A 288358-nucleotide genomic window follows, 5' to 3' on the forward strand; every position below is an offset into this window, starting at 1 on the left:
CATGTTCTGGTATTAAATCAAGGGTTTGACATTTCTACATAAGATGGTAATGTTGGATGAAACAGCAATTGGATGGATTGTGATGGCACATCATTTGGGCTCTCCTCAAGAAGAAAGAGATGTGATGATGTTTTTTTATAGATATTATCAGGTATAAATAAAATTAATACATTTTTTACATTTGATTTATGTTTGATTACACCCCATCAGCCTTAAGTGCACATTGTGTTTTAAGCTAATTAGCAAATGTTAGCAGGCTAACATGCTAAACTCAGTGAATAAGAAAGACATTAACTTGCTGACATTAGCATTTAGCTTGAGGCAGTGTCACAAAGCCGCTCGCATGGCTCATATCAACGCAAATACCTTTTTAGGCATGTATCCAGATTGCACCAAGCTTGATTTTTTTTTTTAGAATGTCTGGACAGCATTTAAAAAAATATTAAAAAGACACTCCAACCCACATTTAGAGGTTGTTTAAAAATGTGACTTCAATCCAATTTCTACAGATGCATTTCCAAATGGATTTCATTCATTTCCTCTGTTCCTTTGAAGCTTTGGACCAAAGCTGCTGAACAGGATATGACTCGCTAGCTTTCTATATGCAGCCAAACTCATTTTAATTTGAACTCTATATATTTAGATTTGATTTGAGTTGTATCTTGTGTGTTAGCCCAGGGAAATCTATAAAAAGTACTTTAGCAGAGCCACTTGTGAGTTCAGGTGAATGATAATCGAGAAATGATTCCCATTTCTGTCATCAATGCTACCTATTTTCAGCTGTAAAGATGAGCTGCATAGGCTCATACGTGTACTTAATGTAAGTGTCACGAGGGCTCTTTGATGTCTCTACACATCAGTGTGTGTGTGTGGGCCCTATAACAACCCCCCCCCCCCCCCCCCCCCCCCAACAACATTCAGGAGATAAACTACAGTGCATGTTATTCAAGGGTCCCATATTATGAAAAACATGTTTTCTCTGGTCTCTACACCTATAAACTGGTCCTCCCTGAGCCTGTCAACTCCCAGGATGAGGAAAACAAGCGACTCCTGCATGGTCTCTGCAGCCCACCCACTGGTATAATGGCGCTCCTACAGGCTGTTCAGATTCAGCTCCCGTGGTTACATAATGAAGGGAATCATTTGCATAGGCCCAACTCCGCGATCATAGGAGATATCCGAGAGGGGGCGTTCATCACCGAGGTGATGGTGTTGTTGGTTGTACAAATCAACATAAGTGATTATATTCTGTCCCAGCTACAGAAGAACAGAAGAGACAGTGGTTGCGTTTAATTTTTAATGACAATGTTCCGGCTACGGTTCATGTTAGCTTGTATGTGTGTGCTAACCACTTCACATCGGACTGTTTCAGTAAGAGGATCAGTACAAATCTGGCTTTGCCTCGACACTGACCCTCGTAAAAGGTTCTGTCCCAACCATACAGGACCCAGCAACTTCACCTGAGCCACATAGGCGAGCCATAGCGATACATTTACGTAATCATTAGCGCATGCTGCTGCTAGCGTAAGTGGCATCGTCTCCGTGACTCTCCAAGTAGGCGATGACAGACGGAGCTCATTAGCATTTAAAGGTGCAGGTTTGATTTTAATGTCTGAAGTAGGACTCCTAATATCACATGTGAGCGAGAGTAAAACTAATACATTTGTGAACCTGGCCTACAAAACAGCTAGCAAAACAGATACAGCGGAGTGCCATTGTTGAGAGTATTATTTCATAATCCGGTTCATCCAGGGTTTAGTGACAAAGCCATGTGCTCAGCTGAAGTCAAGCCTCACTCACCTCTGACTCCTTCTGCAGAGATGAAAGTCCCTGCCGACAACATCCATCCACCGGTCGACCCATACATGATTTGTGTTTGTTTTTTCTTTTCTATGTGGAATGTAGCATACACAAGTCAAATTGGTTGTAAGTAAACATTTACTTCTGTTTTAGTCACATGTAAGAATTAATGATGCTCATCTAGTACATATACCATATTTTTCATCAATTTTTATATGTGATCTTTTCTAACTGTTTAAAGGAACATGGCATGAAAAACCACCATTCAGGGCTTGTGCTCGTACGTTTGGGTATCTGCTGTGCCTACCAACCCACAAACTGTGAAATAAGATTTGTCACTCATATCACGGACAACTTTGACAACTACCTTTGCAAAGGTGCACCAAATCACAAGTCAATCAGAGCAGGCTGGGCTTTTTCAGGAGGAGAGCTTAAAGAGACATGTGCATGGGCTGTTGCAGACAGAAGCTAAATACGGGTATATTCAGACGGACAGATCTGATTTGGAACATTAAAGCACTGAAACATGTTGCTTTTAAATCTTAAAATGAGCAAATATTCCCCCTTTAGGTTGGTGAAAACAGTCGTGGGGCATTCGGCGTCCGGGGGTTTCAATAAACTTCCGGTCGGCTTTACTGTCGCTGATTAATTTTGCATCTGCATATCAGTATTTGACCTTTTTCCGACTACTTTACAGGCCCAATTACCTAACCAAGATCCTGTCATGAACAACAGCTGTAGTTACCGAACAGTAAAACTATCTGTCCTGCCACATTGTGAACTAACACCGAGTGGCTATTAAATGTGTTCCATTGTGTTTCCTGACGCCATTCCCCCCGATGGTGTAAGTGAAGAACCTCTCATGCATCTGTTTAACGCCACTGGATCCGTCCTCATTGTCTGTGAAGGGCCTTTTTAGAGCTTTCATGACAAACAAGGTACAATCATAAAACCGTGTAGTGTGACTTCACATGAAACAAGTGGTCATCAAGCTGATGTTAGCATTTCATTCAAAGCACCGCTCTGCCTGAGTAACAACTCCAAATAACGTGTGAGCCTATATTTGGATTTCCAGCCTCGCAGAAATAATCTCTATATCTGAGATCCTATTTGATTTGATTCATTGGTGAATAAGAGACCCGATAAGAGGCCACAGCACCACTTCAGAAATGTTTCAAGGTAGCCTGATTAAATTACATTTTCCTTTTAGTGTGAAAGGAAACAAATATTTAGCGTATTCTCCACAAACCAGACAGTAAAGAACCAGCCACCTCTAGAAAAAAAAAAATCAATGTGATGTCTTTGATTGTACAACAGATTTGTCTCTACTTTGTGATCCCAGCAATTTGCTGGATGGTGAATCAGGGTCCTGATCACGTCCTGCAGACGCCCCGTGATGGGCGGGAGGGTGTGTGTGTGTGTGTGTGTGTGTGTGTGTGTGTGTGTGTGTGTGTGTGAATGCGTGTGTGTGTGTGTGTGTGTGTGTCTAATAGTAGCAGTCTGCCAAGCATGCAGGAAATTAATCCGTTCAGCTGTGCTGTTCAATTCTTTAGGTATGGCAACAAATTGGATTAGCATATGTTGCAGATTATCCAGTCATCTCTAAAGGCAGATTGGCTGTGGAAATGGTTGAGGCGCAGACTGAAGCCGACGAGGGGTTTTGATGGAGTCAGACATATTTCAGACTGAATAGAAGTGCAATAAAAGGCAGAAATTTGAAGCTTAACCTAGAGACACTGAGAAAAGTGAAAGAGGGAGGAAGTTGGATTAACAAATGCTGGAGATTATTCCTGTCATCACAATAGAGTTTCATGACATTCCTGCGATAATGTGATTCAGAGTCACACAGCTCTCAATTAACAACTTTGGGAGGTTTCCAAGTTTACCCCACTTTTGCGTCTGCTGACACAATTGTTGCAGAATTTAGCTCATTGTTGTCAAAACTCTGCCCATGAGCCAAATAGGACACCTGGAGATAAACGGCCCACTTCTGTGTCGAAAGGAAACTCTGCAATCAAAATCGACGTTTATATTATACGCTTTGCGGTTTTCAGCACACACCCAGCGATGACACCCTGCTCTCCGACAGCCTGTGGAATAAACATCATTTTCAGCTAAAATATTCGAAGGCCACATTAAAAGCTGAAGCATCACAAACTTTTGAATTGCTTTGCATCATTTCAATTTTTAAAAGCCAGATTGAATAGCAATTTTGAAGAGTGAGCAAAGCAAGCAGTTTATCTGTTACTTCCTGCCTTTGGGTATTCATGTTTTCAACAGAGCTTGAGACTGGACTTTTTTTTTTTGCTCTCACTTCTGGATGGGGCATGGGGGGGGGGGGGGGGGGGGGGGGGTTATATGTTATATATGCATACTGTTTTCATATTTGAATCCCATTTCCCCAAGTGGCTGTCTGAAGATGATTTTGTTCATGTATTCATGAAGAAGATACCATGAAGTGGGACTGTACTGTAAGCTGTATTTCTATTTGCCTGGAGGGCCGGAGGTTGTGCTTTGATTTGAGGCACAGATATCGATGTATTATAAATCCTTCACCAAAAGTTCAGATGAATTCTTGATGAGACCTGCATTAAGATGTGTGTGTTCTCTCTGCTCTCACACAGGTATTTATACCAAGTTCTTAAAACCTCATTCTCCAACTTCCACGTCCCCGAGAGGGAAGAACACTTGTTGATCCAACCTTTATTTCAAACAGGAAGGTCAGTTAAAAACAGAATTGTATTCATGCTGAAAGTCCAGAAAGAGTAGAGATAGAGAATACGGGGTGGAAATAAGCAAAAACAGACAGAAGATGACAGCAGAGATAATAGTCATTAAAGTGTAGAGATATAATAAAGCAGCAGATTCAGAGACAGCAAACAGGGCGCAAATAAGACTGCTCACAACATGAGGCAGAAAATATGCAAGAACCTACAGAAAGATCATTGGCATTTTAAATGGAGAGAAATGAATGTTGAAAAAGAAAATGTTGATCCCTTATTGCCCTCTGCTGGACGACGGTCTCTCCCTCGATGAAAGGCATGAAAACCGTCTCAGTCATTTCCTTCACACTTCACAAGACAACAGCTGAATACTTTGATTTATTAGTCGGATACTCTGACCTTGTTTGCATGTTAAAATCCCATTTCCCCGGGTGGCTATCTACTTAGGATGATGGTGGCTCACTTCATTCCTTCCAAATGGCTTCCTATAGGGATTTTGTGTAATATACTTTACTAGTTGAGGCCCTTCATTATTCATATGCCCTCAATGTTCATTAGCAACGTTGGCCGTTTCTCATCAGTTGTCCTATACGTGTCCTGTGATGTATGTCCCAAAAGATGGACCTGATTTCCATTGAGAGATACAAAAAGCAGGCAGAAATCCCAACTTTAATAAAAGAACCTCCCATTTAAAAGAAGGTCCCTTTCAGAGAACCATCCCTTTCAACAGGGATAGAAGTGAGCTGCTATCCTGTCTTATGCATCTTAAAAAGAAGCTTTTTATTAATCGCCGGGGACAGACATTTTGTCTCCATCACCGACCTCGCTTTGTTTCATGTCCTCCTGCTTCTGGCTTTCAATGCGACTTCTCTCATTCCGAACTTTCAGCGACTTGAAAGCCCAGTCACTTAGAATCAACGCAGACGGACTGAAGTCAAGTGAAATCAATTTCACAGCGAGGCGACACGAAACCATAGTGTTGGAATGATTCAGCTCAACTTGTGGCAGTGAAATAAAGTTAAAGTGAGAGCCGTGCAGAGATGGGTGATTAGATAATCATTTTTTCCCCTGCTTCTCTGGTTATTTATGCTAATTTTTCAAGAATGCTGTGGTGTAAATGAAATGTGCGTGCTTAAAGCATAACAGCAGATGTAGTTAAACTGGAGAAGTCAAAATGTCAGGGAATGGATGGGATTACAAAATCTCTGCATATAATTACAGACAAGATTGTCATTAAAACAAGTGAGAAACTTTCAGACCTTAGATAAAAAAAATGCCCTGCTATCATTAGTCTTGCCAGTAGGAGCCTGGACATTATGCTACACTGGTAAATATTTAAATGTAGCATAGAGGTAGAGAAATAAAGTCAGTGAGCTGGCTCAGATATGGCAATGATAGAGGTAGCTGAAGTTGGCTAACGTTAGCTGTCATAAACTACTGCTCATACCAGACCAAATAAAAATGTAGCAGCAAAACCAGCAGATTTTTAAACATTTTATGTCCATTTGTAAGAAGAAGAATGTGTTTCTTTCAAACATTACACTCACTTTCACTTTAAAATGTATAAATCAAACCCCAATACACATGTTGCCATTTGCACTTGCTGCCATTAAATGTCGCTAATTATTTTACTGAGTGCATCTTTAAGTTGCAGGCAGGAATGACGTCTTTACATTCAACTCTAGTATAACACTATCTCTGGTTGTGATGGCCGTGTCATTATTCATTCATGCTAAAGAACCAAAAGGGGAATACATGTGTTATTTGATTATTATTTTATTATTATTATTATTATTATTATTATTATTATTATTATTATTATTATTATTATTATTATTATTATTATTATTTGATCCATTTTGATCCATCTCACTGACTTAAAATGTGAAGTGGTTCTGACATTGGTACTTAACAGTATGTTTATTAGTCCCTTATATCCAAATGTAGCTATAAAACAACAACAAGCAGCTTAGCCAACAGCCCATTTGACCAAACCTCTCATTCGGCATTCACTAGAGGGCAATGGTGAGGTTAGGAGCCGAGATTCCAAGCAGTGACCCAGAAGTTAACGTGCTGGTCCTTTATCTCATGTTGCAGGAACAAAGTGCATGTGTTTGTATCTCAGACTGCATCTGGAATGAGTGGAATTCATACAGATGCTACGTCGTCCGCATCGAAGAGAAAAAAAAGCCTATTGGGAAATTGACATGTTTTGAAGTCGGATGCAATCACAAAGCATAATGCAGAGGAAGTTCAAGCGCTCTGCTATTTAAAGTTTTTGCATGGCGGTAAACAATGCGATCCATTCCGAGGAAATTGTTCTGAGCATTATGTTGATTTCAGGCGGCGTTGAGAGTCAATCTGACCCGTGTCACGTGGAATGAGTATGTGACTCTGGGAGTATTGTATCCCAACAGCGTCCCGCCTCGGTCGCACGTTGGACCCCACCTTGTTGCTATAAATGCTTCCATGCACTCCAATGGCTACACCATCTGGTGGAGTCGGGGGGGACAAATCCCTCCTGCTTTATTCCCCGGCGGGCCATTTCAGGAAGTCAAGGAACTGTACATTTCCCTCAGGCTGAGAAAAGAAACAAATTGTATTTTATGCATCACTCCCTAATAATCTGACTTTCTTGCTTTGTATTTTCTACATAAAATAAGATCTATTTTTTGGGAGAGGAAGATGAAAGTCAGGACAGAATATACAGCACACAGCAACTCCCATATAAGATAGCAATGAAGCACAGTGTGAGGCTTTCTCCCAGCTCGTTTTCTCCTGCATTAGATCACATGATGATGATGCCAACTCAAAGCATGAGAACGGTCTTTCGTATCAACGTGTCAGCATAAGGAATTCATACCACCAGACGTGAATGACACACATGTCCTGAGCTGCATTCAGAAACGAGCCTTTTGTCAGGTTGATCTGACCACCCGAGAGAGAGTTTACAAAACACATTTTTGTGTCCGACTCCACGGAGGCTTAAACAACCAGAGTTGTTGCTTTTACGTGATGTACCTCTACTCCCACCAGACCTCACTGTGTGGAATTAAGGAGGTTTGACAACATCGTAAATACCTTAAAAGCTCTATCGTTTTTCACAAGGAAACTTCCTCGAACAGCTTTTTTTGCTTATTTTTATGTTGAGCTCCAACTGTACAAGTCGTCATTGTCTGTGTGGTCTCGTTCATCTTTTATCAGCTGTCATGGACTTTATCAATTCCATGTTAAGTGTAAGCTGCTGACATGTTAAGAGCCTTGTTATTTAAAAAAAAACTCACCTCAGCCCTAAAGAACAGAACAAACTCTTTTTTGTCTTTTTTGAATCTATCATAGATTCAAAAATAAAAAGGGGCTGCAATGACTGTGCGTTTTAATTTGACCATAAGCAGAGAAAAATAACAAACAAATCATTCATGAGACACAACCTTTTTGCGCACCACAAAATCCCATTAATGTGAACTTCATGGGTGGCCTCACGGGCCTCTGGTGAATGAAAGGTATGCCTTGATACCAGCAAAGATAACGTCATATCTATAGAGACCTCCTGACCTCTGAGGCAACCTATAAAGGCTCTCCTGACTGTCACAGTTGATGTGCAATGGTATATATTTACACTTAATGACCAGAGAGACCATTAAAGCTGATACTGGGGCCTCAAGTCCAGATCTACACGAAGCTCTCAGTGATCACAAGGATGTCTTTCTCCCCTCAAATGATCACCGGTTTATCAAAGTTCAAAATGCCAGTTTTCTGTCCCTATGTGATCCACTGGAGCGGGGGAAAAAATCTGAATCAGAAAGATTTGTGAATTTAGTAGTGTTTTTTTCCCCATCCTATCCCATGTTACAATGGCAGGATACTGAGTTGAAATAACATGCAGCCCATACCTTCCTTATTTTAAGTTCAACGGAGTGTTATCCTAATATTTGTACTAGCACTTTGTCAATCGTGATGTTTCCTGTCCTCACGTTTTTGCTTTCCCCAAATAGTCTTCATCACGAGACATTTGTAATCAGAACCACGATGTTTGAGTCAGAGCCCCTCTGAGAGAATCATTGTATCTTGGGCAAGTGCAAAAAGTGACAGTGAACGTCTTAAACCAGAGCAAATGTTGGTTTAGTTAACTTATAAACAAGCGGAAACCTCAGGGGCTGAAAAATCAAGCCAAAAGCTGCAGTTCATCAAGTGGCCACTTGAGGCTGACTCCAAAGCAAGTCTGTCTCCACAGAGAGGCTAAGTCACGCCCTCTTCCAGTGTTCCCATGTGACCTTATTATTTCTGGAGAAATATGTACGCTATGGCAAGAGACAAATCATTCGAATTGGGCCATGAATTATATCTATATAACTGTTGAAGTTTAAGACATAGCTAATTTAGCTAACTAGCTAGCAAAACAAGGTAACAGCCGCGTTGGTGATGTGAGACGTGTCACTGAGGATTCACACAAAATAAACGATACGACAAACTGTGACTTTCTTGACTTCCAAAATAATCTTTTAACATTATATTTGTAATTCCTGGTACAATTGGAAAAGATTTGTCTCCCAGCATTGACTACATTTTCATTTAGTATGTGATATAATATGACTTGCTGTGCGGTTCGTTGTTGATTCATTGAGCAGCGGCTGAAAGCACTTAACTCAAAGGTGATAAAAATGGCTCTAGGTTGCTTAAAATGAACTCTGTGAGACAGATCTGTTTCCCATTCATAATATATTCATAATAGATGAGTCCATAATTGCTCATTTAAATGAAGACACAGTGGATACCGTTAAAACATTATTTGAAGTACCTTTACTGAGTCGGCCTGGTTATTTCTGTATGTTCATGGGAAGCAGAATAATCAGGGCCAGTGCACTTTGGGTAGAGATGTTCCTCTGTGTGAAAATGGGCACATTATCTGATGTGAAGGGATTGTTTTGAGTCCTTTATGGTTGGCCCGGCCCAACAGTGTTGTGTTTAAAAAACACAAAATGTTTTATCTGTTGCCTGCATGCAAAAGAGTGAAATTGGTCTCACAAGGCCTATAGTTTGCGAGAGAATGGCGTATCTCTGTATTACAGCCCTTTATGTGTCCAGCATTCAAATCCTCATTACGTTTTCAATGGATGAAACAATCCCACATACCAACTTCACAAATCAAGTTGATTTCTTTTTCCCCTCCTGCAAAAACGACTCAAGGCAAGACGCAAATAAACATGCGCGCTAGTGGGCGGAGCTCAACAGCTTTACCCACTGAGACAGGATGCATCGAACATATCAGACTTTCCAAAAGAAAACAAGCCAACCAGCCCAGTCTGAAGGCATGTTTTCAACTTGGCAAAAGTCCGTCACAATGACTGGCCCTTTGCCTGATAGGCCGTGATTTATCGACGACATCTGCTCTGTTGCTGCTTTATCCCATTGTGCACAAATGCTCCACGAGAAAGAAAAGAACATGTCTAAGAAAAAACACTTGCATGCATGCACTTCAACATGTGCACATAATTCCTCAGGATAGCTCGGCAGTCAAGGTTTTTGACATTTTGTGACATTCTCACAGCCTCCTGCTTGATCTACTGGCTTTTTGTTCAACAGGAAGTAAGCCAATCTACCCTTTAAGTGAACTGATTGACTGGAGTGTTGCTCAAAGCCATCTAATTAATTTAATCTGTGTGTAGCGGATTAATGAAAAAGTCCTCTCTGAATGATTCAGAGTATGAATGACTCTGCCTTCTTCTTGGTGACATTTCATTTTGGCACTCGTCATCAGAGTATGACAAGGAAATTACAAAAGAGTTACTCATGCCCATCAGAAATTATCTGTTTTTCTGCTTTTTTCACACGCACATGATGACTTATAGGACTTCAACCGCCGATCATCACTTTTGCACATCTTTCAGCCCCACCGCTGTGCTCATGCATTAATGACGCATACAACTGCAAACCGGAATGGGCAAAGCTGCTTGGAGACAAATGTTTATGTGCCTGGTTCAGTCTCGCTCACATCCTGAGTCAGAGCTGCTGCAGCCTCTTGGCAGTGCTCCTCTCATTAACATATAGGTCTGAAACAGCCTTCTGCTCACACATTTGATCCCCTTTCAACTAAGGGGCCTAACACCCCTAGTTGCCTCAATAGCGTTTTATTCCTCACTATGGGGAGCTTGGTAGGAGACTGCAATAAAAACGCTAGCAGATCCTTTCAGTGCCGTGTAGCTCAAGAGAAAGAGCCGGCGTCCCATCGGTTGTCCAATGAAAAAAAAAAGTAGAAATGACCTTTTCAAATATCAGGGATTTTTGTAATTACACTTTGTGATATTTATATTCTGACCTGAACTCATTCAAAAAGGTAAAGTGCAAAGGTGGCCTGAAGCGGTCGGAGTGTTTTATGTTCTCGGGGCCATGCCAGTGGCAGTTTTGTAACCTCGCCCTAACTTGAAATTGGTACATATAATTTCCCAAATGAGCGCAGTGATTACATGAGTGGCTTTACATCCGAGGTGGGGGGGTTGATCTGCTTCAGATGGGGTGGCATTCAAATTAATGGCTTGAAAACTGCAGCACTCTAACCCCATTAAGCCGGCGGGCAGCGACAAAGCTGTGACTGTGTTTATTTACCTGCAGGAAAAGATATGGCATGAGGCTGCAATGTTTTTCACAGTCAGCATTAGCCTTAGGATGGTTTTAAACAAGCACCCCCTCATTTACATGCCCAAGAGAGGAGTCCCTTAACTCCCCTGTCGAAGATGGAACACGCTTGAGTAAGCAAGCTTTCAGGAGGGATTGTTGGTCGGGTTACAAGTCTTGTTTTGTACCAAGGCCTCGGAACAGCAGCCCAAGATTTCATTAAGCAGAGAACATTAACACAGCTTTCACTGTCGGACCTGTCAGCAGCCCTCCTCGCATCCCGAGCTCGGCTCGAGTGTTGCCACGCACGATCGGATATTGAGTCATCCGTCTGTTCTCGCTCTCGAGTCTAAAAAATGGATTGAGTGGCGCGGCGGCGAGGCCATGCTTGGCAGATATCTCGAGCGATAAGTGGTGTTTAAAAGTGTTGCGGTAATGTGGACGCCTATCCGTCCAAGAAATGGAAAAGGGACGTCCTCTGTTCTTCCAGCAAGTTGGCACAATGTGTCTTTTGGTAGGGTTGTCTGCCAGTGGAAGTGAATGGACGGGCCTCTTAATATGCAGCTGCACAGCTCAGCTGTTCAATGAAATTCAGGTGGAGGGACAGTCGCTTGGAGTTGGAGGGCAAGAGATTCTTTTTCAAGCAACTTAGTTTTTGATGATCTTAAAGGAACTTCTTATCTGTGCATTTCCTGTCCATGCTGTCTCGTTACTGCTCTCAGCTCTGGTTTACTTCCATGTCAGCTACTTTATAATCTCCCAGGTTCCTCTGTTTGTTTCCTATGAGTCAAAACAACTGAGAGTCCTCGAAAGCACAAACAAACATACATTGAGCAACCGCTAAGCATGATCTTCCTCCTGCTGACTAATGCAGCCTCCTCTCACTAGGGGGAACAATAACACACAATGCAGGGAAGCAGCTCCCAGATTATTTCCTTCCCTTGATAAGGCCGTGGCTACTACAGAATAGGAGACAGGAGAGTCTATTTTGCATCCTAAGGGACCGGCGCTGTGTGAGAAGATCCTGTGCCTTTGGAGCCAACACCTGCCCCGTCGAAACCCATGAACTCCCGATCCGGTTCCCAGTCCACCTCCCACTGATTATCAGCCCTGGCTGATTTCCACCACTTCGCACACAATGCTTTGCGTGGAAGATTTAACGCTGACACTCTCGGCATTCCTCTGACATCGAGGAAATGCTTGCAATCTGATAGAATTGTCTGTCTGCAGTGTTGGGAGGAGTGCAGAGAGTACACAAAGTCTTTTTGACGCAATCAAGTTGCTAAGCTCCCAGAATGAAAAAAAAATGATAAGGTGTTTGACATATTTGTTTAATATCATTCCTTATTTGTATTAAAGCAGTGAACACCTGTGTCCTCATTTATGTAACTTAAAGAGATTCTTCACCCAAAATCTAATATATTTCATAATTGATAAATATCCATTAAAATGTCCATAAAGTTTCATCAACATGCAGCTAAACATGTTGCTTCAGCTGGACCTTAAGACCTTTAGGAGGAGCACTGCACAATACGCCAAGTGCTTTTACAATACAAATAAATAGAATAGATTCACCTTGGATAATAGCATAGTGATATTTTATCAATCCCTTTTGTTTCCACGTACGTCAGACCAGGTCCTGGCAGGGATGTGGTGCTTAAATCTTTAGTACACACACACGTTCCCTCACTTTTCCCTGTGTAGTTCAAAGACAATTCCTCCGACCACAAGGCCATTCAGAGGAACCAGAATCCCTAATGTGACTCCCTCCCTCACCCAGGAGCTACTCACAATACTGTCATTGATCATAACCACCAAACTGGTAGCCAGAATGGGACAGTGTCCAAGACGCCAGTCGCCCAGCACTCCCCCCCCCCACATTGTTCTAGCTACTGATTTTGAACACATCAAAGACCTTGACGTCCATCCCCAATGACCCTCCCAGAGACAGGATTTCTTGGAGAAGCTGGTGGACATGGGAAGGGAAAGAGGGGTGCTTTCTCACTCTGTGTGGTTGGGAAGAAGTGAGCGGAGTCATGCAGATGAAGATTTTCATCACATTCAGCACATTAAAGATGCAATCAAATTGTGTTTATTCTTTTTACCACCTTACAAATAAAAGACAGAAAACATCTGGATAACCTTCAATAGGCCTAGATGTTTTATAATCAGTACTCCTCATACAAAACCAGAAATCATCATCATAATTAAACATATTCTAACTGGGAATGACACAATGTCACAAAGGGGAAACCACAGCCCAGACCAAATATCAACTGCTGCTATATTTAATCTGCACCCTGTCTGACATTTCTGAAATCTGAGTTCATCCTTTCTCCAGAAAGAAGTCTTTTGTCTTGTTCAGACTATTTCTCTTGGATGAGGCTGAACTGTGGAACTCATCCAACTCTTTCCCTTTTTTTTAAAGTAAAATTCTGGTTTATGTCCTCAGAGGAAAAGAGAAGCCAATCACGTGATAAAGGTTACTTTCTACTATGTGATCTCTTGCTGCCACGAAGATATTATGCACATCTGCATTCCAATTCCTTAAGGAATGGGATACAGTTGTATTGTCTTTAAACGGGGGCGCTAAAGTCCTCTCCAACCACCTGCGTACTCAGAACAACAATGGGAAGCAACCTTAATGTTGCTTTGACCACGAATTGTTCCAGAAAGCACCGAGATTCATTTAGTGATGGACCCCTGTGTACTACGTGTATAAAAGCAATGATATTAAATGTTGCATTTATGAGCAAAATGAGAAAACTGAACCAAAAAAAACAGACATCAATTCTGCAATAAACAATTACAGGGTAACTTGGTAATGATGTAAAAGACTAATAAAAATATGTATGAATGACTGTTGCTATAAAAAACAAACCAAATAAAAAGACAATTGCAAGGGAAATTGTTCAGTTTTCTTTCGATGTAAGATTTTGAGAGTGGATTATCTTGCAAGGAGCAGTTTCAGAATGAGATTGATGCTTCTTTCCCCCCCTAACATATACTATGTTCCAAAGTATTATGCACATAACGTTTTTGTTTGTTTTTCCTTAACAGTCAATACAATTAAGGATTTTTTTAATCCTCATCAATCATATTATAGTGTGAATGTTGTTACAAACAAAACTACTGACAGCTTGTTTAAATATTTTGAAAATAACTCAAAATGCATGTTATTATTATTATGCACAACTCAGTTTGGAAAGATTAAATTGGTCATAACAATTAAAAACAGAAATGTGTTGTAATTGTTGCATGAGCAGATTATTATTTTTTTAATTCAGAGAAGTTACATATTAATATATGAGCAGAGCTGTTTCGAGGTATACTGCCGCCCACCCTCATCGACCTTCCTTTTAAGGATGCTCCACGGGTTCTCAATAGGGTTGAGGTCAGGCATGATGGCGGCCACACCATGCCGTTTATGCCGATAGCAACCAACGAGTCAATGGTGTGTTTTACAGCATGGGATGGGGTGTGAAAATAATTTTATTCTGGAAGTAATTTTGGGTGGAATACAAGTTTTGGTGTAGAGCTTGGACCTTTTTCAGAATCCTGAAGAGGTAAATTCAATAATGTGATTTGTTGAGGCATGTTATGTATTCATTTACATCTACTATTCTATACAGTACCTATCTTGCTGCTCTATCTGTTCTGATCTATCCTGGACCGTTCTCTCTGGACCACAATTATTTCCTGCAAGTGCTCTGGTTGTGTTTTCTAGCTCTTTCATGTTTCCATGGATGACGTCTTCCTCTGCTCCTGCTTCCAGACCAGAAACTCGGAGACATGTCTTTCGCCTCCCCGTGGGCTTGCATACGCCGCCGGTGCTAACTCTGTCACTGCAGACTTGCATGGGCCGTTTGTTCGCTGCTTCCTTTTTTCTTTAGTCGTATCTCGACTTTCTGCGTGGTGAGTGCTGATAGCCATTCCTTCTGTTGTTGTTTCCTTGTGCCCAGCACTCGTTGATAGGTGAAACCTGCTTTACATCCTGCCAGAGGGCATAAAGGTGGTTTTCCTCATAATATAGCTCCTGATGAACACAGGGCTGAGTGCCAACCTGTAATATGTCTAGATCTCTGGGTCATTCAATAACAATACATTGAACTTTTGTATTACCTTGGTGTCACAGTTTCCTGCTCAGTCGCCCCTGTCCGTACATGGTGGTCCATTTCAGGATCCACCCCTGTCTTTTCCTACACATCCTATAGGGATTTTGGCCTGTAGTCAAGCTGTTCCTGTGTTGACTGATCCAAGAAACCGGACTGGCTTTTGGCAAGAATGTATTCTCCAGTGATCAAGCCCCTTGCTCCCATTCTTCCTAAAAGCTGTCATCTCTTTACATGATGACTGGATTCTGAATCACTCCATACATGTTCATGTCTTTATCACTGGAGATACTTCGCTGTACTGAAGAAGATGCATTATGCTTAAGCAAAGGAGCTTCCTCTTATTAGTTTGGAAAGCAGCTTCCAACAAATCTAGGACTTTCAATTAGGAGACCAGTGTTATTGCTGCATTTGTGTCACAAAGCGTTTTTAAGTACTTATGTTACGTTGTTTTTCGTTTTACTTGTTAATTTAAGCCCAACCATGTTTTCCTCAGCCTAAGCAAGTATTTTTGTTCACAATGTCTTTCCCATGTCATAGTTTGACAAGCTGGGATGAGAACTGGGCCCCGACAACATACTTCCAGAGGCCCTGAAGGTGGACATTTGTAGAGAAAAATCAACTCAATTTTACTTTTACTAATGCCCCCAGAAATGTACCCATTATGAATGAGCTTTAAGTGCTTGGGGGATGTGATCCCTCGCCAGCTTGACATGAAAACTGACACTGTTGCAGAGTGATCCCAAGTTTCTGTGGTGGTTTTCCCAAATCCATTAAAGTGCCCCACTCAGCTTGTTGTCATTCCCAGGGCTTCAGTTAGAGACACTTTGTCACGTCCCTTTGGTGTCTGATTCCAATCTGTATGAGATGCACCAGCCTTTCAACGGACTAATTTAAACCCACCTGATGATGTAATATAGAGAGCAAAAAAACCCACATGGGGTGGGTCAGGTGTGCGGTGGAAGTGTCATAAATACACAGGACTTTCACCTGGGAGACAGCTGTTTGTGTCCTGTGTGAAACCAACAATGTGTTTTATGTCTTTGGGTTCACCATGTTAACATTTTAACTCAAACCACTTTTTTCCTAAAAGGAAGCAGACATGAGTGAAAGATGACCTTAACCTTTACAAAATCTACAACACATGACAACACTGGCAGAATAAAAGACATTGGTATAGGCCCAGAAGATGAGGCGGGCTTTTCTGACAGTCCTATATCCCTCCACTACACATGTTTCTATAAAAGAAGAAGGACTATAATTATGCACTACAGAAAAGATCAACCTTTTAGGAGCTCTTAGGCAAGGCATGCGGCCATCTGTCGAGAACTTAGGGATGCAAAGAACATCCAGAAAACTTTGTGGGTCCAGATCAGTGACCTGGACGATGACTTGGCTGCACTCATCAACACGTGCAGATGATCTATAAATCAGTACCAGCAGTTTGGAGCCAGTCATGTAAGAGACAATACCCCAAGTAGAGGAGTCATTTTTTTATCAGAGAATCAACAAATCAAGACACAGAGGCAGATGTAAGGTCAAAATATTTATTGAAAAGTCCAATAAGATCAGATCGCAAACTACGACATGGCAAACTCAAACATCAAGGCAGTCCTGTCATATCGTGTCAAACCAGCAACATCTACAAGAGGCAAACTGGTTCACACTCAAATAAAAAATAAGTTTACGTACATGCTGGTAACATATAGGGCTGAGACTTGGTGAACCTTTCTAAAGATCTGTCTAGGAATCCAAATGGGAGTGTAGAAAGAGAAGAACTAACAAATACTAAAGAAAACCTGCCACCAACATCACCATAAAGGCCTTAATATGGAGCCCAGGGGGGGTAAACGGAGATTATTATGAGAGAAGAAGAAAGTTTTGATAGGGAAACCAGGAAGATCGGCTTCTCCTGGAAACAGATGGAAGACATTCCCCATGCAGGACCGCAGATGTTGGAGATCATCAAGCTGTCAGTAACCTTGAGCGGTCTATTGTTACGTCTGACATGTCCAACAAGACGTCCAAATTAAATGACAAATTAGGTTGTTTGTCTATGTCCTCTCACAGAAGCGCTTTCCTCGATCAGCAGGACGACAGAACTTGTTCTGCAGTGACAGGAAAACGGTGCAGCCAGCCAACACATCAGATTTAATGATACCGGGGGAAGTGGCAGTTAAAGTCTATTTGTTCTGAGGATGATGGGTAAAACCTCCGATAGTGCGATGTCGCCTGCAGTGGGATGTTTTCCTCATGACGGGGTGTACATTTCACTAATACCGATATTTCTTTATTTACTGTGAGAGAAAAAACATATGGCATTTTAGTATCATTACAAATGATGTGCTTAAACATTAATAATTGTATACCATGAGGTAAAACTATTCTTTTTTTTATGTGTTTTATATGTTTCTAACCTAATTAATGATCATGTAATGAGTTTATTGTTAACAGCTGCTGCCATGGTAATCAGCTAATCTTCCTGGAGTCCACTGATATTCAATATGTAACATATTACATCATAAAAATGAATTGCATCAATTCAGTGCCAGTCAACCCCGTACATGCAAATAAGTAGAATACTAATTTAAAGATGTCCATCTGCATGCCAATACATTCATCGGCATGATTCATATTTTATTTGGCAGATATTGAGAGGTGATTTATTCCAGTTTTTCATGGCTCTGTAATATACGGTGTTTTCAATGAGCAGTTGGACTTCTGTTGCTTCTTCTCCATGTCAGTTTCATCAGCAGATAACCTCTGCATGAGAACATTTTGTCTCCAACTTGGAAACAACAAGGAGAGAAAGTTTACGTACCCTTTGCTTTGGGTGGGACTCCAGGTCGAGCTTCAGACACTCGCTGTGAAGTTCAGAAATATTTCTGAGGACACGTCCTCAATGATTGCTGTCCATATTTGCAACCATTGTCTTCCAGCTGTACACTCCCATGAAACCTTGGCCCGACGTGCATGTACAGAGAGACCGTATATTTAGGTTCCTTCTTGATTATGTAAACATGTTGCACAATGTCTCGCCCGTCGCCATGCATGGTATAATAAGCTTACTATATGATAAGGAAGTCCGTTTTGTCGTCATCAATTCTGGCCTCCAACTGAGTGTCTCTTAGGGCTTAGTCTAATTTGGTTTCATTGTTTCCCATCTCAGTATGAAAACAGATGGCCTCATGCACACACACCTACTCTCTTGTGCATCCACACACTCAACAGATGTACTGCACATGCAGCGATGACCCCTCCTATTATTCGCACAAGGGCTTGAATTTGTCTTGAGCTTATCAGTTGGGATCACACAACTGTGCTGCATCTCCAGCTTTAAGATAAGCCGTTTACGTGCCATTTGTTTTGGTCAGCGACTGTCCGGTGTAGATGGAGTGCTTCCAACGCATGACCTCTTTGTCCTTTATTGTCACCAAATAGAAGCCAAAAAGACAGAACCTAACGTTGGATTGGCCAACCCATTTATTTTTCCAACTATAAGGAAAGTGAAACTCAAATTTAAACACCACCATAACGTTGACTAACGCTCACCTGCCACACCTGTCTCCAGGTAGAACACTGTTAGGGCTACCCACAGCACCACTCATTGGCCATCATCATTAATTGCAATCATATGTGACCACAAAATACATAATGTGTGATTTACATTAACTTATATTTAACACAGATAACTGACTTTTTACTCTTCTGAAGACAAGTCCCTAACTCTCGCGGGGGATATTCAGTAGCAGACACAAGGTTTGTGTTAATTTACCTCTCACATAGACGTTTGGTGAAATTTTCATGTCAGTCTTCAAGAACGTAAATGTCTTTTTTATTTTAATAGGTGAAGATCCACATTCACTGTAAAATGTGCTTTTACTTTCATTTAATTGTTTTGTAGTTTCCTCATATTGTATTTGGTCCTGCATTAATATTGCTGTTTTAGTTTAGTTTTTATTAGGACGCTCCAGAGACTGGATAGTAAATTCTTCCATGACATTTTTATCTCAGTGTGTATGTATATAAAATCCAGGCTGATGTGTAAAAGCCAATAATGTGATTGGTTCTGAAATAACTCGGCCGAGAAAGTGGTACCACTGGTTACTCCTGTTTCTTATGTCAAGCACTTTAGAGTGGTATGATATCACTACTAAGATTTCCGGCCCAGGTTATGAATACATTTTATATATATACACACACACACACACATGTGCCCAATGGATTGATGATTATGTGTAATCAGGTGTAATCCAGGTCTGAAAAGTGCTTCAAACTTGTTTTCTTTCATTGTCCAGTCATTGTCCAGTTTCCGTCTCCGTGTTTTCGTCTTACAACTTTTACTCCGTTACCCTGGTGAATATTGTGAAGTGCAAAAGCAATTAAAGAACCATCAGGAGATGGTGGAGACCAAAACAGAGCTTCAAATGAGTGAATGATTGGACTTACGCTCACCAGGTGGAAAGAAACTAGCTAGCCACATGTCCGATTAATGTGAAATCGTAAATGGGTTTGGATAAAGAGAGGCTGTAATGGAGAGCAGTACACTATATGAATCACTTTAAAAAAAGGAGAAGTGTCTGACCACACCTAAACCACAGGGAAGTGGTTGCTTCCAACTGAACGTAAACACGACTACTGTTAACATCCCGGATGGCTGAACCCAGTGGCGAGCCACTTGATACTGATTTAAATGAAAAATGCTGATGTAGTTTATGTTTGAGTGTGATCTGGATCCGATGGACTGCAGGAATGTAAATGCGCACATTTTATCAAATAGGTCTCATGAGGGAGTTCAGTGTTAATACCATATCATTATCCCTATTGGATTCAAGCCAGAGATGATCGTACGAAGTCCATTCTTATCAGTTGGCATGCCTCAGTTGTATTATTTTATAAACTTGTTTTCATGCCAGAGAGGTTAATGTAGCATCCAGGCTGGCAGCTCGCCATCAAGCCCTCATAAAATGTGTTTTCTGGGAGTAAAAAAACACTGACGGACACAAAACGGACACTGTTATTCTAAAATGTAAGAAGCCGTCGTAAAGTAATCTGATATTTTAACTGAGAGCAAATATGTTGTCCTTCGCACAATGAATCCTATCGGGTGATCACTCATATCACGGCTTCCCACTTCACAGTGATCAATGTTCAGCATTGTGCCACAGAGCTGTGCCTAATGCGGTCCGTCATAAAGGTCTCCTTGGTGATTTCGCCACCGAGATGCGTAAAACATGATATGGTCTCTGAAGCGGGAAGGAGTCTATAATGTCCGAGCTGTTGTCATGGCATCCCGGACCCCTGACTAAGCCTTTCAAAAATGTTTTTGTATCAGTTCTGTGGAGTTGGGGGGACACAGGCAATGGGGCTTTACAATGGTAATAAATAGGCAAAGAGCCAGGAGCCACACGCAACAATTGAGCTGAACTGATCCCCTAATAAAAGACCCCCTGTGTGTTTGTGGGTCTGCCCGTCTCAGGAGAACACATAGAGTGGAAATGTAAATCTCTCCGGAGGTGGATACGTGCGAGCGTCGGCCCGGGCTCCACATTGCACAGGCTGATTGGATGCACTTCATCTCAAAGAAAGGACAGAAAAAGAGTTGGTGGCAAGTGAAATAAATCTCGACGGTTCACCGCGGCTGCCTCGTTTAAAGACCTGAGGAAGCTGCATGTCATCGAAGGAGTACAAAATCCCTTCAAAGACTAATGGGTTAATGTTTAAAGTTATATGAACCCGCCACAGATAAGACACTTTGATGCTGTTGCAACTGTTGTAAAACAGTCTGTGGGTGCTGGAGAGATCATCTGTTCCACTGAATAGGTGACGCCTTTCCTTTACACAGATAAAGGAGTTGAACACATTCCATTAGAATGAGATTATTATTAGTGTTATTATTATACAGCTGTTGAATCAAAAATCAATTTCATGTCCATTCAGTTTACATAAAGGAATTCACAAACTGACGTCCTGCCAAAGTCGATGATCAGTGGTTTGGAGGGACATGCAAATGTGCTACTGTTCTTCTGTCACAGACATGTGCAGAATAAGAGGATATCCTATGATGGTGGTTGCAAAAGTTTCACCTTCTGACTTGCTAATTATGTTCACATTGTGGAAGTCAGATAAGCCAAAAACCATTAAAGCGACATTAGCCGCTAATGCTTCCTATCCTGAGCAACCACAAACATTACACCTTGGATATTTTATAAACAATATAAAAATGACGCAGAGGCAGCAGGGAAATGACTGGGATGTCATAATTCACCTGTCTTCTCTAACAATATCTGGAACGAACTTCGTTGGTGTTACCAAGCCATCGGTCACATGTTAAACAAACTTAGGATCTTAAAAATAGCCCATGAATGCGAAACGCCTGAGAATCTGATTTATATCTATGCATCCTTTAATGATCATTTTGATTGTTTGTTGGTTATTCAAACAATAAAGAGACGATAATAGACTCATTTGGGCCTGGCCTCTTTATTTTGAGGTGGTATGTGTGGGTTATATAATCCAGCCTGGGGCGGATCACCAGTGCACTGACCTGAACTTGCTGTAGCCGCGGTCTCATGATTGTGATTTGCTGAGGAGCTGTTCACCAGTGATGATTTCAGAGCGTGTGCAGGGGTGTCTTCCGTGCAACGCATGCCAACAGTCAAACAGGAAGTAAGGAATCGGAGCCCTGGCAAATCATTTTCTCCCGGTGTGCTTTCACACCCTTGTGGATAAACTTCTCTCCTCGTCAGTGTGTCATCGCAAAGAGTCACTTCTGTCCATCAAAAAACCTGTGGAGGAACAAATTTACCAACCTTGCTCAGTTGTTTCTCTTCTTTTTTCTATCAAAAAGCTTAATCATGCAAATGATGCCAGTATTTGTTTTTGCTTTGAAGGTTGTTTCCTTTGGCACAAAATACCTTGTGACCAAACTGTAATTAGATAAGTTTGAGCAATTAGTAAAATGAGTTCCTGACTGTCACAGGCAGTTTCACGGGTCGCTGGATTTCTGTCTTGTCCATGCTGCTCAACCTTCAACCCATCAGTCTGTTTGGTTTTCCAAGACAAACACTCAGAAAATGTATGTGGTTTCATTATAGCTTTAACGTTCTGAGGACATTGTGCTATGTTGTAATGCTTTGGGGGAAACAGTGTGGCAGAAAGAGGAGGCTTGGTATCTGAGAGCGATGAAGAGGGCAAAACCATGATGGCTCTTTCCTGTCAAGCATTACATTTGTTATGTTATTTATTGTGGGCTGACAAGTTCAACAATGAAAAATGACTAGAGGCAAATCTAATATTTGCAGTGCCGTTTTCCAAAACCCCAATTCATCCATCATTTTTTTTATTTAAATTTTTTGAAGAGGGGAACTTTATCACACATCCGCCCAACATTTCGGGAGCTGGCTGCAGATTGAAATGTTGTAACATTGAAGGAAAAAAACAATTCCATTTGAATACACCTCCCTTTAAAAAAAAAAAGGTTTCACTTTCCTGTTCTTTACAACTTTTTAACCAATCCACAGACTTTTATTGCCGTTTTTGACAATTACTTATGGCTGTATGCACAATCTGCATGCATGGTTGGATTACAGTGTCGACCTCTGTGTATGGTATGTGTCACCTTTGAACCTAAATGCCAAACAAACCCACGTGGTAATCAAGCCCGCCGTGACCTTCACCTCCCTTTGACGTGTACTTTCTGCTGTTGTTACGGTCGTCAGCTCCATTAACTGGAAACCTTAAAGGTTTTCAGAACATCTATTTCAACTCTTACATAAATTACTCACACAGGGCGTCTCAGTGTGTTTATACTTAGTGTGTTTTTGAGCATTCTCCACATTCCAGATCTTGTGGTTTGAACACCTCACAAGTGACACGTGGGGTTTAAAGAAGATATAAGCGAAGCTGTCAAAGAGGCAAAGCTGGGGGGTGATAAGATGCAGAGATGTTTAGAAAGGTTCTGCAACTTCCCTTAATATCAACGGGCCAAACCTGGTTGTTGATGCTCATCTTCTGCGCCACAAAAACACGATGATACACATAAAAAAAACAATTAACTTTTTTATGTTCATGTGAATGGTTCTGTAGAGTCACTCGGGGGTTTTATTGTTCTTTTCAAGCTATTTCTGTGTTTTATTTCTATTTTTCTTCAGCGATGTTCGGGCTACAGTTGACTTCAGATCAGTGGCAGACTCAGGCTGGGGGGCAGAAATAAATAAAAAGGGCAGCAGCTGCCTGTGGTGGGGCTCCAGCAAGCTGAACGTTTTCCAGCATGTAGGGCAGCCTGAATGGTACTGCATCACGTTTGGTGCAATGCATCTCGTTTTATCCACTGCAATAGGGTTCTTTATTATGTTTTATCTATACAGAAGGGGCATCCCAGAAGGCACTTCATCATGTTTTCTCCACTGGATGGGCACACTTGAGGGCACTCAATCATGTTCTCTACTGGCTTCCAAGAGAGCATGCAAGCATTTCAATAAACTAGAGAGATCATCTTGGTTACCGCAGGTTTAAGCAGCTTGAAATGTAAAGTCTCCACAATCTAGTTAAAGGTTGAGTAGGTGATTCTATCCAGAAACACTTTCTGTTATATTACTTGAAATCCTTGTAACATACTGAAAACAATGAATACATTAAATGCCCTGACATAAATAAAAATGTCATCTCTGGCCATGGCAGGACTGAAAAACCTGTCCAATCAAAAAAGTCAGACCAGAGAAAGTAATTGGACGGCCTGCCTCTCTGTCAATGTTTACTTCCTGCATTTTGCCGTACCGAGCACTCGTTTGGCGTTCTGGGGTAGCATCATCATTTTTTAGCCCTTTGATCAGTCATCAAGTTTGTTTGTTTTAAATGTTAGTAAGTCATTACTTGCTGCTGCTGTCAGTTCACCCCGGCAGGTTTTAAAGTGACTGAGAGGTTTGATGGACAGTACGACAATATACTGCATGACTCCGACTCACCGCATTCTGACTGTGCTGCCTGTGCACTGCACCCCTTTAGCCACAAACATACCGAACTTTCACCACAATTTTTATTTCCATCAAAACACTATTTCACAATCTAGTCCTCGGGCCACACCTGCCCTGCAAACTTCTTTTGCTCCAGTGCAACTCTTGTACGCTGGATCTGCTGAAGGAGTCCAGCAGTGAAGTTGCATCAGAGCAGTGCCTGGAACTAAATGTCAACAAAACAAATGTAGCTTGATAGCTGGATTGAGAAATGTTCCAACCACATCAATCTGTTCAGTTCAGGATTAGACTTGAGGATGAATGTGTCTCCAGTGTCACTGCAAAAAACAGATAAGAGGCCGTTGGTCGTGAGTCAAAAACACACAACGTCTTTTAAAATATTGTCATCCAATTTGATTCACTCTTTGATTCTGGGTATGCTCCTGTAAGGTCACATAATAATACTGAGGGGAAAGAGTTTTTCAGTCTGTTCAGTCTTTACTACATTTCGTATAGTGTCTAGGTTTACAGCGATAAAGTGATCAACGCTTCCACTTTCCTTCTCTTATTTTGTTGTTGTTCCTGTTGACTACCACACACCCTTCTGGACCTTAACGTATCCAAAACAAACCAGGTTGAACTCAGGCCACTGGGGAGCGGCAAACAACTGTAGCCTACTGTAAGCAGTTTAGTCAGACTCTTATCTCAAACCGCTTTCACAGTCACCACATACTGTATTATCAACAGCCTGTCATTAGCATGCTACTGCTAGCACAGCTGAAACCTAAACATGTTGCCGTAACCTTTCCTGCATTAATATTGATACCGACCCAAATTGCTAACTGATACCCAAACAACTGCTCATAATAGTGAATCTCTCAACTGCTGTACTCGTATCATTTGTTGTACTATATTTAAATAAAGATTCTACATACAGAACATATAATAAGCTGATACTGTAAGGTGCATTTTCACAGATTTAAATGGGGGGGGGGGGATTGTGAGAATATTGTCACAAGCTGCGCTGACTGGCACATTTATTCATGACTCAGTACGGTGCTAAGGAGCATTACACATTGTGGTTTCCGAGGTTCCAGGGAATTGCAAGAAACCCTTAAGCAACGCTTTTGCGTGTTTTTGCTCTGTGCCCGTCACTCTTCAGGAATTTGCCAAATACGAGCCCATCAAGCACGTAAGAGTACAAGCTGGTACAGTTAATAATTAAAGGGTCATACATTTGTTTAACGACCGAGCACTTTCCCTCATCTGCCTTTGATGCTGCTGCTTCAAAGTAGCTAAATACTATAGACTATATAACACGTGAATACTGTAAATCCCTCAGGCTTCATGATGTTGCTGCATTGAACCAGTGGAAACTATGTCTTAAGTTAAATTTGTTTAATATGGATTGAATCAGACACTTAATATCGTTAGAAGTTAATGAACTTGTTAAACCAGATTACACGGGTACACTTAAAGTCGTAGCAAAGTCACATTCATGACGGAGTTACTGTGGCCTGACTGCTGTGTGATGTCACACACTCCCTCGATTTGGGTGCCAGGTGTAACCGGCGGCTCGTTTCTCAAAGTTGATGTTTTACCCTGCCCCCCCCCCCCCTCCCCCCTCTACAATACATCTAATAATTATTTAGCAAACATCCTTTGAGTTAATCAGTTATTGTTCCTCTACTAGAAATTCCAAAACCAAATTCTCTCTCCACGATAACATGTTGATTTTGAGATCTCGTGATATGCTACATATTTAATGTGTCTTTAGTTATCCTCTTCCTCCTCCCTGGAATGCAATGGAAGCTTTTTATTTTTTCGTAATGTTGGTAATATTGTTATCTATTTTGATTCTCTATCTTCGTCCCAACGTGTGTCTCAGAGTTGGCGTGTGAGGTGTTATTTGGGTGGTCTAGTAAAAGCTGAAAACCTTGTGGGAAGGGTCAGAGCGAAAATTACTATTTGGGAGTTGTCTGGCTTCTCTCTGGCTCTCCCTTATGTGCTGTCGGTGATCCATGTTGTGATAAAATCCACAGGAGCGCAAGACACAATTATGCAACGATTTACCTTTCTACAGCTGAAGCACAAACACAAACAAGAACAAAGTTTATTTTAAATTCAAGTTATAATTCATCTGGATGTAAAGCAAAAAAAAAAAAAAACATCTTCCAACTGCAAGGCTTTGCAGTGAATCTGTGAATGCTCGTAGTGGAAACTTATCTTTGGATACAGCTATTTCAGGATCCAGCTCTTACAAAAAGTCCAAAGACCAGAAAGTGGTGCACGGGGAGGCACTGGGAGAGGAGGAGGGAGGGAGGGTGAGGGAGCAGAGGGAGGGAAGTGAGAGGCCAGTCTTTTGGATTTCTCATTAATTCAGTGTGGCCCTCTCTTTCAGTTTTTTTTTTTTTTGTAAAGCCCGCCCACTGACCATTATCAGCACAGGCCTTATATATGCAGCCTGCTGCTGTTGTTTGTGAGTACACGCGCTTTCCAAAGCTCCAACCCCACAGCCGGACAGCCACACTGCCACCACCATGAGAGAGTTCAAGAGTAAGGATTTCTGGAGGGCCGTCCTGGCCGAACTGGTTGGCATGACCCTTTTCATTTTCCTCAGCATCTCGTCAGCTATTGGGAACACGAACAACAAAAGCCCAGACCAGGAGGTGAAGGTGTCGCTGGCCTTCGGACTGGCCATCGCCACGCTGGCCCAGAGTTTAGGCCACATCAGTGGAGCCCACCTGAACCCCGCGGTGACCCTCGGGATGCTCGCCAGCTGCCAGATCAGCGTGTTCAAGGCGGTCATGTACATTGTGGCCCAGATGCTGGGTTCGGCCCTGGCCAGTGGCATCGTGTACGGGGCACGTCCGAGCGACAATACGGCACTGGGGCTGAACACTGTGAGTATATTTCACATTACTGCTGTTGACAGAATAAGTGATGCTAGTGATGAGAAATGGGATGGAATATGACGCCACAGTGTCCGTGGTCTAAAACGGACTACGCGCTGAAACTTTTGTGAGAATGTGGGCACTTCATTTGGTACTTTTTGTAGTCATCATACCTTTGGACATGCTGTCATTGCTCATTATTGAATAGTGATGACGTACGATTAAAGCACACCACACTGCAAAGAATCTGCAAAGAAAATATGCAAGCCCGTTGACATTTCTCCTCAGCTGTTTAGGTCACTGTGTTGCTTTGCACACTAAAATGCTATCTGTAACATCAGCTGTCTTCTTACCGAAATGCTTATGGGTGTCAGGGTTTGATATCTGCTCACTGTACTGCCCCCCCTCCCCTTACACGGCGCACCACAGCTAAATTACACCGAATAAACCAATCATCAAATGACGAATGAATAAGCGGTGTGGCCCTTTGGAGCCTAATTGCTGTCTGCCAAATGGGAAGTGGACGTGAGAGGGGGGGGGAAACTAACTGACACAGGATGACAAATTGTTGTTATTTTGCACTCTCTTCAACTCGCAGCTCAGCGGCGTCACTCCCAGCCAAGGCGTGGGCATCGAGCTCCTGGCAACCTTCCAGCTGGTGCTGTGTGTCATTGCAGTGACTGATAAAAGGCGGCGTGATGTCACCGGTTCAGCACCCCTGGCCATTGGCCTCTCGGTCTGCCTGGGACACTTGGCAGCTGTAAGTATAGCATATAATGTATAGCATCGTGTTTATCTAGGATTAGGCACAGTACATTTGAGCGTTGTAAACAGGCAACAGACACAATACAGCTTCTGGATTGAAAGAATTTCATGCGGCCTGATTGTTTTCCCTAATACCCCCTTCACCCCTGACTCCATTACCCCACCGGACCATGTAGCTGAAGATATCCTCTTATGCCGTCTCTTTGTTGTCCATTGCAGATCAGCTACACCGGCTGCGGCATCAATCCCGCTCGCTCCTTTGGTCCGGCTTTGATCCTGAACGATTTCACAAACCACTGGGTAAGTCGGAGACAGAAGCACACAAGCTCTTTACATGCGTGCCTCACATGCATCTTACATGTCAAGCTTGAATAATTCAATAACGCCCCGAACAGACGGATGACTCCATTATCCGTGAATCCTCCCTCACCAGTTAATCAGTTATAGCGTCCCTATTGTTTTACAATTATCGACGAAAGTAAACCTTTTGAACTTGGAGTCTCTGTGTTTTATAATCTCTGTGATAACGATGGGCTCACACATGATTGACTATTGCAGGTGTACTGGGTGGGGCCAATGTGTGGCGGTGTAGCAGCGGCTCTCGTCTACGATTTCCTGCTGTCGCCCAAATTTGACGACTTCCCCGAGCGCATGAAGGTTCTGGTGAGCGGCCCGGTGGGCGACTACGACGTCAACCGGGGTAACGAAGCCACTGCTGTGGAGATGATGTCGAAATAGTCCCACCCGACCGCCGGCGCTTTCATTGTACATTGTTATGCTCCTGTAAAGAAAGAAGAAAAAAAAAAGCTCTTGAATTTTATGTAGGATGGCAGTTTTTTTTTTGTGCGATTTTAAAAATACCAATGAGGATTGTTGCAACGGGTCAGTTTAGTGTCTCTCTGAATTAGAATTCACTCCTTCATCCGACCCGACACACGTCGAGCATACAAGTCGAGGGTGTGAGGATCCTGACAGAGCAGCGTGTTCCCATATCAGTATTCTAATGATGAGCCATTTTTGTTTTTTGTATACTCGATGTTTCTGTATCAACTTTGTATTTCTGATGGATAATGTATTGCGTGTACACTCTTGAAATGTCTCTCACTTTTTTAAGTAAATAAAACACTTGTTGTTAAATGCTGTTACTTTATGTGTTTTCTTGTTATAAACCAAATACCAATGCAATCACCACAAGCATGAGGAATTATTGAACAGAAACATTTTTCCTTGGGTTATCTTGTAAAAAAAAACATTATCAATGTAAAATAGAGTACACTATATTGGAATTAAGATACTCAATAGTGTGCTTTGCAGAATATTTCAAGATGAAGATTCATGCATGGCCGGATTAACCTTTCAGGGGGCCCCGGGGCAAACATTTGCTGTTGGGCCTCTTCCTGTGAACCTGGGGTTTTTTGAGGTCTGAGGCCCCAGAGGTTTGCCCAGTTGGTAATCCAGTCTTGGATTTATCCAATAAGAAATGAGCATACAGAGGTCTGCATTCCTGAAGAACCTGAACCAAATCATCTAATTTCTGATTCATCAGCCAACATGTTTTATCGCTCGGGCAATTCAACAAACATAATGAGCAACGCTGTAATCAGAGAACGGCCTTGTGTGCTGATCAAAAGATGCATGATGAATTAACAAAGAATAAAAATCAAATTACAGAGGACAAGTGGTGTAAAACAGCTGTGGAGGAGAGAGAGAAAAAGAAAGAAAGCAGACTTCCTCCCAGGAAAGTCAGACAAATGCGTAAAGCTGAAGAAACAACAAAATGAACAAAAGGTCAAACTAAAAAAATGAAAACAGGATCAGAATCTGCTATCACATCCAGACTGATTGCCTTTAAATACACATGCAAAGTTTAGACAAGAGTGTGTGTGTGTGTGTGTGTGTGTGTGTGTGTGTGTGTGTGTGTGTGTGGTCAAACAACTGATTTTGGCCTATTGACTGAAGCCATTTACACTTGTAAACTGTTAATATTGGTCTCTACATGGTTTCACTGTTTTGCCAATTCCCTTTCCACATTGAAACTCGTGAAAACGCTTATAGATAACGGGTTCACTTACAGATCAGAGCTTGAGCGCTATAAATAGTCTGCAGGTAAACATTTGGTTTGGACAACAATGGAGGCCGATATTGGACAGAGAGTAAGAGGAAGAGGAGGAGGAAGAGGAGGTCATGCCAGGCTTGGATTCGGCACTCCAAGTGACACTTTCCACACTGCCAAGCTGAACATTGCAATTTTTTATCTAGCACAATTTTTAAATGTTTTTCTACTGTACTTTTATTGTTTGAGGCCTGTTAAAACATTTTGAAAAAAACATTTGCGCCTTATCTGCTTTGAGCATACACATCCATACTCTCCACGTATGTGTGTGTGTGTGTGTGTGTTAACTGTATGACAAAACTTAACTGCAAACTGCTGCAAAAGACGTGTTTTTCATTTCATTGTCATCGCATCATTTGTGCGTCATGTGCTTATTCAAATGATGGTTAGTATTGTTGCAAAAAACACATTTTCTTAAAGATTTTGAAGCGTTTAGCAAGAATTGTTAGCTTTTGCAAGAGATGTATTCTGTTTTGTAAAATAGCCAATAGCTTCGAAGATAGCGCCTTAGCAATCAGATAAAAACTCAGCTGTCCTTCCAATTTGATTGTGTTTTTCTTTGCACCGCCCAACTGTGGCTGCTGATTGATGAGAGCTTCTCTCACTCGTGTTTTCAACAGATCTAAGCAGTTTGCCAGGTTGCTGAGAGTTTCTGCCCAGCAGCCAAGAAACAGTGCATAAAGGGGATTTCTCTGAGCCGCCCTTGCTCTGACAGAGTTGAACCTGGCTCGGTTGTTGCTGGACTGCAACACAAAGTCATCCAGCAACATCGCCACACAAGATACAACTGTTGCTAGCATGACAACTTTCCAGAGTTGTAAAACTCTACGTTGCCCAGTGGAGTCGGGCCTGTCATTCAGGGCCAAAACCTCCTTCTTCTTTTTTGGCAAGTATAAGGCTGTCAGTCATTCTGGTTGCTTTCAGATGCAAAAGCAATCTGTGGTATATGAAATACACCAAGTGACATTACTGGGGGAAATGAGAAAGTGATTTAATCATTTTAGGAAAATCCATACTGGATATATAACAATATAAACTAATTATTATTTTGACAATACTAGTACGTATTTTTGTTCTGTTCACAAGTGCTGCTTATTCGCCATAATTATGATTTTATGTTTTCAATTATTTCAATCAACTGGGAGGGAAAACCCATTGACGTTAAGCACCATTTCACTCTAGATCAGCATACACATTGATTATATGCCTGACTTGCTTCCACTTCTGCATGTATAAATTCTCCGTGTTTACTCGATAATCTCTCTTAGTTAGGTAAAGGTTCACCTAACATGACAGACCACGATAGTAAATCCTCTCAGGGGAACCAGCATCTTGATGTTATTTATGGCTCTGGGGGACTAGATCTGGGGGGGATGGGGTCTGGGAGTCAACGTGTGATCATCATGGGTGAGTGGAGGGCACACGTGATGAGGTGTTTCCACTGAGACAGGATCAAAACAGATTCTTGATGGGTTGGTTGCTCTCTGACTAATCGACTGGTTGGAAATAAGATAAATTCATACCTCATCTGATTTAACAACTGTTATGACGTTTCTAGTCATTTAAGCCCTTTTTTCAGATATATATTGATACATATAGAATCCAGTTAGGACCATTGACAGAGTGATCAAACGCTCCAATGTTATCTGCATGTGATGATCATTTATTTGCATCACATCTTAGGCCTTAACATGTGGACAAATTGGCCTTAATATCCTTTGCTAATTCGGTTGAATGGATTGTGTAAATGTTACAGGAATTAATTGGACAGCTCCAGTAATGTGGAATAGAGGTTGACCCCTTGAACCGGCATTTAAACATTAAATCCCACTTTCACCCTGACTTGCATTTCAGTTGGTGAATTTCTATTAGTCCCTGGTGCATAACTAAATAGGGTGTGTTGCTGAGGCAGACGCCGTTACTGCTGAGAGATGAGTCAGTCCTGCGCTGTGTTCATCTGATGGCTGATGTGATAACTATAAATCTCAAGGTCAGCCAGCCAACTCACGAGGACCAGATTATCATGTGAATGGAGAATATATAGAGAGGTGAAAACACCAAAACTTAAAGGGATTTATACCTTGGCTACAACCATCTGTGAAAGGTTCCACCCAGACGCTTTCATCCAGAACCTTTCCACCTTGTAAGGCCGCTAACAAGAACCCACCAAGGGGGGTTTCTAACACTTTTACATTCCAGGATTGAGAGGATCTTATCTCCAACCCTGAAGGGCTGATGTGGTGCAGTGCAACCCACAATCATGGTCAACCTTTCAGCACCGATGCTTTCAAGAAAAGGGTTTTTAACAAATTCAATATGGTAGAAGGCCCATAGAGCTCCTTTGTCCTGCTGTTCTGAACACAGAACTCATAACTGTATGCAACATATCTGCACTAGAGTGCTTTTAAAATGTCTGAAAAATGTCTCGAACGACACTAGTTAATTTGAGAATAGAAAGAAATCACTGAATTATTAAAAATATATTTGGCAGCAAAAAAGAAAAGTCTTTTATAAAGAAAAGTGGGGATGTGCTCCTTTTTTTTTCTGGTGGAGCATTGTGGCCCAAGTCAAAGATGGTGCTTTGACAGGTTTCTCTTTCTTTCTGCCGACAAAAAGACAAGAAGCAGCGTGACCCTTTAACCTGTCAGTCCGTTCACACAGAAAGGCAGAATGGGACGCTGGTTTCCTTGTTGGGAATTCAAAAGGTCCCATTTCCTTCACAGCGGCGTATGACTGATGTTAACTTCAATACGGCCGGCTCTGCGTGACGTATGCTCAGAATAGAATACGTAGATGGAAAGATAGGGAAGCCATTCACAAAGACTTGCGAGAAGCAATAGGCAGTGTCTTTCACACATCTGCTTATTGTCCTTCACGCATTCAACACCTCATCTGTCTGTAATTAAGCCAAATAACCACAAAATGTCTTTTAAATTCCCGGAAAGAGAGCCTATTTTCAATTTACAGCAATAAATATAAAAATGCTTTTTATCCGCCCATAAAAAACATTCAGATAATTCAACATATCCTTCATCATCTCCAATGAGATGAGGATAAACAATAATAAGCAGCAGCGCCTTCTGTTCAAGTGGAAAAGCACTGAAGAGAACAGGAGACGTTGGAGGTCATTCTCCCCGGTTGCAACGCGCCTCTCATTCATCTCTCAGCTGCTGCTAATCAGGCCTGATTTGTGTTGAAGCCTCACACTTGATGAATGCTGGTGAACATCACTCATGATGTTTATGATTGAGTTACTGGTGGAACCTCAGTCTCTGCCCGTGCAGCAGCCTCAAACGCTGAGCATGAAGCGGATGTCGTCTGAGTAGCCATGTCAGAGATTAAAGCGCCGGCGTTTTGGAGGGCGGTCCTAGCCGAGTCCGTGGGGATGGTCATCTTCATCTTCGTCGGCCTCTCCGCTGCAGTAGGAAACCGAAACGTCTCTTTCCCCGACCAGGAAATCAAAGTGGCGTTGGCTTTCGGCTTGGCCATCGCCACGTTAGCCCAGGGTCTGGGTCACATCAGCGGCGCCCACCTGAACCCTGCGGTCACCCTGGGCCTGCTGGCCAGCTGCCAGATGAGTATGCTCAGGGCCCTCTTCTACATCAGCACTCAGGTTTTGGGAGCAGTGGCTGGCAGTGCCATCGTGTACGGTGTCAGGCCAGAAACCATGCATTCACTTGGTGTTAACAAGGTAAAATGTGACGCATGAATGACATGTACTTCTCAGCTTGAGTGGCATTTGAACTGCATCCAGCCTGATGTAGTTTTTAAACTCGGTGTGTGTGTAATCTAATCTCGAAAACATTAACATTTTCTAACTGCTGGTGATGAGTTGATTAATTTCAACACATTTGTAATCATCATTCCTGGTTTTTACCTGTCATGCAACAAAGACTTCTGTTTAAGGGTTGAACGCTTGCGCTGTTTTTTTTTGTAATTTTTTGCATCGCATTACGTCCCATTTTAGGTTTCTAAAGGCTTTTTCACGATGCAAGAGCTGCTGAAGTAGAGTCAAAAGAATCTGCTAATCACGAAGAGAAAGAACCAGTATTTTTTCCTCTATTGCAGCTAAATGGAATCAGCCCGTGTCAAGGTTTTGCCGTCGAATTCCTGCTCACCCTCCAGTTGGTCCTGTGTGTGCTCGCAGTCACCGACAAAAGGCGTGACGTCGGTGGTTTCGCACCTCTGGCGATCGGGTTGTCTGTTGGGCTAGCACACCTTGCTGGGGTGAGTATATTAAAAACATCTCCATCCTCTTTAGTTTCTCCATTTCTGTTGATGTTACTGGAGAGGTAAGAGATGTTTTTTCCATGACGTGGTTTACAGATCAGCTTCACAGGCTGCGGTATCAATCCGGCTCGATCCTTCGGGCCTGCGATCATACAGGATTCTTTTGATGACCATTGGGTATGCATTGTGGAGCCGTAATTTATTCTTTGCAAGGAACTGGAACACATATTTGTCTGTCTGGCTTGTTGTTTAGGTGTACTGGGCAGGACCGATGAGTGCCGGTGTGGCGGCAGCTCTCCTCTATAACTTTCTGTTGGCGCCCAAAGATGAGCCCTTCAGTAAAAAAACCAGAGTCCTGTTCTGCTCCAGCTCAACACTGGAAAAAGAAGTCTGTGAGCCCTTTATAGAGGACGTCGGAGAGCAGTCAAAGGAGCAAGTCTGAGTCGAGGTTATGACTTTATACTGCCAATTTGTATCCAATAAAATCGTTTTTCAGTATAAGGAGTTGTTGGTTTGACCTCTTTATGTTCGTTTTGTATGTTCTCTGAAATGTGTTTGACCCTCAAGGTGAATCTCTGCACACTAACCCCTTCACTGTAAATATTGAGGCACCTGCATGTTATTTAATACACCTGTAGCAGAAGACGGGAATAAAAAAGCCGGGGGTTGTGGAGGGCTGCAGCTGCAGAATGTATTGGTGATGTTATCGTAATGCGATATCATTGGAGGAAAAAATGAGGATGGTGTTCCAGGAGAGAAGGCTGCACGGGAGCTGAAGGTGTCGCTGGTCGCTGAGTTTTGAGCATGTTAGTGGAGCATAGCTGAAGCTGGTTCAGTGGTGTTACAGGTTCTGCACCACTGACTATTGTGTTGTCAGAGGGGCCGCTGCACTTTGTAAGTAAATCCTATTATAATAATGTTGAATCTGTCATTGAATTTTACAGCAATTTGACAAGATCCACAGTTTATTTTCAACAAAGTCTCCAGAAATGAGAATTTCAGGAAATAACCACATGTGGTAGAGGAGACTCCTAATGGAGAAAGTTACCTATACTCTGCTAAAATAATTATGTAAAGAATTAATAGATGGTGCATGAGAAGGAGGCACTCTCCAAATACAAACATCCATTTTCCAAAGAATTTTTAAGACTGTTGGTGTTGAATGCTTGATGCGTTTTTAGGCCATTTGCAGTGTGAATCGAATATCCTGCTCAGTCAGTGTTGGTCGGACTCTATACTTGAGACCACTGTTCCTTTGCCAAAACACACTTCCTGTGTATGACAGGATTTGTCATGTTTCAACTGCTACACGTGTCATGTTAAATTGTGTAAATACAACAACATTTTTTTTGTGTGTGTATTTTCCTGGCAATGTAATGCAGCTTGCAGACGTACAATTGGGTTACTGCCTACATCACTGGTGCCAAAACTATATCTATATATATACCGGTATATATATATCTATATATATATAGATATATATATATATATATCTATATATATATATCTATATATAGATATATATATATATATAAAATGTAGCCAATGAAAGAATTACGACATAGGCTAAACGCAGGAAAATTATACATTATAAAGAGGAATAGTCACAATAAGGCCGTCACCACAAACAACTTTGATTGGACATGGATATATAATGTGTTGAATCATTTGCAGGTCATTTTCACTGCATGTGGTATCAATTAAGTCGTAAAATACAGAACCACTGGGTAACATCGGCAAAGAACTCGGCAGCTTTTTCTCTTGCATCCTATTTCATCAATTTTATTTTATCAGAGACCAAAAAAAAAATAAGCTAATCTCTTGCTTTTCATTCTGGGTGTCTTATCTCCAACTTTCTTCTGTTCTCACAAACCGAAATCGTGCAGTTTAATGGTGCAGAAGATGGAATCAGATGAAATAACCGGAGAAGACAACAGCAGCCTCGGTCCAAGTCAGTGGCCAAAACACTGAAACGCATATTGTTTGTTTCTGTTCATATATATATGAACAGAAACAATACATTTGGTTATGTTATTGTTGCAGTGCTTTTGCAGCCATTTTCATCATGCATATTTTAACCAATGAAAAAACTATACAAACATCCAGTTTGTATTTATTTCAAAGTAATTTTCCAATTTGCAAAGTTCAAAGTAAGGTCAACACATCCTTGTTTACAATATGGACTTATCACAATGACGCAATGTATATATTTAGATCTGCTTGACCTTGACAGTGTTTCTATAATGTGTCACATACTGTATTATTCTTTTCAAGGTGTTTGGCGACTTTCCCAAGAATCTCTCTGTAGTGAAACAACAAGGGGATGTGGTCAGGGGAACGCACATAAAACACTTTAGATCCTTATTCTTTTTTAAAAGGTATGATTGGGCCACGATGTAGCCATGATTTCCCGTTTGACTGTGTCACAAGAACGTCATTTCTACATCTACGCACGTGGATCCTCTCACATCCTGTTTTATGGCTAATGCGCATTCGATGGTCCCTGCACCTCTCGGCTAATCATTGAATAACCATCGAGTGACTTTAAACTCGCCAACAGAACATTTCTCAACAGAAGTCATGCATTGTGAGGGCAATCCAACCAAGGTCGTAGAAGTAGAATAACCGCCGTGGTTGGGTGCACATCCCCTGGTAGAGCGTTCCCATTATTCTGCCCTGTGTGAGATGATCATTAACAAAAAAAGGCTGGGTCCTGAATCATCTTACAACACCCTGTCAGGGAGTGAAGGTGTCTATTTTGTTCTATTGTCGGTTCCAAATTCCACTTATTGCCACACAAGGGAGGTGATGTCGATGATGGAAAATCACTCTGCTATTTAACACAAACTTTAAAGCAACATAAAGCATACATATAACAGATGGGGAATAGGCTATACGGACCTGCAAAGTCTACGTAAATCAACATATTTCGTTATATTTAATTGCAATGACTGGTAAATCGGAATGAAGATCTACATTCAGTATATACATCATTCTTTATGGCCGTCCTCCCTTTGAGGATGAATATTTCTCTGCTCTGGTGAATGTTACCACAGGTGTCAGTTTGGTTCCTCATGAACCTACTAAAGTGCACCGTGCTTGTAAACGTATCACTGAAGGATGGCTGCGCTGATGGGTTTATCTCACTTATGTGACATGACACTTCTTGACGTGATTTTTTTATGGTGGAATTCAAGAGGCCGGTCATGTGACGGCAGCCGAATGTAAAATCTCCTGTCTTTGTGTGCTTAACCTCGGGGGTCAGAGCATTGTGTTTAGCTTTTTGTTTGGAGGTTTGTCCTCAACAACATGGACAATGCTCTTTTTGTTGCCCCTCGGTCATTTTGTCTGAGACTGTCCTTCATCAAATGATTTGGCTCTCTTGTTGCGCTTCATTATTCCACGACTTGGCATGGGAGAGTGTTCAGTGGTCTCCTCATTATATTTATACAGACGAGACAAACAATTGGGATGACGGCTTAACCTCATTTTTAACTGATTTCAGAGTGACAAGCTAACAGTGGATCACATTCAACCCAGCAGTGTGGCCTATCTGACACACACCCTGCAAAGTTTCTGTAACAGAAATCTTGGTTGTTTTACCTTTTTTTAAAGCCATGGCATACATTAAACCACACATGTAGTTACGGCGAATCGCCATAGGTGCCGCCAAATAGAACAAAATGGAAACCTTCGAGGTTGTAACTGTAGAGGATAAGGCTGGCAAAAATCTCTATAGGCCTATATTTATATTGTCAACAAATCCCACAAAATGATTAAAACCATCAATGAATTGACCCTACTAGCCAAAGCCTGTTATATCTTCCTCTTAGCCAGAGACCTGAAACCATCAATAACACATCAACGGACAATGAACATGGGCGCTGTAGTTTATTTCTAATCAAATCCCACGCAATCTGTCCTGCTGCAGTAAATACTGATGCACTCTGCAAAAATGTCTACAGTGTTATTGTCATGAATATATTCATGAACAAATGCTCTATTTACTTCTGTTTGAGAAATACTGAATGCTACGTTGCCCAGCTGTTGGAAATGACTGAGCCTTGAAAAAAAATGAAAAAAGTTGTCTATTTTTGACCTATATTAAGGAATAAAGGGGGCTGAGTCCCTCACAGGGAAGGCACGTCAGAAAGAATTGAGAGACACCCTCACCCATTTCAACATACTGACTGAAGCCAGGCCCTTATCTGCAAGCTACTTGCTACACTCACTCCCTCTCTGCTTTTCATCAGTTTTTGGCAAAGTTTCAATAAACGCTGTGTCATGTGTGGTTGGGGGGGGGGGGGGTATAGTTAGATTTTTAGTCAACTGTGAGCAGAATTATTGAGAAACAACAGGGCAACCAAAACTACACGTTAAAATTGTTCTCACATCCCCTTTTAATGATGACTGCGACCAAACATGGCACAAGTTATCCAGAATTATTTGGCTGATGACAGTGCTGGCCTGCGGTTTCTCTCCAAACATCAGCAGCACAACATCTTTAGGTTCAGTTAACTGCCTTTATAACGGCAGGGCTGTAAACACTTGTCAGAGGGTGCAGAAGGTGAATGGTCCCACTACTGCAATCTACTTCGGAGGCCCTGACCTGCACAACTACTTGGTAAACAGAGATCAAAATGTGTCACGGTATTCACATTCGTTCTGTCAAAGTTGAAGGCAGAGGCCTTGATTCACGTAAACAGAAGGGTCATCGCACCACCAACTTCAAAACTACTACTTCATAGCAGTCTGATTCTGAAAAAAACAGACATGTTCAATTAACCCACAGGATGATCAATCAATCATTTGTGCAGTCATGTTTTTTAATGGTGGATTCTTCTTTTAATGATTGATGTCACAGTGTAATGCTCAACTGGTCCTAATGTGCCTTCAAACATTGTTGAACAGTAAATACTAATAAAAAAAAATACTTTAAATACTTACTGCACTCACAATAGGAGACACACATGCATGATAGTACATTAACATGACCTCCAGAAGCCTACTCATAAACATTTCATGCCACAGATGACTTTAGCCAACCAGAATCCTAACAATGAAGGACACATACACCGTAATATCATCTGACCAACAATTAAACAATTAAACAGTGAGGGTTCTCATTTCATGGGAATTTTGAGAACAATTAAATAGACAGAAATGTCATGTCACGAGCTGCATGCCCATGTTGTGTAAAATGCTACATCAGGAAAGGGTGCGTGCACATGCTCACACACACACACACACACACACACGCACACGCACACACACGCACACGCACACGCACACATGTTCAGCCACATCTAAGTATTGAATGAGTGCAAACACGGCCGTGTAGGCCTATGATCAGAGAGCGTCAACAATAGTGAACTTAAGTAGTGTGCAACACTGCCGCCTTCTGGTCTAAAACGGATGTAGACCTGCATGCTGAAATATTACAGTCAGACCTTTCAAATAGATCCAAATGAACCCCAATATCACCCATTTACAACCATTTATACTGTCATACTAGGTGGCACAAAACTGGTTTAACCTTGTGGCCAAAACAGTGACAATTACATTTAATTATCAAGTTTTTTTTTTTAGTTACTGAGCTGATTTAATGCATGTGTCTAGACAGATTAAATATCAGTAACCTATTTTATGTTACAACTGGACTATATTAAATAAAATCGATTTTAAAAATTACTAAATGCAAATTATACAAGTACAGTATATCTTAAAACTAAGCTAGATACAGACCATGTGGCAGGGGGTAATGTTGCAGATAACGGCCTGAATGTGACGTGTTGTGTGTACAGGATGCTGATACTGAATATTCCGGAGCAGAGAGCTCCTGAATGCACCCCTCCACACCGAAGAAGAAACCGGAAGACGTTTAGAGGCAGTTCCGGTGGCTGAGGTGTAAAGATGTCGCCGTCCTTGTTTAATTTTAACGACGCTAAAGACAAGTTTTCGGTGAGAAATGGCATAAATATGTGTTGTTATTAAAACGCGTGTTGTTATATACTGTATATCGTTATTATTACCACCGTTCACCAGATAGCAGACCGTTCGCCGCGATGTTCTGCTTGTTCGTACCTAACGTAGGAGTTTCTCACAGTGGCTAGCAAAATGCTAGCTAGGCTAACAAAACGATACGTTTAATCTCATGTCGTCTCCTTACCTCTCGCACTCCTACAGGCGTCTGCCAGGCATTCTTTAGTCGGTAAAACAAGCAAGCCTCTGATAAACGTGTTCAACCAGTTCCCTGGGAAGTAAGTGATGTTAATTTAGCCACTGTAACGTTACACGACGTGAACAACGTCACATTCATGAAACGTGTGTTTGACTGTACCGTCTCCCGGGTTACAGTGAGGCAGAGAAGAAGACCACACTCGACCAGGCGCTGAGGGGAGTTCTCGGGGATCAGCTTGTAAGTAAAGTAGCGATCATCTACTCCTATTTTACTTCAATAAACACCATTACATGAAACATGCGTAGGTGAGTCTGAAAGTGTTGTGATTTTGTGTGCAGGTCGAGCAGAAGGCGAGCTGTGATGAATACTTATCCCTCATCTACCTCAGTATCGATGCGGTCACAGAAGGTATGTTGCTCTCCATATGTTGGAAGACATATGAACAGTGAATGAATGAAAACATGGAGGCATACCTGTGTTTGTGTCATACGATCCAATCAAATCGCTCACCCCACATGAGGTGATATGACACAACACAGTAATACTGTGTATTATCTGTATTGTCCTGATTATACAAGACACCACATTCTATCTAACACAGAATTTATATATTACAATCTGCTGGCGGACTGAAGCATGGTTCTTCTTGTTAAAGCCTTACGTTACCTGGCTCATTCTTAATTTGATGACTTTTTGATTCCTTATAAATACACATTTTCAGATTGGATTTATTAGTTAAAATGTCCTTTACCCCAGAGTTTAAATAGTATCCTTTTCACAATTATCAGTTAGGCTTGTGTCTGCTACTGCTGTCACTAATACTTACATTAATGTCACTATTTAGTAGTATTGTTTTCATGGCATGCATCAGTATATAGACTGTGTTCTGATCTTGTGATCAAGCGTTTTACTGTCTTTTCACTCTCTTCGTGTAGGTATTTGTACGGCTACAACGCCTTTCCTTCTGCTGGGAGACGTACTGGACTGTCTTCCGCTCGACCAATGTGACAAAATATTCTCTTTTGTCGAGGAGAATGTTTCCACCTGGAAATCGGTAAATAAACTACAGCCTTTCTGTAAATGCAATTGACAAATTTCTTCAGCATAATAAACATAATTTAATCACCATGCGCTCTCCCTTTTCTAAGAACTCTTTTTACACTGCCGGGAAGAACTACTTGTTGAGGATGTGTAATGGTAAGGATAAGATTCATTCTCACTGGTGAAAAGACTGTGTATGTTTTAAAGGTGTAACTGTTTGTAACACATCTCTCAATCTGTGTAGATCTTTTAAGGAGGCTGTCCAAATCCCAGAATACTGTATTCTGTGGGCGAATCCAGCTTTTCCTGGCACGCCTCTTCCCTCTGTCTGAAAAATCAGGTACTCACATCACTGTTGTATGTCATACGATTAATATAAGATAAAATCAACTCCTCACATATAATATATATGGTTTATAATTCATGGCCGCCATCTTCAGACCCACGGTTGCAGTAAGTTATTTGTGTTTATTCCAGGTCTCAATCTGCAGAGCCAGTTTAATCTGGAAAATATTACTGTGTTCAACAAAAATGAACAAGAAAGCACTCTCGGCCAGAAGGTAAAGTATTGGGCAATGACTGTGAGAATTTAACATTTTATCTGAAAACTGATGTTAAATTGCTTATTTCATGGTTCAATGTTTGCAGCACACGGAAGAAAAGGAAGATGGCATGGAGGTGGAGGAAGGAGAGATGGGAGAGGATGATGCTCCTGCACCATGGTAAGTCAAAGTCATGCTCTGATATACATGACAAATTACACTTTTGCCTGTTGTTTTTGTTGATGAATATTGTGTCAATTATTGCTTTCAGTTCCATTCCAATTGACTACAACCTGTACAGAAAGTTCTGGACACTGCAGGACTACTTCAGAAACCCTGTGCAGTGTTATGATAAGTTCTCTTGGATGACATTCCTCAAGGTAATGCCTAGAAGCAGAACATTTTGCTTTCCATTTTATCAGATGAAAGTAGATGCTGAAGAGCAATGACTCACTCTTGGTGTGGATTGTATTTTTTTTTGTCCCGCACAGTTTTCAGATGAGACCTTGGCGGTGTTCAAGAGCTATAAGTTGGATGACATGCAGGCATCTAAGAGAAAGCTGGAGGAGCTCAGAGCATCTGGGGGAGACCACGTCTACTTTGCCAAGTTTCTTACTAGCGAGAAGGTGAGAATTATTTTACTTAGTCTGCAAAGTATCATCATTTTTTGAGGACCCAATGCACCAAGTTTCATTAATGTGAACGCAGAGTCCACCTGCTCTCATTCTACTGAAGGCCTTCATGTCCAAATACGTTGGGCATAACCTTATTTATTTGCCTTTGCTCTTCCCCTCCAGCTGATGGACCTGCAGCTCAGTGACAGCAACTTCAGGCGACACATTCTACTGCAGTATCTCATCCTTTTCCAGTACCTGAAGGGTCAGGTCAAGTTTAAAAGGTGAACCATATCTCTGCTCTGACCTTGCAGAATGGTAAACAAGCTAATGGCAGACAAAAACAGTCATCAGTTGTTAGGGATTCATATTTTTGTCATGTCGTTGTACAGCTCTGGCTGTATTCTGAATGATGACCAGACGACATGGATCGAAGAGACGACGAAACTGGTTTATCAGGTCAGTCTTAAATCATCAACATACCCTCTGTCTATCCATTATTTATCGGTCTTTGTTCATGTACAATAGTTACTAGATAATAGTCTTAGTTAGAAAATGCTTTTGCATTTACCACCAGCGATAGCTATGCTGATAACTGATTGACTAAAGAAAAGCAAACCTGAGTTAATCTGTGACTCTTGTCTTATAGCTGATGAGAGAGATCCCTCCTGATGGAGACAAATTTGCCACAATGGTTGAAGTAAGCAATTTTTTGCAAATGATATCATGAAATATTAAAAGAGGCATGTTCATACACATTCTGTCAAGTTCGCGGTACTCCAGTGACATAAAAATTGTTCTTCGTCACAGCATATCCTCAACACGGAGGAGAACTGGAATGGCTGGAAAAATGAGGGATGCCCGAGCTTTGTGAAAGAAAGGTACACAGCCTAATCCTGCAATGTAATCATGGCAGATTGATTTATACGTCGATTACTTAATTTGTACAACTAAAAAACGTCTTTTGTGCGATTGGGCTAGCAAGCCAAAGTGACAGTTGGTCCCACTTGTCCCTATTTGACAGGACAGTAGATGACAAACCCAAAAGACCCACCAGGAAAAGACAAGCTCCAGAGGACTTCCTGGGAAAGGGGCCGGACAGCAAGATCTTCATGGGAAAGTACGTCATGTAACGTAATCGGCAATATGTGGAGACAAATGAAAAGAGATGTTTCCTTCATGATCAGTTGTAGACCTTGACCGAGGTTTGCTTCCATAATTCACACGTTTCATTGTTTGTGTTAGTGATGAGTTGACTCGACTGTGGAACCTGAACCATGACAACATGGAGGCCTGCAAGTCAGACAGCAGGTCAGTGGTTCAAAACAACAAGAAAGCACTTCTAATCTACAGTCGCATTCACCTTTTTGTATATATCAGAAACTGGTTTTTGATTTAGTTTTATTTTTTACATGTGATGTCTTCCATCCAGGGAGTTCATGCCATCACTGGACGAATTCTTTGCGGAGGCCATTGAACAGGCCGATCCAACTAACATGGTGGAAGACGAGTACAAGTAAGTTTGCACTGTGACATGTCTTAGAACGTGTTTGTAAAAATCATTACTGGCTTCATTCCCAGTTTTGTGCTTCCACGACAGCTGTGGTAGAGACGTTATGTTTTCAAGTTGTACCTGTTAAAGGCCAAGGTCACCTCTGGCCGACACATTTTTGGCCACAGGTCAAGAAAAGAAAATTTATGACATTTTGGACCGACGTTAACTAGTGGGAATGCTTCAAAGCATTTCCCACTATTGTCCTTCAAATCTTTTTGTTATACTATAGTCTCCCATGTGTTTTTTATCTCCGTAACTACAACATACTTTAAGCTATAAAAAACATTAAAATATCAAAATGTTCAGCTCTTTGAGGACACAATGCCATACTATACCGTTAATTAAAAAACAATGCAAGAACTTGGTGGTCAAAATAACAATTTCACACAAATGTCTAATCGCATTAAGTGAAGCCATTTTAGACAGACGTGGATGTAAACTGCAGCTCGACAGCTTGGCGGAGGCATGCGATGCAGTCATTTCTAGTTTCTTCTCGGTATCAGTTTGTGTGACTCGTTTCTTCCTGTAAATCCATGCAGGGTTGTGCGGAACCCAAACTACGGCTGGCGCGCCCTGAGGCTGCTGTCCAGGAGGAGTCCACACTTCTTTCAACCTACTAACCAGAAGTTCAAGAGCCTGGCAGACTACCTGGACAGCATGGTCAGCAAACTGGCCAAAGAGCTTCCGGTGCGTTTATTCTTTACTTTAAAGAACATAGTTCATCATCATAGAAAGGCTGCATGATGAAAAACAACTGTTCCTTCCATCCATGCAGAAGGATATTCCCTCTGAAGAAATCAAGACGGGAGAAGAGGATGACGACGATAACGGAGACAATCTTCTTAAAGATAGCAATGACAGTGAGTTTAAAGAAATTAAACATATTGCAGTCCACACTAGTCCTAGTTTCAACGATGCATTTACCTCATGTCCACCCTTTTTCTAAGATTGTCTTTTTTTATTCTCCCTATTGTTTCCTTACAGGTCCTAGCATACAGAGCAAGATGGTGACAAACCAGCAGATGGATGACATCGCGGCTAAACTGGGCGCTCAGTGGAAGACGCTGGCATCTCATTTGGAGATGAAAGCGGCAGAGTTGCGAGAGATTGAAACAGACAGTGAAGATGTTGACATGCAGGCCAAACTGCTGCTTGTAGCCTGGCAGGACAGGGAGGGAACGCAAGCTAATGTGGAGAGCCTGGTCACAGCTCTTAATGCTGCAGGGTTCTCCCAGATTGCAGATAACATCAGTGACGCTTAAGGTAGATCACTATGTAAATAATCAGTACCTCCGATTATTGTCTTTTTCATGTAGTATAGGTTGAAACTTACATTTTTACACAGTAAAAAAAAAAATCCAATAAACGTTTTTTTAAATAATTTGTTTGGCCATTCATTATACACACATGAAAGAATCTCACACTTTGGTGCAACAGTTTATTTTCACCACCTATGAAAAGCAATCAGTCAATAACTTATTACAGAGTGTTGATGGTTAGGTCTTACACATTGTGGCAGGCTGTTAAGGAGACCTGCGAGAGAAACAAAGTGAAGCATAGCCGTTCAAGGGTGTAGATGTCAAAGTCTGAAATCGGTGTCAGGAAGAACACATCCAATGCTTGTTGAGTTAAGCCTCCATGGTTGAATCTCAAGTCTTTATTTAACCACACACAGTTCATCACAAGGCCAACCTGTTCTAAACCAGTTCCCCGCACGCTTCCCCCAAAAAAGCATTAGTGAAGATTTGGCAGAAAGTCCCTCATCTGTCAATACATTTGAGAACAATTCCAGGAGATGATGCGAGCCAAGCACTTAAGAAAAGACCTGAGATTGAACCCAAGTTTCCCAGAGGGCCAACAGGTGAACAAGGGCAAGTCTTGACAGTGTTACGTGAAATTCTCCATAATACATCTGAGAAGATACAAGCCAGAATGCCGAAGACAACAGCTTGGCTAGGCATTTTTGTACAAGATTAAATGACTTAAGAGAAATATTTTGCTTTTATGATATGAGCACCTTATCAAAGGCTTTAAAAAATATACAATGTGTATAAAACATTTAATGAAACTGCAGAGCTAGACTTAAAATCCCCTTTCAAGGATCCAGTCCAGAGATTGCCTCTCGTCATATCTCCATTTTCAAAGCCCACTATAGTTGAATATTTAACACCATTTGACAGAATTTGTTTTACAAGCATCCGTATTGGTTACAAAAACAAACAAAAAGAAATTAAGGTCATCAAATCTTTAAAGACACCAGTTTTATTGCACATCTATGCAGACAGTGCTTGGAAATGGCATTTTGTATGTGTGTTGGATGTTGTCTTTGTCTTCTATGAAATCTTCTACAGCTACTGTTCCTCTTCCAGTATTTCCAGCCGCCGGGGGCCATACAGTAGAACGTATGCTATATGCCAGTCCCCGCCGCCAGACAGTCGCAGGATATCCTCTGGAGACACCAGACTCACCTTGTCATCATCAAATTTGACCCACTCATCTGACGGGAGGCAGAGACCACAGGAAACATTTAGTTCCTGAACATCTGTGCACACTTGGGATTCGGTTCCTCGATGCTTTTAGGATTTGTGACTTATCTATATCAGGACGCGCACGTGCTGAACATGGTGTAATGTCAAACAACTGCTTACCTTCTTTCCTCTTGACCCATCCCACATAGTGGCCTGATGAGCTGGAGCGGCCTTGGTGTGTCAACACAGCCTGCAGGTCGTAGTAGCCGCTGTTGTTGGAACCGAGGTCTGCAGGAATAAACAGCAGTATTTCACTATTCCATCAACGTTTGCTAACAAGTGACTGAAACGGCAGACCTTAAAATTGCTAGATATCAAAGTATGGCGCTTGGCATTGTGGGACAATTAAAGGCACACCTTTCCTCATAAGTGCTGAAGCTGTCTATAGTTCATATTAACATAACATATTTATAACTACATTTTTGTCACTGTCATGGTGTGGATTCCCACTTTAAAACCCAACGTACCATCAGGGAAGGAGAAAGGCTCATATTTCACTTTTTTGGCATCAGGCTTCTTCACCACCTAATGCAACAATAACAATTAAAGACACTGTGATAAAGTAGGAGCTTTTCTGCTACCAAGCAGAGCATGAAAAAACAGCAAGACGATAAATATAATATAGCTAGAGATCAGTCTTACTTTTTTCTGCTGTTCCTCTAGATTCTTGTCCTCAACCTCCTTGAACTTTGACCTGAGCGGCAGCATTTTCTCCTGGAGCTCTGTGGTGCACAGCTCATAGACGTCCAGCATGAGTGGGAACTTGACATCCTACAAAAAACACAACAGATTAAGACTTTGCATTAAATGACCAATAATAGGGAGGCCTGCTATAAATGTGAGATTGTGGCTCAAGACAAACCTTGAGGACTTTTGCATTGACAGATTCCTTCTCTTTGTAGAAAAATCGGACCATCTGAACAGTCAAGTAGGCAGGGAGACGGCTGAGTTTTGACTAGAGGGAGAAAACATTTCACAAGGTAAATTCATTTCGAACTGAAATTGGTAAATATTGCAGTAGACAAGACCACTTCTTTGTAGAGACAGGGAAATGAAAAACATACCGATTTGATATACAGAGCATTTCTTTCCAAGGATGGAGACATTTTTGTGATTTCTTCCTGCAGTCTCTGGAGAGAGAAACATGATCGTACCCTTGTTACCATGGAGACAAACCAACCACATTCCACTTTGTCTTATGCACGTTGTTATTTCTCTCGCTCAGGACAAACATGAAACAATCAAAGTGTAATTTTAAGTATTGAAGGTACCCAAGGTGCATGTCTTAGTCGAACACAGCGACATCTTTTCAAAGTTTTCCCTCCTCCATTTCAATACATATATAAACAGCTTCCTTTATGGAGCCTGGTGAACTACATACCAGCCTTAGTCCTGTTGCCAGGTATTTGACTTCTTGGTTAATGAAGCAACTGAGCTGGAGCTGGCTTTCCTTGCCCTTGATTGGCTCCTCCTCTTCAGCCTCTGTGCATTTCATACTGAACAGGAGAGTTAAGAAAGAGACCAGCAGAGTAATGTCACACAGCTGGCAAACCGTTGCTGGATCTTATTTCAACGCAAATATGGCATTTTAAATGACAAAAACCTTTAGAGTCAAACCATATGAACCAACAAATAACACATTGAAATATGTGATCATCAAAAAGGCATGCTGCAAGGATACGCAGTTTCAAACTCAACGCCGAAATACTGGTCAATTAAGTTCTTCTTTGTGGAGGCAGAGGCAGCTCCACCCTCAGACTCTGTCTAAATATTGAGGGACAAAAGGCAAAAATACAACATGTTATTTGTCATAAACTAGCTCATCAATAACACAGTCATCGATGCATAGACAACACAAGGTAAAGAAAACAACCAACAGATTATACCTCCATGGGAGTCTCTGGCTCTAGCGGCTCCAACTTTTGCTGAAGCACTCTCATCATCTGCAGCCAGCACTCGTTGGCATCCTGCCAGACGAAAGAAAAGGGAGGAGAAAGGAAACGAAGCCAAGAAGTGAGACAAATATCCTGATATTTTCAAGTTTATTACAAGAAAGACACATTTACTTTGGTTTCTCACCTGCTGGAGGTATTGTCCCTGGTCCCCCTTCTCAGCAAACTGTGGAAAGGCCATGTGAAGGAACTGCAGCAAAATAATGGGAGGCAGGCTAGATGAGGTCTTCTCCATGGTCTCATACAAGTCACGAAGGGCTGAGGATGATATGATACATATTTACTTCATATATAAAGTCTTTTAAGACATGAATTTACACCTAAGATTCCATAGGGTTAACAATTTGCTGGGCTTCGTACCTGCTGTGATGTACTGTGATGGTGCATTTGCCCCTGAAGATCTCAGAGCACCAGTATACCTAGAAGGAGAGATGATTTCAGTGACACACAAACAACCACACCCACCAGGAATGGGAAATATTTAGACAATGTAGACCACTTCAGATTTAGTATCTCAACCGTCTGAACGTATTCTGAGCCCCAATAACAGCGACCCACCTTCTGAGTGCAGTTTTGAGCTCTGGCACAGAGCGCAGACACTGCACGGTGGCATTCATGTAACAGGTGTTGCCCAAGTTTGTCAGCCCACAAGGCAGCTCCATCTGGAAATCACAAAGAAAGGATACTCTAAAGTTATTAAAGGTAAAATACAGTACAAACAGAAATAACGACTCCGTCTTCTAATTAGTTAACAACCAAGCTTCAGATGTTTCCGAAGAGATGTACAGGCAAATTAATTAATTTCATAACCGATTACCTCCAGGACTGAAAAACGCATGAGGGCAAAAACTGTGGCTCCAAAAGGAAGCCGATCCTCATGGACCCCCATGTTAAAATGCCCAACTTAACAGCAGAAATAAGTTGCCTGTTCATGACAATTGTACAGGAGGTGAATTGTCATACAGCTCATCTGCTTCAATTATATTATGTCTGAAAATGATGCACAATTAAGGGTGTAACAAAGTGGGCCGAGTGGGTGCCGTCACTGGTGCCTAGCTACTAGCTGTCTGGTCTGCTAGGTGTCTCCTATGCTAATTTGAGTCATTGAACTTGACCTCTCCGACCTGTCATGTTTGTGGTATTGAGCCTCACTATTCCCAAGCTCCACCCTCTCATCCAAATCTAGTTCCAATTAACTCTTCAGAAACCTATGGGTGACGTGACAGAGATTACATACATATTGCAGACTGCAGAGCAAACAGCAGCACAATATCAGGTGACACAGCAGTTCATTTTCAATTCCCAATTCCTTCTCAGTAGAAATGTTTTGTAACTAGTGCCATGTATTCATGATAATAACAAAACACCTTGCCGACTACAGTGTGAGAGGACAAATCTTCACATTTTTAGAAACTGACCTACCAATAGGGGGATATACCTCATATTTAATGACTATATTTAATGTACTCTACTTTGTAAACATCACATTGAGGAATACATGTTTACCTGACCAACTCAGCAGCAATCACCATGTATGTTTTAGCTCTACTGGTAATTTTCAGGCTTACTCACCGCTGAGGCCAGCTGCTCCTCAGTCATGTCCTCTACAAACATGGGCCGAACAGCGGGTTCCTCAGGCAGGGCTTCTGCTGAGCCCATCATCAGCAGGGTCATTCCCTACAAACAAATAAATACAATTACACAGAAATTCACTTACCATGGATTTGGCAGTATGTTGTTTTCAGAAATGTTTGTTATATGCATTCAAACACATCTTATAAACTCACATTTTTCAGTTTAATGTTTCCCCACTCATCATCCTATAATAAAGACAAAACATTGGTTAGTTTTTAAAAACAGTTAAAGGATAAGGCTTTTGTTACTGTCAAGAAAATCCCATGAAAAGGAAAAAAAACAAACAGTAATGTGTTTGTTCATCTCAATAGTTTCTGACTTCCCGTCCCAACTGCAGCACTTAGCCCCAAGCCCATTAGTCACATAATTTAATTTAAAAACAAAAAGCTTAGCAAATTCTTCATACAACTGGGCATGATAGTTTTCACTGAAACAGTAGTAAATATCACATTTGTTGTGTACCATTTTCAGTGGAATAATCCACATTTAGTTGTCTTGGGAATATTTATAACAGCAGGAACAGGGTTTTTAATACATTTTGCAAAACGTCAGCTTACAACACCATGACAGCCGATTGCTATACAGGCAATATTTGCTAGGATCAAGGGATGGTTGTTATCTTTTCGTGGGATTTGTGTACCAAAAAAATAAAACTGCAGCATAGTTTTTTCACAAGCACCTCAGACCCAGATCATTGTTCATATCAATACCTTCAGAGTGCCTCCCTTCACCATGACCTTCTGTCTGTCTGGCTGAACTCCTGTCAGGGCGAAGAGCTGAGCCTTGAAGACCATGGGTGGTTCCTCGGTGTTCAGCTCTACTGCATCAAACTTCTCTTTGCCCCATTTCACATTCACTGAAAAAGAGACAAAGGAGTAGTACACACGCTGGCCTCCCCGGGTGAGAGCTGGGAATCCGTGTCAAATGTGTGTTAAACTGCTGCCATGTATGACACAGCACCTAGCGAGCAACAGTAAGGCGCTCCATGGAACCAGACAGCTAGCTACAAGACTGTCGAGCTAAAAACACAAAGCGAAAGCATATTTACACGTACAGATCTTTTGCTGACGATGCAGTAAGAATAAACAGCTGGTTAGCGGTTATAGATTACACGACAAACTCGTGTTCAATAAGCTTTGTCGGTCTCCAAGAAACCGCAACTGCAGTCAAAAGGCTTATTATGTCTACTCTCCCGATTTGACTGGCGTTAGCTTGGCTAGCAAGGCTTAGGCTACCTTTGCTAATAAAAGGCGTGAGTCTGTAAATGTCATACTGGTACAGACCGCCTAACGCTACAGACACGTAGGTGGCTCAAACTGACAAGAATACAACTGAAGTGGCTGAGTGATGCTGACAAACAAATAAAACCAATAACTAGCTTAGTTAAGTCACCTCACTCAACTGATAACTGGCGAACCTAGCGAGTGTTAGCTTGCACTTAGCGAGCGTTAGCTGCTTTTAGGTTTGTGTCAGATGCCAGTTAGCGTAGCCGGCTTCACCAAACATTTTATGTAAACTCCACTAACAGTGACTCGGCGTAACACTTTCGTATGCTGTCCCGTTTGGAAATACTGCGTTTGTGTTAACTCTACCAGTGGCCTAACAAGACTGACATACTTAACTACCGTTAGCATGCTAACCGCATATCATGCTAAAGCTAGCCAAGTTAGCACGCTAATTGTAATATACGTTACTGCACTAAAACACGTGTAAGAGTTCCTGTTTGTACTGTCATTTTCAGTGGCAACGAACGTGTTGCATTAAACCGCGATCATACCTGTAAACACCGGCATATTTGGCAACCTTTTACTTCCTCAACTCTTTGTTTTTCCTGTTTCAATCCACCGGGGCGCGAATGAAGAGTTGGCTAGTTCTCGGTCTGAACTTCATTCAAACAGAATGACGCTGCAACAACACGCTGGGAACTTATCGATGCGGGCTGACATCTGCTAGCCATCCTGCCGCATGCAATGCAGCCCGACTACACACACCCAGATCATCGCTGCTCCGATCATTCAGGCACATTCAGTAGTGTTTACAGTGAGAGGGTTGCTGTTACTGAGGTTTGCTCAGTCAACAACACTTCTAGCTGATGATTCCCACCATATAAAAACTCACCTGAGCCTGTGTATCATTGTTACTGGTGCACCATGGATGGATTAAGGTGATTGAGAGCTGCCAGGCCCTTATTAAGCCCTGAATTTGTCACTTTTCTCTGTGCACTATATACAGTTTATCTAAGATATGTCTGACCCAGCATTAACTGCTTGGTAATTTGATTAAACACATATTCTAGAATATCCAACACGTAAGCACAAAACTGAAATGATGGTCTCAAAACGGAATATTGGACTTAAACATGAGAAACTGAAAATTTAACATAAAAAGAGCCCACTTTCGGGCTCTTAACAAAAATCAGTTTATTGTGTGCTTCTGCGCTAAATATTCTCAAATATTACTATACATTACATTACCATACTATTTAGTAGGCCAGAGAAATATCTATTATGTCCCAATACGTTGTATATGTCAAATGCAGGATGACAAAAATACCAGGATGTCCCAGTTGCATTTTGAAGTTGTAAACCAGCATGTTTTTTAATGGCTTTTCTGACCCACAATCCTCTGCACAGCAAATATAGGAGCATGAGGGTCAAAGGTCAAGGTGAAATTGAATGACTAATAAGTATGTCCCAATTGAATGTATACTGCTTGTTGCATGCAGTATACAGGTCAAACTTTGTAAGGCAGCTGCAAAATGTAGTAAAAGTATGCAATTTGGAAAGCAGTGTTTGGCTGTTGCCCACTTTGACTGGATTCCGTTTTGGGATGGACCCATATAAAGCCTGATAAAAAAAAAAGACCCACTCACTCTCTGCAGTGAAAACTAGCATCCAATGAATGATAAAGATATGTTTATTGACATATCCATCAGTGCGGACTCCAATGCAATTAACCATGCAAATTATCCAAGACAAGAGTAGATCATAGTTCCAGTGCTTTTTTTAACTGAACAAAAAGTTACAAATAAAAAGATTGCGGAGGTATTCCATAATCCTTATGTCGCTCTCATTATATACACTGTGGGGGGGAGGGGTTGCATTAACGGGACATTACTGTGTTAGAGAAACAACTTGTAACTGTTAACAAGGACAATCATTGACACAGGTGGGCTCGCTTTAGGTACACCATCCCGAAATTTGTCTTGATATGAACTGGGTCTAGGGACTTTTTGACACGCTAACTCTATTGCAATGTGTCCATAAAGAGGTAATCTAATATATATATTTTATATACTCAAACCAGAGAAAATAATTGCCGATAAAACCACAAATGCGTGGCAATTTCTTAAAAAATATGTGATGGAAGTGTTAAGATGTCTTGTTTTGGAGGAGAGAAAAAAAAAAGAAAAGAAAAACAGATATGGCAGTAAAATCAATATTTAAACGTTAAGGCACTAGGTGGGCCAAATGCTACACCTGTTTAGTCTACAAATAATTTACAATTCAAACAGTGCAGTTTTACATTTGTTAACTTAATGTTTTCCTTTTGAACCATGTATCTATGAATCAATGTAAGGCAATACATTACAAAAAACAAACAATACAAGAAAAAAAAAATATTACAGAGTCAATGTACCAAATAAACAGAAAAAAAAAACAATTACGTTTTAGGACTCCTATATGCCATTATAATGGAATATTCCTTATGGCTTGGAGCAATAAAAATAATTTTAATAAAAAATAATGCATAGATTTAAATGATGATCTTGCATGCTCCTCACTCAATACTCAAAACATCTAATACTTATGTCCCAATACTCTGTCCCAAACCTGATAAGTGACTTGCTTGATAAGATAAAGGCAAAAAAGGCCAGAGACATTAGATGAAGGCATCAGTCATATTTTTAAAGATGGAAACAGAAGTATGCTTGCGTTTAGCTTGAGCGTCTGTCAGGTGGAGAAAAAAAATACAATACAAAATATTAATTTTCCACCCCTGAGTCACTGCAGATCTGCAATCCCTGTATGACAGTACCTTAAACTGAACACATACTTGCAGGAGTCCCAGCAAAACCCCCTGTTACCTTCCCATTTTCATCATAACTGTCATATAATATGAAACACAGAATGTCTCCCATGACATGAGTCCCTCTATCGTGCAACTGTCCAGCTTTAGATCCGAGACGAGTGTGCCATCTTCTGGTAGAAATGGAGAGCTGCAAGTCTGTTGATTTGAATGACGGTTATCTCTGCGATATGTGGGTAGGTGGTGCCGTGGAGGAGGGGGGTGGGCGGGGGGGTATCAGGCCTCTTAATGTCCATGATGCCTTTTGTCTGACATGTGTTGCAATTTTCCAGCACTGGATATTTATTGAAATATTCTTTCTTTTTAATTAACTTTCTATGTAATACAGGTTTCTCCGTTTTTTTGAGGATGAGGAAGGAGGGAAAGTTTAGAGTCCAGAAAAAAATATCCAAACGATTCAGATGGTTAGCTGAAACAAAAAAAAACAAAGACAGGTGTCCAGTAAAAGAGTGGCACAACAGTTTGACCTTGGTTAGTAAGCTAATCTAAGTCAATGTACGACAGAGAGGCAGACACTGTAACACCGTTTACACCGTTGCATCGTGTTTGACAGATAATGTAAAAATCCTTGATGTGGACTATTCTTTCACAGTAAGTCTTTAAGTTAGTTACTGACCCCAACAACATATTAGTGCCAATTAGAAAAATCCCAGGTGTCAACTGGAAAGAGCCCAGTAGTCAACGAACCAACCAACCGACCAACCAACCAACCAACCAGGAAGTGTCTCGCGTTAGAAACACCCAAGTAATACAAGTAATAAATAGACAAATTTAAAGCTGAAGGGAAAAAAAGTCTAAAAATAAAACATTGACACTTTCTGAAGAAGTTCCTGTCAACATGTGCTGGACGTTGTGTCTGCTGCTTGAAGGCTGGACTGCGCTCTGCTACAACACAGGAGACAAACAGCAGGTCACGCGGCTGACTTGACCACATCTCAGCCCACTAGATGGGATATAATAAGATTTCTGACTGCAGCACACCCTCTCTTGCTGCCTAAAACAACAGCACAGTGCCTTATTGTATTTCATGCAATAAGCCTAGAAAAAAAGCCCATCTGTCACAAGTTGTCAAAGTTACCTCAGCTTTCCTGTATTGCTTTTAGGGTTCTTGCGGAAGGACTGGTTTGGCCCAGAGCGAGTGGACATGGAACGAGGTGAGGCTCTTGAAAACGTGGATGGTGGGGTCTTGGGAATCTTCTTTCCAAGGTGGCCGATCCATTTCTTCTGCTCATCCTGGGTCAGAGCCAGCAGGAGCATGTCCCGGGCAGAGGTCACATCGTAGTTTACTGTAAGGGGAGGGCACAGGGTGAGACCAGGAATCGGTTCTGACCAATATGACCTCAAAACTCCTATGCATTTCAAGGTTGCCAACAAAAACAAGAAAGACTGCTAGCGACTGAACATAATTCAGAATTAAAAAAAAAAAACAGCAAAAAAGGAGGAGGGAAATGCATTCCACATGTTTGTTAGGCCTTGAGGATACACTATGTTTTGGTATGCAAGACTGAATATAAACATAACTTTTGTTTGTTCACAACAAACCTCCAAAGGGGACCTTTAAGTTATGAAATCAGCAAGTACAATGTTGAGCTCAGACTCTGAAGTCGCCATCGTGAATATCACAAATGCATATACAGTCATTTGGAAAGTACCATAAAACATTTTACAGTTATTGACAGCTCGTTTTCTTGAAAAATAAGAAACGTAGAATAGCTTAGACTGCCATGGACAGGACTTTACCTTTGCAAGGAGCAATAACGTCCTCCTTTTTGTCAAGGTGGTCCTTGTGGCACTTGACGTGGCAGCGGCGACACTCTAGGGCCTGAGGTGGCTTGAAGACGTGCCACAGAGGCTTGGAGCAGGCCTCACAGTTGGAAGGGAAGTGGTATAGCGTGGGGATGAACTCGTGGCCTTTGTGTGGGAGACAATTGGTCTTGTCGCCCTGCGCGACCATCTCCATGTCCGCCTCCTTCCTGCACTCTCCCTCATTGGCATAAAGAATCTGAATGCAGATGGAGAGAAGGCCTCTGTCAAAATAATCTGCACTTAAACAAGCATCACTGTGGCTGAGTGGAGGATAGCTGTTGTCATTTTGGTGACAGAAATACACGCAAATCTGAAAATCTAGAGAAATCTCCAGAACAGTACGGAGCCCCCAACCTGGAATATCCTAGGAATCTCTTCCGTCTCTGCTCGGTACACATCTCCTTGTGTGACTGGTCTCACGTGAAACAGTTTGCTGCACACAAAGGCAAAATAATTAGCAATTACATATAAGCAATAAAACCTTAATACGCTCTGAACACAGCCCCTGCAATATGAAATCTGTGGATAACATATTTTGTCACCGCAGATAGTAAACACTTACTCGATATCTAGTACCATTGAGGGGTTGGACTGTTCCTTATCTTGCTCATCATTGTAGAACAGAATCTTCTTGCTGCTCACCACCACATACTACAAATATTTAACAAAAACAAAAGGACAATGAGAGGAAGATGGATATTGGCCTCAAGGGGTCGGCCGCATTCTCAACAAACCATAACAGACTTCAACAAAAAGGAGATGTGCAGATAAAACACCAAGTAAAAACAAAAATATACCTGCTTCTTCCATCCATATCGCTTGATATTAGCACGGTTAGGAATGGACAGCCAACCCTCCAATCTGGATTCTGAAAAGCAGCCCAGATGCAAAAGAAATCACACATCTATGCAGGGAATGAAATGCACTGTGGGGGGGAAAAACAAGGTCATGCAGTGTGTAAATCCAAACTACGGGGAGGAAAAAAATGAAAAGTTAAGCTGACAAAGGTCATAATTGTTTCAAAACGCCAGCTGAACCCCTGCAGGAGCTGTGCCAGGTGACTGCAGTGGAGCAGGTGATTAGAGAGGGTTTGAGATATCCCATGCTGCTACTGCACTCTACATGCAGGAGGAGCATATTAGACAAGTCCTTCTTACAGCATGTTAGCAGAGCATGGGAGAGATTATTTTAAATTATGTTAAAAGCTCTTTAAGCAGAGATTTGCAGCAGGGAATTAGTATTAATGTTCGAGCTTGATCACTCCTTTCATAGAAACAACTATTTGCATTTCAGGTCATATCCATAATTTGGTGCTAAAATGATAATTTCAAGTACATGCAGCTGGAATAACATGATCCAAAAAGGGAACAGTGAACTAAGAGGGGGCTCGTCTACGAAATGTGTCATTGTGAGGGAGCCCTTGGTGTCCAAATGGGCAGTACTTCTAGGTGAACATGCTAACAACAAAACAAACAATAAGAGTTAAGTGTTTGAAGCCATAAATTAAAAACAGCCTCTTTCAGTTTCAAGACATGTTTTGAAAGGTGCTGAGAGTGAGGCGGTGAGCCTCACATGGGGCGTAGTCTAGTGTGCCGGCAACCTCCGGTCTGTTGTGGTTACTTTACCGTTGGGGTTGACCTCATATGACATTCAGCAAGCTCACTCATCTTTGCTTAACATCACATTCAAATTTGCCTGATACATTTTTCTGGTCAGACTGTTTTGACAATTTGGACACATATTTCTTTTTCCTCTCTCCACTCCATCAGGCGTCTTTCAAAAGTCTTGTTGAATTCCCCCAAAAAACAGATGGTTTTCTCGCCTCCGGCAAAAGAATAATAATAATAAAAAAATAAAAAATCAGGGGCAAAAAGACACAAACACAACAGCTGCAGCGCAGGCCAGGCAAGAGGGGCTCGTCTACTCAGTTACTCACAGAGGGAAAGGAATAGACGTTACAAAGATAAGAAGAGAACCGACTGGACATGAGGGAAATAAAGAGAGAATTATTTAACCACAGAGCAACTTTGGACAGAGGTTCATCTTCGTACAGCAGTAGGCATGGCAGCGTGACTTTAAAAACAAAAAGATTGTCTCAGCTGTCTAAACCAAATGGCACGTGTTCAATAACACCTGCTATTATGTCTCAAATATAACGCTGAATCCTTACTTTAACCATCTGAAAGCACGGATTAAACACTCCACATAATAAAGTAACAATAGGAAATGTTACAAAGTAAGATAAAGGCAGCATCCTATTCAAACTCTAAATTGAGTTTTAACACTAGTTGGTCAAATATATGCCAGTTTACTATAAGGCACTTTTTATTGTTGCATACAAAGGAAGCTTGTTCACCTATTGTAACAAAAACCTGGAAAGTCAAGATTGCAGAAATCGATTTTAAAATTAATTTTCACTTAATGGTCCCAGAGGAATCCTGCATTCGAGACTGGAGATTTTTATGTGCAGTGAAAGCAGCGGCAGCAGTGGCCAGTCGGGCCCTGTGGTGACCTTACCTGCGATGTTGCTGTCTGTCTCGTCGGTCTGCAAGCTGGTGACACTAGAGTTATCCATGCGCTGTTGCAGGTCGTTCAGTTTCTCCCGCAGCTGCTCGATGTCGCTCTCCTTGCTGTCCAGCTGCATTTGCAGCTCGTTGCGATACGTGCTTTCCTCCGCCAGTTGCTGTTGGCGGGAAAAGCCGTGAGATGTGGGTTTCAAAACGGGGACAATCTTTGATTTTACTGGGCTCTAGTGTTCTCAAACCACTTTAACTTACCGCCTGCATCTCGCTCAGCTCCTTCTGGTTCTTGATGGCCATGTGGTTAAACTTCTCCTTCTCCTGGTTAAGTTCCAGCTGAAGCTTGCGGTTCTCTTTCTCCTTCTTCCGCAGGTCGGCAGTACTGCCCTTCTTCTTCTGGTCCAGCTTCATGTCCTTACGATTCAGGATCTCTGCCAGCTTGTTCACCGCCTGACACATTAAAAGTAGTTGAATAGCTGGAAAGAATCAGTCGCCATTCTCCACTTGCATTACAAGTGTTTGCGGATGCTTTTGGACTAAAACTGTGCATCTTTACCTGAATTTTCAACGTGCGCTCCGAATTGACGACCTTCTCATAGTTGGCCTTGATTGTGTTTATTATTTCTTCCTTCTGAGCTGCATACTCTGCCAAGAAAAAGAGTATCAGCTTGTGCAAAACTCGTAATTATTATGTAGCAAAGGGGGGGAAAAAAAGGTAAATGATGAGACAGTACCTTCCTCCTGAGTATTAAGCTTCTCATTTAGCTCAGTCTTCTCCTTGCTGAGGTTCTCCACATCTTTGGTCAGAGTATTATTGGAATCCTCAAGCTGCAGAGACATTAAGCAACATTTAGACAATGAATTAAGTTACCTACTAAATGTACAATAAAATATACATCTTAAAAGGGAAATAATAAGACAGTGTTGGACTTGCTTACCCGTGCAATAGTAGAGTCCTTTTCCCCAATCTCCTGCTTATGTCTACTTGTTGCCTTCTTGTTCTCCTGGCTGAGCTCAAAGTACTGCTCCTCCTGCAGGGCCCGGGCAAGCTGCTCTGACTCGGCCTTGGTCACTGTCAGATCCAGCTGGGCAGACAGGGAGTCCCTTTGTGCAGGAAAAAGCAAATATGCTATGTTTAAAAAAAGAAATAAATCCCTTCAGCGGTTTGTTATCATAGGAAATAGAAAGTCAAAACAGAAAAGCAAACGTCTCTTACCTTTCACTGCACAACTCCTGCACCTTTTTATGAGCATCTTGTACCTGCCGGTTCCTTTCCTCGATCTCCTCTTTTAGTTCCTTGACCTGAGTTTTGTAAAGTGTCTGAGGGAGAGTGGACAGATAGTTGAGCCAGAAGCTTTCACGTTTAATAAAAGGAGGACCGAGACATTGGGGAGCTGAGTCTTATACTTACAGAAAAATACTGTTCGGCCTCAAGCTGGTCCTGAAGTTCCCTCATCTGTCCCTCGTTGCCTCTGTATTGTCTGTGATCACATCAACCAAAGCACGTTATTTTCAGTTCAATTTATTCTATGCATGTAGCTATTTGACACACTCACAAGAGCACAACAACACTCTTTAGCCTGGCAAACCGAGCCCGCCTGTAAGTCCAGGCCGGTAGTAAAAAGTAACTAGCAGCAAAACATCCAGCAGCACCGTCTGCAGCACGCGCCAGAGGATTAGCAATGGAGTGGATGGAGCTGGACTCGAAAAACCTAATCCTTTGATGTAAACACTGTTGCAGAGCAGCTTTGGCATGGTCAACCCCCTAAGCTGGAATAATAGCACTCTTTTGGAAAATAGCAGGCAATTGTAGGGCAATTTACGCCTTGACTTCCAAAGAGCATTACTGGCCGCTGCAGCAAATACAGAAAATCAAGAGCTCCTGGCTGGAGCTGCTGCCAATTAATATCAGAGTAATAACAGCTGGCACAATGGCCGAGTAACCTCAAATCATCCTATGTTCCTAGTAGACATAATGCAAGTGTGTATTTGAAAAGGGAGCAGAAAGGTCACTCACTTGGTTAGCTGTGCAAGCTGGAACTCCAGCGAGCGTTTACTCTCTAGTGCTGTGTTGATCTCTTGTTTGAGCTGCTTCTCTGAACACCTAAGACGGTCCACCTCTTGCATGCGGCCCTTGAGGTCGTTCTGAGTCTGGACACGCTTGCTCGAGTCTTGTTCTCCCTGTATCCGAAGATTCTTCACCTGAGGAAGGAGGGGAGATACGTCACCCAAAGCACACAAACGCCATCCACAAAGGGGCCTTTGTTTGATTCAGACCGAAGAGTAAAAGGTGACCGCCAAAGTGACGGGGGATTACTCACCTCATCTTCCAGCCTCTCTTTTTGCTTCATCAGCTGCTCCATCTTCTGCACGGACTGCTTGAGGTCGAACTCTAACATGGAGCACTGCTTCTCAACCTCCACTACCCGGCTCTCTGCTCGCATCCTCGCGCCGTTCTCCTCAGACATCTTCTGCTGAACAGCTGGAGCAGGAACATGACAGACAAAAAAAGTACATTTCAGATTCGATGACTAAATGGAGAACTGGAGGAACAGAAAGAGCAAGAATACTAATGTGTTGCGATGATTTGTCTGTGATGTTGAGTATCAAATGTGACAGAGGTGGAGAACAGAACACCAGCAGCTAATGCACATTTTCCTCCCCCTCCATGTTCTATTACTAAAGGCCTACTCAGAGCTGTATTTGTTCCAAGAGGATTTATTTTCTTCAAACTACAGTGCTTTTTTTTGGAGCTGGAAACCAAACAAAATATACGAAATCAGTAACATTGGAAATAATACATAATACAGCCTACATTATTATCAAAAGAACTATCATGTTAGAACTGCAAAAGCTGCTTGAGAGTCCTGCTTTAATATGCAATGAGGCACTGTCCTGACATGCTGTCTGGCTAACACTCCTTGAATTCCTCCCAAACAAACATCCCCTGCAGGTTGAGTCTGATCAGACGGGAGACAAGGAAGACGAAGCAGGAAGAGGAAGATGTGGTCAAAAGGGAAATTAATTGCAATACAGGTGGAGAGGCAGTAAAAATGAAGAGGCAGAGGTTCAAGTAGGATTCAAGGAAAAAGGAGGACGCTGATAGGAGAAGCAGAGAGACAAACATTGGAGCAGGGCATGCTCTGACACAGGACTGGCATACCATTCGTGGCAGCTGATTTGGCTTCTTCAATAGACTCGTATTTGTCAGTGAGCTGTGCCCGCGTCACCCTGTGCTCCGTCTGTTCCTGCTCCAGACGCTGCTGCATAGTCTTCAGCTTGTAGTTCAGGTCTATCTCCATGTTGTTCTTTTCCTGTGGGGAGGGGGAGTCACGGGGCAAACATGAATCTAAACTGCCCTGTAATCTAGGGAGATACAGTCATAAATCACAGCAATTCCTAAAATTCAACAAGGTGGAAGCACTTATATATTACTAGTACTTCATGCGCGTACCTTCTCCAGGTTATTGCTCCTCTCCTGGGCCTGTTTGCGTTCCGCCTCCACTTTGGAGAGACTGTGCTTCAAGTTTTTGTTGTCCTCTTGCAGCCCTGCCATCCTCGCTGAGAACGGGCGATACAGACAAATGGTCACTTTCATGTTGTTCATGATACGAAGCTGGTACTTTCACCGCGAAACCCTTTTTATTCAGATATTTCTTACTTTTCAATGTCTAGAACTTTCACCACAGAAAATGCCCGATACTTCTTTGACATAATGTTGTTTACTGTTCAGAAAGTGACTTCAATATCCCTCCTCCCCCTCTAATTCTATGTCTTTCAGAAGCTTGTTCTCATTAAAAGATAACTGGCATGTCTCATACATCAGTGGGGGAGTGAGCGAAGGCTTCTATTACGTGGAATTCCTGCAGTTAGCTCAAATGTCTGATTTAAAAAACAAAACAAAAAAGTGATTTGAAAACACGTCGTTTAATGCATTAAAATTCTGACCTCTTCATTTCGAACATCCCTATCTTTCTCTTTGGTGTGAGCTTTCCACTCTGATGTAAAAATATCCAACATGATTTATGGATGATGTTTATGGAGGTGGATTTTAGTGCTGCATTTGCATATGCCCGTGTCATCATTTGTGTGTCAGTGGGTCACCTTGCAGCTCCCTGATCTCCTCAGAGCCCAGGCTGTAGTTCCTCCTCTCTGAGTCCAGAGTGCTCTGAAGAAGGAGGAGCTCCTTCTCCAGCTGGGCCTTCTCCCCGTCCGCTGCACGCGTCCTCTCCTGCAGCTCGCGGTTCAAGCTCTCCAATTGGCTCATTGACTTGGCCATCTCTGTGTGGCTCTTCCTCAGTCTAGCTGCTGTGTCCGACTCTGCACGCAGGAGGTCATTGGCCTCTTCCATCTGTCAATCAAAGGAGGGACGATTACATTTAATGCATTGCCCCCCATTAGTTCAGACTGCATGTATGCATGTGGGCATGTGTCGACTGTATACCTGATTCTGCAGCTGGACGATCTTGTCATTTGAGGCCTGAGAGTTCTGGCTTATCTTCCTCATATCTTCAAGCTGCTCCTTTAAAGTCGACACTGGGAGAAAAAACAAACAGTTGGGGAACGTAATTAGACAGGGACATTGGAACACAATCATTGTTGACATCAATTATGGTAAGAAATGTTTTTATTAATTAATATACTGCATCCACTGACAGTAACCTAATTAGTTAGTTAGCAGCAACAAGTCTGGGATAAAATGATTAATATAAGTCTTCAAACTGCTTCAGCATACGTGGATTGTGTCTGGTTTAAACTCTCTTGGCCATCTTAAAGCTCCTGAACACACCAAGGTCAGAAGACTTCCCAACGTGACAGCATGTGAATGCAACATAAGCTTCTACCATTTTTTTATTTATTTTTTTAAATCACACTAAATGACATGCACTGCTTGAGTTCCAACAGTGTGTTGCTTGTTAATCCACTTAGTGCTGTCTTCTGTTGCAAATCAACGGGAAAGTCAGATGAACATGTGCACTGTATAACGGTTAACTCGATCTGTCGTTAGCAGTGAGCAGGATGAAGGTCACACCAGGATACCGGCTAATCCATTTGGGAGCATATGTCTTGACCAGATCAAGTGATACTGAGAGCACAGGGCATTTAACATCAAACAGAACTCAAATACCGACTGCTTCCGAAGCCGCGCTCTACAATTATACTTTAAATTGCACAGTGTCTGAAGCGTACATCAGCAGCACCTCATTATCTTTACCCTCATTCTCCAAATTGCGCCTCTTCTCTGCCTCCTGGTCAGCTTTTCTTTGGTACTCTGTGAATCTGTGCTGCAGCATGATCTTGTCCTTCTCCAGCAGAGACATACTGCCCTCTGCACTCTTCCTCATGTTTGCCTGTGGCGAGCAACAACAGAGCAGTTGTGATGTGGCAGGAATGAAACCAATCCCCAATCTAGCGCCTGCACAGTTTACTCATCGTTTGATTCTTAGATGCATTAGCAAAACGAAAGCTGTAGACACAGTATTTTTCTTTTCTTTGTTTGTAATTGCAATTAAACCAGAAAACATCACAAAACATTGATAATTTGTCCATAAGAATGTTGAAAGGGAAACCTCTTCATCCAGTTCTTTAATAATCTTTTCGATCTTGGTGTTTGATGTCCTGAGGAGAACAGAGATTGAGAAAAATACATTACATTTAATATCTCTTCAATAAAAAATCTCAGGTACAAAAGAATACAAGCAAGAATACACATGCAACCAGGCGGCAAGGAAAACAATGGCACCTTGGAATATAATATCCCTTTTTGCATTTACAAATATCACAATTTACATAGAAAAAAAACAAATGGCTTATTTTAGAAGCAAATATGTGGGTCTGCTCATTAAAACGCCCCCTGTATTGTTCTTTTGAGACCAAAGAATTTGCATCGTGTTTGTGCTTTGACTATGTAACTAGCTTCCCATTTGTTTATGAATGCATGTTCGGTTCCATACCTGCATTTCTGCTCCAACTCATCCTTCAGCTGCATCTCACTGTGAAGCTGCTCCTCCAGCTGGTAGATTCTCTTCTGCAGGTTCTCCAGCTAAAAACACATAATAAACAATCTTGGTTCTTCATAGACACAGACAGATATTGCAGATAGCTGCATTAAGGGAAATTGAAGAAATTGGCAGAACTCAAAAGCACAGAAAATTGCCCTCTTCTACTTACATGACTCTTGTCTTCCTTTGTGGAGCTGCTACGTTTGTCACAGGTCTTCGCGGTTGAGCTGCGAATAAGGCTGGAAACGCAATCACAACAGTTATATTAAAACTTCTCCTCAAAATGAAAACTTAAAAACGACCACTAGTTCTTCACAGAAGATAAAAGTATACATAACAATGTTGTTAATTACAGGAGCATCTGCGACATTTGCTCCAATATAAGGTATTCAAACAATGTCTCGTGTGACAAACAGATTTTTTCCCATAAAAGCAGTAGATTGCTACTGAAGTTATGAGTCATTTTAAGGGAATCTATGGAGATTTGCAAAATTCACCCATAAAATATTAGTAAAGACGAACAACTGTCTCCCAAATCCCAACCTAGAGCTCTTTATTGCCAATGTGTGATGCCATCAAGTATAAAGTCTCAAACTGCTCTCTAGACGGTGAATTTCTAAAGATGTTATAGAGAACGCTGAGAGCTTAATGTGAAATGAGTGTATGGGTTTATTTTAGGTTTCAGAACTGAGATCACTACAACAGAATAAAGCTGTTTGTGTCTTTGCATTGACTTTGTATGCAATAGCTCCACACAAAATATTCGCTTTGCTTTGGTGTGAACGCACCTTTAGTTTTATAATAAGGGTTCAGACATACTAGAATATCTCACACTTTTTAGCAGACAAAATGGCATGCTGTGTGGGATTCCGGATCTTAGTCTCCCGTGTATTGCACAAGGAGCAGCTCAAGACTTTATACATAACAAGTCATCACTCTGGTTTCTGGCTTTGAGAGAGAGTGTAGCACATGTTCACAAATATTGATTAAAATATCTGAGGACATGAAAATAACATTCTAATTCTTAAATGTGTGTGGTATTCCCGTTTAAGGCTGGCTGAATAAGTGATCATGTCCATATCACTACAGATAAATCATGACAAGAGATCAAACTGACAATCCTGTGTGTTGATTATAAACATGTCTGTCACACTTACTGCTGACTGCTGTAGTAAGTGAAGCCTACGAAGGGGAGCTGGTTGCCCACAAAGGCCTTTGGTATGGGGAATGTCTCCTCCTCTCCCCGATCCTCCTCAATGTCATCAAAGTTACTGGTGTCCACATCGCTGCTCAGTTCAGGCACTACTGGGGCAGCCGCTGTACAGGGCAGGAAAAGATGCAAGAGTCATGGTGATGCAAGACAAGTAGATTACCATCCAGATAGATAAGAGACACAGAAACATGTGTTTCACCTTTCTCTGCAGATTATATTTTATTTTTTTAAGATCACAGATCTGTTTTGAAACCAAGGAAAAAAAACAGCCATCTAGCAGAGCTGGTCAGCCAGTGGAACGACAAGGGTGGCCGGCACTTAAGTGCTGATTTCAGCCTAGTAAAGTATTTAATATAAAGCCACTAAAGAACCGACTGTAGCTACTTCATTTCTAATCCCGCCCAGCAACAGTGTCAATCCCAGTGCATTAACGTTTGCGATGGACTGCCTCCCCGCCGCTGGCCTCCAAAAACGCTCCGATGCCAATTATTCCTCGGAGCAGGAATCACGTTTAGTCTTGGAAAGAGTACTGAATGAATGGCTCGTCTACAAGAATTCCCTGCAAATGTCTGTAGTAGGTCAAATGGAAAACATGATCGCTGGCTACATAATTGCAGTAACAGTGAGCAGACTGCCAAATGAAATGGGAGGTGTGAAAGTAATCTGTAATATTAACAGTGTGTATGTTCTTACTGTCTCTGATGCTCTCCCACGTCCACTGGTCATTCTTGAAGAACGGATGCCTCTTGATCTCATCTACACCGTTACGGCCAAGTCGTACTTCCCTGTGGAGTTCAGAGGGGCATAGTTAGTTTCATAAATGATCATCTCAACATTATTTGAAATACGTGGTTCTCATAATACCAGCACAAGTAGCTTTTAAATATCTCTACACCCAGAGCCACATCTTCTACGTGTTTATGTATGTCAATCAGGATTCTTTCCACTGAGGGTCATCTGAGCCAGGAAACAATCAATGTCTAAACAAGGAAAGGCTATGGTGATAAGAGCCCACTTGAAGTGGCACTTCCAGTGTTTAGAATGTCACTATCTAACCTGTCAGTCAGGAAAGCACAGATGAGATTCTTGGCGTCATTGGAGATGTCACTGTCGTCGGGGAAGGTCAGGGCATTCTTGTGGTTCATAATTTTGCTGTAGGTCCCCACCAGAGAGTCCGCATAGAAGGGAGTGTCGCCTGTGCACAAGAAGAGACAAAACAAGCGCCATGGGTTACTGATATGCCCACAGGAAGTAGGCGACATAAAAAAAATACACACTGATAAACTGAAATATATATATATATATATATATGAATGCTTCAGAGTCTCATTCATGTTTTATAATGGAGAGAGAGAGAAAGATAGAAAACTGCCAGAGGGCTTTTGTTATGACAAAAATAATCAATGGAAAAACTCACCAACTAGCATTTCGTACAGGAACACTCCCACTGACCACCAGTCACACTCTCTGCCATAATAGCCATCTCCTCCTTGGGATTTCAGTACCTCAGGCGAAATGTAGTCTGGAGTTCCCACTGCTGTGTCGCATCGTACCATACCATCCTGAAGAGGAAAAACGGTTAAAAAAAAACCCCATCACAATCCTAATGGCTTATCCTAATAATAAATCCCTCAAATAAGTCAAAAAGCTAGAATGTTTTAATAGATAATGCATGTGGTGTGACAAAATTCATTATGGTGTTGGGAATTATAGGCTGTACCTTATTCATTTTCATGCAGGTCCCGAAGTCAGCCAGTTTTAAGTGGCCTGCTTTGTCTAGCAACATGTTATCAGGCTTCACGTCCCTGAGAAGGCAGAAACACAGTGATATCAAACACATATTACACTCAAAACATCATGCTCAAGCATAAACTAAAGTCACTTTGGATGCGTTTATGTGTACAGTTGTGGTGTCACATAGAAAAATAGCGTCTGTAGGTGCTGCAGTGTTCTGCAGGGATAGGTCAGATGGAACGAGGTGTGAAGGAGGCTGGGACCCCGAGAGGAATTTATGTATTTTTATATCAAATGTCTTTTTACTACAGCTTTGCCAGCATTGCAGCGATCCACAGAGCTTAGTGTGTAGAACAATATCAGCAAGCAGAGGGAAAAATATATTTCATGGCTGTTGTGTATTGAAACGATTATATCATAAGAATGTGGTGCTTTCCAGCATAAAGAGATCAATTACCCACTGCAAGGTATACAAGAGATCCTACAGCCAACATCATGGGACAGAACTGAACAGAAGGAACTCTGTAGTCTAATAGACTATTTAAATCTCATAAATCACTGGGGAAAGAACACCAACAGAAATGATACAACAATGACTGCAATTACAATTCATTTTATAACTGATAACCGGTTTGAGATACTGGTAGAGATGCTAGATATTAAACTGGGAGAGAGAAAAAAAACACATGACATAAAACTGTAATGTTGGGAAACCTTTTGTTTCCAGTCTCAGTGTTAAAAACAACCTTCCTGCATGTCACCCCCCCCCCCCCTTTTTTTTTTTACTCTCACGCTGTCCGCTATTGGAATAAAGGCAAAAAAAAAAAAAAAGAGCTGGCAGAGAACTAGCATTTATTCTAAAAACAGTAGCTCTCATCTTGGACTTCCTACTTATTACAAGGCCCCCTTAGATCATAGGTCGCCACCACACCTTCTACATCCGACTGCATTACTCAGTTGTTTACAACCATAAAAAGGTAAATGATTTTACACGTTCTCTTTGGACGACGTTTCAGAGGCAGCAGACTATTAAGATATAAGGATTGCCTCGCAGATGTGTGTGTGTGTGTGTGTGTGTGTGTGTGTGTGGGTTACCTGTGAATGAAGCCCATGGAGTGGATTCCGTCCAACGCTAGCACCACTTCAGCTGTGTAAAAGCGGGCCCATTTCTCTGGGACATCATAGTTGCTCATCAAGTTAACCAAGTCGCCACCCGGCATGTATTCCATCACCATGTAGAGGTAGCGGTCATCTTGGAATGCAAAAAAGAGCTGCAGAACACACAAAAAGAGATTATTACATAAAACTATGAATAAAAAACATAAATGGCAGTTCAAGTGAACAAGTCACTGACTATTATATTTCACACATAAGGTTAGGTTTATGCATGTTTATGCAAGTTTGAATAGGTTTTTAGGTGCTTTTTGTCTACCACATCATACCTGCACCACCCATGAGCTGTTGGCAAACGCCATGATGTCTCTCTCCTCCCAAAAGAAAGCAGAGTCCGATCTCTTGATCATCTCGAACTTGCTCAGCAGCTTCATGGCGTATACCTTGGATGTGGCTTTGTGTCTTACCTGGGAAAAAATGCAAGAGGTGGCGATCTAGTTAGGTGTATTCAAGTACATCTCACAAACAAACGTTTTAGGGCAACACATTAGGAATATTAGGGTTGGACAGTATAACAGTTTCATCACAGTCACCGGTGTCAGGTTGTCTTTACCATGATGAACACACACAAGGACGAGGGAGATACAATACTCAATAGTCTTTTAATACCATATCATATCTCACACTACTACGGAATATTATACTATTTTTGAACAAATGAGAACAATAGCACAGCAACGTTTAAGGTTTAAAGACAGCATTATTAAAAAGAATAATACATTAAAAATGAATGGTATTCTTACCAATTGCACCTCTCCAAATGCTCCCCTCCCAATAACTTTAACCACCTCATAGTCAACTGCTTTCATGCGTAGATCACGGATTTTACTAATGGTTTCCTTGTCTGGGGAAAAAAAAACAAGAAAGGACAGATGTTAATATAAAAATAAAAGCTATTGAAGTTGTATTGACCTTTAATTGTAAGTTAATACAGTATAAGGTGCCTGAGAGAGCTTACAGAGTATGTTTTATTTTATTAAATACAGTTTCCAGTCTTTAATTTTATATGGGGTATAAGTTACCCCTTTTTTTATTACCCAACATAATTGAGGTGTCACGTAATGTCTACATACAGCAGAGGTTGACCATCATAAGAACATGCAAACAGATCAGAAGCAGCAAACAGCGCCTCTGCACAGCTGAGAGCTGCTGTTCAGGGACAGTGTGTTGCTTACTAAGAGTTGGCCTCTCCCCGATCTAACAATGTAAGCTCCCCTAGGGGAGACCATGTTCACTGCTCAGCCAAATTTGGTCATATTTGATCTAAGGGAGATAATGTTCAATTCACATGGGTCACAACTGGCAGTGGAACGCATGGAAAAGAGGGGATGCAGGGGCAAGTTCAATTGATCTAAAAATAAAAAGCAAGGCCTGAGTTATTAGAATAAGGACATTTAAGAGCGAGTCATTTCCAGTGGTAGCATAGGTTGCAGGGATCATGAAATATCCCGGAGGGCCAAAAAGGCATATAAACTATGTTTAGAAATTGTACAAATAGGATTTTGTGTTGCCGTTGCAGAGATAATCTGTGTGTATATGCATGTGTGTGGGGGCGAAGGAGGATTATTTCCATTAAGGCCTTGCATGTATATAACAGAACAATCAGCTGATGTGATCGGGGTGCAAAGCACAATGCTTGGAGGAGAGAATTCAGAGTTCAGAGCCCTTCAGGCAATGCATGCTACTGAGGGCCAGTATCTCACAAGACAGCTAGTCCATTAGTCCACATCCATCTTCGCATTTCCAACACTTGACTGCTACACAGAAAAGTACTGTACCAAGGATAATTGAGGCCTAATGGCAGTTTCAGCCCAGGGGCTTACAGTAGGTTTGGTCGATCATCAAATATGAAACACTGAATTTTTGTATTCCTTCAAAGCCCCTTTAAGACGGCAAGAGAAGTCATTACATAGACACAAATAAACTTCTCAGTCATATTATGGAGGCAGGCTAATTTAGTGACCACTTTAACTAAAGTGATTACAATTTCATAGATTTTACACATGATTATTGGGATGCATCAGTAATTGGAATAGTATTGCTGCTGTGAACCTAATGATGCAATGAATTATGCACTTCCCCAGCACAGTGCAAACAGCGGAAATCACTTCCCCATGAAAGCTGTCACCACTCAATCAATGGCCAACTCTGCACAAGAATGTGAATCTCAATCATTTCCCTGTAATGTTTATTTACTGGAGAAGAATTCTTCACAAACCAAGAAAAATGAAACGTTGAGGCTCCAAAACGTGCCACAAAGGGAGGGAGAATATGCCGAGTAATAACAGGCGAGTGGGTGTACACATTTGTTGTTTAGTTAGGTTGTAGGTGTTTTAGTTAAATTATATGTTTGCCTATATGCAATTCGTGAAATTAAAGACCTATGACCCTTAAATAGAACACTGATGCGCTGCCCACACATCAGAAATTGCTGGCTTTACAGGAACATGTCCTGGGATAAACACTGTATTGGATAGTTGCAGTTAGCTAGACGTGTAAATGCAAAGAATTTGGCTGCTATACTAGATCTGTCAGGGAGAGATTTAGCCTCAGTGTCAACCTTTGGTTGGTATTTTAGTTATGGGGTTCCCCAGTCTGAGGGCACTGTGAAAAAAAAAGAGAAGCCATCACTATCGGCCTCATGTGGGTCACCAACCATTTATGAAAGCCCCTTTGTTGGGGACACTACACAGCAGACACCTATTGTGTCCAAGCCTACAGAGGGGCGGTGACCCAAAAACAGCCTTCTTTTCTGAGCCCAGGCTTACACCCACATGTAACAGGGTCTGCCAACGCAAATGGTTCAAGTGAAAGACAATGTTAAAGGAGGACATAAGGGGGAAAGCATGAAGTGAGGTACTTACATCTACTCAAGAAGTTGTCAATGCTCTTGTTTTTCCTCAGGGCAGGAAAGTCAAGGTCATACACCAGTGCGTCCAAGCCATCCTGGAGAGGGAGAGGGAGGGGGAGAGAGAGAGAGAAGAAGGGTTAACAAGCAGGCAAACAAAGCCACAGTGTCCACCACTCCAGCTACATTAACACAAAATGCAAAAAAGCTAACAGTGTCCCATCAGGCTGTTGGTCTCTGAAGAACGGCTTTCACCAGACTTCCGCATAAAACTATCAGTGGGCTTACAGCCTGGATTACATTAATAATGTCTGGAAGGGTTTGAGCTTATTAAAACAACAGATGGATTTCAGTGCTACTGTAAACATTCACGGTTTCTGAAAGTGATAAGTAAAAGATCCAGTAAAGGACCTCAAAGGGTAGTTTTTAAAACGGTCCTTCAAACCATGTCTTGCATATCACCTGCCGTGGATATACTAAGGGCGATTTAAATTGGGGAAAAAACACATTGTTGTAATCCATGCCATACATTTATACATGCATGTGAGGAATTAAGACAAAAAATCTGCCGTTTCAAACAAAACATTTTGAATCAGACAAACTCCATTCTTTTTTGTTTCTATAAGAAGCTGCAGTATCACTGGAGCAAAGGGGATTGCCAAAAGAACTCCTGAAACATGACTGGTTTTATTGTCGTTGACAGTCACACAGTTGAAAGTGTAGATCTGCCCATGAGAGCATAGGCATTCTGCAAAAGGTTACTACGTCTGGGGTCTTGAGTCAGCAGCAGACCAGACGTGTCCATTGAGAGAAACCCCCCCCCCTTATTTGATGAAATAGACCGTTCCTTGAAGATTCTCCACAAAAAAATTAAATCACACAAAAGCACTCATTTAAATCTTGTATTTGGCTCAGATGTGCTCAAACAGTTCTTGGAAATAAGTCATTCAGCATGAAGAAAGCGTAAAAATTGATTATTTCACTGATTAGGCAACATAGTGACTAAGAGGGGGAAGTCTGACTCCTTAGAAATAATTTCATGACAACTTGAGCAGCATCATTCTGTTATGTGTAAAAATGGGGTTTAGAATGATGAAGACCAGGCATGAAGAACATCCATTTCAAATTATAATGTGATAGTTCCAATATTGGAATTCCAAAAGCTAACAAACATAAAAGTACAGGATAGATTGTCTCTGGCTTGGCAGATGAATAAGTGCTACTGGCGGGATTTAATCTAATCTTCCCTAATCCAGAATGGCTGGAAGAAGGCAGACACTGGAACACCACATACTGCTATGTGTTCCCAATAGTGGGTACAAGCCAGATGCTGAAATTGATCGTCTTCTGACACTTTACCATAGGACACCTAGCCTACAGTTGCTTTCTTCAGAGCTCAGAGATAAATATTGCAGCATATCTGCCCATAAACAACTTTATTTAACTCGCTGACATAAGCTACATCATTCTCTGAACTTAGTATCATAGCACGAATCTTGTCAGTGTACTGTGAATGATGTTCTTTTAAATATTCAGAGGATTTCTTTTTGCATCTGTGCACAAAACAATGATGACACATGGTGAATCAGCAGCTCAGACAAGGCGAGAAATCCTCTTAAGTAACTCTGCTGCCTCTGCTCACCAGTGGAGGTCAGGGCCATACCCTGCCGCCCCCTCACCCCACCTCACCCAACCCCACCCGTCAATAAGACAAGCAAGAGCCCTGGAGGATGGGGGGAAGCAGGGGGAAAGGGAGACGGGAGAGGAAAAGGAGAAGAACTGGTGGGAAGAACTTAAGCAATGCAGACAGAATGTGGGAAATTAATGAGGGGGTAGGTTGTGATCAACAAACATGGCTGAGCTCAGAGCCGCCATCTGCTTAAAAAAAACTACTTAAAAGTCAAATTTTATAACAGATATTTTACACATGACAGGCCATAGACTGGGAGAAAAGGGGGCCTTGTTGGCCATACAGTATCCAACCAGCATGCACTGGGGGGAAAAAACTGAAGAACCGAGTCCTTCAGGACCCTAATCACAAGGCTCTGTGCTCAGCAATGCACGTTTGCATAACTTCCTGCCGCAGAGAACCCTGGACAGCCACAGTAGCATTCCTTAACAGGACTGTACACGTCAGAGAGCTATTTTAGGTATGTGGCCAAACAAGTTCTCAACAAAAAGTGAAGGAAGGGAGGAAAAAAAAATCCATCCCAAGTACAGAGTCACACAGTGAGCCTCATTTTCAATCAGCACCAGTGCCTAACGCTGACAGAAAGGAGGAGGGCTGGTGCATGTGGGGCTGGCCAGTCCAGTAGCAGAACAAATGAAGGAAAAAACAAAGAAAAATCGGAAGACAGCCATGCTAAGAGTCTTCCACCGAGACACCAGTGTGACAAAAGAACCAGGTTTGGTCCGTGAAACACTGTAGCATGAAAAAGAAACAATAACTATATTGGTAAATAGAACAGAGTGGGTTTCAAGAACAAACTGTACAACATCAAATTGACCCCTTCACTAAGCCCCGCCCCCAACTTCTACTCAGTCAAGCTACCGTACACTGTCACTACGGGGACTCCCAGAATAAATGTGATCTCATTTCTGGAAGATGAAATTAAGGAACAACACTGTTCCTGTAAACCTGGCTAGGTCTTTTTCCACTGTTACAATCATCAAAGCAGCACAATTATGCATTCAGTAGACCTACAGTAGCTTGTGTAGCATATTGTGATATGTAGCTCCACATACATTGAAACTAGGGTTGGGAATCACTACAGGCACCCACCATATCATATGCTATTATTTTGCAGTTAACGTTAGTTCGGGTGGAAACGGGCGATATGATTTTTCTTACATACCTTATTGTTAGGGATGCACAATATTGGATTTTTTGCCGATATCCAATATGCCAATATTTTACTACTCATTTGGTCGATAACCGATATCGATACCGATATATATAAATATACACAAACTCGTAACATTCCAGATGACGGTTCTTCAAATGGACAATTAAGTTTGTGGTGTTAAAAGAATGCGTCTTGGCTGCTCCTCGCATCACCGACGCTGAACAATCATTGCAAAAACAACCTTTGCTATCTGTTTCCGACACCTTAAAAAACGTTCACACCGCTGACATTTTGAACTTCTCCCTCTCTCTGCTGCAAGTTGAAGTAGGTGCCGTGTCACGTCGCGCTGCACACAGAATCCTCGCACCCTCGGGCATTTAATCTGATTTAATCAAGGAAGCAGCAGTCTTTATTTATCGGTTGAATACATCGGCATGTTATCCGATATCCGATAATACATTTTAACGTCAATATCGGCCGATACCTTGCCGATAATATCGTGCATACCTACTTATTGAGGAGTAACACATCTTGTCATGTTCTTTTCTTTACCATCAACTTCATGAAATCCAAAGTGTTCACAGATGCAGACATCAGCTTTTAGGAAAGCCGGCAGCGGTTTTATTTCTTTTCTTGGTCGCAACTGCTCAGCAATTTCCTGCGATGTTAACACTGTGCATGAATTTGGGCAGTCAGTTGTATTAATAATCCATTATCTTTCCTGACTTGATGCAGAATTGTTCAACAAAGCATCGTGATGCATCACAGGATCTATTATTTCTATCTATTTAGCCCCGGGTTTGTGAGCAGCAACTGTTCCAGGTTAGAATCTCATCATTGACACAACCACCTTCATTAAGGCATTAAGGACATATTCTCAATACATGCATTCTTTTTTCAGGATAGTGAGAAACTACTAGTTGCGGACCATTTGCCGACAAGCAACCTAGCATATAAAAAGGCTATATTTAGAGTCCAGTGCAATGCTCACTCCACATAAAACAACGGGGCTACATTACATCACTTCCAACAAACTTCAAAAGAGAACAATGAGGGCAAAACCCTATTACTGATGTGTTTTGCCAGAATATTTTCTGGTGTAACTCAGCTAAAAACGACAAAATCTGTCTACATGTCAGTGTGTCATTATCCTCAGAGTGTGTGTGTGTGTGTGTGTGTTTCACTCAGTGAAACACAGGCGTGGACGATATTGACAATAGTGTTGCAGCAGTGCATCACTGTTTTGGAAATATTGGCCATATTTTGAATGGTATGTTAACATGGTTCTGATTATGCTTGCACTGAAACATGGACTGTTTTTTTGACACCAAGTAGGACCATCATAATTCAGTCTGTGCCATATTCTTATAGGCAGCCCGACACGTCCAAGCATCAGTATATTTATTTGTGATATCAAGCGGCCTCTGTGTGACTGCATTTTCTACTACACACACAGACAGGGTCATCAGGTTTAATACATAAATATGAAACTATGAAACCGCTGACTGATTTGGAATCCTCAAGGTTGAGGGTCAATAACCCACATACTCTTCCCTCCTGTCTTCAGACCACTCTGCCACTGGGCCAGATCGAGCAGTTGCACAGACACAAAAACCATCTCCAGGCTATGCTAACAAATGTGAGGCTGATGGTCCAGGATCATTGACAAAGCTATTTCTTAGCTAGTAATTCAGATAAATTTCCAGCGATGAAACTGTTCCTAGATAAGCACTTCAACCGCACTTACTGCAGCTGAACTTTCCAAGGGCTTAGGAGCTTCTGTCTGCTTCCCAGGCAAACAGAAGGAAAAAGGGCATCAATGACAGAAATGTGCAGCACAGACTGGAAAAGAAAATGCTGTATTGCAGATAAATAGTGATACACCTTTGTCTAAATATTGAATTTAATCTTCATCTACTATAGGGATAGCCCAGGCGAGAGCATATGGCAATATCAATGAAATATATCTGCAAGTGTCCCCGTTGTGGGACTTATAAAGGATTATCTTATCTAAAAGGTTAGTGAGAATATGTACTGTTAAAATAGAACATACAAAGTACTCTTACAATCAACCCTATTAGAAACGGAGCAAAACCATGTATAAAAGTCACTCAAGTGCAAAACGCATTGGGTGGTAGCAGTCTGCAGCCTATGTTTCATTATGTGGAATTCTTGGGGGGAAAAAAATCACTGGAAACCAAAGCAGAGCTTGCACGACTCCATGTTATCCTATTTCTGCTGATGCTGCTTCAGACAGAGGGCGACACATCCCTGGGATTAGGAAATAATAATATGTAAAACCATCTTATCACCATATTAATGAAATGTGGTAATTATATAAAAAAACACACACACACAAGCCAGTGGTTGACATTACATATGGCAATTATTTCTTTAGGCTTTAGGGGAGAGAAATCCACACACAACTCACAAGCTCTTTTCCAGACATTAAAGTCTGAGTTAAAATTTCCATGGGAGACTCAGCCACATCATCCCTTTCTGCATGCCAGCACAAGGCATGTGGAATGGCCTAAGTCGAGCCCTACTCTTCACTTCCTTTTCTGCCACCTCTTTAAGACGATATGCTTTCCACATGTGAGCAATTGTGCAGACAGCTATTCAACTGTTTGCCATGCAAATAAAGGCAGTTCCATCGCTGGCTGCGCCCATGTAAACATGAATGGGATCATGCAATCCAATGAAACCATTCACAGCATGAAACACCACGTTGCTTACACAGTTTCAGGTACAGGCCATCAATAAGAAATGGGATATAATGGAATACATATCCATCCGAGTTGGGATTTATCAACGTGGTATCACTGAGAGATGCACTCGAGTTCCTGGCCCAAATTCCTTTTGCACACTTGTGCTGTACATAATATCGCCTGACAGAAAATCCCATTTACCTAGAAAAGCTGCATATCTAACAACTCCACTGGATAAACGGCAGTGACAGTGAACCCAGGGGTGGCAAACAGGGGCATTCCATTTCCTTATGAGGTCCCAGTGAACGAGAATCACTGTCACAAATGCTTTCATGTCAAAATATAATTGAGTTATTCCAACGGCGGAGAGCACTCACGTGCTCTGCTGACTGAGCTCTGGATTCTCAAGCAAAACTCTGCTGTCCTGTCTGCTCTGCCCCTGATTTCTGACCTCACCCCCAACACATAGCCATCTTATTAAACATCAACTCAGTTCAGGCTACCCATCTTCCCTGGACAGCGGCTTGCAGGGTGGAAGTGGGACAAACTAACTGGGGCTGTAGTGGAAGATGAAAGAAAACCAGGAGGCTGTAAAGTTCAATGGGTGAATCAATGAGCGTCCCATTATTAAAAGACTGGATCATTTTAGTATGCATTCCTGCACATAATCAGTCAGTTGAGGCAATGCAGAGCTACAAATAGCTCAGCCAATTGTTGTTCCCATAGCTGAAAAGCTGAGGAGAGCAGTTTACAAGCGACAGCCCTGAACCTTTCTGACAATGGGGATGGATCAAATGCTGACAATAACCGTTACCACAAATACATGTTTTGATGATTGAGTGTATTGTTAAAAGGACCAAACTAGCAGTTTTCATATTTAGGCAATTAACTACAAATTTTCAAAGCACACCAAAAAGCGTCTTTGTTGCTTCCACGTAGCGTGCTATGAAAATCATAGTAAAAGTGAAAATGGATAATGTAGCTGTGAGCCGGGACCATTTCACAAAAAAAGAAATGTTGGTGCATTCAAGGATGTTGCGACATACTCCCTAATCAGTATCTCCTGGGAGCTGCATTACAATAGAAGAATAACAAAGTGGGGCCAATATTATTACATATTTGCCTAAATTGTCATAGATGTATCTATATAAATAAAAAAATAAAAATATATATATATAAATGCTATACATGTTAAACCTTAAGTTTGCATTTAAAGTCATCATGCTGCAGCCTCTATTTTTAATGATATGCAGAGCAATGACAAAACAAAGAATAAGCTGGTGACTGAACTGCACTGGCATAACCTGAAAACAATGGCCTGGAATGTAAATCAAGCTAACATCCTATTGCATGCTTTATTAAATGATCAATTAATGTTAAGTAGGAGCAAATTGAACGCTGTAGGCAACTTAAACATGCACATAACCACCAGTATTGTCCTTCAAAGAATGATAATGGGTGATATCATGCATTGCTCCAAATGAATAAGTCACAGAAAATGAGGTAGAATAATTTCATTTTACTTAATCTTCGGGTTTTATATCAAATAAAAAGTATTGGGTTCACCTTGTAAAAAAAAAAAAAAAAAATACCATGTAGCTGTTTCTAAGTGTAAAACCAAGTAGTCCTACAGACTCTAGCTGCATTATCAGTGCTGACTACACCTTGCAGGTAAGGTTTGTCCATTAAAAAGGCAAAGGTCACGAGTACAAGGGCAGGAACTCTCGATAGGCAAGACAAGGACTGACTGTACTCTTACTAGTTATAATTCAAGTTGGGCCACAGCAGATTGACTATGCAAGGTAATTAGGAGGCACACCAGCAAAACGGTTCCACAAATCATTCTCATGACTCAAATGTAGGCAGTTGTGCCTGAAAACAGCCCCTCACCCTCTACAAAAGTTCTTCATGTATGATAGTATATGATAGTTTCCTTTGAATGCCTAAACAACTGGGCTGAATTAGGCTTGAAATGAAAAGATGCCACTATCTGGCTGTGGCAACAGGACCGTAAACACAAAAAAAACACTTAACTTAAGCAAGGAAAACGTTTCACACATGTTTTTTTTCCAATCCATAGCTTCTTTGCCACACAGCACCATTAACTAGTCATAATGACGCAAGTAGTGATTGGCACCTCCTTCAGTTAGTCAACATAGCACGAAATCTAATGTGAAAATTACTGGCAGGCGTTGACCTGCAAATATGATTTTATTATATAATTTATTTAATAAAGCATTTCCTCATCTGTGAATTGGCTGACACGTACAGCACTTAAACGCATCATCATTTAACGGCATATATTAGCTAGCACAAAGCATTTTGCCCTTTTGTATCACAGCAGCCTACCACATGAACTGGATCACTTACATTGTTGATTAAGTCATTTCAGCTTATTCAACTAATATTCTAAAACACTTAAATAATAAAAGAATCCACCATCACACATACATGGAGCATTCGCACAGTCAACCACCGGCTACAGATCTGGTTTACTAGCCTTGTGGTTTCCTGTAATTACTCTTATTAGAGATTAAGAGTGCAAAAAGCAGATGAAAGAGGGCTAAAAATCACAGAGAAGAAAAGTAGAAAAGGAAACAAAGGCCTTTATATTGTATATTGCAAATACAGGCAAAGCCGTTCCAAAACAAGTTCCAACAGATCAAGTTAACCATTCCAATTTACCAAATAATTACAGACTCTACCACTGAAGGACCAAGTGAAAAAAGCAACTCACAATTTCTATTCAATGTTTTAATAAATTGACCAACACATTTCCTTTATGCTAACAGACTCCATCCAAGATCCATCCAGACATATAATTTAATTTAAAGTATTTGATGCAGGATGCTTATAGTTGCCAAAAGAAAAAACACATTGACAATGCTCAGACCTTTAATGTGAGTGAGCTTTCATGTCACAATGTCAGGAATTCTGTCTGTTCTGTTTGGCTCTCAGAGGGCTGCCTAGAGCACAATGATTTGGGGAGGGGGCAGCCCATCCAGATAAGGCGCTCTTCTCTCCAAGCAGGATTTATTTAGGGGGGTGAAGATAAGGGCGACAGGCTTGGAATACTGTGCTAAAGGCCCGCCCAGAATGGATGGTGGTAAGGCGCAGGCCAAATGTCACCATCACACAACACACACCAGAGCTTCTCTTGGAAAAAAATGTTTAAGTCTAACAGTGCTATACTCCAGACGGAAAGCAATGCCAGCGCAGACTCAGGTACAGAAACATGGCCAGTAAAAGGCTTGCATTGTGCATTCTGATGGAACCTATTACTCATAGCCAAGCATGTTGGCTGCTTTATGAGTTAAATGTCCTGATTCACAGCCCTCAGAAACATGAGTCTTCAGTCCACATAATTTTGGTTTATGGGTAGAGAGAAGAGCCCACACCCAGCTACCTCAGAGTTGCCTGCCTGGTCTCAACTCTCTCCAGACGTGCCGAATGGCTTTGGGACACACAGGGAACTCCAGGCCAGTCAAAGACAAGAGGTTATTTGATTAGCATGGAATTTTATTAAGCTGTGGGTGGAGTTGCATGGTGGCAGAGAGAGCCTCAGCAAAAGGCCTCCATTCATTGATCATGCGAGATTGTAGAAAGGGGAAAAAAGAGGAACAACACCCTTGTGTGTGTGGCTGCCAGCAGGAACAGTCCCCACAGCTTTTTGCCATTAAAAATGCAGAGCGTGTGCACTTTTAGGTGAGTTTAATTACCTGTTTCTGCAACAGGACGGGAGGTCACAGAGACTAAGCAAGTTTTCTTTTCAAAAGAGAGCTATCTACAGCAGCCTATACACAAACACTTCAAGTTGGGTGTATGGGTGGGGTTTTAGGACAAGCCCCCTTTCTCGCAAATGCATCCCATATCAAACAATCAAGGAATCATGAATCAAAGAGAATGACTATATGAAAACAGCATCTGAATGAGCTACAATGAAACTAATGTATATGCAGACTTAAGAGCTGCCGGCCATTCCTTGTTATTTGAACCCGAGGTGAAAACTCAGTCATACCTGTGAACAGAAAGCGTGAGTGTTTCATCACACCAAACATTGCAGTGCAACTGCTCCTATGAGTCACTGAGAGACAAATCCTTGTGAAAACACTTGCGACTGTCACCCAAGCTGAATGGATCCTGATATCAACAAACACTCGACACACCACAACATCCCCTTGGGATCCACTCCACAGTGAGTCACTTCCATAGAGTGGATGTACTAAAACAACCCATGAAGGTGTAGCTTTAGGGTTAAGCACGTGGCAGCAGCCGCCTTTATTTCCTCAGATGGGAGAGTCACTTCATGAGTTGTCGCCCATAGACTGGAAGCAGCCAGGGCGACCTCCAGTCAGCAGGTGTACTGGATGCAGCTGGAGGCCTGCAGGTTACAACAGGCTTGCATGCAGCCCATCACTTCAAATGAAGTGATACGTAGAATCTAGACAAAACAGCACAAACCTACCTTGTAATCTAAATTTTTAAAAAACCCAGGGGTGACACCATACAGCAAAATCAGTGTGTAGTGAGTGGCAAGGAAACCAATGCAGTTGATCAGATATAACGTCACGATTTGTTTTAACTGGCCTTACCAAAAATAATCTGACAGTGTGTGTTGTGGAGAACAGAAGTACGGCTGCCATCTGTCAGTCCAGTCCAGCCGCCATTGATTTTAATTGGATATTAAAACTAGTTTATCAAGTTGCATTACTGACGATGCATGGACGCCGTTGAACACCGATCCTACTGCTAGCAATTACCGCTTCATTGTTTTGGCTGCGACTTCATAAGTGCACGGCACCAGAGTTTCTTCAAACTGCTGATTGTTTTCTTTTAGCAAATCCGTAATACACATACAAGCACGGACTGGTATTGGTCGTGATTAAGCGTGTGAGGTAAACTGGCATGTCGGAGTCGATATCAACACATTCCTTCAGTGACAATTGAGACTACTTGTTGGTCTGGGGGGGAGAAAAAAAATCTACACCAAGGAGTAGACTGGCCCCGAATGGTTGACTCGCTAGCTGCCTAGCAAACTAGCAAGCTACAAACTTACCAGAAGACAATCCGTGTTTATTTCCGACTTTGGGTCCTTCAACATGGCATCGATTTTTTCAAATCGAGCCGCCATACTTCCCCCAGCAGACATTTTTGCTGTTAAAGTTAGCCCCGCTGTTGGGTTGTGAAGAAAAACAGCTCACTTGCGAGGCAGAAGGCTGGCTAGCTAGCTTTAGCAGCCAGCAGTAGCTAGCTAGCCAAATGTTCCTTTCTTCGTGTGAACTTTACACCCCACTTCAAAGAAAATACATCGTTCTCCTTGAGCTCTCACAGACGATGAAACGTTTAAGATTGCGCTGGATGTACAAAAGCCACATTTTCAGAGTCGAAAGATGTTTTTTTTCCCCCGGTATGAGTGGCAAACAACTTCAGTGGCAAAAGATAAATGCGGCGACAGATTAGTCAGCCTCCGCAGGATGCCACTGAGGATAAGGGCTTAAAATGTTGGTGCATCCGAACAAAAGGCAATTAAAAGTTAAATGTAACGTCTGTTTGTTCGTGGAGACGTTAGTCCGGGCCCGTTCCCATGGCTGTGCCAGGCCCTTGCTGAAAACGACAATAGAGTCTGACAGCTCAAAAGTAGAAGTGGTGGGAAAAAAAACTTCTGCTTCTTCCAAATTTCGATCAGTTCAAACGCGGTGTCGTTTCAACGTTTGACGGCGGTCCTTCCGCTGCGTCCGGTCCACTGTCACTGGCTGCCGACCGTTTCCCCCTCCGCACTGTTGAAGCCCTCAGATCGAAGGCATACAAATCGGGTTTAGATGTGTGTTAGTTTTCGGAAGGAAAAAAAGCAGACGATGCCCGATTTTCTCCCACAGCCTGACCAACATGTCCGCCTTCCTGTTCAAACACCCCGGAGAAGCAACTTCAAAATGTCAAGTACTGCGCATGCGCCCTGCCGAGGCGCATTCAAAGAGTTCACAGGCTGAAGAAGGCAACATGTTGCTGTTTCTACACGTTACGATGAAAACGTGAGTATCTACCATATCTATCATAAATCAACCACCCGAACTAAAACAAGAGGGAGATGAAAAACCTAATATTAATATGTATTGTCGTTTCTGAAAGTTAAAATGCTTAATTCTATTCTATTCTATTCAATCTATTCTATTCTATTCAGTGACTTATTCAATTATTATCGTCATGGCTTACAGATGCTCTTGCTTATACGACCATGGTCCTATATAATCTGTTCTATCTTCTATATTCTATTATATTCACTGCAGATGATCTTGTTTCAAAGACATAATAAAATAGCCTTTCCTTTTCCGTTCTCTTGAGTTATGAAAATGATTCATGTGGAGTGAAAACACCAATGAAAACAATTAAAAAAGGATTTACTCTGATAAAATAATGATTACATCTATCTATTTATCTGCCTGCCTGCCTGCCTGCCTGCCTGCCTGCTGCCTGCCTGCCTGCTGCCTGCCTGCCTGCCTGCCTTTTCAGCAGTCCCCTCTGTGGGTTTATTCTGCATGTCACCCAACAGAGGGCGGTGTTGTAAAACCTTTATGGTGACAACTCACTCGCGTACTCAAAGTGTTTACTGGACATGCTGCCACGTGCTCTGGGAAATTAGCCTATTATTTTTTTTTATGTGTGGCACATTGTCTCGACCAACGGTGTACTTTTATTTCGTAAAGATGGCGGTGCCCTTTGCAATGCAGCCTGGAATCAATGCATCAGTTCTGTATTTCTGCCAGCAGAGGAAGATATGTATGCCATAAGTGTATATACAGTAGGTTACTTGTGTGTCAATAGATACTTAAGATATGTATGCAATCTCTAGCATATCTTCTGTATAGGCTAATAGATACACCATGTATGTATTGTTTTCAGATCAACAGCAGTGGATTAATGATTAACAAATTATTTTAATTTTAAACGTTTGTGTTACTTTGCTTATTCCCTTCTGAATTCAGGACACTGTGAGGTGGACTATTACCTGGTGTTTCATTACAAACTCTAGTGGGAGGACTCTGCGTTAACGTTTACTGTAGACTTATTATGGGGTGAATTTCACCGCTAGTTACTAGGTTCGTGCCTGACTTGCTGTTTTCATGTCCCCGTCTTAGCAACGAGCCGAACTGAACCAAACGGTCCGTACAGTAATTTCCTGACGTCACTTGGCGGCTCCCTCGGTGCGCAGATCAGCTGTGGCGTGGCAGAGCGGAGCGACCAGCAGCAGCAGCAGCAGCAGCGCCGTGGAGGTGGTGGTTGGTGATGGTGGTTGGTGTTCAAGCCAGGGACGCACGATTTAACCCGCAGACCCCCGATTCTACGTGGACATGGCCGTGTGACGCGTCTCCGCGCGGATCAAGGTAGGCGCTCGCGCTGCTGCTTCCCCTCTTGTCCGCACCACTTGCTTCCATAAATGCCACGAAAAGCCAGAAGAGAAACATGTGAACGACCACGGAACAGGGTCGTGGTCGCGCTGAAGCCTGCGGGCGACTCACGTCACCGGAGCCGAAACATATTCGAGTTTGTTTCGTCGGTCGATTTGTGGTATTAAAGCTGCCGGGTGAGAAACCGCAGGGGGTTTCAGAGCGAAGGGGCTATTAAAGTAGCATGCAAACAAAAGCATAAGCAAAGTCTGTTTGCATGCTCGGTAATACTGAGGAGGCCTCTCATTTTATACCTGTGTTCCTTATTTTCTTCATTATATGTCCACAAATGAACAAGCCTGTGTGGCTGTCACGAATGTGTCCAACCTCCTGTCTAATGTCCTAATCAGCGGGCGACATGTAGCACCTAACTCATGTTCCAGTGTAATATGAGTGTCAGGGTGGAATTTAAATTGTGTCAAACCTGTTGCAGGAGATAAATCCAGTGCAACTCCTGCAGTGCCTCAGGTCCCATTTCTATGTAAATAATATGTTAAAATGCAGATTTGTATCATCTTATTTCATCTTTACATTATGAAATAATGTATCCTGTGCTGCTGATGAGTCTTTGTTAACAAAGTCATGTCTAGTATACCCGGGACCAGGCGGTTTACATGTTTGTCTGTTGATTACAGTTGCAGTTGCCTCAGGCTCTGTGTTGAAACAGGCTTCAGCAGCGTAGATAAAGTCCCATCAGATAACCAGGACGGGGAGATGTTTTTGGTGGTTTGTCATTGTAATTACAGGCAAACCGGTCTGTCTTGACTGCATCTAATCTGACATACCGTGTTTCATGTCCCAAAGGTTGCATTCCTCCTGTCTCCACTCAAACCCCCCCCTCCTCTTCTCTACTTTCAAAATGTCATTAGAGCTAATGACAATTACATGCACATCACAGGATCCCACAGACTACAGCAGAGTGGCTCAATTTACCAGACGTGGCAAGCTCACTAATGTTTTTTTTATTTTTTTGGCCAGGGTGCATAGAAATATGTCTAAAAGCCTGAGTGTTGCCAAGTACTGCAGATTTGTGATGTCTCGACATTTCTTCTGCAACAAATCAACTTGAGAAATGACGTCAGACGGGTAGCAGGGTGTCCCGTGAGTACATGTAGGAGTGTGGATTAAGAATACACTGGGTGGCCTGTCTCACCTAGAGCATGCGCAGCCCTGTCATAGAGGGCAAGGGCTGGAGGGGTCAGGGGGCTCCGAACGCTGACCATCTGGTCCTTGGGGAGGTGGGGGGGGGAGTGCTGGTTTCCTCCCTGGCTGTCTTTGTTCACGGGGAACAATTGGGAGTTAATCTGGGAGGAGATGAGTAAGGCCCACCGCTCCTGCCCTCGGACAGGTTTCTCTCTTTAGCCTTGAAGGAGACATCTCTCTCCCAAGTTGTTAACGTCTTCAGTGGTTGAGGTTTGGCTGTGGGCGTTTGCTAACGCACGGTTGTGGCGTCTCAACCTTTTTATTTCTCGAGCACAAGTGATTCATCGACTCTGCGACTACAGCGAGTGAGTTTGGGGTGTAGTTTTAAAACACTGTTGCTGAAAATCATTCGTGTGTCATCGTTTCCCTCCTCACGGGAGGTTTTGCTGTAAACTCGTAATTCTGAAAATGGCAAACTTCAACCGTAATATTGAAAGCACATTTTTGATGATGATGCACCAAACTAGAAATTGATTGATGGTAGTTATGGCTCTTTAAAATAATATTTCATCTGGCCAGCAGGCTGTTCAGTCAGCCGTTTATCTTGTTATGGTAATGGGTCCCTCTCTGGGGTTTTTTTTTTTCCAAGTATCATTCACAGTTGTTTTATTATTGCAGAGGACCTGCTGTGAGGCAAAGAGGTTTCCCAAAAAAATGTCAATTTTTCACTTGCAAAAGCTCAGCCAAGCGGCAGACAGACCACTGTTTAATTTGCACATAAATCAGTAGTCACCAGGGTAACAGATCTGTTTATGTTCTCCATCGCTATCATTTTGAGCGCATCAGCACTTCTCTTTGGCTGTTTATTCTATTGTAACATTTTCAATCCACTTCTTATTGCTCTCTGTTGTGACAAACACTCGTGCGATAGATCACTCTGATTTGTATCCGGTGTCATAACAAATAAGGCACACATAACGATTGATTGCCAATCCATTCAGTAACAAGGAGGTTTTCAGTATCTGCCGCTGTCTGAGCCACCTCCAGAAACATATAATTTTTAAGTATTGATCAGCGAGACCAAACCTTTCACAGGGATCACCCTGGCAGATCGTTCACAATACCAATTTGGATCACAAAACCACCACTGGGATTAGTCAGCAGCGCAGGCAGATGCTTCTCTTGATCCTTTCAGAGGTACTTCTGAATGATTGCAGACTGCTCTGATCCTGAGTACAGATGGTACGAGGGACTAAATCCCAACTAGAGAGATCAGTGCTATTGTTTCTCGCTTTTTTTTTTTTTTTTTTTAACAAGATGCGACAGGACCCAGAGAACAGGTGGTCCTCCAAATAATTCAATAATTCTATCGTTCATCGATACTGAGGCAGAGGTCAGGACCAAATCAAATTGTCCCTTTTGCAACATTGTTGTGTTGTCATGGAGATGATTGTTTCATTAAAACACACTATATGTCCTAAAATTGCATGATCAAATACCATTATAATAATAACAATATAAATAAATAATAGAGGTGTAACGATTCATTTGATTAATCGATGAATCGATTGTCAGTCCTATAGATTCTACTAAATCGATCTGCTACAATAAATAAATAGAATGAATCGTTTTGGCTTCACCAATAATCGATATAAATGCATTTAATCGGATGAATCGTGATTCTTACTTATGATTAATGTTTTAATACGTTTAAGACACTCTCTCCCCTGCCAGCATGTAGTCTATTGAATAATGTTCAAAATAACCGAGCAATGTTTAATTACATTTTTGTATGTACTACTTTTTTCTAGAATAAATATGTTATTTTTCACCTTTCAGAAGAATACAGATAGTCTCACTTGCATTATTGCATGTTTATTTCATGGATATAGAATTTTGGTTACAAGTTACTGAATCGAATCGTGGTTTACAGAATCGAATCGAATCGAATCGAATCGTTACAAACAAAAAAAATCGTCCTTGAATCGAATCGCCAACTACTGTATCGTTAATCGAATCGAATCGCTGTGAAGCCAAAGATTCACACCCCTAATAAATACATACATACATACTAACTTAAATAAATAATATTTATAGCATATGGAAGTACTTATTATTATGGTATGCATCGTGTATCTTAAAATGAAATATGTCTTTGCTTATCTGTTCTTATGAACTGTACTGGAGTAAATCAATCATACAAATACATGTAAATCCCATAGGAATTGTGTATTTAAGCACCAATTCCACGTCTCTCTCTCTCTCTCTCTCTCTCTCTGTATTGCTTTAGTCGTAACCATCTAATGCAAGTCAGAATCATTGGGCTAAGTTATGAAGGCTGCTCCGAAGCCTGATAGAACAGACAGAATTAGCTAATTAGCTAATTCATGACCACGACGAGACTTATTGCATATCTGAACTATTTAATGACCTTTTTCAAGGAACACCAGAATATAAAGAGCATCTCGATGCTGACCTGCAGAGCCAAAAGTTTTCCGCATGGATGCTAGTAAACTTTTAACCTGTCCTTTTTTTTATTGAGGGTCAAGAATGCCAGGAACACTGTGTTCACCGGTTACATCCGAGTTTAAGTATAGGAGTATTCACTGACTCTAATGGCGCTGTCAGACGTGGGTTTTTATTTCTTTCTTTCTGTTGCAGGGAGTTTGATCTACGCGTAACTAAAAAGCGGTAATTGATCAAATCTCTCTTAAATAATGCAGCATGAAAGCGACGGGAGGGAAGGCAGAGATAAGGTCTGCAGAGGATAGTGGGGAGGCTGAGGAGGGGGCGATATGGGAGAAGAGGTTAGAACAGATGTGGGGGTGATGAAGAGCGAAGAAAGGCAGCTGGATGCAGACAGCCAGAGAGAAACAGAGCAACATTTTTTTTTTTTTTTTTTTAAGTGAAACCTTACTTTCAATGTCTGGACATTGGATACACACACAGTTAGGGTGGAGAGCCCACAGGGTGGAGGACAATGTGACACAAACAAATGTACTGTATGAAGGCGCATGACACAGTCGACAATTGGATCATTAAAGCCAATCTCACAAAGGCCTGTGCCCCTCCCCCGGCTGAAAGGAGATGTCAAAGGTCTGTGACCTCTTCCATTTATGTGCATTGATGCCTCTGGTGGGGGTGGGGCTTCTCCCTCCGCCATCAGCTGTTATATCTTAGTTTCACCTGCAGGAAGCGGAGCAATTATATACATTTTATTCATGAATTTATTTTCATTTTATTTTCTCCTTCCTACTCTATTTACTCTTCTTGTTGCATTGAAATGCCATTGTGCATATTAACTACTGACAGCTTACTGCCTTCATACTGGAGAAGAAAAACATGCAACGAAATTCTTTTTTTCAAGATTGTTTAGAGCTGAAACAATTCGTCAATAATCACAATATGACATGTCCCATAATGATTCTGCAAAAAAAAGGAGATAAGATAAGATAATCCTTTATTAGTCCAACAGGGAGGACATTTACAGGCTTACAGCAGCAAAAGAGGATAGTGCAAACAACAAAAAATGGTAATTAGTCAATCAATAAAATTCATCTGCAATAAGTTTAACAATGTGTGTCAAACGTTTCTTCAGTTTTCTGTGCTGTGTTAGCGAAGTGAATAGTTTGAGGTTAAACGTAAATAAGTACATTTGGGCCATGGAGAATTCTGATGCACTTTCTTTCTTTTTAAGATTTTCTGTTATTTATGTTATATATTTAAAAAAATAACCAAATGAGTCAGTTGTAGTCCTATTGTTCCACCAGATAAATGGACAACCTATTTAAATGTTAGATGTAGATGTTGATGGTAAAGCTGAAGGAACATCTTGCCTCCTCTTTGATTTCAAAAAGTCCCAGTAGATAATATTAGTATGTATTATTGAACTGGAAACCAGCAATTCTATTGTAGCTTTCAATTAACAAATCATTTCAATGATTTGGGGTTCATGAGGTTGAAATACATTCTGTTTTACCTTTTAATTAATTCCAAAAGCTGCTGCACAACCCAAGTCTCTTGTGCCTTGCTCTTGTCATTATATCAGACGTTGAATGTGTTCTCTACTGTAATTTGCCGTCCCAAGATGAATTAGCTACGTAGCTTAAAACAAGCATCTCGTCCCTTAATGACTGACCATGAATTTGTGCTGCTGGGTGTCGGGCTACTTCACGCCTCTGCGTTTATTGCCTACACAGGAGTGAAGGGGAAAGGGAAAGGTTGTGAGGGTGAAATTCCTCCCGGCTAAAAAAGGAAAAGAGCCTTATGATGTGGCTTTGAGTGATGGATGAAAGGAACTGAGTCAAGAAGGTTAGGTGGATGCAATAGGTAGAGTCTGGCCTGAACATCCTGCTCCTTGTTGCAAGGCAGGCTGTGTGTGTGTGTGTGTGTGTGTGTGTGTGTGTGTGTGTGTGTGTGTGTGTGTGTGTGTGTGTGTGTGTGTGTGTGTGTGTGTGTGTGTGTGTGTGTGTGTGTGTGTGTGTGTGTGTGTGTGTGTGTGATGGCACTTCCTGTTGTACTATTGGTTATCTCTGATTCTGACATGCTGGGTAAGTCCTTATCTGTCACTGCTGATGTCCTGCTTGACTGACCAAATGACTCAATGAACTCATTCCTTAGTTTATCTAAGCTATTAGGCATTCCTATTCCTACAGCTATTTTGATGCTATATTAAAATGATTAAGGGTGAAAGGTTGGGCATCGAGCTTGAGTGCCTTTGTGTGTGTGTCGGCATGTCAAGGTGACGGAGGAATTTTCAGCCTTTTGTTCCATGAGTTGAACTATATTTGCAGACGTGACAGACATAATGAGGTAATAACCCTGACACTCGAGTTGGATTACAGCCTGAAGTGCTTATCTCATGTCTACAGCGTTCCTCACTCTCTCTCTCTCCCCCCCCCCCCCCCCCCCCCCCTTTCTTTTGAATTCATTTTTCCATCAATCTCTTGGATTTTCACGCGGGCTCCGTTACATCGACGTAGAGCGAAGTGTGCGTCCGGCTCCGCGGAGAGCTCTTTGTAATAACACATGAAACCTGGAAAGCACCCTGCTGAGAACCCCTCCTTGCACTGTACTGTTATGGAACAGTGTGTTCTCACAGTCTGTCCTGCTCCCCTCCTCCTCCTCCTCCTCCTCCTCCTCCCCGTGCACAGATGCCAACCCCAGTGGAACAGCACCGGCGGCCAGAAACGACTGCTCGCTCACATGTCCCCTCTACAGAGTACAGTGTTTGCTGTGCCACAGATCATGGTGCGATTGGTTCATGATGAGGCTGGATATCATTGTTTGCTCCTTGGCTACGAGTGTCAGGTTTGTCTGTGTCAGTTTCTATCTGTTGGTTAATGTGGCGATTGCCTCTCCATTTATCCCTTTGCTTTCTTAATGTTCGTGTCAGCTGCAACACTAAACATAATCAGAAAGCCTCTGTTTTTCATTACATGCCCCGACCAATGAGTGAGGAGCACTGAGACAGTGTTTGAAAAAAACAAATATTTACCCAATGTGGAATCTGTAGTACCCTTGCCCTTCTTTCATGCCTTTTGAGGGTTTTTTTTAATCCCTTTTTTAGTGAGCAAAATAAAATGAGCCCATAAATTAATTTGCACTCAGGATTGTTTTAATTCACTCGCTCAAAATGTTACTTCTGACAGCTGCTTAGTTCTGATAAATGTGAGATTTTATCGCAGTTCTATCTGATAAACGCGCTTTATTTGTCAGCCTTTGACATTTTTTTTTTTCCAAAACTATGACACATCCTGCACTTTTGTGTATCATGGTATTGTGAAGGAGCAGGACGTGTGCTAACAACAGCTGGAAACACTCAGGCTTGTAGCCAGATTTCTCACGTCACCGAGGCAGCACCATTGCCTTTGCCCACATATATTGTCCCTAAAACTGCCGACCCACACCCACACACACACACACACACACACTAACACACACACCAAACAGGACATTCACTCTCTCTCACTCTACTTGCAGTGACACAAGGTCAGCGTGTGTTGATGCTGCCAGGGTTTGTGGGGGAGAAGGCTTTTCCATAGGCTGTCACAGATTGTCCAAGGCTACGGTGACCAAGACCCAGCCCTCTGCTGCGAGGACTCAACGTTCCACTGTGGCAGAGGAGGTCACTCTCTCTCTCTCTCTCTCTCTCTCTCTCTCTCTCTCTCTCTCTCTCTCTCTCTCTCTCTCTCTCTCTCTCTCTCTCTCTTGGCACATCTGCAACTCAACCCTAATCCAGGAAAAAAACAACAACCCAGACAGTACATAGAAAGTATAAAAAAATCTTCTTTATTGATTTTCTCTGTATCTGTGTATTGACTTGACGGTAAAATCAATAGCATTAACACAGACGAGCCTATGGAAGAAGACAGAGTGCTGTGTGTGTGTGTGAGGTAGAGAACCTTGGACGTAATGTATACTATGCATTTCATCTAATCCAGTCGTTTAGTTGCATTCAGCCCTTCTCTTTTAACTTCATGGGTAATTAATAAGAAAATGCTGCGAATCATATTCTATGGCCTTTGTAATCACCTGACCTCAGCCCAGTTGAATGACCATTTTGGGGGAATGAAAAAAGACTTGAGCACATATTTACCTGCAAACAAGTCTCTCTCTCTCTCTCTCTCTCTCTCTCTCTCTCTCTCTCTCTCTCTCTCTCTCTCTCTCTCTCTCTCTCTCTCTCTCCAAAGGGCCAAGATAGCAATGCTTAAACTGCACTATGCTATTAAATCCATTTCCTGTTTTGGACTGGATACAAAATGCATCCTTTTCATCATCGTAGACAGTTGCCCATTTCTAACAGAGTCAGCTGTTCTCCCTGGTTTCAAGTGTTTTTGCTAAGCTAAGCTAATTGGCTACTGGCTGTAGCCTTATCTTGGGACGACATGAGAGTGGTATTGATCTTCTTGTCTGTGTCTCTGCAGTAAAGCTAATGAGCACATTTCCCAAAACTATTCCTTTTGAGTTTACGTTAGTCATTTGTGACCGAGCATAATACACTGTGGTGCATTCCCCACTCCCCCCATAGGCGGTCTTGTGTTTCCCAGGAGTCTGAGGTTTCTGCACAGTATCTATGTTGTTTCTAGATTGGGGCTTTTGTTAACGGAGATCCTGGATGTGTCTGAGATATTCACTTAGCAGGTCATCACTTGGGGCCATGTTCCTGATGTACTCCTGGATCTTGCTTTCATCGTGGATATTGACTCTGATGCTCACTAGTCCTCGGCCGCCTAATGCTGAGTGTACGATCTCAGAGTGCTGGACTCGGGGTGGAAGCCTCCGTGCATGCTGAGGAGCTTTCTTGTCTTGATCTCAGTGGCTTCTATTATCTCTTCCTTTGGCCATGTTGTTGTACCAGCATGGTATCTGATGGCCAGCGTGTTGTGTTGATGGCTCTGATCTTCTTTGCCGAAGGTAACTTGTGCAGTTGGCTTTAAGTTGGCCTCTAGAGTTGTCTTCAACAGTCCCATTGAGTTATTGATGAAGGCTCTTAGTGTCCTGTTGATGTTGTACAGCTCCAAGCATCCCAGGGTCTAAGGCTGTGGCATCAAGTAATAGGTTTTCTTGGAATCAGTCCAGGCCGCGTACAGGTTGGTCTGTCTGGTCTCACAGTCTTGAGTGACTGCTTTAGCTGGTGTTTGGCTCCTCTGGTGTTACTACTAAGTCCTTTCTGGGCCCTGCTCATGTATTGATCCATGTGACTACATATTATCCGGCAGTTGGAAAGAGTTGCTTCCTTCTCGGGGTTCTTCATGGTCGGGACTGTCCGGCCTTGGGTGAACCACTCCAGTATTGTTCAGTCCCTGGGTGGGTCTTTCTGTAGCTCTGATACCTGGTTAACTTATATATAATATATTTTTTTCTATAAATATATATTATATTACAATATAATATCTAAAGAGAGACTGACACCTATTGTATTAGTCACAGCCCAAAGTAATTGGAGAATTCTACTGATGAGGAAATTGGGGTTGGAAAAATATTTAGTTTGAAGGAACTTGCTCTATGCTTAGGGATGAAATATGCTTTTAATTTTAAACAAAAATGACTTGTTTTTGTGAACTACTGTTACGTAGGAACATTTTCTTATGTTGCATATGCTAACTGTTCATTTCAGCATTCTGGCTGTTTTAGGGAGTGTGTTTTTCTTAAACGGTATTTCTGCCTGGTACGCCACACTGTCAAAGCCCTGTCACATCTGCCATTTGGTAAAGTATCTCATCTCTCAGAAGGATCAGTGCGGGATGAAGTGCACCAGGCCTGAATAGGTTTACTGTCACTTTTTCTCCTCCGCAAAGGTTTGTCTGTGGGGTCAAACCCTCAACAAAGGGTGGCCCTGCTCCCATTGTCCCATTAAGACCAAAAAAAGAGTCCTGCTGATGTCATGGCATTTGCTGCTGTAAGAAGGACTGATGGGAATTAAGTGTGGGTCCTGTCACCGAGGGCAACCTGGTGCTTATTAATCGGGAGTGTGGGGGGTAATGGAGGGGATGTGGCAAGAAATTGAGGGGGGTAACGGGGGTGGGGTGCTGCTGATGTAGCAATGCCGCCTGGGGTCAGGAAGAGGGACATGATGGATACAGCTGATCACCCGGTAAGGAAGTTTTGAGGGAAAGGGGAGGAGGCGCCTTCGTCGGGACACTGAGAAGCCTCTTTGTCACGGTGTCAATCAAATGGATTCAAGGTGGATGAGGCTTTTTTTTCAGGAAGGAAAAGAAAGGAGAGGTCCTATTGTCAAAGGTGGGTCTCTCTCTGGACGCCACAACAGACTTCTTTCTTCTGTCCTCTCTGTGAGACCTCAGTGCTAAATCAAGTTAGTGTGTCAGTTGTATGAAGTTTTCAGGGAAGAACTTTGAGTGGATTGTCTGTCCTTTGAGTCTGTGTCTTTCATTTCACTTTATTTGGAGAGAGAAAAACTTTTAAAGCATCCAAAATGTTCATTAAAGACAGACGATTGACGTCTTTATCTTGAACGTGTCGACAGGGTTGGGCTGCAAATGGATATCTTCTTTATGGATTAATCTACTAATTAGTTCTCAGTTAAAGAATGGATGTATATTGATGTGTAAAATGCCCTTATCAGTTTCTTAAAGCTTGCTTTCACATAATTAAAGCAGCAAGTTCTTATATTTGAGAAGGTAAAAACAATTTGACTTATCGACTAAAAGTGTTTGTTGAGTATGAAAAAGTATTTTAATCTTTACAATTTAGATGTTCTTTCATTTCTCTTGGCTGTTTTTTTCTACATTCAAGTAATAATAATAATAATAATAATAATGTAATGTTTTGAATAATAACTGACATTTCCAATATATTTTCCTGCAAACTTATTGGTAATTGTCAGGGAAATCTATTAATATTGCTAATATTATTTCAAAAGAAAAACAGATTTTTTTCCAGGTTTTCCTTTTAATTGTGATCTGCTTATATTAATCTCGTAGACATGAAGTTATGATTGGTGCTCCAAACTTGCCTAGGGCACCAAATTGGTCAGGGGCGGCACCGGGTTTATGAAAGTTTAGCTGACCCAGCGATCTTCGTTATTATGAAACCCTCCGTCTGCCTGATATTTGCTGTGGAGTGCAGCCCAAGCCAATCCCTGGAAACAGAACCTGACCCCTAGTGACCGCCAGTTCTGTCATCTGATAAGAGCCGGTGTTTTGATAGCGTTGTCCCTCTCAACGTGATCCATTGCTCTCCTTTTACACCCCATAACAAACAGGGCTGTCTAAACAACAGTTTATGGCCAAGACAAGGCCTGGTCAACCATCATCAAAGATCTGCTCTGGGATGAGCCTTTAGGTGTGGACCAGATGTTGGAAGAAGCGGCGGCAATGGCAGAGGATGGATCTCAGGATAGGATCAAATACAGGCGAATTAAGAAACTGATGAATACGTGAATTTCCCAATGTTTTCGTTATTTAATATTCATAAAAAGTTGGTTAATATCCATCTAGTCTTACAATAAAAATGTCTATCTTCAAAGAATGAATTTGGCCTGTTACAATCTAGCAAGTGCTGTTTTTTTCCTTCCTTCCCTCCTCTTGCCCTTTACCATTGACCGGTGTTTGACCACCGCCGCTGACAGCTTTACTGTATGAAATAGAACTCATTGTTGTCTTATTCAATATGGCTCTGCTGAATAAGTCCATAAATGCATTAGGGTCCTGTGTCTCTCCCCGTTGTCCCGACTTAGGTGAACTGACGTTCAACCCCGGCCTCGTTGTAAAATGCAGATTGGGTTCACTGACAGGCCTTCCATTTTTATTACACAGTCATGAACAGCGTTGTAAACTGTCACTCGTCCTTCACTTTCATTCACTTCTTCTATCGGGTAGGGGGGGGGCACCATGAGAACTGACCTCTCAGCTCCTGGTCACATTATCAAACAACTGACGGTTTTAACCAAGACATGGTGGAATTTACACTTTTCACATTTCTCACATTCTGTAAAATGTGAATTACTTAAAAACGCGTTGTTCGAATCACCACGACAACACAAACGTTGTAACTGGCCATCGTTTTGGTCGACCCTGGTTTTTTGGAAACAAATAGTTGATAAGTTTGATGAATAAAAGGGTTGATCTCTATGATAGTCGCTCGAGCCAAAAGGTCAAACATTTTCTGGCTGCATCTCTTTGTCATAGGTATGTGTAGAGTGGATTGGGTTTTGGATCGTTGGTTGGAAAAATCAATCTGCGTAAGGTAATAATAGTGGGCAATGTTCACGAGCGACAAGAATTAACAAGAATTTGGTTGTCCATCCTGATTCAAACACCATCAACCTTGACTGCAGACTGTATATTTCTTTATTGAAACTACGATCAGATGATTGCCACTTATTGAACGAAAGACCAACAAATGAATATTTCCTATCCAGTAATACTGCTTGAATTGTACTAATTGTACTGTAAACAAGAAGAGTCCATCCAGGAGTCGGTGACTTTGAAACCAGACTTTCCATTTGGGCTGCCTCAGTTATCCGTTTGGCCCTGTGCCATTAAATGATGCCGACCTTTGTCGGCGGCTGAGATTTAGTTTAAGGTTAAATGCCTTGCCCTTAAACTCATCCACTGGGCCAGAGTGTGTGGCAAGGTCACCACTCCAATCGACCCCGTGTTAACACAAAGGCCGCCTGTCCCCTTAATGAATTAGCGATACTGTTCCTCAGCGAGCCGCCGCGCCGCCCTCCAGCCCCTCGCAGGCCTTCCCAGCCCCGCTGCCCTTTCACACGCACCCCCTTGCCCCTAATTTTTAAATGAGTTTTATAACTGGACAGTAAACTTCCAGTGGCTTAATGATGATGACTTCTTCATCTGCCCAAATGCTCCTTTTGTCCGCCCCTCCTCAGGCCCTGTACCCTGCCCCCGTTCTCTCTGGTCACACCAGGCCTTAAACCCTGGTTCACCCCACTTTATAGTTCCTCAGATAATCCCCTAGAACACACACACACACACACACACACACACACACACACATACACCCCCAGGCTATTATCTCCACTGAACCCTGCTCTGTCTCCTTCTCCCCTCTCTTTCTCTCTGTTGCTGCCGACTTCAGCAATGGCATTCAGCTGGAATGTTTGCCTTTGTTTGCGCGGCCCACTGGAAAGCCATGAATGACCTTAGCTCATCTGCTATCCTCACTAGCACCGATTTGCACTTCAGGGCCCAGCAGGTAGTCTCCCAAGGAGCGGGGGAGAGGGGAGAGGGGCTTCGAAAGAAGGCTGCGGGGCTTTTATAAGGAAATTAGAGCAGCGTACTGCCACCCGGATGGTAAACAGCGGTGCGAGTCCTCACACCTTCGGCGTCAGGTAGCTCACATCGAGCAGGTAGAAAAGGGGAATTTTAGCCGTGGGAATTTTCACGTGGTGGCAGTTTTGTTTTCTTGTTTTTATTTATTTTTCTTTTTTTTTTGACAGTCCAGCCGCAGGATGGTTTTCTTATTATAAGAGTCAGACGTGCTAATTAGCACCTCGGTCGCTACACTTCCTCCCCACCTGACACTCGATATTCGTCCTGCAGCAGCAGATGTGATCAGGTGAAGCCATCCCAATTGTGCTGGGTTAGGCAGGTATTGCTGAGTCAGCTAACTCACAGCTGCGGCGCTCCTCTGGGAATGCAGAGAGAGGGAGGACCCCCCCCCCCTCCCTCCAAGCCCAAATTCCCCCTACAACTGATCATGTGACTCGTCTTTCCTCAGGTGGCGGTTCAGGGATACTTCCCCTTTGTCAGGGACTTTAGCAGCGGCTCAATGCAGCGGTGAAGGATGGGCTTAGGGGCGGGCAAGCATTCAATCCACACTCTTTTGTTTTTTTGTTGTTGTTTTTTTGCACAGTGTCTTTTGAGGCCAAAGAAAATGCTGGGTTTACTCATTATTTCCATTCTAAATGGGAGATTTAAGACAGGCCACGTCAAAGTCAGGGGCTCGGCATAAATCACACCGACAGCTCTTTTCCGCCGGTTGAACTTGTGGCGATGCTGCTATCAGATGGAATGACTGTTTTTCAGATTTTCCCTCTTTCTCACGCCTGTTAACTTACAGTTAAATGGCTTAAAAATGTGAAATATAGTCCAGAGCACTGCTTGAGACTCGATTAACGCCGCTGCCATGTGTGGTCCGAGTCAGCAGTAGGTGGACAAATTTCACAGTCAAACTCAAGCCCAATGTTTAGACAAATGTGTCTGATTGAGAGGAGTGGGTGCAGGAAAAGCCCCGCGAGAACTAATGGAGGCCCTGATTGGCTCGCGCGGGCGGTTTACAGCAGCCGTCACACTGACGGCGCCCTAATATAACCATTGGAGGGGAGGTGAGAAGAGCTGCACACGACTTGATTAAAACAACTGTTGACTGTGTGTCCGTGGTAATGAACTGGAACAGCAGTCACACGGCCCAGCGAAGCAAGAAACCCGGGGCCAAAGAGAGACGTGGACGACGTGACGTTTCTGTTATGACTCCAGAAATCTAACCAGGGTTTATTGTCGTTATCTTGTGTGCAAAGTTGGTATTTTCTATTAAAGTTCACAGGAAACCCCAATTTCTAGATCGTGCATTTGTATTTTTTCCTTTTCTCATCTCAATAATGGCATTTTTTAACTCTTAAAAAAGACTTAAATCTGGTAAATGATGAGCACGACTCCGAGTAAGATGCGAGGTCACTCAAACCTACTGTTTACCTGCCAAATTCTTGCTGACTTGGCGTTAATTAGTCGGAAGAAAAACAGTCACTGGAGTCTAAATCTCAGCAACGTTGAATGTGAAAATATTGAACATTTAAAATGTTGATATTAGACAGTAAATCCTTAATATGATGTCAAAATATACTGTCTAACAAACACCACGAGGACTGGAGGGAAGAGTGATTTGATGTCATATTTAGAGTGAATATGACATTTTGCTGTGATGTTGCCCGTCTTAGCATCGGTGTGACACATACCTCACTTCATTTACCCTTTGCTGGGAAGGAGCACCCCTCTCCATTTAGCTTTATCACTAGCGCTGATCATTAGGCTTTAAAGACATAGAATCCCTAACATCTGCCAGCGCCTGTTGATTTGCGGTGCATTTACGTTTATTTATTTTGACCAGATGAGCCTCTTGGTATTTATAGCGGGAGTAAAAGCCCAGTGTGGGGTCAATCCAGGGCAAGGCTACCAAGACAAAATGCTCAAGCTGACCTGACATTCTTGTCCCCATTTTGCTGGGGACAGATTCTCCTGTCTCCTGAATTGGCCCCCAATAAAAAAAAAAAAAAATCAGTCAGCAAGAAACTGAGTTGAGCTTGAGAGCGAAAGTTTGATTTAAAGATTCCAACCCCATCGCTCTTTCTGGAGAACTTCCACCTGACACAGTGTCGGTGTCTCGGCGTGCTGGGGGTCACGCGTGGCAGGGCGCCGCGGCGGTGTGGCGGCGGGGAAATGCGGGGCCCCTCTCCTTTGTTTCCCCCTCCAGCTCCGCAGGCCTCCAAGAGCATCTGTCACCACAGGGGGTCAGCAGGGCCAAGATGAATGAGCCCCCGGTGGATTCCCTCCCACCTTGGCAAATGGCACAGGACAGAGGAGGGCATAGGGGACTAGGGGGAGGGGTCAGTGTGTATGTGTGTGTGTGTGTGTGTGTGTGTGTGTGTGTGTGTTTGTTTGCATGTGAGTGAGTGAGAGAGAGGGAGAGAGAGAGAGAGGGAGGGGTTCTGCTGTGGGATTCCCATTTCTCACTTGAGTATCATGACAAAGCTGACTTGAGACATACCAGAGAAGAGTGAAACTCCATATGCTGCCTGGATATCAACACATTCTTTCCACGAGGATTTATTATCTAAAATGGAGTATATCTGAAGAAAAAAAAAAAGAAGAAGTTGCCTTCGCATTTTGGATTTTACCGCGTTTGATTTGGATTTCGAGGCTTCATGCAGCGGTCGCGTAGTCATGGAAGGTACACGAGAAGCTTTTTTTTTTTATTTACACGTGGCTGTGATGTAGCATTAATGAGATGGGCTTTTAGCACCTAATTTAGAGAGCACGGAGGGATGTTTGTCTTTTTTTTTCTCCTAATTTCTCTCCCCCATCCCCCTTTTCTCTCACGTCTGATGGGCAGTGTCTTTTCTAATGTTAACACCGAGCTGAGCTCTTTCCCGCATTTCAGCCATTGGTATGGACTTAAGTTGTTAATGCATTACAATGAGGCCTAAGCTATTGAGATATTTATCAAATTTTCATTAACATTTGATTTACAGTTAAATCCTCACTGAGGTGGAGAGAGTAGATTAGAGTAGATTTACGTTAAATCCTGGATCCACTCATTTTGACTTACTGTACTGTTGATTAAATAGCATTTCAAGCATTTCCAAACAATCAAATGTCAAGTTTGACTGCTATCACCAACGCCATACATCCATTTCTCCGATGTGTGAAGTCAAATAAAAATAGAAGCCTTTCTTCTTATTGATTTAGTGTTCAATTGCAAACACTGTAATGTGATTATGACGTTGAGGTAGAAACAAAAGAAGCACTGGAGGAAAGAAACGTGATGTTAAAAGTAGGAACAGCTCAATTGAAGTCGGGTATCTGAATAAAAAAAGTGTTTTCTGTTATGAGGTTTAATTAACAACATGTGACATGTGTTCACCCAAGCCGACGTTGTGACATTTGCACTTAAAAAAGCATTCAAATGACAGAAAAGGTAAACAATGTAAGCATCCTTTCCTGCTTGATTAAGCTGTATTTACTTTTATGTGTGCTATTGTCTTACTGCCATTTACATTTGAAGAGTGTTCATGCATTGGATTTGACATTAGTCAGCGATCAAGCTCCATATCTTCAGGAATGCTTTTCTTGCTTTCCACTGTAACTGTAATTAAAAACAGAATTTTCGATGACAGAAGCAACAATAGACTGTTTATGGAATTGTATGTTTGCATTCGTAAACGCAAAGTTAATGTAACAAATTCAAATGAAATAGTCTTCATTATGATCTCAGCAAAGTAGTACTTTCTCTCTACATTTTTGCAGCATGTCTATTCCACACATATGACTGTATGATTTATTATGCTGGGTGTGTATGCACATGCAGTTGGACTTGCTTTACACAATTACAAATATATACCACTGCCTTGAGTCCAGTCAGGCTCTATTAAGACACTAAACAAGCGCTCCGGCCTAAATATCCCCTCAAATGTCATTACTGGGAAGACAGAACCTGGTGTCTAGATTTACGGCTCCTTCATCTCCATCTCGGGAGCCATCTGCGTCTCCTCCTGTGTCGTCAGCCCTTCACGACGAGATAAGCATCCAAATATTCCAAGACTGCACTCCCTGAGTAATTAGCCCAGTGTAAGACCACCGAGGGGACGACCAGAGGAGGGTGAAGCCTGAACTTGTGTTAACGGATACTTCAGCCCCAATCGCACATTTCACCTCATCAAAGTGAATTCTGATTTTCCTTCTCTCTTAGATAATAATGTACGTTTCAGTTGCACCGTTTTTTTTTTTGTCTAACATATTGACATTTTTAACTTTTCACCTTGATTAGCCGTATCAAGCTGGCTAATCATTCACAAAATAAGTCCCGTAGTGGTCAGTAAATGCAAGTTGAACCACCTTATGTACACTTGCCTTTTTGAAGGGGACTTGGGACCCCAAACCTTACAGAATAGCGCCACATAGTCCGGTGTGATGACCGGGTAGATTGTGACGTTCAGTGTTTTGGAAGTGGAACTTTGCTTGTGTTATATCAGAGCCTGAGTGGCTAAACAGTACCGTGTCAAAGGGTCAACGTAACCCCGGCGAATCCATTCTGAGCTGGGCTGTGTGTTGTCAGCGCAACTACGAGCTAAATCACCTGATTGTGTTTTATGAAAATAGCCCCGGGGGGGGGGGCGCGGTGTCACGTGACTCCTCCTGGCGAGTACATGTGTCATGGCTGGAGACGCTGGTAATGTTTGAGTGGCCATAAGTGCATTTCAATGTATGATTGGGCATGTTCTATGTCAGGAAATGTTTTATTAAATTACTGAGTCCTACAATCTTCTTCTTTTTCTCCTGTCTGTTTGTCAAAATTGTCATCATGTGAAAATGCTGCGGTAACTTTTAAAAACAGCTTTTTTTTAATTATAGGTGAGTCTTCAAATAGGGATCAGACACTGACTTACTTGTTGTTTGACTTTTTCATAAATTGAGATCAACGTGTAATCCCGGCTACTTAGAGATAAGTGGTGTGCTGCAGCTTATCTTTCAGGAGATATAAAATGTTTGTGTTTCATTGTATCAGCGATAGCGATACTCCGCTAAGTCGATATTTCCTTGCTCCCCCCCCCCGCAGGTCTCGGAAGCACTGAGTGAAATGTCTCTGCTGAGCGTTTCTGCTGAGTGGTAGCCATCCAGCATGTAGCAGAGGTGAACAAGTCCCTTCACGCCTGGGAACTATCCAACAACGTAAGTCAGCTTGTTTTTTTTGAATGCGCAGCTCGTCCGCTAGAAAGAAAGAGTGTCTGTGTTCTCATATTTTCTGGAGTGGAGATCAGACTACCTCACCGTGACCCCGGGGTCACATTCATGCAATCTGTCGATGCCACCCAGGAGCCAACCGACGGCCTTGACTGACCAGCAGACCGTCTTTTTAAGCCACTGGTCTTTGAACATTAAAGTCAACTCATTATGTTTGACCATCCCTCAAGCAGCTGCTGACTCACCTGAACCCCCCTCGTCACTACAGCTGACCTTAGCAACAACTCGAGTCACACCCCAGGAACATCCGTTGAGTGACCCTCCGCCACAGTCGCGCTTTGTTTTTAAGTTGCAGGTGAGAAAAGGTCATTGGCTGTGTTCACCTCCGGCCTGCGCGAGGTTAATGACAAATCTGTCCGCTGAGGCTTGAGGGTCAGCCGACCAAAGAGGCCTCCGGAGCCTCCTTTTGACTTCACAATCCAACAGGCAGCGGCTGCTTAAAAACACCCTCAGGCGCTCCTTTTTTCTTTTCTTTTTTTTTTTCTTTCCCCCCGCCCTTTCTGTCTTTGTCTCTCCGTGCAGCCACCTTCCTCCATCAGTTAAGCAAGAAAATACTGTAGCTTCATTCTGTTAAGCTGCTTATCTCTTTGACAGCTCAGTCAGGCACTGTTAATCTTGTCTTTTGTCTGGGTTGCTCAGATTCCTCCCCAGGAAGGTTGTTAGGTAAACACGGGGTCTGGAGCCTGTCCAGGCGTGGGCAAGAGAAGAGCCACGAGGAGAAAAGGCCACTCTGACTTGATTCCCACCCTGCCCATTATTGACAAAATAAAAAAGGTTCAGGGTTTGTGTTTGGCTAAAGGACACTGTGTATCTACTGGATATTGATTGACTGACTGACACATTCAGTGTGTGTTACAGATGAACAGAACAACTGACATGGAAGTCATTGATTTCACTGCTAGAAGAGAAAAATGAATATCATTCGGGTTTTGGAGGGTTGGACCTCGGGGTCTTTCTGACATTTCAGAGAAAACAAATCAATCAATTAACTGAGAAAATAATGAGATGAATCGATAATGAAAGGAATTGTTAGCTGCAGCCCTAATGGATTTAAAATAGTAGGTTGCAAATCTAAATAGCCAAAATAGCTTAAATTATAATTAAAGTGTTTTTTCCTATTTATCATGTTTTCATTTAACAAAATTGCTGCGGCTTCATTTCTAATTTGTGCTCCTTTTGATTCGAACATAAAAGCTGCTTCATAGCAACTCCCACTAATAAACATCTCCGCTCCAAGGCTAATGTTGGCCGTTCTGAGAGGCTTATTGAACTCCCCCACTAGGCCCGCTCCAGTGTTCATGAACCACAACACCGGTCTGCACCAGATAAATGTAGTCCAAAGACAAACATGGGAGGATCTTCAGGCCAAATCTCATGTGTCAGGAAAGCGGCCAAAACTCCCCTTTTATTTTCCAACACCCACTCTTATGTTATGACAAGCTGCAAACTGGGAGTTTTGGGTGGAAACCATTAGCCATTGATCAGTGCTGCTTTGTCACCAAGTTTGGATGACTTTCTGGCTCTTTTTCTGTTTCTTCCCCCCTTCTCTGTTTTTGTGTTTCCCTCTTTGAGACGACATGCTTTAGCCCTCTGTCCAGCTGCCACCTGCCTCCAGAGAGCCGGCCCAAGCTCAGGCCCACACAGCCGACCCTGGCAGATGTCCCAGAGTGGACACCGGGCTGGAAGGGGGGGGGCAGAGTGACAAAAACAGACAGAAGGAGAAAGAGCCCGAAAAAGAGAAGAAAAAGGCATTGGCCTCATTATGTTTGGGCTGACATTGTTAGTGGATAGGGCTACTTGGACCCTTCATCCGTTTGATGATGAATAGTTTATTCTATAAAATGCCCAACACAATTACCCAGAGCCTAATGTGACGTCTTCAGATCGCGGCCGAAGCGCTGACTGATCTCATTTGAACTAAAAAAAAAAAAAAAAAAAAAGGCCAAGTGACGTACGCCGACCCGACCCTCGGGAAGGATGCAGCTGCGTTAATTCCAAAAACATGAATGCATTTGTGTGAGACACCTGCTGCCGGAGGGCTCACCGTCCCCAATGTCCCCAACGTCCCCAACCCATCGATGAGTGGAGATAAGCCGAGCCATGACTGTGCATCTCTGCTCATCATCCTGCCTCTCTTTGCTCTCGCAGATAATGGGGAACTCGTATGCCGGGCAGCTGAAATCTGCTCGATTTGAAGAGGCTCTCCACAACTCGATCGAGGCATCGCTGCGCTCCAGCAGTGGAGACCCGCAGCCCATCTTCACACAGCTCTACCTGGAGCCGGAGCCGTATCCCGGCAACATGGAAGGTAGGAAACGCAAAAGGCTCTCCGTGGAAGTCAAGCATACTTACTGATGCACCTCTGGTCTACTTTTCACTATACATGCATATGTATATGTTTTCACCCAAAGGGTTCTAATTATAAAGGGAGAGCTCAATTTAAACCCACATAAAATGAATACATGCATTTATGTTGAATGGTGTGCTTACCTTTGGACAAATATCATATTTTTTTGCCTGTTCCGCCGATCTGCTGTGCATTGATTAAAAGGTTACCGTTCCATAATTTGCTATAATTACTTCCCTTTCTAATGAGTTTCAAGTTGCATAGACGCGTATTTTGAATTTGGCTGTTAAATGCAGCGTCACTCGTCTCATTTGAGTGAAAATGATCAGATTTAAAATGTCCATCAGACGTGAAGTCGAAAGCGGACCTCCATGGGTGCGAGCCGCCGGGCCACGAGCTCATGAACGGCCACTCTTCCAACGATCTGGAGGAGCTGGAGGACGAGGACGACTCGGACAGCAGCAGCCCGCCGCTTCCCTACATGCAGGGCCCTGTACCCGACGGCTGCTGCACACTGGACGGTAACCCAGAAAGGCCTTGTAGGCACTCTATTTATACTGAAGCACGAAAACCTTTGCATGAGATAAAAAATAGAAATATTAGGGGTGGTTGTTGTTGTTGTTGTTGTTGTTGTTAATATATAAAATGTCCTTCTTTATTCTGTCGAATGTCACATCTGTTTCATCCTGACTGAGAACATCCTTCCCCCTCAGGGTTCTGTCAAGCCGGCAAGGACCTCCGCCTGGTCTCCATAGCAACGGAGACCATCGAAGTCCCAGCAGGCTTTGAGCTGGTCGGTGCCAAGTCCCCCGGCGTCCCCGAGCACATCCTGGCGTGTGTCGTGGACCGCCGCTTTTTGCCTGACGAGAATGGGAAAAATGCACTTTTAGGTCAGTCTGTTCTCCGCGTCTCAGACCAGAGTGACGGAGTTCCTTCAGCGTTCCCGGTAGAATGAACGCGCTCTGTTGTTAGTGCTGTGCTGGCCAAAAAAAACTCATTTGTGAAATAATACATCTGTTTTTACTTCCAGGTTTTTCAGGAAACTGCGTGGGCTGTGGGGAAAAGGGTTTCAGATACTTCACTGAGTTCTCGAACCACATCAACCTGAAGTTATCCACCCAGCCCAAGAAGCAGAAGCACTTAAAATACTACCTGGTGAAGAATTCTCAGGGTGCTCTGTGCAAAGGACCCCTCATCTGCTGGAAAGGTAAAAAAAAAACACACATTCATGACACTTCTGTCTTGCATTGATTTCATCTCTGATGGGCAGTATTTTGTAACTCCTCTTCGCTCCTCCTCAGACTGTAAAACCCGTCAGTTCTCCAGCAGCGTGTCGACGTCCAAACCCAGCTCGTCCTCCTCTCTCAGCAGCAAAGAAAACGGAGGCGCCAGTGGACACAGCTCCTCTCCCTTCTCCCTCTCCGGTGAGACTGCTATATATATATATATATATATATATATATATACACACAATTGAATTCTGTCATATGAGGTCGTTCCAGGTAAAAACTTGACAACCGTGCAGCGAAAGGCCCCGAATGATTTCAGATAAACCAACAGCTAAGTGTCACATGAAATGCGAGGGAGCGATATTCTGTTTCTCTTTAAAGGAGTCATCACCTGGTTTTATACGTATCCAGCCCCCCTTGGATCGCTTTGGATCAATTCGTAAAACTTATTAGAAAAAAAAAAAAAATTTTAATCAAACATTGAGCTTGTTCTGACCCTTTTTCGTACCGCGATTTTATCACGCGAGATTACGCGCGAGGTTTTGACTGGTCCGGATGTGCATTGTATAATATGTAATGAGGCGCGCGTTGATTCGCCGCAGGAAGGACAGAGCCGGGGGGGCTTGCCTGCATGCAGACTCCAAAACATAATGGCGGCGCTTCGGCGATTTCAGGTAGCGGACGTGGCGGGGTTGGGTGGTGAAAGAGGGGTGGGCTTATGCAAGTAGCCGCCACGGTGACGTCACCGAAGGCGCAGAATCAAAATCTCGTGCTTTAGGAATGCACACCCTTGTGTGCTATTCCTGTTCGGAAAAAGAGCAGAAGCGAAAAAACGGCGCCACTTTCAAACTCCAGCCTTTCAGGCAAGTTTCAACTGAGGTCAAACACAGATATGCATGTTTTAACAAGAGCAATTGCGATTTCCAGGTGATGACTCCTTTAAGGAGATGTTCATTCTCTGACCTCTCACAACAAGGACGCCTGCTCCCTCTTTGATTGAAAAAAAAAGAAAAGCTCCTGGGCTTATGGTATTGATCTGTTCCCTGAACCTGGAAGCCGCCTGTCACTCATTAAAGCGTTAGACAGCTGAACTGCGGGGCTCGTTGTTGCCCACGGCCTGAAATCTCCCGAGTAGCGACCTTCATGTACATCCTGCTCTCGAAGAGGTCGCCGAGGTTAAAACGCAGTGCGCTGCAAATGTTTGTGGAGTGGGTGAGTGTTATGAATTTTAATGATGAATTCCTGAATCTGTTTTTTTTTTTTACCACCAGATTCTCCGCCCACCAGAACGACGCAAGCGTCCGCTGTGTTTTTCGGGAGTCAGGATCTCGCCAGAGACTGCAGTTTCCTCAAACCTCTGTCGTCCACATCTGGAAACAAAACTCTACCGATAGGTGAGGCTCTTTTGCGGTGCGCCTGTCATTTCAGTGTATTTCCCCTTTGCTTTACTTTTTTGTCCTATTAATCTTCATTCACACAATAACACATTTTTAGGCACGTTCCCACTTTCCTAGTTGCATCCAGAGCTTTGACAGTGGCATTCGCAAAGATTTAGATGCTAATAAGCCTTCGCCTTAATTTGACACTTAAATGGCCTTGTGCTTATGCCGGAAAAAAGTGGTTGCCTAGCTACGTGGTTTCGGCGTATCGCAGATGGAGCCGTGGCTGACCATGGAGCCAAGATTAGCCTCTGGAAGGGCCTGTTTAGACACACGCATGCACATGTGATGCGTGAGAGTGTGTGTGTGTGTGTGTGTGTGTGTGTGTGTGTGTGCGCACACCGATCAATACTGAAGGAAGGAATGCTGTAATGACTTTTTAAGGCTTTGCTATCCATTAGCCCCTTTACAAGGTTTTGCTATTGACAAGCAGCAGCTACACACACACACACACACACACACACACACACACACACGTCAATCAATGTTTTAGTGTATTGCAAACACAGTGACTATGAGATTGCAAAAATGTTCAATCCCATCGTTGGAAATAGACATTCATGTGTAGGAGATCAATAAGCCACTGTTTCTACTTATCCATTTTTATGTATTGCTCAGCAGATATCAGTTACCGCTGCAAAAACATGTTTATATCTCAACACCTATTGGATGGATTGGCATGATATTTCTTTACAGACATTCATGGTGCCCAGAGGATGAATCCATATTAGACTGCTGATCTTTTGACTTCCCTTAATGCCATCATCGTGTCAAGATTTAAGCCTTTACGGAGCTGCTAGTAGTCCAAATATAATACAGTATAGAGTCTTTACTACCTGTGTGTCTTTAGTACCTACAGCTCTGAGGGTGAACGGGCCGACAAACGGCCTGGGTGTTGACGGGCGTCCCCCCTTACTGAGTCCCACCCAGGTCTCTTTAGGGCCCCAAGGTCAGGGGTATCGCACTGACTTAGGAGACAGTCCTGGTAAGTCCTTCTTTTTCGAAGAGAAAACAAACATTGCATATTTTTCAGAAGTACAGTATATGTATTAATTCCTTTTGCTCTCTTTTCTGTTTTCACGTCGTTCTCTGTGGCTGTTTTTGGACATTCAGTATCCTCTGCCATGAACTCGGGTCCTCCAAAGAAGCGCCACCGGAGCTGGCACCCCAACTCCTTGGTACCCGTCCCGCCGACGGCCGTCCCCGTTCCAGCCATCCGGCCGATAGTTTGCTCTCCAGGTCAGTTCCTGAACCCAAACAGGGTCATCGCTGTGATACGTCGGCGTGAGATGGGCTGTAAATTGTCCCTCTTGTGTCTGTGTGTGTGATCCGCTAATATCTGAGAACTTTAGCTGTAAATCATTCGTGTAATTCCTCGATTCCCTCCAGGTGCCGTATTAGGAGTGTCGCCTCCTCAGCCACCAGTAGCAGGAGTCATTCAGCCCCAGCCCGTCCCCGCCGGAGAGACGGTCATCGTCCCCGACAACCTGCTCACCTCATCAGGAGTTCGCCCTGTCATCCTCATCGGTACGAGCTTTATTTCAGTGCTCTCTTCATGCTGGGAATGAAATGCACCGCAGGGCATATCCAAACCTCAGAAAAACAGAATCAGAGATTTGAAAGTTTAAAATAAAGCAGGCCGAGAAGTTGTTTTAACTTGTTGCATATTTCTAGCTGCTGTGTTTTTCTGTGTTGTCTAATGTTTGCTTTTATTTTTAGGGCATGGCACTTTACCTTATTTCTATGGGAATGTGGGGGACATCATGGTGAGCCCCCTGCTGGTCAGCTGCTATAAGAGCAGCCAGCTGACGGAGAAAACCCTGGAGACTTTGGGCCTCAACAGCAGCCAGTTTCTCTGTGTGGAGACGATGATCCTGCTCACGTTACAGTATCTCGCACGTTTAGGTGAGCAACAAAGCCAGGGCTGCAGATGAGCTGGTCTTTTTTGCTGTCATCAAACACATGGATGACCATTTAAACAGAAACATTGTCATTTTCTTGCATGCATGCTTCTATATCAGCAGTTTGGTCTTTTCATGATTCCTGCAGGCTCGATGCAGATTCCTCTGAGGGAGGAGCTGGAGCAGATAGTTTTAAAGGCCATGCTTTGCTGCCCCAGGGGTCCCGCCATCTCCCCGTCCCAGCTGCCCTGGTTGGCTCGGCTGGAAGCCAGTGTCTCCGGGGGCACCGTCCAAGTCGTGGTTACCCAAAACTCTCTGGGAGAGGGCATCTCGGAGTCGCTCCGTTCTCTCATCGAGGGTCCTCACCACCAGAACGGCCTGCCCACCTACGTAGTCATCATATGTGTCTCCAAAATGAGCGGCAACGAGTTCTGCGTGCTTGTTTTGGGTGAGTGTCGCCACCTGCTCGCTCCTTTAGGGTTCATCTGCTGCTACTGTGACACAATTGTGCACAACACGTATATTAAAGTCGTAATGACACGTGATGTGTTGGACACAGGGAAATACCAGGCACGGGCCTTAGCTGAAGGCATGATGACGACCAATGAGTTCCTCAAGGAGATCAGCTACGAACTCATCACGGGCAAAGTCAGCGTCTTGGCCTCTCACTTCAAAACCACGTCATTAGGTGAGGTTCATACAACACGTCACACACTACGATGAAACGAGGCTGTATCCATGTGTTGGATGGCTGTGCTGCATATGTCATATTATGTGCTGAGTGTCTTTGTGTGACTATGGGGACTGGTTGTTTATTAGGGGACAATCTGGACAAGCAGCTGGTGCGATACCAGCGCCGACGGAAGGGACAGGTCATCCAGCCCTTCCAGGGCGATGTCACTGACCACATCCATTCCCAGGAGGCTGCCAGCATGTCACCGCCCTCAGACCGAGGTTAGGCCGCTCTCCATCCTACTCGCTGTACTGCTAATCCACCTGCCATAGGCAAAGCAATCAATATGATACTCTACATAGAATGTGATGATGTCATCCAATCCATATCTATGGTTAATCAGCAAAGATTTTTTATTTTTTTTGCAGTTAATTTGGTAGATAAACTGATACTTTCTCCCTCTTTGCAGCCGAGCTTTTAAGCAAGGTCTTCCAGATCTATCCGACCCAGCTGAGCGTGGCTCGGAGCCTCCTCTCTCAAGTCTGCTCCATCGCCGACTCAGGAACCCAGAACCTGGACCTGGGCCGTTTTTGTAAAGTGGACTTTCTTGTTCTGGTGCCTCCGTCTCACATTCTGGTACACCAGACTGCGCAGCGCATCCGTCAATCAGGTTTGTGTCCAAAGTCGTCGACATTTCTCTGTTGCCTCTTCTTCCTCTCTTCACTGTTCTATATATTATGGAAACACAGTGCGACCGTTGGTTCTGTTGATGAAAGGTTCCCGTGGGGTGTTACCATGGAAGCTGTGTGTGTGTGTGTGTGTGTGTGTGTGTGTGTGTGCGTGTGTGTGTGTGATGATGTAAAAATTTAATTAAATTAAAATTAAATTAAATTAAATAATTAAATAAAACACCCAAAATAAAAATGAGAATTAAAAAAATATCAATATAAAATGTGTCCAGATGCCCTGAGTGGACAAAGTCATGGAACCTGATGACTGAGATTCGACTCAGAGTCTGTAAGACGAAGGCAGAGTTAAACCTTAATTCCTTCTTTGTCTTGGCTCAGGCGTGCTGATCGACCTGGGAATCGAAGACGTGTGCTCGGCCCACCAGAAGTCGGACAAGTACGTGGTGCGTCTGGACGGTGACGTTCACGCCAAGATGGAAGCCTTCATGAGGAAAGTCAAGCAGAACCCCTACACCCTGTTTGTCCTCATTCACGACAACTCCCACGTCGACCTCACAAGGTAAGATAGTTCGCTCCGTTGATGATCTAAAGCTCCGTGTAGGGACGAGTTGTTATGGCTGCACATCTGGCCTTGTCCTTTTCATACACTGATTAAAGAGGAGAGAGGAAAACAGCTGCAAGCAACTGAAAACAAATAAAGCACTCATATCTATAACCTTGAATGTCAGTGGGACATAGTCCAGATCATTTCAGATCTCTGGGGGTTTTTTTTAAATATAATTTTAGACATATATTCAAAATGATATCTGACCCACATTGTTTGCTGTGTTGGTGCAGTTGGATAGAGATGGTTGTTGCTATTGCCAACCGCCAAGATCTTCTTCCAGGCAAACTGCTGTTGTCACTGCCAGAAACTTAAATAGATCACTTCCTGTTTCCCAGAGGAGTTTTCTTTGGAATGACCTACAACACGCTGGGCAAAGCAAATAAAACAACAAAAAACCCCTCCATGAAACCGTGTCCCTCATGGAGTTGTTATTTGCATCCATCTTGAACGATATGAATTTAGACGTTTGCCCTGCTCCCTCTCCAGCGCTCTGTCGGGCTCCGTGTGCCACGGCGAGCTGCAGGGTTTGGCTGACCGAGTGGTGAACTGCCAGGAAGTCCTAGATGCCATGAACCTCCTGGTCCTGCAGGTCAGCTGCTTCCCGTACACGCTGCAGACCCACCAGTCCCGGATCAGCCTCCACAACGAAGTTCACTGGCCCTCCAGCGAAAGTCTGGTGAGTAGTGTTTAACCCCCCACAAGGCGTGAAGGTAACAGTAGAAATCCTGCATGCCATTATTTACTTCACTCCTGTCAAGAAAAATGGATGTTATGGCAACATGCAGGAGCCAGTTTGTAACGGCTGTGGTTTAGTTGCTCCACCTGGTGGACCTAAAGTGCAATTACATTGAGATGCGTTGCTTCTAGCGACCTCTGTGGTGGTAGATGGAACTGCAGGCGAGCCTCTGGGACTTCATCTCCCTCACCTAACAGTGTCTCATCTGCGTGATGCTTTCAAATGCTCCACACTGAAAGGAGGTCCGTCGTTTTCCCTCGTTGGCCGTCGTTTTCTTCTTGATTACTTGACATTCTTCACTCCGATTGGCTTTTTGTTTCTTTTTCTTGGGACTGGAAGTTGAATGGTCTTCTTTCTCTGGCTATTGATCCTCCATTGTGAGTCAGCAGTAATATGGTGCTGTTGAGTCCACAAAAAGATTTAGTTTAATATTGAGGAGGGTGTGAAGGTCATGCTGTACTAGTTATTCTCATCATTATCTTGCGCTGACTTAATTCTAATGTTGTAGATTCTAAATCCGATCCCAAACTGATTCAAATGGATTAAAAAAGATGTGCTGCACAAAATCACTTCTCAGACATTCCTCTTTTTTTTTTTTTTTTTTATACTTATGTCATAATATTCAGACAATTACTCAAATAGATAATTTTAATTTAATTTTACTTTTAATTTGTTGTCTAACTCATGACCCATAGACAGAACAACTGTTGATGATAACTGTTGCCATATTTTAAGGGGTCTCGAGCCCAAAAAGACTTCAGAGGGCAAATAATAATGGAAGTGAAAGCACTTTCAAGTCAATTATCATGCAGGATCGTTCTATGCTCAGTAAGCTAGATGTGGTTTTTAACACTGAACCTGATGCAGTATAGAGTATATATGGAGTATGCCATGTTCTTACTGTACTATACCTGTCGTCCAGCAGGGGAGGCAATTGCCCAATGAGTTGCTCTACTTCGGCCTGAGGGACTACAGCAGCTCCCTGCAGTGGGGCGTGGCCAGTCCCATTCTGCGTTGTGATGATGCGTTTGAGAAGATGGTCCACACGCTGCTGGAAAGGTCAGTGCCGTGTCATCACTGAGAAATCATGATCGTAGACACACATACACACTCATCCAGTATCTGATATTAGATACAGTGTGTTTCCTGTCATTTTGAATTGGCATTTTCTGACAGTTGAGAGACACAAACCCGTCCAAGTTGTCCCTGTGTTGATAAAAGACATCACAATGTAAAGCTCACACTCCCGTCTCTGTCCCAGACATCCGCACCTACACAGCATGGTGATCCGCAGCTACCTGCTGATTCAGCAGTACACGGAGGCCATGATGGCTCTGACCTCTTCCCCGTCCCTGAGAGACCACATCACCCCAGAGACCCTGGCTATGGTGGAGGACCTGATCAACGCCCCGAGCAGGGAGGGCTCCCAGGGCCGGGGCCACATGCTGCTGGTTCGAGTCCCCTCGCTACAGCTGGCCATGCTGGCCCGGGAGCGGCTGGAGGACGTGAGGGACAAACTGGGGCTCCAGTTGTGCTTCGCCGTGCTGCTGGGGAGCCCGGCCACCGAACTCAACCTACCCAGGAACTTTACTAACCGCCTCAGGGTGAGTCATGAATCTTCTTTTTTTTATTCTTTATACAAAGTTACTGTGATCTATCCAAGCAAAATGTGTTGATGGAATCAGATCCTTGAGTGAAACTCTCAAGTTTGAATGGACATCAGGCTCTGAATGAGACTTGATTTTTACAAAGAAGTCTTAAGTAATTATCAGGGAATTTACTTAATTCTCAGGATTCACTGATCTCTTTTTCCCAGACTTTATTGAGGTTAATCTCAAACGTCATTTAAACCACTGACACCCTACCAGTGAATGCTTAAGACTTCAATTCATCAACAGTGTAACATCACCTTTTAAGAGAAAATGTTTTATTGTATTACATTATATCTGCAATAAAGGGGAAACAATGTACCCAACATGCATTATTGGTACAAATGATACATCCATGACCAAAGAGTAAACATGTGATAACTGTGTTTTGCTGCAGGCGTGGAGAGGCTGTGAGAATGAGGACTGGGTACCGCACACGTATGAGGATCTTGAAGGGCTCCCCTGCATCGTCATCCTCACAGGGAAGGACCCTCTCGGAGAAACATTCCCCAGGTAAACCCACAACATGGCAATCAATCATGGAAAGTAGAGATCCTTTCCTTTCACCTCATCTATAATTCCTCTCACTCCTCCGTGTTATTTTACACACAAAGAGAGCTCCGGTTACTTTCTGTGCTGCACCCAGTGTATCAGTCCTGGCTCATGTGTCTGTGTCGTGTCAGTAAACCATGTTTCATTCTATTTGACTTAAAAATGCATTTCTAAAAATGACCCTTCGCCCTTCTAGGTCTCTAAAATACAGCGACCTGCGTCTGATAGACTCCAGCTACCTGACTCGTACGGCACTGGAGCAGGAGGTGGGTCTGGCCTGCACCTACGTGTCCATGGGCGTGATCCAGGAGCCCAGGAAGGCCATGACCCCTCGGGAATCGGACGGCGAGAAGGCCGCCACCAGCTTGAATGACGGAGATGAGCTGGAAAGGCCTCAGAGCAACGGCAGCGCTGCGACCAGGACCTCTGGTGAGTCCCTGAACCTCGCTTAGAACACTCGGAAGTCCATTCCTTGAAAGTGTTTTCGTATTCATCCCTTTGCTCCCTTCATTCCTCCACTCAGGCTCTTTGGCGGAGAACGGTGTCAGCTCGTCTGACGTCACCGACTCCTTCCAGAAGCCCTCCACCTCCACCTGCCCACCCGAAGGTGCCGTCACCTCAGACATAGGCACAGCCACACAAGCCTTCAAGCAGGAGTGCGATTCCCTGGGAAGCCAGCTCTCCGCCAAAGCCTCCAAGGCCCCTCCCTCTCTGTACTCCAGTTCCTCCTCTTCCTCCCCCTCCCCATCTTCCTCCTCCACCCAGAAGCCCAGCCAGTCCACGCAGTGCAGTCGGGAACCTAAGCCCGCTCGCGTATCCCCGCGGACGGTCATCATGTCGCGGGCGGCGTACAACCTGCTGGCGGGGGAGTCGGGGAGTCAGCTGAGCTCCTTCTCCCTGCTGCCTCACGCAGACATGGCCTGGAGCAGCCCACTGAGGCCCCTCATCACCCACAACCTGCAGGGGGCGGAGCAGAGCATGTACTACCGCCAGTGGACCATCGCCAGGCAGCATCACGCCGATTACGAAGCTCCGTCGTCGATGCCACATCCACGACGCCTGCTACTGAGCGGACCCCCACAGGTAACACAACACAAGAACTGCTCCCCCTCTAGGTGCATTTCAGTACTACTATGTGTATTGTATTAATTAAGCATCTGGATGTTAGTGTCATTGTAACAGGAATGGTTATTTTTTTGTCCTTTGTTAGGTGGGAAAAACAGGTGCCTACCTGCAGTTCCTGCGTATCCTGTTCCGGATGCTCATCAGACTGTTGGAGGTAGATGTGTACGACGAAGAAGAGGAGGAAGAAGAAGGTGAAGATCATTGGGACTGACTCATTTATTCTGACCTTCTATCATTTTAAACGCACCACAGAACTCACTAAACATGTTTACTTTTCATCTCCAGAACCATCAGAGGTCACGACTCTAGTAAATACGCAGTTGCCTGACATTGAGGAAGTGCGAAAGCTGCCCTTTGACCCCTACCCACGGGACCCCAAGTTCAGGAAGGCCAGCCCTGTTTACACGGACAAGATGCCAAAGTGCTCGAAGGGTCAGCAGAAATCTCAACACACTGGTTTCCTTTAGAATAACTCAAATGATGTTATCTGAAAGTATAAGTGTTATGTGTTTGATTTTTGATTTATTTTTTTCCCCCCAATCAGCAGATTTTAAGCAAGAAGACGACAACCACACCCCGGCCAAACGAGTGACCAAGTCCATCCGTCTGAGCAGGTTTGCGGCCCACAATGCCTTTCATCACTGTGAACAGTGTCACCACTACTGTGAAGCCGGCCCTGCCACGCAGGTGAGTTCACTCCACAGGCTCACAGCCAACGTCTAAGACACTCCAAACTTGAAAGCTTTTTTTAAAATTGTATTCTCATGCTGGTTTGTGCATTTGTGTGCCGCAGCTGTCTGAGTGCACCTTCCACGCATTCACCTTCTGCTCGTCCATGCTGGGGGAGGAGGTCCAGCTCCAGTTTGTCATTCCCAAAGCCAAAGAGCAGCACTTTGTCTTCAGTCAGCAGGGCAGCCACTTGGAGAGCATGCGCTTGCCTCTGGTCTCCGCCAAGGTACATCTTTCTACAGGTGGAGGCAAGCTCAGTCACTATGGTGACGCACCCTCTCATCCAAATGGCCTCTTCCACAGCCATCGGTTATTTGTGGTAGTTTCATTGTTTTCATTTCTGCTCGTCGCTTCCTGCGAAGGCTCAAAACTGAGGATCTCAAATAGATTTATTTTTGTCCACTTTTATTTTGACACTACCTTCTTCCCTCTGTGTCTGCCTCCAGGACCCCGATCTGTTCAAGAGTCCCATCTTCACCCCGACTACAGGACGCCAAGAGCACGGTCTGCTCAACATTTACCACGCCATGGAGGGCGCCATTCACTTGCACATTCTGGTGGTCAAGCAATTTGAGATGCCCCTCTACAGGAAATACTGGCCCAACCACATCCTGCTGGTCCTGCCAGCGATGTTCAACAGCACAGGAGTTGGTGAGCAGCTCACCGGCTTATTTTTTGTCTCATTTCACTACAAACCACAACCTTACGCCATGAGGATGATTTGAAAGATGCTCTAATCACTCACTAATCACTAGAATAATAGAGTAAGAATAACTTGAGTGTATTCTTGTAAAAACACAAGTTGTGTTTCAGTAACCAATGAAATACAATAATTGCTGATGTGCTAGTTAGCTAGCTTGCTACTTCCACCATGCTTTAATGCTACACTGGTTGCAGTAAATAGACCAAACAGCAGGCGGGTGATGGTTCCTCCTCCTCCCTCCCCACCGCTCATAACAACAACTGCCCTATAGCACTCCTTGGTCCGAAACGCCTTTTAGTACCTCGCAACTTATCTCTCTGCTGATAATCAGTGGGGGTCTTTTTACAGTGAGTGAGCCGTATTTATGACGTCACGTTTGCTTACAGTAGGTAAAAGGTTAAATGTGTAAAAGTGTGGCCATCATATGGCACAATAGTCTGAGTTGGAAGTCACCCAATCAGGTTTACGACTGTCTGAAATGGGTGGAGCTAAACTACTGGGATCAACCTTTTACCCATTTTTGTCTTGCCGTGACCTCGAGTGTCAACGTGGAGGCCTAAACCCAATACACTCTGTGCTGTCTACGGAATATGATCGCACTTGTAAAGTCGTAATGCACACACACACACACACACACACACACACACACACCATGCAAATGTAATGCTCGGCTTTGAAATTGGATTTGCGGCGCTTATTACCTCCTGCAGCACCGTGTTTGAGGCGAAAGGCACCGTGGAAAGTATAACTGAAAGAATTGACACATGTTCCCGTGTGTCTGTTCAAGGTGCTGCCCGCTTCATGATCAAAGAGCTGTCGTATCACAACCTGGAGCTGGAGCGGAACCGCCTGGAGGAGCAGGGCGTCAAGAGGCAGGACGTGTGGCCGTTCATCGTCATGATGGACGACTCGTGCGTGCTGTGGAACTCCCACCACCAGGCGGACGTCTCTCTCGGCGAGACGCCAGACGGAACCAACGTGTCTCTGAAGACGGTGCTGCAGCATATGGAGAGCACGCCCAAGATCTCCCTGTATGCGATGTGCGGGACGCGCCGATGGAGTAGCGGCCTGGCTCGCAGGTCTCCCAGCCCCCCCTTCAGCCGGTGCCACCTCCACGACTTAGTCATGCTCAACGTGGACCTGACGCAGAATGTCCAATACGACCTCAATCGGTAAGTCGAGTGTAGGGTGGTTTCAGACGGTCACACGTCTGGTTATTTGTGCCGTGCCTTGATCTCCGGGTGTTGGTGCTGTGTGCAGGTATAGCTGTGAGGAGGTGGACTTCAATCTGAGGGTGAACAGCAGTGGGCTGCTGCTGTGTCGCTTCAACTACTTCAGCCTCATGAAGAAACACATTCCAGTCGGGGGGAACAAAGACTTCCTGGTCAAACCGAAACTCATGGTAGGCGCCCTTGTTTGGTACGACGCTTGTCCCTTTGTAAGTGGGTGTCCAGTGAGTAAAGCTATCTTCTCTTTCCAGGAAATAGAAAACCCCGCCCCAATCAGCCCGCTGCAGTACGTTTGCGCCCCAGATAGCGAACAGACCCTGCTGGACGCCCCGGCCCAGTTCTTGCTTGAGAGGTTCCTGCAAAGCTGCAGCCACAGACTGTTTCCGAAGGCCGTCCAGAACCCAAACAACCCGGTTCTGTCCATCGACAGCTACCTTAACATCAGCCCGGAGGTGAGGCTTCCCAAAGTGGTGTTGTACCCCGGACACGATGAATAGTATATCTTTGTGCATACTGTGTACTACTGTTTCAGGGGATCTCTAAAGGATTAATGATGACAAATATACGAAAAACCTGCTGACTGTGTTTTTTTTGTTTTTTTTCAAATGTTCTTTATAAACCTAAAGTTTGTAGGATTTTCTTCACCCGGAGAAACATCTGTTTCGCTTCGAACATTCTGACCCACATACGCGCACGTGTGCTAACACTGAATGCTAACGTTGCACATTTCTACCGCATTCCGCACCACTTCATTATTTGCATGCCTGGACACATTTCCTGTGTTTGTGTTTTTTTCTCTCCTTGTAATGGAAATAAATCACTATGCGCACAATGCAACCTATAAATCTGCCCGATGGCTCCCCCACAGGGTTTATTAAGGGCTATTTCATTCATCGGGATCAAAAAAGATTGCGTTTCCTTTTGTTTGTGGAATAAACGAAGCGTATCTCTCCGGACCTTTCCATCCACAGATCTCTGTGTGCTACATCAACTCTCGTCCACACTCCACCAACCTGAACCACCAGGGCCTGCTGTTCAGTGGCCTGCTGCTGTACCTCTGTGACTCCTTCGTCGTCTCTGGACTCCTCAAGAAATTCCGCTTCCTCAAAGGTGACACTTCAGTGGAGTCGGGGTGTTATTCGCTACTGCTTCTGTTGTCTTTATTGTCATGTCGTCTACTTCAGCGTATTATTCTACACTACTGTATGTTGCCATTGGGGCACTACGGATATATTCCTATGTCTTTCTGAACTAATATGTCGAGAGCAATTAATGCTCAAAAATTCTTCAATTAGAAAAGAATTAGCCTGGGCTCATTTAATAAGCAGCACGGCCTGCAATGGATACTAGCAGCGCTTTTAGACTGTGACCAGATTTTGACATTTATATTATACCAACAGGCGCCACTCTCTGCGTGATCTGCCAGGACCGAAGCTCCCTGCGTCAGACCATCGTCCGACTGGAGCTGGAGGACGAGTGGCAGTTCCGCCTGCGGGACGAGTTCCAGACAGCCAACTGCAGCGAGGACCGGCCCCTGTACTTTCTGACCGGCCGACATGTTTGAACCTGTCCCGGTTCCCGCTGCTCTGCCGCAGAAACCCTAATCAGACACGCTGATAGATTTGATTCCAAAACCAGCCGGCGATCACAATTCTTGCCATTCCAACGGAAGGTCCGAGGGGGGGGGGGGGACGCTGGAGCACGAGATCCAAAGTGCCCTCCCCAACAAGTGGACGTGAGACCACTTAACGACGGCTTTCCTGTCACCTGTACGACCGCAGTGCACTATGACCCCTGAGGGTCGGAGCGTGTTTTAACTCTTTGGGCGTGCCTCCACTTGAGCTTGTGTTCTACTGAAAAAAAGACGTTGCTGTGGGGAAAAAGAAATTGCACAGCTGAAACCGAACTTTATGTTATTTTGTTCCCAAACACGGACGCTCTCTGATCAACGATGTGACCACGTGAAGATTGTATGTGTACGAGCGTACACATGAACTTTGACTGCAGTATGTCCCATTCTGGACATACTGTGTGTTTATCTCAGGGTTTTTAAAGGGAGATCCAAGGGAAGCCGCTTAAAGAGGTAAAACGTATTTTTCTCAAAGTTCACCGTGTATTCCTGGCATTAACTTGTGTCGTGCACCAAAGACGCCCCCCCACCCCCCCTCCACACCCCCCGGCTGCTCTTTGCCTTTCAAACTCCACGCAACCCATTGACTCTAAACGTCAGCTCTCCGCGTTAAAGAAATATTCACATAGAGGTTGACTCGTATTGGATTTCCTTCATTCAATCATTTAAACTGCAAATGGATTTTTCTCTTGTACCTCCTGATAAAAAATATTTATGTGCCATCGATAATCCTTCTGATGGGGAGTTGTATGAGTGTGGGTTTAAGTCGCTGAATGATCGATGCGTTAATTTATCCAAAGACTTTATTGGCAACTAAAGAAAAGAACAAGTTGTGTGCTTTCAAGAATGCAGTGCGTTAAGGTTCCTTTGAGATCTGTTGTCCAGAACACAATTGTCTGACTCGCCACAGGGTTTTTTATTTTTTACAACTCATCTGTTAATGTTTAATGGACGTAATACTAGTTTACTGGTATGTTCTAAATGACATATGTTTTATATTTAGGCTTTTAGTGACTTGAATACAGAGTATTTTAAGCATAATCTCATTACATCAGTAAGTGCTATAGAATAAGCCTCTTCACTGCCAAATATCCTGCTACTGACTGTGCCTGTGATTTCACCTCCTGTTACGATGTTCTGAGGCTAATTGTGTCCATCGACGGTCTTGGCCGCCGTCAACGCAGCTCACAATCGGCCATCTTTTTTCTCCCCCCTAAACAAAGGGTAATCAAAGAAAGGGTTTATATGTCGTCAAAGCAGCCGACCGGATCATTTCATATACTTGAAAGGAGAATGTTTTTATATGTTTCTGCACAGGGTTGTCCAAAGAATATGCCTTAAGTGACGTTTCACACGGTCACTGCTCGAGTCACTAATTTTTTCGGACCAATGAGAATGAAGAAACCATTTAACTGTGAGGCGAAGGAATGTTGTTTGTGAGTAAAACAAAATTAAATAATTGGATTTCCGACTACTGTACTGTTTAAAGCTTTGTTTACATTAATAATATATTATATCATCCCCTTCACCATTGAGGGTTACTGATGTTTTTTTTGTTTTTTTGTTAGTCTCGTGTAACTATTGCCAGTATATTTTTGGTCATGATGTCTTTCTGCATTTTATGTTATGTTGCAAAGGCAAGAAGAATCTACCTAGAAGAGTCCTTGATATGTCTGTATCCCTTCCTGTTCTTGTGTTGGGTTTTTATTGAAAATGAAAATCAGGTCCGCGAGGGATTCTTATTTATTTTTGACGAGCATTTTTCGGACTGATAATCACATTGAAGTGTAATATTCGATTGCATGCCGAGCTCAAACCGAGGGAATGTGTCCTCTTCAAAAACCATCCATGAAGGCTTTGCACAAGACCCAAAACGAATGATTGTTAGATCTACTGAATGTCCCTGGGGGGTAGGAAATGTAAACTTGCACTATACAAGTTACCAGCAGAAAACAAAGAAAGAAGCTATTTCCCACTATTAAATGAACCCCAGAATTAGTCCAGATACTGGTGATCAAAATTTTAACTTAAATCCAATGGTCCGTAGAATGTGTCTTTCTTGTTAATAATTTAACTCTTAATATGCAACTTGCTCTCACAATCTTCACTGAAATGTCTTTGATAACCATGTGTAGCCCAGTGGTAGCTTTGGTGTCTGGGTGATCTACCTCATGTTTACCGTTGTGGTTGAAGGCTGTGAACTTATGACATTAGAGCCATGCTATTGTTGTTAAAAATGTTATGAATGTAATAAAAATGACTACTCGAATCAATCACATTTTCTGTCTTTTAAGCTTGAATGTTTCTACGGTTTCAACTGGGCTGGCAGCACAAACACAGTTTAACATGCGGGACAAATAGATGCCATACGGTACTCAGAAAGAGATGGAGGTGGAATAAGATGACTTTTGCAACTGTAAAGCTATTTGAAGTAAAATGGTTGATTTCCTTTAACTCTGAAAAGGTAAATTTTTTCAGGGTTATTTTTTTCTATCTATCTATCTCTATCTTTAACTGAACTTGCCCTGATTTCCATTTGTTTTGATGATTTCTGTGCTGCAAGTACCTTATTACAAATCTTAAAGACGCAGTGTGTAGGATTTGGCGACATCTAAAGGCGAGGTGCTGCTTGCAACTGAAACTTCTCCCACTTGCCAAGTGTGTAGCAGATCTACGATGGCCAACGCGAGAATGTGAAAATGTCAATGGCCCTATTGAGAGTCAATGTTTGGTTTGTCCGTTCTGGGCTACCGTAGAAACATGTCCCTTCCCTGCTATATATCTGTTTGTGGGCGTGGCTACTCTATTGGAAACAACTGGAAATCATCAGCCGCGTTCATTGAACACGTTCATTTTTCTGTGAACTTTGAACTGAACGCAACACATTTGTAAATAAAGAACTTGAACATGAATTAGTTCAGATCCTCTCCCCCTCCCCCGCTGCCTGTAAAAGGCAAAAATGTGAACATGTTATTGTTTCTAAACAAAAACATGTAGTTGTGAACATGGGAACAGGGCCCAAAAGGGCACCTCAAGGGATAATTCCTTTGAGTTCTTTGTGAGCAAACAGCCAGGTTCATTAGTAGTTTGCCCTGCAGTTGAAGAGTTTTAGGCTAGAAGGTAGGCATAGTGATTGAAGTCATAGTTTGAAAAACAAGTTCAGTCTTTCATTTTCATTTCTCACCTAAAAAAAAAAACCTGAACTCTGAACTAGTTCAGAATTGAACTGGTGAACTATGAACGTGAACAGTTCACTTGAACTGAAAATTTGAACTAGTTGAAAATGAAAAGTGTGAACTTGCACAACACCTCCAGTCACCTCTGAGCCTCCTTGCAATAAAACCACTTCTTGCTTTTACTCTTTACCCTTAAATGAGTTGTCTGTCTGTACTGGGATCCACCCTTTCATTAAATGTTACACATTCCAAGGTAACAAAAACAGCTCTTATTTTAAGGTGTTTAGAAAATGCACTTATGATATTCCATTTCTGCCAAAAGATCCCTGAAATGCTACATACTGTTCCTTTAAGCAGTGCTGTTGAAGTGTGTGCATCAATTCAAACAAAGATATTTGTATTCTTTTAAAGAGTCAATCCCAGGACCTTGTTTATTTCCCAGTCACCTCCTTTCCCCATATCTGTCTCGACTCAACACCTCCGTAGCCACGCCGTCACTTTGCACCACGGCTCTCTGGTTATCAAGAGCAGGAATGGCTTTTTAATGGATGCTATAGGATCTCCTCATGCTTCACTGTAAGGGCACAGGGGCATTGCTGGTCCAGGGGACAGCACTATTTCAGCTCCTGCAAAGTTATATTAGAGCAGGCTTTCCATCAACCCACCACCCCTGTGTGATATAACACGGAGCTATTTTCGGCCAGCTGCAGTCAGGACAGGATAAGGAAGAGAGGTTAAGAAAGAGCCGCTGCCCTGTGGATTCTCGCGCCTCGTAATTGTTCTTTTGAGAAAAGCAGAAAGAATGTTGTGCAGGAAGCCCGATTTCAGACGTCCCAAAGGGATTCGCTTGTGACAAACTGGAGAATCCCAGTGCTTAAAAATAGGGCAAAGGGTAAGTGAGTTATGACAGCAACCATAAAATAAGTACATATTGAGCTTTCTTTGGCTTCTCGTTTCCTAGATTGATAGGATCTGTAAATATCTAATTAGGCTGTTAACATTCCTCACATGAGCAGCGATATCAACAGCATTCATAATTGCTGCCACATAATATCATTTTTTGTAGATGGTAACCAACAGTAAATCACTCATCCCTCTTGGCAGTCTCCACTAATTACTCTCAGGCCTCATAAACCATCTAGCTAAAACCAAAGCTCATCTGTCTGTGGGCTTATTGGGGGGAGGGGGGGTGGGGGGTGAAGGTAAGTGGAGTGCCGGGGGATTACAGTTTGCCTTTGGTGGATCACATCCACTGCTGCAGCTATGCATATCCTATCAGCCGCTAAGCCCGTGAGTGTGGAGTGAGTCAATTCCAGGGAGCGAAACCCTAGAATGTGATGCGAGAAGGAGAGGGAGTGTGACCCTGCAGTGACACGCTGGTCACGCAGTAAGCCAGCTCAAGTGGTGGACTGTCAAAGGCCTGGACTAGAGGGGACGAGTCTATGACCGGGAGGGTGGGGAGTCCTGTGTGAGCTTGACACCTCGAGTGACTGATGAGCCGGATACTATCTGTATTTAACCATGGGTGTGAAACCCCATTGCTGGAAGGAAGGAAGGAAGGAAGGAAGGAAGGAAGGAAGGAAGGAAGGAAGAAAGAAAGAAAGAAAGCTCCTTTAAAAGGAGATTGCAGTCGATGATTCTAACCTGCGGTACGCGATCAGTTGAGCAATCCAATATGCTCCGTTGAGAAAATGCATTACCGGCAGAATCACTGGAGACAGCAGACAAATGGACCAAGACTCTGTTTATAATTTATTAAATACAGCATATTACACTCATGGTGATAATGTGCGTAATACTGGTTACTGCACTATAGAGACAATTCTTTGATTTAAAACCTTATTGCTGCAGATTAGACAGGATGTGTTTTTTTATCTTTCTATGTGGTGTTCAAAATGAAATGCAGCATCCTATGAAAACAACAAAACAATCAAAAACAAACATGTCCTTTGTGCTACAGAAGTGATGTTAAGGTTCAGGACATGATGACGCCGATGAGACACACGTGCTACGCGACGGATAGCTTGGCAGAACAAACAGACGCCAAAATTCCACAGGAACAGGAAGTCAAAATCCCTCACGCAGTGCATTGCTGAAAGTTTGGCCGCCAGTCAGATCTGATCATTTCGTTGACACCAACTCATACGCGGTGGCCAGCCCCTTGGTCGTTGTTGGTGAAACGAAACACAAAAAACAAACCGACTGACTGCCAGGTCCCATTGACCATACTCTGCGTCCGCCGCTTCAAACGTCTGATATGTACACTCCCATGAGCATTGCTTCATTCCCATCACTGTATCTAGCACCCTCGGACGAGTACATTTTCACAAAGAAGACCTCGTGGAATTCATAAACTGCTCATAGTTCGGCCTTTGGGATATGCTTTCATATATCGTATGAAATGAAGGGCCTTGCATTAAGGAATTAGAGGCATGGTAGTATCAACTAAAATAGTGCAAATCCACATTCGTTGTCATTAATGAATTATTCTCCATATTATATACATTTGTAGAACTAGAATGTGTGAAAGTAAAAGTGCATGCAGAAGGTGAAAGGACGTTTTTTTTGGAATGTACACTCATTCACTTTCTTGCCAAGAGTTAGGTGGCAAGATTGACACCACTCACATGTATGTGCGTTAAATATAAGTTCATGCTTAGCATACACACTGGAAGCAGTGGGGGAACAGCTAGCTTGATCTCATTGTAAAAAAAATCTGCCTGCCAGTGCTCGTAGGCGGATTTTGTACCCTTTGCACAGAGCAGAGCTAGATGCTAAGCTAAGCTAATCGGCTGCTGGATGTAGCTTCGATATGAAAATTGCATCAATCTTCTCATCTCACCCTTCAGAAGAAAGCAAATAAGTGCATTCCTCAACAAGAACAAAAACAACTGTATGTCAATTCGGAAATACCACCGACCTTTAAACAAGGAAAATACAAACTAAAGGAGAATGATTCGACGATATACATCCATACAGGAAGTATGCGTAAATAAAGAAAATCCCTGAGGGCTAAAATCCTACTGATGAAAGTACTAAAGAGTCATGAAGAAAGATGATTGGATTTTCATGTACAGTACTTGTGTTAAAAGAAAATTATTGCACAAGGTAATCGCATTATTTGTTGGCTAGCTAATGGAACTGAACAAGATGGGGCACACTCTTCAACGGCGACATGAACAGCTACGCTGGCTTTTTAAATAAGCATACCACCGACCGCATGATTACATACAATGACTTGTTCACTGCATGGAATAAATAAGTGAGGATGAATGCAAACGCTGCATTCAATAAGATGTCCCCTTCAAATGAGGGAGAAGTGATTTTTTTGCTTGTGGCAGGGGGAAGAATGGGAAGAAAGGGTGGAGGGGGTAGATAAAAGAGAGTCAATGGAAGGAAGGAAATAGGTAGAATGGGATTAGGTAGAGAGGGAGGGAGTTAAGGAAGGTATGCAGGAAGGAGGAATGAAGGGCAAGTGAGAAAGAGGGACAAAAGAAAGGTCACATGAATGGACGAAGGAAGGAATCATTGAATTAGAAATGGAAGGAATAAAGGATGGAATGCAGCGGGTAAAGATGGATGGCAAAAGTGCGAAAAGATTAAAGGAAGGAAGGAATGGAAGAATAAAGGCATACGAGAGAGGAAGTCAAACTGCGTAAGTTCTCTTATCAGGAGAGGTCTTGGAGTCCGCTGCCTTGCTCGATGACCGCCTTAGCGAACTGCTTGAAGACTCGATCCATGTAAGTGCTCCGTCGAGGCCACAGGCCCTCAAGGAAACCAATATGGCCGCCGTGACAGGTAATGAGCAGAGCCAGGTTGGGATTCTGCTTCACCGCCTCCACTGGGATGGCTGTGAAGCAAACACACCATTAAGGTTCCGTTTTCTTCCCACTTAGAATGGAATGGTTTTCTTTCCGCCACCGTATCGCTAGTGTTAGAGTAAAGTTAGATTGTACAGAAACTCTGAGGTTGCTGGGACTCACCGTGAGACGGGGAGAAGACATCATCGGCAGCATTCAGACACAGCATTGGCACCTGCACAGATTTCAGCCTGTGGACAGGACTGGCATCATGGTAGTAGTCATCATTGGTAGGATAACCAAACATTATGGAGGTGAACCTCTCATCAAACTCTCGAATGGTCTTTGCCTGTAGGGAGGGCAAGTCAATTTAATACATTTTTGGCTACATGGTTCAATTAGATTAGCAATTATGGCAAAGTATCATTGAAAGTAATCCCGACCTTCATGACATGATCGATGTCGTAACACTGTTCGAGCACTGGTCTGTGTCTGCAGGGCACATTAGAAATAAAACCGTCACCAACTACTGTTGGGTAAATGATTTGCAGCTGAAAACGTCCCTCAAAAATGCTGACAAGGTTGTAACAACATAATGAAACATCTTTCAAAGCAGTGCAACAAAAGCATGACTGTGCATTTGTATCATGCCCATAGTAAAGGGACAGTTCAACCTAATTAAAAAAAAAAAAAAAAAGGCCTCTTCCCTGTAATGCTATTTTTTCAAGCTGAATGATTTGGTGTGAGATTGGTAAATAATGCTACAGGTATGAGTATGTATTTTTGCTTTTGGGGTGACCTGACTTTAATACACACATTGAAAGGTATCCTGTGTTTTATAATTGCTAATTGTCACTGAGTTGTTTTAACATGCTTTGTTCACTGTCTAAGAAATAAACCATACAGCATTTTTTTTTTAAATCTGGAACTGTAAAAAAAGCAAACCTTTGATTAAAGCATAAAAAATAAATACGTAAATCCCCAGCACCAACAGCGAGTTAGCGGCAGCGTTAATCCCGCTGCGACCCCGGCTGACCTGTGCACAGAGGCTTGTAGGCAGCTGGTGAGGTAGGAGTTGAAGAGGAAGCGGTCCAGGGGTTTCTCCAGTGAAGCGGTGCACTCAAACACATCCCAGCCTGCTGAGAAGACCACCACCCCTTTCAGACAGGTCTCCCGGCCCTTGCGCCCCAAGTAGTTGGCCAGCATCATCCTGAATATGAAGATAGGGCGAGAGGAAGAGACAGATGGGGAGAGAAAAAAAAAAAAAAAAAAAACAGGGATTGGAACATGTTCCATTTCAGACCAATCCTTCACTTCACAGGATTAGTGCTCTGCAGTCAAAAAAAAAACACCTTGTTTGGCGAGCTGCGCTGAATGACTGGCACCATAAACAACAGCTGACTATAGCCGGAGCGACACTGCATTTACATTTGGAACTCTGACATCAGGTATTTTTCATAAACCCATAAGATAGTGAGAGATGAATATTTGAAGCCGTGTGCTGCACAGAGAGAAACAAGACTAGTCGAGTAGTTTTCTAATTAAACTGTTGCACTTCCTGTGTGTTAGTTCCCGCCCAGTCACCAACCAGTGAGTGGCTTCATTACCCGCCCATCGACACTCCAGCAGCCATGATTGGAGCAGCTTCGTTAGTCCTCTGGATGTGCTCAATGACAGTCTCCAGATCCTCCGTGTTGGCTGCACAGTAGGTCCTCGGGGTCTGGGAGGGACCGGAACACAATAGAGTCACTCTTCTCTTCTTTCTAAAATGTGAAAATGCTGTCGCCAATTTCATATAAATATAGATATAGGAATATTGGTGTTGAATGGGATGATGCTGGTGACAATAGTGACACCATTAGAAAAATTAAAGAATATAAATTATTATTCTTAATGTATGACAGTCAGGTTTCGCTGTCGAGCAGCCGGCGGACCTGGGGCTCACCCGTGGGCTAGACCAGCATGGTGGCGGGAAAGCTTCCTAACCCAGAGGTGGCCATGATTAAATAAAATTAAATAAGGAGGACAGAGGATGGGCTTGTTGGATGGAAATATTAAGCTAAAAAGTGTCCGAATGTCTTTTTGTTTTGACACCATTAAAGTGTCCTATGTCTATTTGTTAAGCAATAATACAAAAAAAAAGTATTTTCTTCTTTCTTTTTTTCCATCTCTGTTAAATATTAATAGTCCCAAATACTGCACTGAATATTGCATTAACTTGCAGCATTGTGCTTTTAGGCAATATTGGGTGAATACTGATAAACGAATACGGTAGAAAGAAACATATTTGGTAATATATATATCATATACAGAGTTTACAGAGTATTATGTATCAGACATCGTCTCCCTGGGAGACATCAGGACCTTTGTTGTCCTCAGTTCCAGGTATTTTCCATCTTTCAGGTCATCAGATATTGTAATTGGCTCGTGCTGTACCGTAATGCACTCATTTGCAGTAATGCAGTCATTTGGACTGATCGGACAAAACAAGATATTTAAAGATGTCATTGTAGGCCTTGGGAAACTTTAACATGGATTTTTATAAAAACTTTTGTCTAATGTTTTATAGACGAAGCAATTAGTCCCGAGGATAAGCAAAAATGAACAGCATCACAAAGGGACTCAGCTCTTTCACAGTTCCCTGATTTTACTTCTACCAGAGGCTTATGTGTTACAGTGTTGCCGTGTGCTGATTGGATGTCCAGCAGTCTAATGGACAAGGCACTAAACTGCTCACCCAGCGATTGTGGGTTCAAGTCCCACCAGGAGTGTGTAGCATATTGGTGCAGCGGAAGCATGCTGGGCCCATAACCATAATTGATTAATGGAAAGTTCCTCTGATATGTCAGCAGTTTTATATATAAACTGAATATGTTATCTTCCATATACGTTATCTTTAGCTGCAGCCCAAAGCAGCCAACATGATTAACTATACCACCTTTTAAGGTTATGTTATTATGACTACTAGCGCAGTATATAAATATAATTATTTTCAACTTGAAACCAAAAAAAACAGCTTGAACTCCAAGTCCAGTTTCTCAGGATGCTCTTGACTCTTCAGCTTTTCAAGGCCATTAATTACAATGCAATGTAAATGTCTAAACATACAAATTTAATTAAAAGACATGAGGATATTTCATATATAATAGCGATAGACGACATATTTGCACTGCAAAGCTACTCCACTGTAAAGTGTGATGGAATAGGCTTACGAGCTCCAGAAATAATGCAGTAGCACTCGGGTCGGTCTTTTGAATCTCACAGCCAGTCATTCTAAACTCAAACGCTGGCCTATTTAAACAATGGATGATGTTCATGCTAACTGGACACAGAGAAAACACTCACAGGAGCGTACAAATGCTACATCATTTACATAGAAAAGCCCAATTTCCAAGTGAAATGAGGGAGAAAATCCCTGCCTTGCCACCAGCACTTGGTACAGTGCCAAGGTTTGAGAAACTTTTTCAAATCTGAGGACAGCTGAGCCACCTACATTCTGGATATGACCTAAAATACCAGTTTAAATCAAACTGACACTTTGCTTGAGTTTCACTTTTACCCCGTTTTTCTTTATTTTACAGCTGAGACCGAATGTGACAAAGACAACAGCAGCTCACAGATCTGCTACTGATTCAGATGTACACACCAGCCAAGAGGGAACATTAGATTGATTGTGGGCAATCCCTGTCCATGGTGGATGAGTGAATGAGATCTCTGTATGGCAGGGATGGTATGATTACACAATTGAAGAAAGTGTTCTCTGTTCTAAAGATGTACGGACGGCGGGGGGGGGAGACGTTTTGTTGGCTAAATATACACGGGTGGGAGAGGACAGATTAAGCCAGGTGTCAGAAGAGCACGTGCTCGACGAGGTCATGTTTCTGTGGACCCGCATTAAAATACAGTATCTGCCTGCGACTTAATCCCTGGTGGGCAACAACATTGTCTGTGCAGCATCCGCTTAGGGTTCCCTGTAGGCTCTGTGGCACGTGTGGTGTAGACATGCATTGACAAGGACAACTCCACTGGGAAGCCGTCGTACTGTCAAACAGGAAAGTGTCCTCAACCGTCCTGAATACAGATCTGTCATTCTCAATATGCACAAGACAAATGAAGAAAATCAATAAAGAAGGAGAGGTTGACACAAGTAAGATTCTTACCAGCAGCGTTTCACCGGAAACCCCTCTGTTATTGAACACAACGCATCTGAAATAAACCAAACACATTATAAACGATTAGAGAATTTATCGATTTGTCAGAAGAAAATTAAGCAGCAACTATTTTCTGGTACCAGCTTATTAAAAGTGAGTATTTTCTGCTTTATTTTTTTGTGAATTGTGATCTGAATATATATGGGTTTTTTTACTCTTGGCTGGACAAAATCAAGTAATTTGTATACCGGTATGTCACCTTGGGTTTTGGGGAAGTGGTTAGGGGCATGTCTCAAAATGTTCTGTTATTTTATAAACCAAAAAAAGATGACTCAGTCGATCAAGGGAATAACGGGCAGGTTGGTGGTGAAAATATTTGTGATATTCATGGAGGAAGAATAACATTTAGAAGCTCGCCATGTTCAGAGGAGCGTGGTGGGGCCAAATTCCTTTAAACAAATGTTCCTTACTGAAGAAAGCACCCACTGAGCTGGGAATATAATGAGATGTGCAGGGAAGCACAGCTGTGTGAAGAGCACTCAGTCTGTACTGTAGTGCAGAGGCATCAGCATCCCTCCTCTCATCTATTATCTGAAGTCAGACCCGCTGTTTCAGCCGGAGTAACTCAGCAGCAGGGATGGGCTGGATGGGGTGTTGGGTAAGAGCACGGGGAGGTGTGTGTGTGTGTTTGTGTGGGGGGGGGGGGCAGCATAGACTCTGCAGCATAGACTCTGAAGCTGGTCTGGGCTAAGCTGCAAAGCTTGTACAGGGATAAGCTGTAATTCATTAAGCTACACAGGCAGGGGTGAGGGGTGGAAGATGCTGAGTTTGCCATGCCTTTCCCAAATCTGTGTGAAAGAATGAGTGCAGCGAAAGGGTCTATTGGAGAGGGAGAAAGGGGGTAAAAAGTGCCTGCCTCTGCAACTCTTCCGTGCTTACGCTCTGTTTAGCTATTTACAAACTCTTGACACAGAGCTTAGCTGCCCACTTTATTTGTGCACTTCGTCTGAAATAACCCCAAGCGCCTGGCACTCATGCACGCATTATATAAAAGTTATGAAATCATCGTAGTTGAAACTGTTTGACCTTTTCATCAACATGACTGCTGGGTATTTTGACTGGAGAAAATATCTGGATAGCAAATTAGAGCATAAGGTAAAGAGAGGGTCAGTCGTGTGGTTTAGTGCCCTGGATGTGTGCTCAACGCTGGACCTCAGCCAGGGTATCTACCCGGCCAACACCACCCACCTATAGCCCAGATCCCGGCTCTGTTGGACCATGTGCAGGATGTAGGACTCTCGGCTGGTGCCGGTCAGACCGGGAAGAAGGAGGACTGTGGGCCGAGTGGCATGGTCGGGATGCGAGAGGCTGTCGTCGTTGTCGAACCAATCCAAAGAGATCTGTCCTCCGTCTGCTGCCATGATAAGCTCACTGCAGAGACAGGCGAGACACGCGACTCAAAAGTATCGTCCGGATCTCTTGCACTCAACACTCAAGCATACACACGGGACAACACTGAGTCATTAAAACTGTGATCTGGTTTCATTTTCCCAACAATTAACACGTTCTGTTTGCTTCCAGGTAAAGTGTAAGCATTTGTACTTGGTGCGTTGTATCCATCACAAACACACACAAAGGGGAACTGGATATGTGAGCTCACTTACAGCTGCCTCATTTCCCTTGTGATTATCTTGTCAGTGTGCTGTGCCACACGCAGCAATTTAAGATGAGAAGGAAGGAATTGCACCAGTGGGTTCTTATAGTCAATCAATTTCTGGGCTATACATCCCGAGCCTGGCAGATGAGGTCATTCAGCCCCAGCGCTAGTGCATTTTAAAACCTGCACTGCACACACACACAGACACACACACACACACACACAGTTGCCAGTGAGCTAACTTGGCCGGCTGGCAGTAAAGACATCAGCATGAAATTACAGAACCGCCATGAAAGATACACCTGAGGCTAGACTTTAAAGAGACCTGGTGCTAAACCTCCGTTGGGACAATGAGATGAGTGGAATTTCACCCTGACAGACAACGACATGTAGGACAGCTTTCACGGTGTCCGTCCTTGGGTCCACCGTGAGTAACTTCATTATGGGCATGGGGACGTCCTATTGTCCCTGGAGGAAATGTAATATCTTCAGCAGTATGCGACCATTACCACGTTTTATAACAGACAATTGGACTAGGATGCATCACGATGGGATTATTTGTCTCCTTGACCCAGGAGACTGAAGCACTGTGAAAGTTGTTGTGACAGATAAATGATGAGACTAATAATTAAACTGAAGAACGGAAAACTGCCAGAAAGACAATATTGACGATCAATGTGTCAACTTTTGAACGATCAAGTGATTAAACTTGAAATACGTCAAATTCCCAATAAACAGATTGATTACAGCTACTGATTTTGGTGATGAACAGCACCTGTCTTCATTGGTTTTAAATGAATAATTTTTAAATCACTGAATACATGTACTATTAATACTATACACACATACATCCAGCCAAACATACAGCCTGAGTGCATGAAACAAATTATTTCAGAATGTAATGTAAATAAATAAGTAATAAATAGTAATAACGGGAAATAAGTCACTATTAATTCATTTTAATCTCATTTATGTGTGCAGGGGGCAAGGAATGCAGTGGCAATTAATCTTCAACGGAATGCACATTATCAAGGAGCGGGCAGGTTCGGCCCAAGCCGCCACGATCATAGAACAAAAGATTTCTTTCTCCACTGAGCCTCTGAGTCTCGGCTCAGAACAGGACTGGGATTTGTTTCCAAGTTTTGAAACTGGTGAGAAAGAAATCACGAAATGTGCAGAAAGGGCATTGTCTCAGTGACCGAACTGGCTTTTGAAGATTTGCACTGTGGGCAATTCTGCAGTGGCATTTAATGACTGTAGAATGCCACAGCTGTCATTATAACGGCACACAGTGTTCGATGTCACAGCTTTCTAGCTTGCATGCGTCACACTTATCTCTACGACCTCTTTGATTGACGCTGTTCCACGGGTTCAACCGCATACATTAACCAGGTGAAGCGTGTCCGCATGCAGGGGGGAAACACATTCCCACTTTTTGGGGGGGAAAACAATGATGGTTAATTAGTATGCCGGTCACAACAGGGACTTACTTTCTGTAGACAACCCCGGGTTTTGCAGTGACAAAGGGTCTCAGCAGAGTCTGGATGCGGCTCTCCCAGCACCAAAAGGTGGGGTAGTAGGTCTCCGACACCACCGGACATTGCTCCCTCAGGAAGTGGTAGAACTTCTTGCCCCCTGAGATGAGCTGTGGCTTCTGCGAGACAAGAATGAATGTGTTTAACATGACAGCAAACCAATCACTGTAAGCAAACATCTTCTTGCTCCAAGCCACATTTTTGTGCTGCAAACAATCTTTAATGTTGTATAACTTGTTGCATTATGTCTCCAAACTTAACATGATTTAGCTGAATAAACCCAATTGTAATAAAGGTTGTTACTGATTTACTGACACACATGAGCTGCATGAAACTGCATTAAATGCCTCTATGACGCTGCAACATGCTGATAATAAACATCACACAGACATTATCCCTGCATAACTCGTTATGGCATGGTGCTTTGCACATTTGATAATATAGATCCGCTGCATATAGCTAAGTTGCCTCTTTTGTTTTGCTGACTGGCAACGCAGCATTAATGTCAGCTCATTAAACGGCAAATTAAAACACATTATTCTCTGGTATTTTAACTTAAACTGTATTTTTTTTGTCATAGCAATATTTTAAAGTTATACTCATGCATAATTAACGTATTGTTGTTACATAAAATCAACACTGAATTAATTACAGAAAGCCTCCAACCGGCATTTCTAGCTAACACGGTTATTAATGTTAGCCTAGCATGGTCAATGTAACGGTCGCGTCTACATGGGTTGGTTTAATGCAGCGTACGTTACGTAACTGCCGCACACGGATGGAGACGAACGTTGATGGAGACAACAGAGCAAACCGTGGCTCGTAACCGCCGGAGAGCCGTCCCACATGTGCAGGGGGGTAACGTTAGCCCAACACCGGTGCGACCTGACCCAAACGTCCGGGCATCATCACTCGCCCGGCAGTAACGATGATGCGCGCGCCGCGGTTTTAACTGACCATACAAGGCTATACAAACAAATTAAATAAATAGCACCTTCAAAGTAGCCGGTCAGGGTATACTCCTCACGTTAACGTCACTCACCTTCGCTACCGAGAGCAGGTAGTAGCAGGTGTAGGCTGCGCTAAAGCCCAGTACCAGAGACAGTCCGACTCCCGATCCGAACAGCCCAACTTTCACTTGATTCTCCAGATAATGCGACAGGTCCCGGGTCAAGATGTTGAAGTTGAAGTCCAGCGAGATCATTGCAAGGTCCCTGTTTTCCCCGGTAGTGCAAGGACGGCGGCCAGCTCGGTTGAAAGTCAGTTGTGTGTGCCTGCGAGCCCACCGTGAAGGAGACAGTCAAGGGGACCTGATGTGGGGAGATATAAGTACGAGGTAGCGACGAGCGGTGGCGCTCTTTGACCAGCTATCAGCGGAGCCGCTCACAGTCAGGCACTTTGTCGCCCTCTGCAGGCAGAAGAGTGGATGTGCACCATGCGGCGCTGCAGTGACAGCTTGAGCAGGAAAGTCTTCCCTTCAGTGTTATAGACCTTAACCAAAAGACAATTAAATAGATATGTGCAAAGACAGTATTATCACCATTGGACATCTTGAGGTTATGAAAAAAATAATCAGGGATTTATTGCAGTTGTAGTCCACAGTAAAACTGGATTAACAATCAAGAAAAGCAGGCAACTGCCCCAGGGCTACAAACCCACAAGGGGCTCCAGTCTCATGGTTCAACATGATTACTTCGTGGTAATTGAATTAACTGAAAATGTGTTTTTTAATACTTTATGCACCACTAAAGCACATTAAAAAAACTGAAATGAAAGACGCCTTAATGTTACGCATATCATTACCTAATCTGGGAGCCCCATCAAGGACCTTGAGAGTCTTTTTAACTTAAAAAAAAAAAAAATGTTAGTTCATAATGGGCCTGTATGGTGCATTTGACCAGATAAATTGCTGCACAATACTTAACATATAAATGGAAAAACGGGGTCAGGTGGGCTATTCAGGTCCACTGAAGCTTTATGTAGTCTGATTTCAAAAGCCATAAACGTGTTTTCATATCATTTAATTAAAGCATGTGAAGTATCCGCTGAGCCTGATATGACTTAAAAAATACATTTAAATGGAATTAACAATAACATTTTGCACATTTTAGGTTGATGCTGATTATGGATGAATATAATCATAGTCTATACCGCATCTTCTGAACCCTGGAGTCACTGGCTATAAGGTAAATGTGCTTCAAAGACTGGAGTTGCTACATAAACACTTAAAATAACATCATCAAGGCATACATATAGCAGTGACCTAGTTGTTTGTACCATAGACAGTCACTGATTTATACACATAGTATTGTTCAGTCTCTGCATGAAATGTAATGTGCTATCATCGATCTCTGGGAGACCACAGACCAATATATGTTTATTACAGACAACTTAGCAAGCAGTTTAATAAAAACAAATAAAATGATAATTTATTATGGCAATACACAACAACAAATACAACAATCTATAACTATAAGCATGCATTACAATTACTCATTGTTATTTTACTACTACATTACTATTTCTTCTGTGTGTCAGATCCAATTGAATTTTAAGCGTTTGAATGAAGATGCTGCCATCAGCTCAGACAGATGTAATTTCACTATAAATCCAGAGAGCTGTAGGCAAATTATCTGGTAGTTATTTTCATTTGAATGCATTCATATGTATGAGTAATGTATACATACGTTTTACAAAATATATATTAATAAATATATAATATAAATGTGTTAATATATTTAGTTATTATAAATCTATTAATTTGTTAATCAATGTTGGTTCACAAACTGTATTTTCCCACACCTAGACAATATAATATTTATCATTTATATCTGAATCATTTTCAATCTTTTTATCCACAAAATCATCTTAAACCTCAACTTTATTCTTTTTTTTCTAAATTATTGTTACGATTGGAAAACCTTTTAATACACAATGGACTAATATCTAGCTGTGTCTACATCAATAAATGTCTTAAAATACAGAGTATGTTTTGTATCCATAAACAGAGTTGGGAATGGTTTTGCACTATGCAGCTGCGCACGCGCGCTGTGGGCCGGACTCGTGCTTGTTTTCCCAAGCCTCGCGTCTTCGGGCTTCATCGTTTACCTCCGTAGCTAGTTGTTGCACGGCTGAGGTCTCAACGATGATTGACAATAATGGCGACGCGTTTATTCTGAGTTGACTCCAGGGAACCATCTCTGGCTGGCAAAAGGAACATCTTGGATGTATTTTCAGAACGCCACAAAACAACATCAAGGATAAGCAACCACCGCAAGGACTACATTTATCTCACCGGAAAGGACCTGCTAGCCAGGAGAGGTTTATCTTCGCTAGCATTGCGATAGCTAGCAACTCGGCTCGCTAGCTTGCTAAGTTGAAGAGGTGGCATTCTAGTGTGTGGAGTGGAGGAGACACAGCCAGCTTGATGGGCACTCAGATCTGGCTAAGCTAGCAATGTGGCTACTTAGTAGGCTTTTGGGCTAACGTTAATTAGTTTGTCATTCTCAGAGGCAACGCCGGGTTGGCACTGGCTTGCAGTTAACGTTAGCTTGTGGGAATAGTTTTTGTAGGAGGGTCCAACAGCCTCCTTGGGTTGCTAACTTAGCTAGCAGGCTAGCTTTGTGGATTGTTCCAGTCTCTTTCCTGTTAGGACTTGCTCGCACTTGCATTTGGAAACGGTCCACGGCGCACCGATTGCTGCCTAGCAAAAGACCGCTAGCTTGAAAGAATTGTAGTGGTACTGCGCCTCCTTTACGGAAATGACTACCGGCAGGAATAACCGAGCGATGATGGAGGGAGTTGGAGCAAGAGTGGTTCGCGGTCCCGACTGGAAGTGGGGGAAGCAGGATGGTGGAGAGGGACATGTTGGCACCGTCAGGAGTTTTGAAAGTCCAGAGGAAGTGGTTGTTGTCTGGGATAACGGCACGGCTGCTAACTACCGTTGTTCTGGAGCATACGACGTGAGGATATTGGACAGTGCTCCAACAGGTAACTTTTACATCAGTTTATTTTGTTTCCCAAACACTTCCAGCCCTGTCTTTCACTGCAACCGAGTTATGCTCGGCACACAAGATACTGCTCCGGTTTGGCCTTAATTTGTGGGCTTTGTGTTTACAGCAGTGAGACTCGAGTACCACAACAAAGTTGTTGCTGTAGTTAATATATTACATTACGGTAGTAATGGCAATTCTCTGCATTCAAAATAAACTTTCAGTGTATACAATTATCGGAATGGTAGCTGGTTTATTCTGCGTGTTGAACGCAGACAATTCTCTTGACTGCTCAAATTTCTAAAAACAACAGTATTTAAATTCATACCCGTCTGAAGAGATGAATGTCACATACAGGACTAGACAACATATGCAAATAAGTTGTGGGAGATATGCATACAAGAGTTCAGAGTCAAGAATATGTCAACGCAGCTTGCGTATTCTGTAACTATAGGCATATGTTAAAGTACCACTTCACCATTGTTTACCTTTGTCTCTCTGTACTTGTCCTGGTATTACATGCCAAAACAGTTACAATTTTCAACATGTATCCCGTTGAGTGGCTCCATTGAGTTTCTTATATCTTCGCCTGATGATGCAGTCATGGGATGGGGAGCAGTTGAGTTTTGGTGGTTCTTTACATGATTCTGAAATATCAGCACCATCTGAAAAGAGTGTGATTAAAGCACTTCATGCCAAACGTAGCCTGGCTTTTCCGCAGTATCTTCTGTAAGGTTTTGTGAGCATGAATATAACCCTCCTAAAAGGTTTGGGGAATATGGATACGTTTCATAGTGCACACAGTTATGTAAAAATGGGTCCAATACATAGTTGGGATTGTATTCAAAATGCATTTTTCTATGCTTTACACAGCTTGCATAAATATTATTCATAGCAAAATGTTGAAACGTTATCCAGTAATATTAGTGATATGCACTATGTACAACTGTGTATTGTATTGTATTGTACAACAATTATTAATAAACATGTTTTGATAAAATCCCCCCAGGCATCAAGCATGACGGAACCATGTGTGACACCTGCCGTCAACAACCCATCATTGGTATTCGCTGGAAATGTGCTGAATGCACAAATTACGACCTTTGCACAACCTGTTACCATGGAGACAAGCATCACCTGAGACACCGGTTCTACAGGATCACCACTCCAGGCAGTGAGAGGTTAGTTAACCCAACATTTTCCAGTGTTGTGCTTCACCTTAGACCCACCATTGATAAAATAGACACAATGTAACCAGGTAATCTTTGCACTTCATTGTGATTGGTTGGCCTATCCTTTTACTCCCTTAGGCTGACTTTATGTGTGTGTGTGTGTGTGTGTGTGTGTGTGTGTGTGTGTGTGTGTGTGTGTGTGTGTGTGTGTGTGTGTGTGTGTGTGTGTGTGTGTGTGTGTGTGTGTGTGTGTGTGTGTGCGCGCGCGCCCATTTGAGTGGTCTTTTGTGCACCCTGCCTCTCAGGCAGACAGTATCTATCTCTATGCTCCCAGCCCTCAGTTGCCAGGCAACAACTCAGCCTCGTTTTAAGATCCAGTCATACCTTTTTTAAAAATTATATTAATGCAGAGCTTCCCATTTATAGAATTTATTTGAGCAGATCTCTTCTTTTATTCCTTTTTCTTCTTGTATTTATGTATTCAGAACACTGCATGGTCATAAAAATAAAGTGCAGTTTAGATAAAAAAAAAAAATCAGATTTTTAGCTCACTTTCAAATTTCAGAATTTAGAGCTTTAACTCTTGAGAAATTATTTTAATTATATAAGATGAACACAGATAATGAAAACGTTTCACTACACGCTATGCAACACAACCTCCTGTTATATACAAAGGACTTTTAAGTGTGTAATAACTATCACAGATGTTGCTAATAATATGAAATGAAGAATAACACTAGACATGTTCAGGCCAGTGTTTTCACTTCATTCAGTTGCAGCATGACGTTATAGTAATCCCCTGTGCTTAATATTGCTTTATTTATCACAATTTACCTGCGGTAAAGTTCTTTCACCCCATTCATTCTTCCTTGTCAGTACGACGTTAGCTACCATTGTTGTTGTTGACTAACTAAAAGCTTACTTTAAAATAACGTTATATTTAGTTTTTAGTCAGGACATTTGAGGTTGGCACAGAAGCGGATACAGTTTGGACAAACTTCAAACTTGGGCATGGTCAGTGGTAATCAGACCAAGTTATATGCTACCTTTCCTATATGAGGTACTGTCTTGTGTTAAGGTGTATATGATGAGTATCTACCCTCAGGTATTATGGTTAAAAAAAAATTGCCAAAAGTTTCAAGTGGAAACAATGTTTTAGGTGTGGTGTGTGGACAGTGGAAACATTGGTACCAATTAATTCATGTGCAGACAAGATCAGCTTTCCTCTGCATTCAAAGATGCTCTACATAGAGATTAATGTTGCTCATGTGTTGTAGGAAAAACAAGCAATCAAATCAGTCATTCAATTTAAAGACTTTGAATGTATTATTTGGGCCTGTTTGTGAGCATGCACTCTCGCTACACTTCAAAACTTGCATTTGATTGCGTTATCGCAGAAACTGACAGTTCTGTGATGATGCTTCATCAATTTTAGGCCTATTTCAGCCGAATAGCATAGTTTAGTAAATGAACACATGGCCCAACAGCTGGCAGGCTTTTCAACTGAGTACGACTTCATTTCCCCCGAGACAGACATTGCATAATGCACAATGGGTGCTGGAGGAGGTCTCCCCAGCTCAAACTGCTCAGACAGCGTAGTGGGGTGTTTTGTTACACCACATTAGATCCTGTCACTAACTGCCGAAGAGGGAGTGGTTAGAGGCCAGAAGCGGTTCACATTGGTTAGACCTTCAATGTCCAGCTGTCGTGTCTACCAACAAAGGCTCACACTTGTTTGATGGTTAGAGCTCAGTTTTTGCGAATTCAAACAATTTAAAAGATACTTCAGAAGGGATGTGATGCTTACAACTCTGAAAAAGGTTTTGGGTGTGATTTTTAAAAAAAATGTTTTATTTTGCCATCATCAAACTTCAGTTGCCCAACGCTGAGACAGATTCAAGAAGATGATTGTCAGGGACTGCATTGTTGATACAGCAGGTTAGATGATGTTAAGGCTACTGAGGGTAAGATTTTTTTTAGTAACGGTAAGATCTGTAGCCATGGCCCATTTGTTGAAAGTAATTTACACCATGACCCCAGAGCATTAGACACGGAGGCCAGGGCAGTTGAGGACACGAGGTAGCAGGAGGGAGCCACTGCTATCCCATTGCATATTTGCAAGCAATTGGAAGAAAAAAGGTCAATAGATCCATGTAAAGGGAGCCCTTGTGAACACCTGCTGCTGTCTGACAATGTCACATGAGTGATTAAAGTTTAACCCAAATGAAAATAATCATCTCTGTTTTTATCTGAGCAGAGTACTCTTGGAGTCGCGCCGCAAGTCCAAGAAAATCACAGCCAGAGGGATCTTCACTGGTGGTCGGGTGGTGAGAGGAGTGGACTGGCAATGGGAAGATCAAGATGGAGGCAACGGAAGGAGAGGAAAGGTAGGGTTCCAGCCGAGAAATCGGAGCCAGTAACTCTACTCTACCCATTTTCTTTGCTCCACAAGCCAATACAATAATAGTACAGATATGAGGTGAGTGAACACTAAGATGCCAAAAAGATGCAGATTCATGTAAGTCTGGTAGTCAGTCACAAACTTGGGCCAGTGCTTAAAAGAGGTTTCTGGCTTTACTATTTCTCAGATAGTGAGAATAGGCATGTGATCTTTACCACCACTTTTCTTTTTTTACAAGTATTTTTCTACATTACCTGATTGGGTTACAGTCACTCAGATTTTTCTGCCGTTAATGCATCAAGTAAAGCTTATGTTATTTTATGCGTTTATGTAGCAGCTACCGTGTTAGCATAGCATAGTCTACCTCCAATCGATCTGAGCGCCAATCAGAAAACAAGCATTTTAAAAGTAATTCACATTTTGTGTTGTGGACAGATCTAACAAATCATGATTTGGACTTTTTACAAGACTTATTATCTACTTACTTCAACATCATTTTTATCCATTTTATCCACCGTTGATTACCTGGCGTATCTGGGACTTCAACAATATGTACAAAGCAGCAATAGTGGTTATTTCAGCCATGATAGATGAAACATTGTCGTTGTCTACATGGAGGTAAGCCGCGCCTCCTCTCCAGCATGTCTAGTCCGGGTGACACAAATAAACACAAATAATACTGCATATAAATACAACGGAACCTGCGGCCAAACTTGCACTATTTTGTTGTGAACGCACCTTTAGAGCAAAAAGGTCAGGATAAACAGACACAACCAAAACTATTTTCTCCTAGGTATCTCCATTTTTTGCTGAACGACTACTAAATGATTTAGTTAGAAAAATGTAGGCAAACTCAGCATTTTGTTTTTAATTCGAAGCTGCACATATAAGTGGATAATAAATCTGTTGTGGTAAGGCAGGCTTATTAAGCCTGACAGTGGCCATCACAATCACATGTGTGCCACTGAATGGAGCATAACCACACTTAAGGGCTGCATAGGCGGATCCCTTGCCCTAAGCGACCTTAGAGAGGAAAAAACAAACTTGCATCTGAGGATATGATTTGATTTGAAATGTGCAGAAGCCTCAGCCAAAACAGGAAGGGCACTGCCTGACTCAACATGTTTGTAACATAGGCATATCATGATGGGAGCTAGTGATGAAAGGAACTGGTAGAATGCACCACTGGAATTTTGCTCTTTGTTTTTATTCCACAGAATACTATTTATCTTTACTCAGGCTACAAAAAAGCCTTCTTTGCTGGAGGTTATTCAAAATGTAAATACATTATAAGAAGGTAGTACAATGCTAGATGAGGTTGCATTTGTTTAGCACAGTCTATTTGGATTTATAGTGTAAATGTGCTGTAAAGTGCTTGTATTTTTGCTCTTGTCCAGACCCCAGAGTATTCAATTTAAGAGTCCCTCGAGGCAATTTAAGACTTCATTTTGCTGTGTTGTTTAATGGCATATCTCATTACTGTTTTATGATGCTGTAAGCAATATGCTCTCCAGAAAACTGCTATTGCATGTCCTGCAGCTTAGATGTTCCGTTAGCATGAATATTACCTCCTGAGGCCCATTAATCAATTACCTCTGTACGGGGCCCTGCAAATAATTTATTTAATCTATTTGATTTCTCTATTAACTTAAGGCACGGCTTTTAATTTAAGATGTAATTTACTCCAATACAGCACTTCTCTTGACACTTTCTCAGTGTGATGAAAGTGTTGTGGTGCTTGTGATGGAGAGAGAATGGGCCCCATGGGAAAATACCAACCCTATCTTCCAAATTTGAATTGATTTTGTGGTCCCCGTTCATAGCTCATTGCTTATTTATGCCTATAACACATACTTTCCTCTAGCTTACTGTGCCCTTCAATTTTTGTTAGACCAAAACTGTGAGCTGGTTCTCACTTCATAAGTGTGGTACAACATTATCATAATGTAATAAAACAAGTACTAACTAGAGTAACGCCTGTGTAAAATGTGCTGACAGTGTCGGGGTGCTTTTGGTGGTTTGCATCCACATTTGATGCTGTATCAGCAGGTTAGTCAATCAAAAGACACTGATTAATATTAATCTATTTAATGTGCAAGTACAAGTTGAGGGGGTCAAAAGAGCAAAGGTGAGAACCAAGTATTAAACTCATATTAACTCATTAATGGTCCAACCAACCATGAATAGACTGAGAAGGGGGAGTAGCTTTTAGCCCTGTTTCTTTTTGGTAACAAGTAGTTTATGTCTTGTTATTTATTTAAAGGTAAAATATTTTTTGTTTTGTTTTTTTGCATCTATGTAGAAGAGGGGTTACTTGTGTTATTTAATCATCATTGGGTTTGTGTGATCATCAGAATGTTTTCTACAAGTTCTACCAGTTTTTTTTGTATAGAATATTTGCTTCAGAAGTGGTTTCAACTTCTGTAAAAACAGCAGAGCCTAGAATTATTGTGGGGAAACAAAAGCTTGGACTGACTGTCGGTATATTTCAAATATGTGTTGAAGATATACACTTAATTGGTCTGATGATGAATAGAAAATTCCTCTCATGTTGACCTAACCATACATATAACCGCTGTTTGGACCCAGCCCTTCCCGGAATGGTAATTGATGGAAACTTAAATGGACAATGATGTTTAGCACTTTGCTGAATTGATCAAAGATGCATCAAACCATATTCGGACACCCATTCTCTGGTTTGTGTTCATTATTTATTATTGAAAAACTGCATTTAATACACTTTCAAAAGCGAAGACCTGTTTCTTGGATGCAAAATTGTGTGTCAAAAGTATCCTTGTTTTGATAGCAATCAGCTGTTTCCCACAGCCTCTATCTATGGTCTGGCTGAACTCGGCTGGCCTTTGTCTTCCTTGTTGTTTTGTTTTAGGAAACAAACACAGTAAGTAATGGTTAAAAGTTTAATTAAAACATTCTCGGAGATTTCACAATTATTCCCAACTGCTGAAAAAAGAAGACAATAAAAGTGTTAACTGTAAGATTGCAACACAGAGAGAATTAAAATAAAATGTAATTGTAAACCCAAGAATCAAAGCCTCATCAAATGTGTTCTTGAGAAATCCCACTCCCAGGGAATTAAACCTTACTAGGATTCAAAACTCAGTGATTGTGCAGCATACGGAGCGTTTGACTAAATTTACTACATCGACATACAACTTTTGCTGCCCTATATCACCATGTTGGAAGCATTTGTGTGGAACACAAAACTAAAACTCTAAGCCTGATGTTGTGAACACATGAGGAGCAACACAGCAACGGGCTAGAAGCCGGTGACATGAAGCTACACACTCATACCTGACACTTGTTGCTGCATGAAATGCTACAAATCAAAGTTGCTGGTCTTCAATGATGCAATGAATTGTCAACAAATCATTTTTGTTTGACCCTGTTTCGTTCCATCTAAAAAAATAATGTAAGCCAATCTCCAGTGTTGTTTAATGGCACCATATCAACGAGCGCTTCAGCAACACTTCGACAGCGACTAGCTGACAACGTAGGTGGCCATGCTTGCTCGTTCCTAGTGTGACCATAGCATCAGAGTTCAAATTGGGACCCGCATGGCTAGAAGACGTTGGACCCTTCAGCTAGAGGAACCCAAGTTCAACTTGTGTGTGCAGACATCTCCTTGTCTTTGAGCTAGGCACTGAATATTCACTTTGCTCCAGGGTTGCTGTTCTTCAGCTCAACCTTCACTCTGACCTTCAATATCAAAAGATAATCTCCCTACAGGGATATATAAAGTATCCCATTCACTATCGTTATGAGGTTTTAAGATGAAAAACACCTGCTTGAAAGCTCCCACGAAGAAAATGATCCCCTTCTGGTCAATATAGCACCTTCACTTAGAGCATGCAAAAACCTTAATTTCTTTCACAGACAGGCAATAAATTACCATGACATCAGGATTGAAACTCAAAACAGCCTGCTTCAGACGTGTCCTTATCTGCCTTTCCCATCTCGTCTCTCCTCCACCTCTACAGGTGACGGAGATCCAGGACTGGAGTGCAGCCAGCCCTCACAGCGCTGCCTACGTACTGTGGGACAATGGGGCCAAGAACCTGTACAGAGTCGGCTTTGAGGGAATGGTGAGCAAAACTTCTAAACTGACCCTCTCGCTGAGACAAACACACACACACACACCGACACAGACAGAGCCTCACAAAAGATCAGCTGTCAGGTGGCTTTTGTGTTTGACCGCTGGGCTGAGGCTCTTTCTTTTGCTGCCAGGCCTTTGTGAGAGCCACGCAGCCAGCATGAGTAAGGCGCCATTGTAAAGGCAGCTGGAAGGGGAAGGTATCTGCATGATAAAGGCAATCTGTTCTGTCTGCTTTTTAGGGGGAGAGAGTGAACATGGAGGTCAACTTTAGAGAAGGGGGGTTGTTGTGGGCTCAGCTACACACGCGTCTCAAATGAAGAGCGTCTTCGTCATTGGTGGAGACTCCCCTTGCCTTTTTACAAAAGAGGCCAATTGGGTTTCTCGGTTGCATAACAGATTTGTCCTTTGTTATTTTAATAGGCTGATACGGAAGTAGATGGCATCTGCCTCTGGACTAAGTAAATCATGGCTTCGACCCCCCATCTTGACTGTTTTGTGGCTTTGTTGCTTATTTAAATGATCAAATTCTGCTTACAACTGCATATTAGGGTATGTTCCAAATGCCTGCAGCGCCAACACCTTTTCCTGTTTGGTAATGTCTGCTTTGTGCTCAAAGCATCCTAAGATTAAGAGTCTCGCAGGTTGGATACAGTAGGATAGACTGAGTTATTCATTTGTTGGGACTTGTACTGAGGACTTTAATATCAGTTCAGAAGAATGTTTGCTCTGCCTCATGATCATCCCTGCTCTCCTACTTTGCCCATCTGAGTCATCACAAATTATATGATGTTTTCTCTCTGTTGCTATGTAGTGTTTCAGTGACCTGCCTACCCTTAGGGCACTTATATTGTTGGTATTTTAGATTACACTGACACTACAGCTTGAAAATCTCTGTTTTATTATTTGTGATAATAAAACTCATCCTTTAATTAAATTACCATGGGCAATTATCTAACCCCTTCCCTCTTTTCTCTCTCAGTCGGATCTGAAATGTGTCCAGGATGCCAAAGGCGGCTCTTTCTACAGAGATCACTGTCCCGTTTTAGGTAAGTAAGCCAGTGATCTGTGTCCACCATCATTATTGCACCAATTCTCTCATCTATCGTTCTGGTGCAGTGAATCCAAGGGCATTTGGGGAGTTTGACTTGCAGTTAATCTTGTTTGACCAGTAGATGGCAGTGCTACATAGTCACCTGGCTGCCAAGTACAGGCTCAGGTCATGCAGAGTATTCCAAGAATTCCAGGAATGAATTGTCTCTGGATTCAACACTGCAGCAGAAGTCTCTCAATAGGGTTGATAGTGTCATTATTCATAGATAGCAGTACTTAGTACTTGCGGGAATACTTTACATCTGTTTTATTTTTACACATTTTCAACCACATATATGCTTAAAGATGTGTTTTACAATTTCCTCCCCAATTCATCAGAATGTATTTCTCTAAAATGGATTGCCCTATATTTATGTTAATGCTCATTTTTAAATTACTATTCTACTATAAATTGTTTATGTGCAAAAGTAATTGCTTTTCTAAACACTTTTATTAATGCAAATGTTATTATTAATGGACCTAACTTTCCCTTCATCTTCCAGGTGAACAGAATGGCAACAGAAATCCTGGAGGTCTCCAGATTGGTGACCTGGTCAACATCGACTTAGACCTAGAGATCGTTCAGTCCCTCCAACATGGCCATGGTGGGTGGACTGACGGCATGTTTGAGACGCTCACCACTACCGGCACAGTATGTGGCATCGATGAAGATCACGACATTGTGGTTCAGTACCCCAGTGGGAACAGGTGAGTCCCTAGAAAGACTAGATCAGAGTTATTGGCTGCGAATAAGTGGAACCAATGAAACTGCATCTCATCACCGTAGTTTCCCATAAATTGAGTTTTATATAACCCTTATCACGTCAGCTCAGTCAAAAGCCGCCAAACACTAGGCACGTCTTTACTAGAAGGGTGAAATTATGGGTTTGTAACACTTGAGAGAAGAGCCTCGCTAAAATTACTGGTCAATTTGTAGTAAAATATAATTAAAAAGTGGATCTTCTTAGCACCTTAGCTGCTAATTTTCAATCTTCTTTTAGTATTCATAAAATGCTATCTCAGACTCTGTCTGACATTCATTATTTAAACACGATATTTTCTTTATTTTATTATGTATTTTTTTTTACTTATTACTTACTAATTCCCCAAATCTTCCATGCCATTGCTCAGAATCTATACTTGGTCAGGTATCGTCTTTTATGAATTGTTAGCGCATTAGTCTGAGTTGTTTGAATGTATTAATTTCTGTATCCTCAGATGGACGTTTAACCCAGCCGTGCTGACAAAGGCCAATGTGGTGCGCAGCGGTGATGCAGCAGCCGGGGCAGAGGGAGGTACTTCCCAGTTCATAGTGGGAGACCTCGTCCAGATTTGCTATGACATCGACCGCATCAAACTGCTACAAAGAGGCCATGGAGAGTGGGCAGAGGCAATGCTACCTGTAAGAGTCTGAAAGATGTTCACGCTCATTGTGCAAATTGAACCGACCTCGCAAGGGGCCTTCTTTATTTAAATGTCAATTTAAATTTTATGCTAAAATATTCATGTATAAAATGTAGTATAACACCAAATGAAACCATCCAACGTACTGCTGCTGGAGAGTTATGTGAATGACGGAACATCTTTTAATTTCAACTACACTCCAGTGGATAGTTTCATTTCAACCTGACGAGAAAAATCTGTGTTATGCTCGGTTCTTGAAAATATTAGAAAATGATTGCTGTTGATATTGACACTGCCTCTGACAATTTGTATGCAAGAGGCTTCTATACATTAGGCTCAATTAATTTATCTGCGTTTAATGTTCTGCTGTTTCCTGACACACAGCTGAGCCAGTCCTTCTAAGAAATGTTGCAAATGTCTAACATGCAGAGATATGTTTCATTGCTGTCAATTTGTTTGTATTTATCTTTCTTGGTCTTGACGACGACTTTATTCTTCTCTCATTATGAAGTTTGTACATTGCTGCCCAGCACACCTTAGGTTATGTAACGCCAGTGTACTTCAATATGCCACTTGTCCCTGCCAAACTGGCCCCCTCAGCAGCTAATGAGCCTTAAAACCCCGAGATGGGTTGTAGCTTTGATCACTAACCACGGCTGTTTGTCGCCCGCTGCTGCTTCTGCTGCTGCAGTCCCCATTATTGATGGCATCCTGCAGGACAGCCCCAGAACCGCCTCGACAGACTCAAAGTGCCTCTTTCTCATATAGCCAAGATCGAGATGATAGGATTTAAAATTGGAAAGCATTTTGCTCCGTCCTTTCTGTATTGCCTGTATAGATGAATCATAGTCTATCCCGTGGAAGGTTCTCTTTCTTTCATATCCATCTTGTTTCTCGTGCAAGTAAATGTCCTCTGAATAATGAGAACATATCTTAAATCTGTATTATTTTTGCAACAAGCTTTGTTTCTGTCTGGGTAGGACAATTGCTTTGTTCAGCTGGTATTTTCTCCTTTCCTTTCTCCTTTTCCCCAGCCAGTCTCTCATCTTTTGCTCTTTCTAACAATCTCTCCATCCTTCCTCTGCCACTTATAGGCTCTGTTACACAGAACATAGCCCAAAGACAACAGCCCTCCATATACTAATGAGTTTGTCGCATCATTTGCCAACAGACCCTTGGCAAGGTGGGTCGTGTGCAGCAGATCTACTCTGACAGTGACCTGAAGGTCGAGGTTTGTGGAACATCTTGGACGTACAACCCCGCCGCTGTCACCAAGATTGCTCCCTCTGGCTCCGCCGTCACCAACGCCTCTGGAGGTATGTATGAACACGCACTACTGACGTGTGAGAGAGAGTGTCATCTTAGTTCTTTGTCCTCACTGCTCCCTATTCTGACACCTGCACGCAATCACTTTATGCTGTTTTCCCTCCATTCGGCCAGAGCGTCTGTCTCAGTTGCTGAAGAAACTATTTGAGACACAAGAGTCTGGAGACATCAACGAGGAGCTGGTCAAGGCAGCAGCCAACGGCGACCTGGCCAAGGTGGAGGACATCCTTAAGAGGCCTGATGTGGATGTAAGTGCGCAGCATACATCATTTTGGTATGATCACCTGCTGGATGTCTAGATGGGTTTTTGATCAACTCCGAGTAATATTGCTCTTTTTGCAATAGAATAGAAAAATAGAAAATATGTGAGGACATTGATAATTGGAGCTGTATGCGCTTTGCTTTGAGCATATTGATGAGGCTGAGAGTCTCCCAGGAAGGCCTCTGATACCCTTCCACCCTACACCTCTCTCAATCTGAAAAGCATTAAGGCTGGGCCCAGAGGAGGCACCAAGGAGCATTGGTGTGCACTGCAGCACAGACCCGATTCACTCTTTAAATCAAGCTGAAATCTACAAACCCTGACACAGGCCACAAGCCAGGGAAAACATCCGTTTGCCACATGGCAGAAGCCCATGCCCTGTACGCCCTGTATAGGTTATGAGAACTGGTTACGTCAAGTCTACCATACTGTCCTCACTTAGAGAGCAAGAGAGTGAATGAGTGTGTATGTCAGTGGCGAAGGCTGGCCAGATGCCCTACTGCCTTTCAGTGGAATTATTTGCTTAAAGCTGAGCACACTGAGCTTGGCCAAGTGATCCGCCTGCCAGGACAAGAGACGTCTCGAGACTCCCAAAGGAGTCCACATTAATATTTATGATCTGAGTTTTTGCAGTGCTGCAGTTGCTGATGAAACATGTACACATAGCCGCGCATGCACATCCACACATACAAACGCTTAAACACGCCCTCACCAGGCTCTTAGTCCTTCAGGTGAATGGCTAATTCGGAAAGATGCATATCTAAACATGAAACATGACAATGACACGCACCCATATTCTCACATGTGCTGACAGGTGAATGGACAGTGTGCTGGACACACTGCTATGCAGGCAGCCAGTCAGAATGGTCACGTGGATGTCCTAAAGCTGCTGCTTAAACACAACGTGGACCTGGAAGCTGAGGTTCGTATCATGCAATGTTTCTCATCTCTCATCCATATTCTTACTTATCACAATGATGTAAGTGTATTTCACTAAAGGAAAAAAAAATCCATTGAGTCATTATGCGGGTGTGTCACTGTACTCAGGACAAAGATGGAGACCGGGCAGTGCACCATGCAGCCTTTGGTGATGAGGGCTCTGTCATTGAGGTGCTGCAGAGGGGCGGTGCTGACTTAAATGCCAGGAACAAGCGAAGGCAGACTCCATTACACATAGCTGTCAACAAGGGCCACCTGCAGGTGGTCAAAACCCTGCTGGACTTTGGCTGCCACCCCAGTCTTCAGGTATCTATCACTGCAACTTATTTACGTGTTAAAAAATGCATTGTGTGAGTAGAGAGGTAATTTTGGCCAGAGTTTGAATCACAGATTACTACGAGACAATGAAGTAACACAAGATTTCCCTTTTTTAGGATTCAGAGGGGGACACACCCCTGCACGATGCCATAAGCAAGAAGAGAGATGACATGCTGTCGGTGCTGCTGGAGGCTGGTGCTGACGTCACCATCACCAACAATAACGGCTTCAATGCCTTGCATCATGCTGCCCTGAGAGGAAACCCCAGGTATGAGACACCGTCCTGCTCTCCTACTAGCTGTGGAAGTGGAATCTGTGGAAATGCAGACGCACAAACTCTTCCCTTGAAAGCGCACACACTGATTATTTCTTGAATGATTCAGCATCGATGCAAAGGACTCCTTAATACGAAAAGAGATCTCACAGTGCAGTAAAAAGTATGGATATCAAAGGTTGAGCAATCCGTTTGGTGGCACGAGCACAATTTTAGCCCTAATTATGAATGGGCATCGGACTAGTGTTTAACAGTCAAACCGTAAAAGTGTTTCAGTACTCATGTTGTGTGGATTATAAAGACGTGAGTATTATAGAACAACTCAACAGATGCATGTTCAGAAAAACTGAAACGGCTTTAATTTAATAGTCAAACATTTGAAAATATTAGTCAAAAATACATCCACTACACTTCATGTTTTGCTTCTTAGCAGAAAGAGGCTATAGTTCTATATGGCCTACATTAGTAAACAAGACCATCAGCAAGAAGATTGGCTATTTCTACAGTTATTCTTCATGCTTGTCATCGGTGCCCCCGGGTCGGATTCCACACAAAATCATACAGACTCTTCAGAAAGTCCTCCAGCAGGGCTCCCGGCAGTGACCAGCTCACAGTGGACAGATCTATATCCAGCGGGCCATCCTCTGGCCAAGAGCAGCGCTTTGCCCCGCTGCTCCGCTGGTCTCTGCTGGGAGCCAACACCATGCTGTTGGAGCCAGGCTGAAGGGAAGGGAGGCACAGTAGCACCAGTACCAGGACTGTGTGGGGCAGACTGTCAGATCCTGCTGCAGTGTAATAGGGTTTTCTAAAGGGAACTCTGGGGTATGAAAACACTACAGCTTTTTTCCACAGGGAGTTCCAAAATCAACACACAGAAAGAATCCTCATATTAACTTAATCAGTAACTAACCATCCTCAGTTGGAATGAAAGAAGTGGGCTCACCACCTACAACTCTAAACCAGCCAGCCTAGGTCCAGTCATTGACATTAAAAATTAGAAAAGGTTCACCATCAAAAGTGTGTAAAAGCATGGCACATTACAGTCTGCCTTTTATTTATCATCGACTGTTATCACATAATTTAATTTGTTCCAATGAAAATATGTAAACACTTTAGATAAAAAGTTTTAGTATCTCTCAAACATGTTATGTACTACGCTACTGCAGAGTTGCTTCCCTTTAAAGTTTTCCAAAACTCTGAATCTGTAGTAAATCTAAAAATAAATCTACCACTTTTATGTGGATATTTGAAATTCTTCCACAGATTCACGTCCACTTTAAAATTAGTTTTAAAACTATTACAAATAATTTAATGGTGTTAAGAAGTTAATTTCCACTACCTCACTGACACACATTTGATATTACTATAAGATTTACTTTAGGATTTCGATTTAGACCGACATTGATTGAAGTTTGAAGCAGGCCTATAGGCTTCATCCCTCTCCACAACAGATGGTATGGGCTCAAATTGACATTAGACTACCTTTTGAGGCCTTGAAAGCATCTGTCTTACGTTGACTTCTTTATTAGTGTAGTTAATAGCCCTTGAAGTTCATTTGTTGTTCCTTTTTACTGTTATTCTGGTCCGTCACCGTGTGTTGTGAGCAGAGGCTGGCCTGAAGCGGCTGGCCCGTGCAGCAGCAGCAGTTGTTCGCCTTGTCCTTGGCCATAGCTATTTCTGGCTGTAGGGGGTTACTGCTCCACTCGTCGGTTGCTTTATTCTTGTCTCTCAAACATGATCTTGTTAAAGATAGCTCAGTTAGAAGGCTGTCTGTATCAGGTTGATCATCCGGGGTCTCTTAAATTAATGGACATTGATGTTACAGGGTCAGTGTTATAGACTGGAGCGGTTTTTCGAGAAAACTTAACAGCTGCTTCCCCGCGCCGAGTGCTTTCGGTGTGTACGTGTATGGTCGCGCTTGAGCATGGTTATCCCAGGCTAAATGTCATTCACTGGCATGGAACGCTGGCGTTCACTGGCATTCATTTATTTGGCATGAGGACAAATGGAATTGAGGTCAGAGAGCTGTGGAACACCTGCCACAAGCCTTGCCAGGCCCAGCCCTCCACCTCTGGCACACGGCAGAAAAGATTTTCTAAAGCCAGTGCCCGTTTCCTGTGTGGTCCACTGTCAACTTAATTTGTAGATTGACTGACTAAGACATACGAATAACTATATAAAAACACAAAACACTGCTTAGATCAGTTGTCAATGGGTTAATCTCCATTGAAATGCAGTGGCAAACAGTAACATACAGATTGTATGGGAAGGTTTTATTCATGCTAACAAGCAATTTAACAACAATAAGGACAATAATTTGGGACAAAAATAAATTACATAGCACTTTAAATAGAGTGCTCGGAATCAGAAATGGTATCAAGCAAATAAGAAGAAAGTCACAAAGTATAAATAGGTAGAGTAAAGTAAGTAATTAGAACTAGCTTGTCTGGACGATTCTCTTAAGCAGGTTCCAGAACTGATGATCCTTAAAATTCTGTAACTAAATGTATTTATATAGAGAAGGAAATCTCTGATTAATCCATATGTTAAATCCTGCTCAAGTTATGGCAGCTAAATGACAGAAATATATAAAAATCCCACTCAAAATTGGCCATATAGCAAGAAGTCCCACCCCTACCTTGTAGTATGTGAGGGAAACGATATTTCTCGGCTACTGTGTTGTGTGTTATTTCACAGCTTTTAAACTTAGATGAATAATAATAAACTTATTTAGGAAAGGTCACAGATGGGCAGAGAGTAAACACAATTGCTTGCATTATAGATATTAAAATGCAATGGATGTGTAATGGGTATGTAAACCAGGATTCAGAATGTAAAGGAGCAGAAAGCTGGCCCGCTGTAGCACTTATTGATTTAGCAGCAAAAAGTGCTGGTGTAACAGTATTTTCTGTATCAGGGCTGCTGGTGTGTGTGTGTGTGTGTGTGTGTGTGTGTGTGTGTGTGTGTGTGTGTGTGTGTGTGTGTGTGTGTGTGTGTGTGTGTGTGTGTGTGTGTGTGTGTGTGTGCGTGCGTGCGTGTGCGTGCGTTGCTTGCTTTAGTCCACGCTCTGTCCCCTTGTCTTCAGAGAAACGAAGATATATGTTGCCTTCTCCAGTCTGCCCATTTACTTTTATTTCACGCTCGAGCTCCTGCAATATCGGGGAGACAGTCCACAAGTCCTAAAGCCATCGAAAATCTCTCCCTAGGTTGAAATGAAAGTACCTTGTCTGGTGTGTTTTTAGTGGAGAGGCAGTTGTTTCGATTGAGTGCTAAGAGGAATTCCTACCATAGAATCATATTTTTAAAAAAGGGCCTTTTGACAATTGTCATGAAGGAGTGCTTGGAGTTGAAAGTTGATCGGAAGCCCCTTGGATGAAGGGTACGATATGAAGCCCCTCTTGTTAATGATTGATGTTATTATTGCTTCCTGATAGTAGGTCCGCTCTCTCTCCTCATTTTAAGATTGGGCACCATGAGAGAAAGCGCTGGCATAGAGGGCTTAAACAAGAGCTAATGAATCATTTCTCATCAAAGTTATTACAATACGCCTCCTGTAAAATGGGGGAAAATTGCTTCCACTTGGTGTTCTGTTACACTTTCTCTTTGTAAATGTTGTAAGTGATAGAAGTTATCAACATCAAATGCTAGCTTGTGTGTGCGCATGCGTGTGTGTGCACGTGTGTGTGTGCGCGTGTAATGTGCCTGGGTGTTTTAAGAGCACGGGTGGATCTTCCAGCGGTGGAAAGAAGATTGAGCAGGACGCATAGGAAGAACCCTGTGGGTGTTAGATGAATCTTTCTACTTGCAGTCCCAAATACAGAGACAAATCAAGTATACCAACAGGGGTGCAGCAAGAACTGTGGAGTTTACTATATTTCACCTTGTTCATTACTCACACACACACACACACACACACACACACACACACACACACACACACACACACACACACACACACACACACACACACACCTGCTGCAGAGTGTGTTTATGAGCATTTCCTCATAAATTAGAGCTAGTTGTTAAGTTTTACAATTGCTACTAAATTGAAAGTGCTGTTATAACCAGTAGTAACGTCTTGAGTAAAGGATTTTCTAGGACATACACATTTGGTTTTCTCCCTCTGTGTGTTTACCAAGCCTGCAAGGGGCGCCTGGCTCGTCTCTGTGTCTTTCCCTTGGGCTGCTAGAAGCCAGTAGCTGCTACAATACTGTAAACAATACGATTAATAGCCCATGACTCATAAACGGGCTCCAAACAAGCCCTGCAGCGGCGGTCTGTGCCCTTTTACGTGTCACCTCCTTGTAATATTTGCCCTCCTCCCTCTCTCATATAGAGCTCAGCTTTCGTTTTAATAGGGTATCATACATGCAAACCCCATATGGTAATCGAGGCCTGTGCCACGCTTCACACTATGCTCTAAAATGCAGTATTCTCAATATGATATCAGTACTAATAGGAAGATAGCAGCATAATTGTAGTTTTGTAACAGAGATCAGAACTAGAAAATGTGTTGTGGGCCCATGGAGGCAAATCTGTGAAATATGTTCAATGTTTCACATTTCTTGGGGCTTGCCGTTTTATTTGCATGTTCTTCATGGCTGCCAATGGTTGAATTAGGAAGTTTACACCCTTTCTCTTGCTCATTTCAGACTAGGCTAAGCAAGTCCGACAACGTAATTGAGTAAACTAGTGCCTCTTACGTTACCCAAATAGATATCATGGTTATTGGTAGATTGTAAAACAATTCAATTTCAAAATAAATGGAGAATACAGTGCTTTTTACAGTGATTTTAATGAATAATGTATATATGCTACACCCACATCCTCAAATCAGTTTGTAAAATGAGACAAATTGGATAAATTACAGCTTTTAGATACATTTCAGATTGTTTTTGTGGTGGTTGTTTCATATTTTCTGAGTTTAAGAAAAGGTCAGCTTAACACAGTGTTAAGTACCTAATTAGGAAGGCAAAAGGGGGGTGGTCAGGAAGCGCAGCGTGAAGGGAGTTTGGTCTGATTTGCCTGGCTGTTCTCCGGTAACGGCAAGTGAATGTGTGAGACTGTGAGCGTTTGTGAGCGGTTTGCTCCTGTGATTTAAGCGTCCAGCTCCTGTCCTCTAGAGCATCTCGCCCTTGTCTAACCCAACTTACCTCCACGTCACTGCAGGAGTTTGAAAGTGTGCATTGTACAATCTCTTAATAACTATACTTTGCACCCGTTTTTTTTTTTGTATCCTTATTGTCTTATTTCTTCTTTAGCTCACTTTACAATGCCACTGCACCCCTGCTGAGCCGCATTGACTGTCTCCGTTTTTTCTTCTTTTGCGTATTCCCACCCACAGTGTAATTGGCTGTTAGCATCCAGTGACAGTTAAGGACTTAGTTTAGGGGGTGTCTTAGCAAGACAGCTGTACAGACATATGAGTGCTGTGTTTCTGAAATAGCACACCCCGCACATCTACCCCCTGCTATTTTTGAAACAGCCATTGATAGTGTGGTCAGAATATCAATCTCGTTGTAGGCAGAGAGTTAACAGTCAGGAAAGCGGACCATACCAGTGTTTTGAAGTTTGGATTGGTTTCTTTATTAGTCAAAAAAAAATGAAACAGGTTGTGCATTGAACATGACAATTACCGGACACTCCAGATGTTGTTTGCAGAGGAAAGCCATAAGCCAGTGATCATCAAGGAATGGCCTGCTGCCATTTCAGTGTAGGAGCTCCTGTAGTCATCAAAGCATAGCTACAGCTGGTTGAAGGGGACCAAATCCATTCAAGAGGTGATTTGGTTCCATTTTACCAGCTTTAGCAAAGCATTGTGGAATCACTGTTTCAGAGACATGGGAACTGCCTGTTTCAAAGGCTCTGCTGCAGTAAAGTTTAATCCAAAAAAGAGACAGATACACACTCAGCAGATCAAGGCCATGTTGCATTTAAACATCTTATTAAACCCCGAGATGTGGCTCATTACACGTGTCCACCCACAAGTTGAAATGGACAATGCCGTGTCTCCTTTTTCTCTCCTGCTTTTTCTCATGCTTGTTCACCTTCACCCACTCTGTGTGAGACACATTACATTTAGCACACTACACCCCATTTACCACCACGCCAATAACACATAGGTACAGTTGATCAACCTTACCTAACTTTCTCCTTTGCTGCCTCCCGGGCAGTCTATTTATCCTGCTCGCTATCTTTTTAAGTTTTATGCTTGCCCCTTCCCAGAGAGCGAGAAAAATTGTTCCCTGAGAAAAGGATAATAATAATCTGTGGCAGTGCACTTGAGTCAAATGTCCTGGAGTCATGAAGCAATTACAGCCTCTGACAGATGGGCCCTGCTGCAAGCATGCCGCCGCTGCGGTCACCGAGACGGCCAACAGACAAATGCAGAGGCATAACCACATACACAAGCTCTCTCACTCATGCCCCTACAGCAGCACTCTGGGGTGTCAAGTCACAACATTAATTTTAACCAGTCATTTAAGTCCTAGAGACTGATTTGTAGTGTAGAGGGTACTGTTTGAGCAGTGACTGAGGGCAGATTATTTTATGTCTCTTTCCCGGCTCTACGGTGGTACAGAATTGTAACATTTTACATTGAATTCAACCCATGTGCTAACACAAAAATGATCACAGAAGCATCCACGTAGAGAACTTTGATTATGTTTTGGCGTATGTGTGCCTAACGCTTATGGTTGTTGCAGTCAAACTTAATAAGCCACTCCTACCATTAAAGCAGAATGACAGCTTACACATATTTTAGCCATGCATAGTATTATTTTCCGTTTTAATCTCAATGCTATATTTGAATTTAGATACAATCATGTTACATTTATTTGGCCTTTTCGTAGATAGTTTCCATTATCATTAATCATAATAAATGTTCCTTTGACACGGTTTTTTCGAGAGGAATATGAAACATAGGTCAGCTGTTATAATTATTGACTTTTCTGCCAAGGCACAAATGAGGTTCTCAGAGTGGCCAGTGACAGCTGAGTGATACACAGCGCTGCTTGTAGACAGGATGGAGGTCAATGTAGGGCCAATTGATATGGCACACCACAGGCAGGTCTATTTGTAACATACACATGCACATTCATGCTTGCTCACTTACACACACACCCAGTCTCTGGGTCTCTCAGAGTCAGGTGGCCAGGCTGCTCACCTCGTCTAAGGGCCATAACAGGGCAAAAGCAGGGGAGACGACAGGCACTCAGCATTTGATAATGTCAGCATCTGCTGTGTTTGTCACTCAGACAGCAGGTCGTTGCTATTGAGGGACTGACTGGGAGAAACATGCACTGCAAGCCGTGCACTCCTATACGCCTCTGATGCCTTGACAGGAAAGAGAGCTAGTCAGAATGCCGTGCAGATGGGTGGAAAAATCTCTCTTAAGCTCTCCTCAAATAGATGTTTTTTTTTCATTTCTTTTATTATCATTCTTAACCTTTGTCAGTGAACTCCGGTAAAAAGAATGCAGATTGTCAGCGGTGGGGACGCTCGGTGTCGGTCATGTTATCTCATCTTGGCATATTAATCAGTTCAGAATTAAATGTCTTGTGGCATACGTACATCTTTTCATCGCTCCACTGCGGGAGAAATTTTGAAGGCAACATTGTAATTAAAATTAATCAAATTGTATGAACAAAACGATTTATATACGGTATTGTATGTGATTTTAATTTCATAGTTTCATCCAAGGTTAACTGCAAATAGTCTATTTGTTTTTATTTCAATTAAATATTGTTGTGCCACTAATTATCTAATTTGTTGATCAGATGGTTTTGATTTACTGACTTGTATTATAATAGTCTTAATGGTTCTATATTTATTGTATATATTATTTCTGTCATTGGTTTGCAAGCTAGAGCCAAAATGGAACAAATGACCTTTAGTAGAGGAGTGTATCTACATGAAAGGGGTTTAAAGAGAAGTAAACATGTGCTAAAACTGGTACAGGGATTGACTATGATCCCAGCACAGGCCGGAGAGGGGGTCAGAATAGGTGAAAGTGCTAGATATGAATAGCTCTCCATGCAAACTACTCCCCGCCTCCCCCTCTCGCTTCATTTCTCTCTCTGCCTCTGTCCATATTCTGTTGCCTTTTATTTGTTTGAAGCAGTCAACAATTGGAATCAGCTGACAGGCCAGAGTTGACTCTGATCCTGCATTGTCACTTTTTGATGGTCTAATCTGACTGCCATGCAGCCCAGCAAAGCATTTGGCAAGCATAGCAAACGTGAACAATGAGAGCAGGAATCAGAGGAGGGGAGGGGAGCATGGGGCAGCCGGGTTGATGTGGGATGGGGGTGCGGATAAGGGCATAAAGGGAGGGCAGTCATCGTTAAACACACAAGATTGTTAACACGGAAGCCATATGATACAGCAGTAGGATAGAGCCAGCTTGTGGCAGCAGCAGCAACCTCTGTCCCTCTTCATTCTGCCTCCTCAGCAACTATTTCCTCCTCGTTCACTTGCATGTTTAAAAAAAAAAAAAAAGCCAGAAACAATGGCAGAGTTTTGGTCCAATTCACCTTGCTTTCTTTACCCCCTTTAGCCATGCGGGAGCACTGGAAAAGATTATGGTATTAATGGTCAGGAGCAGCTCCAGCATACCACTAACTGCTTGCTGAAGTTGGTCCTAAGTTGCAGCTGGCTGAATTTCAAGGGCTGTAATGCAGTAAAATCGCCCGATAATGAAAGGAGGCCCTGTTCCTATGACGATGTCACAAGGCGACTATTTGCCCAAAGTTGGTGTTGGTGGCAAGTAGTGCGCTAAACTCACATTGCTGACGGAGCAAGCTCCAAACGTGATCGCTATTATTTGACGCTAACTTACATAATTGTCCAATGAATTGACGGCATGTCTTGGATGAGAGGTTTTTATTGGCCAAGTCAGCCAGTTTTAGAAAGCAGTAAGTTCCCTACAGTGAATATTGCTGCAGTGAGACTGCCCAGAGACAGTATAGCTAATGTATGAGCCTTACCACTCGCATTCATTCGCTCCCCCCCCCCCCTCTCTCTCTCTCTCTCTCTCGCTCTCTCTCCACCCTCTCTTTTTCAATACTTTGCTTGCTATTTTCTCTCACACCATGTTCACAGTCATATTAACAATCTGCACAGCACAAACAGACACTGCTGTCCAACATCATTTTCCCAGAACGAGGATAGGCACCTCACCAAGAATACATACTTCTTTACATTCCATAGCTATCATATGTTCATATGGGTACATAAAGAAGTATGTACACCAAGGAGGTCATCTTAGGTATGAAATGTTCTCACCTTTCGCCAAGGTCAGGAAGTTATGAGCAGCACAATTTTTCCTCACCGTTCTCCCTCCCAAGTATGGTAGTCTGCACCGTAAGGTGACTTTGAGCGTAAATTCAGTTCAACACTCAAGGCTTTCCTTTGGTTGCCATGTAAGGCTGAACAGCCAGTCCCCCCGCCCCTGAACATAACAGAAGTTTTGCAGTCCATACCATAGTCGACTGTCCCAGTGACCCCACTGTCCTCCAGACAACTGAGAGAAACCAGGAGGATCGGAGGGGGAGAAGAATACAACTCCCTTCTTTTTTTCTTTTCTTTCTTTTTTTTTTTTTTTTTTGCTGCAGTTAGAAGGTGGTAGTTTTCTCTTTCCAGAAAAAAAAAATGTTGAAGAGGTAGATGAGGGCGTTGGGGAAAAAAAAAGGCAGCAAAGAGAGGAAGAGTTGTCTTCTTGATAGAAAGTCCGTGGTGTGAGGTGCCTTTGTGTGCACCTTGTCTTTAATGATGATCATCTGCTCTGGACCGTGTGTCCTGAGAGCTGGGGTGCACCTATAAGCTGATTGGCCCCGCTGACACACTAAACATTTTCACTTCTCTCCTCCCACTTTCAGTCCGCCTCCCATAACGGCACCTCGTTCTCCTATTTCACCCCCACTTTCTATATCCTACCCCTCACTTTTACCAATATGTAGCTCTTGCCTGCCCCCCCATCTCTCTTGTGTCAGCATCGTCCCCAGTTGCTAGCTGGAGTGCCTGCTGATGTTTGAAAACCAGGGTGATCCAAGTGGAACAGGAAGCTATTGTGAGCAGGATTTGGGCTTTAGGCGCAGAGGCAGGCCATAGGTCACATGAAGGCGCTAATGCCCACTCAGCACTTGTGGATTGGTCCTGGCTATACCCCCACCCACCACCAGCACCACCACCTCTCTCTCTCTCTCTATTTCTATCTCTCTCTCTCTCTCTCTATTTCTATCTCTCCCTATGTTGGTGTATCTTGTTCTACATAGATCACTTTTTTAAGGTCACCTCTCACTTCTCTTTTCCTCGGATCAAACCTCACCTGTCTGTATTTACAGAGAAACCTGCTGTTCTGTTGCAGAGGAGGTGGAAAAGGATCAATAACCATTTACATGCTGGCGAGAATTGTTCGGCAAGTCTCTAATGAATCTTTGCCCCGGACCAACACATTCCACAAGTCGACACTGCCTCCAACCACACATAGCTAGCCAGTCGACTGCGTGCGGAGACAATGGGCGTCAAACGAAAAAAATGGATGAGGGAAGGCTATCTTAAGTGTAAGTTTGGAGACTTTGCTGTTTAAATGGAATAAATGGGGAAAATTGGTGCAATGCTTTTGCAGCGGAAGGGTTTGGAATAGCAATGAGGGAAGGTTGAACTGGAGGTGACAGTTAGTGGGTGAGCCTGGTCCTAAAGGTGTGACGTCCTGTTTAGGAAATGTCACAGCCACCCGAGAGGGTGAGCAAATAGGAGAGAGGGAGGGGGGGGGTGAAATTCCTTCCTACACACCGCGGGATGAAGGTTGGGGAACGTGTTGTGTCTGTTCTGGTTTGGGCGATAGCACTGCAGTACTGTGTGCCCTGCATGCCCTGCCTATAGCCTATAGCAATCCGTTACAGAGAGAGAGAGAAGAAACTGGGTTACTACCCTAAGTGCTGTGGGTTCAGCCAGTGACACACATCTACTCAGCCAACCATTGCTGCCCAATATCCCCTCCCGCCCATCCTCACCCCCCCACCCCCATCTGTGTTAATACACTTCTCACAGCTGTGTGCCGTGAATCCGCTTTTCCCCCCGTTCAGCACTCCCGACTTGCGTTCATTATTCTGATGCTTCGTCATCCCTCTGGTCTCAACATTCCGTCCTTCTGCCCCAATCCGCCAACCTTGGACTTAAAAGTGTGACGCGTCCTCAAACTTACCTCCCATCAATTAAGAATGGCAGTGAACCCAGCCCCTCAGTTAAATTGAAAAGTGGTCTGGTCAGCACCGAAAGAGAACCAAAAAGATATTTAAAAAAGAAGAAAAAAAAAAAAAGAACACATTAAAAGTCCCATTAATTATAGTATCCTGGTTGTGGTGACAAAAAACATCTTGGAAGGTGTCAGACGCAGAGGGCGAATTGTGCATAAGGGAATGCCTCTCCACACCAGTGCAGGTCTGAGTTAACAAGTCCGTCATTAGATAGCGGCAGGGCTGCAACCATGAAGCCTAATGAGCCAAAGAGCTCTGCTGCTGCAGCATGTCCGGCCAGTGCCAGGAACACAAGAGAGAGAGAGAGGGGGAGAGAGAGAGTGTGTGTGCAAGACAAGAGAGGGAGGGAGGGAGAAAGAACAAGATGAGAGAGATAGAGTGGAGAGTGCAAAAAACAGGGCTAAAATCCATGTGGACCATAGCAACTCCCCAGCCTCCCGTTTCCCTGTTCCACCTCCAACTGCATCCTCTCCCTCTCCATATTTTGTCTTTCTATAAAGCTTTATTTATTTCCTTCTTTTAAGAAGAGATGAACAAGAGAAAGGGGGGGAAAAAAGCTCAAAGGTTGTCTCTGGTTAAGTTCTGTCCCAGTGCTGCTGCTGCTGCTGCTGCAGCAGAACAGTGCATTCCACTCCCCCGCGACTCACCGGCAAACCATGCGGTTAATAACTGATCGCATCCGAAAAAGAGAGAGTGAAGAGACAGGACAGGAGACGTCAAGGCCCGTCAGGGGTAAACTCCGTCCAAAAGCGAAGGAAGAGCATATATTACCTGTCAGATCAGTTTCTTATCTGAGCTGCTCCTCCTCTCTTCCACAGCTCTCCTCCTCTTCCCGTAGTGAAGAGAGCCATAATGACCTAGAGAGCGCTCCAGCTGCTGCAGCCATCGTGTGTGCCGGGTGCACGCCTGACTCGCTGAATCAGCTTCTATGATTGGGGGGAGGAGGGGGATGGCGGGCGGGTTGAGCACCAGAGTCAGGGAGCGGAGGTGGGGGGGAAAGGAGAGAAGGAGCGAGTGCGCGTACACACACACACACACACACAGCCCAATGCTCACACATTCCCATACAAACACAAGTCATACCTTTTTAGAAGAGGAAGACGTAGAGCTGAAATGAAGAGCTGCCATCTGAGAAAAAAGGGGGAGGCAGAGAGAGGGGGAAAAGGAGGGGTGAAAAAAAATCTGCAGCACACTCCTCTCCATCATGTGCATTCTGAGGGAGAGAGCTGGGAGGATGCCCTGGTCGGTGGAGGAGGCAGAAAGTGTACCAACCGTCCTCCCACCCTGCCTTTTTCTTATTCCATCGACACACACATAGCCCCAGAGCTTTATTCTGCTCCTAAAATGCGCTTTTATTATTCAGTGGAACTTTATACAGCAGCTTAGAAGAGGGAGTTTACTGAATGGGTTGAGAGCAGGATTGTGATGGAGGTATTTAAAAAAAAAAAAGAGGTGGATGTTCCTCTGCGGTAGAAGACAGCTGTACTTTTAATAGTCCCTCACGATCCATGCAAATTTGATTACCATTGTTGGGGACCAGAGACGGAGGATATTGTAATATCTTTTGGTGGGTTTTTTTTTTGAGTTTATGTTTTTCTTTGCGCTTGTGAAACGTCTGTATGCAGCTTATGCATTCTTAATATTGCATCTCCAGGGTCACCTTTTTACTAGCGGAGGATCAAGTAGAGATGATGCTGCAGTTTCAGGGGGGGGGGGGAGGCAGAGAGCACAGGAAGAACACAGTGGCAACAAATTAAGGACACAAGGTCAACCACCCAACAGCTTCCTACCCCACAGTGCAGAGGGCTAAGCTGAGCAGTTAGCACTTTGTGGGAAGCCAAGCATTTGAAGCATGCCTAGGCCCCTGTTGCCGGGCTGCTCCTGTGTCTTGTCTCACCACCTCCCTGACCATATTTAGTCAAGCAGTGCAAAAAATAGTTCCCGCTCCGCTCCGCTCTGCTCCTCGCCTTGCCTCCCCCCTCCCTCCCTTCTATATCTCCCCCTCAGCAACTGTTGGCTACAGGCTCCGGGAAGCCTCCCCTATGGCTCCCTGCCTATCGATTCCACCGGCCTGGAAGGAGAGCGGCGCGTTAGGCCGGCTAGCCCCTGCTACCATTTGCTGCGCTATTTTTAGGAGCTCCAAATAAAGTGGTCTGTCATGCTTCCACTTGTATATTCTTGATTCCTTCCCCCCTCCCCTGCTTTACATCCCTCACCACCAACTCCAGCGATACCGCTCCTTCAGTCTCTGTGTCCTTTTGACCCCCCCGTCTCTATCATTCTTCTTTCTAAATAGAGCTTGAACACGCTTCATATGGTAGAGCTTCCGTGTGCTCACCTCTATACTTAAAATAACTGCATGGAACGGGTGAACACGTAGTGCAGACGGGGTGTTAGACGGCAGGAAATATTATTTTGTTTTCCCTTTTTTATTTATTTATTTATTTATTTATACTGCTTTTGGCAATGCAGGGAGACAAGTGGCAACCTCACCTTGGAGGCACACAAGTTTGGGCTGCTTTCTTTCCTTTTTAAGCTCTCATTAATTTTCAAGTGTCTTTTTCAAGCTTTCCCGAGGCGCGGCCACTGAAGAATCTGTTTAATTAGTTGGTCTCATCACGGGGCACATCTATACTGTACCAAAGCAATGTCCTCTGTGCCCTCCTATCTTTTTCACTTTCTCGTCTTCTCTCCTCGTATACCTCCAGTGATGGCATACAAGTCCTCTTTCTTACCCAACCTGCATTTCAACTGCAGAAACCCCCCAGGAGGTGTAAGCCAATGCTCTCGAAGGGAATCGTATGGAATCCAGACTGTCGCATTTCAGTTGTAATAAATGAGATTGTGAAAACGCACAAACAGCCGCAATACAGCACGAACATTTGTCAAAGTGTATTTTCACGAGGCAGGAAAAAAAAGTGCCGTAATTCTCTGTTCCTTGATTTGATAAGCCTTTTAACACGCTCCCAGTCATTCTATCTCATGCCTTTTTCATGGCGGAGATAATTCTGCATATATTTAAGTGTGCAATTTAATTAATATATTGTCACTGCGATTTATAGCTTTTCGGTTAAATCATCTTCACGGCGTTTACAAGAATTGACCATTTGCGAGGCAAAATGGATCCCAAGCTAATGTGTCTCCTCAAAACTTGACCTTACATGGCCAATCAAAATGCAGAAGTGCTGCTATATTAATGGCAACTGTGAATGTCCACATGTTATTGCCCTGCAGTCTCTACATTTACACACCACTTAAAATGGAAAATCAAATCCTTAGTGGTGGAACTTTTCAGCTACTGTGTATAAATTTACCCACAATCCATGCACTTACTGTACATGTGCATTAATTCTCGACTGAGTTGGTTAAGGTACTAACTATCCAACAACGATTTCCGTGTGTTTTGTGTATCCCCAGTGGGTCTCCACCCAGCCTGTTCCAGCCACCCAACCCTCCAGTTTAATCTCAATTACATCCCGACATCCCATCTGCCCCTGAAACTCAGCAGAACAGCTTATATCTTCCCACCATGATGAATGAATAGCGCAGGGCTGAATGTTTAGCTGAGCAGTTAATCAATCAATAAGAAGAGGGTCGACTAATGGATGTGCTTTCTTTCCACTGGATGAAGGGGTGGGATGTGTTGTTCCCCCGAGGTGTACTGCTGAAGACATACGTCCATTCCCATGAAAAAATAATGATAATAATAAAACAGATTGGTGTGAGATCAACAATATCCATGTTTAAATGATGCGTTATATTGTTCAGAAGAGTTGAGTAGAAACTTTGAAGCTATTTCCCGTTGTTATATTTATCAATCTAAATTAAGCACAACTAATTAAAAGGAGTATTTTCCTCTTTGATTCTGTTTCTAAATCATCTGTTGTATTTTAAAACGTTTCTCGGATAATGAGTAGTCAATTAGTGTGTGACAAGTGATGTTTTGGTTAAATGCAACTCTATCTGGAAGGCCCACCGCTGGTTAGTCAATGTGGGAATGCTGCGTTTGGTGCAAGTCAAACACCACACACTGGCAGGAACACACAGTCCCCTCTATGAAGCGTAGTGGCGGTGGCAGCAGCATGCTGGGAGGATGATTCTCTGCAGCAGGCTTCTGATCAAGAATGTGTGGCATGACTTTATAATGGCCTTTTTTCTCACTGATCTTATGCAACCTAAGAGAGCTTAGGCAGTATTCACACATAGAGTGAAGGCTATAATTGCTGCCTGAGATGCCTCTACTAAATATTGACTTTCAGGGGTGAATACAATCAATTATTTAGTTTTTTTTTATTTCTACTCAATTAAGATACATTTGTAGAGATTTGTTTTCACTTTGATGATTAATAGTCTTTATTTCGAGCCATTTTGGATAGCCTGATTGCTTCCACTGTGATTAAAATGTATATATATATATGTATGTTTGGGAACTTTCATATGATAGGCAGTCCTGATGAGAGCTCTTCCCTTTTGAGATGCATTAATAAAAGGCAGGTCTCCTCTCTGACTGAAAAGTTTTCTAGAGGAAATTCTGCTGGTGCAGTCTGGGTCGTTGTTCAGCTGGTCTTAATTCCTCCTTTCTGTGTGCCTGCCCACCAGTCAACATCATAGAGGGATTAGAGCTATTTCTAATGAGTCCAGTTTGTGCTTTTTTCTGTAAATCTCCATGCTCCCCTTCCCCTTCCATCAGGCTGGCTCTTCCTTGTTGCTACTTTATCCCTCTCATCAGTTCCTCTCCTCCCCCTCCCCCACACCCCCTTCATCTGCCCCCCCACCCTGGCCCTCCCTCCTCATCCCTTTACACAGTGCATCATTTGAAGAGGTGAGGCTGTTGAGCGCTTGAAGGAATAAAAGTGATTTATGAATGGGCCAACCTACCTGGGTGCTGGAGGGGGAAGCCAGTGGCAGTCAGCCTCTCTGATCCAGCAGCCCATTGTTCCCTCCAGCCTCACTGCAGGGGAAGCTCCTCTGCCTCTCGCGCCTCTGATCTTTTAGTGTGCCTTACTGGCGCCGCGTGTAACCGTTAAGTGACTCACAAACTGCACAAATACTTAGGCACTGCAGGGGTGCATATGTGTGCAAGACCATTTTCTCTGAGGCACACACATGCACACCCACAGCACACAGCTTACAATCTGTGGTTATTTGGCAGTCGGCCACTCAACTAGATGCGTGCATACTTGTGCAGAGTTTATATTGTTATGTCTTAGCCTGAATTAGTCTTTTATGATTGTGTGTGTGTGTGTGTGTGTACATGATTTTGTGAGTTAATACATGTGAGGACAGCCAGATGCACAGCCAACAACCCTTTCGATGGAATAAAGAATGGTGACAGAAAAAGAGTTGTAGCTGCTGAGGACAATGTATGAATTCCTCCTTGTCTTCATATGCACACACACACACACACACACACATTCATGCAATACATAAGAATATCAAGGTTTTAAAGGGTAAAATTGGGGTGGGATGTCACTTGGGCATTGTGATTCAGCTATTAGTGTTTGTGCATTTATCATCCAGTTGTACGATCTTGCCGTCTTTACAGCGTAATGTATGATAATTCCTGATGGCAGGATGGTGAGAGGCGATAAACTAGGTCAGGGGGAAAGGGTATACACAGGTGCCCGGCTGTAATTCATTAAAAGATAACTGATCACAGAGATATGTCGAAGCAACCTTTCCACTGCACTTAGTGTGTTGTTACAACCCACAAAGGGATGTAAAATCCTTATGTTGGACAGTTATCATAAAACACTCTGTGTAGTCAAGAGAGACTGAACCTGCTGATTTATGATTTGCAATTACGTACGTCTCTTTAGTATTATCTGTTGTTCAGTTAGACTCTGCATTATGTTGCTGCAGCTTATTCTAGGTAAATTACACACTCAGAATGTTGCTATTAAAGGTGCAGTACCATGACTGGTCCGTTGAGAGAGCCTAGTTGGTACCAGTTTGCTGCAGCATCAACTGTGACTTAATTGAAAAGTCACCCAATCCTAGATGCCCTCCCAGTGTCCACCTCTGTATGAGCTGGGACTGGTCCAACACACCAGCCAGAGGACAAGCTGATACAAGCCCCAATCCTCCTGTGACCAATCAGAACGCCTACACTTTCTCCTAGGGCTGGGCCAACACTGGCTCTGAGCCAATAGATAAGCTCAGCCATGCTGTAATGCTCTGTCTGTCCTGTGGCATGCTGAAACATTGAGTCCTGGCTGCTATGTTGCTATAGAGCATGTTGGAAGAGGGAGGGGTTGGGCTAGCAGAGGGAGGGAAGGATGGATGGATAGAGGGGAAAGAGAGGAAGCGAGGGATTGAGTGAGGGAGGGATGGATAGGGAGGGGTACATCTCTTCCTGAAGGGACTCAAGGACATAAAGAGCTTTTGGATAAAAGTGACTACAGCATGCAAAGAGAAAAGCTTGCTTTATAAATGCGCTATAGCCACTGATGGTATGGTTTCGCCCACTTGCCAAACCTAGAAAGAGCAGGATTTATTTGTGGCACTTTAAGTGCCTCGGCAATGCAGGTAATAAATATGACAGAGTAAGGTGATGTACATCCACGGCACAGCTGTCAGGCATCTTTAATATTTTCTCTCCTCATTTAAAAACAAATGTGGTTTATGTATTTACTTGATGTATTGGAATAAGTGATATAATTTATTTTCATGTTTGACGGTACTTTAACATCAGGGATGGCACTTGGGTTTGTGTATTTTATGAAACACAGAGGTGTGCTGCATATTTCTGATCTGAGTGAGTGCACATAAAACATCAGTACAGAGGTGCCGGATAGCTTAGTGCAAAGTCCTCACTGCAGTGGCCCGGGGTTCAAATACAGCCAGTGGCCCTTTCTGTCGCCCCCCTTTCACTCTCACGCTGTCCTATCTTAATAAAGGCCAAGAAGTGTTACAGTGTAGTAGCTGGTCACCTAGTCATCCCCTAGTAGGGATATTCTTATATATTTGTATCATATTCCAGTTATGTACATCATGGAGCTTGGCTTTATATATACATATATTGATAACGTATGCACACATAAGCATTGATGTCATCCTGGATTTGAATTTCGCGACCCCAACCTGTCTCATGTTGTATTTTTTTATTGTAGATTATTTTCTATATATATTTTAGATCAAGCCAAAAAAGGATTATGTTGTAAGTTTTTGAAATACTTTTAATAAGGCGATAAAAATCATTTTAAGGAATGTCTGGGCATACAATAAATCCTCTAAAGCCATTTTGAATTTTCCTTGTCAAAATGCAGTGACCTGTTTTAACACTGTCTGATGTTTTGGGAACCAAAATCACAGATCTGATTCTTGTGTGAACAACTTGGAAACGGTGCTCGCCTTTGTGATGTGGAAAAAAAATGTATGCTCAGTATCCCATGTCAGGACATAAACAATTATTGTCAGTGTATTGGTATTAGTATCCCTAATGCACTCTTAGGGACGCATTCAGGCCGATGCTCACAGCTAAACCAAGCTTAGCTGTTGAATAATGCAGACCATGTTACCTTGGTAACCCCGTACGGACACTGAAGTCAGTGGCTCCCATGTAAATGCACTATGACAGGTCAGAGAGGATAAGGATGTGTGTTTGTTTGTGTCGTTTGGCGTGGCTGCGTGTGTGTGGGGATCCTTGTGTCCGAGCAGGCAAAGAATGCTGAAGAAATCGACAGTGGTCACAGCACTTTCTTTGTAAAACAACATTACATTATTGGGATTAGTCAGAATAGCCCACATGTAAAATTGTTGGGATAAAAACACCTTCATAGCACAATCTGTAGAATCATGGATCTGTGTGGAGTACATGGTGGTTTCTATGGAGCCATATCTGTGTAATGTATAGTACATTCATACAAGCTCCATTCCACCACCACCATTACCAAGTTGGATGTTAGACATTTTCTGTGCTGCTCTGGGGCATATGGCCTGTTGTCTCGGGGTTTAGGGGAGGCAGTAGCTGATACAAGGCCCTTTGATCCCTATTATTTCCTTCTGCAAACAATAGATTTTAATTACCAAACCGCTCCGTCAGCCACTGCTTCTTCCTCTGCGTGTGTGCCTACAAGTGTAACTGCTGAACGTCACACTCATCAATACAGAAGCTTGTTTGTGTCATTTTTGATCTGTGTTGTCAATTACTGTGGAAGAGAATTTGATGGTGTGTAATCCCGGTTTTTCTGTTGTGTTTAAGGGGTGATACTGGTCCTGCAGGCTTGCTGCTTGTAAAGGGACCCTCACTGGTTACAACATACAGAAATGAGCGTTTCAGGGGAAGGGTGAGCGTAATGTGTTCGTGGGGACAGAAAGGTGGGAGGCAAGCTAGGGAGTGAGGGCTGATTTAAAGTGGGAGATTTGCAGTGAGACTGTAGATCATGGAAACCTCTCGGACTGTTGCCCGTACGGTGACAGTGTGGCATGCTGCTGAGTCGCTGTCGATCGAAGGACCTTCAGCACGGCTGAATTCTCCTCCGCTCTGCAAAACCCAGAGTCAATCCCTCTGTTCTATTTACTGCTTTGTACCTCAGCATGGAAGCACATGCCGTTAATTTCACCAGGCAGCAAGGAGTAAGTCTGATTTTGTTTCATAGGAACAGAGAGGTACTTTATAATAACAAAACTGACAGTATCTCAGTCACAATTAATGAGTTATCGTCAGTCAGAAATGAAACATTGGCTGCTCGGATAAGAAGTCCTTTGGATGCTGTTGAATTCAAATGACATGCTGGCTCAACACAAAGAGTGCTAATGACCTTGCAAGTAAGAAAGCATGTAGATATTGTAGTATATCTTCGATGTTTTCTGTAGCTCAACCTGAGGCCGATAGGGTACCTAACAAAGTGGAGATCGGGCCAAAAAGCTTGTGCTGAAATATTCCCGTCTAGAAGCAACCATTGATAACAATGGTACGGTGACCTTGAGTGTTTACAAAGGCACCCTTTAATAAAATGTATTATTATTATTAAAAACCTCCAAAAATGACAACGTAGTAATCTAACCAACAGTAACTGAGCTGCTGTCAACCGATAGCATCTCTGCACCTTGAACTGTAGGAATACACCGATGGAGCATGTGTTATGTTACCTTTAGGTTTTGGATGGGTGGTTTTGAAGCCTTGGTTTGGGTTTTCACCACCATCTCAACAGTCACATGGACCATAAAATCCAAATATTGGCAAAAGCCCCAATCGGCTTTTAGTACAGCATATTAATGAGTTCAGTGTCTCACAACAGACGCAGTGGACGAGCACAAACACATTACACCGATCAATAAAAAAACATTACATTAAGTTAAACCGCGTCAGAGATATATAAAGATGTCAGAGTGCGTAGGTGTAGATATTGGCAAGAAGGTTTTGCTTTCATGAATTTAATTTCTATAATACAGTCAAAGAAGTGTAGAGGAGTTTGAAGAAAAGGGGGTGAGAAGTGTTGTAGATGGTTTTCTTTGCTCTGTTTAAGGGGCAATGACAGGATTGAGAGGTCAGTGGGTGTGGAGGCTCCGGTGACAGCACACTCAAGTTGATTTGTATCTTTGGCAGATACGTTATTTTACAATTTTCATTTTCTGTGCCTCCATTTGTATACTTTGTCCTACATCAAACTGCTATTGCCAAGTCTTGTCGTGTGGTTTTGTCATCTTTCAACCTTCACTCCATCACATCACTCGTGCATTTTCGTACAAGTTAATTTCAATTCAGTTTTATTAATATTTTTTCAACCGTCACCAGATCTGGCAAAAGAATGCACAACATGTTTATTCTGTTATGACCCAGGCCTTCCCAAGCCTGTGTAAGATGTGCGGTGCGATAATTGCATGGTTGTTTTACAGGTAATGATGCTATTGGGTGATTGTTCGATATAGTGTGCATGATTTAGGTGTCTCTTTATTCTAATATAATCTGCATGCCCTTGCTTTATCTTTTATGTCAGTTTTGGGGTAAAAGGATGTATATTATGGCTATTATGGCGGTACAATCGTGCGCAAATGAGAATAAGGCTTTTTCAAGGTGCCGAGGAGAATAAAGTGCAAAGGAAGAGTAGCACGGGGAAATAATTGGGTCATCTCGAACCAATGGGACATTAACGCGCCATTGGGCTTCTCTGACTGTCTTGCTGCCTCCTTCTTCATAAATTGCTATGAATCAGGACGCCCCATAATACCAGGTGATTTAAGGCTAATTATATCTAAGCCTTTATAGGCCCCCACCTACTTCCCAAATGGACAGACAACTGTACATGAGTTGTTTGAAAATGCACCCGGCGTCTCCTAAACAACCTTCAAGGCACAGGCGAATAGCTATAGTGATAACCAAACATCATAGAAATGCGCCTCTTTCCTCGTCTTCCCCCTTCTCGGTTTATGCAAATAGTCCTTAATAAAAGCATGCTCACTCAGGAGCCTCAGGTACAGGCAGGCAGGGGAAGGTCACATTGTAGGGAAAATTATTCTCTTCACGGCATGGTAATGAAAGCCTTTTTTTATTGAGCGGAGCCAGCTAGGTTCCTTGTCCTCAGCTCTCTGCTGCACTGCTGGCCTGGGTGCTATCTGTGTTTATTTACTGTATCCACAGCAGGACGGCCAGTAGCTGTGGGACGCCCCAGACAAGGTGATCTGATAACTAATTGCTTCTAGGGGTGGAGTGGTGGCCAGGATGGACTTTAAGAGATCTAAAAAATCAGCCAGTTGTTTTTGTATGGGGGATTATAGGGTACTTAAAGTGTTTGTCTGTTGTGGTATTTAGTATTTAGTGACCACGGTGAAAAGTTTCCCCCTTTTTGTCTTGAAGTTATGTTTCATTTTCACACACAACTTCAAACGACAAGCCAACATTCTTACTCAAAGCAGCACATTTTAAGATCAGTAAAGTCCTGACAGTATTATGTCTCTAACCCACCCAGCTGCCACTGACTTAAGGACCGTGTGCCTTCCAAAACCTCCCACACATGATGAAGAGTGCCTCCCTGCGCAGAGGGGGAAGGGGGGTTCCATTTGGAGCTGGTGTGTTGCGTTTGTGAATGATATCGTTGGGAACTGGGTTCACTATTTCAAAGGGCCTGACGATATTGATCCCGTCCCCGATGAGCTGACACCTCATGTATCATCTGAAGTCGTCAGGCAGTTCCAATAAGGACTCTGCAAAAAGAATTCCGACCAGTATTGGAGATGGAATATATCGACAAACCTCATGTAACCTTGTGACCAGCTTAGTTTTTGATAAATAATTGACCAATTTTCCAAAGACTTGAACTCATTATTAAATGGTGTGTGCCAGTGAATAGATTTTGCTTAGGTGTCATAGTTCAACCCTTTTTGTTAAAGTTTGAAAAGTGGTTTTCATAAACTATAACGTGGTCTCTCGACCTTGAGTTGGGATTGTGTTCTAAGGTAAAGAATAAACTTGATGTTTTAGCTTAAGTATTTATATATGGGGATTTTTTTACCCATTGCTGTGGATCTGTATGTTTGACCATATAAGCACTGATCATTTTCATTATCAGTTTTATTAAGCATTTTTATTTTCCCAAGGCAGGTGGCACATTTTACCGACTCATTTCTGATGCAGAATCTCTCTTGTTGAGCTTGACGCCTTAGTTAATGGATGACGGTATGCCAAACACGTCTCCTACATCACAGTAACCATATGTTTGTGCGCAGCCATTAATCTCAGGCTGGATGTTGACTGTTCCCGTTTTGCCCTGTCCTACCCAAGTTATTGTTCCCCGACTCTCGCTTACAACTTCCTGTTGTAATAACGGCTACTGACCACCACAGATGGCTGTCAGCCAGGCGAGGGCAGCAGAAGGGACCTGTCGACCCCAACACTCACACGCGCCGTTTGCGCGCACACGCCCTGTCCACCGTCTTGCACGCAATGACAAACGCCAACACACACAGAGCGGAGGGCGGCAGAGAGCGTCCTGGTCAAAGACAAATTGCAGCCCGAGACAACAGACCCCGGTGTAGCTCTCCTGAGGGACTCTGGAGATCTCTCACAGGGTGACCCAGTTCCATCATGTCTCCCCTTCTACCTCTCCTCTCTAACATTCCCTTCCCTCAGCAGCACGTTGTCCTGCATTCACACACCGTAGCATTGGTTTTAAAGTTCAGTTGTAAAGGGGATCCTCTCTTCACTCTAAATATCGGTCTCCTTCCCGCAGATAGCCTGAGTTGTCTAAATGTTAACACCCAGGTCAAGTCGGTCTTCTGCTCAGTAAAAGCTCTGCGGGCTGAACTTATTAGACTCGCTCTCTTTTTCTGTCTCCCACTCTACTACCTACCTCAAAGGCCAGCGTGCAGTTTCTCACACACGCCCCTCGGTCACTGCTAACATCACTTACCCAATAGATAAAAAAAACAAAAACTACAACTAGGATTTGTTTCTTGGTCCTTAATTCAATCCCCTTTTTTCTGCCTTTACAGCAAATAGCGTAACTGCAATGCAGCATTGCCAGTATGGGGCATTAATATTAATGTCCGCCCATTTCGCCTAGCATGGCACGAAGCCTGTCAATCTAGACTTCTATTGGGGGGGCTCCTTACAACAGCAAACACCTGCCCAGCACTCAAGTGCCTGCTTCAGACACTAGAAGGCGCCAGTCTGCCCCTATAACGTTGCAGGTGTGCATTTATTGGCCAGTTGTTCGACGTATAGGAGATATTTCCAGCCAATCCAGATCGCACAGATGTTATACATTGCACCAATAGGAGGAAGAGAATTGGCACAAAAAGAACAAAGGCTTTATGTGGGACAAATGCCCTTGATTCTGATGGAAACTGTTGTAGTAGAAAACTGCATTCCTGTATTGCCAATCATTGTTATTTGAAAATAGGCTAAAAGAGTGTTGTTATAACCACTGGGAATAAGTTTGATACTGTAGCTTCTGGCAAGAATCTGATGTGGCAAGGTATTTTCTTGAATAATTGGCTTGTTTAAGTCTCAACTCCTACCCAGTGGGAGTGCCACGGAGGAAATTACTCAAAAGTCCCCCCCTGAGATGGCAAATCTACAGTATGCAAGCAAATAATTCTTTGTAACACAGGCGGCACATTATGAATGTGAGATTAGGCAGAGTGGGTGCGGTTGCTATCACATTTAAGCAGTGCTTCTCTGCATTAAGTGGTTGAAGATGGCTGCAAGCAATGCAGGTGTGTGTGTGCGTAAGCCTCTGTGCAATGAGAGGTAGAGAGAGAGGGGGGGGGAGAGAGAGAGAGCCTGGGATCAGTGTGCTGCGCTGTTCATCACTGCAGCAGTACACCAGCTCCGGATCTCTGGCCGTACAGAGATGCTGACTGCCTGCCCCCTGCCTCTCTGCCCCTCTTTCTCTGCTTTCCTCAAGAGGCTGTGCTGATGATGCTCTCTTTCATTACTGCAGAAGAAGGGAGAAGAGCTGTAGGTTTAGCAAAAAACCCGCAGGGAACCAGCCATCCTGATTACCTTCAGTCTTTTAGCCTGCCAGCATGTTGGTTTGCATTTATTTCTTTTCTCTGACTACATAGTTAACAGTTTTCATTGATTGTGCCGACTGTGGCCTTCTTGCTCTGTGCTGGAGCCCATTTCCTCCCTGTACGTTTTCAGACCCCAGTTAACTTAGAGTGTGTGTGTTTGAGTGTGTGTTTGTGTGCGCACGTGTGTGTGTGTGTGCTTGCATGAGGGCTTTTCGGCCATATCAAAGTGCAGCCTTTTGTCGCAGTTCAAAGATATGCCCTGCATGATTATTCAGGGTTAATCAAGGTCAGAAGTGTTCCCTCCAGCGTTGCTGCTTTAATGCTTATTGATGGTACATTGTGTACCTAACTACAGACGAGATGCGGGACCAGTTCAGGAATATGGCTTTTAAGTGTCTTGTTTTATATCCACGGCATTTGTGATAATTGGAGAGTTGTGTTTTCAGCCTTTGTTTCTCGTGGCATATCCTCGACTGATGCACTGGTAATACGCTAAATTACAGATGTGTCTCATTTTATTATTCTCATGTACCACATGCCTGGAGGGGCTAAAGCATGAAGAGTAGGAAGAGAGGTTGGGCTTGGGGGTGAATAGATAATGGTTTAGTTCAAACGCTGAACTAAAGCTCGTAGGAAGGGTGTTAACGCACATTTATTTCTAATTACAGTATTACAGCTTACGTCAAAAGAGTTTTTCTTTTTTCTTCATATGTCCCTGCTGTCTTTTTTGTGATCTTTCGATTTAATCAGGAATGTGCACGTCTTCCTTTTTAGGGGTAAAACAGATGCCTTTTTTTTTTCCTTTTCAATGACGTGTTCGGAAGTGACAGTCACCCTCCTACTATACCCACTGTGACTGTTTCTCAGCCTTCCTCTTGTACAGTTGTCTTAGCAGCCACTTCTCTCCGTGGCACACATCCTCCAAATGACCTTCAATGGAATAAAACTGACAGGCTCTTTTCGCCACACCAGGCCTACTTCTGTTAAACAGCACTGTTTAAACAATGGATTTCCCCCCGTTCCCACCCTGTCTGTTTGCTCCCCTGGAGGAGACCGGAGTGATGTCAGTTAGATTTTGCTTAATTACCATTTTGCCTCTCGTTGATGGGTGCTTTTGCGCATCATCAAGGGGAACGCGGCTTCCCTTTTTAACTGAAGAGGTGGTGGAGGGACAAGCACTTTAAATAACACCCCGCTCCTGTATCGCTCAAAGCTTGATGTAAATAACACTCTGCTTGGGAAAGCAACTCCTCCCTAAGTTGATTTAGTATTCTTGTCCCCACGTGTGAAAATGGGATATGCTCTGCTGTAAAAAAAAAAAAAAAAAAAAAAAAAAAAAAGAAAAGAAATGTGTTGGTATGTGCTGTGTATCAGCAGACACTGTGATGTGTTTGCTTACAGCAGCGTGTGTTGGACCCCCAGCTATCATACGGTGCATTCAGTCACACATTAATTTTGGCAGTTTTACATTTAAGATAGGGACTATACTTTCTATAGGGTTCCATGTTTCCCAGCTCAGCCCATTCAAACACTCACTTTTTCCCTCCCTCCACGTCTACTCTGTGCAGTGCCATGCGTGTGCTGCTTTCCAAACTACCGAGGCCTTGGATCGTAGACGAGAAGAAGGACGACGGTTACACCGCACTGCACCTGGCTGCCCTGAACAACCACGTGGAGGTAGCTGAGCTGCTGGTGCACCAGGTAACGGCGTACAAGCACACGCACCAGACATATAAATAGCTGATTTAAATGCATGCTTAACACTGACAACAAATGCCATTAGTCATACTGTATGAGCCCTCTTTCATTAACAATTATTTGCCTAAAGCGTAGCTGCATCAGCTCAGCCTTAACTTCTGGCTTTCCCTGCCTACACACCATTAAGAGCCGCTTCCACTGCACTCCCTGCAGCCAGCAAGCTGTAGACCAGTTGAAGCTGCTATAAGTGCCTTTTTTTTTATTGGATCCATACGGTTCATAGAGCCTCCAGGGGTATTCTTTAGTGCTGTTGGGCCCTCATATCCTCCTCCTCCTGCAATCATAGGTTCATGCTCTTTTCCCTTCAGAGATTGCAGGTTTAACTCTCTGAAGATTAACACATACAGGAGGTAACGGCGAAAGTCACTTGACCAAGTGGAAACCGGGTTAATTTCGATATGGTGCAAGGCAGCAATGTTGCTGCAACATTCCAACACATGAACGCTCGCTGTGCAGGCTACCTTTCAGCGGGGACGCCTTTTTTCCCCAAGTCCCTGCAATGGGCTGGTTCACAGTGATGGCTCAGCTTTCTATTCAGAAATTGCACCACACTACAAGGTGCACTGCAGATTCCCTGCCAGCCAGCAAGTCAGTCAGTCTTATTACTCTGGGATTTTACCCACCGCCTGATCACAATGCTTATCTTTCCTCCACATCTCCTCAGCTGAGGTGTTCGCAATTGGAAATGACAATCACATGCGGCTTTATTGTAGGATGCGTTTATTTTTCTTTTCCCAACCCCCTAGGTGACACTTTGTTGGTCGGCGGGGTTGAAGCAACGAAGGTTCTGTCATGGCACATAAAGCCAGAATGGTTGTTACTATCTTTTTTATGTGCAGAACAATTATTTATTTTTAAACTGAATTCTAATGTCCGGTCCTGTTTGTCTACTTTTATCACTTGTCTGTCATATTTACAAGACCATATGCGTGAGATTTATTATGGTTGGTTGTTAATGTATGCACATATGTTTATTGTGTGTACTTCCTCCTCTTCTGTTCCCGCTTCCAAGGGCAATGCCAGCTTAGACATCCAGAATGTCAACCAGCAGACGGCATTACACCTGGCAGTGGAGCGTCAACACACTCAGATAGTCCGGGTAAGTGGGCCCTCCTTTTTTATTTATTTTTTTTCTGATGCTTCTGTCATTTTCCCCCAATGCTTTCCCCTCACACTTTCACCCACAAACTGAAAAGCTGTCTTGTTATATCTCTATGCGTTCCTTATTCTGGGTAAGGGGAGTAGAACAACAGTAGTGCAGCTCCACATTTAATTTACAGTGGTGGGTATCCTGCAGTTGAATGAGTTCCTGCTTCAGATAGATGCTGTGTAGGGGAAATGTTCTCTGAGGCAGTGTCTTGGTTCGTCATTTGGCGTGGTATTGGATTGAGATTGCCACGTTGCCATCTTGTGGACTCAAGAAAAAATGCACTCCATAATTGGGGGGAGTACAACAGTGAGGCAGTTCTTTGTAAGCAGCAACCTTAAAAAATCAGCAGCGTGGCATTCGCCGTTGTCACATAAAATGAAAGTTGCTTTACAGTTATTGCTAGCGCCTCTTTTGCGTGACTGTTCATTTGTGTGCTTTTCTTTACAGCTGCTGGTGCGAGCGGAAGCCAAGCTCGATGTGCAGGACAAGGACGGGGACACACCACTTCACGAGGCACTGCGTCACCACACACTGTCCCAACTGCGACAACTCCAAGATATGCAGGATGTCAGCAAAGTGGAGCCCTGGGAACCCTCCAAGAACACAGTGTGTATACATCTATTATTAACCTCACTGTTCCCCCTAGAACACAGTAATTTACTTGGGTCAAGGTTCCTTTAGGTATCATAAGGAACTACAGTATTAAAGAGAAATGAAATTGCTTTGTGTGTTGTCTAACAACCAAGAGATGCACTTATCAACAAGAAAACAATAAACCGAAAACGCTGGAGGTCAATTGTGGAAATCATTTATCCAATAGGCTGATGTGATTCAATTAAGTATTCCCAGATGTATTTGTCTTAAAGGCACGCACACGAATGCAGCATGTTAGAAGAACTAACCTGCCAACCTGCCATTGCTCTACTGCCGCTCATGACTCTTTAAAAGGCTCCTTTTAAAGTTTAAAAACTTGTTCCATTTATATTCTATAACTGCTTTTTCCCGTTGAGGCTCTGTTTATTACCCAGCATAAATTGGGCAGAACACTAAAAAACCTCCTGGACAAGTCACCGGTGTATTGAGGTACATAGCATCACATTCACACCTAGGGACAGTTTCTGCCTTCTATCCACAACAGCCCTGTGTGTCAGACGCAATAATGCACCTTTTGCAACTTGCTGGTGATTTTGTTATATTACTGAGGTCGTAGAGCGATATTGGTCGTTGAATGGGCTGCAAGTCATTACAAACAGCTACTGCGTTTCTTGTAATCCTATTATAACCCTGTAGTAAACATATAGTAATTAAAAAAAAACCTCTTTTTACACCAAAGCTCAAAAATACCAGATTTGTGTTCAAGGTCGTAATTCTGCTTGGCTAACAGCTGTCGGACTTATTAAACATATAAGACCTATTTAAGTCTCTAATTCATATTAGCTGTATGTCTTTGTAAGTTCTTAGATAAAACCTATATGAACATGATGAGAACACGCAAAATAAGCTCATTAGGATTTCATTTTATATAAAGCGTCGGTTCGAGTGTGCAGTCACCTTCATAAGTATATGGCATATATATCTTTTTAAGAAATGAATACTCCTCCCACAACACTTATGATTAGAGAATATAATCATATCATGGCATTTATGATTTTGGGTGATTGTATTTAGCCATGTTTGGGCAACATTCTGCAGGACTTGTTTACACACCTGTATGAAGATCAATGAGTGAACCAAAACCCGATTTGTCCCTCTGCAGAGGCCCCTCTCCATGTTAAGACCACATCCCTTATCCCTACTGGGATGAGTTTAAGGCTACAGGGCCGAGCTGCAGCTCAGGTCTCACCTGTCACCTTCTGTCTCCCTCCCACTTCTTTCTCTTCTCCTTCCCGCCCGCTCTCTTCTTTCCCCCTTCCTGCCCTCCCACGAGGAGCCCAACAGACAGACAGCGGGCTTAATTGAGATATGTGCAGTTGGGTCGCTCTCCCATAGCTTTTCCCCCTTCTAGATGTGAATTGAATTAGCCGGCCCGATGGCTCCATCAGTAGAGATGTAAAAGCTACTGGTTGAAGACAATCAGACATGGGAGGCCCAAATTGCTAGAGAGAGTGATGCTTTGAGTTGGGGCCGAATGAGTGAGGCGATGAGCTAGAGGAGGGGGAGAAAGAAGGGACAGTTAGTGGGATTTGGGGTTGGGGTGAGGGGGTCACGCTGCCTGACAGCCATCCTCACACATGTCTTTGATTTGCTCATTAGTGGTGATCTGATGGCATGGTCTATCTGAATTGGCCTCTAAAGCCATCTGAATTATTAACACACTTTATTCTAGGGGTGGTGTAAGGTACATACAAGACACAGTCCCTCTAAATTCAACTTGAAAACAATCTTTGATGTCAAAAGTGCCCGATGTGCCTCTGATGTATCTGTTTTTGTGTGTCTGTCTGGCTCCCTGCAGTTAATCATGGGCCTGGGCACCCAGGGGGCAGAGAAGAAGAGTGCTGCATCCATCGCCTGCTTCCTGGCAGCCAACGGAGCGGACTTGACCATTCGTAACAAGAAGGGCCAGTCCCCTCTAGACCTGTGTCCAGACCCCAGCCTCTGCAAGGCACTGGCCAAATGCCACAAAGAGAAGAGCAGGTGAACATCCCTTAAAGGAATAGTTTGACATTTTAGGAAATACACCTATTTGCTTTCTTGCCAGGAGGTAGACGGGAAGATCAATACCACTCTCATGTCTGTCTGTTAAATATGAAGCTGGAGTCAGAAGACAGTGGGCTACTGGGAACAGGGGGGAACAACTAGCGCCTGTGTGTGTCTGTGTGTGTGGGTGTGTGTGTCCACAGTACTGAAGCTCAATTAGTTGTTTGTACAAAAACTGACAGACATATTTGTCAATTTGTGGGTTTATGGGGGATTATTTTTTATGCTGATCTTTTGTTTAACGGATTAATTTAAAAAAGGATGAATTTACAGGAATATATTTGCTGTTGTTTTAAGTATATTAATGCACCCACAGTGTCTAACCATCTCAGGAAAATCATCAACCACCTTATTGATTTCCTTTCGTTGCTAAAAATGTTTCACGTAGGGCTTTGTTTCCTTTTTATGCCTTTTCCTCCTTCTGGTCCTTTTTTTAGTCTCTCGCTGTCTGCCCTTATTTCCTTTGTTCTCCATCAGCCTCTCTTGCTGGTAATCTCTTCTGCTCTTAACACGCTGTGGTTTTCTTCTCAATGTTCCAGTGGCCAGGTAGGCACCCGCAGCCCGTCTCAGAACAGCAACATCGAGTCACTGGACGAGTGTATGGTGTGTTCGGACATGAAGAGAGACACTCTGTTCGGGCCCTGCGGACACATCGCCACCTGCTCCCTCTGCTCGCCTCGCGTCAAGAAGTGTCTCATCTGCAAGGACCAGGTCCAGTCGAGAACTAAGGTATCAGAGGCACCGCCGCTATCTGTGCTCCGCAGAAATACATGCGTGATGGAGAGTGCATGCTTTTATCCCCCTCTTGTTGTTTAATTTGTCCGTCCACAGATTGAAGAGTGCGTAGTCTGCTCCGACAAAAAGGCAGCCGTTTTGTTCCAGCCCTGTGGTCACATGTGCGCTTGTGAGAGTAAGTTGGCCTCTTTCACTGATGCCGGATTAAAGAACTCGCTGTTTGTTTGCCATCAGGTCCTGATCAATGTGTTTTCTGTTCACCAGACTGTGCCAGCCTCATGAAGAAGTGCGTACAGTGTCGGGCTGTGGTGGAACGCCGCTTGCCCTTTGTTCTTTGCTGTGGAGGGAAAGGTATGGAGGATGATGCCGCTCATGATGATGATGATGATGATGATGATGATGATGATGATGATGACCTTAGTGAGTGAATCTTCCACACGTTCCCTTTTAATTCCCTTTTATTTTCCTTTTTCCTTCTTTTCTTTTCTCCTTTCCACTCTTCTTTTTAAAGTAAATGCTTTAGCCCGTTTTATCTTTTACTTTGTCGCCGCCTTGCTTATGCATTTTATTCCTTTGTTTACATCACTGAAGCACTGTTTTGTTTTGTCATCCCAGTAGCCATGTTAGAAATGTACAAATTCAGTCAGACGTTTGAGTCAGTTAATCTTATTTTCCACTATTAGATCGAGCATGTTTTAATCACCGCATCCAGTTTGATCTTTTCATTTGTTCTAACTTCTGTTTAGATGTTGGCTGAAATGGACAGCGGCTTCACAAGTGCTTGGCTGCCACATAGATCCTCCAAAGAGAGGAGATCACACTCTTTTCTTATAAGCAGGGTCTCAGGAGCCATTTCTAAAATATAGACAACCATATCACCTTACTCATGTCTCTGTGGCCTCAAAGTGAACGTGAAAAATAACAGGATTTTAATACGTTCCTCGTGGAGAATTTCAGTTTTGGAATGATGAAATACTTTTGATAAAACACCCAACGTGAATGTTTTTCAGTTCCGTTTTTCAAGTCCTGAATGTCATCAGTTTCACCCCAAACTGTCCAATGAAAAGTGATTTAATTCAGCGTGTTAAAATGTTTATTTTTGTTTGCATTCACAATCCATCTTCCTGTCTCCAAGTTGAACACAGTGTTTTATTGCCCATAACCGTCTTTAAGTGGTGCATCTCACCGGTGGTTATTCCTATCGTGTTTTCCACATTTTTATGTTGAGTTAAAAGGGAAACTGTTGTAAGTTCACTAACTTCATGTTTACCCCTGTCTTGATTATTTTTTTACATCTCTCCACATGTCAGCTTGTTGGCAGGCAAGTGAATGCAGACCCAATCAAACATACACTCATGCAAGGGGCAGCATTGATTGTTTATCTCCTCCCCCTTCATCCCAGTAACACTGACTGTTGATGTCCGTTACAAAAGCAAATCCAGTGCACAAAATTCATCTGTCACTTGTTTGACTTCCAACCTCCCTGACTTAATGTACTTGTAACTGAGTGAGCACAGGCATTAGACTCATGCTTTAAGGCTGATGGCAAAAAAAGAGAGCGAATTACTTGCCGCTATGCATTTTAACTGTTAATTCTACATAGAAGAGAGTCTATTTCCCTTTCTTTCCCTGATCACTGTTTACAACTTGCTAGCTTTCTCTTCAAATTCTTTCTCTGAACCTCCCTTTGAGGCTGTAGTGAGTAGTTTTGGTCCCCAGGCCAGCTGTTGAGCTGGCGAGGACGGCTCCCACTATAACAATGTGACTGGTTATTCCCAGCAGGGAGCTCTAACACTATGGCAGGGGGATCGCAGGATCTTCTCCAGCCCAACAATCTGGCACTAAGTTGGTGTAAGTATACCTCTATGATCCCCTCCCTTATCAGACCCTTTTATTAAAGAGCTCCCCCAGTGCTGCCCTGGGCCCTATCCCCTCCCCTTAAACCCCCTTCCCTTTCTTTTTCAGAGACACACACACCCTAAACAGTAGGTGCGGACACACTGTTTATGTGATGCAAAGCTCACTATCTCTGGCAGATTTTTGCCAGTCTGGAGCGGAGTCCACAACAGGGCTTCTGTCCAGCTAATTCTTGTTGAGTGCTCATATAATGCTGGTATATCATTACTCCAACAATGCCAATAGATGTTTTGCCTTGTGTCAGTTTATACCTCAGATAATTACAATGTATGCGCATCATAATTCTAGCATTTAAAAATAAATTTCAATGCCAAAGAGTGTTTGGGATCCGCGCTTGTTTCAGAACGACAATGCCGGTGTGGCCGCATTTCAGATTTTTGTTTTGGCAGTATAGTTTATCATGTGATGGTGAAGTTTGATGTGGCCGCGGACACAAACCTCTTAGTTTGTTGAGTCTCTCAACACGTTTATGTGCTGTTGCCTCCAAACAGCCAGCGGAAACATCCCAGCCTTGCAGAGAGACAAGGACAACACCAACGTCAACGCTGATGTACAGAAGCTCCAGCAGCAGCTCCAGGACATCAAGGAACAGGTAAGTCCAGCCTGTCTTTACCGTAGAACAGAGGTCTCTTTCTGCAGTTAATTATCCAGCCCGGTCTATTATGTTTATCCAAATTAATGTATTTATTCTTTAGTCAAAAACATGCAGAAAATAGTGAAAAATGTCCCCAGTTAATGTTTTCTTTTATTTATATTATACTTGCAATCATACAAAAGCAAATCCTCACATTTGAGAAACATGACCCAATAAATTAATTTTAAGACTACGCACACCACGAGTTGAATTAATGATGGCGGTGGTGGTTTAAAGTTAGAGAAGCAAGCTACCTACCCAAAGTCATCTGTTCAGTGGGGATGGGGATGGTTGAGGAGAGTGAAAAGCAGAGCTCGAGCCTCATACCGCCACCGAGTTGCCCTTGAGCTGCTGAGTTGTATCATCAGGACAGCTTCCAGGTGGGTTTATGATCTGGACTTTCCTGAAAAATAGAGCATTGAAATAAATTACAATGAATAAATCTGCTGTAGAAGCAGTTATAGCGACTAGTATGGAGGATTTGCAGGAGACACCCTGCTTCTTATGAAGACCTGAACCAGGTCTGGCTCATGAACTACCAAGCAAGAGTCCAATTGGGTGATTTGAATTGTTTTGTGATCACGCATCATAAAGTTTTTGAAAGTTGAAATGACTTTATCACAACAAAGCGTGAACTGTGATTGCAGACGATGTGTCCGGTGTGCCTGGACCGGCTGAAGAACATGATCTTCATGTGCGGCCATGGCACCTGCCAGCTGTGTGGGGACCGAATGAGCGAGTGCCCCATCTGCCGCAAGGCCATCGAGCGCCGCATCCTCCTTTACTAGACCCCTCCCTCCTCCCTTCCACAGACTCTTTCTCTTCTCTTAAAGCCCACACCGCCCGCGCCCGCAAAGCCACAATCACACCAGCTGCTGTTGCCGCCGCCACCGCCGCTGCCGCTCACCATCCCCACAGCACCCAAGTCAGCCAGCCAGCCAAGGGCGTCTCAAATGTCTTATTCGACACAGCAAATGCTCTCTTAAAGGTTTGATTGTGTCCAGATGGAATTTCTGTTACAAAACAAGGAACAAATATGAATTGATTTTCATCAGTTTTGCTGTTCTGTCGTGTGTCCTAACTGCAGCCAGAAAGATGCTTGCATCGCAGGCGCCGCCTTTTTTTCTCATTTTTCTCTCTGCCTCTCTTTCCCGCCCTCCTTTCTGTGTCACACTCTGTTTTTACTTGATATGTGAAAATGTTCTTTTTCTCTGATTGAGTCCAATGGCGGCTCCTTTAGCCCCACGGCCTTGGATATGAACTTCAGGGGCTGATGTCTGGATTTCATCCCAGAAACGGCTCTGAGCAAAATCAGAAGTGTGGAGGTCGGCCCCGTTACCTTTCTGATGTAAAGTTCTCATGCGTCTGTCGCAGTCAATGCCAGCTGCAGTGTCGTTTTATCGTATTTGTAAATCTTTATGCACGTGTATTGGTATCGGAGGTTCCAGATGTGGAGTACTTAATTTTTCATGACAGTATGGCAAGTTTGTGACACATTTACCGTTTGCGCCACATGAAGGTTCGGTGAGTGTTTCTTTGCTTCATGTCTGTTAGTTTGGCTGTTGTGACACACTGTATGCCGACTGTCCTCGCTGTTGAAGACCAGATGTTGGCAGTTTTGCACTAGAAAAGCTGAGTCAGGGTAAAAGCTCTTTTGTGCACGGAGTTTGGAGGTCCACTTCAGCTCGGTGATAAAAACACAGATAGAATTGTAGTAACTGCCAGGGGAGCGCACCACACCCGTACTTTGTTTACCAAGCTGTACCAAGAATGGCGGCGGCAGTGTCGCAACACCCTTTTGGCTGCGAGCTTCCACTGCCGCCGTGTAGCGACTCAACGATTCGAGACAAACACACAGACTCCTTCAGCTTCTGTCCAGTGATCAGTCCCTGTTGTACCCGTTTGTTGTACACACAAACCCACACGATGCAAACACTTCTGTAACAAGAGTATCTCGTCTCAACGTGACGCTTAACTGTTGAGACCCGGTGGTACTGTTTGACAAAAAAAATGTACAAATCAACGAGCAGTGCTAATTTACCATTGATCTGTGCCATTTGCTTCCAAAAATGTACTTGTTAAATAACTTGTATGGGGGATAAGGTGCTCTTTATCTTGTATTACCTTTTTTTATTTAAGTGAATTTCCTTTTTTTTCTCAAAATCAACATTTATTGAGCTAGAGAATACAATCTATTAGAACACTAAGATGAAAATGTAGAATAAATTATTTTGTATTGCTGCCCAAAAAATAGGATTTATAGGTCTCACTGCCTTCCTAATATGTAGCCTCAAAATCTCTCTAACATTCTGCTTTGATATTAATGTTGAGATATGTTTGTGATGTTTTACGTTTGCTTTTTGTTGGCAATAGCTTTCTAGCAATCATCCGTAGAAGCATTTTTATTTCTTTAAAATAGATCTCTGTAAGCCCAACTTGTTCATTTGTGGAAAAAGAGAAAAAAAAAATAAGACATTTTGTTGTCAAAAGTGTCGAGTATGTTTTCACCAGTGTTTTATTTGGGAGAAAAGCTAATGATATTTTAAGACAGAACTTGCCTGACCTCTTTTAAAAGGCGGTTGCCCATGTGGAGACTCAGCAAGGTGGCTAGCTTACTCCGCTATGTGGGAATTTGCACCCGCATACAAGTATTTTTTTGTTTTATTTCTCCCTTTTACGACTGAAAGCAACTATTTTGAGTACGTTTTTTTTTTTTTTTTTTTTTTTATTCTTTTCAGTGATCATGATAACACTTTAAGCTAGAAGCACTAATACGCTTTATGGTAGTGTTGTCTCGTTATGGTTATTATGAAAAAGCCTATTTTGTACTTTTCTGTTCAATACCTGTAACTGTCCTGTTGGACATGTATCCGTAGTATTTTCTTTGGCATGAATGTTTGACATATGCAGTACGACATGTATCATCATGGAAACCGTTCAGTCTGTATTGCTAATAAGTGCTTTTAAAACAACCATATAGCTAAGAAATAAAGTTCTACATGAACCACGGGACATCACAAGTGCTGTTTGTTTTTCCTCACTTTCCTCCTGCATTGATCACCTGCGAGTTTTTGTTTTTCAAGTGGAGCTCGGCTGCAGCTCGCCTCCCTCTCTTAGGGCGGGAGTTAGCATTCTGTTGCTTTTCTCCTGCTGTGCAGCGTCTGCCACACAGAGGAGACAGGGTGGCAGAGATGGGAGGTGTGAGCTAATTGAAAATGCTAACACCTAATAATGACTCGGCACCAGTGTGTGATAGGTCAGCTATGCTAATGGGAGGAGGGGGGTAAAGAAAAGTGCTCGGAGAGCGACCCGAATAGTGTGATGCATCTTCTCCAGCGAGCAGTGACACCTCACACGGCGTCTCCCGAGCGCTAAGAAATTATGACCAAAGGCCATTTATGTTCTAGCTCATTGAGTAGTCCATTCATAACCTGGACATCTCGGCTCACATGCAGCAGCAGCAGCACGAGGCCGGCTCATAAAGACATCCGTCATGCTGTCACCCTCTCGCTACGTCAATGCACACCGAGTATAGGGGACGACACCTGTTTATACCCTCAGATCTCCGTGACTCCAGGTTTAGACAGTCGGCTGTCATGTCGGTGGCACTTTGTCATCTTGCGCTCGAGTAGCTGTCTCTCAAACAACACTCATTTGGGTGACCTGTTAGTGTTAGACAGTGATGTGAATGGCAGGTCCTTACCGCCTTTTTGTCACCATTTCCTGGATGCAGAATATACAGTATACACTATATATATAAGTATGTACACGCCATTTGATTGGATGGACGTGTTTTCTTCTGTAGTGTTTGGCATTTTGAGTTGAGATTTATCTTAATTCATTTTGCGTTACCTCATGTTACCAATGCTTATTAGTTCATTTGTGTTTCTGTTGTCTGTGTTTGTGAAGATGTGGTATAGTTGTTTGGCTTGGTGGAGTGTAATGCCCTACTAATATGACGACGTGATGTATAAGTTACCCTGCAGAACCTGGACTGTTACTTTGTTTAACTTTGTAACTACTGTGAAACAAATGCTTATTTTCATTCAGCGATTAACCCACTGTTTATTTTCTTTCTTTCATTAATTGATGTAAAAAAAGGACAAATATTCATCACATTTGCCCTCCAACCCACGGTACCGTCTTCAGTCCAAAACAGCCAGCACAGCAAAGCAACAAATCCTCACATTTACATGCTTAATAAATTGCATAAATTATTAATCCATTTTCAAAACAGCTTCCGATGCTAACTTTGCTCAAGGAAGGCCCTTTGACCTCAATGTGAATGCTGAATGGGAGAACATCCCGCAGCCAGATACCAAAATGTTGTGAAGGCTGATCAGCAGCATGTTCATGCCCAGAGTTCAGTGTGCCAGGATCACAGAGACCATTCTAAAACCCTGCATGCTGAATAGAGACATCCAGGGTGGGTGAATGTCCCGACCAGGCCGCTTGTCCATCACCCTGACCCGCCCCGCCATGCTGGCTGAGCATCAGGGTGCTGGAGACGACACTATCTCTCCTCTGGTCGCGGCCTGATCCTGGGGAGGATACCGGAACCGCCACGCCTGCCGGTTTCAGCTGCTTGAAGGCTACGGTGTTTGCTGACTGGACTGCAGGGGTTGTTACTCCCACACCGGGGGGTCAGCTAATCCACCGGCTGCCCTGCAGAGTGTGAGTGATGGCGGCTTCGGCACTGCAGGCTTCACTGAGCAGCAGATAGAGATGAATTGGACCCCTGGAGAGGAGAGCGGGCAACCATGATCAGGAAAATGACTGTGACCGTGCTTTAAGGCTCTGCTGTGATCACGGAGAAGGGGTCAGTGACATCCATCTGCCGGTGGAGGACAGTCTGCGTCCCCCCCCCCTTCCTCAGGCTTTGCCCTTGGCTCTGCTTGTGAAGTTATGACCCGACATAAATGAATACATTCGCTTCGCGTTTACTGTGAAATGAACTTCAGGGCTTTGACGTGCAGGTTTCAGAGTACATCACAAGGTGGCAGTGCACCCAACGACTAAATGCTGTAGGTCTCTCCTGTCACGGATGCACCGACATTTGTGCTGCAGAGGACAAATCAACAAAATGTCCCATCATGCTCGACGCGTTCTATTCTGGTATGACAGCCAGTCGGTTCATCCGGAGGTTATTCTTCCCGTTTGTTTATGCTCACCTCGGCTGGCAGCAGGAAATGCAGCATCTACACGTCTCGGTTCAGAAGTTGAACTTAAAATGTTGTGATCCCTGGTGCTCTGTGTTCCTGCTAGAAACTGACTAGTAACAGTCTGGGCAAAAAACTAAAGCCCAGAACAAAGAAGCCAAGATCACTCAGCATCAATCTGTAAAAGAAAAAGTATACTCTGTGAACATTAGACACATTTTATTTTCTCTGAATCAATTCTTGAGGTCTCAGTGGAAAGTAATTTCTAGGTCTGGTGTACTTCCGACTCAGAAAACAGGGCAAAGTTATTAGGCCTTGAATCATTGCCATCTGCAACATGTTTTGTAATTACACATTATTTTCTTCAAGTTCTCAATGTCAGTGTTTCTTTTCCTTTTTTTTTTTTACCTGCAGAAATCAATTCTTCTCCGGATTCAGTTGGACAGCACAGATAAAGGAAATGGGAGCAAATAGTTTGTCCATCTATTTTGGCCACTTGGGCTTTCCTTCCATGTTGGAAGGAATTGATCGCCGACTGTCTGAAGGTCCTCTCCCTCCCTTCCTTTCGCTCATGTCATCCAGTTCAGAAGTCTGGTTGGATTTATTGTCCCGGTTTATGGCCGAGCTGAGCAAAGTGCAATCTGGCTGTCTGGAAGGGCCGGAGAAGAAGGGAAGGGCCTGAAAGGAAAATCTTGTGTCGCATTTTGAGAACAATTTTAATTGGGGGGGACATTCATCAAACTGAGCACATACTTGGATTTAGTTTTAACGGTTGGCTCATTTATAGTGAGAATAAAGTTTAGCATTAATCAGTCTCGGTTATCACAAACAAACGCGAGGTCTCCGAATGTGATATAATCACGCGTGTGTGTCCCGGTGGGTTGGTGTCCCAGAAGGCAGCAGCCCCACCTCCACAGTAAAGTCATAAACTGGGTTATTCTCTCCTACGGATCCCTCCTCAAAACATGTAGGCCCCCGACGTGCTGATTGCTTTATTGATATTGATCAGGGCAAAGTGTCAAACCACTCGTCCATCTCTCTCTCAGTGGTGGGTAATTGGAATTTATGCATGCGGAGGGAGGAGGTTAACACAAACAACGCTCAGTTAAAGTCCTGCCTATGTGGGTATAAAATATCGATAAGTAAAACAAGCAAGACGCAACTTGTAGGTATTGGCAGGACTTTATCTTGTACACACTTCTTTTGTGATTTGATTTAAATAAAAAAAAAGGTGTGTGGAAATGTTATACAATATATATATATATATATATATATATACAATATATATATATATATATATATATATATATATATATATATATTTAAATGTTTATTATTAGAAATGTAGTAGTATATAGAACATTGAGTATTCCTCACACAGCAGATTTCTAGTTCAGTGTGTTGATGAATGGCATCATTTGCAAATACTTATCACGGTTGATTTACCTTCAGGCCCACAGCTTTGATCCGGAGTTGATTTAATTACCTCCTTTTAATGAACATCCCCAAACCAGATCTTCTCCGGCTTTTGACCCGCAGTCAGCGCTCTCCTTATCACCGCAGCACGATTGGAGGCGCCTGCGAGCCACATTTACAGTGCAAATGTTATCGTTCCAATGACACTTTAAACAGTCTTTATCAATATATAGTCATTCAAGGTTTATGAGCTTTGATAAAAAATGCCTCTAGCCACGCAGGGCCATTACCATGTGGAGCTACGAGGCACATTTGTAGATTATAATTCTTCTTTTCCGCTACTCATCTGCAACTTTTAAACGCTCACCAGGTAAAATAAACACTCGGCGTGTCAAGAGGATGATGTGGCCTAAGTGCAAAAGGTATTGATTTTCTCCCCAGGAAGAGCAGTGTAAGGGCAAACTGCAGTGCGAGTTTGGCAGAACCTTATCGTCCTATTATCTTTAAAACAGTAGGTTATCATAATTGCTTACTTAATAATTCTGTAAAACTGTGGAGGTGCAACCTTTGCCTGGGCAGTAAACTGTCAAGTGCTTTTGATGCTGAGATTGAAAAGATTCCCGACGAGGTTAGAAATGCTGCAACCTTTTAATTTCATATGGCGGCTACAGGAACGGCGCTAGTCATTCCTAGTGGATTAGCGAACACAGAAAGCATGCTGAAGAATTAGTACAAGCATGTTCCTACACTGGATTTATTTCTTTAAAACATGAGTAACTACAAGTATACTCCTGTTACATCGGAACAACAAGTCAATTATTCAAATACTTAACCACTAGAGCTTTCTTTGGGTGCTTATTTTCACAGCTACGAGTGTGTAGAACAATGAGGCAGACCTACTTCACATTTAACTCTCAGCTATTAGCAAACAAGGTGGCGTCGATGACACCGTTCTCCCGCGTGGCGCCAGGTGAGGACTTGGAAACGAGGTTAGCTTTGTGATCGGTATTTTAAGCAGAATGCGAGTTCAACAGTTTGTAATCCTTGTGAACTCGGATAGAGACACGCAAGGAAACTCCCCATCGGAGTTTACTCAATTCCCCTCAGCAATGCCTTTTTTTTGTTTTGTTTGTTTCTTACAATTTCTTTTGTGGGGGGGGGGCTCCATGGAGACAGCAAATGCTACAAAGACACGTTGTACAACAAAACAAGCGTACATCTGACAGGTGCTTGCCTCCGCCGAGCAGGCAGTAACCTTGGAGGGAGTAGACAGGAATGCAGCAGCCCTATCTGAGCTCAGAGAAAAATACTGACTGCTTTTCCCCCCCTTTTTTTTTTGTCCGGAGAGAAAAATCAATATTCCAGAGTCCATCACACGGGCAGGCATTTTCCTGTCTTTTTTTTTTTTTTTTTCTTCTTCCAGATGGGTTCTAGCTATGTGAAACAAGCAGAGAGTGACCCCTGGAAAAAATAGTTAATGCCTAACTGCTTTATCTTTGTTTTACAGCCGAGGGTTGTACCTCCAAATCAATACACGATACACAAATATCCCAGGGCTCCATGTTCTAGACAGAGAGCAATGACGAGAGCTTGAGAGTCAGCAAGCTTCACACCACCTGGCAGAGAGGAAGGTCTTTTCCTAAAGGCCGGAAGCTTGTGGTCGGTTAGGTTTGTATTCCAGGGTTTCTGCAGCAAGCAAAAGATACGACTTAATCACCGCTGTTGAGTCACATTTTGAAGGTTGTACCCCAAATGTCTGAAAAAACAACTGGTAAAAGAAGAGTTTGACCAATTTGGAGAAGTCCTTCTGCACTTTCTTAAGAAGATCGATACCACTCTCACATTTGTACGGTGAATTTAAGCTACAGCCAGCAGCTGGTTAGCTTAGCAAAGGCCAAAAGACTAACACAAAATCCCCGTAGCAACGCAGCGCTGGTTGTTTTGCAAGATAATGTGTTATTTAGTGAGCTTTGGAGGTGCTGGTAGGGAGGGTTTTTCCCCCCCGATTTGCTTCTTTCTTCATGCCTGAATCAAAAAGAGACTAATATTGATTCTGAATGGAATATTTTCAACCTGCACTGGAAGAATGTTCACACACCCTGCTAATATTAGGGTTGAAGGTCTCAGCGTGCAGCCTGGGAATGCAGCATCTGGACCTTGATAGCAGACCGGCACATTTTCCGTACTGTTTTTACAAACCCCTTTGGATGGACAGCAGAAACTAACTAGATGTTTACAGCAACGAGCAACAAGCTTCAAGTTTTCTCTCCTTCTCTGCGTCTCCGCTGGCCGAGATAGTTGATATCTGTCACTGGCTGCCACTCGGTCCCAGCAGACCTTGTAGCGAATCAACAGAGCGGCTCCCAGACAGATAAAATGCCACATCGGAGTTTGAGAGGTCTAAAGCGGTGTTCCCGTTCCCAACCGGTGTTATGATGAGAAAAAGGAGCATCCACTCGGGGAGCACAGACTGAGACAACCCCCCCCTTCTGTGATAGTAGCTGGTAATCTCTGAGGTCGACATGTCAGTCAGGTCCTGGAGACAGATGACGTGAGGCCCCTGATAGGCTGTCTCCAGTGCAGGAGACACCAGCCGGCCCGCACGGGCTGCTGGGACAGAGAGCAGGACCCAAGGCGACGGACGGATGGCGGGGCTGACGGGGGGAGGGTGGGAGAGATGAAGACAAGGTGGGTCAGGGAGGTGGTGTGGCAGAGGAATGCCAAGGCAGAGAGGTGGGGGTCACGGAGAAGGTCTCCTGATGAGCAGAGAGACAGTTCTCTGCTGGAGATCGTTGCGTGGCTGACAAAGTTTACTTAACACCAACCCCTGTGAGCTTGGGTCACCGGGGGGAGGAGGACCTGCTCGCCTCCAGATTGTCACAGAGAAGGAAAAAAGTGCTAGAGAACAGAGAGGAGGTGGAATTGTTAAGGGAGTCTGTGTTGTTTTTTTTGTCTTTTTGGTCATTTTTACAACATCTGATATCATATTGTTTGACAACATACGCCACAAATGTAATGCTTTCCTGCAGCTCACTTTCAAATCCCAGAAGTTGGACTTTCCCACAGTGAAATCCACCAACAAGGAAGTGTTTTCAAAAACGGCCGGGCTTTTCTAATGTTAACCTCACAGGGAGGTTAGCACACAAAAAAGGAAAGGCTAAATGTTTGCTGCACTGGAGTAGCTGTCTAAAACAAGTTGATTTAGTTGAATTTAACGGCAATAATAAAGTAGAAACATCCTTTTGTCACGTAGAGATACAGTGACGTGCCGTTGAGTCTACCTGAGCACAGAATAAAGTCGCTCTCCCTCAGTATGGGTTGTAGTCAGAGCTTCTCCCTACTTTGTTTAGATAGTGATCGTGGTTAGCTCAGCTCAACGGCAGCTCTGCCTCTGAAGTGTAGCACCTACAGTTCCCCTCCAAGAAAACACCGTCAGCACGTTTGCTGTAGTTTGCACTGTTAGCACAGTTAGCTACAAGCCACCAGTTCAGGGGTCGCCATGTTGAGAGCTGTCAAGAAACAATGGAAATGTTCCCAATCTTGTATCTTGCAACTTTAATATATGATAGAATGTAACATAAATTAAATCGTTTGTTTATTTCCTCAGGCCATTAAGATAAGTGTCATCCTCTCATCCTCTAGTTGTTAGCGACCTTTGAATTGCTTTTAAATGCTTTTGACTTAGACATTATTAATTACCGAGCTAAACGGCCAGGTCGTTACAACTTACTTTATACTTACGATCAACAAATCCCATGAAAAGGCACCAACGTTGCTTTAGTTTCAGTACTTTGGCCCATATAAAATTAACCAACAATAACCATCAACAGCCATCACCCTAAGGACCTTAGCAAAGTGTTGTCACATGTTGGGATGGATTAATTAGAAAGAAAAAAGCAACATTCATGAGAGGTTAGCTAGCATAAATGCCGGTTGTTAGCATCTGCGTCTGTGGTTATGTTGAGGTTGCTTGAAAAAAACAACACCATTTTTCCGACTTTTTTCTCGTAAATTTGCCACTTTTTAAACTCGTAAATCTGTGAGTTTTTTTCTCGTAAATTTGCCACTTTTAAAAACTCATAAATCTGCGACTTTGTTTTCTCGTAAATTTGCCACTTTAATCTCATAAATCTGCGTCATTTTTCTCGAAATATTACCCCCCTCCCCCCGGTCCGTATTATTATTATTTTTTTTTCATACTTGGCCCTAATACACCGTCGTAGAATACTGGATTTGTTGTGGACTATTTTCTGTTGTGGAATAATACATGTTTTTTTTTTTTTTTACAACAATGGAGGTCAGTGAAACAAACTACAGCCTTTTACTACACAGTGTGCAACACTGAGGTTTGAATGTGTCTATTTATGGGACTGAAAAGCAAACTAATTCTGTCTCAAATTTAAAAAATAAATTAAAAAACTGGTCTTTCAGAAATATCTTCCATAATTAGAGCTGTGAAAATCCCCAATATAAAAAAATTATTATTTGTAATTATTACAGTATTTAATGTACCAATGTAGACATTTCGTCTTATTTTCAGTAATAATTCTCATGACAGCTTGGGGATAACTTTTAGTGATTATATCACGTACAAACATCTGCTGTGTATCAGCATGCTGTGTATGTGGTTATCATAAAGGCATTTCCAACTGGCATCTGACAGAGTTCACCATCTTCGTCCTGCCACAGGTGCACAGAATGTAACACATTTCTTTCCCACTTTGTTTCACTTTTTTTTGTTGGCACCGTGCGCTGTAACAGAGATGTCCCGTCACTAAGCACCTGACAAAGGCTATCAGTATTGCTTTAATATGTCAACAAATCCAGAGTAATCCTGACTGAGTAGCGATAGTCATTTGTTTAATGTAAAGATGTTATCAATTTTTACAAGCTGGCCGTGTTGGCTCGCTTCTCCCCTGTTCTTTAATCAGAGTACATCTTCATTTCAGGCCGAGCGCCTGCAGACGGCATCCCTGGATGGCAGCTACCGCCCCCGTGACTCCTATTAGATTACACAGGAGATTTATCGAACCGACTTCCGCTTCTCAGATAGGATAGCGACAACACTTATCTTCAGATATTCCCTTATCAAAAAACAATTTAGCGGGAGAAACAGACATTAGCCCAGATTTTTTTACACTGCGAGTGCTCCGGCTTTGCCTCCTCGGTACAAGGGTCTGTTTGCTCTGTGCACACACATCTGACCGGATAGAGAAGCATTAACATTGCCTTAGTGCTCCCTCGATGTCACTGCCATTACGTTCGCATCAAGCTCTTGGACTTTGAGACTTGATGAATTCCGCTCGGATGTGGAATACTGGACAAAAACCTGTTGCAGAAAGAAGAGACGAGAAAGCTGTAAAGCTTCTGGAAGTACTGGCGTAAGTGTGCACTTGTGCACAAGTTTCTGTGTGTGGGACCCCCCGGGCGAGCAGGGATGGGCCAAACAGGCCACACTCGGCAGCTGGTGAGAGAGGTCACTACAGGAGATGGAGCCGGTGGGTCATCGCCAGGTTATCCTGACCTGAGCTCGATTTGATGCTGCCTCTATTTATCCAGAACCGAGGGAGGCATGTGTTTCTGTGTTCTGTTTGTTTTGCTTCTTTACAGCTGTGTGCCTGCCCATGCCCGCTTGTGTGTGTCTGTCTATATGTGGAGAGAGAGACAGACGGACAGAGAGAGAGAGAGAGGACAGCTAGCGAGAGCTCATTTCGAAGCAGCGACCAAAATTCAAACATCGGTGTTTCTCAAATATTCATGAATCATTTGTGTGTGTGCGTGTGTGTGTGTATGTGTGTGTTTGTGTGTGTGTGTGTGTGTGTGTGTGTGTGTGTGTGTGTGTGTGTGTGAGAAGCCAGAAGGCCATCTGGGGGAGTCGGGCAGACAGATAGCACTCACTCCTGTTACTCTGACCCTGGAAGGAGAAGAGGAGTGAAGAGAAAACCGGGTTATAAAGTTGCACGGAGCACGCCAAGGCTTTATGGAGCTAATAGCAAAAGTTTTGACCTCCACTCGTAACTTATCGAGAGCGACCCCCCCACCACCAAACACCTGTTGGCATGTCGGACGAGCTGGTTCGTGTAAAGCTGATGTGGCCAACAAGCATTCAGACTATTTGCTCTCTCCGTGGATGGTGCCTGTAAAAAAGGGGCTGCAGGTGCTTGGGCCGGGGGCACAGTCTCTAGGGGCCATGTTAACTATTAACACAGCCATATAACACTGTTACTGATTACCGGCTCTTGCTCTTGAGGCTCCCACTGACCTGAGTCACAGGTATCCCTCTAGGTGTGGACTTGCATGCGCGCCGATCCCACTTCCTGGCTTTTACCCCACCGGCCTTCACCGTGCGTGGTGTTGGAGAGCAGCCTCCCTCCTAGTCATAATTCTTCTTCTTCTTCCTCTGCCTCCCTTTTTTCCCCCACCCTCTTTTCTCCCTTCTCTCCCACGTGGACTCGCATTTCAGCTCGCTCCCCTCGCTGGATCTTTTTCGCCGACCTTCACGACGACCTTTATCCTCTCCGCCATAAAACGCCGAGATGTAAAGACGTCTTGTACAAAGTTAAGAGGAGGCCATGTTTGACCTGCAGTGCACCCCGGGTACTTTACTGTGGGGCAAAAGTCTAAGGTGTAGAGGACGCTGACGAGTGACTCACGGCACATGCACGGCGAGGCGTGAGGAAATGTCAAGGTGCTGCCTTGCAATGTGAGCACGCTTTGTGATAAGAGCTTATGTGCTACATTACAGTGTAATATTTCCAGCACAGCGCAGGGAGATAAAGACTCTCGTCTGCATTTTAGGAATAATTCTTTAGTCAAATAAAACTTTATTAAAGATCTGTAATGAGGTGTGTTGATTTATTAAAACACTTTATTGGTCGGTCATCAACCGTGGCGTGATTCCAAATGCAAAGGGAAATCATTCATGCTAATTCACTGTCTTTCCTTGAAAGATTGATACCAAGATTGATACCAATCCATCTTTTGCTAAGCTAAGCTAACAGGCTCCAGCTCCATACTTTGCATTGACCTAAGACCAGTATTGACATTTACATTGAATCCTCAGTTTACTATTCTTGCAATTTGTAAATAAATGCCTAAACAAATATTCATAGTAATCCTTGCAGCCCCAGATCAGAAATTATGGCTTAATAAATTGATTTGCAATTTATTTTTCTGGAAAAAATTTAATTTGTTACATAAGGTCAGAGGTCAGTAGACTTACTTACCAAAGTTCTTCCTTCTGACTGACTCATACCGATTCTGCAGCAGATGAAAGCATAACGTTTAAAACATAAAAACACAAATCTTTACATTTGTTCCACATGTTCCCTCCTCGCCTGGAGTCACCACCATGTTATGTTCATCACATTTCATGGATAACATCAGCGGGTCCAGACCTCAGGACTCAGACCTCGGCGATGTCTGCCTACTCGGATGCAGCATATTGAGGCTGCGACGGCTGCGTTCTAGCTGATCTATGAACACGGAGCTCAGAGGAGCCGAAGCACCTAAGCTGCTCAACGGCATCTATCAAAACACACCACACACACACACACACACACACACACACACACACACACACACACAAACAGTTGGTCTTCAAGCGTTACACTGCTGGGGTCAAACTAGACGACCTCACCTTTTTTTTTTATTTCTGAAGACCGTTCATATGATTCATGAAATGATCTCCCCCCTCCAGCTGCAGCTGAACCACAGCCTTAGTGCTTAAACAACTTAAGTCACGATAACGGCGTTCTTGTGAAATAGCTGGTAATGTGGACGTGACTTTGACACCGAGCGGAAGTTTAACCAACGGAGAACGGAGCCAACGGTTAAGTCAGATCGGCCGTGTCTTTCTTGGCCTCTTTTGTTGAGGCGCAGAGTCACAATGAAGCTTTTAACTCTACGTGCTGCAGATCAGCCTGATATGGTCTCCTTGTTTTTTCTGCATAGTGGCAAGTCGGAGCAGAAACTGGAGAATGGCGACACCGCTCGTGTTTAATTCTGCCGAAATATTCACACAAGGAAGTTCTGCGTTCGAAAACCAATCAGTTACCGCGGGGCCGGAGGGATGGTGACACATTGTTTTTCGTGTTTTCCGCCGACGGGGACACAAACCGGGCCCGAGATATTACACTCCCACCATGGGCAAACACGCAAACACGGCGAGCCACCGCTCCGCTTGGTACAGTACACACCGTTGGAGAGGGCACAAAGGAAGGCGCATGATTGGTGTGTTTGACAGCGATCTGATAAAACCATAATTGGAGCATGTAGAATGCATATGTTTTTCAGTCAAACAAAAGCCCTGGTCACGCCATAGAAACTGCCGCTCAATGTTTTCATTGTCTGGCAACTGACTGAAGTGAGGGAGAGGGCGACAGAAACCTCCAAGTCGGTCTGAGAGGGTGTTTAATGTGTGCGGAAAGGGGCGAGTGTGTGTGAGTGTGTGTGTTTGTCTGCATGTGTGAGACGCGAGGTTGTACGGTCATGGAAGGACAAGTTCAGTGCGAAGGCGGCCATGTCTGGTGGAGCTCCAGACCCTTTTGAGTGAAGCTCAAATCTTATCAGATCTGCGAGGCCTTATTTGTTCTCCTGACTGAAAAGCTATAGACACATTTCGAGCACTTTTTTTTTCCGCCAGGAAAGAAAGTTTAACTGTATTTGCAGAAGGTCAAGGCCAAACTTTTTGTACTTCCTGCTTTGAAACATTGTTTAGCGTCTCGCTGTTTTTTCTCTATGCATTTAGAAGGTCGGTTCACCCAAATGACACAAAAGCATATTTGCTCACTAGCCAAGCAGATGCAGATACTTTTGGTTGTATCTGTCCCAGAGATTCCTGCTTCCGCCGCAGTGAATGTTTTTTTTTTTAATAGCAACGACTTTCTAACGATCCAAACTGCCAACTCTCTCTCTGTTGGCTTCTGTAGATTAATGAAATTAAAGGCAGACACCCCAGAGAAAAACAGTATTTTTCAAGCACTAACATGATTTCTTTAGTGGAAACAATACATCCAAAATATCTTTTGAGGAGATTATTTAAATACACTTTGTCTATTTATATCTTCTCATAAATTCATCCAAAGTTAACATTTGTATATTTAAACATAACATTTAAAAAAAAATACAATACAAAAAAACCCACAAAAATGATATATAATGTAAGTTATTCATACTAAATTACTATTTTACATACATATCTTAAAAGGCTTATTAAAGGCTTGAAATATTTATTTTTTCTTACTCTGAGTGAGAAATCTCCCTCACTTCAGTAGCACTCATTCTTATCTATTTTTCCTGCAGGTTTTTACAGAGAGGTTTCTTGATATATAACATTAGTAGCATAACATTTTGCTCCTCAAACAGTACAGTATTTTCTGATTTACCGAGTGATAAAAAGAGACATCCAAACATCCTTCTGGAAAAGCCTTTGACTCTAATAAGTCAACAAAATAATATAATCATTTTGAATATGGCTTTATGTTCATGTTCTGGAAATGTGCAAACTAGAACCTAATAATTACCTAAATCATTTCTATGTGTTTCATGGCTGTTTTAGATACATATTTATCCTATTCAGTTGTGGTGTTTTCCCTTTAAGCTAGATTTAAGTTATGTTGTCGATACTTGGATCTTAGTTTGAATTCATAGCAAATTTGACCTATTTATGAACAGTAGATAGATGTATTGTACATGAGCATGCTGTGTCTTTCTTCAGTTATATTATTTAATTCCATCATTACTAAATAGAAAGCAATTCATGCAATCACTGCACTACGATGGAGATTGCTTTCAAAAAGCAGAAGACCGTGGTGCCTTTGAGCAAGGCCCCAAACCCTAACTGGTCAGTGGCCAGCAGATCAGGCAGTGGTCGTACTGGGCAGGTGTGTTACACTTTTTTTCATCTTTGGAATGAATCTCCATCCAGGTTGAAACAAACTCTAATCTTCAGTTGTTTTTTTTTTTTTTTTTCGGTTTCTATGCAGCTGTGGCCTGAGATGTTGCTCTCAATGCTACTTTTCCCCTTTAAAACATGATGCACTTTCACTGTAGTGATCACAAACGCATGTGTGTTGAATTGTACACCTCTGCCTTATCTTGTTTTAATGGCTTTTTAAACACCTAAGTTTTATAGGTGATGGATGGTGGAGGAGGGGGGCCTTATCTGACTACTGGCTCCTTCCAGGGAGGGTTCCTTTGACGTGGGACCAAAATACTGAAAAAAGATCACGGCTCCCTGAAGTCCCTGAAACAACGGGCGATTCCTGCTATGAGCCGACTGCTTTTTAAGCAAACAGAATTATGAGTGAGCATCTGGCTCTCTGGGAAATCAAAATGAACTAAGACTAAGATATTAAGTTTGAGAAGTGCAGAACAGTTTCCTCTCCGAACCTTATTGTTCTGCTCTCGTTCAGAAACAACATATTTCCCATGTGCAGCGGTGGAGTGTCATCCATGCAGATTATTGAGTATCTAAAAATAGTAGATGGACTTTGTTCTTTTGCAGACAACTTGCATGGAGAAGAGACAAGACGAGATAGAGTGGAGACTTTTATGTTCACCTGGGCTTTTTGCCTACAGTGACATGTCAGCATGAGAAACAGATCTATTCTTGACCGACGTCCATCGCTCAACCAATTCAGATTCAAACAGTGGCCGATTGTTTGGACTCTCATATCTTCCTAACAAGCAGCTGAGCCTCCTTAGACCTTGAGAGCATGAGTGGGCCCTGCAAGGTCTGCCAGCTGCTCTGTACATAATCCACTACAGTGCCAGGCCCAAGTATCCGATCATCCCCACCACCACCACCACCACCCACTCACCTCCAAATTGTCTGTGTTTTGATATCAGTGACGTCATTTCTGCCCAAGGCTGTTTTCTCTCTCGCGCCGGGGCTCCAAACAGCTGATTCAGGGAAAGTCACAAAGTGTACCGGAGACCTGACCTTCTCCCCTGAGACAAAACACAACGAGAGGGCCTGGCTCCACAGGACGGAGGCGTTAGCGTGGAAACAATAACACGGCCTCTCAATCTACACAAGACATGAGGCTCGGTTTTTCCAGAGACAGAAAGACGGGCGGCCTGGCGTCTCGGAGGCCAAACTCCACGTCCAAACTTGATCCCTCTTTGATCTCCAATCATTTGTTGTGTGGTGGATTCCAAACGTTCCTGCGTGTGAGGATGCGGGTGTCTGTGAGTTGTCAACAATCCCATCAAAGCATACATATCCCTTTTTTCAATTTGTTCCTTTTTAATCATTTCCAAAGACCTGAAGAACTAAAACAATCAAAACCAAAAAATATTAGAACAATCCTGAAAACATAAACCAAGGACAATTTGGGAAATACATATGATGCTACAGCTAGCTGCCAGATAGTTAGCCAAGCCTAAAAAGTGGAAATGGGACACAGCAAATGTAATAAATGCTGCCTATTACATCTTACACTTACTGATTAGCAAATTATATCTTGTTTGTTTAAGCGTTTTATTCTTTGTGCTGAAGTGAGCTCATTGGCCGTTTGCCGTTGCTTCATATTTAGCTTACAGACATGTGAGTGTTATCGATGTTCTCATCTCTATGCGTGTGAGTAAAGTGAATAAGCGTAATCTTGAAATGGTGACCTGTAGGAGGGGTCCCAACCATCAGGTTCAGTTATGAAATCCACCGAAGAATTTGTACTGAAATAAATGAAGAGCATTTTAGGCTAAGAGACATAAAGGAAATGTTTGTCTCATTTCACACTGTTTTGTTTTCATCTTTGGAACAAATCTACAACTCTTTTTGTTTCAGTTTCTATGCAGCTGTGGCCCGGGATGTTCTCATGGTACACTTTCCACTTCACCACATTATACAGTTTCACTACTGATTACAAATGCAAGTAGTGGCTAAGTGTGTTGAATTGTACACCTCTGCCTTATCTTGTTTTACTGGCTTTCTAAACACTTGTTTTATAGGTGATGGATGGGGGGGGGGGGGGGGTTATCTGACTACTGGCTCTTTCCAGGGAGGGTTCCTTTGACGTGGGACCAAAATACTGAAGAGATCACGGCTCCCTGAAGTCCCTGAAACAACGGAAGATTCCTGCTTTTTAGACAGAAATAAAATTAGGAGTCAGCATCAAGGAAATCAAAGTCTGTTCTGCTTTCATTCACAAATACAGCAAACTTTAATGAGTATTTTTCTTTTTTACAACCAACAAAAAGGCATAAAGTCTCTGTCATCCATCCGGATTAAAGGATATCTAAAAATAGATAATAGACTTTGGTCAGAGGAGTCCACATAAAAAAAAATGACGAAGCACAGTTTGAAAAGCGTTCAAATGTATTTCATAATCCTAGGAGTTCCTTCCCCTCATCTGCTTAATCCCACATCCAACATGACTAAGCACAACCTGGAGAGTGTGCAAATTAATATCATAATTACATGCAGTAAAGCTTTGCTCTCCTAATCCACTTAATCCCTCATATTGCAGGGCAATGTGCTCAGCCTCAGTTTGCCCTATCGAAGCTTTGTTTGAACTCCATAACAGAATAAACCCTGTAACGTGTATCAAATCTGCAAGTGAATTAATCTTATAAGAAACGTTTTATTCTATCTTTGTTTGACTGTCAATGATATCCAGGGTCCTTGAAGATGACAGCAGCACAAATGACACGCTGATGATGATGCGCTGATTGGAGCCATAAGGTCAAATGAACCCTGATGTCAGGCTGATGTGACGTCATGACACCGAAGTGATAAACTGGAGCTGCTGGAGACACGAATGATAACCCACAACAACAGATAGTTGTGCCTCCATCGTTGTCAAGTCGCAGCCAATGCGTGCATCAGCAGTGGGAGCCATCATCGTGTTCTTGTGACCATACAAAAAAAAGAGGCCCAGTTTATTGTTTAATCACATTATGAGTGTGATGTCAGGATTATTGCAGCCTCCAATCCCCCAAAAGAAAGTCCACTGAAAAAACACTGAATTCCACACTCAAACACACTCAAACACACAAACACACACTCAAACACGCACGCACACACACACACACGCACGCACACACACACACACACACACACACACACACACACACACACACACACACACACACACACACTATGAGCAGGCAGGTGAGCAGGGCGTTCCGTTGTGGGCGCGTCGAGGAAGCAAGGACGGTACATGTCCGAAATGACAAAGGTTGCTTTTACACCTGCCATGGTCCGTTTAATCATCTACCACTTCAAACAGGAGAGTCTGACGTCCGTGGCCTCCCAGCAGCCTTTGCTCCAGCAGCTCTGAACAGGCTGCCGTTCAGCAGGAGGAACAGAGAGAAACAGGTATAAAACTTAACTGTGTCTTCCATAAAAGAAGAGCAAATGCTTTAAAGGCTCCAGCAGCAATAAATAACAGGAGATGGCTTTTACGGTGCTGAGGCTAATTTAACATTAGGAGACGTCCCTCATAAATAGAGCTAGATTGAATTGAATCAATGCATCCAGCATGGATTTACATATTCACATCAAATATGAGCTTTATTCAAGAGTTGAGTGGGTGTTACGTTTCAGTACGAGAGATAAACAGTTTGTTGTGCAAATAAAACATAAAAAGTTATATATGTACTCATAATGTGTTGGTGCCTGACAGTGGTTGAGATCATCACATAGTGTGTATATTGTAATTGTCCTTTATTGTGTGATATTCATTTTCAATTTCAGTTCTGAATTAAAAAACAAGGTTGTACTTTTTAAGAGGACCATTCCACCCCCCCCCCCCACCCCCCCATGTTGTGTTTCACCACAATTTATTCATAATAGATATTTTTTATTTGATATGTAGAACCTGTGTCACCTATACAATATACTGTATATGTGCTAAATTGTATATCTTTAAACCATTTCATTTCCCATGTTAGAATGTTTCTTTTAATTGTGAAAAAGGCATCCTCATATTGTCCGTTATGATATCAGCAATTCCATCTGAAAAAAATGTGTGTTTTTATAATAGAAGCAATTTATCATTTAATAAAGTACTGAAACAGGCTCTGTAGTTCTAATACTTCTGTTCTATTGTGTGTTTACATTGGGGGTGCAGCATTATCAGCAGATGAAACTCAAGTAGGGGCAAAAATATCTTTGAATGCCAATTGATAATACAAGGGAGGGGGGACGAAATTTCATTTTGATTGGTTGCAAATATCAACTTTATAATATTTATCTCATCTTCAAAGTGGAAACAAACAAACAAACAAACAAAGAATCGTTATAATTAAGATAATATTACAATATGGCTCCACATACAACCACTGAGTGTACAAGAAAACGCGCTAAAGGGCCGAGAGGTGATTAAAATGACGAATGTCTCCTTCCTGCATGTTTTACATGAACCTACAGTCCTTTCTCATTAATCATTACGGAGACATCGGAGCCTGTGTGTGTGTGTGTGTGTGTGTGTGTGTGTGTGTGTGTGTGTGTGTGTGTGTGTGTGTGTGTGTGTGTGTGTGTGTGTGTGTGTGTGTAGGGCGTGTTAAATGTCCACAATGCGATGAAATCAAAACTGCTTCTGAGGCTGACAGACAAACTAACGAACTTTTAAACATAAAAATAAAAAAAACACTCATCACCACAGTGATTATTTATAATTCACACATTATCATGTGAATCTCAGAGTTACAGCTGCTCCTTGTTATCTCCGTGTAGCATCGTGCATATAGCAGCAGTATTGGCTAATCAGCAGCAGGCTATAACAAGTTGAGTGTTGGAGATAATCATTATCAAGTCGGTACATAATGCAGTGACACCTGAAGAGGGTCGGCCATTAGCCTGTACACCTCCTGAAAGAAACAAACATTATTCAGATAAACCTGTGGCCATGCTCCTCTGGGAGAAAAAGATCAATACAAATACAAACTCAGAACATTTGACGAAGAAACGGAGGCTTGAAAATGTACAAATGACGATTTATTCAAATGACCCGATATTATTATTATTAATATTATTATTATTATGATGATTATGATTATTACTATTATTATTATTATTATTAACATTATTATTATTATTGTTTTTCTTATTATTATTAGGTTGTTTTTTTATTTTGTTCAAACGAAACTAACGAACTTTTCATTCTCATAATATCGTAGGCTATAATACACGGATTTGTACCAGAATTATTATTAATACGGTTAAATGTATCTTTTCCATACGTAAAGACAATTTCATCTAATAATTCACTGTATTATTATGATTATTATTATGATTATTGTTTTTATTATTATTATTTATTAAATTTTTATTATTATTATTACCACCACCATAGACAGCTGTCAGGGTGGTGCTATTAGACCATGATTCGTACATTCCTTCCACGTTTCCCAGTGAGTGGGTGGGAGAGATAATTCGATTAAAGGCCTGCGTCTCTTTACCGCGGCGGACGTTCTCGCAGGCCCGCGCTGGTTGACCGTCTGAGGATAAATGCGGAGACAGGGCGGCGTCCTGCCACTTCTCCTCGCAGGCTCCGTGTGTCAGAGCAGCACACTTTGACATCACTGCGAAAACACCTCATTCATCAACTCGAGGCTCCGCAGCAGCGAGTTGGACGTAAGAGGAGGGAGAGGGGGGGGAGAAAAGAGAAGAAAAAACAACAGGGTTCTGTATTCTCCCACCTCCCTGACAACTGCCCGGGATGGGAGACAGTAGCGCACGGTTTGGTGACTCCCTCTGATAAAAAAACACGTCTGCAAAACCCCTCCGGCTGCCACAGTGTGTCCACGTTGATCTGCAGGACGAAAACGGAATGATGCGTCCCCAAAAAGGGAATCCATGTGAGCTACAGCTGTGTGGGAACATGGAGCTGCAGCAATCAGATGCTTCTGTTCCTCTGTTGGATCCCATTACGCTCAGAGCACAAGTCTCGATAGTGTGTAGGCCCACTGTTACCAGCAGCTGTACTATTATTATACTATGATAAGTATGTGGACCCACACATGGTACACTTTACTCAACTCAGTAAATGATAGAAACACAAAATAAACTAGTTAAAAAAATTGGCATTTAGCAGCAAACCCCATAGCAACACTTAATATAGTAAATAAGTAATTGTACAAGTAGAAGTTGTGACATTAGAAGAATTATTTATAGTAGCATAAAAACAGCAGGCTTAAAAAGATATCATTTGTAGTAGTGTTTATAGTAGGCTAGCAGAAGTATGAGGCCAGAAATATTAATGGTATTGTGACAATAGCTTTAATTATAATGACTGGTAAAAAGTATTACGAATATATTAATAATAATTATAATAAAAAATATTAACAATAATTCTCTCTTGGCAATACATACTAGCAGTCTATCAAATCGTGCTTCAGTTATAGTGAAATGGTAGATGAATCAACAGGCTATACATAGTAGTAGCAGTAGTAGGCCTATAATATTAGTTATATATATTAGTGGTAATATTAGTGTTGTGCAGCTGTTTCTGCATCTCCCAGTGCAGAGTTATGATGATATTAGTCATATGAATAGTTATTGTATATCGTAAAGAGGCATCAGTAGCAGCAGTGTTCACATAAGACCTAATTAAATGCAGTGTACTCGGGTCTGTCTGCAGCCTCCGTCCAGTCCACCAGCACCCCAGTAGTAACGAAACGCAGACCTGAGACCAGCTCGGGGTTCGGCGCTCAGCCCCGCTGTCTCCCGTGCACACCAGACGTAAACACACACACAAACACCCGCTGAATGGCCGCTGAGCGTGACGGCGAGCCGTTCACCTCTGTGACGAACACGCACGAGGGCGACCCGCAAAACCGCCGAATGATTCAATTGACACCTCGCGACTTTTTGATCACTTCAACTCGATGTATATTCCGGCTGAACGAATCATCGCGCTTCAAAGCGGCCGGAGAGCTCGTGCTCGAGCCCTTTAATCCTGAATGAAAGCGTCTGACTTAAATAAACTAATTAGGGGGGGATTTATTGATCACTGGACATAGACAATAAACAAAGAGGAAGACGTTAGCCTGAAGCAAGACTTCTTACACCTTGAATAAAGATCAGACTGGCAGCGGAAATTCAAAATGGGCTAAGTAAGTACATTTCACTCATCCTACCCCTGGATAAAATATGTTACTTGATTAATTAACGACTCCGGTGATCAAAATGCAAGAACTATAAAGCTGGTGGTGATTAAATCAGTGGTTACCATTAATTTAAAACCACATAACATAATAGATAATAGAATAAGAAGTATTCTCATATTTTGCCAAAGTAAAAGTTGAAAAAAAACAGTGAAAACAAGTGATAATCCTGCTTTGAAAATATGTGATATTATAATGATCTGTTATGCAGACAAAACATGTGATTGTTAGCCTATATATTAAATGATGGGATTATTTTTTTAATGCGCATTCACGAGGAAGTTACATTTTACTGTTGCAATTGGAACTCATTGCAACTCCATTTTATACTGTTATGTGGTTTAATTTGTGTAATAATGTGTTCTATTTGAATCAGTCGACCGTGTGATTATTATGTACACATGGGGAAAGTAACTAACTGTCACGTAAATAGAATCTACTGCAGTAAATTGTACATTAAACAAAGTAGAACAACAAGTAAGCTTTAGAGTCAAAACATCAAAATAAAGTTACATTTCACTATTTTCGTCAACAGGAAGTTTTAAATAAATGTCAGCAAACAAACAAATAAAACAACACATAGAGTTTAGACCTGTGTTAGTTATTGATTAGTAGGAAAACCTACATTTAATACAATTAAAAACCCAAACAGATGAGGGGGGGCGGAGCTCGAGCTCTGTCCAAAACTCTCTGAAACCTGATTGCATTTGCACGTTATTAGAAGTTTCAGACATACTTTTTCTCGGTCTCTCTCCCCTCTCTCTCTCCCCGCCGTGTCTCCGGCTGATTGATTGGAGGAGTTTACAGGCTGGCACCCCCATCGCGTTCCCAGTCGCTCGCGCTCCTCGTGATTGGTCCGCCTCCTCCGGCCGCGGCCGCCACAAGCGCCTCCTCTCATAAACCTCGTCAGACCGCACCGACGTTTCCCCATTACTTCCCAGGAGAAGCAGCAGCGGCTTCGCTTATTAGGAACTTTGCGTGCGACCTATGGCACCCAACTAGCAGGTACGTGGTGGTTTTTAAAGCGACCCGACGTGTGTGTCCTCCTCTCCCCCGCCTGTCGCCGTCTTTCTCCCGTCGCGCCGCGCTGGAAACATCTGGGCTCAGCGGGAACTCCACCATCATTTCGGGGGTTATTGTTTGATCGCAGCAGCCTGCCCCCTCGGCCCTTATCTCTTTTGGGTCTTATCAAACGGTTATCTCTTTCGCCGTGAAGACATATTGCGTTTTGTTTCCTATCTGTTATGTGTGTGTGTGTGTGTACTTGTGTGTGTGTGTGTGTGTGAGGACAGAGATTTGACACCGACGGGTCCAGCAGTGCCTCTTAAGAGCGCTTGATGGGAGTATGGCAGCCACTGCGCGCATTGGATGGTGTTTTTATTGGACGTATAGATGACGCGGGGTTTCATAGCGTGTCCCTTCTTTTATTGTGGGAAATGTAGGCCGCTGTAGTTTAACGATGAAAGCGAGCTGGTCGTCAGCTAGAATGGTCGCTCCTCCAGAATCTTTGGCGAGTTTTTATTGATTTTGGATTACAGATGTTTATGGGACACATTTTAAAACACACACATTGAACATATTCTTTTCTACTATCCTAACGATTTCTCTTTCTTACAGGGTACTCCCTCGCGATTTTTATTAACCCCTACGGTGTATGGAAAGGGCTCCTGGATGGACCTGGGCGAACACAGCTGGTCCATGGTCAAGCGAGAAGTATCCAGCAGCCCAGGGTCACCGGCTGAGCAGGCCTACCTGCCCAGCAGGAGGGACGGGGCCACCTCGGACGAGCTGAGGACACCTCCGATCGACCTTGACGCACTGGGGCACCGCCGCTCCGACGGCAGGTCTCTACACTCCTACGTTCACTTCGGACACCCCAACAACACCGTGACCACCGCCGAGGACATCCCGCTCTTTACGGATTTAGACCAGGGCGGCAAACTCGTCCTCTCCAGCGGAGTGCACAAGGCGAGCTTGCTGGTGGACCCGACCGACATGTACCAAACACTGGCCATCGCCGCGGCCCAGAGCCAGACTGGATATGATTCCTCCTCTGGTGGTTATATGCACTCCAACCCCAACTCCCCCGTGTACGTGCCCAGCTCCCGGATGGGCTCCATGATCCCCAGCCTGTCTTACCTGCAGGCCAGCGGCTCTACGCAGCCCAATCACGCCGTCTCCAGCCACTCGGTGTGGTCTCAGTCCGCCCCGGAGAGCCCTTCATACAGCACCGGGAGCCCGCACACGTCGAGTCGGTTCCACTACCCTCCAAGCCCGCCTATGAACAACGGGACGCCCCGGGACACCGGCTACGGCAACACGCTGAACGTGAGCGGCAGAGACCAGTACGGCCTCTCCCGGCCCCTAAGCGGGACCTACGCGAGTCCGTACTCCCCTTACGTCGCGCCGCAGCTGTCCCAGCTGCCCTCACCTTGGACCGGGGGGCCCTTTGATAACACGATGCTGCACACCTTGCAGAGCAGAGGCGCGCCTTTGATTCGAGGACCCAACGGAGGTGAGACACGAAATATATCTGCAAAGTTCTATAAGATGAGAAGTGGACATGGTGGAATTATTTTTCATTCTTATTATCTGGAATATTGAGTGAATTCCTGTAATCGATCGTGTAGCAAAGTATCTGTAGGCAAAGTACTCCAAAGTTTTAAAATAATGGCATACCAAATATATGTTTAATAAAGTACTACAAAATATTAGGTTACAGATTGGGCCAACTTTGGTTTGAAAGTGCGTGAGTCCTGCAAAAAATAAATAAATAATAATAATCCAGGTATATTTGTGTGCGCATGTCTATAACAGACTAAAATATGTGCAACCCTGGGGTATTAACCATAGAAATAAAAGAAAAAAAGTATGAATACATTGTTTGTGAGGTTATGACGCAGCCGTGGATCAGTTGGCTTCACATCGATGTCCGTGAAACGCAGTTCCAACCTGTTGGCATGTCAAACAATGTGCTAATGCTAAGTCTTTGTCTCTTAGTTTCAGACATCCTGGACGACATGGGGGAGAGCAGAGAGTGCGTGAACTGCGGCTCCATCTCCACGCCGCTCTGGAGGCGCGACGGCACGGGCCACTTTCTCTGCAACGCCTGCGGCCTTTACAGCAAAATGAATGGGCTCAGCCGGCCATTAATTAAACCACAGAAACGAACGGTAAGCTGGGGACCACTTAACCGCTCAATTTCCTGCCTAATCGTTTCAAACAATGGCTGGAGGTTATCACCGACGGAACACGTTGAGAGCTTTACGCGATATATCAAGCTTTAGGTCCGACTTTTATTTCTAACACATTTGGACTAATTGTAATGGTAACTCATCACATTAGAGCAGAAATATATTTATAAAATACACCACAGCGTTGACATTTTAGTTTGTGTTGTGTGCACACATACACACAACCCAATAATATTAATTTATTACAATTTGATACGATATTGGAAGTGTATCTCTCGAAGGAGGTTTACTATCATTTATTGAAACATAATTGTAAGCACTGACGTAATTAGATTAAAATAAACCATGCATGGAGTTTTTGGTTAGCAATCATTCAGGCGTTTATTCTGTCGCAATGTTGGGTAATAAAATCTGAAAGGTGACGACGATGGTGAGTCTTTTCCTGGTGCCATTACGCGCATTACGCACCGTTTTTACTCGGAATCTGGCGTCACGCATGGCCGCTTGAAAAGAAACGTCCTGTAAAAAGCCGTGCGTCTCGTGTCTCGTATTATTGTTAGGAAACAGGGCGTGAAGGGCCAATTGTAATTAAATCAGTGGAGTGTGACTTTTCACTTTAAAAGCATTTCCTTTAACTTAAAGTGACAGACGTAAGCTCACATCTATTCACATTAACATCCTGTCTGACAAGACATCAATTCATTGTTGCGTATTTTTCCCTCACCAGTCCACGTCCAGAAGAATCGGCCTGTCCTGCGCGAATTGTCAAACCAGCACGACCACTTTGTGGCGCAGAAACGCGGAGGGAGAGCCGGTGTGTAACGCGTGTGGGCTCTACACTAAACTGCACGGGGTGAGTCAACATTTCTAGATGCACATTTCCTTCAAACGTAATTCCCACTTCGACGAATTAACGATTCACACATCAGCAATAATAATTTATTATTTTTTTAAATCAAATCTGCAGGTACCTCGGCCGCTCGCCATGAAGAAAGAAGGAATCCAGACAAGGAAAAGAAAACCGAAGACCTTGAATAAAACAAAGGGTGAGTCCCTGATAATTATTGCTTAATAGTTATATTTGTTCTGGTTAATTATCATCAAATTGTTGCTTTTTTATCTCAACACTATATTCTCTCCCTGTTTTTAGGAAATAACAACTCTGTCTCTATGACTCCCACATCCACATCTTCATCTAATTCAGAAGATTGCTCGAAAACCAGCTCTCCCCCTGGACAGGTGTCAGGGGTAAGAATTTTATTTTATCCATATATATATATATATATATATATATATATATATATATATATATATATATATATATATATGGATAAAATATATATATATATATATATATATATATATATATATATATATATATATATATATATATATATATATATATATATATATATATATTGTTTTGTATTAAAAGCATCACATATGTGTGACAGACACAGGATTTTAATTTGAAATAAAAAAGAAAATAAATCCTTTGAATAATACTGTTAATTTAAATGTCAAACATATAATTATAATAATAATAATAATTATTATTATTATAATAATACATTATATTTATAAGGCACTTTTCGTTTGTTACAAATGACAAAGTGCTGTTTTGATGAATCCTCGGGGCTGAATATATAGTAGTGAACAAATTGAAAGCCACAGCAGGTAAATCACATGCAGGCTGACTGTGGTGCTGACTGCTGCTCACACATGTGTCACTACATTACAGTGAGATGAGCGTCACAATGCTCAGAAACATGAACATGAATTTTATTCCAGGCAACACTTGTCTGCTTTAAAGCAATACACTCAGGCTAATAATGCATGTTTTCTTTGGCGTCGCAGGTCAGCTCGTCCGTGCTGTCCAGCTCAGGGGAGGGAATCAGCTCAGCGGTGAAGTACTCGGGCCAGGACAGCCTGTACACCAGCGTGGGGCTGTCCCAGCCAGATGTAGCTTCAGTGAGGGGTGAACCCTGGTGCTCCATGGCTTTAGCTTGAACACCTAAATCCTCGGGAGGACAGCGATCCCTGGCTCCATCTGTCTGGATGCTATGTAGTGTGGAAGTATTCGGGGGGCCGATGTTTGTTTCCTTCCTCGCAGCCGATGCAAGAAGAGTTGGACAGGGTTAAGAGAAGACCTCCAGTCCCACTGCCAGCCTGAACCGGAGCGTGGAATAGCTGGGATTGGTTTCCAGAATGGTGTGGGGGGTCTTGTTGCCTTAAAAAAACAAAGGGAATCTCCAGGCCAGATGATCTGCTTTGGATGGTTTCTGGAGCCGCCATGCACTCGATATCTCTCCCATCCACCATGGCACAGACCTACTTTCTTAAAATAAAGCCATCATGTACATACTGGATTTCCTCTCTGAAGAAAAAGCTATTGATTGGATACCACTGCTTCGTAAAGCTCTATATTCTTTAAGGACATTTAGATTTGTTTTGTTTTCTTTCCACAACTGGAATCATGCCACAAGTGCCGAGACAACATTTATGAATCAAAAAAAAAATATTTATAAATCTTCCATTGTTGAAAACATGGTAATGATTGTTAATAAAGATATCAATATAGCGTAGAAGTTCAACCATTCTGATGTCTTCTTTTCTAATTTTTTTTTCTTTATAAGTGGTTGTTTGTAGTACAGTAGTGTTGGATCTGCACATGTTTTCCACTGAAAGCTCTTACTGTATTTGACTGAAATTAGTTTGGTTTAAACAGGGTATAAATGACGATGTCATCGAGTGGTTTTGTTTAATTATTTACTGAAAAAAAAAGGCAAATAATCAACTCTTTTAGACTAATTTTTGATATTGAAATGTTGTCGGCTGTTGGGTAGCATTAAGGTACTACTCTGGAAGCGGAGCTACCAAAAAAACTCTTGTACATGTAAAGCAGTTGAATGGCTTGTTTGAACAAAGCACACCCAGAATAGCTGTGGGCCTACTGACCTTTATGTTACAAGACATAAACTGCAGAAGAAGACTGTCGACTGCGCTACCTGACTCACGATAAACTGTGTACCTTTCACGACGCAGGCTGTACGACTGCGTCATGTCACACCAAAAATCAGACTCGAGCGGAGAGTGAGGTCACCTCTGAACAAATTTGTGTTACTCTGATGACTTTGACTAATCTGTGTGAGGGAGTGTAACGGCCCACTAGTTTAACAAGGCGAGGTGTTAAAGTGGACAGTTGATAAAGGGAATAAAAGAAGCTAGCAAGTCGTATGACAATGTGTTATTTTCCTCTGGATAATTCTTTGTGGTACGGATTTCAGAACTCACAGCTGCATGGTGGCATGCACAAATCCAAATTCAAGGGGTTATGTTTGATTTTCCACACTCTTAGTCTGCACGGCCTCAGCAGCGGTGTGGGCTGACTCACAGCAAGCTATTTCAGGTCACGACACAATCATGGGGCGATTTTTTAAACCTGAAGGCAATCTAATGAGTTACATGTGAAAATGGCGTAAAGAGGGTCATTTGTTATTTTTCTCTCACAAATTGTTTCATCCAAAAAAAGGGCATGCCATTCATTCTTCTGGACTTATTTATTTTTTTGGAAATATCATGTTTATTTTAGCATTTTTTTTTTTTGCTGTTGTTTTTTTTAAACAAAATTATTTTATTTAAATTTCCGTCCAATAAATTGTACCTGTGATGCAAATGAATTTAGAGTTACCCTGTGTTTTAAGGACAAATGATACATATTTTTTAAGCTGTGGAAAGAACCGTGTTCTTGCATAATATTAATTACTCAGGCATATTTTTGTGTGAGGCAATCATAGCCGTGTTTTAACTCCCCGTTTCTCCCTGGCGGAACAAATACTGGCTGTCGTTTTCTCAGATGTTTTCATGACATGGGAGGGAAAATTAAGACCAGGCAAGGTTTTCCTGGGTTAAGAAATGTTGTTTAAAAATTGCATCTTAAACCAAAAAATATTCTTGCGGATTTTGATTTCCGGCTTTTTTTTTTTTTTTTGTCCTGGGTGGCTTGCCTCCAAATTCTGCTTATGTTTCATTAAAGCAAGCCTTTATTCTTCCTGACAGCTTTTTCACTTAAGAGTTTTTCTTTTCTACCGGCCCCTGAAGGCTCAAAGCACAATCCACTTTCCTGTGTCCTCTTGAACCAGCAGCTCAAAGTACCTGTCACAATGTTTACTGTACGTAAGCGAATATGGCCTGTGAGTAATACCACATGAAAAGATTTTAGAGATGGTTTAAGATTTATGTCGGGGCTTAGCATTATCTGTCTGCTCTTTGACATATTGATCTTATTGATCTCTCTGGGTTTATTGAGTGTGGAGGAATGTGCCACACAGGACAACATCCACATCCACAGTTTAGAGGTGAACATTGCAGTTGCACTTATTTCTCTTTCTTTTGGAAAACAAAAGTTTTTGACGATTTATTAGAAGAGCAACTGCTTTTTGTTTAAGTCGAGGATCATTTATCATAAAGCTCTATTTTTTCCCCCCACCAGACATTAAGTCCTTGAGCCTCCGCACAGATAAATTACAAAGGCACCTTCAGATATGTAAATGCAAACTAGTGTTGAACTCCAAACGGGCAAATATTTATAGGTTAGTGAATTTATGAGGTGGTCCTACCTTGGCACCGTCTGACTGGTATCCATGGTGCTGCGAGGGAGGAAACATAAACACAGAGATCCTCCCTGCACGCTCATGTGGATGGATGTTCGCAGAGCTGAGGGGTCACATCAACCACCACGTTCACACACGGTGATGCAACCTGCAGTTATTCTCCTGCAAAGTGATCATTGTGAGTGGCGTTTGTCACAGAGTTTGGGAATAATGAGTGAGGAAAAGCTGGAAAGAGAGGGGGGGGTAGACAGACAAAGAGGAGGAATGCAGAGATCTTGATGGCTACACAGGGTTGAAAGTCCTCTCAAAGTAAACAGCGCAGGCTCACCCAGCAGCAGCAGCAGACTGCTGTTTGGCCACGGGGGCAGCGGCACAGCGTGGCCCATGCGGCTCCCCCAGGAGATGCCCGCTGATCTTTCCATGTTGCCTTTCAAAGGAGAGCGCCGTTGCCTCGGCCTCCGGAAGAGATGGGATCTCTGACTCAGCCCTTTTGGGTTTCCTCAACAGACACAGGGGCAAGTTGTGGGAGAAACAACACTTGAAAACACCATAGCCGTCCTGCTTGTGGAGACTTTTCGGATACCATCAAAAGATCTCTCATGGAAAGTGAGTTTGCACATATGAATCATTTATTCTTCTGGATTGTCAATCCTGCGATTTATTCACCTCGTCAGATTCATAGAAAGCCAAACTGTGCTTTCAAAGCTGTGTCCACACAGCATTTTGCCCTCTCGGTTAGCAAACATAGCCATGACCGAAAGAAGAAAGGCCCCTCCTTCGCCCCCGTCATGAATATATATCTCCCAGCCTTACTCACAGGAAGTAAGGAGGGAGGTCCAATGCAAGAAACGGAAACACAACTCCTCGCTCTCTGCAATAATAAAACAGCGTGTTAAAGCCTAAATGTGAGTGTCTCATATAGTCAGCGTTACCTATTACAGAACCGGTGGGAGTGTGTTCAGGGAAGGTTGGGTGTTGGAATGAATGACACTCCTGGTGGAGAAGAGTGACGTGTATGATGTGTGTGCATGAGTGTTCAGGAAGTGGTCATAGGAACTGGGTCTAATGGGAGGAGGAAAGAAACGCTTTGTTATAACAAAAAAAAGGAAAAGCTCCATGCAACCTACAACACTTTAACCTAAAAGACATTTAAAATCTAAGGTTGTAACCCCAGTGCATGCTAGTTATTAAGCACACACACTCACAAACACACACACACTATGAGGAAAAAATATATATATTACCAACAATGTGTGGGATTTAAATTAGTTACTTCGGCTTTTGTACTGGGATAGTTCATCACATAATCAATTACCCAGAAATCATCACTGCATCATTATGACAAAAAATCAAAGACAATGAATGTCTGAAGTTGAAGTTGAATTTTTGAAGTGGAATATATTTTTAATACAGTTTACTTGTAGTATTTATGAAGAAAGCAGGTAAACTGTGACAGAGATAGATTTTGCCTTTATGAGAGCAGACATGTGAACCTTAACTTTACACACAGACGATATACAAAACAGACATTATTAGACATTATTTTGCCATATAAAAATTACATAATTTCTCAGGACCTGTTTCTTAAATGTGACGCTGCATGAAGGAATGGTAAACTGTAGATGTTTGGGATGTGGAGAGCGACTGGGAGCCTGATGTTTAGAATGCCGCTCCATGCCAAACACCTCACTGCACCCAGAAAAACAATACCACAATGATAAGGAGGTGAGAAGGGGGCTGAATGTTTGGCCTTGAATGTCCCTGTTGTCCTCTGGGTGATAGAAACTCAGCGGCCCATATGCAAGAGAAATAAGACATATTGTTAGGAAGAAATATGTTTCTACTTGAATATTTTAGCGTCTGGAACTGCACGCACAGTAAATAAAGCTCTACTCTGATATGCAAACATTCGCGACAAACAAAACCATGTTGCGATTAAATGCCTGGCTTGGTCACGTTTTGTGTTTGTTCAATCTGTTGTTGTTCCTCCTAAAGGTGCAGACTGCTGGGAACGTTCTGCTGCCTACGCTGTGCCAAACTGGCACTTAAGCGAGCGCAAACATGAGGTTATTGTAAAGGGGAGTTGTAGACAGGGTTGTTTTTTTAACAAGGGCAGCGTGGAAGCATTTCTGTTTGATGATAAACGCAATTTAATTTAAAAAAACATCCTTTTTTAGAAGACAGCAAATTAATCAGATACTTCCCTAAACATTTTAGGTTTTGTATAATAGTTTTACTTCGGATCATTTTTGGTTGCATGATGGAGTCTGGAAGGGAAGGTATAACTAACTAGCACTAGGACCCAGGAAGGGGGCAGAGTCTATAATATGGGGTGGAAGCTCACCTGGAACCTTCTTCCTGATACACTTGAAAGAGAGGCCAGCATTTGTTTGGTGTTTATTTTGTAGAAATCTTTAAAAGCATGTTATAAACTGTGAAACTATTTTTTTTTTTAAATCCTTAATGTTTGGTGAGGGTCTGAAGCTGAACTGCTGACAGTTGTTTCTTGTAAGCACCAACCAAGAAACCAAACAACAAGGCTAAAGCAAGACAGAGGTATTTAAGTCACTTTAATTCAATATTAACATGGATGTTTAGAAATATAGTAAATAAATGACCTAAAAAGTTTGAGACAATTACTTTCTATGCAAATACATTAACCTCCCTGATAGTGCAGCCTAGCTCCACATTTGTCCACGTTGTTATGTTAGCCTGTTCATTTATTGTTTTTGATTGATCTATGAACTGTGCAATTTAACAGCCTTTTCTCCGAAAAATGATGTTCCCTGACAACAAGCCTTGGGAATTAAGATTCAAGGGTAATGTTTTGCATTATTGCATCATGTTTGCTCTTGAGAAATGAAGGGAACACTGTGGTCAGAGTGAACCTGCTGTCTTCTGTGGCTGAGACCAGAGCTGCGTTTCAATAACAGTTTGAGTCGCCCTCGCTCACTTGCCCTCAGCCCTTGCTATGACGTCACACGGAGGCCACTTGGAGGGCGGAGGGAAAGTGGGCGGAGGGGGAGTGAAAGAGGTAAATGGAACACACCTGCCCTCGTTCACTTACAGCCCAGACAATCATGGATCAACCACACGTTGTTGGAGTAGCGCTATACTGCCTATTCCAAATTACACAAAATATGCGGAGACTCTGTTCATTGAGACGAAGACGTATTCTACGCTTGATGGCAATACGTCGGCTTATATACTTACACTTGTAAACGGTGGGCTCTGCCATAACTCTGCAACAGACAGTCTAACTGCACAATTTAAGAAAATGAATTAAATTTAATTCATTTTCTACTTTCTTCTTTCTTCTTCTTCCTTGGTGGTGAATAGACAGCAGACAATGGTGTTTGAGGTTCATTATCGCCACCGCATGGACATATTTTTCGTGCACCACTGCAATGCATTGTGGGTGATATACAGCTCTGAAGTGACCATCGTTGTTCACTCGATCACTCAGCCCTCAAGGGTCGATCTCACGGAGTTCACTTCAGCTGTTCAGGGAAATGGAACAGCCCTTAAGATGGCGGCGGGGATTCCCCCGAGGGCAAGTGCTTAGGGCAAGTGAGCGAGGGCGACTCAAACTGTTATTGAAACGCAGCTCTGGTCCTAGAGGATGTCGGGCCCTCGTGCCACCCTCATGGAGTCTGTTTCTGACAGTTTGGTCCAGCAAACCTTCTTGTGACCTAATAGGAGCTGGACTATGTACAACCTGATTGGGCTGCAGGTATCACCTCTTACTGCAAGTAGTGACAGGAACACTAGCAGAACACAGAGCTAGAGAAGCGGAGAAGGAGAGAGCATCTGTCTGTGGCCTCCACATCTAAACCATTCCCTCTTTGGGGGTTTGTCTTGCTTTTGCCTCTCCATTCTCCATTCATTTGCACCAAAGCAGCTGAAATTGATTCTCAATCACGTGTGCATCCTAAATGGTCTTCATGAAGCTTAACTGACTTGGTGATACTGTGATGATTAAGTCTTCCCCTAGTGTAGTTTCAGACGAGTCCACAGAAGTCCAGGTCAAACCAGACTGTGTTGTGTTATTTTTTTAGTTGCGTGGGAACATACTTTTGGAGGAGACAGGGTTCCTCCTTTTATTATGGCACAGATTTACACTAGTCTACTGAATCTCTCCTGCCTCCACCCATTAACACGAAGGTAAAGAATAAACAATAAAGTGCACAACATATGAGACATTTACTAATACTAGAAATAAACAATAAAATATCATAAAAGTGGTTGTATATAAAAATGCAGTAGATGGTACTAGCAGCAACAAATGTCCTGTATGATGTTGTAATTTGTAATGATGATAATGGTAATAGTGCAAAAAACAGTTAGAAATAGCAGCATAAAGTTTCTGTAAGGTAGAGCAGAAGACAGTTGTCCATGCACTGTCAATACAATGGTTATTTGGTATGGAATATTTTTCGGTGCAATGCCAGAGTGCTCCGTAACGGAACGGAAAAGTGATTGAATTACCAAGCCTTCTGCCCAAAGAGGTCTTTGCTTTGGAAGACAACCACTAAATCATGTAACGCTTGTAAGTATTTCTCTGCTGCCGCGATCCAAAGCGGTACGCTGAGATTCTTGGGAGTTCAATGCAAGGCTACAGCTATCTCTCCGCTCCTCCTAGCCCAACAGTCAGCCTTGTGTCCAAGGCGTTTTGAATTAAGTTCAGCGCTCTCGTGTATGGGAACCCGAGCTCGCCGCCAAATGCAATACTTCCCGGAGTATTTCTGTCAGAACCCCGGCCTTTCAAAACAAAACACAGTGAAATCACAGCAGGCCTGTTTTAATCAATTAAACATATGTCAACAAGCAATATGCTAATCATTATTACGACGGGGAGAGCGAATTCTCTCATGGTGATGTATGATCAGAAGTAAATTGTCTTAACGGACGAAACTCTGTTCAGTTTTTAGATAGATGACATGTTTACTGTTAAAATCGATTAACATGTGTGGAAAATATCAACAAATCTTTGTTTCTGTTTGTCCCTGGCAGCTCTGGTGTGAAGCAGACGACACAAAGGGGAGTCAGAGACGGTGTAATTTCTTTTCCACGCTCCGTGACTTACGTTGTATGTTTGTGTTTGTGGGTCTGTGTTTGACTTGGATGAGGAGGTGGAGGGGAAACGGTGCCTTCCTGACTACTATCAGTCGCTTAGCTCAGAGCAAGCAGTCACAGTTTCAGTAATTTGGGTCAACCCAGGGCTGTGAAGTTTGGTGGGATTTTACCAGCTCCCTCCTACCCAGAATGCAACACAGCATCTCAGACTTTAGAACGAGGTATGCTTGTGTAAACACCATTTGGCTCACTGAAGACTTGAAATGCAATAAATTTTCATCTAGTGCTCAAGATAGCAGCGCGGCCACGCAGCGAGGACGGGGGATGAATCGCAGGATGCAGCAGCTTGACAGAAGAGCCAGTGAGGCTCCTCTCGCCTGCTGATTGGGCGTCTCTCCGCCGAGACCTCTTACGAACACTCCTGATAATCAAATGAGCATCTAAAATAAATAACAGGCTGACGGATGGCAGGCTCCCAAACAGCTGCTCATTAAAAATCTCAACACACATTGTAGTCCAAGTTTGTTAACCGTGTATTGTACTGTTTACAAAATGACCCCAAAAAATCATAATGAGTTAACTTTTTACTATTTTTACCCATAGACGTGTTTGAAATATGGACGTAGTCACACATAGGTCACTGAGACATTGTGAAGCTCAGAGTGGGTGGTTCCAGCCGAGGACAACGTAGCCTAAATGGAATGGAGGAGGAATGGAGGAGGAATGGAGGAAGAATGGAGGAGGAATGGAGGAAGATTGGAGGAAAAATGGAAGAGGAATGGAGGAGGAATGGAAGAGGAATGGAAGAGGATTGAAAGAGGAATGGAGGAGGAATGAAAGAGGAATGGAGGAGGAATGGAAGAGGAATAGAGGAAGAATGGAGGAGAAATGGAAGAGGAATGGAGGAGGAATGAAAGAGGAATGGAGGAAGAATTGAAGAGGAATGGAGGAGGAATGGAGGAAGAATGGAAGAGGAATGGAGGAGGAATGGAAGAGGAATGGAGGAGGAATGGAAAAGGAATGGAGGAGGAATGGAAGAGGAATGGAGGAAGATTGGAGGAGGAATGGAAGAGGAATGGAGGAACAATGGAGGAGGAACAATGGAGGAGGAATAGAAGAGGAATGGAGGAGGAATGGAGAAAGAATGGAGGAGGAATGGAAGAGGAATGGAGGAGGAATGGAGGAAGAATTGAAGAGGAATGGAGGAGGAATGGAGGAGGAATGGAGGAAGAATGGAAGAGGAATGGAGGAGGAATGGAAGAGGAAGGGAGGAGGAATGGAAAAGGAATGGAGGAGGAATGGAAGAGGAATGGAGGAAGATTGGAGGAGGAATGGAAGAGGAATGGAGGAACAATGGAGGAGGAACAATGGAGGAGGAATAGAAGAGGAATGGAGGAGGAATGGAAGAGGGATGGAGGAGGAATGGAAGAGGAATGGAAGAAGAATGGAGGAAGAATGGAGGAGGAATGGAAGAGGAATGGAGGAAGATTGGAGGAGGAATGGAAGAGGAATGGAGGAAGAATGGAGGAGGAATGGAAGAGGAATGGAGGAACAATGGAGGAGGAACAATGGAGGACGAATGGAAGAGGAATGGAGGAAGATTGGAGGAGGAATGGAAGAGGAATGGAGGAAGAATGGAGGAAGAATGGAAAAGGAATGGAGAAGGAATGGAGGAGGAATGGAAGAGGAATGGAAGAACAATGGAGGAGGAATGGAGGAAGATTGGAGGAGGAATGGAAGAGGAATGGAAGAGGAATGGAGGAACAATGGAGGAGGAAGAATGGAGGAGGAATGGAAGAGGAATGGAGGAAGATTGGAGGAGAAATGGAAGAGGAATGGAGGAGGAATGGAGGAGGAATGGAAGAGGAATGGAAGAGGAATGGAGGAAGAATGCAGGAGGAATGGAGGAAGATTGGAGGAGGAATGGAAGAGGAATGGAAGAGGAATGGAGGAAGAATGGAGGAGGAAGAATGGAGGAGGAATGGAAGAGGAATGGAGGAAGATTGGAGGAGAAATGGAAGAGCAATGGAAGAGGAATGGAGGAGGAATGGAGGAGGTATGGAGGAGGAATGGAAGAGGAATGGAAGAGGAATGGAGGAAGAATGCAGGAGGAATGGAGGAGGAATGGAGGAGGAATGGAGGAGGAATGGAAGAGGAATTGAAGAGGAATGGAGGAAGAATGCAGGAGGAATGGAGGTTGCCTGGGTGACACAGCAGAGGCGACGGCTAGTGACGTAGCATCCACCTGTCACTCAATTAAACCCAGCTTTAAGCCTGAATTGAATTTAAGCTGCCAGGTTATATAGAAAACCACCCCAGTACAGTTGTCATGAAGAGGGACATTATCTATAGAGAAATAGTCAGTAAACATGTTTATTTCTGCTGTAAATTTGAGCTTTCAAACTCTGTGACCATTCAGGAAAACTGCTTTTGGCACTTCCACTTTATTTTACCTCACACAACCTTGTTTTCAGCCTGTTTGATTGCCCGGTATGTTCGCTGCCCTTTCTGACCCACTACAACAATGTTGCTGCATCCCGAGGTGTCAGCAAATATGTATAATTGATGGCCGGACCTCCAAAAATATAACCCAGATTGTAATAAACTGTAGCTTTCCTTTTAAAAACATCCCCAGTAGTATAGATTGAGACTTACGTGAACCCAGTGACTGAGCGCAACAACAGAGCTGCTTCCTCATGCTCCCCTGACCAGGCAGACCCTTTGGCTGAGGCGACCAATTAATTATAGACGTGACTTTAAAACTTCCTGTTTTTCGCTCCTTAATTAAGCCAATCTTCCCCTCGGCTCTGAAGAGAGGAAATACCTCAAAATAGTTCCCAATTTCAGCACATTCAATTATTTTGTGCCCCGGCGCTGATTGCATCGGTCGCGTTAATGCACGGGCCAACAGTGTTTGATCGCAGGAACATGATGTCTGTCATTTCTTCCTGCTTCGCCCCGCCAATAATGTGGGAATGGCGAGGAGAGTCGGTGCCCAACGTGGGCACAGCTCACGCACGCATTACTAACTACGTGCCCTCCGTCAGGCCCATCCGACATCAATCTCTGCCTGAGATGTTTATTATTACACTCATGCGGTCACTTATTCTGAGGAGAGAGAGAGAGAAAAATCCCTGATTTATGCCTCCGCTGTTACCCTTTCCTGTCCTCATTTATGAAAACAAAATTCCAGTGAATTCCTGCAGTATTAACACTAAGCAGTTACGAGGTCAAGCTTTCACTTACACTGCACAATCCAACTGGCCGGCCACAGTCCACGCACAGATATCGAGCTGTTGTGCTGCAGCTCGACTGCGTGGCTTTGTTATTGCCGAGTGAAGGAGCCTCAACACAAACTTACAAACTGACCTTGACAGCAGACACACTTCATATCTCTCTCTCTCCACTTTTTTTTGCCTCCAGTTACACTCAATCTACAGCCCGTGTTCAAGAGCAACCAAGTCAACTCGAGTGTTATCATAAAATGCACCACACTTGTTGAACACCTGCCAGTGTTTTTCAGTGGCGCCCTTTTCAACTTTGAACTGAAACTCACCTCCAGGCCTCACCCTCGCTGTTTTTCACGGGGGAACAGGAAAAAGGAGGCGAAAGTGAAGACGTACGTGGACACAAGAAAAAAAAACTCAGGGTGGAGCATTAAAAAAAACGGGGGGGGATTATGTGCAATGTTTCTTTGGAAAAGGTTAGGCCTCATTTTAAGAACGGAGCAAAGTCGGAAGTGACAAGTTATTTTATTAGCCGTATCAGGTGAATACCATCTATTGTTCTCTGCTGTGGTATCTGTGTGCCAGATCAGTGAGGTTGTAGGTGATCTGTGGGTGTGTTTCATCATAAAGAGTTTTATTGTATATACAGTATATACACCAGTTCTATCCTATTACTGCAAGGGCTCAATATGGACGGCATAATTGAGGGCAAGTGACAGAAAAGGTGCATTTAATTTAAAATCTTTTCTTTTAAAAACAGAATTATTATGTACATGTAGAGAATAGCGTGCGCCTCCTCCTACACATTACTATTCAGGTATTTGCGACGTCAAAACATATGAAAATCAAATAAATTGGACCTTGAAGCTCAATTTATGGGAAATAAAAGGCACATTTGATTCTAATTAGTCCTTTCCTTTTTATAAATAAGCATGCAGCATATTTATTAGTCTATGGACTATGATTACAAAGTCGTGGTTTGTCACAATGTACTCACCAGCGTCATTGTTGTCTGTCGGTCAACCCCAGGGATGGCAAACTGGAGTAAGCCCCAGGTGGTGGCCTTTGGATTGTCTCCACGAGTTTGTGGTGAAAATTGTAATGTTACATGGACAAAACATATCGCAGCTAAAACGTGCTGCTTTCACATTGTTCCTCAAGTGGCTGAATTCCTGTCATTCTTCAGAGTCTGACGAAAAAGAAAACAAACGTGTAATTTGTTCATTTAAACGCGGAGGAAACCGCCCTGCTGGCTTAGGACTTATTTGGCTGGATTAAGAGGCCTTGAAGTGTTGAATTGCACTCTACAGCGATTGTCACAAAGTGTTTCTGCTAAACTGGACAGGTCTCAGTTGCAATCGCTGACAATGAAGAATGTTTGAAATTAATGAATGATTTTTTTTCTTCTTGCATTACCATTTATGCATTCGTACAATGCCATACGAGTCAGATTGTGTGCATTCAGTGGATGTGCTTTCAACGCCATGTTTTTTTTCACTTATTTAGCACGATTCTGTCAAATTCTCACGCAACGAGAACGGATGGAATGAAACGGGCGCCTGATTTGGTGGACCGGCGGTATGACATCATCAAAAAGGAAACCCAAGCAGGCCTAATAGCTGTCCTGCTAGAGGCCCCCTCAATAAACAGGCTGGTTATCACATCACTAACATTTATTTAACCCTTCTGCAGAAGTTCTCCTGTAGAGGGCATCGAGGGGAGGGAGCTGCTCCTGACTCCCTCCAACTGACCTATTACCAATCTTCACCCGATATCCGAAGCACGCACGCACACACACAGACACACACACACACACACACGCACACACACACACACACACACACATACTCGTATCGTGTGGAGACACAAAGTTGCTGTCTTCTCTCTGCCATTAAGTGTTTTAGACTGCTTTCAAGACGCCCCCCTACCCCCCACCCTCTTGAACTCCACTACTCTCCGTCTCCCACTTCATCCAGTCCTCCCAAGTTTTGGCTGCCTCTGTGAGACTGAAAACAAGACTTCAGCAGAGAGTAAAGGCTGCGGGGTCAAGAAATGAAAGGATGAGGGGATGAGGGGAACGCTCCTATCCCCGGATTCTTTTACGTCCAACTCTATTTCTTTCCCGTTTGCAGTGAGTCAGTGCACGCTAGCCCTCTCCCACACATCTCCGCACCCTCAGCGCCAGACTCTGTGTTTTCTTAATTCATTACTTAAAGGAAAGAAATGTAGCCCATACGAAAATAAATACGGCTCTCTCGGATCGGACCATGTGTCATAGTGCGATAGCTCCTAGGAAAAGGCTGTTGTTTTAACCGGAGGAGGATGGAACTCTCTGGCTCTGCAGAGCGTCTGTCACTCTGCTCTCTGTCTCCGTCACAGGGAGCAGCAGCCTGCACCCTTATCGCGTGATTTAGACCTAAATGCGTTATATTTAAGTGGGTAACACTCTGCAGTGAAACCAGATTCACTGGGTGTTGCTCTGAAGTTAATGACCTAAGACTGAGCTCTTGATTTAAGCAGTATATATATATTCTTTAAGGCTACAGAACTTTTGTTGCCTCCTAGCAGCGTAGTTCTAGGAAAGGCAAGGTCAGTCAGCCCACCACTTAATCCCAGTCTGAATTATCTGAACATCTATTGGAGAGATTCACATGAAAACATTCATGGTACCCAGAGGATGACTCTGGTAATTCCCTGTTTTTTGCTCTATGTTCCCCGTGAGGGTGATATGTGTTTTATAGGGAAATGTCTCCACAACTATTTGATAGATTCCCATGAATTCTCGGAGACAACCCGTCGTAAAAACTTTGGTGATACCTTTTCATCACCGTTTATGACCCAGTATCCGCAAAACTGGTGACCTTCCCCTCAGCTGTACTTTGTGTTTAGTGCTAATTAGCAATGTTAGCATGCAAACGTGCACAGTTTCTTTCTACTTTAACATGGTAAACATTATATCTTCTAAACGATACCATTGTGAGCATTTTGTTAGCATTAGCATTCAGCCCAAAGCACAGTGCCTAAGTTCAACCTCACAGAACCACAAGCATGGCTGCAGACTCTTTCACTGTGTTCCAAATGTAGTATTTTTCTTTATACTTTTAGGAGTCCCAACAAAGTATGTTTATGCATGCAGTACGGATTCAATTGGGACATACTACTTCCTTATAACTTTGCATCTTGAACTTTGACCATCTGGTGTAGCCGCTGTGCAGAGGATTGTGGGTCAGAAAAGGCAGAAAAGCATGCTGGTTTGCATACTGCAAAATGCGACAGAAGAACATCCTGGTGCTTTTGACGCACTGCATTCAACATATTGTATATTGGGACTTATTAACTACTTTTTCTGACATATTGAATAGTATGGTACTATGGATCCTCAAGCTTAATATTAATATTTGAGAGATATAGTTGAGAGATAGTCATTTGAAAACATTGAGAGAGTAAATTCTAAATCTTTGCCCTGAGCTCAATGAACACAAACAAAAATGTATCAAGATCAGGACATGTGCAATTAGGTTCCTTCCTATTTCCAGTTTTCTTGCTATTCGTTCCAGAGAAACCCAAGCACTTGGTAGTCCGCGGCCGTCTTCATGGAGCGTTCACTTCGGGTGAGGTCTGTTAAATGGCCAATTGAATGCTCTGTCAAGCAGAACCTTACCGTGACCCTAACACACACCCTTACACATGCACGCACACACACACACACAAACATTTACTCCACTGGCACAGTCCAGCACAATCCTTTGCTAGAACATCAATAGTTTGTTTATAATTAGCCTTGGCACCTCTTGACTACTTAGAGAGAGTGATTGTTTTTGAAAATGGCCCCTGGGGTCCTGTTGACTGATTGGCCTGAGGTGGTTTGGGGGGGAATAAGGAGGCGGGGTGGGGAGTGGGGGGGTTCTGGGGGTCTGCAATGTGCAGTAGAGGGTCTGTTGCTGGTCCACAGTTGTAAGTTGCATTCCTCTCAGCCTGCTCTGGACCCTCGTCTGACAGCCACTCCGATAATATCCCAGTCAGATACAGTCGCAGGGGCGGCGTGTCTGAGCCCTGTTCTGAATCACTCAATTAGTGGAGGAGGAGGAGGAGGAGGAGGGGTCTGCACTATCTTTGTTCTCCAATGATCTTTCCAGAGGACACAAACATCGGGAGCTCAATTAATAGCAGCGGTGTTTATGCGAGAAAGAAACGCAAGGTGTAAATACAGTTTGTGTGGTCTTGTGTGCGTTTGTGTGTGTTTGTGCTGACTCTGTTTATAGAGAGAAACATCGCTTCACAACCTGACGCCACATGGGTGCCAGCACCCGCTAAATAGATCTCACCCGACTATTAATTCAAAGATGACCGCATCTGAATGCGCTTGTTAGGGATACATTCAGGAAACTATGCACTCTACTTATACCCTCGGTTTAAAGTGCTATTTATGACAATAAATCCATATATAGAGATGTATAACACATCGTCGACGACACACCATTGCCTATAATGTGCTCAGGAAATTAGGACTTTTTTGAGTTATAAGAATAGTTCTAAAAATGATGCACGATGATATCCAAAAATTCTTTAGTGTTTGACAAAATAATCTTAACTTTATGTTCACTTACATTTTTTTTAATTCAAATTTACAATTTACATTTTTTTCACAGTTTTAGCCAGTGTATTTGTCGTTTGTAATTTCCCCAGGAAATGCGTATTGCATTGCAACAATTTGGAAAAAATGTTCTTATCTGCTGTCAAATTGCTGAGCGTTTTCTATCAATTGCATTTTGTCTATTCGACCCAAGTTGGAATAAACCCGGATTAACCTTCACGATCTTCATTTTTTTTAACTACAATTTAAAATTTGAGATGGGACATGTTGTATATGTCTTGTGATTCCGGCATTGCAGGCAATTGATACCGTTGACATATAACGTGCATGCTGTGTTATGTTATACTGTGCTGAATTTCTTTTCTCTGAAAGTTAGACAAATACGTTACAAGAACAGCATCAACACCACTCAGATCGGTCCTGTGATGGATATGCCTCGTCTACCTCAGTGTTTTCCATCTGGTTTTAAAAGGGTCGTGGTTAGATTTCAGCCGAGGAGTCGGTGTTAAACAGTAACAACCCTCGCCCTGGTCTTCCCTGCAGCTTCCTCCTCTGCTTGCCTTCTCGTCTGATCAGACTGGCTGCTCTGCCAGCCTGCGACCGACCCCTCACCTCCCGCTGACCCGTCACCTGCAGACACCCTCCTTGGCTGCCTTTGATGTGGTGTTTGCTCTTATGTACAGTAGGGGTTAATCACACACCTTGAGAGAGCGACGTGGAATTCCATACAATGGGTCCGCTGGCCTGTGTTGTCTGAGGGCTAAGAGAGGGATTAGAGATTAAAGGGCAGCCGGTGTGTGAGGTAAACAGCCCAGAACAATATTCTACCTGCTCCACTTGAAGTCAGCGGATGTTGATGTCAGTTGACTTTCTTTCTACTTCGACTGAAAGGTTAGTGGCTGCCAAGACCGTGTGTGTTCTCTCCCCGTTTCACTTTTCACCCGAGTGTCCTCGAGGTGGGTGTAAAAAAAGTGTCAAAGGCTATATTCTACAGTATACATGTTGATACATTACTAACTGGTTTTAGTGATGGTTAGTTCAATGTGCAGCAGCTCAAAGGTGTTAATGGTGGCATCTTTGAGGAATGTACCATTTATTTAATAATAATAATAATAATATGGACAATTTAAGTTGAAGTGTTATCTTAACTAATTGTGCATTGTCCTGGTTTGGTGGTTCTTGTGTGTTTTTTCTTTATTTTCTTCCGTTTTTTCCCAGACCTGAGCCATGAATTCTGAAGCAGATTTATTTACCCAAGATAACGTCTCATATGGCTGCATATGAAGATCAATTTGTGCATTTTTAATTTTTAGGGTTAGAATAGAAGTTTTTTGGGTCTAGTTTTGGTGTTTTGTAGGTTGTAAATGTTACTGTAGCATACATACACTTTTCCAAAATCTAAACAAAATTTGAATACTATGTGCTTCGTGTCCCCCATTCTCAAGTTTTAGATCCCATTTCATCTATCTCCATTATGTCTGATGGTTGCACAGTTAAAATATACTTAATTTTAATTGTTTTGGGAGTAAACTGAACATTGATGATCTAGTGTTTTGGAATCGTAAGAAAAATGAAATAAAATATTCAAATAACGAGAAAATACTTGGCCTCCTCCACCGAACTAGCTTACTGTTAGTCATTGCAAACTCACAGCCCTAAGGAAAGCAGAATGTATTAAATATATCAAAACAAACACGAGGTGTGGTTTGTGTTGAAGCTGCAAAGTTGTGGCGTCTATCGACCATTTATGGTGTCCTTTTTATCCAAATTAAACAAAGATGTATTCCAGTGAAACCTAGGATAGCTCGGCCGTAACCACCGCAAATATGCCACATCTGTCACACTAATGTTACATTCGCAGTCTCCGAAGAGTTTGGGGAAAAAACAACTTCAGCATCATTGATCTTCTAATCTGGGAAGTAACCCAACATGTTTGTAATATTCATTCAATCTTTCAGCTTTGTTGCAAGAACTCGCCTGCGCTGAAAGACGAGCTCCTAAGAACGGAGAGCCTATTCCCTCGATCGCTGAGCGCCGTGCTCAGGAATGGTGTTGTTTAAACGTTAATTGTAACAAAACACTCCCTCAAGAACATGGTCATTCACACGCTAATTGAACCTGAAGTGCATGAGTTATGGGATAACGATTTCTCATAAAAAGCACCATTAATTTTTGTGGCGGTGGAAAACAAACCAGACCAAAACAGTAGAGATCATCTCGCAGGAAGATATGTACATGCAATGGATGCATATCCCCAAAAGAAACGCTGATTAAAGAAGATTCATGGCCGATCAGTGCTCTGCAGACCACCAGCAGACACGGATCCGGGGGGCCGACCCTGACCCATTTGGTGCCCTCGGCAAGGTATGAGCTGGTGCTCTTTATCGCAGCTAATTCCTCCACAAACCATTGTGTTCAAACACTCATGTGGAACCAGCTTGGTGTCAGATGAAGCTGTGCAGTTGATTAGTAGGAATTTTAAATGAAAACACGTCTTATAGCCAAGTTATAAATAACAAAATTCTTCAAAAAACATTAAAATAGGAAACAAACATGATGAATATTGATCAATATTCTTATGTAGCAGAAGAGCATGTTTTCAAGGCAGCTGAGGTATCCACGGATTCATCTCAGCAAGAGGAATATAATGCTATTAAGGTTGGATGATACTTGGAAACAGCCTATAGTCCCACTAATGAATGTCAGAATGAGTTCGCATTTTTGCTCTTCTGGTTCCCATGTCTCAAAGTCGACGTGGTACTTGTTTTTGAACGTATCTCATTCATGAATTGTGTTGTAAAAGGCATTTGCTCATGAGTGACACCAAACACTCGTCCGCCTTTAGCTCAGTGGTGGTAACACGAAGTCAAGTGGCCGCGTCATAGCCAGTTTATAGCCTTACTTCAGCTGTTTACAATCATGCGTCTGAATCAAAATTCAATAAAACTGGTGTTTATTTGTGAAGATTATCTTGCTGAACAAAACGTATAATTTTATTCACAACCGAGCTTATTTTCCACACCAATCCAAAATCCAATGGGAAGACCCCTTTGCTTTTTGAGGAAACTAGGGCGATGCTAACGTCTGGGCTGGCCAACAATAATCCGTCATCACCACAGCTCTGCATGCACGAAAAATGGAACGGATAGTGATGTACAATGTGATAGATGACACAAAATAAACAAATTCCAAACGTTTCTTCTGGATTTTGTCCTAAATCAATAGCAGCTGAGTGTGAACATGCAAAACCCAAACAAAACAACATGTTAGCTAGGATGTAACACACACACACACACACACACATGAAGGTGTGGTCATTTACATCTATAACAATGCATCATGTTTCATATAATAATCATGTTTAGGTCAAACCTGTAAAGTAACTTGATAAATGTTGAGTAAAAATATTTAATATTTTCCTCTGAAAAATACATTAAAAATATATAATCAGAGTAAAGACAAAACTAAAATGGAACAACTAAAGTAAAGCACAATACATGTCATGACTAACATGAGACCCTGAAATGCACTACGTTCCCATAATGACATTCAGGGAAAGAAAACAGTCCCAGCAGCATGCTGATGCTGAAGCTATTAGTCCAAATCCAGCCAGTCCACTTAATAATTTAAGGGTGAATCATGTTATGACAATGTTTACCTTGGCCTGCAGCCTCTTACATGTTGTGCAACGCAGCAGGGAATTCACAGGGGGATAGCAAGGAGTGTAGCTGCACACAACGTGTTCTCTCTCATTACATGTTCTTTTGCATCACAACACCTGATGAGCACTGACTTCAGTCCCACAACCTGCGATAACTGTTTACACGCAGTGTGTGTGACGAATGACTCCCAGAAATGGAACTTCTGCATATTTGACTTAAACGTGTAGTCATTTTGAAATAAACAACAATTACATTGTGTAGATGATGTGTTCATTTTCCCCTATGAGACATTTTATGTGAAAGACAAGAATCTGTGACGTCTCATCTGTTCCCAACGCTTGCACTATTGTGGAACGGATATTTTCTCCCGTGTATTCTGATCCTGGCATAACAAGCTCATTTTGACTAACTTGCCTACATGTTTTGACTGACCGGATTTAACAGACAGTACTTTTTCCCTTTAAATCATCTCTTGTGAGAAGCCGTCAGCTGGAGGTGGACAGGTGCAGCTCAGTCATAAAACACGACATCTATACCTTCAGCTGGCTGGGAGCTTCTCTTCATGCCAGGTGAGGAATTAAATGATCCCCCACCGGTTTGTGTAATCTGTTTTTTCTGCAACGTTGAGCTCGAATCAGCTTAATTTGAAGTCGTGTTTGGAGACGGATGATGCTTTAAAGTTGCCACATAATCAATTTTTCTGGGAAATTAAGCAAACAAGAGGAGTAAGAGTGTCGAAAGACATAACGCCTCTGGTTCTGAAGGGAATTTCTGATGGGTTTTCCAAGAAGCGGTGTCGGTGAGAGTCAGACCCTGCCTGTGAATTGGTTTGATTCCTATTTTCCCTCCCGCTGCAATCTGATGACAAACTAGGTTTAACCTTCCAGCTATGAGTAGCTGGGTTCAGGTTCTTATTGCTCCATGTGGAGGAGTCGCTTGTCTGGTGAGAGATGGATTCTAGTGGCGGCTTATGATTCAGGTCAGAAGGAGGCATGGAGTTCCTTCCAGCATGAGAGCACCTTTAGTCACTGGAACGGACGGGGAGATATGCACCATATTGCTTTTTATGATATCAATGAAAGGAAAACTGTGATTTCTCTTGTTTTCTGTATTACAAGTTAAATCCAAAAGTTGTGAAGCTTAAATGAACCATCTCACCTGAAGAAACAGGGAAAGCACTCGACCCCCTTCCCTCTTTCTTCAAGTTAAACCTGACTTAGTTGAGTTTGATTATGTATAGCTATATACAACTATATGTTTGCTATTTTCAAATACATGATGTACAGATTGTTGTTTTGACTATATCTACAATGTTGCCCATGATGTTGGAATATTTTGTTTTTAGACACAATCCTCTGTTTATTCCAATTTAAATGCATCAGTAATCACTTTTGACTTATGTCTCTGATTACCCAAGAGAAATTAGTGGCGCGATAAAAGACAAGACATTTGCAAATTATTCCAACTTTATAGGCGACCTTATATATAGAGAATAGCCTTCAGTGATAGTTCAGGCTCTTCTTTCACAGAAAAAAATACTCTCCAGTTGTGAAATAACTGATGCTTTTGCAGCATCGCTAATCTCTTTAGCAGCCACATGTTGTTCCGAACGTCCATGTTGTTGCATTACTTAAAGCCTGATCACACAATTCTCAAGTGACATTGCGAGAATCCAGCCGCCGTGCAAAGTAAATGTTGTGTAATCCATCACAGTGAGCATCAAGCTTTTTGTTATTATGTCTGCCCGGTAGAGCCGTTTAAATACACATTGTTTTGAGATGTAGCCATTGAGTTGCCTCCCTGGTCCAGAAATAGACTACAAAACAATATCTGAAGTTGTGGAGAAAGTAGATTAAATCACAGGATCATTACAGGATGATCCGGTAATGATTAGTTGTGATGTCTAGTGATTTGTGTTGGGGTTGAAACTGGTATGGCCCTTTAAAGTGTACTTACAGCCTACATGATCTGTGTTTACGGGAGATCTGGCCACTGGTCTGCTGGCAATCTACATGACGCTGGCCAGTGCACACCGGTTTAAATATAGTCTCAGGAGGAGATAAAAACTAGTGAAAGCTCAATTATCTCTACTTCAAAGCAGCCAAATTGTCAATACTTCCCCATGACATTTGAAGTCGTGCCAGTTCTTTCATCTCTGCGCATGGTCCTTTAGGGCCAGGCACTTAAATGGAGTCAGGAAGTCATTGGTACGGCTTGGCATACGGGGATGTCGGAGGCTAGCCGCTGTAGAGTACAGAGAGACAGGCATCCCTGTCGGAGCATTTGTTCAGTCAGACCTTGTTCCTGTACTTTATGATCTAATGGTGTCTTTCTGTCAGAGGTAACCTTCCTTTCAGCTTCACTGACTCTGAATGACGGAGTGAAGATGAGAAGAGATCCTGTAGTATATGAGCCCTGCTGGGGAAAAGCCCTGACTACACAGAAACCTAAGCAGCGTTCCCTTATAGTGAACACTTGGTGCCACCAGCTACACTTTCACATGACAAATCGTCCGCATTTCCAGCCTAGGTGTTTCCTCCGAAACCATTTCACGGACAAAAGAAAACCCAAAAGTGCTGATGTAGCATGAAGGATGGTGTTTTCATAAGTGGTTCGGCGTCTCTGTCACAAAGCCCGCCACACACCACTATCCATTATCTTTCCGTGGGACAGGGGAAGTTATCTTGGGGACCTATTGTATGCCTGCCGGAGTTTTGACTATGTGTTTGTGGCACCTCTACTGTGCATACAGGAGGTGTCGGGAGACCAGGGCTGGAGTCTGGGATCCCAGAGGAAAGTCTTGGCTCCAGGGGGCCTGTCCTCCCCTCTGGCCCTTGCTGGGCGGCTGGGGAAGCCAGGCATGGAGACAGTAGGATGGGGAGGGGGCGGGGGGGGGCGGGGTGGAGGGGCCGGCATAGAAGCAAATGAGCAGAAGAGGTGCTAGGCCGGCTCTTGCCCTCTCACTGACAGGATCTGGTCAATGTCCTGCCGCCAAGGGTCGCGGCCCAGCTTACGCACACAAACTTATCTCCAGTGCATCTGCCGGGCCGCCTGCGCAGTCAGGCTGTCTCCATTGCGGGCCACGAGCGTTTTCCTGCTGGGGGGTGAGAGGAGGATGGTGGGAGGATAGAGGGAGGAAGGGAGGAGGGTGGGGGAGAGACGTGGGGGGGAGGGGGCGCTTGGAGCAGGGAGGGACAGAAGGGGGCTGAATGTGAAACTGCCCCCGTAGAGCCCTGCCAAGTCGCTGAGCTATATGGAAAACACAAGCTGCCTCCAGGGTAACAGGACCACTTCTGAATTTCTACAAACAAAAATAGCTCCGATGTCTGGCTACGACCTCTCTGTTCTCTGGCCCTCGTCGCTCTCTGCGTGTCTGTCACATTCAAATTCCCACACGGAGACGAAGCTCATGTTCAAACCTAAACAGCCCTCAAGAAGGACTTCATTTACTGTCGAGGAGGAAAGAGAGAACACAGAAATGTAATAATTATGCCGAGCGTATATATATATATATATCATTCCTCCTCTTCTACTCGGATGGAGATGACCTCTCGGTGACCAATCGCGTGGACCTCAATCGAGGTCCCTTTGGTGAGCCATTTCATCATTTAAACAGCGCGAGATCCAATTCTCATGACCTAATGCGTTGTAGAATGCCTGAAATCTGCTGCTTGTGTTTTCTCTTCTCTCCCTCAACCCTTTCTCATCAACAGCAACAGGGATCCGTAACAGGAAGCTGTTGGGACAAGGTGGTGAGTTTGCAGTCAAGACGGGGCTGAGATTTGTGTAGTTTTATAACGTCGGTAACACATCATGAGGTTTTTTTTATTGTTCTTTTGGTGTTTTTGTCTTTCTTTGGTAGTTTAAAGTGTTGCCTGCAGACGGGAAACCCAAGGAAAGAGAGGGTTTTGACATGTAACAAGGCACTAGAATCAAACCAGACGTTGCACTTATATATTATGTCTTCACCACTAGGATTCCAGAATTCACACACATTTACATTTTAAAAAATGTATATTGATTTAAATGTATTATACAGCTTTGTAATTTCAGCCCTGCTATCTATTAGAAGTAACTGCTGAGATCTGACATGGTGACATTGCAAGTGTGTTGGTGCAAGAAACAAGAGACCAGACAGGTATAACACAAGCCAATGGCATAATGAGATTATTTAAACAGCTTTATTTAGATTAAAACTGGAAAGTGAGCACAGTCAAAATGTTGGTAATAATCTGTCATCACACAGGACTATACGCTTGCAAAACTCACTGCAAGTATGGTAAGTCAAATTTGAAACGAGGAGTTGGTAAAATGCTCAATGTGTATAACATTTCATTTTAATTGAATAATAATTTAACCTTTGTTTGCTCTTCCAAAGAAGTTTGGAACCTATGGTGGAAAAGATGGTGGTTATAGCATAGGATACAGACTTGGGTCGCTTACATGAAATGTAGACTTGCACTTGGCCAACACATTCTCACTTCCAACAATGTATTATGCTGACGGTTGGTCAGGGTTGGTCGGAGAATGACACATGAGGTTGGCCCCTAGCATTAGTTTTCAAGTTGTCAGGACGGCTTGTCAAGATATGCTTGTTACATGCAGAGTGTCCTTTCAAAATAAACGTGGTTTGAAACCACGTGACAAACGAGTCACGTGACAATCGACTTTGCACGGGACACAGACACTGGTCTCCTGGATGAAAGTCCTGTGTTTGTTTGACCCATCCACCACCATTTTCAACAGCCCAAAGAAGACTATCATGCATTTTATTCTACGTCACATTTTCATACCGTCTACTCATGCCACGTGAGGTTTTATATTGGAGTTAGATCAAAAAATGAAAGTACGTCACACACAGCCACTAAAGTGGGCCTCTGTCTGTTCACTTCCAGTGCCGAGGGGTACTGACCAGAAGTCTGTGTTTGATAAGCTGGGAGAGAGAACAGGCTGACTTAGCACTGCATGTTGGATGGAAGTTGTGAGCTGAGAACAGTATGGACATAACTGAAGTATGGTTGTGTTCATTTCTTTTACCAAGTCTGTGTTTCCAGATCTCAGAATAATTTTTCAAGTTGTCATATACCAAAAATGTAAAGCAAAATGAACCAAATACATTACTTAACAAACTTCTCTGAATTGTTTTTGTATGTTTGTATCAGGCACTACGAATGATGTGAACTCTAACAAATACAACAAAACTGAAACCTTTTTTGTTTTTTGCTTCCTTGGCTTGAATTGTTCTGTGGTCTGTGGGTCAGTTACCTTTGACTGTAAAACAGAGCACTATGCCCCTCCCATACTATTCCTCAGGTCCCAGGACCTGCAATAGATCCTCCAAGTCCTACATGACAGCACACTTGACACTGACACATGCACACCTATAAACCTCGCGCACACAACTCCCCTCATCTGCTACTCATTGGGCGCACCGTTAAAGCAGGACATTTAACACAAAGGTAAAACCACGCAATGGGTGTTTACAAGGCAAAGTGTAGCCATGTGACCTCTGACGCTAAAACTGTTTGACAGTGAAGAAGGAGGAAGGGAGCAGCAGGGCGAGGGCTTGATTACGGCACACTGCTTTTCAACCTTTAAACGCTCCCGATGTCCAGACGCAAACATCACAATAAAACGGAGCCGGCGCTATCTGGGCCGTGCCGTTAGGTGGCAAATTGTCAAACAATTGCGAAACCGATAGGGAGTAAATAAAGAGCGGAGTTTTTTTGCACCTCATTTCAGAGATTTTAGGGAACGTTTTTAACCTCAACATGTAGTTGGGATGGAAGGTGTAAGGAGAGGAATAACAAGAAGAGACAACCTCCTCAATGTACATTCTGTTCTAAATTGGCTGTGATTCACAAGGTTGCCTGTGTGTGTGTGTACGTGTGTGTGTGTGTGTGTGTGTGTGTGTGTGTGTGTGTGTGTGTGTGTGTGTGTGTGTGTGTGTGGTGGTGCCAGGCACAGCGTTTCTTCTGGCTCACACAGTGTTGACCCGGCCCTGTACTCCCCTCCCACTATGGGCGAGGCTTGGTGGTGAAGCACGTAGCAGCACTGTGCTTCCACCGATGTGTGCACACACAGATAGGCCAACAGACAAACATGCACGCACGCACGCACACACACACACACACACACCTAGACACACTCAGAGAATCAAGACTGTGGCGTATGCATGTTGCATAAATGCATTGAAAGTTCAGAATCTGCAGAAATGTTTCTTCTTCGTGTATTAATGTTTGTTCCTCCGACATTGCTGCTAATAGTGAGCAGCACAAAGCTCAGCTGCAGTGTTTCGGCGTGTTGTCAACGAACTAGACAATGGATAGCAGGCTGCCAATCAAAACAGTGTAGTAGCTTTATTGATGACGGAGTGTAAAAAAAAAAAAAAAAAGTCAGCATGGCTCACATTTCTCTTTGTCTCTTTAGTTATTATGGATTGACTGCTTTAGAGGGAGAAGAATTCAAATAAAAATCTTTTCTTCCCTTGATCTCACCCCTCCATTAGCATCACCCAACACTCTCCACCACGGATTTTATAAGTGAGACAAATATTCCCATGTGAAATAAATTGCAAGGTATGTGAAGGTGCATTCCAAATGTTTTACCCTGATTTAAGGCTTTCCTGCCCACGTTTAGAGTCTCGTTTTAAAAACCTTTAGCGTTCATGTGTGAGCGAGACCACGTCAGCCGATCGTATCTTGCCGCCAGTCCACTTTATGTCTCTCACCCACTCAATTCCAAATGAATATAAATGAGTGTTTTCATTGTGAGACGGAACGAAAACAGCAAAGTATGTAACCAAAAACACTGACTAATACTCTTAAAAGGAGCAAACTGGTCTAAAAGAAAAACAAAAGTAGGAAATTCTTGCAAAAAAAAGAAGAAGAAAAAAGAAAAAAAGTTGTGACCAAATTGTTTTTCATGTCTGCATTTGGTATGCAAACTGCAGCAGAACAAAAGGAAGATGAGGAAGAGCGTTAACGGTGAAACGAGCCACGGGGTTAATAATTAATGCTCATATTGTTCTCCAAGAGAAATACTACAAATTTAAAACTTGTTTTGGGCAGCTGTTAAATCAGCCAAAGCATCTTACAATAAGTGCCCCAGTGAAACAGGCCTACATTCCTAGACGAACAACATTACAAAGTGACTAATAGGATAGAGTGCAAAGGTCAAAGCAACAGGAACAAGTCACTGGATGTGACATGAATTTGTCCAAAAAGCCGCTCGGAATTTCACATACAAGAGCAACGATAGATCCCATTTTACTATTGAAAAGGAAATATAAAAAAAATAATAAACTGACCTAATGTTCCCAAAAAGTGATATCGTCATTACTGTGGAATCCTGAAAGATGCCAGGAACATGTCAGAAATATAAAGGAGGTTTTGAATAACTAACTCTGCCTGCCTCACGTCGGACACAAAGTGTGTGCTCATGTGTTTATAGTATTACATGATGTTGCTGAATATTTACAGTTCATAGGTACGAAGACATCTTGGACAAAATCATATTTATGGATAATGTATCAATCATGGCGGATGGTCAGTTAGCCGAGTGGATTTACGAGCTGTCAGATGTAAGGCAGACGTCACGGGCTGAGATGTCTTTTTCTGAGGTCTCGCTACAATCTGAAGGTTGTCTCAGTGTAAATCTCTCAGTTCGGGACCTGGGCTGACCCCCAGAGTTAGCCTTTGTTTGGCAGACGCCTTGGCCCCCTTTAATCTTGTGAAGAGATAAATCCTTTGATGGACCTGGCCTGACTCAGTTGAAAGTGCTGCCCAGCCATCTCCATAGATCAACACAATACGGCATGTTTGATGTTGGGGGGCTGTGGCACGCGGGTGGGCTCTTTCTCCACGACCTATAACAGAGTCATCAATCCCAGGAGCTACACCCCTCCCTCCGCCCCCCCACCACCACCACCTCCTGTAACCGTGGACCCGACCACAACCAGCCCTGCCCTCCTGACCACAGAGCAGGAACAGCCGACCAGGATAAGCATATCTGTGCGTGTCAGACACAAACAGACTCGGAGATGGCAAGCGTTTGACGGAGGGACATTCCTCGTTCACTATAACTGACACTTTGAAAGCGATACTTTGACATTTTTGGGAAATACCATTACTCGCTTTTTTTGCAGAGCGTTAGTTGCCCAGCAACCTCACAGTCAACAAGATTCCAGGAAGTCACAGCTTCCAACCCAAGAAATAGTCCACATACATAACCCCCCCTGTAAAAAATGATTTAACAAACGTGATGATACATTTACAATTTTTTACGTGCTAGTAGGCAGATTTTGTAGCTTTTAGACAGAACAAGGCTAGCTGTTCCCCCATTTCCAGTCTTTGTGCTAAGCTAAGCTAACTTGCTGCTGGCTCCCACTATGTGTTCACTCCACACACATTGTTGAGCCCAGACTTTGAGCAGCCAAGGGAAGCTTTTTGTAATTTATTTCAATCAGATTGAAGTATTTTGCACTCTGAATTCCTGGCACTATATGACTTTAATTTAAAGATAACGTTAGCACTCATTTGGCAATGATAATAAAAATAGAGAGCCAGCTGTAAAACATGCTCTGTATGATCGAGCATTATCAACAACAACAAAAGTGCTGCACCTCACCTTTTCAGCCTGCAGAACTCTGTGTGATCAGGCTCTAAAGTGGTAGCAATCTTCTCTCTGCAAGAAAGAAAAGAAGTGTATTTGCCAAAGATCCCTGCAGATCATTTCCTCATGTCCCTCTGAGACTCAACGAACTGTTGACTCATCAACACTCCCTGGACACAATAAAAACACATTTTTCCTTCATTGTCACTGAACTTATTATCCACGATTTTTTTTTCCACTCTTACGAAAGTGAGTAACCCCTTTCCAATAAGTAAATCACCCGGCTATATAAGTGTCCTGCGATTAAACTGAGATGAACTTCAGGGAGCTCCTCCGATTCCTCTGATAAGACCCCCGGTCCCATTAAGACGAGCTGTCCCTGTGTGAGAGCTCAGCGCTGGCCTCACACACTCGCTCTTATCTAAATCCTTCATCAACACACACCTAATCTGACCGCGGCCGCTTATGTTGATAGATTTGATTCCCCACTGGGGAATATGGGAGAAACAAACTATTTTATTATCCTATTTTAGATAAGATCACATGTTATGGACTTTACATTAGTATATAATCATCTTGCTTGAATGCAGTAGGACCTAAGGCACTCCATAGGTAATGCTGTCATGCTTCTGTGTGTGTGTGTGTGTGTGTGTGTGTGTGTGTGTGTGTGTGTGTGTGTGTGTGTGTGTGTGTGTGTGTGTGTGTGTGTGTGTGTGTGACATGTAAAGAGTGTGTCCCAGCAAGACCAACTAAGGCAAGCAGTGACATTAGCACCCCTGAAATAGCTTTGCAGGCATTTTAATTGCTCTCCCCTGCAATGGCTCAAAATGTTATTGGTGTAAAAAAAAAAAAAAAAGAAAGGGTGAAAGCTTTCCCAGGCGTAGGATTACCAGAAACACTCATCGTACATCAATGACAGGGAGTTTCTCCAGGGAATTTAATAACAATAAATACCTGAATGACTTAAATTGTATTCCCTTTTGTTATCTGATCTTTGCCCTCTTCCTTCCACGTCCTGTCCTCTCACCTTAATCCCATTCTTCTTCCACACCGATAATAAGAACCGGGCTTATAACTATTGCACCGCTGCACAATGCCACGCACATCAAGAGGCTACAGATTTGTGTTTCTACCTCTTAGGGCAGTAAAGGAAATTTATGATGCACGTTGGCATGTTTGTCTTTAATCATTGTGAAAGTAATAGCAGAGTCATGTGCATGAAGCCTCACAATGAGGTGCTGAAGTACTTCATGGGTAGGAAACTTCACACAAACACAGGAAGCTCCGAGTTTCTCATCGAGGGCAGGAGCCTTTGCCGCGGCGCAGTAGGGACTGATGGGCAGCGCAGATTAACTGGGGCCAAAGAACCTGCAGTTCCAACACGTTATTGTTGCCCAGGCCGTCTACAGAAAGGCATCAGAGCGTAGATCTAGCAGGCCGTGGTGTTGTTATGCGGGGCTAAATGTTACATGTAGATATATCGTGTGGATCTATAGAATTCTGGCTTTGGATGTTGGCAACATTTTCCCTGTAAGAAACGATCAAGAAGAGGTTAAAAATGTCTTTGGGCGTGTTTTTAAGTGAAGCAAAATTAATATATAAAATCCAATAAGTGACCCTGAAGATGAATCATCAGACGTGCTTTGTCTGCATATATATATATATTTACCACAACCATAGAGTATGAGTGATTAAAATCAATATCATCAGTGCCTCTAACCTGTGGCAGTACAGTATTTCAGCAATAGATACACCGGCCGGGGTTTATGGTAGGCATACTGATAAGATGATGTGCATTCACCCACAGGCTTTATAAACATCAGTTAAACGTGCTCCTTTGTGTCATGCAGAATGGAGGAAACTTAAAGTGCAGATTTGAGGTACAACAGAGACATCTAGTGGTAAATAACTGCCATAGCACAACAAGTGCATTCATACAGTAATATCTATATAATATTAATATTTTCATTATTATTCATTCAAGACTAATTTAGCATATCAGATAGAGTCTTCAGATGAGGACAGGGCTAATGGTGTCAGCTTTGGAGTATAGCCACATTTCAAGGCAAGCTATCGGTCTTCATCATTTCTATAAGACATCTGCAACATTTACGGGAATTTAACATTTTATTTATTTATACACATACTGTATATGATCAAACACGTCTGACCTTCTCATATAGGTAAGGGACATCTGAACTGACACAGCTGCTGAACTCATCAGGTTTATTAAAGTTTGAGCAGGTGATTCTATTCAGAAACACTTTCTGTTATATTACTTGAAATCCTGGCCACACACTGATAGCAATGAATACATTAATGCTCTGACGACATTTTTAAATATGTAGTCTGTGGCCATGGCAGGACTGTAAAAACCCCGTACAATCAAAAAACTTGGGCCGGATAATTGGACGGCCTGTCTGCCTGTCAATGCTTACTTCCTGACTGCACACGGCTTTGAACAGAGGTCTGAACGAAGGGGGCGGGACTATTTTGATCCAGCAATGCGTTCAAAGTCTCTGTGGTTTTTCCAAATGACCTACATGGTATTATTGATAAGTCAGATGTAACAATGATGTAAAAAAGATGTAAAAAATAATGTAAATAATATTGTTGCATTTCACAAATCTCAACTCACTTTACCTTTGATATCTTGTCAGGCCGTATATGTGTATATATGTATTCATGTTATTTAGATGTGTTGATGTTACAGACTCACTCACTCAAAAACTCAATTGGTTCTTAAGCATCTTTCTAAAACGACAAAGATTAAATCCCACGTTGTTGTAAAACAAACATTCTTGCGGCTGCATGTCAAAACCTAATTTTAGGACCTTTACTTGATGTTGTGCTCACACGGAGTCTAATCCTACATAAAGTTGTTCAAGTGACCACACAGGAAGCCTCAAAGGAATGTCAGCATGGAAGCATTGTTTTCTGGGTCAAATGAAAAAGCTGTCCAGTCAGTGTCCTTTCCTTTTTTGTTCTAACAGTTTAATCTGCAGGGAGGGCAGGGAGTGTTGAACAGAATGCAGAATAGGACAAATAACAAACACATTTTTAATAAAAGTTTAATAAAGTGAATTTATGGAATGACCACCACCACCACATCAAGGCTGCATCCCCTATGGGGGGAGGATCTAAAATGTGAGAAGCACTCTCTCAAGCTCTTCATCAAAAACGGTACAGTACTGTGGCTTTCACCTAATCACCACTAGAGGGCACATGTAATGGGATTATGGCCAAAAAACCACGCCCCCACCCCCCCCCCCCCCCCCCCCCCCAAAAAAAAACAGCACACACATTGCATGTCAAACAGACAGATGGCGCAATTGCTGCAGAGATGCTGACTTGTACAGTTGCGAAAAAAAAAAAGATCTATTTTCTCACAACAAACAGAGCCAGGCCCCGTTCTCAGCGCCCATTGATCTTTGTGCACACAACCACGAGGACGCAGCGACGGGTCCTCCGCTTGGATGTAATGTGTGATGCAGAAAGCTGCTGATGGTTTTAGGGTCATGTTAACGTTGCTTACAGACACAGACTGTTGGACACACCGTGATTCGTTCATGTAATTTTGGCAAAGCCTGCTGTCAGAGAAAGAGGAGGCTTCAGCAGCCAGGAAAAGGTAGAGAGAGAGAGAGGAGGGGGGGCGAGAGAGAGGGAGAAAAAAAACATGTATTCCTGACAGCCCATTGGTCCAAATTTTCTCAGCGCTGCCACAATACTGCACACACGTGACCTCCCTGTTTTCACCCAGTTAAACGCGTGTACTTAAAAGACGGGCCACCACCACCACTACCATTCACCGACACAAGCACGATTAACACAATATATTCATGCCAGCGCGGTAACGTCGCCGCTGCGGGGACCCGGATCGCTGGAAGCGGACCATGGCGGCTGCCACGAGCAGCAACACATCCACGCTACAGATCAAGCACTCCGGCATCGAGCATACGCGGAAACGCATAGACCCGAGGAGGAGGCAAGCGGCGTTGTCTTTTCTCAGCAACATCTCGCTGGACGGGCGACCCGTGCAAGACGACGCAGACACCCAGAACGAGGAGGATGAGTCGCTGGAGGCTAGGACTAGACCGAGCCTGGTTTCACCGGAGCGCTCGGGGTACGGCGCTGCTGGCGCCGCCGCCGGGGCTGCAGCTGCAGCGGCGGCTGCTGCGGCGGCGGCGGCGGCGGCGGCCGCACAGGCGGCGGCGAACACGGCCGCCCAGGCGCTCGCTTTTGCAAACCAGGCTCTCCTCGCAAACAGCCGGGCCGGGTTCGGGACGGGTCCCGCAGTCGGCCCGGCGGCTCCGGACATGGACGGCGACGCTTTCCTGCCCTCGACGTTCAGCTCGCCGTTCTCCGCGGTGCCAGCGTCGACTAGAGGGAGGCTGCAGACGTACACTCAGGGAATCCTACCTGCGCCCTACTCCAGGCAAACCTCCCAGAACTACATCCTGGACGGCGGACAGATAGCCAACTCTGCAATAGAGCTGCAGAGATCCAGGTAACCATGCAAGTCCACCGTGGCTCGGTGTTGGAGGTGCAGGATCTGCATAGTCAGGTGGTTAAACTGTGTCAACATAGCAACCAGAAACACAGGAGCAGCCAGTCCCTATGTCAGTGTCATTTGTTTTCAAATCCATAGTGCATATCCATTACTGGCTACAATGATATGCCACTGAGAATCACTCTATTGCAGTTTGTTTGTTGCTGTCCATTCACCTCCTGCCTACAGTAGCAGCAGCCAGATCATTGTGTAATTTGTCCAGTTTTAGTAGATAACAGGATACATTTCACAATTTGGCACTGTGGTTATGAACAGCTTTTATTTTTTAACCTCCAAACAACAGAAAATGGTATATGTTATGGACACACATTCCAATTCACTTATCATTGCAATTATGTATTTGTAAAGGTGTAATAAGTTCTAATACAACCTCAGGATTTCATCATTGTTGCCACAATTTATGACGATGAAGTGATTGTGATGAAGTCACCAAAAACACTTTTATAGTGATAATGACCCCTTGGGATGTGCTATTTTGCTTCTTGCAGGTTGTTTTTCTTTAAGTGTTCTTGTAAAGGTGCTTTCAGGTTCCCAGTCTGCATGGACGCAACACCACACAGCGGGAGGATAAAGTTCAGCTGTGTGTTTGTGTACTGCATGCAGGTGGTTGTAGCCATGTGACTCACTGGTCTGCAGAGGTGCAGTATCATCATAGGGGTCCAGCAGCTGTGGAGCTATAACCTAGTTTCCAGAGGGAACTCATCAGTTTTTTTTTTTTTTACTGGATTGCTCACATGCTCTCATGCTAGTTGTTAAATTGACTAGACCTTAAAATAATTTTTGATGAATGTCATTCCAAACCCCCTTCCACACACCTGCCGTCACCCATTCCTCGGCGTGATGTAAACATCCTGTAACTCGACCCCTCCTGTTCAGCTACATAATTAACGGGGGGGGGGCTGCTCCACGTGGATGTCTTTTCTTTGCCCTCTGCGTCCACTTTGTCTTCACACTGGAGGCACGAGGCGGGTCTGGACGGTCTAAACTCGCTGCAGGACAGCTGTCAGTGACAGTCGTCTCATGGTTCTCTCCCTGTCACAACCTGCTGGCAAGTCGCTTCTGCTCCGCTCTCCATTCAGAGCCTCCCCCTCTCTCTCTCTCTCTCTCTTACACAAATCCTCCCCTTCCTCTGTCGTCTCTGCCAGACTTCTCAGGAAGCTCTGCTTCATGGCGAAACACTCAATAAGCATTTAGTTCCTTTTCCTGACCTCATGGAAATGCACCGCCGAACTAACAGCTTCTGAAAGCCTTAATCTGTACTTTTTCATAATGAAAGAAGTGCATTGGAGACGTCTTATAACCATCCATCATTTTAAAAAAAGGCTCCAAATAAAGTTAACCTTCATGCAAAACAATCTCACCACAGCGTTGATTTAGCTGTTCGGGAGTTTTCGATCATAACACACAGTCTTCCTCAGCAGATGCCATGTTGTGATTGAATGAGAGATATTTCCACTTTCATTTGAAAGACCTCCTGTTCATGTTGCATAGGATTCTTTCATTAGCTGTTTTTGACCTTCAATTCTTGGGCCAACATGCATGAGAAGAACCTAAAGTGCACAGAAATATGTCAATTAAAAACAATGACAGCTGAGCAATCTCCATCTGCTCAGGAAGATCATGTGATGTGATTGAAAGCCCCAGAACAAATACTAAATGGACCTTGTGTTGAGATATTTCCTCCATCCGTTGTTTTCAAGGTCAAAAATGAACTTTAAGTCTTAAAGTGAAAATAGTTTATATGGTATGATTTTCAACCATATTGCATTCCACAAAATGATGCCATTGGAAACATTTTAAATGCTCCATGGCCACCAGTTTTGCAGGGTATCATTAGAATGTTTAATAAACGTGTTTTTATGTTTAATGGGGGAAAAGATGTTTTCATGTAACAAAAAGAGGCCAAATTTCTCAAATGTTGAAAACAAGCAGCCGTACAAGAACATCTCCTGGATGAGAGAAAATTGGCAGAATTATTACTTATTATATCATTAATTAATTATTTCATTCAATTATTAAAAAAAAATCTCGGCCAGCTTTTAGTACTTTTACCCAAAACTGCATGAGCCAGCCGGATCCACAGTGCTGCCTCTCACGTCTCCGTTTGTAAACACAGGACGACGGTTAGACCCCGACTGCAGGAATGTGCTTGGAGGACGTCGGTACAAAATGAATTCTAACGTTGAAAAGTAAGCAACCTGCTGATGGAGCGCGGCCCATATTCCACCGGCGTGCAGACAGACGAGCGCGTCGCACAGTACCCGGTTTGTTTTGTGAGGGCAGCTGGTGGAAACGTGTCCAGAGGTCCCTGGCTGGGAGAGGCAGGATGCCCGGGCTTTCTGAGAAGCAGCCTGGCTCTCCGCTCTGTGTTTTCTGTCCTCCGCTTCCTCTCGCAGAGCCATCAGAGACACACTCTCCCCTCAGACTCTTGGCCTTCAGTCCTGCTCCCATTCAGGAAGTCGCAGAGCCTCTGATGTGCTGCCAAAGTCGACTTTCCTGAAGCCGGCGCTGCTTTGGACCATATCCTCATCAGAATCCAATGCATGAAAATGATGTATGATTTGACATTCAGCTTCCACTCCTCATCCTTCATCCATCACAAAGCGGTGCGCCAAGAACCGCAGATTTAAATATAGCATATACCTATTACCATCTGGCTTTGCCTGCCTAAGGTGTACAGCTATTTTCATTTCGTCTCTTTTCCTCCATAAAACATATCCAAGTCTCCTCACATCCTCTTTCAGTTACATTCCCGACACCATTAGAATGAATCACGTACTTAACGGCACTTTTAACCAGATTTTTTCACCATGAGGCAGCAGAAGCTGTGGCTGGAAAACAGGCAGCACAAGCCATCATAATGGCCCTGTGGAGTTCTGAGCGACTGGGTCACATACTTTGTGGTTATGAGGTTGATTGTTGTTCGCTGAGGTCATTGTTGGCGTAATCGCAGGATTATATAAGACTGGTTCATTTTCCTTCTCCGTGTCTGAGCTGTCACCGAGCATTCAGGAAAGCCTTTCGGATTTGACTGAGAAACCCACTTCGAGTGCAGAGCAGCGGGGGGTCAGCATGTGTTTCTGAACCCCCGGAGATGAAGTTTCCACATCGTGACTCGTTGCGTTTTCACCCCGAACGATGGCGTTTCTGTTTGTTTAACTTCCTTTTAAGCCTGTTTTTTTTTTTTAATTTTTAATCTGCTGATGCGTTCCATTTGTCCTCCCGGTGTTTGACGATCAGGGAGGCCGAACCGCTTCAACCGGATTTTTTTTTCCCCCTTTCTTTTTAATCACAATAATCATTTCCAATTTCCTGGGCTGTGTTTGTGTGAAGGAGCCCAGAACATTACATTTATTTCCACTCAGTGACTCTCAGGCAAATTGGAAGACTGTGTCCCGTGGCAAGCTGCCAACAGGGCGTACGTGTGAAACGGTTTAATCTCCACATCTCAATAGTCCACTTGAGTTTTATGGCATCGTTGCGTGGCACTGCTGGGCAGGATTATCAATAGCTGCTCGAAAGCGTTTTCATTTGAAATGGAACACGGATTCTGAAACATGCTTGAATAAAATCACTTGTGCGGTTGTGTCAGGTACTCAGGGATGCTGGTTGTAGCCCCCCCTCTGCAGCTGATTTATACTGAGGCTGCTTTGAAGCTTCGGACCAGGCCTTGTTAATGTCAAACTGGCTAAAAGCAGACTGGCTCTTCTAGTTGGTAGGAGATGTGTCTGAGGTGAATCAGTGGCCTGGCCGCTGTTATTGTTTCCAGGATTTGTAGCCGCCTGGAAAACATCTTTTGCATGAAAACCACGTCCTGCCGCTGCTGTTCATCTCCAGAGCCGCGATCAAAGTCCTCGCTGTGTCCTTGTGAGCCGGGGTCATACCCTCGGGCCGACTGGTGAATGACTTTTGAAGATCAGTGACGATTCGATGCGATTGTGTCCAAGTGTCACACAGATTGGAGATGGACGGCTACAATAAGAGGTTATTTCTTTGGCACAGATGTGGGATACAGTACAGTAAATGCAATATGCAGGCCTGTGTGTACTGGAATTTGTACTATAAAATATACATTTTTTTAAATTAGTAAAACATTTGCCTACACAAGCTGCAGACGGAGAGAATTATTAGCACCCAGTTGGATTAGTGGTGAATGTAAGTCCAATATTAATGTTCTTCTAGCTGTTTTGGTCTCAACCAACTCCTGAGAAAAGTCTCCACTATGTCCACCAGCTCGATGCTAACTTTGTTTCTGTTGTGTCACACGATGCTGCCAGCACTCAACGGGTCAAACAAGCTAAAGAAGAATAAGACGAGGGAAAATGAAAGGAAAGTTATAGTGCAGTGTCAGGATGATTTTAAGCAAGTTAGCGGCAAACAGAATAGTCTTCAGCCATCATTCAAAAGAAGTGAGATTCGCAGCCGACCTGCAGTTTTGTGGTGCATTAATAACTAAACGTTTGGTGTTGACTCTGGGGACAGAAAGCAGTCGTATCCCAGACGACCTGAAAGACGTGGATGGTTCATAGTGTAGCAGGACTGTATTCAGGCCCTCAACCATTTAATGCTTTATAGACCAACAGTGATTATTATGACATCACACACATCATGGTGTCAAGACCTCAGAACCGGAGTGATGTGATCCACTTCCTTGGTCTCAGTCAGGACTAGTCCCAGATCATAATCCAGCCCATCTACCCTCCATCAGAAGGATGATGCCAGGCTCACCACGAATCACATGATCTCATCCACTCGCCTGACTTTCAGGCAGAGGTCACGACCCTTCATTACAACCATGCACATTGTTCTGCTCATTGGGACATTAATGTGCTTCCTTCCCCGTTCATGATCATTCAGGTCATAATTTACAGTGCGGAAGGTTAGTCGGGATAATGGCTCTCTGTTTCTTGTGGGCTACAGCGTGTAAACACTTATCTCGCCCGTCTCCTCTGGCGTACTCCGCCTGCTCGTACCGGTCCGAACCCCAGGAGATCCTCAAGGACGGAGTCATCTTTTGTTAATCTGTCCTCATGCTCTGCCGTTCATTAACCAGCCAGAGTGGCTTTCCGCTCCGCTGTCTCTCCCTTCTGGCTGAGATGTTCAGCGAAGAGGAGGTCGATGGGGGGGGAAGTGTCATCAGCAGTCAGAGATGTTAGACGATATTTATGGTGCGAACACTCTTTGCTCTGGCTTTGCTGCACATTTATTGATAGTACTTTTTGTTAATTGACACCTAACATGTTAATTTCCACTACCTTTTCAACGTGGCTACTTTTTGCGAGGCCGATTAACAAGTGGGATTATGTTTCTATTGCGGTGTTAAACGTACAATTACAACCTAATTCTGGAAGGGCTCAGGCGCTCTTAGCCATCACATGTGGGTTTGTTTCTTGAGCTGGCAGCCGATCATATAAAAGTTGTCCAGCAGAGTTGGCCTTGTTGAGTCGCACAACCAAAGTGTGAAATAAAGGCCATCTGTAACAAAATGTGTTACATAAAGTGCTTGCCAAGCCAGCTTGTTATCCTCTTAGCAGCTCTGATCCTGGAAGAATTTCTCTTGTGATGTACAAATGATGGAGGAGTGATCGCTGACCACACAGGCACCGCGCGGCGGCGATGACGGACGGTCTCTCTCGACCGCCCCGGTCTTGTTTTTGTAAATGAAACCACACAGAGCAGACGGACACGGGTGATAATTTTACACCATCGTTTGACCTTTTGGACTAAAGGCCTCGGTGACCACACACATTCATTGTTGCAGGGCTTTGTGTCGAATGTGTTTGTTACATCACGTATCAAAGGGTGGAAAGTAGCAGAAAGTTGGCATCAAATCTGTGTAAGAAACATTTTCAACTTTAATTAATGCATAGAGCAGTTTAATATATTTGTCAAATTAAACGAAAAAGAAAGTCTTCAACTTAAGTATTGGCAGAAATGTCAGGCATTACCAACAAATAGTTTATGGCTGTGAAATGCGTGATGGATATGAAGTACAGTGACGTGTTCTTATTGACCTCTTCCTTTATAAAATGTAGGTAAATGGAGATTTGGGTCGATGTTCCCTTCTCTGTCTGTGAATACTGAAACCTTTGGTTTTATCCTAAAAGCTAGACTGACCTCAATTTGTGGATTAAATCCCAGTGCCCACGTTTGCTGTTTAAGGTATTGCTGTGATTGAATGTTGCAGCTATTAATCAAATTGCTTTGCAGGACTTTGTGTCCACGTGTCATTATTTTTGCCAGAGTTGGTTCCTCAAAAGGATGTGTTTGGTGTGGTGATGTCTCTTCACGTCCCCTAACTTGAAACTTCCCTTCTGTCTGACTTCCCAGACGAAGACTCATCTCTCAGCGCTCTTCGCTTGAAACACTAGAGGACATTGAGGAGAACGCTCCTCTACGCAGGTAGTAAACACAAACGCCCTCCCAGTCTCATGTCTCCCACTGGGATTCTCTCTTTTTGTTTTGTTTTTTGAGACACTGATGTTTTCTGCTTGTTTTCTGCTTGTTTTCCCCCGTTTTTAGATGCCGAACCCTATCGGGTTCACCACGACCAAAGAGCTTCAAGAAGATCCACTTCATAAAGAACATGAGGCAACACGATACGCGCAATGGAAGGTACGACGGCTAAACAACGCCGCACTTTAGTCAATACAAGTCCTCAGCGGATAATGGCAGGCTGCCCCCAGTCAATGAGCTGCAGTTTGGATGTTTCTCACATTACAAGCCACATCGTAGGCGAGCACAGACTCACAAATGTAATCGATGGAGCATCCTGTCCATTCATGCAGAGCACAACCTGGTTCTCATGTTATTTTAATCTCTACTCGATCGCTGTTGAAACATTTTGGAATCACACCATGAAATCACAACTAAAAGCGAAGTCATTTACATGAGCATACAGTACACAAATCCTTAAATATGAAGAGAAAATGGTACGGCGGTTGTAATGTTTCTGGGTGTGCAGAACGTAACCAAAGTAACGGTGTTTTTAATGGAGGCCAGGAGACCCAGAAGGTGTTTGCTCATCGATGTCACATACTTTGGCTTTGAAATCGACTCGAGTCAGTCGCTTTTTACGGTACTATGAGATGCGAGGTGTAGTTCTGGTGCTTTCTGAGAAAGTACGTTTTCATATGAATTGTGAAAAAAGCGTTATAGGTTCCTAAAATCAGGTATATTGAGTGAGCTGGATTTTTCCACGCTGTTTAAGAACAGCTTGTTGATTCGCTGATGCTCAAGAACGTCGTGACTCACGTGTTGTTTTATATCCCGATTCATCATGAACAAGAAAAATAATTATTTGACCATTGAGAATACAAATAGCATCATGTCAAGTACGTTTTAACAAAAATGCATCATTGTTGCCCCCGGAAACCCCTGACTACATGCTACAATGCTACAAAACAACGCCCTCGTTTCACACAGCTCATTCTCTTCATCCTTATTTTTTTTTCACTGCACACTCTCTTCAACTTAACCTGTTGCTCTTGACAGATAGATATTGATTAGCTTGTTTACCATTTTTGTTTTTATAGGATAGTCCTTATCAGTGGCAGAAGATCCTTCTATAGTGTATTTTCTGTCCTGCCCTATCAAGATTGTAGCCCAGCAGGGTATGTATCCTACAGCATGCCGTACTTTGTAACCTCCTCCAGCCTGCTCTCTCCTTTTGTTTTCTCATCGTTCCTTTTCCTGTGGATGTATTCTCCTCTGACTGGTGCATACATTGCTAAGGGTTGGTTTTGGTGGATGCATTTGTACCATTTAAGGTTTGTTAATTGATATAAACAGCTGGCTGAAATGGGCTTCTAAAGGCTTGATTTCATCTATCGTTGCCCAGTGCTTGTTGCTTGTACCGCTTTTTCCCCATAACGGCTCCCGTGGCTTTCAGCCACTCTTCCTTTTTTCGTTCAAGTCAACCCATATTTGTCTGTCGCAACTGTCGCTGGCTTCGCTGTCTAGCATTTAAGACTCACCTTTCCCGACTGGGTTCCTGTGTTTCTTAGGTTTAGAAACTTTAGTTTAGTTTCATGTGTTGTCCACTGGTTTAATGATCCACCACACTGGCAGACTGGGTTTCCTGCTACGTGCCCTGCACCAAACCATGCCGGTTTGTAATTAACCATCTTTCTTTAATGTTTTCCTTGTTTTAACGTTCACATGTGCAACAGAAAATCTGTCTTTTCTGTTGGCAATGCTTGTTCTCATTTTTTTTAATCTTGCATGGGGATATCCCCGGTAAGGTTTAGATTCTGACGCCCTCCAGTCACATGAAACGGTGTGTTGTGGTGGAAGTGAAAGAGAAAAGGGCCATAGATAAACGCCAGGGAACACGATGCACGAAAAGAAAAGCTTCACACTGGGCTAAGTGAAGAGCATAAAAGCCTCAATCCGTTGGTGGAATTTCCAAAGCCAGACAATCAGTGCAAGGTCAGGGGTTAATAAACCCCCAGGGCGATCCAATTTGACTGCTCATTGCCGCTAATTGACAGTTAGCGGTTGGACTTTGGCTGGAAGTCAAGTGTCTTAACTGCAAAACAAAATTGTATTAGATGGCCGAGCCCAAACGGCTGATTGTTGCATGTCCATTCTTTCCTCTGTCTTTACGCCAGCTGTAACTACAGCCGTATGGGGGGGGGGGGCTAAATGATCCACTGCTGCCTGATATGGTCCCAACAAAACTTTTGGGAACAAAACATGAAGGCAATCCAGTGAAAACACTAATAACTTAAATTCAGAGGAACGGTTAGACATTTTTTGAAACACACTTATCAGCTTTGAATCAGAGTTGAAAAGCTGATCTGTCTAATGAGCTTAGCATAGAGACTGGAAGCAAGGGTAAACAATTAGGCTGGCTTAGATTTTTGTTTGGTTTTTGTATTTCTTGGACAGAAAAGGTGACAAGGCAGGGCTGCTCCCCTAAAAAAACAAAAACTAAATCAGTCACACATATTCCCCTTCATAAAACCAGCTTTTTACACTTTTTACCAAATAAACAAAGACGTATAACGTGTTATTCTATTGCAGCTTAGTGGACAGAGCCAGGCTATCTGTATCTGTTTCCCCTGCTTCCAGTCTTGCTGCTAAGCTAAGCTAACAGACTGCTGGCTTATGTTCAGCATACTGATGTGAGAGTGGTGAGTGTTAATCCTCTCATCTAACTGTCTGGGAGAAAGCGACCTAACAGACTACTTAACTCATGGGGGGAGGTCTTTGACAACGAGATGGTTCTGGGTTCAAACCCCCCTGAGGGTGTTTTCTGCGTGGACTCGGCATGCTCTCCCCGTCTCTGCATGGGTTCCCTCATACGCTTCAGTTTCTCCGGCCCCTGAAAGACATGCATGTTGGCTAACGCTCCTGTCAGCAGAGTCGGCCCCTGGGGTAAAAAGTGAGGCGGGGTCAACACGCAGAGTTCACATTTTCTCACAGGGATTAATAAAGTATAATTTATTGAGTCTCATAAATTCAGTGTAATGGCTGGAGCTCGGGGCATGACTTCAGGGGGATATTATTACAAGCTAGTCAAGCCAACATGAAACTGTTTATGTGAGCTGTAAAGTATTTGGCAGCCAGGATCCAGATTGTTGTTGCCATGTTAGCATGTCTGCTTTTGTTTGACACGTTTGAAGGGGCATGAAAAGCCCTCTGGATAGATTTATAACACACACAACATACAGACGTTTGAAGCCAGTGATTCCTGCCCATGCATGTTACTAAGCCATGTCAGCTTTTCTCATGACTTCCTTTCGTTTCTCCTTACTCTCAGCAGACTGAAGCACATCAATTATTTTTTCTGGGTCGCTTAATAGAAAAGCTCTCTCCCTAGAAAGCTTTCCGTCTCCTATTTCCCCCCCTTTTTTTTAATTTAATCTCCACTGTTCTGTGAGACGTCTGCTGCCTTGGGATCTCCATTTCTATGATGCATCTATCAACATTGTGTCCTGATGTGCCTGTTTGCCAAATAACACTGTTTTCATTATACCAGATTGGCCCCACATGTCATCAAAACACTGGTAGAGTCATGTGAGGACCCGCTGTGTCATTTCTTCTATTTATCTGGGCAGCGTATTAAACGGAAAGCATGACTGAGCTCTGGAAGATAAGGGAGGAGCAGCAAAAACGAGACAGTGTTACGAGTTAATGTCTGCTGACGCTCTGAAATCCAACCACAATGTAAATATTGTGCTAAAATAGGCCTCGAGTTAATACTACAAACACACAAGTGGATTTTGCCGACGTCTGTCTTCTTGCTTTGATATAAAAGCAAGTTCCACAGACATTTTGGCACATAAAAAAAAATATATCATACATAATATGAACTCTTTATCAGTTATTCATTATGGAAGAGTGTAAATAAAGTTGATGTTACCTTCTTTGTCAGTGAACAGACACACTCATTAGCCTCTACTGGCAGTGACTGACTGATCGTCCCAGTCTACTGTACATTCTCTGCAGCAGACGTTAAACATAGAGATATTTGGTGAAGTCGAGGGCTCTCTGCTGTCCGTCCCCGTGACATACTTTACACTCCAGCAGACGAGTGTTTGACCACAAATCTCCCACAGCAGTTTTTGGAATTTCAGGCATCGGCGAGGCAGCAGCCGAGTCTGAACAGTCCGGCCCGCTAGAAAGAAACTATACTCTCCCTCCCCATCCTTCCTCCCCAGGGTGCTCTTTATTTTTGATTGCCCTCAGATGCACCCAAAGAGCCAGGCAATTACTGAAACTAGACCAGCTGTTGAGTGCAGACACGGGGGTCCATCTGTGAGGTAGAGAGAAGGAGTTGGGCTCGGCCAGAGAGTTCAGGAAAGGGATGGGAGGTCAAAGGAGTCACAGGAAAGCTTGTGTGTACGGTGAAAGCTCTAAAGGTCTTGTGTTCATTAGGGAAGTCAAGCTGGAAGCAGGCGGGCGTCAGCGGCACCCGTCGGGGGGCGTCAGTGCTAAGGAGATGGTGATCGGGCTGGAAGGGGTGGAGCTAGGAGCTGATGGAAAGGTGAGATGCTGCGTGGAGACGGGGAGTACTTATGGTCTTATAATCGATAACTAGATGAATGCAAGACAATCAACTTACACTAACTAATAAAAAAAATACAGTTCACATATTATTAAGACCAAAAATATATAGATATATATTGTAATGGTGTACAATTTTCTATTGCAAGTCAAATTGACTTGCGTTCAACGGTATCAATTACTCAAGCAAGTTACAACAAGGTACCATGGGAAAACTAAATAGCATTTTAGTTGTTTAATGATGGAAAAACAATTCAGTAACAAGCTTTGTCTTATTTTGTTGCATTACAACCTCAAATTGGAATAGATTTTTAGTTGGATTTTAATGGAAAGTGTACGGCGCTCCAACAAACCTGCCAAGAGAGGATGATTCCTCACGGACCGGGCCAGGAAGACATTAAATCAGAGAGGCAACAAAGACACCAAAGATTACCCTGAAGGAGCCGGTCAGCTCTGAAGTGGAGATCGAAGCGTCTTTAAAGCGTTCATTGGAACGCTTTAAAGACGTACACTTCATGGAAGAGCGGCCAGAAAACAACCATTTCTTAAAGAAGAGAAGAGAAAACAGATTTGGAGACTCCCACATGTCTTTTGGCTCCAAACGGGGTTTTCTTCTTTATGCAATGGCCAACATTGATTGGAAACATGGTTTCCTCTTAAATAATGATAAATAATTCTGAACAAGTCACAGCTCACCAGATCTTGATTTGGAAGGGAAATGTGTTAGCCTTCTAGCGTGTTAGCTCCCAGCTACTAAAGAGGCTAGACTGGTGATAAGTTAGCTACTCTTTAAATTCTAACCAACACTTGCCCTGGGTTTTTGATACATTAAGAAGATTGTTTATTTCATATTCCGTCAGTCAAAACACATGCCAGACATTTTTGTCGACTGAGCATTTTGACATGTCGAAGCACGAAACTTCAGATATAAATAATTGCATTATTAATAACTGCATTCCATTAAGGCAAGTCAGTTCCAGGCTGCTGTTATTTTCTATGCTAACTGGGGTGATACTGGGACATTTAATAAAACTGACACTCCTTTTTTCATTTTATTACCACCTGTGCTTCACTTGCTGTGATAAAATGCTGCAGTGAAAATTATACATTATTCCTGTTCAACCTGTTAGATTGCTGACTTTTTTTAAAGGCTATTGCGAAACCAACATTATACCTCCACCCGTGTCTGCAGACTGTGTCCTACACCCAGTTCCTGTATCCCACTAACGTGCTGGGTGGTCGGAGGAACACCATCGACTCCACCTCGTCCTTCTCTCAGTCTCGTAACGCCAGCCATAGGAGCCTCAGTTTGGGCCGAGCCAACAGCAACCAGAGCAGCTTAGACACGGGTCAGTGGACTGCCAACAAGCACTTAACTAAGTCATTTTGAATGCGGTGCACTCCTCACCCTCAGGTGTTTTCTGTCCTTTTGTCCAGTGTGTTTTTTGTGTTTTTTTTATTGGGAAAAGATGCAAATGTTGATTTCTGGCTCAACTGTTACGTTTGTGCCCGTGGCAGGGAATGATTTGGGGGACTTCCGCGAATACGACCCCAATCTGCTGGATGACCCGCAGTGGCCTTGTGGGAAACACAAGAGAGTCCTCATCTTCCCCTCCTACATGGTGAGAAAGCATGCATCTATCACCTCACCACGAGCAGCAACAACAACAATAATATGAGCGACTGCAGCTTTGTTGGGACAGACCCACCTCTGTTTCAACATGGTTTGTTGAAATGTCCTCGGATGTCTGGCTGTTAATGCTTTTTTTATGGTTATTATGGACATTTAGTATTCAGTTTTCCCACCACGACCATGAACAACAACACATCGGAAAGAGTTGTCCGCCTGAATCTTTAAAAGTCCTCCTGAATTGTATCAGCTGTTTTTTGAAAAGGAACCGGGAGGGATGTTTCAGCCAGGTTTTAATCAGCAAGGTCGCCGGCCCAGACTCTCTCACTCCTTCCGGGACCTGAATGAATCCCCTTTATCACTTTATCACAGGACGGTGCTCAGTAGCTACAAAGCAGCACCACAGCAACAGTTAGTGTAGTGTTTGGAGCTCAGCACCGATCACTCTTACTTTTTCCCGGAAAGCAACGGATGTTTTGTTGTGGTTGGGAAATGAAGAAAAAAAAAAAAAAAACCTGACCAGACTCCCACCTCATTCTTCCCTGAGCTCTGTTTTTGTTACGGACACCGACAGAATACACAACAAGGACTGACATAGTTGAAATGTTAAGTCAAGGCCAGGCTATGTTTTTCTTTTTCTTTTCTTTTTTTTGTTCTCTTCCTCCAATTACAAAAGCCAGTGTCTCACAACAATGGCTATTGTTTTCACTACAGGAATGGAACCAGTGCATTCTCAGCATTGCACAGGTTGAACTACTTAGAGGAACTTTCAAGCCAAGGATAATAGGAGTTTTTTTATAGTCTGCACGCAGTTGAGGAATCTGACCTAGAACACTATATTCATTTCCATTCATTTTAAATGAGGTTAAAAATGCTCGGTGGCTTGTTGATTTGGTGTAATGGCATCCTCGTGGTGGAAACGTGGAACGGTGGAGTGTTTTTATGTGTGGAGATAAGTTAGCATGAGACTTGGTCGCAGTAAAGTATGGTTTCTGTCACGCGATGTCATTGCCGATCTGCTTTATGTTAGTTTCTCGGGGCTACAACCATCAATACGCATTCGTTCCCCTTCATGGATGGTGATCAGCAGCGTGTTGTTCAGAGTGGATGCCATTATTCACACTCCATGCGGTCCATGCAATGCCTTACATGCATGTCCGGAGTCATCCATCTTTAGCACAGTAGCATGGTGTTTAAACTCAGTGGACAATATGTTATAGATGGGGTTTTTAGCTTTTCTTTTTTACAACCGTAGTCTATCACTGTGGACAGAAATGATGCCAACTGTCCAAAAATAACTGCCGATTTAATCTGAAGATCATTTTCTCGATTCATTTTTATCATCTAGTGTCAAAACGTGTTGAAAAGTGCCCGATAGAAGTTCCAACGTGACATCCTGAAATATCTCTGAACAACCGTCCCAGAACCATCCGGGTATTTTATCTACTGTCACGCCTGACAAAGCAAAGCGGTGCATCCTCGCATTTTATTTTTTTAAGGCGTTTTGTCAGCTGTGACTGCTGTATGAGAGCAGTGCAGCCGGTTCTAGCCAGCGGAGAACACTCACCGCGCAGGTAGACAGTACTCAATGACTTCAGGTTCAGAATGGTAAATACAGCTCCTGTGCCCATATTCATTGTTGAGTAGGAAGTGTGTGTGTGTGTGTGTGTGTGTGTGTGTGTGTGTGTGTGTGTGTGTGTGTGTGTGTGTGTGTGTGTGTGTGTGTGTGTGTGTGTGTGTGTGTGTGTGTGTGTGTGTGTGTGTGTGTGTGTGTGTGTGTGTGTGTGTGTGTGTGTGTGTGTGTGTGTGTGTGTGTGTGTGTGTGTGTGGCTGGTCTTTTCATGGATTTGTTGACAATAAGCTAGAGCTAGAATATCACCAGACGTATCCTTTAAGTGACACCTGCAGCAGCAGCAGCAGCTCCTGCTAAAGCCTCACTGTGACGGTGGAATCCAACACTAGTGTGTGAGGATCCAGTCACCCTGCCCAGTGTTGAAAGTCTGTGTTATTCTGACACCGTCTCTGGGTTTCCTTTACAGACTACAGTCATTGAATACGTAAAACCCTCTGACCTCAAGAAGGACATGAACGAAACCTTCAAGGAGAAATTCCCCCACATAAGGCTTACACTCAGCAAGATTAGGAGGTAAACCAGACTGTTTGTTTTCTTTCTTTCTTCTTCTTCTTTTCTTACATCAGCTTATTTATTTTGACCTTCTCTCATTATCTGTATTGTTTTCCCCACCTCCCTGCAGCTTGAAAAGGGAGATAAAAAAGTTGGCCCAGGATGAATGTGGTTACGAGGAACCGACGGTGGCCATGGCTTTCGTCTACTTTGAAAAACTTGTGCTTCAAGGCAAACTAAACAAGCAAAATCGGAAACTCTGCACTGGAGCTTGTGTCCTCTTGGCCGCCAAGATCGGTGGCGACCTCAAGAAACATGAGGTCAAGCTCCTGATAGATGTAAGTTTCCTCACTCGCACTTTTTATCTCCATGTCGCATCCGATTAAAGGGTAAGATCACTCAAAAATCAGTGGAGTGAAAAATGACTGGGGAAGTCTTAATGTGACCACAGATCTTCTGAAAGTTTTTTTTTACGCCGTGGGCATCACAAACAAAATTCCTCTGTGGTTTGGGGCAGATGTCTCGACAGCAGATGAATCACAACACGATGAGATAAAAACCAAAACTATTTGCAGGACTAGATGCCTCTCGGGGTAAGAGAAGATTTGGATGTACTGCCCCTTTAAATGTCTCAAAGCTAAAATATAATATTTTGTTCATAAAAAAAAAAGAACATATATGGAGGTCACCAGGTGTACCTGTTGATAGGATGTTTAAAGGTTGAGTGGGTCATTTAGAAAAACCACAGAGTGCTCAACCCTGGCAGAGTGCAATCAGGAAGTAAGCATTGACAGACAGGCAGGCCGTCCAATTATTTTCTCTGGCCCGACTTTTTTAATTGGACGAGGTTTTTACAGTTCTGCCACGGTCAGAGATGACATTTTAAAAATATATTTTATGTCAGAGCATTTATCGTATTGATGGCTATATAAGTTAAGTTATATAAGTTAAGTCATATAACAGAAAGGGTTTCTGAAATGAATCACTGACTCAACCTTTAAGTAGATGGGACACAGAGAAGCCATGATGCACAAAAACAATATTAAAAAAATGGAGGCTATCTTTTCTAGTTGACTTGTAGAATATTGTGATTGTACATACACAGGTCCTGTCAAAGTCCTCTGTGCCCATCCTTGTTGCTGGTTAAAAACCAGCGGGCGTAGTGAGAAGTCAGTAGGAATGCAGCCTCGCACATCTATCTGTTCTATTATTTAATATCGACTCTCTTTTCTGGCAGAAACTGGAAGAGCGGTTCAGAGTGAACCGCCGAGAGCTGATAGCCTTCGAGTTCCCGGTCCTGGTGGCGTTAGAGTTCAACCTGCACCTTCCAGAGCACGAGGTCATGCCCCACTACAGACGCCTGCTGCAGACCTCCTAGCATTAGTGACCCATCAGGAGGTCCTCCTTCTGATCCCCTGCTCCCCGAGGTATCCATCCTTCCACCTCTCTCCCCCTCACCCCCAACGTACCGCTGGCCGTCTCTCACCTGCAGCCGACAGCACTCCCCTTCCTCTCAGAGACCTGAAATCAGCCAAAGGGACACAATTCTACAACTTTCCTCCATTGTTTGACTTCCACATTCGTCATCACTACATGAACTTCTGAACGAAAGGGTTGGACCGTCTGCAAACAGGTTGTTTTTTCTAGTTTGCATGTTTTCACGTCTCCATCTTCACTTTGTATATTTTGGAGCTCTCTTGTTGATTAAGGGAGCTGTTTTTGTTTGAATCGGATGGTGAATCTTTTTTCTTCTCTCGGTTAAAACAACCAATGATTGTAACGTTTTTTTATCATCTCTTTTCATTAATCTCCCTTCTTGTAAACTTTGGTATGATTTGGTTTCCTCCCAACCCGCATAAAATGTAAACAAAAGCCTTTTAAGTGGCTTTTTTTGGCCGGACTTCCTCAGAGCGACTCATCTTTTTGCAAGTCATCGTCTTAAAAGTGCACTTTTTGAATATTGTGAGACATTGAAGGGAAGGGGAACATTTTTTTCAGAGTTGTAATGAGCTTGGGAACTGACCCTGAAAAATAAGCTGTGTTCATAAACACCACCGATTCACCATTCAAACGGACTTTTCAATCGTTTCTCTCTTTTTATGGTTTATTCACGATTTCTAGCCACAACTATCCGCATGAAAAGTAACGATCGTTTGCATACAGGTACTTGCAGACAAGATGGGACTTCCTATTTTCACTGAAGTATTCCATTCATTTTCTACCAGTCAAATGCTTGCAATGGACTTACAGAGACCAGACCCCCTTTTATCCGTGTATTTCCTGTGCTCTATGTTAGAGTGTATTGCTAGCACATTTACGGTGCTGTAACGGGGTCAGGAAGGTAGTTGAGGAGGTGTTTGTGAGCGCAAAAATGCCATTAAACATGATCAGGATTAGCAGATTGACAGTAATGTGCTCTAGTGTTGAGGATAAAAATGTCCTTCACCTGGAGAAAGAGTCCCTTCAGGCTTCAGGGACACTTAATCTGACCTGACCTCTGAGGAGGAGAAAAATCCCCAAATTGATCAAGGACGGATCAAACATTTGCATTTAACTTGAATCAGTATTTGTTGATTTGAAAGTTGTTTCAAATAAAAAACATAAATACCACTGAAAATGTATTGTGACCAGTTTAAAAAGTAATCTTCCATTCATTTGGCATGTATCACAACTTGATTTTCTTTTTATATCACCTTGAAATTGTCTCACACAATACCACAGAGTATTGAAGGAAACAATGTATTGAATGCTGCTCCAAGTATTGATGGTGTATGAATTGAAATAATTAGATTATTACATAAAAATAAATTGTAATAAGAAATGCAAGGAGTGTGCTGATTTAAATTGGGGGAATAAATACTGAGCTTATTTCTGTTTGCAAGCCCAAAGATTTTTCTGTAAGGCGCACACTAAAGACTCATGGGCGACACCTATTACCTGTGTATGTTTGTAAATAAATTGCTTTGCTTGTTCAATCAAAAGAAGACTGAGACATTTTTTTTTGCTTCACCAGATTTAAGTGCGTATTCATGACTCCCTTCACTGTATGCAGCCTCTAAAATACACCTTCGCTTCTGTGTAAAGTCCCTGAAAACATTTCTTCAAATCTTGAGTGCTTCACTTAAATGTTAAAGAATAAGTATTTTGCTGCCTCCTCTGTTGGAAGGTTTAACACTATAACTACACTGGGTGTGGTTATAAATGAGCTTTGTTGCACCTGTAACCACAACAGCGATGTCACAAGGTCTTGTGGTGTGGCTACATGAGAAGTTAATCCACTGGAGCAAAATCAAGATTTTCCGGGTGTGTTTATTTACTTACTGCTTATTACGGCTTATAGTTTACGCCATATTTCTGTTGACTGTGCCACGAACCCTGTACTTTTTTTTTTTTTTTTTTTTTACATATCTGCACAGTATTCCACATGCTTTTTTAAATGCACTGCACTTATAATAACACTAATTAACCCTTACCTATGTCTGTAGCTATAAGTAGCATTTCCAACGTGTCATTCTCTTTTGAAATGTCACATAAATTGGATTAGAGAACCCCCACTTCACATCTGTGAAGATACAAGAAGGTTTAAGTATGAAGACATGTTTTGCACAATAAGCCCTTTGTTTCTGAGCCATGTGTGTGTCTTGCAAACAGATAAGATTTTAAGCAGCTTGGACATATTTCGTTTGACCACAGAAGACTTCACTAGAAACGGGGCTGCACCTGTGACTCTGATGCAATATGAGCGGTCAGTTTCTCATCGGGAGGGAACTCTCCTGACCGACATCCGACGTAAACAAGGCCCCGCTGTCACACCAGTCTCGTGCTGCCATCAAAACAAACAGGCCAGGGCCGAGTGTGGACACATGGCATACGTGGCTTAGTCCCCTCCATTGACGGCCTAATTCCCCCCGCACCGCCTCATAAAGGGATCTATTGACAGCCCTTCCTGAGCCCTGCTCACACACAAGTGACCCTCATTGTGAAAATATGTGTACCATCATTTGGGGCAAGCTGCAGTCTATTGCCCTTCCCTATAAAATAACAACATTTGGCTGAAACGGCATTTTGCACCTTTCCTGTCATGATACTGTGACTCAGGGCTTTTCCCCCCATTTACACATTGTAAACAAGGAAGTAGTGAACACTGAGGATTGTGGCACAGGAAATGCTAAAATAACTGGATTGGTTTGATATCCGTTGTTTAAATCAGGGATTGTGTTCTGTAGCAATATTACATGTTTGAATATACAAATCTTTATTACACTTATATTATATGTTTACAGGTGAATCTATCTGTTGTTTTTAACACTGGTCCATGGTCAGGACTGGAGGGGAAAGCACTGCAGGTGGACCTGAAAATCTGATCCTCTCTTCGTGTTTGACAAGGCTACCTAATCCCTTTTGTTCCATCCCAAGAGTCTGTTTCAGAGACAACCGAACCCACTGTAACAAAAAACCAGTGACGCAAAGCAGGATCTTTAAAAAACATGTAGAAACTTTAGGTGTGGTGGAGGCCCCAATGTGAGGTCAAGGACAAGTGGCAGGATGCACAGGGAGGGACAGATCGAACAGAGTACACCGTATTTTAATCAAATGAGTTTCACAAATGGATATCCTAAACATATAAATGCTTCATTTCAGAATGTTGTGACAAGTTGCCCCATCATAAGGCGAGGTGTCAACAAATATTTTCAACAAATAAGAACATATAAAAGTAGCTTTCCAAACGCATTGATGCAGTTAAAAATCTGATTCATTCAGCCAAATGTTCTAAATAGACAAATGATAAATAGACTACCCTGGTCAAGAGCAATAGATGTGCAAAACAAAAAAATATTGTATAGAAAAAATAAATAATTACAAAAAAATAATAGTATAGAAAAACAAGTGTAAATTAAAAACAAATAGCCTACAATAATTAATCCTACACTGAATTGTTCAGTTACAAAAGCTAAAATACAAAAACTAAACTGAATACCCCAGCATAGTTTAAATAGTGAGTCTGACAGAGGCTACATTGCATAAGGCATCTCACAGTTCTGGAAGAAAAAAAAACTATGAACCAACCAACTATGAGTTGAAACCTCATGTCCATTTGTTGCATTGGATACACTTTACCCATTTCACCATTTCACCCTTATTATCACATGTGACAATTTGTTCCAAAAGCAGCTGCACACACAGATGAGTTACATGGATGCTAGTGGCTATACCATGAGCGTTCATACATTGGTTTATCAAATATACTTTTCTCTTTCCTCTCTGTTCTTCTGTATGAACAAAAATATAACTGAACATATTTATTTGTCAAACTATTATTATATAAAGATGCAGTTTTATCTTTTCTTTTACTTTGATGGTGGAAAAATATGAAAATTGCAGATCATCAGAGGTAGAGTGATTTGTCCTTTTAAGATTGGGGGTTCGAACTCCAGTCTGCATGCCGAAGTGTCCTTGGGCAAGATACTGAACCCCCAATTGCCCCCGATGCTGCGCCATCGGCATGTGAATGTGTATGACTGAGTTAGATCCTGATCCTCCAGGCGGCTCCTCTGCCATCAGCTTATGAATGTGTGAACGGGTAAAAGTGACTGAATGTAGTGTGTGAAGCGCCTTGAGTAGCTAGTTAGCTAGAAAAGAGCTATAATGCAGGTCCATTTACCATCATAGTGATGTATGTCAAGAGCTCAGTGTTAATAGAATTGAGTTGCACATGCAACTGTTAGATTCCTTTAGATAGTGCACTGCCTTCTGGTGTGGGAGATATGAGTAGTGTGAAAACATGGTACAAGCTGGCCCACTCTCCTCTATGTTATAAAAAAGTTATAGTGTGTCAAAAAATGTCATAGTATAGTGTTTAATGAAAATGTAATATTAAAGTATGCCATGAAATTGTCTACCAATGTCTTTGTCACATAAAGTCATAGTATAATTTGTCGTGAAAAATATGCCTTGGTATAGTATAGTATGCCTTAACAAAATGTCACAGGATGGTATGTTATTAAAACATTTAGTTGTTTGGTATGATTTTTAAAAAATATTAGTCTAGTATGCCATATTCAACTAAAAGAGTATAACATTTGATAAAAAATGTGTTATATATTATCCCATGAAAATGTCATGACATAATAAACTTGGCTTTTTTGTGACATATTATATTATAACTAAATGTTACTGTATAGTATGCCATAGAAAATGGCATAGTGTGGTATGCCATAAAATGTAGTATGCCATGAGAAAAATGTGACTGTATAGTATGCCATAAAATACGTCACTGTATAGTATTCCATTACAAATGTCATAGTGTAGGATGCTATAATATAGTATGCCATGAAAAATGTTGGTAACACTTTCTATGAAGGTCATATATATACTGCATCATAAACACATTTCTAGCACATTATAGTGCATTTATAATGCTTTATAAAAGTTGTTATAAATGTTTATAATCATGCATGACACCTTATAACAAGGTTTATAAAGTATTAAAAGTGGTAGACAATGTATTATAAGGTCAGCATTCATAACGTTTTATATCTTCATGACAAAGTGACCCCAGTGTTTGAAAGTGTTACCGATTCTTCTTACCAAAATGTCATAGTGTAGTATGGCATAAAAAATGTCATAGTATATAGGGTGTCATAAGAAATGTCATGTATAGTATGCCATCAAAAATGTCAAAGTGTAGGATGCCGTACAAATTGTCATAGTGTATTATGCTATAAAAAAGCCATAGTATAGTATGCCATAAAAAGCCATAGTATAGTATGCCATAAAAAATGTCATAATATAGTATGCCATAAAAAATGGAATTGTATAGTATGCAATAAGAATGTCAAAGTTTAGTATGCTATAAAAAGTTTCATAGTGTAGGATGCCATAAAAAATGTCATAGTATAAGTATAGTATGCAGTAAAAAATATAATATAGTATGCCATGAAAAATGTCAAATTGTAGGATGCCATACACATTGTCATAGGATGCTATAAAAAAGTCATAGTATAGTATGCCACAAAAATGTCATAGTTTAGTATTTTATATAAAAAAGATGCTCACAGTACTCATATTAGCAGAGCTAGTCATTTTCCTGATTGTTTTTGAAGTTAATCTTGTTGTATTCAGTCAATTTCAGCCATTCAATACTTTCAATTCAGTTTCTTTCCCTACTGTTCTTTTGTCCCTAAAAGGTTTTTCCCCCCACACCTTATTGAATTAGAACACCCCTGCAGTGCAGTACTTGTGCATTTGTGTCATGATGGAAGATGGGTTGGAGTCTGGTGAGAGACGAGCCTTGCACATCTTACATAATACTGCTGTCTCGCGTATACTCTCCCCTGCAAACAGCAGACCTGCAGAGGAAATTAATATTTTAATCTCTCAGCCAGATTCAAAGACCAGTCCCTGCTCTCACGGGGAAGCAGATAAATAAGTCATGAGCTGGAGGTTTGTGTGACAACAAGGCTGGACAGACAGACACAACAACACACACTGGGAGAAAGTGCATTGTTATGGGGTTTGGCAGCCAATTTCCAATGGGATGTGAGTGAATGTGCTGTGAAGTTTTGATGTAAATATCCCAAAAGCTGCAGATTCAGATGCGGGATAACCAGCTCCATTCAGCTCCCTCTGTCATAGAGCGACACATAGCTGGCATTTGAAATATTTTCACCCTGCAGAAATGTAATTCACTGGCATGGAAAAAGCAAAGCATGGCGAGGTTGCTGCTCTTCAAGACATAAAATTAGGTCACTCCCACTACCTTACTGAGAGCATGATGCAGACAGAGCTCCATTAACGGATTCAGGCGCCACACGGTGGTTAGTCTGAGCAATGTCAACTGTGTGTGGTCTATGCTACAGAAACATCTGCTGCAGCAATGTGAACCTTTAAAGAATAAAACTACAGTAGATTTTGTCCGAAGGTCTTCTTCAGGCAGGAGCTGAAAGACAACATCATGGGAGGAAGTTTTACGGTGAATTTTTATGTTTAACTCGTACCTTAAGTAATTACATCATATTGATCATCTGCAAAAGCAAACTAAAAATAACAAAAAGCAGGATCCATTGCATATTTTTCTGTAAACTTTTTAATGTGTTAAAATTGTTAAAAACTATAAATTCAAATGATTGGTCTAGTCTCTTTTGCCAGTCATATTCTTCAATGTCAGAGATGATTTGTCCATGTCAATGCACAGCACTGTTAAGAAGCACAATTCTTTGTAATTCATTTCACAAATTCTTTCAGTCGGTCGCTCAGAAACATTTTTTCACATCCAGGTTTAAACTGTTCAGACACAATTATTCCAAAAGAAAAAACGTATTACTGCATATTGAAAACACATAGCGCCACAAAACTAAAAACAAGGAATGGTACTGTTCCTTTAAGATCAGAGGTTAAAATGTTAACATCCTCTTCCAATGATGTCATACAACCCTATCAAATATAAACCAGTGGGAGCACGCCACTTTGAGAGGTGATCAGCTAAACGAAGCTACGATCTCGGACAAGTTGAGGTGATGCAAAGGAACATGGTCCTGGGATGGTTTTGGTTCTCCTTTCCAAGGATGCTGGAAGTTTATTGTTAAACATCTATGCATGGTAACAAAATATTAATAGTTAAAATTTAAAAAACAACTTAAACGTGGATTGAAAAACATGGGACTTTTCCATTATCAGTCATTCTACAGTATTCTGTATTAACACACTGTAGATGACAAAGGAACACGTCTAAATTAGTGCTGTTGAAGCCATTTACAGTTAAACGCAAAGCTTTTCACTTAATACAACAAATGTTTTGTTCAGTAACTGCAAAACGTCTACACTTCAATATAAAACCATTATTCGCCCTTATAGCGCCCCTTTCACCTGGCATCAACATATATCTTGACTGATGTCATATGAATTTTTGTAAAAGCAACCACTACAATCTAGTCATGCAAATAGTAAAATAAGACTTAAAATATATTAACTAGCTCTAAAATGAAATTTTGCACTGAATCATGTAGTAACTTCCAATGTGGAAATAAAAGCACATACATGTAACACCTAGGGTGCAGTTTCCACAATTACTTGGGCTGTTTTTGTTGGCTCTGTACACCCGTACCCTGATTCTGAGGGTGTTTACATCAGCATCCATGTAGAAACTGTAGCTGTTTTGTACCGTCCCGTACTCACATGGATGCGAGTACACCCATTAAACTAAAGCCAGTGTGCTGAATTGTCCAAGTGGCACAGGAAGCACATTACTGCTAGGTGAACATGCTGCAACTAGCTGGCCTGCTTTATAATACAGTGCGTAGACACAGCCCTGGACACCATGTTAATGCCAGGCATTCTGAGGACCTATATCAACATTATTGTTATCCGTTAGATCATCTATGTGTCAAAAAAGTATTATCAAGTAGTTTTTACAAAAGTCCCATGAAGGTAGATCACTTCCTGTTATTCTGTCTGGTATACATTTAAAAATGATAATAATAAAAACGAACCAGTTTTACCCAAACCAATAACTCATAGCATATGTTTGTCTGTAAACTGATGATGGAGTCTCTCCTACTTCCACACTGTCAAAGCAGCGGTTTTTTCGTTCAGTGGTCTGTCGCTCATGCTTCCAATGCTGAAGTCAGGCTTGTCCTGTAGTGTGAGGAGGGGGGGATGGTGGGGGTCCAAAGTCTTCTGAGGAAAATCAATACGTTTGCAGCTCCTCTGGCACTCCTATTCCCAAGTGTATTCCTGAGTTAAATCCGTGCATAGTAGTGGCAACGATGATGAGTGTGTCAGTAACCACAGAAACGTCTTGTGCTCACGCCCACGCAGTCCCTTACTCTGTTCATTGTCTCAAACAGCCGGCTAGTAGTTGAGGAGGCGCTCCCTTTCCGTACCAGCGTAGCGCCTGTTAGCAGCAAACACCTTTGCTTTGTTCGCCGAAGGACCTGTGAATGAAAGTCAGAACGTGTTCAGATTTCAAATTCAATCTGTGCTTCATGTGCTTTCCTTTGAAAACTACTGACCAATGTAACTCAGCAGCACAGGCAGGAAGATGAGGCCATGCGTTGCCCCCAGCAACACTATGGACAAGTACATTCGGAAGTAGAAGACCTGGAAGATCTGCGACTTGGAAAGAGCCAAGATGAGGATGCCTCCAAACTTTGTCAGTGTGATCCCACTGAATACCTGCAAAAAGGAAACGGCGTCATTAAATGCCATGTGATGATGACCAAGACTAGTATGAATGTACAGAGAACAAAAATTAACTGATTTTATGTCAGATATGTTAACATTTTCCTCAGAAAACCCTACTTTATTTAGCTCGACAAGCTTCTCCACCTCGATATCCACATTACCAGGATTCCAAGAAAAACCGTAAGCTCTTTAGTTGCATTGAAAAAGCTCACTGTTGTGAATTTGTGGTCGTGACACTTACAGAGCTCCCCATGTGAGCCAGGGCCTCCTCAGCTCGCTCCACTCTATTCTTCTTCACACTCACGGAAAACGCTCGCACGATATGACTGCAGAACTCCACCGAGATGCCACAGCACTGCAAAAAATACAGGAAACGACTCAGCACCCATTCACCCATTCACACCGTTTCAAAGGGATGTACCCGCCCTTAAACTAAATCACTATTCTTTTAAAACGGATTTAATTCTATGAAACAAAAATATCTGTAAGGATTGTAAACAAGCATTTGGTTTCAATTATGATTAGCCAAGAAAGCTACAATTTAAAAAAGATATTTCTTTAAATACCTTTAAATTATGTGAAAAATTGCTATTCCTGTCTTTATGCAGTTAGAACTTATAATACAGGAAATCTCATTTAATTCACTGAAATTAAAACTGTCCATTGCATTGAAGTGCGTACACAGCTATAGCGAGTAAAGCGATTTAAAGTTGAACCACAAAGCAGTTCTGTAATATCTAATGAACAATTATAATTACAGCCAACAATGGTAACATTCACCACTTTAAACTGATTGGGTGCGGTACAACGCTAACATATTTAAGTGATGCTGCCGGGTACAATTATGTTAAACGATGTTATCTAAAGTCATTCTTAACTTAAACGTTATGTTGTTTGTCATTGTACTTGGGATATTATTCAGGTATTCCCCCTGCTGCTAGGCGTGTTTCCTGCTGCTTCTTACCATGACCAGGTTCACGAGAGATATTGCATTGAGGCTGATGTCCCACAGCCACATGACGCCAAACATGTTGACCAGGATCATGGCGATGGTGATGCAGACGATCACAGCCGACCACAGCTCGAAGCCCAACAACACCGTCGTCACGACAAATATGGCTGCCAGTGACACGCTCAAGTTCAACGCTGTGTCATACGCGATGGTGAGGTATTGCTCATAAAACACATAGAAGACACTGTAAAAAAAAAAAAAAAATAGATTTTAGTAAACACCATAAAGAACACTGACAACTGTCCAGTTTCCAGTTGCTTTATGTTCTTTTGATCCATTAACCTGCCATGTAATTATAGGGGAGACTTGTTTTTTTTATTGAGACCTGTAAGTCCACTTATTCTAACAATAAATAGACAGCAAATCCTTGCTCAACCACATTCATAGTGGCATGAATGGAAGATAAACTGGGACTCAAGGTCAAACATAAGCTATATTGCTGTTTATAATGTTTTCTTTGCTGCGTTCTTATCTATGACCTACTTACCCCCCCCCCCAGTGCCCTTGAACATTGACTTAAAAACAAGCAAAAGTTCAGATCGAAGTAAATCACCATAGAAAACGTGAATAGAGAATCTAAAAGCAGTGGGTGAGACTGAAAAGACCTAATTTCTTTCACAAGAACAACAATTATAAAATGCAGACTATTAAATAGTAAAGAGAGGACCACATGTAGTACAACAGGACTTACCTATAGGCAAAGACTTTGTGGTCGATGGACTGACTGATATTCTGAGCAAGGATTCGAGCCATTTTTAAAGCGTCTATGTAATCTGGGGATTCCTTCATGATGGTGTGGTAGGTCATGAAGTAGGTGGCTCCAACCCCCGTGTTGTTGGGATACAGGTCAACTGCTGTAGCGTAGGCTGCATGGCCGCTGGAGGAGCATTAACGTATTGTGTGAGAGACAAAAAAAATAAAAGAATCACACAACCACAATACAACTGTGAAGTACTTCATGAAGATAATCTTTAAAAGGTATTCAATGACATGTCATGTGTTTCCAATAAAAGCACCCAGAGAGAAAAATAAATGTCAGCGGAGCTATTAAATTACCCTTTTCCACACTTGATGTTTGGGTTGTCTGACAGAAACATGGGTAGAAACCGCATGAAGTCCTCGCCTTCTGGCCTCTGCTTTCCACTGGGAGTCATGGGCCGACAGTGTACACAGGAGGAATTCACCACTGCAAAATAAACATCAGGAATTTAATCATCTGCGTAACCAACAGGATTGGAGAAATATACAAATTTGTTCGGAGACAAAGTCACGAACGGAAAACAATTGATTGAACAAATTACCTCAAAGCTGAACAATATGAAAAAAAAAAAATAGAGAAATAATAATAGATCGAGGTAGAATACTGCACTCATATTTTATCTTAGTGTATTTTGCTTAGTGTTTATTTTGCTGTAAAGTGTGCGATCATTTCTTGGACTGTATGTAATGTATGCGTGTCTTTTACATCAGCCTACCCCCGGGACTAAATATGCAAATTAGCCACTGGCTATAATCTAGCATATTTACATGGAAATGTTATTATAAATATGCATTGTCCCAGTTTCTTTCTTTTAAAAAATACAAATACAAAATAATAATCACTGTAAGCTTAGAAATCATCAATATTATAGAGGACTTAAAGTTCTAGATGTCTTAGACGCTGACCACGGCTGTATTAACATTTTGGTTATTTGCATATCCGTCTTGAAAGTGAATGCAGCTGGATTGCCCAACGCAATTTACCACGTGGGAAAGGAATTTCCTCCTTTCTCCTTTGTTTGCTTCCCTATTCCTCAAATAAACTGACTCTTGCTGACACTCAGGTGACTTTTACACAAGTCATGTCATCTACCAGGAAGCTATTAATAATGAAATACCTTTGCTGGATTAATAATTAAACTAACACTTTGCTTTTTGAAAACTTGAATTAGCTTCCTGTATTTTAAATCTGTAAAAAACATATAACTTTAACAATATTTACAAAATGATGTTATATATTTCCATGGATAATGTCCTTAACAGTACTTTATTGTATGACAAACTGTCAAAAAAAATGTCAACTTATGTCAAATAGCAGCTTGTGACACCAGGACCGTGAGACAAGGGTTCAAAGCATGTTGACGTTAGATAAAAACATACCAGAGGCATTGCAGAAAGACCCACTGGTGTTGTAGTATCGACAGCAGGAGGACTGCGGCTTCACCCAGTCAAAGTAGTCGTCAAGCCAAGAGGACGGTGTGAAGGCAATGGTTGTGCTAGGAGTAAAAGGAGGAGTGACATTCAATAGATCATATAAAACCATCGGTTAGATCAGGCATACTTTAGTCATAATCTTCACCTAATCTGAACTCCCAAGTGTGCCTGACCTTCATATCCTTTACAATGTATGTTGTATGTTAAATATAATGAATATTAAATACTTTTCAAATTGGTTGTAGACTCTACCTGTAACTCATTTTTAAAATCTTCAATAAATTCCTGCGGGAATGAGTCGTAAAACCCAAAATGAAGTTAGGTACATTAGGTCTGTGGTTACCATAAGCTTGAGGGATTGTTATGTTTTTTCCTATGACATAAAACAGGTCAATAACTATTCTACGAGTGAATTTTGAAGCTTTTATGTGCCTTAAAAAAGGTGGTTGCTAACAAGTGGCTAAATGAGACAACGTTAGCTTAGTGGTGGTGACCATAAGGTCATGTGATCAGGGTCTAGTTCATTTACAGCCAAACATTAGCTTTTTACTTCGTGCGACTGCAATAATGTTACAAAAATCTTCCATCTTTTTTAACACAATGTGTTAGTGTCATGAACTTGCAAAATCTAAAAAAAAACACCACAAATCTAATGGAAAAAATACCAATGGCTCTTTGGCAAGGTAACCATTGCAATGCTAACTTCCAGGTTGGCTCCAAAAACGCATCAATCTGCAGCACTCGCATAAATTTTTTCTCGTGCAATCAAACCATCTGTGATGTCATTTGTTCAAAGCTCAGACTTACTAGTTGCTGATGAGTGAGGCGGTGTAGACCTGCTGGACTAGAGAGTTGTTGTCGCAGCCGACTCCTCCACACACGACGTTCTGTCCCTCGGGTCTACTGTAGTCGAGGCCGTCCTCTACCACAAAGTACACCGGAGCTCCCGTGTGGAGGTACATGCTCAGGTTCTTAAAGTAGTCCAGCACGTACGAGTCCTAGATGGAGAGACAGATGGTCAGAACAGATCTCAATCAAGGCTGTTATACATGTTGTATGAGGTAGATCTGGAGTAGATCCAGCATATCCATTTAAAAGACTGAACTACTAGCAATCCATGAAGACACAATCGTGATAGAAAATACAAAAACTCACATCAGGCATTGAGAGCTTCTGGTCCAGTCCGAGCTCTACTTTATTCACCACAGCAATACTGAAGGAGAGCATCCCCACAAACACCGCCACCTACACAACGGGAGATGGAAAAAAGAAACCTTTATAAACAAAACCTAACTGTCATATAGTCAAGACAAATATCAGTCCAAGTGTCACTCAGGTACTTACTATGATTGGTCGCACCCACTCTTTGAGAATGAATGGGGCAAAGACCTTCTTGAAAAAACGGAAGAGGAAGCTTTCAGTCTTTGTTTCCTGACCTTCTGGTAGCTTCGCACAGCAAAAGATGTCGAGTCGATTCCCCTTTTAAACACAACAGACGACACAGCGTTTGATAAATGCAACCAATTTGAAGGTCGAGTCACGTATTTGACTGAATGCGTCACCGAGGCCAAGGAGCAAGTTTTTACTGGCTAATTACAAAGCTTGGCAAACCGTAAACCAGAAAATCATTTACAGTAGCTAGTGTGGAGGTTGGTAGGATGACGTATTCAACACATTTGTACATTAAATTGTTAAATGAATAAGGAAATCCTTTTAACATAAAGTTCTCAATCAGTCATCTGTAAAACTCCTAGTATCATCATTTATGTGTTTCAGTCTCACCTCCTGTCTCCTGATGTCCAAACCGAGCAAGCTGACAAAGCAACTGATCTGCAACAGGAAATCAATAAAAACAGCCAAGCCAGCAAACATCGAGAAAGTCCTCACAGCAGGCATGTTGGACAGGGCTCCTGCAGACGGAAAGGTCAACAGTTTTATCAGCATGTGACTCACCATGGGACATGGACTTGTAGCTACTTGTGTCTATCCTGTCCATTAAAATCACAACTCGAGGCATTTAGGAGGTACATACAGCTTCATTCACGGTGTCTGTGAACATATAGGGGTGCATTAAATCGGTGATCTATTTTTACCAAGGAAAAAGGCCACCGTCTCTGAGAAGGAGGAGAGGAACATGCTGGGGGCGACGTCTCCAAGAATACGACCAATCTGCTGGTGCAGTTCCTCCTGGGGCATCCGCTCGTCCCTCTGTTCAGAAATGCAAGTGAAAAACACTTTTAGAGGGTTTCACAGGTTTTTTGGCAGCATGCAAAAAAAAGGTAAGATGTCTTTTTAAAGGGAGACCTGCATTCAAGACAAATCAATGGGTAAATACAGAACATTTTGACAGATTTGGGTTTCTGGGGTTACCTGATAGGTCTGTACTATAATAAAGATGTTGTCCACTCCTACAGCTAGCACCAGGAAAGGAATGACCTCGATCACAATGAGGGTGAGGGGGATGCCAAAATAGCTGAAGATCCCCAGCGAGGAGGACACGGAGCTGAGCACAATCAGGATACCTGCTATACCCAGAGAAATCTTAGAGTCCACCTGCAAGGGCAAAAAGAGAGCGCATCAGTCATGTCATTCCCTCGAGCTGCTCCATTTCAAGGCCGACTAGCAAGAAGTTGTCCAGCAAGTTGTACTAGTTTTGTTGAATGAAAGAATGCGTCAAGCACTCAAGCCACAGACAGGAAAGGGAAGTTGCACCATGCAATGTGTAAAACTATGGTAACAGACTTGGCACATTGTGTGATGATGATGATGCTAGTGAACGTGTGCTCAGGCTCCTACCATCACTCTCCTGATGCTGTTGATGTGACCCAGGGCCAGGGAGATGTAGACGAACATGATGGCATAGCTGACTACTATGGTGCTGATGTCACTGTTGCTCTCTCGGTCGATTTCATCTTCAATACTCCTCTCAGCACTAAAGGCTATCGTCAGGTTAGGATTTTTGAAGTTCTTCATGAACTTGATGAATCTGAAAAGCACACAAAAAAAACAAAAAAACATTCAATTAAAGGCACCATGAACAGTTAACTTGCTATCCATCAAGAGCTCTCTCTGAGGGATTAAGGAAACAGATAGTTGTCTCACTCTTTCTCCCATGCCAGAGCTCTGCCCAGTCTGACGGAGTCGTTCAGGTAGTTGTTCAGTGGGAAGGTGATCACCAGAGCAGTGGCGTTGTTGTAGTTGGTTTCTGTAGTGCGGGGGGGAAAAGTTGTTCAAACAACCACAATGTTGATAATATAAGAATCTATATAGAGGATGTAAACACTTTATGTAAGTAAATTCTGCTCTTCCACTAATAGTGTGAATCCAGCTCACCATCGTAACCCCCAAGGGCCAGCCAAGGGAAGACGGGGCCACCATAGGTGCCTAAGCAGGGGTCGTGGAGGAGCGTGGTGTCATTGAGGGATGCTGGTGCACTGTGGAGGAAAGGACCAACATAGTTAATAACAAAAATACCAGCCATTATTAGGTTACCCCAGTCATCAGTAGAGGCTTGCTGCCACTACCCGACCTCATTCTTGTGCGGTTAAGAATATCAGATAAAGAACCAACGAATGCGTGACAACAAATGAGGAAGTCTGATTGTGCTATTTTAAAAAAAGGCACACGACGTGCTTCTTAGAAAGTGCAGATGGCAGTGTCTGTGGCTGCAGGTGTTCGATTTCAACACAGATTTTTTTTTACTATACTATTTCCACTCACAGTTCAAGTTTACAGCCAAATGAATGAAAATAAACAAACAATGATGTATGAAACCTTACCTGACACAGTAGAGGAAATGGCTGTGAAAGTCAGCATAAACAAAAAAATCATCTCCTATGCTATGGTCCAGGACTGCATGGCTGTTCTGGAAGTAGTTGAGGACACTCAAGATGGTACAGTTGTTATTGTACGGAGCCAGAGGAGCCAAGCAGACGTCCTGCAACGTGACATTTTTGCCCTCGTATGTGGCCACAAGGCTTTCGATTTCAAGCTGCATATCCAGCACCTGGTTGGAAACAAAAAAGTAAAAAAAAAAAAAAGAAAGGGGAACCAATCAACCACAGTTTCAGGTTTCAGCTCCTCTTCACATGAAACGTTTCTATCTATTCTGGTGAGAGGAACAATACTTCTTTATACAAAACAAACAGTGATTCCAATGACAACATATTGCTAATGATCCATCTTCCTCTCCCTCTAACCCACCTGGTGCAGGATGTCTTTGCCCAGGATGGCTCCAAATGGGACATCCGATCCTCCAAAGTATGGAGAGTAGATAAAAGGTTCAGTGAGCGGAGTGGTTATAATGAGCTGCACGGTTCTAAAAAAGGGTCCGAAGTGGCTGTCGAAGTAGTCCTTCTCTTGTCGAGCCTGGCTATCGGGAGAAGACCACAGCTCAACAGGATCGGTGGTGATGCGCATAAAGACCAGGCCCCCAGAGCAGGCGACCACCAGTATCAGGCTGCCCAGTATGACCACAGACGGATACCGCACACAGAAGGAACCCCAGGAGCTGAAGAGGGTTCGCAGAGCATTCTCGAAGCATTCCCCCAACGTTTCAGAGCAGGATGCATTTACTTTAGAGGAGACAGAGACTGGGAGTTAGCTCACATCACGCAGCAGTGATTCAACGATGGTATTACTCATATTACACCTAAACAGAAATGGAATTAGTGGCACAACAAAAATACATTTTAAATGTCATGCATTACAATACCTTGGTCAGGATTATCACTGTTGAGAGATAGCGGGTTATTGCTGTCCAATATAGGGCCATACTCAGACATGATGGTCCTTTTCCTGTATGCACAAAAAAAAAACATGCGAGCCAATTCGATATTAATTTCTAAAGCAAGACCAACATGAATTTCTCACAGTGGGTTTGAAGGTATAACACATGAATGTTAGCAGAATCCTTTACCTGTAACACCAAGTTCCCAGTACAGCTCCAATGAATAAAAGCAGGAACGCCATGTAAGAGATCCACATGATGACAGTCATGGCATCGATACCAAGGATTGTCCAAGGAGGCGGGAGAGGGGGAGGTACAGGTTTGGGGCCACAGGCGTTTGTGCAGTCCTGACAGGAGCAAGGACCCGAGCCGTCCTCAAGGCCCTCAGTACAGGCATAGGTCTTGTTGTTCATGGGAGTGTAACCAGACACTGGGACATCTAGTGCAAAGAAACGGCATAATAGCATGGGTCAATAAACATACCAAGAGCAACAGGTTAACATCCATTTAAATTACATAAAGGAATGCAGATATTTTCTGCAGCAGGACAATGACCTCATAAAAAGTACTTAAAGTGGTTTACCTGTAAATATGGGTATGATAGGAAAGGGACTCTGTCCATTGTTGATATCAAACATATACTGGATCCAGTTGGTAGCGTTGCAGTCATTCGCATCCTTCCCACACAGCAGTGATAAGGCCTTCACGTTGCTGGATGGTGCCTGGACGTCCTTACAGGCATTGTACATGGCTGAAAAAGTCCAATTTGAATGTTAGATTTCTGTTATTACTGCTAGTCACTCACAGAGGGAATCAGCTGAGAGCATGACTACATGTTGAAGTAGGAAACTGGTTAAGTCTACGCAGCACAATAATGAGGGTGACGGTGATTTTCCATCCATACAATCAACATCTCACCATTAGTAAACGTCTGTCCAATATAGTACTGCACTTCCTCTACGTTGTCCCCGTTGATCTTGGTGGCGTTCATGAACTGACTCTGGTGAGGGCTGCATGTCAGCTCACAGAAGAGGTTCATCAGGTTGAAGAAACAGGCAGGACACCTGCACACAGACGTACAGTAGTGAGTGAAGAAGCAATTTGAATTTAAAGAAAGAAAGATAATTTCATAGCTTACAGAATAATAAACTATGTCAAAGAAATTCATTAATTCCTAGCATTTCGTGTGATTCATTAGGTAACTGCGGTGCATACCGAGACAGGAACTGAAGGGGCAGCTGGAGACTCCCTTTGAGAGTCTGCAACTGGTTAACATCACAGCAGAGGCTACGGTTTTCATAGTCGTATCCAGGACAAAGCTCCTGCAAGCAAATCCAAAAAGAATGACGTCACATTGACGCGGTTTTCCAGAATTCTTCCACAGTGCAAAATAAAGTGCCGTTGGAAAGCAGAAGTACTTTATAGAAGAATGGTTAAGGCAGGAAATGTCAGCAATAACAGAGCAGAAACATCAAGATGTGATGTACCGTGAGAAGGTCATAACCCTCGTGGACTAGCGGGCGGGGAGGACCAGTGTAGTTGCAGTTGTACTTTTTTCCGGGCACCTTTTCGGACTCCCCACACTCTCCAAACCACACGCAGTGCTGTGCCTCGACCTGACAGAAAGACAACAAAACACAGTAATAAGTTGTGCAATATTATTATGTGCAATGCGTAAAGTAATTTGTTTCAGTATATTCATCTGCATTTCACTTTTGTAGCGTCTGTAGAATCATATCCTGGCTATTTATTTATGGAATTACCAGAAAACATGCTGTATTCTGATGTATATCATTACGGGGATATAAAATGACCGTTACTTATCATAGAGAAGATTTTGGCCATATCGCACAGCCCTATCTGAGAGTTCCTCTAATGGCTAAAGTGAAACACGTGACACAGTTCTGTTCAAAGGGAACTCGACAACTCTGATCCGAGATAAAAGCTGCACCTATTTACCTTGAGGTTTAACATTTTACCACATTGAGCCTCTAGCCATGTCTCTTTCCTGTGTTTGTAATCTCGTGCTGTGCATGTCTGAAAATAAGAATTTCACTTCTGCAAAAATGTTCCTTGAGCATAAGAGTAAGCCTTGTGGACTCAGTTTAGTCACGCCGTGGTCCGTCATCCTGACTGACCTGACAAACGTCAAATAAGAAGGCCAGGGAGAGGAAAACTGTGGTCAGGTTTCTATGGCAACATAACACAAGTGGTTGGTTCTAGGACTACGGTCGTGTTCTTGAAAATATAATAACATACTATTACAATTATAACTAAATGTTTAATACATGTTTATGCAATGCAACGCTCCTGCAGTCAAGTTGCATTCAGCACCAGAGCTCTCACGTGTTTTTTGTTGGGATGGGAAGTTAATTCACTTACTCTCAACTGTTTTATGAGTAAGACCTGTGTTACACTCTGTTCTACTTGTGCCTTGAGTTCAAGGGCAGCTTCCCACATGTCATGTCTCTTCAGTTGGAGTTTTATGCAGCAGCAGACTAGGCCAATACTCAAACTATAGATACCAAGAAGCTGTCCAAACCCAGCTTACAAGATACTTGCAAGATTGCTTGAAGTGGTTCAGAAACCTGATGTACGTCCCCATGAAAAGGAACAGCCACACACTTGCTCCTGTTAAAATCTTTTCAGATTATCCACTGCAGTTTCCAAATAATCAATATGTTTAATTATGCAACATCCTTGCCGTTTCCATCAGAATGCTGTATCTTATCTTGAAAAACGAAGGTTAGATCTAATGTTTTAGCATAGTTTCAAAATGTGCTGACCTGATTACATCATGAATAGCAGCACAAACAATGCAGTCAAAAGGAGCAGAGAGGGAGTGTTGATGACAAGCTAGTGAGTAATTATCATCAGTTTCAATCAAATCACATGGAGGGATCAGGGACCAGTGACAGAATTAGTCTTGTTTGTTTTGGAATGTCATCTTCACCAGAAATACCCTAAATTCGCTGGATTTGCAAACTATATGGTGTCTTTTTGAAAAAAAAAAAAAAATTTAATCATCATGTATTTCTCTTGTAATGTCTATGTATTTACTTTTTACGATTTTCTCTAACTATTTTGCTTCTCCTTTAATACTGTTGTTTGCAAAAAAGCATAGCATAAAATTAAAAAAAATATTCCACACCTAAACAAGTCCTTACCTCCTCAAACAGTGACAGTCAAATTAAGTTGTAGATCCCAAACCGACTCGTGAGTGTCTGCTGGATAACTGCTTAAGTTGCACATCGGGTGTTATTACATTCCAGGTTTGTGAGCCATCATAACCATTAACGTTTATGGCAATGGATTATTACAGAACCGACCGGTGCATATCTACCTACGATGTATTGTGATACCTGGTTGAAATAGGGTCTGCTAAGGCTCGGCTCGGAGTCCAGGTCCAGGATACAACCTGTCCCCGTCTGCGGAATGTCAAAGCTATCGTCTATGTGATCCACTTTTAGTTCTCGCTAACGTTGCGAGGTCGGTGCAGTTTCTTTACAAAAAAAAAGCTATTGTGTTTGAGCAACTGTTTAGCCAATTACTGGTGAACGCTGTTTCTGCCCTGGATACAAATAAATAGGAGCCGAAAGCTTTAATAGCTAAACTAACCGGAATGTGAGTTTCGCTAGCCGCGTCAGATAAACACAAGAGTAGCGACGGCAGACCGAGCTGAGTCATGTTTTAGTCACGAGAACACGGAGACTTTACACTTACCCATCGGAAACGTCCCTCCGACAGGAGTATAATGAGGAAGAGTACACAGGAAAGGCTTCTCCCGGGTAGAACTCCCATCCCGCTGACTGACACGAACGATTTGAAATGACGGTCCACCTAAAGTTTCGCAGATCTTGTTGATGGTTTCTTCTTCTTCGTGTTATTTGTTCGGGGCGGAGACAAACTGTTGCCTCAGTGCTGCCACCAAACGGTGCCGAGGACGCATGGCACCTAAACGCCATCATGGTTTTTAACTGCATCAGGCTCCACTGTAAGTGCACTCTTCAGTCTACACTGTAATCCATAGGCTATGGAAAACAATTGTATCGATCAGATTCTGATTTGTTTTTCAAAGTAATATGTTAGAATAACAGAATATAATATATAAGACGTTGTCAGGGATATAGAAGTATAATGTCTTAGATTTATTTCCATTGTTGTCCCTGGTGTTTGTACATCCAACATTAGAAAAAATAGGGACCAAACAGCTAGAAATATTGAATCACATGAACAGACAATCTCAAATATTTTTTCAGGAAGCAGACAAGTTAACAAAAATTAAAAACAACAACAAAAAATCCCATCGCAAAAGACACTTACATGCAAACTTCAGTGTACTAAAAGTTAAAAACAAGTAAAACACCTATGAAGTTTAGTCACTAGGGAACACTGTCAGGAAGGTAGTGTATTCTTTGCCTTACATTTATGCATATTTGACTCTTCTTTAATTAAATAAGGCAGTTTATTTCATACCAGGACACAAGAAGTCTATGAAAGAAACCCTTGTCCAATTAAAACTTTCATCTTTAATGATTAAGTTTGCTGCATTGCCTCTGGTGTTTTAACTCCCTCCACCTTCTTAAAATAATGGGGAAACTAGATTTGAGCACATCATGTAATATCCTTTAAACCAACTGCATGTGAATAATATACGATTTAACCCCAAAGTTACAACAATTCAATTATGTTTCAAAAACGTTTTGTTTCACCTATTGTGGCAAAATGAATTTATGGAGAATCTAAACTATTTATAGCAACAATAGAAAAATACAATCCCTACAAATCTAAATATGGAAATTCAAACCCCTTATTTTTATTACTTATTAATTAAATCAAAGTGTACATTGACAATACAGCCGTTAACTATTGTTGTGTGCTCATGTGATCACATCCTCCTGACTCCTCTGTTTTTTGCTTTTTACATGACGTTTGGGGAAATTGTCAATCAAATCTGATTAAAGAACCCCAAGCATTCCTCATGAAGCAGATAAGCCGAGAGTTAAACTGACAATTATCTGTGCTAAATTATCAATAATGGTAACAATGGAGTGTTTTTTCTTTCTTCCCCCAACGTTGATTGTTGCTTATTTAGTTACAAATGATGTCATTGAGACACGTTTGAATTTGTTTAGGAATTTAATCCTGAATTTTATCATTTCTAACATTACAGCCTTTAACATGTATGACCTATTATTAAATAATACAGTTTGTAACTGAACATCAGACATCTCTGCAAAATTATTATACAAACTAAATATGCCCCATACCAAACATAATGCATCTTTAATTCTAAAGTCTTAAATTGTTAAAAATCTGCAGTGCTGGCAGTTTATTGAGCTTGCGGCTAATTAAAACCGGAGTCCTTAATCTACTAATTTCCCCTGAGGTCAACATTTTAATTACACTTAGTTTGTATGTCCCGAACACTGCACGGAGCGCCACGTCTTGCCCTGGTGTTTAAGAAAACTATTGTTCGTTTAAATGAGGTACTCAGTTTCCCCATAGTTCGGAACAGGGCCATTAAATATAAGTTGAACTCCTCACTTAGTTGTTGAACCCAATAATTAGCAATGTAAGGGCAGATTCAGGTGAATGAACATCTACAACAAAGAGCGCCATTGATCTATTAACAATAAAAAGGCATTGTTTTTGTCCCCTTTGCTCAATCATACGGCTTCTATCTCGTCAGCGATGGTCTCGGGTCACATGAGTGTGGTAAAAAGGCTGGCGTTCACGGTGGACGCTGCTCTCCTTCAGCTGATTATCTGCTAAAAGCATTTCATTAAAGTGTTTGAAGTGCTTGAAGTTCTGCAGGCACCGAGATAAAAAGACTGAGTAGATAAGTGAATCACTGGGCTTCCCGTCCTCCTTTCTGTGTCTCGCCCTTCAATCGTCAAAGATGTGGGTGAGGAAAACAAACGAACTGCATTTCCATAGAAAAGAAAAGATTTATTCAAGTCCACCTTTGAATGAAATAATCACAATTCAGAAATAAGTGCATATCCACGTATGATGTGACACAACTGTGTACTGAGTATAAATTATAAGTGAACATTTCAGGGTATATTACAGTATAATCAATATTTTCTGTACATGTACCTGTGTAAAATCTGCAAAAGTGGGCTTTCTTTCATGTTGCTACAATAGTATACTCCTTAAAAACAAGGAATAATATCTGAAGTGTAATGCTTTTGCAGCAAGACTTTAACGCCAGGAGCAGATTCATAGATATGTTGTCAACAACTGTCTACATTTTTGTTAAAATTGTTAAAAAGGAAACGTCTCCAGGTAATAATATAGATACATTAGAGCACAAACATCAGAAACATCCTTTGTTTCTGACTTGCGCTTTTCAAATATTCTGTAAAACTCATGTTTAAAGGGAAACACTACTTCTAATAAAACAAGTTACTTACATGACCTAAGACAGATGTACCAGCGTTTTTCAAATAAGTGGAAAAACAACAACATAAAATATAGGTCTGCTTAGATTTCCTGGTGAAGTATTTCCCAGTAAAACCTGTTACAAAAGAGAGTAATGGTGGGAAATAACCAGTTAAAGGACCAGAAACCACTACACAAACTAACCGTACTGATATAAAGCCTTAGAGTTGACTAACTTCGTGGCTTGGCCCAAATATGCTTCATGCTACAGGAGTGCAGCTCAGCAGTGTGAATACAACCACAATCACATTTGCTATATTTACCGTTACATTCTCGACATAGTCAGCGATATATATCACTCAGCATTGGATGCCGGAGACTCCCGTTTCCATCGAATGGAGAGCAACCAGTTTGTAAAACACACAGAACTGTCTTAGAGCAGAAAAAGTAACAAACTTAAACAGAAATCTTCAGTATTCCCCTTTAAACCGACTGTACATTCTATACATTGCAATATATTTATTCCCCTCGTTGACTCGTCCACCAGGATGAGTGTCGTCAGGCGTCCGAGGACCCCGACAGTCCAGCTTATACTCTTAAAAACTCCCTTTAATCGTCTCGTCATCACCACAGAGAAATGTTGAAAGCCGTCACAAAGATGTGTGTTGTCAACCGTTTAAATCCAACATGTCGATATACTAATAATATACTCATTCTGTATCCTACGTGACATGTACCTTCGGTTGGGTTTCGGGCTGAGCAGCCGGTGTCTGTTCGTCGCGGTAGAACTTCTGCCTCCTAAAAACGGAGGCATAATTTTTCTTAAATGGAGGAGTTTACATCTGTTTCAAGCCGTCTTCCCATGACACACCTGGAGCACACACAGCATCACAGACTCCCTTTAGACAGATTTTCACTTTCCGACCGGGCTCACGACATATGAACGGAGTGCATCTCGACTCTCAGGTCAACTGAGTCGCGTACGAGTCGGCTTCCCGTCTGACTTTCATCAAGAAACAGTCATTTTTAGTTTGGTGGTGAGAAAGAAAACTCTTTGGAATGAGAGGGTTTTTTTTGTTTTAGAAAGGTATGACGGCATGCAAACAACGTGGAAAAGCTTGCACCCGACGCCGTAATACATGATAACTGATGGTACCACTTAGCTGGGCGTTCTCAGCCAGTACATCAATGCCCCTTCTTAATGGAACAGGAAACAGTCTCATATGCTTGGTCCGTATCCACCAAGTCCTCAGTCGGGGCCCAGGTACTCTGCGTTTTCCGCTGCCGGGATGTGTCCGTTGGCGTGGGTCTTGAATGTAGGGGTGAAATCCTGTTGGTAATCGGGGTTGTCTATGCTGTTCTGGGGGTGGTATTTCTGAATGCTGTGCACCGTGCCGTTGGAGGTGAGCGGGAGGACGGCGGGGGACAGCACCTCGTTGAGGTACTCGGGTCCGTTGGTGCCGTTTCTGAAGCAGTTCAGGTACTCCGTCTCCGCGTCGTCCGAGGAGATGGTGGGGAGGACGCTGCGAGGCGGGCCTGGGTGCTGGTAGATGGGATTCATCACATCTGAAACTCCGTTCTGGTTCATGTAGTCTGTAAAAGAAAGACACAGACTTCAGCGAGGACCCCAGATATAGCTTCTCATTACGTGCGTACACAGCTTAAATAGAAACCAGCAGGTCATTTATAACACCCAACGGAACATAATGGTGACATGTTTCAGCCCATTAACTGCAAACCATTACGCCGCTGCACTGCTGATCATTTTCAATCCACTAAGTTTGCAGATTGACTTCCACCCTCCCAGGAAGCCACTGTTGGTAGTTAAAGGGCCACCCGACTATTTCTCCACATAAAAGTGACTTTATCCATCAAAACAATATATATATATATTTATAGCAATGTGAGCCTCGTTTGATATACTTTTTAAATCAAAGATACATTAAGTTGCAATACAGTCGTGAGGAGCAGTTGTTCCGAAAAGTCTTCCCCAAAGGTGCATTCGAGAAATGTGCCGAGCTGTTTTCCAATGGAAAAAAAAAAAAACAATGTGTAAATTCTGGTGCTGTGAAAAGGAAAATCAGAATTTGTGGTGGGTGATATGTTTGATGTTTTTATGGTCCTGAGAACGGCACTAATGACGCCACTATTTATTTTAAATCCTCATACTGCAGCCCTCAAGACTAACGATGCACTACTTCTATAGAACGCCTGGAACAAACACTACACCAAATGATACATGGTATACGTTCTTCAGCCTCAGATAAGTACAGCAATATGCTTCTTGTCCACTAGATGGCCCCCTTCCTCGCCGAATCAAAGACGAGCGAGGGGAGAGCTCTACTGAGATTCACTTGACATGCCATTTAAAAAAAGGTGGTGCCACTGAGTTTGAAGTTACAGGATACTTGCCTGGAGATGGCAGGAAGGCCTCGTCTAAGAGTTTGTCTGTGGGGTCGGGAATATATCGGAGTACCATGCTTCCATCTCTGCTTGGGAATCCATTCTACAACAGAGGACAGAGGTTTTTCTTTACATTTTTTTTTTATAGCTGTGACACATAATACAAATTATTCAATGCAAAGAGGAAAGTCATTTTCTCCAAGTGCAAATTAAAGC

General features: G+C 42.8%; 12 protein-coding genes across 19 annotated transcripts in view; 7 read left to right on the forward strand and 5 right to left on the reverse strand.

Annotated features, from left to right (window-relative positions):
- The first annotated feature begins 26643 nt into the window (after positions 1-26643).
- Positions 26644-29001, forward strand: LOC311012494 (aquaporin-1-like). The gene is given in 5 exon segments (XM_084007954.1): positions 26644-26734; positions 26737-27104; positions 27694-27855; positions 28080-28160; positions 28419-29001. Coding segments are annotated over 5 exon segments (867 nt in total). The 5' UTR covers positions 26644-26658; the 3' UTR covers positions 28599-29001.
- Positions 29002-33301: 4300 nt separating this feature from the next.
- LOC311011755 (aquaporin-1-like) lies at positions 33302-34645 on the forward strand (the record flags this gene model as incomplete). Its single annotated transcript, XM_084006885.1, has 4 exons — positions 33302-33664; positions 34042-34200; positions 34300-34380; positions 34457-34645. 4 exons carry the CDS (start codon positions 33302-33304, stop codon positions 34643-34645), a joined length of 792 nt encoding a protein of 263 aa, XP_083863011.1.
- Positions 34646-40113: 5468 nt separating this feature from the next.
- Positions 40114-45514, forward strand: thoc1 (THO complex 1). The gene is made up of 21 exons (XM_084006812.1): positions 40114-40164; positions 40390-40463; positions 40561-40621; positions 40723-40792; positions 41320-41438; positions 41533-41581; positions 41670-41765; positions 41903-41985; positions 42074-42147; positions 42239-42347; positions 42459-42593; positions 42765-42865; positions 42974-43040; positions 43231-43281; positions 43392-43462; positions 43606-43701; positions 43827-43892; positions 44014-44097; positions 44676-44823; positions 44912-44996; positions 45121-45514. Exons 1-21 carry the CDS (start codon positions 40117-40119, stop codon positions 45396-45398), a joined length of 1965 nt encoding a protein of 654 aa, XP_083862938.1. The 5' UTR covers positions 40114-40116; the 3' UTR covers positions 45399-45514.
- A 259-nt stretch (positions 45515-45773) lies between these two features.
- On the reverse strand, positions 45774-52197 carry usp14 (ubiquitin specific peptidase 14 (tRNA-guanine transglycosylase)). The gene is made up of 16 exons (XM_084008300.1): positions 52029-52197; positions 50962-51107; positions 50404-50436; positions 50189-50293; positions 49175-49278; positions 48977-49035; positions 48744-48874; positions 48551-48631; positions 48346-48428; positions 48046-48160; positions 47729-47794; positions 47527-47619; positions 47307-47435; positions 47132-47189; positions 46785-46892; positions 45774-46633 (listed from the first exon to the last, which is right to left on the reverse strand). Exons 1-16 carry the CDS (start codon positions 52042-52044, stop codon positions 46488-46490), a joined length of 1473 nt encoding a protein of 490 aa, XP_083864426.1. The 5' UTR covers positions 52045-52197; the 3' UTR covers positions 45774-46487.
- Positions 52198-53151: 954 nt separating this feature from the next.
- rock1 (Rho-associated, coiled-coil containing protein kinase 1) lies at positions 53152-83115 on the reverse strand. Of its 2 annotated transcripts, none has more exons than XM_084006811.1 (33): positions 82246-83115; positions 71652-71733; positions 69531-69631; positions 69057-69194; positions 68710-68885; positions 67601-67685; positions 67298-67442; positions 66937-67075; positions 66574-66665; positions 65825-65984; positions 64837-64906; positions 64620-64708; positions 64236-64284; positions 63881-64016; positions 63110-63201; positions 62770-63016; positions 62120-62226; positions 61829-61979; positions 60987-61147; positions 60683-60867; positions 60077-60146; positions 59882-59985; positions 59604-59769; positions 59400-59493; positions 59222-59310; positions 58924-59115; positions 58664-58829; positions 56944-57014; positions 56709-56797; positions 56501-56579; positions 56081-56342; positions 55419-55626; positions 53152-54749 (listed from the first exon to the last, which is right to left on the reverse strand). In XM_084006811.1, the coding sequence occupies exons 1-33, from the start codon at positions 82336-82338 to the stop codon at positions 54746-54748; spliced, it is 4092 nt and encodes a 1363-aa protein (XP_083862937.1). In that variant the 5' UTR covers positions 82339-83115; the 3' UTR covers positions 53152-54745. The 2 variants fall into 2 exon arrangements, with proteins under 2 accessions (XP_083862937.1, XP_083862936.1); XM_084006810.1 differs by having other exon boundaries at positions 53152-55225.
- Positions 83116-83184: 69 nt separating this feature from the next.
- On the forward strand, positions 83185-122281 carry greb1l (GREB1 like retinoic acid receptor coactivator). The gene is made up of 34 exons (XM_084008298.1): positions 83185-83218; positions 84323-84568; positions 102590-102702; positions 104923-105082; positions 105469-105642; positions 105835-106011; positions 106152-106328; positions 106423-106545; positions 107622-107744; positions 108640-108774; positions 108903-109028; positions 109179-109316; positions 109509-109694; positions 109839-110138; positions 110250-110378; positions 110510-110644; positions 110833-111033; positions 111431-111611; positions 112146-112335; positions 113318-113454; positions 113657-113999; positions 114442-114557; positions 114793-115025; positions 115120-115679; positions 115807-115912; positions 116007-116153; positions 116266-116408; positions 116515-116676; positions 116897-117101; positions 117941-118325; positions 118414-118555; positions 118634-118834; positions 119354-119492; positions 119783-122281. The coding sequence occupies exons 4-34, from the start codon at positions 104926-104928 to the stop codon at positions 119944-119946; spliced, it is 5835 nt and encodes a 1944-aa protein (XP_083864424.1). The 5' UTR covers positions 83185-83218; positions 84323-84568; positions 102590-102702; positions 104923-104925; the 3' UTR covers positions 119947-122281.
- Positions 122282-124927: 2646 nt separating this feature from the next.
- abhd3 (abhydrolase domain containing 3, phospholipase) lies at positions 124928-135659 on the reverse strand. The gene is made up of 9 exons (XM_084008791.1): positions 135374-135659; positions 134287-134450; positions 132388-132570; positions 131149-131194; positions 128596-128708; positions 128025-128198; positions 127432-127480; positions 127172-127337; positions 124928-127038 (listed from the first exon to the last, which is right to left on the reverse strand). Exons 1-9 carry the CDS (start codon positions 135533-135535, stop codon positions 126857-126859), a joined length of 1239 nt encoding a protein of 412 aa, XP_083864917.1. The 5' UTR covers positions 135536-135659; the 3' UTR covers positions 124928-126856.
- A 1754-nt stretch (positions 135660-137413) lies between these two features.
- mib1 (MIB E3 ubiquitin protein ligase 1) lies at positions 137414-188241 on the forward strand. 5 transcript variants are annotated; one of them, XM_084008571.1, is made up of 22 exons: positions 137414-138321; positions 139333-139504; positions 141753-141882; positions 145895-145999; positions 146990-147056; positions 147603-147807; positions 148318-148501; positions 149675-149819; positions 149944-150077; positions 150906-151013; positions 151139-151336; positions 151465-151616; positions 177907-178039; positions 179109-179195; positions 179694-179852; positions 181699-181880; positions 182483-182672; positions 182775-182853; positions 182943-183098; positions 184458-184529; positions 185087-185187; positions 185877-188241. In XM_084008571.1, the coding sequence occupies exons 1-22, from the start codon at positions 138093-138095 to the stop codon at positions 186015-186017; spliced, it is 3129 nt and encodes a 1042-aa protein (XP_083864697.1). In that variant the 5' UTR covers positions 137414-138092; the 3' UTR covers positions 186018-188241. The 5 variants fall into 5 exon arrangements, with proteins under 5 accessions (XP_083864697.1, XP_083864699.1, XP_083864700.1 ...); XM_084008573.1 differs by having other exon boundaries at positions 182943-183029; XM_084008574.1 differs by having other exon boundaries at positions 182943-183029; positions 184461-184529.
- A 21565-nt stretch (positions 188242-209806) lies between these two features.
- On the forward strand, positions 209807-216169 carry gata6 (GATA binding protein 6). 2 transcript variants are annotated; one of them, XM_084008581.1, is made up of 7 exons: positions 209807-209924; positions 210537-211434; positions 211920-212092; positions 212841-212966; positions 213081-213159; positions 213264-213361; positions 213971-216169. In XM_084008581.1, exons 2-7 carry the CDS (start codon positions 210591-210593, stop codon positions 214121-214123), a joined length of 1473 nt encoding a protein of 490 aa, XP_083864707.1. In that variant the 5' UTR covers positions 209807-209924; positions 210537-210590; the 3' UTR covers positions 214124-216169. The 2 variants fall into 2 exon arrangements, with proteins under 2 accessions (XP_083864707.1, XP_083864706.1); XM_084008580.1 differs by lacking the exon at positions 209807-209924 and adding an exon at positions 210273-210429.
- Positions 216170-245584: 29415 nt separating this feature from the next.
- Positions 245585-264226, forward strand: cables1 (Cdk5 and Abl enzyme substrate 1). Of its 2 annotated transcripts, XM_084008578.1 has the most exons (10): positions 245585-246405; positions 252799-252870; positions 252991-253083; positions 254004-254081; positions 257353-257461; positions 258674-258830; positions 259000-259103; positions 261151-261257; positions 261367-261574; positions 262474-264226. In XM_084008578.1, the coding sequence occupies exons 1-10, from the start codon at positions 245792-245794 to the stop codon at positions 262612-262614; spliced, it is 1683 nt and encodes a 560-aa protein (XP_083864704.1). In that variant the 5' UTR covers positions 245585-245791; the 3' UTR covers positions 262615-264226. The 2 variants fall into 2 exon arrangements, with proteins under 2 accessions (XP_083864704.1, XP_083864705.1); XM_084008579.1 differs by lacking the exon at positions 254004-254081.
- A 6608-nt stretch (positions 264227-270834) lies between these two features.
- On the reverse strand, positions 270835-283217 carry npc1 (Niemann-Pick disease, type C1). The gene is made up of 25 exons (XM_084008569.1): positions 283076-283217; positions 280840-280968; positions 280568-280674; positions 280271-280416; positions 279936-280103; positions 279542-279791; positions 279338-279420; positions 278827-279197; positions 278403-278629; positions 277957-278057; positions 277726-277828; positions 277420-277609; positions 276994-277176; positions 276717-276831; positions 276406-276533; positions 275968-276102; positions 275779-275868; positions 275431-275621; positions 274570-274685; positions 273487-273616; positions 273122-273307; positions 272383-272614; positions 271660-271773; positions 271247-271409; positions 270835-271168 (listed from the first exon to the last, which is right to left on the reverse strand). The coding sequence occupies exons 1-25, from the start codon at positions 283151-283153 to the stop codon at positions 271086-271088; spliced, it is 3819 nt and encodes a 1272-aa protein (XP_083864695.1). The 5' UTR covers positions 283154-283217; the 3' UTR covers positions 270835-271085.
- A 2066-nt stretch (positions 283218-285283) lies between these two features.
- egfra (epidermal growth factor receptor a (erythroblastic leukemia viral (v-erb-b) oncogene homolog, avian)) overlaps positions 285284-288358 on the reverse strand; it is a 35255-nt gene continuing 32180 nt past the window's right edge. The window contains exons 27-28 of the mRNA XM_084008570.1: positions 288152-288245; positions 285284-287332 (exon numbers count right to left, since the gene is read on the reverse strand). Of these exons, the coding sequence (XP_083864696.1) occupies positions 286989-287332; positions 288152-288245 (438 nt within the window). The 3' untranslated portion in view covers positions 285284-286988. The remainder of the gene's footprint in view (positions 287333-288151; positions 288246-288358) is intronic.

This window comes from Eutrigla gurnardus (genome assembly GCF_963514095.1).
Source record: "Eutrigla gurnardus genome assembly, chromosome: 4".
NCBI classification, from domain to species: Eukaryota; Metazoa; Chordata; class Actinopteri; order Perciformes; family Triglidae; genus Eutrigla; species Eutrigla gurnardus.

Excerpts from the sequence above, each read along its gene's own strand:
- gata6 (XM_084008580.1), top strand. The coding sequence starts at position 210,379 with ATGAAAGCGAGCTGGTCGTCAGCTAGAATGGTCGCTCCTCCAGAATCT. Across the intron at positions 211,435-211,919 it reads GATTCGAGGACCCAACGGAG|TTTCAGACATCCTGGACGAC; the intron begins GTGAGACACGAA and ends TTTGTCTCTTAG. Across the intron at positions 212,093-212,840 it reads TTAAACCACAGAAACGAACG|TCCACGTCCAGAAGAATCGG; the intron begins GTAAGCTGGGGA and ends TTCCCTCACCAG.
- npc1 (XM_084008569.1), bottom strand. The coding sequence starts at position 283,153 with ATGGGAGTTCTACCCGGGAGAAGCCTTTCCTGTGTACTCTTCCTCATT. Across the intron at positions 279,198-279,337 it reads CAGTGATAATCCTGACCAAG|TAAATGCATCCTGCTCTGAA; the intron begins GTATTGTAATGC and ends TCTCCTCTAAAG. Across the intron at positions 277,177-277,419 it reads ACAGCATCAGGAGAGTGATG|GTGGACTCTAAGATTTCTCT; the intron begins GTAGGAGCCTGA and ends TTGCCCTTGCAG.
- greb1l (XM_084008298.1), top strand. The coding sequence starts at position 104,926 with ATGGGGAACTCGTATGCCGGGCAGCTGAAATCTGCTCGATTTGAAGAG. Across the intron at positions 115,026-115,119 it reads CGCTGCGACCAGGACCTCTG|GCTCTTTGGCGGAGAACGGT; the intron begins GTGAGTCCCTGA and ends TCCTCCACTCAG. Across the intron at positions 115,913-116,006 it reads AGAAGAGGAGGAAGAAGAAG|AACCATCAGAGGTCACGACT; the intron begins GTGAAGATCATT and ends TTTCATCTCCAG.
- abhd3 (XM_084008791.1), bottom strand. The coding sequence starts at position 135,535 with ATGATCTCGCTGGACTTCAACTTCAACATCTTGACCCGGGACCTGTCG. Across the intron at positions 132,571-134,286 it reads CCCGGGGTTGTCTACAGAAA|TGAGCTTATCATGGCAGCAG; the intron begins GTAAGTCCCTGT and ends CTGTCTCTGCAG. Across the intron at positions 127,039-127,171 it reads TGTCTTCTCCCCGTCTCACG|CCATCCCAGTGGAGGCGGTG; the intron begins GTGAGTCCCAGC and ends TTTGCTTCACAG.
- rock1 (XM_084006810.1), bottom strand. The coding sequence starts at position 82,338 with ATGTCTGCTGGGGGAAGTATGGCGGCTCGATTTGAAAAAATCGATGCC. Across the intron at positions 64,709-64,836 it reads CAAAGGAAGACAAGAGTCAT|CTGGAGAACCTGCAGAAGAG; the intron begins GTAAGTAGAAGA and ends ATGTGTTTTTAG. Across the intron at positions 57,015-58,663 it reads GACAGACAGCAACATCGCAG|AATCCAGATTGGAGGGTTGG; the intron begins GTAAGGTCACCA and ends GCTGCTTTTCAG.
- thoc1 (XM_084006812.1), top strand. The coding sequence starts at position 40,117 with ATGTCGCCGTCCTTGTTTAATTTTAACGACGCTAAAGACAAGTTTTCG. Across the intron at positions 41,439-41,532 it reads ATGTTTCCACCTGGAAATCG|AACTCTTTTTACACTGCCGG; the intron begins GTAAATAAACTA and ends CCCTTTTCTAAG. Across the intron at positions 43,282-43,391 it reads AATTTGCCACAATGGTTGAA|CATATCCTCAACACGGAGGA; the intron begins GTAAGCAATTTT and ends TCTTCGTCACAG.
- cables1 (XM_084008578.1), top strand. The coding sequence starts at position 245,792 with ATGGCGGCTGCCACGAGCAGCAACACATCCACGCTACAGATCAAGCAC. Across the intron at positions 258,831-258,999 it reads CCAGAGCAGCTTAGACACGG|GGAATGATTTGGGGGACTTC; the intron begins GTCAGTGGACTG and ends TGCCCGTGGCAG. Across the intron at positions 261,575-262,473 it reads AGGTCAAGCTCCTGATAGAT|AAACTGGAAGAGCGGTTCAG; the intron begins GTAAGTTTCCTC and ends CTTTTCTGGCAG.
- usp14 (XM_084008300.1), bottom strand. Across the intron at positions 48,632-48,743 it reads AGGGACAATACCTCCAGCAG|GATGCCAACGAGTGCTGGCT; the intron begins GTGAGAAACCAA and ends TTCGTCTGGCAG. Across the intron at positions 47,620-47,728 it reads ATGCTCTGTATATCAAATCG|TCAAAACTCAGCCGTCTCCC; the intron begins GTATGTTTTTCA and ends TTCTCCCTCTAG.
- mib1 (XM_084008571.1), top strand. The coding sequence starts at position 138,093 with ATGACTACCGGCAGGAATAACCGAGCGATGATGGAGGGAGTTGGAGCA. Across the intron at positions 151,014-151,138 it reads ACGTGGACCTGGAAGCTGAG|GACAAAGATGGAGACCGGGC; the intron begins GTTCGTATCATG and ends CACTGTACTCAG. Across the intron at positions 179,853-181,698 it reads GGGAACCCTCCAAGAACACA|TTAATCATGGGCCTGGGCAC; the intron begins GTGTGTATACAT and ends GGCTCCCTGCAG.